Source organism: Neovison vison, chromosome 14 (genome assembly GCF_020171115.1).
Source record: "Neovison vison isolate M4711 chromosome 14, ASM_NN_V1, whole genome shotgun sequence".
Taxonomy (NCBI): domain Eukaryota; kingdom Metazoa; phylum Chordata; class Mammalia; order Carnivora; family Mustelidae; genus Neogale; species Neogale vison.
Genome location: NC_058104.1, coordinates 6,649,318 through 6,926,985, shown reverse-complemented (window position 1 = coordinate 6,926,985; position 277,668 = coordinate 6,649,318). Strand labels below are relative to the sequence as shown.

Genomic DNA, 277,668 nt, shown 5'->3' with positions numbered 1-277,668 from the left:
GAGCCAGCTCCTCCCTCTGCCTGTCCCCCCCGCCCCCCACCACTTGTGTTCTCTCTCTCTCTCTTTCTCTTTCTGACAAATAAATAAAATAAAATCTTTTTTAGAAAAGGAAAAGAAAAAATCAGGGAATGAAGTATCAATGGGGACTTTGAAAAGCAAAACCCAACATATTCTTAGAAATCTAGAAAGCTATGTGCACATGGAAGGCTGTGTATATGCCAAGGAAAGACATGAGAAGCCCTAAATCACCCATCCCTGGCTGATCTTGAGACTCTGGGCAAGCAAGCTGTGAAGGCTGGGGCAAAATGTTAAGCTGCAGAGCACAGAAGGCATGCCTTAACACACACAGAGAGACCCTTAGCAAAACTGAGGAGATATAGTGATCCAAGGCATTTAAGAAAACCTTCATACAATCATCAACTAAGCATTAGCTAGCTGAACAGAGACTTCAGTGGCCACACATAATAAAAAATACAGACTTTACAGAATTAGTCCAGGAGAGTCACTATACAAAGAAATGGTGACAGCTGCAGATGTTGCAACAACTACAAACAGCAACCACAAAACCCAGCTGTGGGGAAGGGAGATACTAGAGAATACTTGTTTCCAGAGTTGCCCTATTATGTGATTTTAAATGCCCAGTTTAAAAAGAATTGCAAGTTGGGGTGCCTAGTGGCTCAGCGGGTTAAAGCATCTGTCTTTGGCTCAGGTCATGATCCCCGGGTTCTGGGATTGAGCCCCACATCGGGCTCTCTGTTCAGCAGGGAGCCTGCCTCCCCCCTCTCTGTGCCTGTCTCTCTGCCTACTTATTATTTCTGTCTGTCAAATAAATAAATAAAATCTTAAAATTGCAAGACACAAAAAGAAACAGGAAACAATGCACCATACACAGGATTTAAAAAGTAAGGAAAAACTTACCGTGAAGAAGCTGAGAAGATGGACTTAAAAAACAAAACTTATAAATAAATAAATAAATTTATAAATAAATAGATAGATTTATAAATAAATAAATAAATAAATAAAGGGAATAGAGGGAAATAGAGGGAACCTAAATAAATTAAAAACCTAGCAAAATCCATTGAAAAATAAATAAACAGCTATTACAAATATATTCAAGGAGCTAAAGGAAACCATGTGTAAATAATTAAAGTTTCATTGAAAGACAATAAAGAAGGCCTGGCTAAATGGAAGATATCCCATGTTCATGGGTCAGAAGATTTAATATTATTAAGAAGGCAATACTCCCCAGTTGTTCTGCAGATTCAATTCAATCCCTATCAAATGCCAGCTGGCTTCTTTGCCAAAACTGAGAAGCTGATCTTAATATTCATATTGAAATTCAAGGGATCCAGAATAGTTACAATCTTGGGGGGAAAAAAAAAGAACAAAATTGGAGGACTCACCCTTCCTGATCACAAATCTAGAGTAATCAAAATAATGTGATATTGGCATAAGAACAGACATACAGAGCAAATAATATAACTGAGAATAAACCTAAATATTTGTTGTCAATTTATATTCAAGAAGGGTGCTAATACAATTCCTTAGTTTCTCAACAAATGGTACTGAAGCAATCCATATGAAAAGCGTGAAAACAAACCCCTTCCTCGTGCCATACACAAAAATTAACTCAAAAAGGATCAAAGACCTACATAGAAGAACTAAAACCATAAAACTCTCAGAAGAAAACATAAATATAAATCTTCATGTTCTTGGCGATGGTTTCATAGCTATGAACTCCACTAGCACAAATAACAACAACAACAAAATGATAAATTGAGCTTCATCAAAATTAAAACTTTTATAAAAAAGATTTTATTTATGTATTTGACAGACAGCTATCACAAGTAGGCAGAGAGGCAGGCAAGGGCAGGTTGGGCGGCGGGGGTGTGGGGGGGACGGCGCGGGGAGAACAGACTTCCCACTGAGCAGAGAGCCAAATGTGGGGCTCGATCCCAGAACTGTGGGATCATGGCCTGAGCCAAAGGCAGAGGCTTTAACCCACTGAGCCAGCCAGGTGCCCCAAAATTAAAAACTTCTGTGAGTCAAAGAACACCATCAAAAAAGTGAAAAGATAATTCTCAGAATAGGAGGAAGTATTTGTGAAGCATGTCGTTGTATTTCAAACATATAAAGAACACTTGAAATTCAATGATAAGAAGAGGGAAAATCCAATTAAAAATGGGCAAAGGATATAAACAGACATTGTTCCCAAGATGTACAATAAAAGAAATGAAGGGGCGCCTAGGTGGCTCAGTGGGTTAAACCTCTGCCTTTGGCTCAGGTCATGATCTCAGGGTCCTGGGATCGAGCCCTGCATCGGGCTCTCTCCTCAGCAGGGAGCCTGCTTCCTCCTCTCTCTCTGCCTGCTTCTCTGCCTACTTGTGATCTCTGTCTGTCAAATAAATAAATAAAATCTTAAAAAAAAAAAATGAAAAGATGCTCAAAATCATTTGACATCAGGGAAATGGAAATGAACACCACTTCACACATTAGATGGCTCCCATCAGAAAGACAGATAATCATAGGTGTTAGGGAGAATGTACAGAAATTGGAACCCCCTACATTGCTGATGGGACTATAAAATGGTACAGCCGCTTTGAAAAATAGTCTGAGAGTTTCTCAAAATGTTAAACATCGAGTTATCATATGATCCAATAGTTATGCTTCTAGATACAGATCTAATATAGTTGAAGACATATGTTCACAAAAAGCTTGTTCATCAATGTTCACAGCAGCACTATTCACAATAGCCAAAAAGTGGAAACGACCCTACTGCCCGTGAACTGATGAATGGACCAACAGAATATGGTATATCTTTATAATGGAATATTATTCAGCAATAAAGGACAGAAGTACTAGGGTACCTGGGTGGCTCAGTCAGTTAAGCGTTCGACTCTTGGTCTCTGCTCAAGTGCTGATCTCAAGATCATGAGTTCAAGCCCCATGTTGGGCTCCATGCTAGGTGGGGAGCCTACTTGAAAAAAATAAATAAATAAAGGAGGGAACTACTGAGACAGCTACTACATGGATGTAATTGAAAATACAATGCTAAGCGAAAGAAGCCAGTCATAAAAGGTCATATACTATACAACTCTATTTTTATGAAATATCCGGAAGAAGAAAATCAGTGGGGATGGAAACTAGGTTAGTGGTTGCCTAGGGCCAAGGGATGGTGGGAAGAAATGGAGAGTGACCGCTATCAGTTCTCATTATTTTACTACATTTTACTGTTATCTATGCTTTGAGCTTATTTACATATAACATAGTTGTATAGTAAAAGTACTATATAGTAATATACTCGTGGACACCTCGTCCCAACTCCAACTTCAGAGATACCATGTTTGTAGCTTGAAATAAGCCATGGGGTAAGTATTTACACCATGGAAACTGGCAAATGATACTGATCAGGGCCGTTTCGCTCCCCGACAGTCGCCTGTTACACACACTAGTGGTCTTGCTGTTGGGGGCCCTCTCTAGGGCCATTGTCCCTCGCTGGCTTGAATCCCCTTTGTGATTACTTTAATCCAGCCTTAGGCAAATGAGGAGACCATGCAGGTTGTAGGTCGGAGTCTTCCTAGTTCTCTGCCAATCAACAAAGGCCACATGCCTCATCTCTGACTATCCTTGTAAATGCCTTTGTGGGAAGTCCTCACCTTTCTTTGCCTTCTAGATCCTGTGCCCAAAGCTGTCTGAGTCAAGGGCAGCTCACCAGCCATAACCGCCTTTCAGAGCTCTGAGCCACCTCCCATTTTAGGCGAGTGCACACTAAAATCAGTCAATCAATCAAAATAAGAAATGCTGAAGGAAAGCTCAAATATATGCTTAAGTTTACATCTAACAAATTAACCTTTCTAATATACATAATGTATAATGTAATATGACCGTGCTATCTGCAAGGTAATTACAGGATTTATAAAAAGTACACAATAGATCATGAAATTCAGGAATGGGATAGCACTTTAAGATCCTATTATAAACATTTTTTCCAAACTCATCAGTGTATACGTTTTTATTTGGAGGTGAGTTTTATTTAACCACAAGTTACAAATCACTTTTTATGTGTCAGGCACTACTCTAAGCACTTTATAAGTAATAAGGCTTTAAACGTTATCAAATTTTAGAATATTTTCACCATTTTGGAACATTTTCAGCATCCGTAAAAGAAAGCAGCACCTATTAGCAGTCACTCCCCATTCTTCCCCTCCTACAGTCCCTGGCAACCACTAAACTCCTTTTTCTCTCTATGGATTTATGTAATGTGGACACTTCCTTAATTTTCCTTTATTTTATTTTTCTTTGTTTTGTTTTATTTTTATCTTATCTTATTTTATTTTACTTTATTTTGGGGGGGGTGCAGAGGGAGAGGGAGAGAATCCCAAGCAGACTCCAAACTAAGTGTGGAGCCTGATGTGGGGCTTAATATCACTACCCTGAAATCACAACTTGGGCCAAAATCAACTTACCAACTGAGCCACTTACCAACTGAGCCACCCAGGCACCCCCGGACATTTCCTTTAAACAGAATCATACAATCTGTGGCTTTCTGTGACTAAAATACACTCTCGTTCCCATTTTACAGATGAGGAACCTGAAAAACAAGAGAAATCAAGTACTTTGACCTAGGTCATGTGGTAGAGGCAGGATCCTAACCCAGGCAGCCTGGCCGCAGAGTCCTTGTTAATCCTCAAAATCAAAACCAAATAATGTCAAGAGCATACCTGGGGGGGCCTTTTCTGAACCAGGTCTGAGCCAAATTATCCAGGTGTGCCTCTCGGGTGAGACCCCCTGGTGGGGAAAGAAATGGGGGTGTGGGGGCGCCTGGGTGGCTCAGTGGATTAAGCCGCTGCCTTCAGCTCAGGTCGTGATCTCAGGGTCCTGGGATGGAGTCCCGCGTCGGGGCTCTCTGCTCAGCAGGGAGCCTGCTTCCTCCTCTGTCTCTCTCTCTCTCTGCCTGCCTCTCTGCCTACTTGTGATCTCTCTCTGTCAAATAAATAAATAAAATCTTAAAAAAAAAAAAGAAATGGGGGTGTGGGAAGAGTTGGAGGTAGGGAACCACATCCTGCCCTAAAAGCAGTAGTTGCTTAAAAAAACAAATCTGTCCAATGAGAAAGACAGTCTCTCCTCCTGGGATGAACATTTGCAATTTTCTCTCTTAGCCTGCCCAGCAGCTGAATCCCTTCCTATATCGAGAAATAAGAAAGGGCCATAATCTGAATCTTGGTAGGAGGAAAGTCACCTTCCATTCTGAAGACCAGGGGGCCAGACATCCTTCTGGGTGCTGGCTGCTTCATTGTCCCAGCACACAGTTCCCAAGGCAGGGCCTGGTGACTTTCCTCTGCACAGCCCCCTTGGTGGCTGCCTATGTCCTGGGTCCAAGTCCGGAGCCCAGACCCAGCATCTCTGTGTCTATTTGTTGCTCTCCTGTCACTTTCTGGTCCCGTACAGGCTCTAGGGGGATCAGAAGAGCCTTACAACCAACTTTCAGCTAGCTACTTCAAGCTTCTGCAAAGACCCTTGACCTTGCCTTAGGGGAGCAGCCAGTGCCTGGGAGCTGCTCCCAAGCCAGGCCCTCACGTACTCATGGTGCATCCCAGGTATGTCAGTCACTGTGTCGGGCACTGGAGATACCATGACAGGCAAGACCAATGCTGTCCTTGCGCCTTGGCACCTCTGCTCTGCTGGGGACAGAAATCGCACAGCTGGTCACACAAGTAATGGTCAGTGCAGTGTGGCAATAGTGAGAGGTGGTGAAGTGTAGGTAGGCAAGGCAGCCTGATTCAGTCCTGGGACTCAAGGAAGGCTTCTCTGAGGAGGTGTTACTTGAGCGGCAATCCCCAGGATGAACAGAAGGTAGTTTATTACGGGAGGAGGGTGATAGGGCTCCAGATGGAGGAAGGAGCGTGGGTTTTAGTGTTTCATCTCTCCTGCGTCAGAGGGGAGACCGTCACTATCTGGTACAAGGGCAGGTGAGTTTTGTCAAGGAAAGGGAAAAGCCCAGTGTAGACCCCGGGGATTGTGGGACTGGCTTAGGAAAAGGGCAGGGTCAGGCTGGAAAGCCCCTTCCCAACATCTCTGCTCGTTGGCTCCCAAAGATCCTCAGAGGGGCCTCCCTGGCCACCCTTCCCTGTCACTGTCTGACCCCTAGCTCAAGGTCATTTCTCCTCACAGCCCTGTTCATCCTCTGACGCTTTCCCATATATATGCTCATGGTGTATCACCTGTCACCCCCCATCAGGATGGGAGTCCCCGGAGGGAAACCCTGGCTGTTGAGTTCCCTGCTGTGTCCCCACTGCTGGAAGACCACTGAGTGGCTGAGGGTCCGGGCGTGGCATGCTGGAACCGAAGCGTGTCCGCGATGCCCTCTCTCAGTCTGTCTGCAGAGCAAGCCAGCCAGAGGCTGGGCCCCAGTGGCCACATCCACTCCTGCTGGCAGTCTTTGCAGGGAAATCTGGCACAGGCTTCTCCTCTTTCTTCCCCTCCCCCAGCTACACACAGAGCTTGTGGTGGACTCCCCTGTGTCCCTCCCATGTTCGCTCTACCCCCATCTGACCACCACCATTGCCAGGCTGGGTCCCCAGGCTGCTCTCCAGAGATGTAACACGTGGCTTCTCCAGTTGCCCTTGGGGCCATTGCCAGTCTCCCTTTCCCGACCCCTCCTCCTACCACGTCCACCTTGCCCAGTGCCATCATCCTAGCAAAGGTCCAAGGATCACTCTTCTCCTTAAAGGTACCAAGCAGGGTCCTTGTCCACCAAGGCCTCTCACTGGCCTGGCCAGGAGCCATCCCACAAAGTCTCTCCTCACACCAGACGTCCCACTTGGGAACTTTTACATCTGTTCCCTTCATCCAGAAGGCCCTTCCTTCTTGCAACCTCCTCTGTCCATTTTCAAGACCCCTCTCCCGATTCCTCCCCAGCTCTCTCCCCTCCCCTCCCATAGCCCCCGGCTCTGGCGCAGCCCTGTGTCCGATGTCATAATGGTTGGCATGTGTCCACCCCGAGCTTCTCTGGGGCAGGCCACATGTTCTAGTCACATCTACTCCTCACTGGTCATTCCTCAGTGATTTTGACAAATATAGGAGGTGACTGTGATGTGTTGGGTCATGTCCCAAGCACAGGAATAAAGAAGAAAATGAGGTCCACATTCTCGGGGAGGTGGTGTTCTAGGACAAGGAGAACCAAGACTGCTTTGGGAAGCCCTGCCTGTCTCAGCTTCGCCATCAGTCTCGGGACCCTTGCCCCAAGCCTATAAAACGGAGGCTGACGTACAAGGGTAGCTTCCTGCATCAGCTCCCGCCAGGCCAGCTGGGACAGGTCAGGAAGCAGGTATCTGGAGGCCAGCCTGGGCTCTGGGGAAGTTTCACCAGGATAGAGCTGGCACGTGGGTCCGGAGTGGCTGGGCAGGCCAGGCCGAGGCCTGTTGGCTTGCCTGGACCGATCAGCCCAGACAACACCATCCTCTGGCCCTTCTTCAGCCCTGAGCCACAAGGAAAGTTCAGGAAGCACGGCCTGGGAACTCTAAGGCAGAGGGAATCCTAGAGGAGGCTCCTCCCGCAATGCCACCCTACCCCACCTGAGGTGCCTGGAGTGTGTCCCAGCAAGGGGTACCAGAAGAAGGAATTTTCCTTTTTTCTCTCTGCCTCCAAATGCCAGGGAAATAAACACTGATTGGGCCCCCAAAGGTAAGGAATTGACTCCTCTGGAACCCTGCTGCCCAAAACCCAGGGTCAAAGCCACCTAGATAATAAAGCATAGACCCCCTGAGTGTGGTTGGTGCCTGATACTTCCCGTGGCTCCTTTTCAGGCTCAGTGCCCAGCAGGAAGCTGGACTCACAACCTCCACCCCAGTTGCTGGGGCCCAAGTCAGGGAGGCCCAGGTGACTTCCTGCCCCTCCCTTGGCCCCACCTGTTTGTGCTTGAAGCTGTTCAGGGTGGTTCTGCCACCTGCCAACAAGCTCGGCCAGAATGTGTGGTTCCTTCTCTAAACCTCAATGGATTTATTATTTAATAGCAGAGGGAGGTGTGGCTATTTCTTTAATTGCAGGGTTGTATTAGAAATAGGTCTTCTTACTGTTCCTTGCGTACCTGGTTGCAGCCATGAACCACAGTCCTTTGAGGATAACACATGTGTGTCCCTCTCTGGGATTTGCAGGGACAAGCCACACACAATTCCAGACTCCGCCCAGGATGCTCAGACATGTGTCGGGTCCCGAGTGACACACAAGGCATTTCCAGTGTGATTTCTCATTATGGCCCAGAGTAACCCTCTGGGGTTGGATCTGTGCCCATTTTCTAGATGTGGGAATTGGGGGCATCTTTGTTGTCCCCGAGGATGGGAAGGTGTGGGATGGTATTTGAGCATCAACGGGATGGAAGGACTCATTGGGAGGCTGGCTTGCCACCATGCATTTCACCTGTGCCCATGGCCACAGTCTCCTTCCTCATGCCTCTTCCCTGTTGGAGAAGACTACTCCTGTCCCACCTGCTCAGGAAAGGCTCAACCCAGCTTGGGGGCGGGGGTGCAGGGGCGGGTAGTGGAGATCCCAAGGAAGGATGGGGCAGAGGGGGCCTAGGTGGCAGGTCTGTCATAGGTCTTGAGCAGACCCAGAGCTAAAAAACTCCCAAAAAAGAGGCCTGAACTGTGAGGGATTATACTGCAGGGAGCCTGGATGATAAAAGGAAGTGCAAGGCAGGAGAGATATTCAGCCTGAAGACAGAGGCCAAAAGGCCTTAAAAGGCAGGAAAGGGGATGATACAAATGTGACCAGACCTGGGAGTGACCATGTTAACAAGGGAAAATGTCATGTTGCCATGTTAAGTAAAAAGAGACATGATCTCATATTCCTCTGCATATTCAAATTGGTAATCATGCATATTCATAAGGACTAGAAGGAAATCACCAAAATATTAGAATACTAACGTGGTTATCTCTGAATGGTAGAACTATGGATGTTTCTTCTCTTCTTCTCTTCTTTCTCTTTCTTCCTTTCTTTTTTTTTTTTTTTTTTTTTTTTGGTATTTTCTCACCTTTCTGTAATGAGCCTGAATTATTTTATAGGGAAAAGGGAGGTTGTTTTCTTTTTTTTCTTTGTATGGTTATTTTTGTTTTTAAGCTGGTGGATTTTGCAGACTCAGTCAGAGCAATATCATGTCAAGGACAGAGACTGTGTCACCGGCCTAGCACCCACACTGTCACCACAATTAGAGCATCATGAAGAATTTTTTTTTTTAATATGCTTTACATCGTGGAAAATATTCCAGATGGCACTAAAATGATAATACCCATTCCTAAACATTTATATTCGCCGGGGCTCTGGCGCCACCGCTCCTGGCCGAGCCAGTCCGTGTTTTATTTTACACCTTGGGCTCTGGTTGCTTCATTATGCGCTGTTATCCCCACCAACTCCGAATCTGCTGCCTGCTGGGAGGTGTTAAAAAAAGCCCTTTTTTAGAGAGATAATTGAATCGGCTGAGGGAAGTGGAGTGTTTTATTTTTGGTGGGGACGGTTGGCGATGTTCCATGTATTTCTTTAAATTTTACTTGAAAGATCGTTGCTGGGTGGGGATGGTGGATAGCTTTTCGATTCGCTCTTCTGCATTGTTTCTGAGCAAGGGATAGATGCACGGAGACGATATGCTATCTGCTGTGTCTTTATTCAAATCTGGCTGTTTTGTGTCTGTGCTCCGAAGGGAGCTGGAGCCTGTAGCTGGCTTCTTAGGGGATGAGACATCCTATGCGATTCTGGAATATATCTAAGTCGAGTCTTCACCTTTCCACAAGTCACTAGGGTCCAGGTCACCATGCCATGGCTTGTGCCCCCTCCTTTGTGTAAGAATGGGGAAGGGTTGAATGGCTGGTTGTTTCTCTCTGTATTGATTACAGTGATCAATGAACCCAGTGAGCTGATGGTCTGTTCGGACCATAGGTAACTTGGCTTTAGTCCTGCTAATAGGATCCAGCCAAGAGAGTCTTTGAAGACACTGAGCTCTGAGCAAGAAAACATTTTCAAACGATTATTATGGTAAAATATGCGTTACATAAAAATGTGCCACTTTAACCATTTTTAAGTGTACAGCTCAGGGTCATTAAATACACCCACACTGCCGTGTAACCATCGCCACCATCCATCTCCAGAAACTTCACCTTCCCAAACTAAAACGCTCTATCCTCATTAAAGAATAACACCTGATCCCCGCCCACCCAGCCCCTGCAACCACCATTTTACTTTCTGTCTGAATTTGACTGCTCCAGGTACCTTACTCAAGTGGAATCATGTAACGGTTGTCCTTTCGTGAATGGTTTCTTTCATCTAGCACAATGTGTCAGAGTTTCCTTCCTTTTTAGGGCTGAGTAATATTCCACGGTATGGATAAACCATATCTTGTTTATCCATTCATTCATTGATGAGCCCTTGGCGGGTCGGTTTCCACCCTTTGGCTATGTGAATAACGCTGCTAGGAACATGGGTGTACAGACACACGCTCGTGTCCCTGCTTGCAAATCTTGTGGGTATAGATCCAGAAGTGGAATTGCTAAGCAAGCACACATTTTAATAGAAACAGAAATGAGGCCAATTGGAAAAGCCCTCTGGCTCCTGATGCTTGGTGTCAGCGGCGCCCACCTCCTAGAGGGACCCTAGGAAGTTTAGAAAAATGCAGCAGCACCAATACGGAGAATACGGGGTTTGAACTGGAAGGGTCTTGAGAAGTCCGAAGCCCAAAGCTCTCTCTCTGTGGGTAAAGAATCTTCCTGGAGTCCAAATCTTGCAGAGACATGTTTCCTCTGTCTGGCTCATAGCGCTTGGACCCTTGTCCTGTTGGGGATAAAGAAGAAGGAAGGCAGAGCTCTGGGGTACGAGTTACAGGGGGAGTTTTCTGCTTGGATCAGGAACCACTTGCTGCCCATGATAAGGTCACTGCATAGGCATAGGCTTCTCCTCAAAACAAGCAGGGGATTTCAAAAGGTGACACCCAGACTCCTATATCCACAGGGACAGGCAATAGAAAGCATGAAAAGGTGCTGTTGATTAAGTCCTGGAGATAAGCCGTTGTCCTTCAGAGATTTCCTTCTCATGGACAGACAGCAGAGGCTCTCTTCGTTAAACAACAGTCTGAGGTTCTGAGAGATGCCGGAGAGGGCTGTAGTGGCCATTTATCATTCTTCCTAGCCACCCAGCATGGCTGTGGGAGGCTGACGATCATTTTCCCAGCCTCCTTTGAGGCTGGGGCCCTGCCACGTGACCATATCCCACCAATCAGGTGCACAGGTGTCTTGCTAGAGGCTAGAAACTGCAGCAAATACCAGGTATATTCACTTTGAAGGAGAGTGGCCAAATGTAATGCCTACGCAGACAGAATCAAAGGGATTGCTCTTTGTTCCTAGCAGTGATGTCTCCATGAAACCTGTCTTGTAGTGTGCTTGGGGCTTGGCCTCTGACGGTGCAGACTCCAGTCCCGGTTCTCCAGCCTCCCTGGAGATTCTGAGTTATCCACTATCCTTTAATACATCCCTTTTGGGCTCAAGCCTATTAAAGTTTGTTTCTGTGGTTACAACTAAGAACCCAGACTGATTCATCAGATTACTGGTTTCCAGTTAGAATTAGGTTCAGCTGTGAATAATGGTGACCGTCTCCTCCCCAAGCCTCCAAGTAAGAGAACATTAAACAAGTCAAAAGTTTATTCCTTTCTCATTTAAAAGTCTGAGTGAGCAGTCCTGACAACACAAAGACCTCGGGGTCCTGGCTCCTAGCTTCCTATACTCTAGGGCGTGGCCCCATCCTCATGCCCCATGAGGGTGGCTGGAATTCCAGCCACCACATTAGTACTCCAGATTGCAAAATAGAAGAAAAGATGAAGAAGAAGCAGCAAAGGGTTTATAACAGCTATCTTTTAAGAAAAGTTCCTGGAATCTTAAAACTCATTCACCCTTATAGAACTCTACATTGATGGTGATTGCACAACTTTGTGAGTTCTATTGAAACTCACCAAAGTTACCTTTAAAAGGGTGAGTTGTTTTATGGTATGTGAATTATATCTCAATTAGAAAAAAAAAAACCTAATTGGACAGAACTTAGACACATTGCCCTACCTAGCTGCAAGGGAGGCTGGGAAATGTAGGCTTCTTTCTAGTTGGCTGTGTGGTCAGCTAAGAATCGGAGCTTTCACTTTCTGAGGAAAACAGTCCCAGCTGTAGTGAGAGAACACAGAGGAGGGTACCTAAACACTTAGTAGGTTTAAATCTTATCCGTCAACACTCCCGTGCGACCCAGAGTCCTGGAACTGGTTTGTGCCTTTGTTTTCATAAAGGGACATCTCCTGGCTTCTTATGACCAAAGTCCAGTTAACTAAGAGTGGGGATTTTTAGCATCCAGAGTCTTGGCTGGAGAACACAGCCCCAGATGGCCTACAAAAGTCAAGGAGAAGATGTATTATGGATAGAGGATTTACAGGATCTGCTCATTTCAAGAGGGTTTCTGTGAGCCACTCTTGGGATTTAGGCATCAGAAGTCAGTGTGATTCCCCAGAGCAGAAGCATCAACATCACCTGGGAATGTGTTAAAAGTGTACATTTTTAGGCCGCAGAGGCCTAAAGCTCCTGAAACAGAAACTGGGGGTGGTGTCAGCTATCTGTGTCTCATGCAGCCTTCCAGGGGCATCGGACGCTAAAGTCTGAGAACCACCACTCAAAAGCGCACCTACTGGGACACAGTAGCCCAGCCTCACACAGAGCTGTCTTCGCTGTGTTGTGTTTTGTCCCAGTAGTGCAGTCCTCAGCACCTAGGACAGTACCAGGCACATAGTAGGAGCTTAATAATTATTTGCTGGATGAATGAATGAGATGTTCTTGGCTCTCATGAAGGAAACAATTCACTGAAACTCATTGTCACATTTGCCTTCGCTATGGGGCCGTGGCTTGTCACTCCCCAATCCCTATCCCCTGGAATGAGCTCCACGCGAGACATTTATTTCCAAACTTAGGGCAAAAAGAGCCTTGCTTCCTGTGAGAAATGGATATTGTTTCAGTTGGGGTCCCATCAGGTTCCAGATGGCAGATTCAAAATAGGATGATCTTAGGAGGGTTTGTTTACAACGGAGCTATTTACAAAGGTCCGGATAACAGCAGCCAAGTTGTTATCAGCTCTGGCTGGAAAGAGTGGGGGGAAGGGAGGGGTTACCAGAACCCAGGAGAGGAGAGAGAGGTACAGAAGGCTGACCGTCCATTGACAGAACAGCTAGCCCAAGGTAACTTGACCTTGAAGGGGTAAGGGCACTTGGCAGGGGAGATAAACACAGTATTTGCCTTTCTTCACCCAGCATGGCATCCTCCAGGTTGATCTGTGTCAGAGCAGATCCCAGAACCTCCTTCCTCTTTAAGCTTGAACAATATCCCATTGTACAGGTAGACCATGTTTTGCTTATCCATTCATCGGTCAGAGGACACCTGGAGAAAAGGGAGACCACGGACACTTTTGCTGGGACATAAATTGGTGTAGCCACTGTGGAAAACAATATGGAGGCCCCCCCCCAAAAAAGAAAAAGGAATGACCAAATGACCCAGAAATCCCACTTCTGGCTATTTTTCCAGAGGAGGTGATTTCACTATCTGGAAAAGATACATGCGCAGAGTAAAGAGCTGTAGTCCCTCAGGCGGGAAGTGATAGACTGAGATGATGAGGGTAGAGATGAGCAGAAATGAGAGACTGGAGAAAAGGCCCTCCCCCACCCCACCCCCCCAGGGACAATTCACAGAACGTGGTTGAACATGGGATGGAGGGTAGCAAAAGGGAGAGACACGGGGTGGCCTCTGAGTTTCTGGCCTATGCAGCTGGATAGACTGAATAGCTGCATAGACGCTTTGCCATGGTGCAACGCCTGGTCTACATGTATCAACTCATTTAAGCCACCGCAACAACCCAGCAAGACAGGTACTGTTCCTATCTTGATTTTTCAGACCAGGAAACAGAGGCACAGAGAACTTCAGTCATTTGCCCTGGGTCACACAGCACACAAGGGGTCGGGATGCACATTCCAGCAGTCTGGTTTCACAGTCATTAAGTTAACCCACTATGCCACACTGACGGCAGTAAAAATCCGGCTAAGAGAAAGAAAAAAATCTGTACCTGTTAATGACAACTCTACACAAACCCAAGGCCCCAAGAGAGATCCAAAGATCATTCGAAGAGATTGTGGGGTTTAATGTTGCATCGGGTTTGTCCCCCTGGAATTCACCTGAGTTCATAGTTTTTTTTTTGAGAAGAATAGGCCTGGAATCGTAAAGCATCTGAGGCCGGCAGTATCCAGAGGTTTTATGTCCCACATGGACAGAGTTTGCTGTGGTGTCTGCAGGATTCTCCTTTATTGCTTCAAGATTGGCTGCCCCCTTGGGGCTTCTGATTCTCCGCCAGAGCTGCTCAGAGGGAGGGAACAGATGACCCTGATCCAGGACAGTTAAAGAGACGACTTTGCCTTGATTCCCAGTGAGGCCCAACATGCCGTCGCTGGTTTGATGGAAGGAAAGTTTTGGACACTTGAAGCATCTTCCTCTGAGCTCATTCCCTCACAGGCAAACAACGCTCGTCACGTGCCTCCTTATTCCTGCCGTTTAGATTTCTGTGAGCCACCGAGGGAGCCCAGGTTACTCTGTCCCTCCGGGCTGTGACAGGGCAGACCCTGGGCTGGGTTCAACGGACACCATCCTCACCGTGCCCCCAGTGGCTGGATTAATGCTCCCGTTAAATGGCTAACAAAAGCTGATTGGCTGATTGAGTGAACAAATGAATTAATGAAGGAGAGAGAGAAGGAAACGTGTATTAGAAATACAGTATGAGGTGCTCCTGGGTGGCTCAGTGTGTTAAGCCTCTGCCTTTGGCTCAGGTCATGATCTCAGAGTCCTGGGATCGAGACCCGCATTGGGCTCTCTGCTGAGCGGGGAGGCTGCTTCCCTCTCCCCCTCTGCCTGCTTTTCTGCCTGCTTGTGATTTCTCTCTCTGTCAAATAAATAAAAATTTAAAAAGAAATACAGTACAATTCAGCTAAAATGGGAGGTACTAAGCCAGCCGGGGGCGGGGGTGGTGCGGGCGGTGAGGCAAAGATTAGTTTGATTCTGGGCTGTGTTCTGAGGACAGAGCCACGTTCTCTTGAAAGGGGTAGCACAAGTGAGGGGTGTTAGAGGCTGATGTGGGGGCTCAAGGGCACGTGTCGGCACCCAGAGAGGGCAGGTGGGGACCGGAGAGGAGAGCAGGGGCCCGGTCATAAGGTTAGGGAAAGCCGGGTCCAGGCTTTGGACTCTGCCCTATTGCTGTCAAGAACCCCTGAAGAGTTTTGGGTTTTTTTTTTTTTTTCCACTGAACTTTTTGCCAGGGATGTTTCAAACACAGAAACACAGCGCAGGATCACGGCAGCCCCCATACCTGTCACCAGCTTTCGCAAGCCTTCATGTCTTACCTCCAACTTGCTCCTTTCCCCTCCTATATTCTTATGAAGCAAATTCCAGACATCCCACCTGTTCATTCACAAATACTTCATTCTGCCTCTCCGGAAGATAAAAGGACATGCTTTATTTATTTATTTATTTTTAAACTCTGTAGGATCACCGTCACTGAAGCAGTCAACAATCCTTTAGCACCTTCAAATATCCACTTCCACCGAAGGTTGTCTTTTTGTCTTTTTGTCTTTTTAAGTAGCATTTTCTTTTCTTTTCTTTCTTTCTTTTCTTTTCTTTTTTTTTTTTAAGTAGGCTCCATGCCCAGCATGACCCCAAGATTGAGAGGTGTGCATTCTACTGACCAAGCCAGCAGGGCGTTCCACCACCAAAGGTTTTGGGCACAGAAATAATGCGGTCAGACGGGATCTTATGAAGATAACGGAGAGGGGATGAACCGAGGAAGGGAAACCAGCTTGGAAGCTGTTGTGGCCATCACAGCGCCCCCCCCAGGGGGCCAGGGGAACTGAAGTGACCTGGACGGGTCTGAGCGGCAATGGGGGAGGGATGAAAATATGCAGATGTGAGAGGCATTGTGGGGTACAGTTCCCCCTCCATGATGGGGAAACTGACAGGAAGCAGAAGGGTTGGCAATGGAAAGAAAGACAAAAGGCCCGGAACCATCGGACTTTCCAGGCCTTTCTAGAGCAGCACGGCACCTGTGCCTGCCCCATCCTGCCTCCTTGCCTCTGGTCACATGCGTTCCTCTGCTTAGAAAGGCCTTCCTGCTCCCCTTCTCAGCCTGATGAAATCCTGCTCATCTCTCATGGTCCAGAGTTTACCTTGTATGGTGCATCAGCCAAGCCTTTTATTTCCTGTGTTCTGACCCTTTCACATCTGGGGACTTGCTGATGCTGGAGGGACCGCCTGTCCTAGGGCTGGCTAATCCCTAGACATAACATACCCCTCACCTCTTAACACACCTTTCAAATGCTAACCAGCCACCCCACAGCCCATACTCCAACCCCCTCCTCTATGGGGCTCTCACACTCTGGGCCACCATCCCTGTGCCCTAATCCCTCAGGGCCAGGGAGCAGGCAGCTAGGAACAGCCTACATGCCCCAGAGCCCACTGGAATTGTGCAAACTAGCTAGTCCTAAACCTGCGGAGCCTGCCTACCCTGCTTTCCCTGCCTTACCCATTCCTTCCCACAAAAACCACGATAAAGGGTGTCTGGGTGGCTCAATTGGTTAAGCGTCTGCCTTTGGCTCAGGGCAGGATCCTGGGGTCCTGGGATCAAGCCCTGTGTTGGGCTCCTTGCCCAGCGAGGAGACTGCTTCTCCCTCTCCCTCTGCCTGCTGCTCCTCCTGCTTGTGCTTTCTCTCTTTTTCTCAAATAAATAAATAAAATCTTAAAAAAAAACACATAATAAAGTCCCCTGCCCACGTCTCCCCTTTGCTCCCTCTGCCTTCTGACCGACCCCAGTGCCTCCTCGGGGGACACTGTGTGGCACGCACGTAGGTAACACACCATTTTTACATGACAATCATCTCTTGATCTGCTGGCCTTAAGATACCTCAGATGTTCTATTCATATATAAAGCGCACGGTTTTGAGCTGGGGTGTGTAGCACGTGGCATGCTCACAGGTTTTAGGAAAATTCCTTGGCCCGCCTGCAGAGCCCTCCCATTGGGTGCACAGTTTTCTACCTTGGCATTACAGTGACGACATCATTATGTATCTATCATGCATGAAACGCGGTAATTAAAACTTGGGTTTGGGGGAATTTCTACTGCCCCAAACTTCATTCGGTGCAGACCAGCTTTGTGAGAATTGGATCTGTCTCTTGACTTCTGAGAACCTCAGCTTCCTCATCTGTGAACAGGGACCTAAAGGTCTTTGGATTATTGTAAGGACTCAGTGCAATGATGTTTGAACTGTGCTCGCATAGCTGGGCGTTCGCGGAATGGTGAGAACCACAATTGCTGGCATTCTGGGTGCCTGTGTTTCAACACTCAGACATCCAGAGCCTCGGATAGGGAGTCCCAGACAGCTCCCTCCAAGGAGGAGCCGGCAGGGCCGTGGGCTTGAGTCCCCCAGGGCTGGCTGCTTAGCCCTGCCTTTTGGTGTGAACACAGCAGTTACTGACATGATTGCCCTAGAATTTTCACCTAATTACAGCAAAAATGAACTTCCACGCCCTGGAGATGAAACCCACAATTAACTGGGAAGGGGTGCGCACAGCCAGTTCAGCACTGGCCATTCTGTAAGAGCAGTTAGACCTGGAGACGAGTTTCCCCCTTACCCCTAAATTTCTTCCTTTGGACAGTCCCCCTAATCAAGAAGCCCAAGAAGTCACCGATGACCTAGCTTCAAGGAAGGATGGTAAGAGGACCGTGAACATGACCCCCACCAGTGCCCCTGATGCTCTGGGGGATTCACTTGGGGTTTTTCAGACATGCTTTCCCTTGCCCCTTCTTGGCTGCCCTGAAAGGCAGTAATGATTTCAGAGCCTCTAACCAGAGCTCTTGGCTAACTAGTCTGTGCTGACATGACCCAAAGAGAGTCTAGCCTTTGCCTTCAGCTTCTGGGAGGTTATCTCTAAGCCTTGGAATGTCCTCCTGTCTGATAAGAGTGTCTGGTTACCTGGGAGCCTTGGGTCCTGCCAGAGAGCTAACAAGGTGAGCCACGCAGCTCTATGGGGAGTCAACCACGTCTTTGTGATGGAGACCCAATTCAAATTCTGAACACCAAGACTTGGGGGCTTCCCTGGTGATCCTCCACTCAGGATGTTATGTGTCCTAGCTGGGACATATTAGCACCTCCTAGACTTCCCCTGGTGGGGGAACAACAGAAAGTTCTGAAGTGGAAACTTCCTGAACTCTACCTTCTGAAGCTCTTCCTTTGCAATCTGTATCCTTTGCTGTCCTGAGATAAAATATAAAATAATAAAATAAAATCAGAATAATTGTGAGTACAATGGCTCCCCATGAGTCTGTGAATCCTGGCAAACTGCCAAACCTGAGGGTGGTCTTGGGAACCGCCTCACCTTGCGGTGAGGTCTCAGGGACTTCAGAGTGTTAGAGTTGATACCAGAAGTGAAAATGGTCTTGGGCACCGCTGGATGTCCCATCCTGCCTTCCCAGGGAGGTCAGGTAGTGAGAAGTTGGGTGAGGTTCTCCCCTGTGATCCGTGACCTGAGGAAAAACCAGGCCCATGGCGGGGGGATCATCCCTGTCCACAGCCAGTGGGGGCCCATCCAAGCACCTTCTTTTACTGAAGGATCTGAGACAAACACTGCCCAGGTGTGACAGGAACTTCTCAACATCCTTCCCCACCCTCTTCCTCCTTCCTGGCAGACCTCACTTTTTATTCAGATGTTGATGTGATTTCCTGAGGACCGAGGGGAAGATGGGAGGGGAGCCCAACCCCAGCCACAACTCCATAACTGGAACTGATTGGTGTCCACCAGTTTTACTAATTCTAGTTCCTCAGCCTTTGTGTGGCTCACGAGTGACTGTGTGTCTCGCTTCGGAGGGACACTCAGAAGAGAAAACAGACTATCCTCAGAAGTTATGTGTCCGGATGTGTATGCCCAAAGAGCGTCAGCCATCTTGAAACCACTCAGCTAGGCTTCCTGAGGGCTCCGGAGGTCTGGCCAACCTACCCATCCCTCCAGATGCCTTTCTACGGGAGAGAACAAATGTCCTTATGGTTTAACCCAATCTGGGTTCAGGTTTTCGTTTCCTTCCAGGGGAAATCATCTGCTATGCCAGGTACCAAGGCCTCTGGGAACCAGTCTGTGAAGTGGGCACCATTATTCCTCCTTTGTTGTGGGAGATGTTGAGGGGAGTTTGGCGGAGTCTGGTTGACTAGAAGCGGGCGTCCTGTTGGATTGGTTAGGGAAGCTCATCTGGCTTCTCTGGTTGGTCCTGAGCCGGAAAGGGGAAGTAGGGAAGTTGGTAGTTATTGATCAAGTCCTAATGCTACAGGCGGGGGAGATGTGGGTCAGAGTTCTGTTTTGCTGCATGATCTGAACATTTTTGGTCCATTGTTATTATATTCAGGGGTGATTCATACCAGCTTTAATATTGGTTTGGTTTGGCGACTTGGCATTTCTTTCTATTTCCTCTCCCTTTGGAGTATAGGGTCCCCTCGATATACATAAAGACAACCCACAAGCACCCAGGCTGTGGGCTTCCTCCCCATGTCCAGGGAGGGGCTGAGGAGGTGTTTCTGGGAGTCTTTCTCCCAGAAGCCCCCACCCAGTGGGCCAGGCAGGGGGAGCAGAGCTCCCCTCGTACAGGTGATAAGGATGTGCCTTTTCAGTCAAGGATTGAAAATTGTAAACTCAGCCCGACACCTGCATGCTTTTTATTACCATTCAGTGTCCATCATTCTAAATACCACTGTTAAAATATTCCTCTGGGGTGGGGGGGAGGTACCGTGCTTTAAGTTTTATACTTGTAGTTGCAGTTAGTGCTGGCTTTTAATCATACACGTACAAGTTCAAATGCACACATTTCTATTTCTCAAGCTTTAACAGGCATTGCATTTAACACGGCAGGTAATTCAGAGAGCTCCCAGTTAAGCACCCAGGCCCCGTCATGCACGGACCTACCTCGTTAATGGCTCCATGTTGCTGGAACTGACTTTGGGCGCAGTTAACAGCACGCTCCTGAGGCAGTGACTCTGAAAATGAGACTCAGAACTTGAGTTTCTTGAGTCCTTTCCTACGACCGCTTGAGCAGGTTTCATCTGCATTTAAGATTTAAAACAGTGGAAGGAGGGGCACCTGTGTGGCTCAGTGGGTTAAAGCCTCTGCCTTCAGCTCAGGTCATAATCCCAAGGTCCTGGGATGAAGACCAGCATCGGGCTCTCTGCTCAGCAGGGAGCCTGCTTCCTCCTCTCTCTCTGCCTGCCTCTCTGCCTACTTGTGTCTGTCAAATAAATAAATAAAATCTTTAAAGGAAAAAAAAAACAGTGTAAGGAAGCACAAGCAGCAAGGGGTGTTGGTTTGATCAAGTATAACTTTTAATTCCCATGGGCATTAGCCTACTGAATTTAAGTAAATACCTTTAAAAACAGATATATCCTTCTTGCCTAAAGTTTCCGTTGTTTTAAAACTGAAGAGGGAATCCAGGCAATCATCATTTTTGTAGGTGTTCCCGAACACAATTGTGTCTGCTAGGCGAGTGTTAAAAAAACGATCTAATCGGGGTCATACGTGCAGGGGACCCACTGCGCCCCGGAAGCAATGACCAGAGGCTGGGTTTACTCTTTCTCAGCTTTTAGTTTTTACCTGAGCCAGCAAGAGGCAGAGGAGGAAGAAACATCTCTCAAAACACGTGGGCCAACTGTTGCAAACCAGGGGCTAGGGGAGAAGGCTTGGGGAGGGTCTGCTTAATGGGTATGGGGTCTCCTTTGGGGTGATGGAAACGTTTTGAAAGTAGACAGAAGTGGTCATAGCATGACACCGTGAATGAACTAAAGGCTACTGAATTATCTGCAGTGACGTGATTGACTTATCACAAACATGGCCATTCCAGGCCATGGGAAACAAGCCGGTCCTCCTGCCCCGGCCCACTCCCTTCTCCAGCCCTGTCCTGACTCCCACATCTTCACCCCCAAGCCTGCCTGCGTGGCCCCCACCCACCGCAAGCCCTAATTACCACCCCGAGAGGGTGGGAGCTGGACTTCCTGCCGGTGGAACCTTCCCGAGGTCCCGCTCCCAGGGTGTGGGGGGAGGGGCGCGCCAAGAACACGTGGGCCTATGGGTCTGCGCAACGCCCCGTACCGTACCCCGCAACACGACAGGGGATCCAAGCGTCTGGTTATGTTTCTGTAGAGAACAAAAGTGCTCCATTGACTGAAACCTGAAAAACAAGCCCAACCCCAGGCCGAGGAGGGTGGCCCCACGGAGGAAAGCCAGGGACATTCTTCTATTTTGCCCTTGGCCAAGAGATAAAGGCTCCTAATCTCCGTTCTTGGAGAAAAATGTTCACGGGAGAGCTTCAGGAGGAAGGCGGGAGCCAGGGACTAAATTGTGCTTTCTCAGAACCTTCTGAACTCAGAGGACCCCAGCAGAATGGAGGAGTCCCCAAGGGCCCCCAAGCCAGCGCCAGATGCCAGAAAGGGGAGACAGGTGGCCACAGCGCTGGGGAAGGCTAGATGCTGGCCCTGTCTGGCCTGACTCCTTCCTGCACTGGGGAGATTCTGGGGGACCAGCCCTGGGACCTACGTGCCAAATATGGGCACAGAGGGTCAGAGTGAGCCACCCAACCTACCCCAGAAGCTCCATGTCCCTGGAGTCCTTGCCTGGTGACGGCCACAGCCCACTCTGCCTCTTTCTTACTTACTGTGGTGGGTTCCGTAGTGTCCCCCCAAATTCACATCCACCTAGGACCTCAGACTTTGCCCTTATTTGGAAATAGGGTCCTTGCAAGTCTCCTTAGTTAAGGATCTTGTGCTGAAATCATCCGGGATTGAGGGCAGGCCCTAAACCCAATGACTGGTAAGAAGAGGAAAAAAAGGGCGCCTGGGTGGCTCAGTAGGTTAAGCGTCTGCCTTCAGCTCAACTCATGATCTCAGGGTCCTGGGATCGAGTCCCATACCGGGGACTCCCTAATCAACAGGGAGTGTGCTTCTCCTTCTCCCTCTCACTCTCTCACATAAACACATGAAAATCTTCAAAATAAAATTTAAAAAGAGGCACAGGGCAGAGGCCACAGGAAGACAGAGGCAGAGAATAGAAAGCCGAGGAAAGCCTCGGTCCTCTAGAAGCTGGAGGGTACAAGGAAGGGTCTCCCCACTAGCGTCCTCACGGGGGACATGGCCCTGCTGATTTTGGACTTCTGGTCCCCAGAATAAGAAAACAGATCTCTGCTGTTTTAAGACACCAAGTTCACAGTTTGTTACAGTAGCCGCAGGAAATAACACATTTGCCATCCTGTCCTGATCTGTGGTCCCCACCCCTATCCCAGCAGCTGGAGGGAAGTTCTAGGTCAGACTGTGTTCCTCCCCACCGGCCCATAGCATCGGGCTCCCCCTGGTCTGGCTCCTACCTACCTCCCCACTCTCCTCTCTCCCTGGATTCCACCCAGGAACCGTCCCATCCTTGAAAACTTTCATTTCTGGAAACTCCTGTGCCCAAGAAACCTGCCTGAGCCTGTTCCCACCTCAGCACCTTTGTGTTTATCATTCCCTCTCCCTTAAACGCCCTTCTTCTGAATCAGCGGATCTCCATGGGGTGACTCTGCCTCCCAGGGGATGGTTGGGGGTGTCTGGAGACGCTTTTGGCTTTCACAGCTTGTGGGGGGGGGTGGTACTCAAGGAGAGGCTTCTGGCATCTCCCCATCCCCAGCCCCCCTGCACAAGGCAGCCCCCTACGGCAAGGAATTATCCCACCCCAAATGCCCACGGTGCCAACATGGAGAAACCCAGCTCTTGATCTTTCCATAGCCCCACCCATCTTGTTTTTCAGGCATCCGCTCAAATGCCACTTCCTCAAAGAGGCCGTCCCCAACCATCCTTTGAAAAGGGGGACCTCCCGTCACCCCCCCCTTATCACTTCACACGGTTTCGCCTTCTTCGTGGCCTCTGTCATCATTTGAAACCATCCCGCTTGTTAATTTGTACGTATTGTCTGTCTCCTCCTGCCAGGACATCCCCAAGGATTTCCACAGCCACCACAGATGGAAATTTTTACTGACTAGCCACCTCCTACCTCTTCTCACACACACACCCCCCCCAGGGAGTTGTTAATAGAAGGTTTGTTCTTTTCCATTTAGCCAACAGATATTTTTTTCCCCCTCTCCTGGGTCTGTGTGTGGAGGTGAGCACTGCCAGCTTGGGCCTGTCCGGACAATCCTCGCTCCACACAGTTTGACTGGCACTTTCTAGTCTTGCCAAGGCTGTGAGGCCTGCTGTGGTGTCTGTCAGCCTCGCCCGCTGTGGGACAGGCTGTTCTCCCTGAACACTGATGGTGTGTCTCCTCTTGGGCCGGACATGTAGCCCTCCACCCAGGAGATGCGGGGGGCCAAGGTCCCAACACAGACCTTCACCTCCGCTTGTTCCAGAATAACAGGAAGGGAGCTGCCGTGGGCTGAACGGTGTCCCCTCCCTGCCCCTAAATCTGTGTAGGGGAGTCCCAAAACCTACTATCTCAGGATGAGGCTGTTTGGAGAGGTAGGGTCTTTACAGTAGTGATTAAGTTAAAGAAGGTCATACACGGGTCCCAATCCATTATGATTCATGTCCTTCTAAGAAGAGGGGATAAGAGGAACCCCTGGGTGGCTGCATTGGTTAAGTGTCTGCCTTCAGCTCAGGGCATGATCCTGGAGTCCTGGGATCAAGTCCCGCATCAGGTCCCCTGCTCAGCGGGTAACCTGTTTCTCCCTCTCTCTCTGCCTGCCCCTCCCCCTGCTTGTGCTCTCTCTCTCTCTCAAATACACACATAAAATCCTTAAAAAAGAAGAAAAGGAGGAGATGAGCCACATCCAGAGGGAGGCCCACATGAGGACACAGGGAGAAGACAGTATCTACAAGCCGAGGACAGAGGCCCAGAAGGACCCACATATGGGGCCACCTTGATCTCTGACCTCTGACTTCTAACTCCCTGAACGATGAGAAAATTCCTCTCTGTGCTGGTTGCCTGAGCAAGCAATGCAAGGGCCAACCCAGGCTCCTGCCTTCCTAGGCGGATGGCCTCGTTTTCCGAAGTTTCTTTCCCCCTCAGTAAAATGCAGGTAAGTCTGTACATGTGTTACCGTGCTGACGTGAGAAGGCAGATGAATCAGAGCCATCATTTCTCAAGCACTAAATGTGTGCCTAATGTTTGCTTGTGATTTATTGCGCCTTCTTCGTGTTCAATCCTCAGGCATTCTCTGAAATCAGTTCCACAGTACCCGCCTTATGGTTCAGGAAACGGAGCCCCAGTGAGATCAGATAACTTGCCCCACACCACACTGCTGGAGAGTATAGAGTACAATTTGAACCCACGTTTTCCCGACTCCAGAACCAAGGGACTTCACCAGAATGGATACGACGTGCCAGGAACAAGGGTCTCCAGTAAGGATGAGTCCAGTCTTTCTTTACAATAGACTGAGTCTTGTCACGTCTCGGATAGTGGTTGTAACTTTAAGCACTGTAGAAGAATCGAAGATCACATTTGTAGCTTAGAGCGTTCAGTGCCAATCTATAAACATTTTCTGAGCATCTACTGTGCCCTGAGCAGAATTTTAGGTACTCTGGGGAGAGACTCTGCCCTGAAAAGTTATCATTTTTTTATAAAAGATTTTATTTATTTATTTAGAGAGGAAGAGAGAGAGAGAGAGAGAGAGAGTGTGTGTGTGTGTATAAGCAGGGGGAGGCATACAGGGAGAGGGAAAGAGAGAATCCCAAGCAGGCTATGCTGAGCTTGGAGCCCGACGTGGGGCTTGATCTCACAACCCTGAGATCATGACCTGAGCCAAAAAGCAAGAGTCACCCAGGAGCCACCCAGGAAACCTTGAAAGCTTATCATTAATTTCTGAAAAGGCACATAGTTTCCCCCCAGGGATTCCTGCAAGGCTGGGGAGCATGTGTGTATTAGTTAGCTATTGCCGCATAACAAATTACCTCAAAACTTACTTTTGGGGTTGATTTCTGTGGCTCAGGAATTGCAAGAGAGAAAAGCAGAGATGGCTTGTCTTTGCCTTCTGGATTTTCTTTTCTTTAGTATTTTTTTATTGTGGTAAAATAAAATAATGTTTATCATTTTAACGATATTAAGTATACTGTTCAGTGGCATCAAAGACCTTCACAGGGTTCTGCGGCCATCCCTGCTCTCCAGTTCCAGAACTTTCTTTTATCATCCCAAAGAGAAACTTTGGACCCATAAACAGTAATTTCCTGTCCTCCTCTTACTCTGCTATCTTATCTTTGCTTCTTTTTTAAAAATTTTTTTAAATTATTTATTTATTTGACAGACAGAGATTGCAAGTAGGCAGAGAGAGGTGGCGGGAGGGGAAGCAGGCTCCCTGCCAAGCAGAGAGCCCAATGTGGGGCTCGATGCCAGGACCCTGAGATCATGACCCGACCCGAAGGCAGAGGGTTTAACCCACTGAGCTACCCAGGTGCCCCTTATCTTTGCTTCTTAATGTCTGAGTCCTTCAGCTAGAATTCTGGAAGGCTGAATGGCTTGAGCCTGGAATTTTATCATCATTCCCATGTCAGGCTGTGGAGAGGGGCTAGAACACCTGAAATCTTAGCTAGAACACCTTCATGTGGCCTGGGATTTCTCAAAGATGGTGGCTGGATTCCAAAGGCAAGGACTGAGAGAGAGAGAGAAAGAGAGAGAGAGAGATTGTGCACAAGCAAGCCAGGAAGAAGCTATATCCTTTCTATGACCTCATTCCAGAGATCACATAGTGAGATCCCATAGCGTCACTCTGGCTGTGCTCCATTGAATAGGGCAGCTAGAAGGTCCATATTCACGGGAGAGCACACAGATTCTGCTTCTCAAGAGGAGGCTAATCAGTCACCCTCTTTAACAAGAGTACGTACGATGGATAACTTTATTGGTGAGGCCATCTTTGGAAAACACAATCTTCCGTGGACAAAGAGACTGAATACAAAAGTGCTGAGAGATATCCAAGTACAAATGTGACTGTGGAGGGAAGTGGCTGAACACAAGGGAAGTAAGCTTGGGGCTTGACAGTCACATAGGATTGATCACAGTGGGGAAGAGATGGCCGAGACAGGACAGGCTGGAGAAGACCAGGAGCCTTGGTGCCTCCTGTTTGAGACTCCTGCACACTTCCTAGCCAGAGCAAGGAAGCCGGTGTGTTATTTCATCCTGGGGGAGGGGAAGGGCTTCCGGAACATAAAAGCAAATGAATCACCCATGGGGGAAACAACTAAGAAGGTATCTTCTGTGTGACATGGTTTATAAAAGGAAAAAATCAGGAACTCCTTGAGTCCAAAGGTGGAGAATTGATTAAATAAGTTATTGGATACGTTTGTCTGTTGAAACATCATGTGATCACTAAGAATCCCATTCTTAGATGATACTTAAGGTTACACACACACATACACACACGTGCACACATATATACTGAGAGAATGGGAAACATATACTGGTCTATACCTCCAGTTCCTGGCACAGAGCTTTTATTTCCTGAGAAAACTGGGAGCATCTCTGGTCTAATATTGGACTTCGACCATGTCCCTGACCGGACTCCTAAAGCTCTTGTAAGTTTCTAAGTGATGAGAGCACTGGAGCATTTTTTGCTCTAATGAGGTGACCCTGGGTGGGGTCCTGGATGGGGGTTGGTCATCAGAAAAAAACCAAGCCATTATTAGAAGCTTGGAATTTTCAGCCCTTCCCCTACACCTCTCCAGAGAGAGGAGAGGGGCTAGAAATGAAGTTAAGAACTGATCATGCCTGGGGCCTCTGGGTGGTGTGGTCATTTGAGCATCCTTGTCTTGATTGCCGATCCTGAGAAGGGTGGGGTGGTCATGATATTGAGCCCGGCATGGGGCTTTGCCTCAGTGCTGAGTCTGCTTGAGATTCTCTCCCTCTCCTTCTGCCCCTCCTCCTGTGCTCCCTCTTGTTCTCCAAAATAAATAAATCCTTTTTTAAAAAAGATTTTATTTATTTGACAGAGAAAGACAGCCAGAGAGGGAACACAAGCAAGGGGAGTGGGAGAGGGAGGAGCAGGCTTCCCGCTGAGCAGGAAGCCTGATGCGGGCCTCGATTCCAGGATCCTGGGATCATGACCCAAGCTGAAGGCAGACGCTTAATGACTGAGCCACCCAGGTGACCCTAAAATAAATAAATCTTTTAAAAAATCAGCTTTGGGACATAAATAAATAAATAAATAAATAAATCTTCAAAATAAATAAATAAATAAAATCTTCAAAAAATTATTTAAAAAAATCAACTTTGCGCAGTGGCAGTATCATAGCCAATGAGGTTTATCTGAGGTGTGATTATTGCTAATTGAAAAAAAAATCATTGATCATGGCTGCATGAAGAAGCCTCCATAAAACCCCAACAGTATGGGCTTTGGGAGCTTCCAGGCCCCTGGGAGGGTGACACACCCCAGCTCCATAAGGATAGACGTTTCCAGCGCTTGTTTTTAATAGCCTTCAAAAATATAATAATATCCATATCCTTTAATAAACCGGCAATCATAATTAAGGCAGCGTTTCCCTATAAACTCTGTGCAAATTAATCAATGGGGACCAGAATCGTCAGCAGCGTGGTGTTTTCTGTGAGTGGTAAATGAGACTCACAGGCAAAGGGCACAGTAGAGAAGACTGGGATTTTCCGCCAACGTAGAAAGGAAAAAACGAAGTTTTTCCTTCGAGTGAGGAAAAGGTGTATGCTGTGTTTCAGTGAGCAAAGTGGGTCACGGATTATTGTAATTACACCACGCTCTGTTGAAAATCTCCCAATGACTCTATGAGGGGCAGTTAAAAATTTTCCATTTTACAGGCCAGAAGACTGAGGCATAGAGAAATCCATGCATTTGCCTGAGGTGACAGGTAAGCCGAGGAGCTGGGCTCGTAACCCGGGTCTACCTGCCCTGGCAGAAAAACCATTCCGAGCCTGGGAATTTCCAAATTTGTAAGAAACCAATCCCTCAAAAATGAATGGAGCAGAGGGATACTAAGAGGATAAAGCCCAAATGTTAGTTCTGGTTCTGTGTGGGTGGTGAGATGATTTTCCAAGCTTTCTACAAATTCATGTTACTTTTAGAGTAAAGCAAATTAAAAAAAAAAAAAAAGTATAGAAAAGAATGGGTTTATGCTATCTAGAAGTCCACAGTGCCATGTTTTAAAGCCATCTCTTCTCTTGGGGTCTCTAAGAAATTTGTAACCGCGATCTCTGGGGGTCCCCATGAAGACACATACCTGTAAATACCCAGAGTTGGGCGGGGCACCGGAAGACACCCCCCAAACCCTTGGTGGTCAATGGCTTCAACCGAACTTTAATGAAAGACGTTTCTGAAATGAATCACCACGGCGCTAAGGGTAGCTACAGGGGACTCAGGGCGACAGGACAAGGCTGGTCTTTATTTTTCAGGAGAGCCCCCCAAGGACGGCCCCTCTTACTCACACCCGGGGACCCCCCGCGGAGCTCGCCATCAGAAGGACCAACAGGTTGGCAACTGGTCCAGCGAGCCTTGACCCCTGGTTGCCATGGCTACACTGTGGGGGCGGGGCCAAACTGGATCCGCGAAGGAAGTGGCCAGTCTCACCTTTGCCACCCTCCAGTTTTTATTCCCCACCCCATCGCCCCCAATCCTGTCACACCTCACCCCAGGCTTCGGCTTAAAAGGTAAGTCTGGGGAGGAGTGAAAAACAAAAAGAGACATTTTTCAACATTGCTTTTTTTTTTTTTATTGATTTACTTTAGAGATAGAGTGGGGGTGGGGAAGGGGCAGAGGGAGAGAGGAAGAGAGAGAATCCCAAGCAGACTCCCCGCTGAGTGGGGAGCCTGTCCAGGGGCTCAGTCCCATGACCTTGAGGTCATGACCTGAGCTGAAGCCAAGGTGGCATGCCTAACTGACTGCACCACTTAGGCGCTCCCTTTTTTTTAATTTTTAAAAATTATGGAATAGCTCAAACTACTACTACAGGGAGTAAAATAAAAACTCGTGCACCCCTCTTCCCAGAATTAATATATGTTAACATTGTTGCTTTACACATTTCCAGTTCTTATTTTAAGAAATCCCCTTTGCATCCCTCCTGGATCTCACTCTCTCGGGATGCAACCCTTACCCTGAAGTTGACCTGTGTCCTCCTTGTCCATGCTTCCATACTTCCACTGCCTTGGTAAGCAGACATGAACAATAGAGTATTGCTTTTTGTGTTTTCAAATGTACATTTTCGCCCTGCAGAGTTTTCAAATTGCTTTTTTAACCCAACATACTGTTGAGATTTGTTCTTGATAGATGTTCATTTTAACTGCCTTAAATAAGTCCTTTATTTTAATATTCCAATTTGGTTTTTAAAAAGTGTGATCACTTATATTGTTTCTAGTTTTTGTTTTGTTTTTTTGGTTGGTTTGTTTGTTTTTTGCTATTATAGACAATATTGCAATGTACATTTCTGAGCCTTGTTCCTGGTCCTCCATGGAAGAAGGTCTCCCTGAAATGTGTCTAGAAACACAAGTTCTGAGGTGTGAAGTATGAGCATCCCTCCACCCCGGGGGATTGCCAATTGCTCTGGGGGTGAATGATGTGATTTCTACTCTACCGCCCCCCAAGCAGGGGGCGAGTCCCTGTTTCCCCACGTCTTTTCAGTACTTAGTAATGTCACCCTCTCAGTTTTTCAGCATGATGTCTTCTTGCCTGCTGCTCCAGGCCGTGAGAAGTGACAGTGGTCATGGTGGCCGATCTTTGAATTGAATCCCCAATGGACATATTTTAATGTTCTGCAGTTTCTTCTTTCACACAAACCAGTGCACATAGGCTCCTGCCGTGGGTACCACTGGTCTTCTGTCAGTGTTCAGAGGGCCATCGGAAGAAATGCCCTTGACCAGTCTCCTTGTCACCTCCCTGCCAACACAGTCTCCTTCCTCCATGCATTCTTAAGATGCCCCGTTCTAAGCAGAATCAACAGAGCAGGGTTGGCTTCATGGGTGAGTGGCTGTTGAAGAATGTCATCCAGAAAACGTGACCGCTGATTGACCCATGCGCTGAATGGACCTTGGTACGCGGAGGAGGCTCCTCACCCCTTCCCCCACCCTTGGAATGTGGGTTCCGCTTGCCTTTCCTGTTCCCAGACGCTGCTCCGAGGTCAAAGTCTTGAGATAATGATGTGCATTGAGAACACCTGCGTGGTATAGATGACTGAACCCAGTTAAGGCCTCTATAGAAACTTCTAAGATTTGGCAGGTCGTGCAAGGGTCCGTTGTGTCTTGCTACTGCCTGAGACAACCTCATATATAAGTTCGTTTGGCTTATTAAACCTGCCACCCACCCAGCTGGAGTAGGCTGCCTCTTTCTTCAAGCTCCACACCCTACCACTGGGGCTGATTTCAGGTTATACACTAGGGAAGCTCCCAGGAGGGTTACAAACCAACCATGACCTGTGCAGTGGTCAGGGCCCCCCACTTAGAGGAGCCCCAAGTTTGGCTGAATCCCCAGGACTCATCATCTCAAAACTCTTAACAGTTTTTTCTTTGAACTCGTGTGTGTTGGTTGAGGTTTCATGGGGCAGTAGAGCACGCACGTGAACAGAAGAGATGCCTGAGATAAATATGTCTGTGGTTGTTTGCCGCCCGTTTGCTGAAGAACATTCTGGATGCTCTGATGGACCCACGGCATGTGGCAGTGGCAGTTCAGTGAGATTCAAAGCTAGGATCAGGGAAGCATGTTACAGCTAATGCTGGATAGGAAGGGAAGCTGACAGCCCGGAGAGGCTACACTTTGCATTCAGACCAGAACTTGCTTCCAGTGCAGAAAGCAGGCAATGGTGGTTTAAGAACCACGGACAACCAAGGATGTCCTGTCACATCTCTCTTACTCTGTGACCTCCCCACGTGAGCCACCCAACGATCTTGAACATGATGGCATGGAAGGAGAGGGAAAGATCAGGCAGCCCATAGTCCTTTTCCTCTCCGTTTTTCCTTACTCATCAGTGAAGTGAAGGTAGATTTTTTAAAAAAAGATTTATTTATTTGAGAGAGAGAGAGAGAGCGCACACACTAGCAGGAGGGGCAGAAAGAGAGGGAGAGAATCCCAAGCAGATTCCCCGCTGAGCCTGGAGCCTGACCCAGGGCTCAATTCCAGAATCCTGAGATCAGGACCTGAGCCGAAACCAAGAATCAGATGCTTACCAGACTAAGCCACCCAGGGGACCCTGAAGGTAGATTTTTGCGTTTTCTTTACTTAGAATGATATTAAGTAGCAAATGAAAAAGCACCATCACAAGCCAAGAGAGAACGAGACCTCAGAAGGAAGGAGAAAGCTTTGTGTTTTAGTGTCTTCTAACGGCACTTCCCAAAGCCCTCCCCTGCTCTGCTGCTTCTTTTCCCTGTAATTCTTACCATCTTTTCACGTCCTAAATGTTTTATTTATGCGCTATTGCCTGTCTCCCTGCTTTAGAACATACATTCTCTGAGGGAAGGTTTTGGGTTTTGTTCACTGGTTGTATATCCGCAGGGCTCAGAAGGACTATCCGGCCTGTAATGGTGGTCACAGATATCTTGTATAACAAAATCAGTGTATTCAGTGAATACGTCACTATGTAAATTAAAACGAAAACAAACCCTACTTGTCTTGGTGATTCTACTTCTGGGTATTTACCCAGAGGAATTGAAAACAGGGACTCCGACAGATACTTGTACACTCATGTTCGTAACAGCCTTTTTTACAACAGCCAAAAGATGGAAACAACCCACATGTCCATCAGAGATGAATGGATAAACAAAATCCACACCATGAAATATTATTCAGCCTTTTAAAAGGAACAAAATTCTGATACGTGCTGCTGCCTGAATGAGCTTTGAGGACGTGTGCCAAGTGAACTAAGCCAGCCACAGAAGGGCCAATATAGCAGATGAGGTTCCTGGAGGAGTCAGATCCATAGAGAGAGAAAGTAGGATGGTGAGTGCGTGCCAGGGGCTGGGGACAGGGGATGGGGAGTTGTCCTTTGATGGGGACAGAGTTTCAGTTTGGGGAGATGGAAAAGTTCTGTTCAGTGGCTGGTGGTAATGGTTGGCCAACAATATGGACGGACTTGATGTCTCTGGCTTGGACTGTTAATAAATGGCTACAGTGGAAAACATCATGTTTGGTATATTTTACCATAATAAAACCCACCACCGTCACACACACACACACACACACACACGCCCACACATGTCACTTGTGTTGAAATTAGGTGGGACGTGTATCACACTGAGGGAAGTGCAGGTCCAGATGTCAGCCATGAGCTTTGGGGGATGCGGGAGCCCTTGAACGTGACCACCTAGCCTGCTCACGTGCAGAGCATTGCAGGAACCACGAGGCCCCCTCCCTGACAGCCCTTCAGTGCAGAGGCATGAGGGGCACCCCTTTTCTCTCCCGGGGAGTCTCTGAACTCATTCCCTCTATTGAATCAATTGCACCACTGCCAACAAAGGACAAAACAAAGAGAAAATCATCCCCACCGTCCTCCACTGTTCTGTGTTCCAACCGGTTCTGTTCACTTGCAGGCGCATTTTTACATAGTTTCAGGCGGCACAGATAAAGCTTTGCATTCTGCTTGTTTGACTTTAAATGTTGTGGGCATTTTTTTATATATTGCTGCAGTCCTCGTGGTGGTTATTTTTAAGAGCTGCGTAACATCCCATCTGGTAGATGTACCATACTTTATTTTGCCATTCTCCTCCTTTTGGACGTGTGGCCTGTTTTCAGTCGTCCACAACTTTAAGGAGTGGCCTGGCCAGCTGAGCACTTTCATGCATCAAGATTTTAAGTCTCAAACCAGCCGAGGAGGGTGCCTCCTAGCCACACCCCAGAGGGTCTCTGGAAGCCCTATGAAACTCAAATTGAGAGAGCAGAAACTCAAATTGCTACATTTGGGAAAGGACTGGCACCAGTAACGGGTCCCCCAAAGACAAGCCCAATGGAGCAGACACAGGTGCCTACATGGGCCACCAAACTTTTACAAGAAGTTCAAGTTCAGCGCCTCTTAGAACTAACTTCAAGCCTGGGTGGCTCAGTGGGTTAAGCCACTGCCTTCGGCTTAGGCCATGATCCCAGGATCCTGGGATCGAGTCCCGCATGGGGGGTGGTTCTGCTCAGTGGGGAGCCTGCTTTCCCCCCCTCGTCACTCTCTGCCTGCCTCTCGGCCTACTTGTGATCTCTGTCAAATAAATAAATAAAATCTTAAAAAAAAAAAAACAACTTCAAGTTCACTGATTTTCCAGAATGACTCAGAGAACTCAGCAAAGCCATGACACTCATGATTATGGTTTATTACAGCAAAAGGATACATATTAAGGTCAGCCAAGGGCAGAGGCTCCTGGGGAAGAGTCCAAGAGAATTCCACAAATGGAGCTTCCAGTTGTCCCCTCCTAGTGAAGTCAGTGCTGACATCTTCCAGCAACAACAGGTGATGACATACAGGGAAGCCCCTCTAAGACCTGGGGTCCAGAGCCCGTACTGGGGCTCTGTCACATCAACATAACGGACTCGCCATGTGGCTGACCTTGAGTCTCCAACGCCTCCAGAGGTTGGGCTGACATCACGTGGTCAAGCCTAAATCACATTGTTATACTTTTTGGCATGGTCTAAGGCCCCCAGGTGAAGGAAAACACTCTTATAAGGCAGAACATTCCAAGGGCTTCGAGGTCACCTCCTGGAAGCAAGAGCAAAGGCGAGGCTTCTGTTTGGGCAGGGTGGGTCCTTCCTTGCACATCAAGTAATGCTTCTGGGAAAACAAAGAAGATGAGGAAAATCCAAAGTAACAAGAGTACATGGACGAGGCCCACTCGCGCTCTGCTGCGGGAGCATAAGCGATTATAACGTAACCTAGGCAGCGAAATACACTCGTGCTTGCTTGGTGGAAATAAACTTCGGGAAACTTCTAATATCCATCCAAAATGTAAATGGGCATGCTCTTTGAACCAGTAATTCCACTCCTAGTTAAAGCGATCACCAGACAAACGTGCCAAGCTCTAGGAGTTGTGTGTTGGAGTTTTATTTTAAATCTTGAGCAATTAGAACAACAGATAGGTTCATTAATAGGGGATTAATTAACATGATTATTTCCTGGGATTGCCCTGAATCCACAGAGTGAGCAAATGGCTTTAAACCACGATCGGCCTCATTCAGAATGAGAAGTACAGGTTCACACTAGAAGGAAATGGTATTTTCTACCTCTCAGATCGGCAAAGATAGAAGGTGGTACGTGATGGCTTAGAGTGCAGGGAAAGTCTACATGGTTGGTGGTGGTGGAGGGTGACCAGGTCTGAGGACCCAGAGGGGCCAAGTGCACAGGAGAGAAATCAAACATGAGCCGAGAGCAGGTGAGAGCAGGGTTTATTGAAGATGTAGAGAGAGCACAGAGAGATCTGGAAAGGAAAGGAGAATGAGTCTCATTTTGCTTGGGTTTGGGGGCCTTTCCCAAGCATCCAGGGACTGGTTAGGTTCCTCTGTAAGTCATTTATGCCCTGGAGCCAGGGGTCTCGGTGAGTCAGTGATCTTGGACATTGTAGAAAGTGACCTTGCCGAGTCACTCCTTAGATGTTCTCCATTGTGCTGGAAGACTCCAAAGAGGTCATTAACTCCTTGACCTTTACGAGGAGGACATACATGACCTGTTCTATAAGGCATGTGTAGGTGCAGGTCCTAGCAAGAATAGATGGGGGAAAAGGAGAAAAATAGGCCGTGATTCATGGGGTCCCTTCAGTTTCTCTATCTCAGTGGGATACTCAACCATGGTGTATGGTTGTTGCCCTCTTTGGAGGGCCATCTTGCAATATCTATCAGGCCCAAACATGCACCTGCCCTGTGAGGCATCCATTCCATTTGCAAGAATTATGTCTTGAGTACATGGTACTCTACCATGTATTCGAGACATAAATACAAGGCTATTCATAGCATCATTGTTAATAGTCGTACAAACTGGTTAAAGACATTAGGTAGCACCGGGAAACCAGAATGGTTGGCAGGTCTTCATTGTCCCAACAAATATTACTTAAGCGCCTACCATGACCAGGCATTATTTTAGGGGCTGGGAACTAAAACAAAGTCCCTCCTTTCTCAGTGTTAAGCTCCCAATTGGACGAGAAGGAGGATTTTAAAACAATTGTAATACTTAGATTATGAAATGTGCTAAGAAGAAAATAAAGCAAGATAAGGAACTGAAAAGGATGGGGCTGTTATTGGTTAAGGAAGATGTCTCAAATGGAATTTGGGGAGAGAGCTGAAGGAAGCAGGAGTGGACAGTGCAGATACTTGAGGGAAGAGCTCTATGTAGGGGTTATAGCATGTGCAAAGGCCCTGAGGTGGAGGTGTCCTTGGTACATTGCAGGAATGGCTAAGTGGCTCAAGTAATTTTTTTAAAAGATTTTATTTATATATTTGTCAGACAGAGATCACAAGTAGGCAGAGAGGCAGGCAGAGAGAGAGAGAGAGAGGGAAGCAGGCTCCCTGCTGAGCAGAGAGCCCGATGCAGGGCTCAATCCCAGGACCCTGGGACCACGACCCAAGCTGAAGGCAGAGGCCCCAACCCACTGAGCCACCCAGGCGCCCCTAAGTGGCCCAAGTAATTTGAGGGGTAAGTGAGATATGAGGAAAAGAAGTCAGAAGTCCATTGGGGCCAGCAGATTGGCAAGGGCCTGGGTCAGGTTAAGATTTCACCCCAAGAAGACATTGATCCCAGGTAAGGTAACCCATTTATTTAAAAAAAAAAACAGCTTTATTGAATAATTCATGTACCATACAATAAACTTATTTAAAGTATGCACTTCAAAGAGTGTTGGTGTGCTATCAGTTTGGTGCATTACTAATTCTTTCTGAAGTGTGATAAAATACATACAACATAAAATTTGTCACTTTAGTCATCTTTACCTGTACAATTCAGTGGCATTCATGATGTTCCCGGTATTACACAACTATCACCACTATTCATTTCCAAAACATTTTCATCACCCTAATCAGAAACTATGTATCCATGAAGCAACAAGTCCCCTATTCCTGTGTCTATCCTAGCCCCTGGAAACCTTTATTCTACTTCTGTCTGCAAATTCATCTGTTCTCGATATTCCACGGAAGTGGAATCATATAGTATTTATCCTTTAGGGTCTGCCTTCTCTCACTCGGCATAATGTTTTTAAGGCTCTCCCACAGTGTAGCATGAATCAGAACTTTATTCCAAGATTTCCATTTTTAAAAGGACATCTGGCTTCCATGTGAGCTGCCGTGTGACAGAGCTTGGGGAGACAGAGGCAGGGAAGGGACGGAGGCACGGGGACCAGTGAGGAAGTGACTGCTGTCATCTAGGAGGGAGGGGACAGAGACTACCACCCACAAGGTGCACAGATGGAGAGGGTGAGAAGTGGCAGGTGCCACTTTAAAATAAAAAAAAAAAAGTTTTATTGAATAATTTTAAATTATTGATTTTAAAATTTTAAATTTTAAATTATTATGAATTTTAAAGACAGCGCCTGTGCCTGGCTGGCTCCATTGGTAGAGCAACAGCTCTTGGTCTCAGGGTGGTGAGTTCAAGCCCCACCTTGGGCATGGAGCCTACTTATTATTATTATTATTATTTTAGAAAGAGAGAAAGGGCAGGGGGAAGAGCAGAGAGAGAAGGAGAGAATCCCAAGCAGGTTCCACACCCAGCATGGAGCCCAATGTAGGGCTTGATCTCACCACCCTGAGTTCAAGACCTGAGCTGAAATTAAGAGTCAGATGCTTAACTGACTGAGCTAACCAGGTACTCCTGTGGAGCCTATTTAAAAAAAAAAAAAAGAAAGAAAGAAAGAAAAAGAATTTTCCTTGATGGTGGAGCCAGCAGGATGAGTGGGTCATCAGATGTGAGCTGAGGGAGAAGGGGCAGAGATGAAGAAACCTCAGTCACCTTGTAAGGTGAGGACTGGGAGTGCCGACTCTGGGGTGAATGGGCTGGGTTCGAATCCAGCTCCTTCGCTCACGAGGTGTGTGTCCGTGGGCCAGTTCCTTGACTTCTCTGTGCTTCATTATCCTCATCTGAGAAAGGTAGATAACAGCAGTTCCTACTTCCTGAGGCTGAAGGATTCCACGAGTTAACATTTTTTTCATTTGAAATTCTACTCATCTTTTATTGAGATATCATTGACATATAATGAGTTCACATTTTAAAAACACTTAGACTAGCATTTGGGTCATACAAAACACTGGGTACGTATTTGTTATGTAAAAATAAATTAGAAAATAAATCATTGTTGAAGGTGGCTTGGCACTCTGATTAGCGAAGTTTAATCGGTCCTCAGAATTGGAGACAGTGTCTTGGGGATGCCTGGAAAAAGTCAGGGGGGCCCTGGGTGGAGTGAAACGGTGGGACCTTCCAGCCAGGTGAGCCAGCTCAGAGTCCATCAGAAAAGGTCAAAAGGATGGAGAAGTGGTAAGCAGGGCCTCGTTAGCCACATATCTATTGAAGCCCTGAATTCTGGCCTAGAACCCCTGCCAAAGCATGAACAAAGCGAGGACAAATATATTACACTGCTTTCTATAGGGCAGGGCATGTGAACAGCACCCCAAACAAGGATTCTCTGACCTGTGAACCTTTTCCAAGTGAGCTCAGGAGAATGTCAAAAAGAAGATGCTCATAGCTGCCTGGCTCTCAACTTGAACCTCCGGGAGAAAGCGGACCATGGGATGGTTCCAGTAGTTGAGCGTGGTGTGGCAGATGGAGATGAGCTAGTAGGACATTTGTTATGGGTGTCCTTGGGGCCATCACATGAGGATGATGGGCTGGGAAGGAGGCAGGGCTGGACCACAGGGGAAGCTGAGCAGCAATGGTGGCTCAGTGAAGGTGTCGGCCAAGCCTGCAGCCCTCTTGGCCATGGGGACAATGAGCCCTTTGTTCTTAGAGGAAGTTTTGTTTGTTCTTTTTTAAGATTTTATTTATTTATTTGACAGAGAGAGAGATCACAAGTAGGCAGAGAGGCAGGCAGAGAGAGAGGGGGAAGCAGGCTCCCTGCTGAGCAGAGAGCCTGATGTGGGGCTTGATCCCAGGACCTTGGGATCATGACCTGAGCAGAAGACGGAGGCTTAACCCACTGAGCCACCCAGGCTCCGTTCTTGGAGGAAGTTTGAAGGGCCCATCCCAGTGAGTCATGATCCTGGGACACCGTCTGATAAGCAGACTCTCTTCCTCCTGCCATCTTCCCTTCCTTGGCAATGCAGTTGGGAGACCTGGGGTCTGGGGCTGAAGATGGACTCAGAGAACTGGGAGTAAAGAGCCGCCTTGCTCTACCTTGGACCTAGACAAGGGATCCTTTCTGCACAGCCCAGACTACTGGAACCATCCCATAGTCTGCTTTCTCCCGGCGGTTCAAGTTGAGAGCCAGGCAGCTATGAGCATCTCCTTTTTGACATTCTCCTGAGCTCACTTGGAAAAGGTTCACAGGTCAGAAAATCCTTGTTTGGGGAAACTCAAATGAAAGAAAACTCACATGCTCACTCTCGCCCTCCCTGTTCCTCCACTGTCCCCAGACCAGACCCGTCCAGAGAGGAGTGAGGCTCTGGAGTCAGCAGCCATGCTCCTCAGTGGCCAGGCAGCCTTGGGCAAAGCAACTGCTTTTGCCTTTGACTTGCTCAGTTTCTGCACATCTGATCCGGATAAAGGTTCTTGTTTCAGCAGATCACACGTAGCCAGGGGCTGGCATGAAGGTGGCCCTCATTATGGCACATCCCTGATCCGTGGGGTTGATGACAATGGTGGGCTCATGGGACAGCTTTGCGTTACTCCGAGAGATGGATGTGAGCCAACGGGAAATTTCTTAAGGGACATGGATGCTCCTTATGGGGTTGTGAGTTGAACTGTATCCCCTGAAAGATATGCTAATGTCCTCATCCCACCCCACCCCACCCTGTATCTGTTCATGGGACCTTGTTTGGAAGTAGGGTCTTTGCATCTGTGATTAAGATGTAAGTTAAGGGGGGGCGCCTGGGTGGCTCAGTGGGTTAAGCCGCTGCCTTTGGCTCAGGTCATGATCTCAGGGTCCTGGGATCGAGTCCCGCATCGGGCTCTCTGCTCAGCAGGGAGCCTGCTTCCCCCTCTCTCTCTCTGCCTGCCTCTCTGCCTACTTGTGATTTCTCTCTGTCAAATAAATAAATAAAATCTTAAAAAAAAAAAAAAAAGATGTAAGTTAAGATAAGGTCATATTGGAGCAGGGAGGGCCCTAACCTGATGCTGGCATCCTTAGAAGGGAAAAGAAAACAGACACACACACACAGGGAAGTTGGTCCTGGTAAGACAGAGGCAAAGTCTGGATCGATGCAGCCACAAGCCAGAGAAGGCCAAGGATTGCCAGCAACCACCAGAAGTTAAGAAGGATTCTTCCCTAGAGACTGTGGAGGGAGCACGGCTCTGCCAGCGCTCTGGCATCAGGCTTCCAGCCTCCAGCATCACGACAGAAACAATGTCTACTGTAAGTCATCCCGTTTGTGGTTATGTGTTATGGCGGCCCAGGAAAGCTCATGGACTGTCCAACCAGTAGCACCCTTGCCAAGAAGGTGGGGCCCAACACATTCGCCAGGCACATTGAGAAGGGAGGTGTCCCCTGGTGGGGACAGTGCTCTTTGGGGGCAGTGTCTGTAGGAGTCTGGATTGCTTCGGTCCAATGTTGTCTCCCCAAAGACTTGAAAGGTTATCCCCAAACACCAGGCTGACCTCACTTCCTCATTGGCAGCTCTTCCTCTTTCTGCCTAAACAAAAAGGCCAAGATCCCCGTCCATCTAACAACAATGGGTGAGAGGCACCTGGAACATTCAGTCGGTTGGGCGTCTGACTCTTGGTTTTGGCTCAGGTCATGATCTCAGGTCATGAGATCGAGCCCCGTGTCGGGCTCCACACTCAGTGCAGAGTCTGCTTGAAATTCTTTCTCTCCCTCTCCCTCCCCACCCCCCACTTACTCATGTACTCTCTTTCTTTCTGAGATAAATAAATGACAATGCCTGAGACTGTTAACACAATCACAGAAACAACCTTCAAGATAGGTTCCAGGGGCACTTGGGTGACTCAGTGGGTTAAGCCTTTGCCTTTGGCTCAGGTCATGATCTCAAGGTCCTGGGATCAAGCCCCGCATTGGGCAATCTGTTCAGCAGGGAGCCTGCTTCCCCCTCTCTCTCTGCCTGCCTCTCTGCCTACTTGGGATCTCTGTCTGTCAAATAAATAAAATAAAAATCTTAAAAAAGCAATTTAGGTTCCAATCTAAGTGACTACATTGCAAAATATAAAATTAATAAGTGCCCTCAAGAAAGAAATGGTTTCAGTATTACTTAAGCTGTTCCAAAGCACCAAGAAGAACTATTTGCCAAATTCTTTTTTACAATGACAGACCAGCCCTGAGACTACAATCTAATAATCTAACTAAAATCTAGCTCCCTAAATAGAAGCCTGCAGAGACATCTCACTTTTGAATATCAAGGCCAACTCTAAAAAGAAATTTTTAAGAACTTAGCACTCCATTCGAGGGCTGCATCCCCACAACTCAAGGCTGATTCAATGTCTGGAAGACCATCAGGATAGTGCACCCTTTTGAAAGGTCAAAATGAGAATCTGTATACTCATCTGAATAAATGTTAAATTGGCTAGGTTTCGGGAAGGAAAACAAAATTAGATTCCTACGTTGCTCCTTACAGTACAAAACTCAAATTAGGGGTGCCTGGGTGGCTCAGTCGGTTAAGCATCTGACTATTGGTTTTGGCTCAGACCATGATCTCAGGATTGTGAGACTGAGCCCCCCTAGGGGGCGCCCCACTTGAGATTCTCTCCCTCTTCCCCTCCTCTGCCCGTCCTCCACGCCCACCCCCACTTGCATGCACTCTCTCTCTCCAAAGGGAAAAAATAATACGTCTTAAAAAATAAAAGAAAAAAAATACAAATTAGGCACCTTTTACCTATGGTGGGGGCACAATTTTTTTGAGGTTAGGAAAAGACTCAAACCTGATAGCTTGGGCAAGTAGCCCAGAGACCTCAGAGTCCAGCCGTCAAACTTTCTGTTCCTCTTCCTGCCTCTCCATCTGCAATGTCAGGATCCCATACAAGGACATAGCTATCTGTCTGTCCATTCATCTGTTCGTCTAGGTGCACACTGGACACTGGGGACACAGCTTCCTGCTCAGGCTCTGGTGCTCTCTCAAACGCTTTGTGCCATGAACTATCTGGCTCGTTGGGATCTTCATGAAGTTTCCGGTCTCGTGGTCGAGACAGATGTTAAACACATAATCCGTAAATGCCTGGAAAACTGTGAGAAAAATGCCATAGAGTAGGGGAAGAGGTGATCTAGTCCTGGCATCAAGGTAGGTTTCCCCGAGAGAGTCAGGATTGTGTTGAGGTCTGTCAAAGGGGAGTTAACTGAGCGTCTGTGCCTATGTGTGTGTATACAATGTGTGTACATGTGTGCACATTTCTCTATGTATTTGTAGATGTACCTCTGTGTGATCATGAGGAGGGTTCCAAGAGAGAGATCAGCCTGTGTCAAGGTCCTGTGGCAGCAAGTTCTCTGACGGAGATGAAAAGTCAAAGGGGGGAAATGAAGAGAGCAAGGAGGGCCTGGTGCATGGTGGGATCCATGCTGAAGGGTTAGACCGGGGGGGATTAGGCAGGGCTGATCACATGTTTGTGATCTTGGTGATGGTGGAGGAGGGGGGTGGTGGACAAGAGGGGGGCATGTCAGGAGCAGGAAAGGCCGCAGGAGAGATGGCGCTGGGCAGTGGTGATGGAGAGAATGGGTAGAAAGTCACCAAGACCTGAGAAGGACCGACTACAAGGTGCCGGGGACATGCAGGAGGGTGTCTCCATTCCCTCAGGAGAGGACATGACTGGAACCAGACCCCATATGGGGGAGGACAAGCTCAAAAGGACAACTTGACAGTTACGTGTGCAATTTCACCAAGAAAGCCAATGTCAGCCAAGCAGAGAACAGCCAGGTCTGAGAAGGAAAACCCTCGGCCCGAGACTCGTGGGCCCCTAGGAGCCCAGTCTATCCTCACTCTCCACCAATCCCCTCCTTGTGAATTTGCATGCTTACTACGTTTGATTTGTCACCCCCAAATCAATACTCTCAGCCTCTTACAGTCATTCGCAGACGTTCCAAGAGGGGCGAAAACTTTAGGCCTCCTGTCGTCCGCCTTCCAGTTGTGGTGGGGACATGGTGGTGTTCTGCCTTTTTGCTTCAGGTGACACTATAAACAAAGTCCCTTTCGAGGTCAGGATGGTGTCAAAGTTTTTGTATTTCTGTGCTTTTTTTTTCTGGTGACCAGGCTGGATAAAATGGCCCCAAGTACAGTGTCAAAGTATTCCTAAGTGCAGGAAGTCTGTGATGTACATTACCGAGAAAACCCATGTGTTAGACAAGCTTCATTCAGGCACGAACCACAGGGCTGTCCATCATGAGTTCACTGTTAATGAACCAACAGCTTATATTAAATATGGCGTCTTTAAACAGAAACACACATAAAATACAGTTACGTATCGATCAGCTGATGAAAATGTGATCGGAGACCAGAGGGAACCTAACCCCGTATTTTCCCTGGGAGCAATGGTTCGGTGTTTTGCGGCCACTTTGTGGAAATAATGGGGGGTGGTTGTAACGGATGTCCTGGGTGGGATTCGAGTATCAAAGCAGACAGCGCCCAGCCTGGTGCAGAAGGACAGATGTGGATGGCAGCTCTAATGAGCCAGGGGGCCACTTCACCGGCTGAGCAAAAAGAGCCTTCCGGCATCTCTCCGGCGAGAAGGACAGCTGAGAAGGGACTGAGATGCCCCTGACTCTACTGATGCAGAGCCGGTCACCTGTGACCTCAGTGGAGTTGGGGACAGAAAGCGGGTCTCCTAAGAGAACGGGAGAAGGGAGGAACTCGGTTTGGATACGTCTTTGGGGGAGTTTGGCTGCAAAAGGAAGAGAGAAAGCTGGCATTAGCTAGAAGGGCTGAGGGGTCCTGGGAGGGCTTTGTGTGTTTTGTTTCACCAGAGAAGATCTCATGGACAGGGAGGGACGGTGGGGTCGGAGGAGGGGGAGGGGGAGGGTCCAAATCTGGGTCGGGGGGTGAAGCAGGTTCACACAGTGGAGCAGATAAAGGGGAGGGTGACACAGGTAGGGGCAGTCTGCGTGTTTGGAAGAAGGGCTTTGGGAGTTTCTGGCTGAACGTTCTAGAACCCTTGTGAAGTGGAAGGTGCAGCCACTGGCTGAGTGGGAGGGGACAGGAATTAGAGGTTGGAGGAGAGAAGGCAGAGTCTAAAATAGTTATTACAGGGTGTGGGGGAGTGATGAGACTTCGAGGTTGCCCCAACGTGCGGAGAGCCCTTCAGGATGGCCCAGCGTGAATTTATAGTCAACCCACCCCCTCCACCCCCGCCACCCCCGATGACTCTCCAGCCTCTCCAGCCCTGCCCTGCTCCCCAGCTGCTCAGGACCTGACCCAGGAGAGAGCACGTTGTCTTTGCTCCTGAAACCCCCACTCCCACCCCCCCACTCCCCCCAAATCAGCTGGCCACTTACCAGCATCACTAAGTGGTACCAATTTAGCCGAAAGGGCACATGTACTGAAATCCTAATTTAAAGACACGCCAGTCTACAAACGACCAAAATCTCCGCCCAGGGAATCAGAAAGCAACTGTGGGATGTGTTTCCAAAGGGCCAGAGCTACTGGCAAGGGGCTTTAAAAGGAACTTTGCGGTCACTCTTGGTCGGCTCTTCCTGGATTGGGAAGGTGGCCGGGAGGTTGGCTTTAGTCCCACGATGCAGGTGGGAGGGAAACAGGGAGCTCTGGTCTCTGCCATGGGCACCATCTGGGCTGGAGAGCAGCTCTCCCCACGTGGCTGGCTTTTCTTCTGAGAATGAGCCAGGGGATGGAGCATCTTTGATGTGGAGCCACAGGAGACCCACATATATGAAGCAAACAGACGAGAAAAGGCAGTTCAAAATAGATTCTGTCTACAGTGGAAAATGATTAAATGCCAGAATGGAAACGATGGGCCAAAATGAGCCATTTTCAAGCCCTCCCCGCACCTTTCCGAGGGCATATGCATGCGGAGAACCATGAGCCCAGCAGCGAGAGCCAGCAGACTCAAGATGTGTTTTCTAGAACGTTCTCTACCTCTGGTTGGGGGGATATTGGGGTTGTCCTGGGTTGGTCTTAGTGAGAAGCCTGTCTCCCAGGCCTTCGTGCCCGAGCGCAGTCTAAGAGCTGGTCCTAGGATCAGGCTGTCTCACTCCAACAGGCCTTATCCCAGGACAGTGATGAGCTGGGAAATTTCAGGTTCCATGTGGGCCACATTGGGGGGCGGGGCTCAGGCGAACTGCCACCCTAGCAGGAAGCTTGTATTCACACCAGCCCCTTCCAGCAGGCCACCGACTTGGTCTCCTACGATGGATAGAAAGCAGTCCTGTGGGAATCACTCAGAAGAAAGGCTTTCCTAGGAGAACACGGTGACATGCGTGTCAGAACGTCCAGAAGCACCCTCGGGGGGAAACCGCAGTGGTTTCCAGTTTTTTAAAAATAAGCAGAACCATAGGCAACAAAAGGAAAAATAGATAAATTGGACCACCTCAAAATTGAAAACTTTTGTGCACCCAAAGGAGTGGAAAAGGAACCCGTGGAACTGAGCGAAATATTTGCAAATCCTATGTCTGATATGAGGCTCATGTCCAGAATATATAAAGAACTCCCACAACTCAGGACCAAACAACCAACAAGGACCAAACCCCAAATGATCTGATTTTAAAAAGGACAAAGGACTTGAACAGAGGCCTCTCCAAAGAAGACATACAGGGACGCCTGGGTGACTCAGTCAGTTAAGCATCTGCCCTCGGCTCCGGCTGTGATTCCAGGGTCCTGGGATCAAGTCCCACCCTGGGCTCCCTGCTCAGTGGGGGGCCTTCTTCTCCCTCACCCTTTCCCCTTCCCCCCTGCTTGTGCTCATGCTCTCTCTCTCTCAAATAAATAAATAAACACACATCTTAAAAACAGAGAAGACATCCAAATGGCCAATAAGACTTGAAAAAAAATGCTCAACATCACTAACCCTAGGAAAATGCAAATCAAAAACACAGTGAGAGGGGCGCCTGGGTGGCTCCGTTGGTTAGGCGACTGCCTTCGGCTCAGGTCATGATCCTGGAGTCCCGGGATCGAGTCCCATTTGGGCTCCCAGCTCTGTAGGGAGTCTGCTTCTCCCTCTGAACTTCTCCCCTCTTCTGCTCTCTCTCACTGTCTTTCTCAAATAAATAAAGAAAATATTTAAACAACAAACAACAATAACAACAACAAAACCACAGTGAGATACCACTTCCTACTCACTGGGATAGACACACACACACACACACACATATATGACCCAAAAAACAACAGGAAATTATAGGTGTTGGCGAGGGTGCGGAGAAATGAGAGCCCTAGCACCGTGTCGATGGGAATGCAAAATGGTGCAGCTGCTGTGGAAAATAGAATGACCACATGACCCAGCAATTCCACTTCTAGGCACATACTCAAAGAAAGCAGGGGCTCAGAGGGGTACTGTACACCCGTGTTCATAGCAGCACTAGTCACAAAAGCCACGCCATGGAAGCAACTCAAGCATCCATCCGTCCACGAATGGGTAAGCAAAGTGTGGTCCACCCAGACAACAGACTCTTTCTCAGCCTGAGAAAGGAAGGACATTCTGACACTTGCTGCGACACAGACGGACGGACCTCAAGGACATTACGCTACGCGAAATAGGCCAATCACCAAAGGACACACATGGTATTACTTCACCTGTACAAGGTACTTAGAGTTGTCAGAACCATAGAGACAGAAAGGAGGCTGGCGGTTGCCATGGGCTGGGGGGGAGGGAAGAATGGGGAGTTATGGTTTAATAGACACAGCTTTGGATTTATTCAGTGTCATGGAGATGGACAGCCGTGGTGGCTATAGGATGGTGTGAATGTAGTTAACACCATCGAACTGTGCTCTTAAAAATGCTCAGGGCCGGGGTGCCTGGGTAGCTCAGAGGGTTAAGCCTCTGCCTTCGGCTCAGGTCATGATCTCAGGTCCTGGGATCAAGCCCCACATCCAGCTCTCTGCTCAGCAGGGAGCCTGCTACCCCACCCCACCGCCCCGCCTAAGGCCTGCCTCTCTGCCTACTTGTGACCTCTCTCTCTGTCAAATAAATAAATAAACTCTTTAAAAAAAATGCTCAGGGGCTCAGTCCACTAAGCATCAGCCTTTGGCTCAGGTCATGGTCCCAGGGTCCTGGGATTGAGCCCTGTATCAGGCTCCCTGCTCAGCGGGGAACCTGCTTCTCCCTCTCCCTCCGCCCCTTCCCCTGCTCGTGCTCTCTCTCCTCTCTCCAATAAATAAAATACTTTTTAAAAATAAAAATGCTCAAGATGGTAAATTGTATGGTTTGTGTATTTTAATGCAATTCAAAAATAAGAAAAGATTTTAAATAAAAAAAGAAGCCAAGAAGCTATCAAACTTAAAAAAAAATTAAGCACAAGAATCCCTTCATTAATTTGGAAGAAATCTGGAAATCTCCCAAGGCCAAGGAGTAGCTTTCGGAGCAGACATGGGGGAGCGGCATCGAGTGATTAGCAGACAGGAGCCCCTCTGCTGATAAGAAGGGGACAAGCCAGGGAAGGCCATCCCCTTTTCCCATGTGAAACATCTGAGTGGACATTGTTCCCTCTCGTTGGCTCTAAAACGGAACACGAGCCACATGGCGTAGGATGAATGTCTTCCCCAGACACCGGCCAGGTGGGCCTTGTCCCTGGCTCTGTCTGCACACAGCAGGAACAGGTTAGCACATTTCACTGACTCCCCCCTCCCTTCTGCTGTCCGCTTGTCAGCTTGCCTCACCCTGCGTCCTAGGGCGCAGCCCTGCGCTTGTCTTTGCCCTTGGCTCTGAGCTGGAGGAGTTTACACTTTCTGCTTAAATCGTAGGAAATTCGATCCGCACACCTTCCCCAGACCAAGCCATTTATCTTGTTTCGTTTGCAAATACCATCTGCATTTTTTTCTCAAGATAAAAATAGGAAGAGGAGCTTATTCGGAGGGTCTGAAGCTGGCCCCATTTGGGCGCCAGGCCTGGGGTCTGTCCTGGAAGGACATGGGGGACACCCCACTGGATGGAGCACCCTGCTTCCTAGATAATCCCAGCCAGGAGGACCCAGGAGCACCTCCGAGGGGCCCTCTCCTGGTGGGCTCTGGAACCTCTTTCAAACCAAACCCTGGGGATGAGCAGATAGGAAGGGGCACTTGTAGTAGACACGGTAAGGTGCTGCAGCTTTTCCCTGCCCCTTAGCACCACGTGCCTGCAGGGGTCCACCTTGAAAGATCACTTACTCTCAGATCTGTCTTTAGGACCCGCAAGCTGGTTCCTGTAACAGCGTGGCTGGTGGCGGAGAGCCAGATTCCGGAGTCTGGAACTGAGTTTAACTACTGGCCCTTTGACCTTGTGTCCTCATTTGTAAAATGGGGATAGAGATGCGTTATTCCTTCCTGGGGTCTGTTGGAATGTTTCCCTGTTTGTTTGTTTGTTTGTTTTTTTAAAGATTTTATTTAGGGGCGCCTGGGTGGCTCAGGGGGTTGGGCCTCTGCCTTCAACTCAGGTCATGATCTCATGATCTCAGGGTCCTGGGATCAAGCCCCGCATCGGGCTTTCTGCTCTGCTGAGAGTCTGCTTTCCCCCGCTCTCTCTGTCTGCCTCTCTGCCTACGTGTGATCTTTCTCTCTCTGTGTCAAATAAATAAAATAAAATCTTTTTTTAAAAGCCAAAAAAAAAGAGCCAAAAAAAAGATTTTATTTATTTATTTGTCAGAGAGAACACAAGCAGTGGGGAGCAGCAGGCAGAGGGAGAGGTAAGTAGAGGCAGAAGCAGGCTCCCTGCTGACCAAGGAGCCCGATGTGGGACTCGATCCCAGGACCCAGAAATCATGACCTGAGCCAAAGGCAGATGCTTAACGGACTGAGCCACCCAGGCGTCCCCCTTTTTTTTTTTTTAAGATTTTATTTTTCTCTGGTTTAATTTACATACCAAGTGCAGGGTCATTTCAATAGGATGTGATTATGGTTACATTCTAATAAATGGAGATGGTCTTCCCCCACAAAGGAAACCAACACGTAAGATAATTTCAAGGACATAATGTCTAGGAAGAAAAGCAAACAGAGAAGGAAGACCTTAATTTGAAAACAAAATAATATGCAGATCAGGACATTTCCAAACACTGCAGGAGAAAAACCATGGTGATTTTCAATTGAGGGGATTTTTAAAAATTAAAATTTAATTACCCAAGTAATACATAGAATACCTTCTCCATATAAAAACTGGAAACATCGCACACTAGGCTTATCTAAAGTAGTTCCAGAGAGGGGGTGGGACACACCCAAGACCCCCCACCTTTCATTCTAGGCACCTATTTTTTTTTAAAGATTTATTTATTTGACACAGAGAGAGAGATCACAAGTAGGAAGAGCAGCAGGCAGAGAGAGAGGGGTAAACAGGTTCCCTGCTGAGCAGAGAGCCTAATGTAGGGCTGGATCCCAGGACCCTGAGATCATGACCTGAACCGAAGGCAGCGGCTTAACCCATTGAACCACCCAGGCGCCCCCCAGGTACCTATTTTTAATCTGTTCCTGCCTACATTATTCTGTCTCCCTGGGAAAGGTGTTAGTTCACTATCGAAGAGAAAGCTTGTCTTGGCCGAGCACAAAGGGATTTGTAAGATCTCTGACCTGTTAATTAGATAGGTTCTTTTGAGTTCCTCCAAAAGATCATACTGAGACCTTCTCCCTGGGGGGACCCCTGCCCCGACAGAACCCCTTCCAGCATGGCTATTTCTGGATTCCTTTGAAAAGAGTCACAATGACAAGGCAAAAAGGCTTTTCCTTACCATCCTCCCTGACTGCAAACCCAACACCTACTTCCAAAGCATTAGCTCAGCATGATGGCAGCAAGGTCCAGGGATTCACTTTCCTTGATTAAACGGACAATGCATTTGCCAACCAGAAGTTCTGGATTCCAGTCTTGGGGTTGGGCTGCATTCAGAGTCTGTGGGGTCCCCCAGGGCAAGACAGCCTCCAGGATGGTGACCAAGGGTGAATTTCCTGTCCCCAGAACATGTGTGTGGATGAGCCAACACAGAGACAAACCCAGAACCAGGGACCTGCTTCCCCTCCCTCCCGTACCCATTTCTGAGGACACCTCCTCCTCACCAGACCCCAAACTCTCAGGCTTGGTTCTGGTTTCAAGTGTTAGCAGAGGGAGAGTGGGCACACCAGGACAGAGACTCACTCTTGCGTGTTACCTCTTAGCCCAGCCATGGTGATGACAGAAACTGTTTCCCCCAAAGGACATCAGTGCTGTTCTGTCCAGCTGCACAGGTGACAGGTTCTGCTCTCTTTCCCAAATGGGAAGAGTCCTGAGGCGTCAGAGCAGAGCACTCAATCCAATCCTGTTTTCACAGGAGGAAATTGAGGCCCAGAGGGGAATGGGTTTATCCAGAGCCATGGTCAGGCTTCCAGAATCCCAGCTCCTGCTCCCAGCATGGATACTACAGCTCTTCCTATAACATCTGGGATGTAAGGGAGCAGAATACGTCAGGAAACCGCATAGGTTCATGGATAAGGAAGGGCACAGGCCCTGGGCTCAGACTGTCCAAGTTCAGTTTCTACTTGGCCACTTGCCAACTTCAGGGCACCAAACTGTCATTTAACTGCCATTTCATAGCCATTTAGCTTTAACGTGTTCATTTATAAAATGAAGATAAAAATAGACGCTGTCTCATACAATGGACGCCCAGTAGCCAACATGTGGTCAAGCACTCAATGAATTCTAGATATTGTTGTTATTAATTTTTTTTAAAGATTTTATTTATTTATTTGAGAGAGAGAGAGACAGTGAGAGAGAGCATGAGCGAGGAGAAGGTCAGAGAGCGAAGCAGACTCCCCATGGAGCTGGGAGCCCGATGTGGGACTCGATCCCGGGACTCCAGGATCACGCCCTGAGCCGAAGGCAGTCGTCCAACCAACTGCGCCACCCAGGCGTCCCTGTTGTTATTAATTTTGACATCTTTCATGGAGGCCTCTAGGTGAATTAGGGAATGTTTATAATCAGGGGAAGGAAATGAGGGCATTCCTTTGCTATCTGTGGCCAGGTCTGTAAATCAGAATTACTGCTTTGGGTTGCCACTAACATCCAATCATGCCTAGAGATCGTATATAAATCGTATATAATTTTTTAAAATTTTTTAAAATTTAAAAGGGCTCTCTGCTCAGCGGGGAGCCTGCTTCCTCCTCTCTCTCTGGCTGCTTCTCTGCCTACTTGTGATCTCTGTCAAGTAAACAAACAAAATCTTTAAAAAATAAAATAAAATAAAGTAAAATAAAACAAGCCAAATACATTCTATAAAAACCCCAAATCCTGGGACGTCTGGCTGGCTCAGTACAGCATGTGTCCCTTGATCCCAGAGTCACAAGTTTGAGCCCCACATGTGGCATACAGTTTACTTAAAATAAAATTAAAAAAATTAAAAACTCCCCAAATCCCTTCACACCCACTAAGATGGCTCTAACTTAAAAAAAAAAAAAAAGGATAACAGGTGTTGGCATGGATGTTGACTAAGACCTCCCCCCACCCCCATGCATTGCTGGTGGGATCAAAAAATAGTGCAACCATTGTGGAAAACAGTATGGCAGCCCCTCAAAAAGTTAAACATAGAATTGCCATATGACCCAGCAACTCCACTTCTAGGTGTATGACCCAAAGAACTGAAAACGGGTCCTTGGACCGTTGTATCCAAATGCTCAAAGCAGCATTATTTACAACAACTTAAAGGTAGAACAACGCAAATGCCAACTATTGGACACATGAATTCATCAAATATGCAATATTATGCAGCCACGGTAAGGAGTGACATATAGACACATGTCACAATGGATGAATCTTGACGATATCATGCTTGGTGAAGTAAACCAGACACAAAAGGACAAATATCCTATAATCCCATTTGCATAAAATACTAAGGGTAGGGAAACCCATAGAGAGAGAAAGTAGGTTGGTGGTTGATGGAAGAGAGAGGAAGGGGGTTACGGGGAGCAATAGCTTACCGGTACAGTGTTGGGGCGGGTAATGAACATGTTTTGGAGCTAGACAGAGGCGGTAGTTGTACAATATTGTGAATGTGTTTGATGCCCCAAAATTGTTTGCTTTAAAATGGTTCATGTGAGGGGTGCCTGGGTGGCTCCGTCACTCGAGTGCCCAACTCTCGGTTTTGGCTCAGGGCATGGTCTCAGGGTCATGAACTCCAGCCCCAAGCTGGGCTCCACGCTCAGCGGGAAGTCTGCTTGAGGTTCTTTCTCTCTCTCTCTCCTTCTCCCTCTACTCCTCCCCCAGCTTCCACTCTCTCTTTAAAATAAATAAACAAGATCTTTTTTTTTTCCCAAGATTTTATTTACTTCTTTGACAGACAGAGATCACAAGTAGGCAGAGAGGCAGGCAGAGAGAGAGAGGAGGGAGCAGGCTCCCTGCTGAGCAGAGAGCCCGATGCGGGACTCGATCCCAGGACCCTGAGATCATGACTTGAGCTGAAGGCAGAGGCTCCAACCCACTGAGCCACCCAGGCGCCCCTAAACAAGATCTTTAAATAAATAAATAAAATGATTCACGTTATGTTATGTAAATTTCACCTCCATGAATGAGCACACACACACACAAGCACGCGTGTGCACACACCCCCATAACCCAGCTGTAAGGAACTTGCATGGGGACGGCAGATCAGGGCCCAAGGCGCTGCTTTCGGCCGGGCCACACTGCAGGTTATAAATGATAGAAAAAAAAAAATGACCTTTAAGGGTCTCTGTGTCCCTCAGAATGTGGCAGCTTCTACCACAAAGACTTCTCCTCCTGGGTGGGCTTCTCTAGAAAGAACCCCGATATTGCCAGGGACATTCAGGAGTGCCTCATCGCATCGAAGAGGAGCTTAGATAAGAATTCTCCGATGTGCTAGTTGGGGGGGTAGTGGGGGTGAAAGGATGAACCCAGAGTCCAGGGTCCCCGGACCCATGGCTGCCGCAGGATTGAGGACAGCTCCCTGGGGCAGGTGACCTGTCTTTCCAAGCCCCCCCGCCCCCAGCATCTCTGGACCTCTCTCCCAGCCCCCAAATGGTGCCCTGTTCCTAAAGGCTGTTCCTGCAGAATTCTTTCCACTCTTCCTGGGGCCTGACCCCCAAGAAGACGAAGAGCTTCCTCGACGGGGTTGACTCAGATGGATACAGCAGGGTGGGAATGGGCATCGAGCCAGCCACGACCCCTGTCTCCCAGAGCCCACGTAATCCCTCCACACCTGCCCTCAGGTGCCTCTCACACTCACCTGCTCTGCCTGCCTGGGCCCTCCTGGTTCCCTACAGTGGCAGGCGGCTTCCAAACCCAGCCCCTCCTTTAGTATTATTATTTATCATCATAGACGCCTTGATCTGGTTTATTTTAAGATCTTTAATTTCTGGGGTGCCTGTGTGGCTCAGTGAATTAAGCGTCTGCCTTCAGCTCAGGTCATGATCCCAGGGTCCTGGGATGAGCCCAGCATCAGGGTCCCGGCTCAGCGGGGAGCCTGCTTCTCCTTCTGCCCCTCCCCCCACCCCCGCTCCTGCTTGTGTTTTCTCTCTCTGTCTCTCCAATAAATAAATAAAATCTTATTTTTAAAAAAGTTTAATCTCCCCCTCCATAATGAAGACTGGTCCTGCCTCAGATGTCAGCAGGGCTGAGGTCACATTGAGGACCCAAGGGCGCTGGGAGAGAAAATCCAGGCCTGGGGTTCTCCACCCCTGATCAACCTTTGAACCATTTCGAAGGCAGGGTCTTGGCTGGGACCCCTGAGAAATACTGACACAGTCTGAAGGCTCCGCAGATCTCTTCTGGAGAAGCAATGACTTGACGACCTAAACTTTTATTCAGTTGAAATCTATCCGTCGCAGAGTATCATTAGAATAAAGGCTGGATGTTGATACTGCTCAAATCTGTTTAAAAGACTGGAAGGGGGGTGTTTGTGTGGTTCAGTGGGTTAAAGCCTCTGCCTTCCGCTCAGGTCATGATCTCGGTCCTGGGATCGAGGCCCACATTGGGGTCTCTGACTGGCAGGGAGCCTGCTTCCCGCCCCCCACCCCCACCTCTCTCTGCCTGCCTCTATGCCTACTTCTGATCTCTGTCTGTCGAATACATTAAAAAAAATAATAATAAATAAATTAAAAGACTGGAAAGGGGCCCCAGAGAAATTTTCTGGGGGAGATGGAAGCATTCTATAGCTCGATCTGGGTAGTATAGGCATGAAAAAAACATTCCTCAAGATTTATGCATCTCAACTAAAAACCAACAGCTGAGGAAATTATAGTAGCAGAATGGAATGTGAGCTGGATAAGTTTCTCAAGTTAAAACCGTGGCGAATTCTTGAGATCGCCAGGACAGTCTGAGATGCCAAGGATTTCTACTGCTTGGAGAAAGCAGCCGTGGGCTCCACGTCCTGCCCCTCCCCCACCCCCAGCCCTCCAGGACTCCACGTGTTCATCTGTAGATGGGGTGAGTGATCCCCACCTTGTTGAATCACTGTGAGAACTGAATTGCGATAGGGATGCGAGAGGTCGTAGACGGCCGTTTAGGGGAGGAACGGGGACCAGGATCTGGCGGCAGGGCTGATCCCAGCTCCGTGACCTGTGTGTCGGACCCTCTGAGCTTTGATTTCCGCCCTGGTGAAACAGAGTCAGCAGTACTCTTTGCCTTGTGGGAATGAATAATTTGACAATTAATCTGATCAATTAACAGTGTTGAGTGCTTTTTGCCGTGCCTCCTCGGAGAATGCTGATGGCTATTATACCATGAGCCACCGACCACAGGCACCCATGTGGTCCTCCTTACCCCGGAGGGACCAGCATCTACTCTTCCTGCCAGCAGCTTCTACCTTCTGAGTGGAGCCCAGGGGCAGAGGCAATGATCTGGACCGACAGGCAGAGGATGGAACGAGAGAAGGTGAACTGGACAAGGGCAGGGAGATGCTAACAGGGTGATTCTCTAGATGCAGAAATGTGGAGATGTAGTGACCTATCACAGAACGTAGGAGCCGTCAAAGAACTGAGGGTGGGACTTGAGGTCTGAAACCCTGGGTTCCCGTCCTCGTTCTGCCTTTTACAGCCACACAAGCCATTCCGTGCATCTGAGCCAGACTCGATGTACCTAATCTGTAAGATGGGCATCACGGTGACACCCTGTCTCGAAGGGTGGTTTTGAGCATTCCACCTTGCAAGCTACATCGCGTTTTGATCGAAAAGATTTTGGGTGCAGCCCAGGACGAGATCCAGAGCTGCGAGCCCAGCACTCTGAAAGAGGAAGTTGGCGAGGCTCTTCTTCCTTGGGCGACCAGAACATCCGTCTCTCACCGCAGACGGGAGCGAGCCATGCATTGGTGCAGAGACATGATTGTATCCTGGCTGGGAGGAAGAGTAACTTTTTTCCTAGTCGGTGGCCCCACAACCTGGAGATGACAGTACTGGTGTTTCTGCGGTACTTTTTTCTCTCTCTCTAATTTAGAGTCCAACATTGTGTCCTCATGCGATAGAATTTGGGGGTTTGGGCACCGAGGGAGAAATGAGACACGGAGAGGGTACACATTGTACACAGACCCCACCGCACCCCCACTCCCTGCCTGTCCTTTGTGCCCTAAGCTTGTCTTTATGGAATTTTCAGGGAGATTTCCCCGGGGAGAACGGGAGAACGGGGAGAATGTTCAGGTGGCTTTGCTGAGCCTATCATCCAGGGACCCAAATAGGATGTCAGATTATGTAAAATAGAGGCCCCCTGCCACCTACTCCCTGCACCCCCCCCCCCCCCCCGAGCTCTGGCTATAGCAGGGGACACAGCACCGCAGTCACTCTGGATGGGACAAATTGGCATTTGCCGCGACACAGCCAGGGGTCCTGATGGGGACTGAGCTAGAGCGAGCGTAGCAAGTCACAAAGTGGCATCTCAGCCAGGAGGTGAACAAATAAAGCAAAAAGCAGCCTACAGATGCATGTCTTCCCCCTCCCGCCCCTGCACTGACGTTCATGGCTGCCCTGCTTCCAGTCACTGGGTGTCTTTGACCGTGGGGTCCAGTGGAGTTTTTAATCTGCCCGGCTTGCAACACTGCAACAAGAAGGCAGCAGGAAGCATCAGGAACTGCCGTTAATGGCAAAAAAACCCAGGAATTTCACAACACAATGAGATAGTTCAAAAGCGACGTTACTCTGAATGAACCTCGAAAACATGATGCTGAGTGAAATAAGCCAGACACAGAGAGTATAAATCCCACGTGATCCTACTTGTATGAGATGCCTGGAGCGGTCCCATCTGTAGAGATAAGTTCCCAGGACCCACGATGAGAAAGTTCTGGAGATGGGTAGTGGGGAGTGTGATGGTCCTTCTGGGAAAGCCACAGAACTGCACACTTAACCCTGCTTAAAATGGGAAACTTTATGTTCATATGTATTTTGCCACAATCAATAACTGATGAGGACAAAAATGAAGTCACACATGAGGGGGTGGTATGCAGGAGAGCCACGCTCCCGACACGACTTAGCAGCAAATCAAGGGGAATTTCACGTCATGAGAAGTGTGGCTGAGTCGGGGAGCTGCTCGGTGCCTCCCCCCACCCCGCCCCCGACCCCGAGCAAGAAGGGTTGTCAGAGGGCATCTGCCGCTCTGTTCCAGCCGACAGAGGAAGGAGGGCAAACGCCGGCTTAGTGTGGTCAGATTGCTTGGCTTTCGAAAGAACTAGAAATCCTGATGTTTTTCAGAAATTTTTTTAAATTTTTAAGATTTGTATTTATTTTTAAAATATTTTAATTAATTAATTAATTAATGAGAGGGCCAGGGAGAAGCAGAAGGAGAGGGTCAGGCTGACTTCAAGCTGAGCATAGAGCCCAACGTGGGGCTCGATCCCAGGACCTCAAGATCACGGCTTGAACTGAAACCAAGCAAGAGTCTGGCGCTTAACTGAGTCACCCAGGCACACCCCAAATCTTGATTTTTAGGTGAAGTCAGGTGGGAGTGATTTCAAAAGGTTTAAAAAATGCTTTGTAATCTAACACCATGCAGGCCATTAAAGGAAACCCATTCATCGGTTAAAAAAAAAAAAAATGTCCATTGAGACTTGACCCATGGATAAGAACTTGAACTAAAGTTAGGAAGTTACCAATTCATGTTCACTTCTGACAGTATTTCGTCGACTCTCTTCGAAAACAGAACTAAGTCGTCCGCTGTCACGGTTGCTCCTGCAGCGGGGATGGGGAGAAACGGTGCTTTCTGCCCCTGTTTTGGGATCTCTCCTGCTGCCGCTCTGTCCCTGTGGGGACTTGTCTGTCCCATACATGCCGATGTGAGGATGATCGGGACCTACCTAGACCTGGCTCAGCCTGAGCTCCGGGACCATCCCCGGCACACTATGCCACGCCCTTTGCCCCACCACTGAAAGCAAGAATGCATTCTGGCGTGCATGCCTTTTCATAAAAGGATTTCCTGCCCACATGGGGGTCAGTCACCTGAGCTCCTAAGCAGCCTCATTCAATTCCTGCTCCTCTTTCCTCCCTCTGTCTATGCCCAAACCAGCTTTTTTCCCTGCAAACCCTTTCCCCCTCTCTTTGCTCCCTTGCCCTGCTCTCCTTTCTCCTCTAGCTCCCCAGCACAGAGCTCCTTCATTCTCCTTGGGCTTTACCCCAAATCATATGGCCTCAGGCACCTCGGGTCTTGCAAACTGAGGCTGGGAAACGGGAGGGTGCCCGGTTTTTCCTGCAGAAGCATCAGACACACAACAGCAAACTCATCCACAGAAGAGGAAAGACTAAGCTTGAAACAAACAGAATCAGCCTAAGGAGAATGACTGACTCAAAATATTACGTATTTGGGATCGTTACCCCCTGTCAGATGTATGACTTGCAAATCTATCCTTCCATTCCATAGGTTGCCTTTTTGAATTGGTGAGGGTTTCCCTTACCATACAGAAACTTTGTAGTCTGATGTGTTCTCGCTTGTTTATTTGTGCTTTTGTTGCCTTTGCTTTTGGTGTCAAATCCAAAAAAATCATTGCCATGACTGATGTCCAAGAGCTCACCACCTATATTTTGTTCTAGGGCTACTATCATTTCAGGCATTTACATTCAAGTCTTTAATCGTTCTGAGCTAATTTTTGTGTGTGGCATAAGACAGCAGTCCAGTTTCATTCTTTTGCATGCGGCCATTCAGTTTTTTCCATAAAATACCATTTATCGAAGAGACTGCCCTTTACCCCACTGTATACTCTTGGGTCCTTTGTCATAAATGAATGGACCATATATGGGTGTGTTTGTTTTGGGGCCCCTCCCTCCTATTCCATTGATCTATGCATCTGGTTTTACACCAATACCATACAGTTTCAATATTCTAGCTTTGCAGTATAGTTGGAAATCAGGGAGCAGGATGTCCCCAGCTTTATTCTTCTTTCTCCCAGATTGCTTTAGCTTTTTGGGGGGAGGGGTCTTCGTGGGTCCCCACAAATTTTAGGATTGTTTGTTCTATTTCTGTAAAAAAAAATGGCATTGGAATTTTGATAAGGATGGCACTGAATCTAGATTTCTTTGGGTAGTGTGGGACATTGTAAAGAGTTTACTTATTTATTTATTTGTTTATTTATTTGAGAAAGGGGGGGGGATCAAGCAGGGGGAGGGGCAGAAGAGAAGGGAGAGGGAGAGGGGAAGAAACCCAAGCAGACTCCGCGCTGAGCACGGAGCCCAGCGCAGGGCTCCATCTCACGACCCTGAGATCATGATCTGAGCCAAAACCAGGAGTCAGAGGCTTCACTGAGTGAGCCATACAGGCACCCTGGGTCGGTTGTGTGGGTGTTTCAACGACATAAATTCTTTCAACCCATGAGCCTCTTTCCATTCATTTGTGTCTTTTAAAATTTCTTCCATCAATGTCTTATGGTTTTCATTGCCCAAGTCTTTCATCTCTTTGGCTGAACTGATTCCGAGGTGCTTCATTCTTTCTGTTGCAATTGACATAGGGTGGTTTTATCTCGTCGGAAGAATTACGATACCTATTTTTCTTTTTGTGTTTTCCTATAATTCCACCCACCGTGCACCTATATTTCCATGGCAGCCAGGAAAAAAAATATTTTTTTTAAGGACACCTTTGTTTACACACCCAAACCAGGGCCATGGTGGGGACGGGAAGAGCTGAGGATGAAGCTTCCCAAGGAATATTCCCCCAAACGCAAAGACTTGCAACCGTGGGAGAGCTAGTTCTGTGACTCTGGGCACGTTATTTAATCCCTCCAAGACTTGGTTTCTTTATCTGTAAAATGGGTGAATAACACCAGTCCTTATAAGCCTGCGGCGAGGACTGAAAGCTGTACCGTCCAATATGACAGTCACTAGCCCCATGTGGCTGTTCAAAGGTAAAGGTATTAAAATGAAACTCAGTCCTTCAGTTGCACTGGGCACATTTCAAGGGCTCAGTAACCCTTGTCTTATAGTGTGGCTAGTGGCTAGCGTGGCTAGTGGCTTATATGTGGCTAGTGGCTATCGTACTGGTCAGTGCAGATATAGGATACATTCATCGTGGCGGAAGTTGTAAGGGACATGCCGGCCCGAGTCACATACAACGCCCAGCCCATGGTCAGGACCCAAGAAGGCGGCTGTGATTGTGACCATGATTCTTTGTGATTTCTCACGGCGAGGCCCACTGCAGCACAGAGGGAAATGAGAAGAGAGCCTCTTGCTGAGAACTGAGGGGGAAAAGAAAAGGAGAAACAAAATTGGAGTTTTTGCTGGTGAGGACAAAGATCACTAGTTCAGCCCCCCCTCCCCTCTTTGCATCAGCAGAAAGGGACCTCCAGGACAAACCCGGTGAGCTTCTCCCTTCCCGGGACACACAGCCATTTGCCAGGAGACGGCTTGGGTGGGAGCTCTGTGGTTAGCTTCACCTATCAAGAGGGACGAGGGGAATAGCTTCCTCCGGATTGGATATCAAATTTCTGAATCATGGAGAAGATTCCTGTGATGAATCTTAGCTGTTTCAAGCAATTGTGTGTGTGTGCGTGCGCGTGCGTGCATGGATGTGTATGTGTGTGTGGTGCGTTCTTGAGGGAGCTACTGAAAGACCGAGAGAGAGAACCAGAATTATTTTGCCCTGGGCTGCATCATCTTTGCTAAAATTTGACTTAGTCACATTCCATGCAAGTTAAGCCTGGGGCAGGGGCTGTGGAAGAGCTGCATTCAGCATCCGGCCCTTGAACATTTCTCAAATTAGGGAAATGGGTCACCTCCTGTGGCATTGGATCTAGCTGCCAGCTTTGGGGGTCAGAAACAGAAACAAAAAGGGACCTCCACAAGAAGTCCTGTCCCCTGGACGCACGTGGCAGGGGGGAGTGGGGGGAGCGAAGTTTCTGGCTTCTCCCTGCATACAGATATCAGCCCTCCATGTGAAATTTCATTTCGGCACCTTAAGAGGCGCTCTGCCAAGCACGTCTATTTCGATCCCGCAGCCGTGATCACACTCACTGAGTGGGTGTGAAGAGCTGAGCACCAGGACTTTCCAGCTGAACCCACAGGGCCCCTCTTCCCTCCCAGTGCTGGCCTCTGGCTCCCGTGGTTGGGGCTGCAAGGAACAAACTTTCCCTCCCTCCATTCAGAAGGACCATTCACGCCATCCATGGGCTTTGGGGGGCTGACCTTGTGCGGGATGGTCGGACCATCCCCGCGTAATTAGCATTTGATGTTTCTTAGGGCGTTTGGGAACGGCTTTCTTATGCACACCCAGAAATGCCATTCTTATGACTGGGAGGGGACTAGGATGCTCTTTGTCAGATGATGGTGCAGATGCTCTGATTGGGTTATTACCAAGTGTCTCTCAGAAGAAGGAAGGGAAGCTGGACAGCTCAGGGAAACGGGCTGAGAATGGGACTTCTCACACCTCTAGGTCACTGGTTTGGCTTGGGTCCTGCAGAGGACAGCCAAAGGGCACCCGCTTCTACCTCCCTGTAGGGGAAGCCGGGGGTCCTGGGTTATCCCCCTGGTCAGTATCACGTGGCATGGACCACCATGGGATTCACTGACCACTGTCTCCAACAGGGCTCCGTCAGAGGCAGCAAAATGGCTCCCACCAAGGCCAAGGCCAGCCTCTAGAGTGCTTTAATGGGCCCATACCGAGTTTGAGAAAAATTACAACTAACTGTCAATATTGAGAATTTGGGAGATTTTATGTAGAAAAAAAATACTGCATTTCCAGGTGCTCTTGAAAAATCCAGCTATCTGGGTGCACTGAGCCCACGTGTTGGGCTGCCAGGAGACCCTGGACTGAACTTCTGGAACCGCTGCCCCTCTCACAGTGAGCCTCGGTGCCCTCACCCTGGCCTCTCACCCAGGCCACCTCTGCTCAGGCCCCATGAACCCTTAAATGCTCCATGCCGGGGCAGAAACAGTAATTATTCCAGAAGGTTGCTCTGATCAGGAAGGACTCCTCAGGGCCGAAACTCATTTCAGCTGTCCCAAATGTTTATGAGGTATTTTCCCCACAATGACCTCACCTGACCCTCCTAAGGCAGGACGGGGTAATTACCTGCAGCAGGAGATCATTGGGGCCTGATAAATGCCCACGTGATGGCCTGAAATGTATGTAGGGGGTGGGGTGGGCACAGGTGATACGGCCTGGATCATTGGGGAACTTTATGTTCCTGTGCTTGGAAGACGCAAGGAACGATCGAATAGAGGGGCCTGGGCGAAGGGAGAGCCGGAGGGTCGCGGGCGGAGGGCAGCGAGACCCAGCCACGGACTCGGCACCGCGGTCAGGGGCGACCCCTGGTGGACGTGCGGAGGCGTGCGCACCCTTTCTTTGAAATTTACCAACAGGATTGACAGCTGGGTAGGCAGCGGGCTCCAGCCAATACACAAAATGTGTGATTTTTACTATTACTACCATTGTTACTCCTTTTCAGAGTTGAGGAAATCCTTGTCCGGAGAAGTAAAGTAGAGTGAGAGTGGAAGGTGGTTGCAGGGCTGGGGGAGGGGGAAGGGGGTGAGTGTTTAACTGGGACACAGTCTCCCTGCCAGAGGAGGAGAATGTTCTGGAGAAGGATGGTGGGAACGGCTGCATGACAGTATGAATGCGTTTAATGTTCCTGAACTGTGTGCTTAAAAATGGTGAAGATGCTTATTTTCCTAGTAAGTATATTTGCTACAATTTCTAAAAAGATTTTAAAAATTACAGGTCACCTTTCTGCCGGACCCCTGTCCCTGCCCTGTCCTGCCCCCCCCCCCCAGGGGAGGAAGGTGGTTCTTCCCAAGGAGAGAACCATCCCAAGCCCGCCCCAGGCTGCTCTCCATGTACCCACTTATCTCTCTGAAACCCCCCCATACTGACCCCCTGTGCCTCAGCCTTACCTCCTCGGTCAATGGGCACAGGCTGACCGGGACTTGGATTGCATCCCCCTCCCTCTCTTGGGCCTCTGGACCTTCCGGGTCACCCCACCTCCCTCTTCTCTGAGTGACTGGCTTTTCAGGCAGTTTTTCTCTCACGTTACTGAGCAGTATCAGATGTCCAGCCTCTCCTTTCTCTCTCCTGTCAACCTTCCTTGCCCCATGACACGCACAAAGGGAAAGACTTCTACTGCTGGGCCTTAGGTTAAAATGCTGGTTTTATCATCACTCAGGTGAGCGGAGGCCAGCAGATGAGGAGATGATTGTCATTGGAAGGAGAGTTTGGGGGCGCCTGGGTGGCTCAGTCGGTTAAACGTCTCCTTGGACTCGGGTCATGATCTCAGGGTTCTGGGATCGAGTCCTGCATCAGGACTCCCCTGAGCGGGGAGCCTGCTTCTCCCTCTGCCCCTCCCCCCTGCTTGCGGTCGCTCTCGCTCTCTCTCAAATAAAATCTTAAAAAAAAAAAAAAGCCTCAGAAAAAAAATAAATAAAACAAAAAACGTAATTAATAGAGGCTCAAGTCAAGCCCGGGTGGTTCTCGGCCTCAGGCTTTCCTTTCTCCAGAGCAGAGACCCTACTGTCCTGTCATTCCAGGATCAGGCACAGGGAACTCAAACTTGGGGACCTCCTCCCTGGTTTGCTGGTGAGCTTGTGACCAGGGTCACAGCAATAAAACAACTTCTCCATATTTACCACCTTCCCTTTATCCCCTTCTCCCAAGAGCGGCGGGGCCCTTCCAGCCATGAGAGGGCTCAGTGTGGACCTGGGGTGTGAGGTCTCCTCTAAGCTTGGATGGAATGACTGAAGGTTTCTCTAGCGGATTGGGGTCCCTGCCAAGAGATGAGACTCTTCGCAGCTTCTCTTAAATCCAGCCACCAACCTGATAGCTTGATCCAAGAATTCCCTGCAAAGTCTATAAAAATACCTCCTCGGTCTTGCCTGCTTCGACGACAGTCTTTCGTATTTTTGCCTTCCCGTGCCTCTTCTCCACCTGATTTGCAAAAATCCTGGCAACATCTGACTCGTCTGACAGCCAAAGCTCCCTTCACCCAGACAAGACTTTTCCCGTGAGAATCGCACACGCCCCCACGCCAGCCGACTGAGAACTGCATGCAAAGGGCAGCTCCACTGACTTAACAAAATAATGACGATTTATTGAAATACCAATTTCTGTCTTGTTCCTGCTGCTGGAGCCAAAAGAGTGAGCCGGGTCCCATTTTTTTTTCCATCCCTCACACCTGCTTGGCGGTAGGCAGCCTGCAGGGATTCTGAGCCCCTTTGGCCCCCAGAGGGTAAAGATAAGTATGCTCTGGTCAGAAGATGAAGCTCTAAGTCTATTATGTAATTTTGAGTCAATCCCTCAAGCCTCAGTTTCCCCATCTGCAAAACAATGATGCAATGTTTTTAATGATCGTGATTCTCTTACTCTCTCCCTTTGCCCTTCCCCCTTGGCTCTTTTTCTCTAAAATAAATAAATGAATCTTAAAAAAAAAAAAAAAAAAAGACGGGGCGCCTGGGTGGCTCAGTGGGTTAAAGCCTCTGCCTTCGGCTCAGGTCATAATCCCAGGGTTCTGGGATCGAGCCCCGCATCAGGCTCTCTGCTCAGCAGGGATCCTGCTTCCCTTCCTCTCTCTCTCTCTGCCTGCTGCTCTGCCTACTTGTGATCTCTGTCAACTAAATAAATTTAAAAAAAAAAAAAAAGACAAAGACAAAGGTAGAAACTATGAAAGGATATTGAGTGAAAAGACCCAGCAGATGGGGGGGGGGCCACGCTATCCTTTCTCTCTGTTCTGCGGACACTCCTTTCTATTCTTGGCTGACTCTTGAAAGCCTGGAGTTTGGGTCACACTGAAACCACACTGTTTTGACCCCAATCCCGGTGCCACGACTTCCTGCTAAGTGACCTGCCTTGGTTTCCTCGTTTGAAAAACAGGGACAATGTGCACACCAGCTTTGATGGAAGGTTCTGGATCTTAATGCAGATGAAGTGTTCAGAACAGTGCTGGTCAGTGTAAGGAACAGCTGATTGAAGTCAGCTGTTGTTACTGTAGTTGGAGATACTGATGGCTCCTCTGGGCCTTAGTGTGCTCCTCTATGAAATGGGAATATTCCGCGGCCTAGCAATGGACAGAGAGTCAGTGTAGGGTCTCAGTGCCAGCTCTGAGTCCCAGCAGCTATTACAGATTTGCTTAACAGCTGACATATTTATGGCTCAGCTGTGTTCAGCAGTGGATTCCCAGTGTTTTGTAGCATACAGCAAGATCACATGAATTAGAAGGGAATGAAAAGGGGCGCCTGGGTGGCTCAGTTGGTTAAGTGTTTTCCTTCCGCTCAGGTCATGATCCCAAGGTTCTGGGATCGAGTTCCCCACCGGGCTCCCTGCTTGGCAGGGAGCCTGCTTCTCCCTCTCCTTCGGCAGCTCCCCCTGCTTGTGCTCTCTCTCTCTGTGTCAAATAAATGCATAAAATCTTAAAAAAAAAAAAAAAGGAAGTGAACAAGGAAAATGGAAAACAGAGGCATAAAATAGACCTGGGAATGAGGATAAAAGAGAACCAGATGCAACATCATCTCTATCCTCCCCTGAGCTCAGGGGGAGCACAGGTAGAACTTACCGCAGATGCACTCAGTCTGGATTCAGAATCCCCGAGCCCCGTGGAGTGCAGCAAACCTCTTGTTTAAATCAGGCATCTGTCTTTTCAAGGGAGTGCTAGAGGGAAGACGTTCTCCTATTCCTGTTTTTCCAGCCCTGTCCTTGTCACCTTTCCTGGCATTCAAGAGTCACCTGTGTTCTAAGAAAATCAGCTCTTTCTTGGAGAACCAGCCAGTCACGGGGGGGCTTTCAACAAGTCGCCCACTGCTCTGGACCTCTGCCGAGAGGACTGACCCACACGCTCTCTCTGGGGGAACTTTCTGGTCCCTACTGGGGTCCCTGCTGTTCCCAGCTCTTCGGCTGCTGTGCTCTTGACAGAGTGGCCCACCAAGGGGCCAAAGGAGAAGGTGGGGAAAAATATTCTCTCGGTTGCAGATACAGGGGTCAGAATAACACTACTTCATCGAAGGGGAATGCAGTGGTCCTTGGAAATAACATCTTATTGTTCTTTCTCTCTCTTAAGAGTATTTGTTTATTTGAGAGAGAGAAAGTGAGCAAGAGAGTTCTGGAAGACAGAAAAGACAGAAACCCTAGATCAAGGTGGGACAGGATTTCTTTGTTTCTTTCTTTTTTTTTTTTTTTTTTAAAGCTTTCCTTTATTTATTCAGCAGACAGAGATCACAAGCAGGCAGAGAGGCTGGCAGAGAGAGAGAGAAAAGGAAGCAGGTTCCTCCCAGAGCAGAAAGCCCAAGGTGGAGCTCGATCCCAGAACCCTGAGGTCATGACCTGAGCCCAAGGCAGAGGACTTAACCCACTGAGCCACCCAGGCGCCCCTGGGTTTCTTCTTTCTGAGGCTGAGGGAGAATCAGCTCCCAGCCTCCCCTGCTACCCCTGGCTTCTAGGGTTTTCCTGCCATCATTGGCTTAGAGATGTATCACCCTGATCTCTGCCTTCCTCTGCACGTGGCCTTCTCCCTGTGGCGTGCCTGTGTCTAAACTTCCCCTTTCTAGAAGGACATCAGTCATATTGAGGTACGGCCCACCCTAACGACCTGATTTTAACTAGATGACCTCTGCTAAGGCCTATTTCCAAATACAGCCATATTCTACAACACCGAGGTTAGGACTTTGATATGCCTTTTTTTTTTTTTTTTTTTTTTTGGAGGGAGAACGTAATTCAGCCCACACCACGTGGCAGGAATGACATGTTCGCTATGATGATGAGGAGGAGGGTAAATATAAATAAGTAATTCAGAGCCTCGACCTCCCTCTACCCTCGCCAATGTCATTTGCACCTGTTCACAAGAGCCAGGAAGTGACGTTTTCTTCATAAATGGTTATTTCTTGGGGCCCCTGGGTGGCTCAGTTAGTTGGGTGTCTGACTCTTGGTTTCAGCTCAGTCCATGATCTCAGGGTCATGAGATCGAGCCCCGCATTGGGCTCTGCACTCAGCACAGAGTCTGCTTCTCCCTCTCCCTCTCCCCCGCGGCCCCCTCTCCCTGCTCCTGAGCTCTGTCTGTCTGTCTGTCTCTCTCTCTGAATAGATAAAAAAAATAAAATCTTTTGGAGAAATGGTTATTTCTTTTTCAGGGAAACCCTTACTGTTGTATTTTAAGCTGCTCGAGGACAGGAACCACATCTTCTAGTTCTTGGGGGCTCCCTCCGTAGAACTCACACTTAGGACAGCCTCGGTGCGAACCAAGTCCTCGAGGAACCCTTCACGGTGCCCTCCTTTTCCAGCCATTTCTGCTCCCAGGCTTCATTGGAAGCTTCTTTGGAGCGGGGAAGGGGGGACTTGTTGAAGCTTCAGTTTCGAGAAACACGTGTTTGTATTACTATCTGCGTGGTCAATTGCCACCACCCACCTCAAGGGATTATTAATATTTAAAACCAGACGTAGCATTTTGTAAATCTTTTACAATTCAGAGATGGAGGATACATCCACGACACAGATCTGAGAATCCTGTGACTTAGGCAGTGTCCTCATCATGCCGCCCCTCCCACCCCCAAGCCAGACACGTGCTTCAGAATGATCCTTCTTTGCACAGACCCGAAGTGACTGGTTTCTGTGTGCACGTGTGCTGAATGTCCCTTGTTCACACTTACGTATTCTTGTCCTTTTCTGAATGATTCTGAGACATTTGAACATTTGTTCGGTGGCGAGGACAATAATAAGGAAAGAAAAATGCTTTGCTCTTCCTGTGGAATTAATTTTTAAGGGAGAGAAAAAAAATAAAGAAAATGCAGAATGTTCCTAAAGTCTGGGAAGACCAATAATATTTTTCGACAGATTGATGTTCTCAATGACATCGTGTAGACTTGCCTATGTTGTCAGATGTCATGGAATAAAAAAGGCACCGCCTGAAGGAAAGCGTATGGGTCTTTTTGGTTTTAAATCATGTGAATTCAGTACTTGGAATCCTGCATCTTCTGCTTTGGAACTTCTTTTTAGTGTGGACTTGGCTCCCAAAACTATGACAGTTAGCCCCAGATTGGGGTTTTAGTCCAGCTCTACCCACCAGAAACTGGACGCAATGGGAGAAGTAAATAAAAAGTAGAGAACTTGGGGTGCCTGGGTGGCTCAGTCAGTTAAGTGTCTGCCTTCGGCTCAGGTCATGATCTCAGGGTCCTGGGATCGAGTCCCGCATCAGGCTTTCTGCTCAGCAGGGAGCCTGCTTCCTCCTCTCTCTCTGCCTGCCTCTCTGCCTACTTGTGTGCTTGCTCTCTCTCTCTCTCTCTGTGTGTGTGTGTGTCAAATTTATAAAATCTTAAAATAAAAAAAAAAAGTAGAGAATGGGGGTGAGGGCCGAGAGGCTGCTGAACCAAAGGAACTTTCTAGAAGCTGAGCAGTCTTGTGTGAAGAGCAATGCTTCTGCCCCCTCAGAGTGGCCTAGGCTTGGAGCATCCAGGGCTTTCTGTATGGGCACCCCCAAATCTGTGTCCCCGGGAGAAGTATGTGGGTGAGATAGAGAGGAGCAGAATGGATGACCCCCAAAAGACTTCTGTAAGATTCACAGACAGCGGCAGCCAGGACCAATCATTGCTTGTGGTCAGCAAATACGCCTCCAATTCTGGGACAGCATGCACTTCCAGAGTGGCCGGGGATCCCCAGGCCCCAGCCTAAGGACCCTGCAGGGGTGATGATCCTCCTAGGCCCACGCCCCACCACGATGTTCTGCCTTCACCCCTGCCATCCGTGCTGCAAGCCCCAGCACCACGAAGATGGGGTGCTGGCCCCCAGGACACCAGGACAGAGTCACAGGGAACAGTCCCCAGGGACCAGCATCACTTCTGACATCAATGGCAAGTTTGAGAGGCTCCCGCAAAATCACCCTCAGGTTTGCTGATTCTCTGGAAGGACTCACAGGACTCACTGAAAGCAAAGGAGGCAGACTAGAATCCCCCAAGGGCGCCTTCCACTGTCCCCCCGGAGGCAGGCTCCTCTGAGCCCCCCTTGCCACCAGGCCTCAGCCTTGGCCTGTGGGAATGGCCAACTTCCCCGAACAATCAACTCTGTCTCCCTCCCGCATGAATTGCCTGGCCCAAACGCCAGTCCGATTTCTAACAGCTCCTGGTCCGTCCCTGGGATGCCAGAGCCCCCTTCCAGATCCTGCCTAGAAAACTCCCTACTGACAAGGGATTTGCTGTTTGGGACTCACCCTGGATCGACCCCCTCTCCCCCCACCCCGGTCTACTGTCATAAAGCACCCCCACCCGCGCTGGTGGTCTTGAGCTCCCCTAACCACCTGAGACCCCATATGCTCACTCCTTCCTCCACCTCTTGTTAAAGGGGCCAGTGGCCTCTGCACAGATCACAGCTGCCCTCACTTTCTATGGAAGCCCCTCCTATAGGAGCCTTACCACCTGTGACAAATGTCCCACTCTGTTTCTCTCTGGCGTGAATAAACATCAGCCACGTGGTGAGACCTGCGGGTGGCCAAAGGCCCAGAACACAGACACTCCCATCAGCCGGTGCGTTCCAGGAACCTAGAGATCATCCCCTTGGAGCCAAGGCCAAAGGCAGGCCTCTCCCAGGTAAGGTTAGCTCTTCACTGTCCCGGAGGGTGGTGCTTGGGTGCTGGGAGGCTGGGGCAAGGGGAGCCTGTAGCTTGGGGTCAGTAGGAGCCACTGAGGCTTCAGGAAGTGACCAAGATGGGGAGTGTGCTCCTGCGTCAGGGAGGTCTCCCACTGGGGACCAGGAGGGTGTGGGAGGCCACGAGTCCAACCAGACTCCACCAGCTGGGTTGATGTCTGGCGCTTCTGGGGTAAAAACTCATTATTCCTTGTGTGTGTGGTAAGAAGAAGAATGCTTAACATGAGATCTATGCAACAGTGTGCAATGCAGTATTGTTAACTGCAGGCCTCCATCTGTACGACAGCCTTCCAGAACTTAGGGAAACACTCCTTCTTTTTTAATTTTTAAAAAAATTTTTTTTTATTTAATTGAGAGAGAGAGAGAGAGAGAAGATAGAGACAGAGAGCTGTGGAGGGGGAGCAGAGGGAGAGGGAGAAGCAGACTCCACCCTGAGGGCAGAACCTGAAGTGGGGCTCGATCTCACGAACCTGAGATCATGACCTGAGCTGAAATCAAGAGTTGCATGCCCAAACTCAACCGACTGAGCCACCCAGGTGTCCCAGGGAAACACTTGTTACAGCTCCCTTCAAAGAGGAGAAAACAGGTTTGGAGAGGGGTACTTTGTTGGCTCAGAAAAGAAAAGAATAAAACTGTCCAACAACCCTACAGTGTAGAGTGAATCCAACCAGATTGGAGCTGTCAGATACCTAACTGGAAAGAGCAAGCACTTTCAGCATCGGGCCAACCTGAGTGGGGTCATTCCAAGCCCTATAAACCCCCATGACCTCACAGCTCTACATCTCCCTGCTCTAATAAAATTTCAACACCCTTAAAAAAGAAAAAAGTAAACCAATGGTTACAGTGATAAACAGGTAGGTGTGGAGATCTTCACGGGGCACGAAGTTGCATCGCGAGCATTACTTTGTGTGCCCCTTGTGAATATCTTGTGCTGCTCTGAGGGCCAAGGTCTTAGCTTGACCCCCAATGTCTGTAGCTGAGGAAACCCAGGCTCAGGGAGGAGGCGGAGCTCATCGGAGTTCACACAGCTTGTCGACACAGCTGAGTGGGATGGGCCCCAGGTCTCCCGGGGGTGGCCAGGTGCTGCTCGTGTGAAGCAACTGTACCCCACTCCAAAGTGTATCCCAGAGGATGAGGATGGTTGGCTTTTAGGTTGGAAAGAAATTCATCCTCTCTCTCTCTTTTTTGTAATTTATTTATTTTAAGTAATTCCTGCCCTCAATGTGGGGCTCGAACTCAGGACCCCAAATTCAAGAGTCATGTGCGATACCTACTGAGCCAACGAATTTTCTTCAATGAGAAACATGTCAAACTGCTTGGTGAAAAGAGATTCAGACACTTACATTATTAAATCTCCAAACTGCTTCCCTAGTGACAAGCATGCAGTGTCGTGAGAAAGTGAGTTTTTAAGTCAGTAACAGTGAGCCCCTCCGTTTGCTGTCTGATTTTCATGTCGGTGTTTACTCTAGCTTATGTGTTTGTTTAGTGTCCCTCTTCGCGGCAGTGGGGATCTTGTGTCTTGATCAACACTGTATCCTCAGCATCTTGAATAATGGAGCTGTGATAAAGTAATGATATACCACTTGCCAGAACAGACACACAAAGGACCCTTTACAAAACACATGTGCTTAAGGTCCAGCTGAATACTGAGCTTTTGAAAAGAATTTGATAAAAAATTTTTAAAAGATTTTTTTAAAAGATTTTATTTCTTTATTTGACAGAGAGAGAGATCACAAGTAGGCAGAGAGGCAGTTAGAGAGAGGGGGAAGTAGGCTCCCCACTGAGCAGAAAGTCCGACGCAGGGCTCAATCCCAGGACCCTGAGATCATGACCTGAGCTGAAGGCAGAGGCTTTAACCCACTGAGCCACCCAGGCGCCTCAAGAATTTGATAAAATTTGACCTTGATTAAACTGATCCAAATCGGTATGCCTAGGTGGCTCTGTTGGTTAAGTGTCTGCCTTCTGCTCAGATCATGATCCCAGGGCCCTGGAATCAAGTCCTGCATAGGGCTCCCTGCTCAGCGGGGAGACTGCTTCTCTCTCTGCCTGCCACTCCCCCTCCTTGTGCGCTCTTTCTCGCTGACAAATAAATAAATAAAACCTTTTAAAAAATAAATAAAATAAACTAGTCCAAATCCCCAAACATAACCAAACCTTCCCTCATTTGCTCTTCGGTTGGAAAATTTTTTATTTGGTTACTGACAATAATATTTGTTTAAATGAGGATTTCATATCCTTGTTAACAAATTTTGGTTTTGTGGACTGAATTTCTGATTTAAAACACAACTCTCCCCTGTTTGACATGGACACTCCCCGTTCATTTTTGCCCTCTGCTGTAGCATATGGTTTTCACTCTGGGACTTTGCCCCTCTGACTTGCCTTCCTCTGGTGACATCTACAGGCAGCTGCAAAATGTATGCCCGTTAACAGAGAAGGGGTCTGGAGAACTCGGAGCTCCTCTGGAAATAAATATTCTGGGGCATGCACGCACACACACACACACACACACACACACACACATTTTTTAAAAGATTTATTTATTCATTAAAGAGAGAAAGAGAGCAGGAGGGAGTGGCAGAGAGGGAGAGAATCCTCAAGCTGACTAACCACTGAGCACAGAGCCCACCTTGGGGCTCAATCCCAGGACCCTGAGATCATGACCTGAGGGGAAATCAAGAGTCAGACACCCAACCAAATGAGCCACCCAGATGCCTTCACACACAAATGTTTTAAATTTCATTTTATTATCAAAAGCCGTAATACTTCATATACTCTAACCAAAAATTCCAATTCTAAGAACTTAGAATTTTTTTAAAAATTGTGAAGCCTTCCTCCATTTCTGACCAAGATAAAAACAGACAGGATTAACCTGACTGCCTTAAGCACCTGCAACACTGTTTCATACCAAATGTATGAAATAGCAGCTTTAAGACGCTCAGGACCCTGAGCGAGGGCACACGAGGGAGGGCACACAAGCGAGGGCACATGAGGGAGGCTGTGGTGCAAGGAGGGGTTCCCAGGCAGAGCCTGGCAGTCTCCGGGGGTTGAGAGTCTAGGGGAGGCAAAAACAGCTAGAGTTTGCAGGGCAGAAGGTACTGAGAAAGGCAGCTCGGGAGATTTGCAGGAACCCCCTGGAGTCTGCAGTACAGGCATAGGAGGACATTACCCAGGGCCAGAGGGACAAAGTATGTGAAATTAGCAGGCAGAAGCCCTTAAGTTGCTGGGAATAGCTTATGTTCCCCCCAGAGTAAAAAAAACCTTCATAACACACAGGCATCCAGTCTAGTGTTCAGCAGGGCATTGCCTCAGTGGTGGCAAAAGCGACCCTAAAGATGGTTCCAGTTCCACCTAACAGATCTTTTTTTTTTTTTTTAAGATTATTTATTTATTCGAGAGAGACAGAGAGAAAGAGAGAAAGCACACCCAAGTGGGGGAGAGGCAAAGGGAGAGGAAGAGAGAGAATCTCAAGCAGAGTCCGCACTGAGCTTGGACCCTGACATGGGGCTCGATCTCATGACTCCAAGATCACATCCTGAGCTGAAACCAGGAGCGGGACATTCAACCAACTGCCACCACACAGGCTCCCCGAACAAATCTTAAAAGCAAGCCTCAAATGGATCAAACTGTTTCCAAGTAACTTAGCTACGTCCCAGAACAAAGCTCACTCCCTCTCTCTCTCTTAAGAGTGAGCTTTGTGGGACGCCTGGGTGGCTCAGTTGGTTGGACGACTGCCTTCGGCTCAGGGCGTGATCCTGGAGTCCCGGGATCGAGTCCCACATCAGGCTCCCAGCTCCATGGGGAGTCTGCTTCGCTCTCTGACCTTCCCTTCGCTCATGCTCTCTCTCACTGTCTCTCTCTCTCAAATAAATAAATAAAATCTTTAAAAAAAAAAAAAAGAGTGAGCTTTGTTCTGGGACGTAGTTAAGTTACTTGGAAATAGTAACTTCCAAGTAGAAAGAGAGAGAGAGAGAGATCTATAGATATAGATATATAGATATGTCTTTTTTGTTTTGTTTTGTTTTGTTTTGTTTTAAAGATTTTATTTATTTATTTATTTGACAGAGAGAGATCACAAGTAGGCAGAGAGGCAGGCAAAGAGAGAGAAGGAACCAGGTTCCCTGCTGAGCAGAGAGCCCGATGCGGGGCTTAATCCCAGGACCTTGAGATCATGACCTGAGCCGAAGGCAGCGGCTTAACCCACTGAGCCACCCAGGCGCCCTATAGATATGTCTTAATAGAAGAATATCTAGCCCCCAACAAGGAAAATTCACAATATCTGGCATCTAATAAAAAATAACTGTACATGCCTAGAGGCAAAGACTACATCCCGTCACGAGGAGACAAATCAATCCAGTGAAATGACACAGACAGAATGAAGAGATGAAGACATTAAAATAGTTACTACAACTATATTTTTTTACAACTATATTTGATATGGTCAAAAGATAGAGAAAAATATAAGCAGGCTTAGAGCAAGCACAAAAGACATACAAAAGACCCAAACAACTTCTAGAGATGAAAAGTACGTTGGACTGGATTTTATGTAAAAATGAAATAGAGAGTACTAGGTGTAAAAATGATGTTAAAGGCATAAAGCATCTTTAAACCCTGCTCATGCAGATTTTATTTTTTAAAAGATTTTATTTATTTATTTGAGAGAGAGAGAGAAAGAGAGACCTGAGGCAAAGGCAGACACTTAACCCACTGAGCCCCCCAGGTGCTGGGGCAGATTTTAAATAACCACCGATTCTTTCTACCTACTGCAGAAACAGTGGCATCTGGGCCAGAACGTGATTTGCCCCGCCATTCTAACCGTCCCAGGAGTCCTGGCTGAAGCCCCAGACAAGAATGTGTTCAGCTGATACCTTGTGTAGCCCCCATGGACCATCCCAGGTGAGCCCACAGAACTGTTAGCAAATAACATGATTGTGCAAAGATACTAAGTTTTGGAGCAACGTTTCAAATAGCCTTAGAAAACTGCTAGAACCTCCCAGCACGCTTAGGAAAAGGGGCACTTCAGGGCCTGCCCACATGTGTTCCTTCTGTGTGGACCACCCATGGCCCCAAAGTCTACCACAGCCCAACACCCTGGCCTGGCTCATCTGCTGCACATTCTTCAGATGTCAGATTCCATGGCACCCCCTGCATGAAGCCATTTCTGAACCCCAGATCTTATGGCCACCTTACCAGCATCTTCTTTACCTTGGGGTCCCTTGTCATATTTATTCCTACGATTCGTGGTTAAACATCTGTCTCCCCAACCAGCCAGTAAGCTCCGGGAAGGCAGGGTCCCACCACATCCCCACATCAACAGATACTTACGAATGAAAGAACACTAAATATCTCAAAGAGGAGTACAAGTCTTAGGTTATTAGAACATTGGCCATTCATTCTGCTAGTCAAGTGGGATATTTTGATTTTGTCTTCATCTTGGCTTCTGCTCCTTTTCTATTGTGTTAAAATACACAGAACATAACATTTACCTCTGTAACTGTTTCTAAGTGTACCTCTTACTGGTAATCAACACCTTCACACTGTCACGCGGCCACCACAACCGTCCATCCCGTAACTCTTTCTGCTTGGAAGTCTGACACTCTGTCCCCATTAAACACTGACTCCCCAGTCTGGCAATCGCCATTCTATTCCACTTTCTATCTCTATGATTTTCACTCTTCCAAGTGCCTCACATAGATGGAATTGCTCAGAAGTTGTCCTTCTGTGACTAGCTTATCTCCTTTAGCATGATGTCCTCAAACTTTGTCAACACGGTATCATATTGCAGGATTTCCTCCCTTTTTAAGGCTGAATAGTATTCCGCTGTATAAATAGACCCCATTTTACTTATTGCTTCATTGGTTGATAGGCACTTGGGTTGCTTCCATGTTTAGCTTTTGTGGATGTGATGTACAAACATCCATGATGAACATAGGTGTATAAACACCTCTTTGAGACCTTGCTTCAATCTTGGCTCTTTGGTCCGTCGGGAACTACTGAAACATGAAGTCCGAGAAACAGGAAATTCATGGAGGTTTAATTTTAGTTCAGAGAGTCTGACCTGCTTATTTCTAAGTTTAGTTGAGAAGAGGGTCTTTTGGTATATTTTTAATCTTTGTTTTGTAAATTTCCAAACATACACAGAACTAGCGAGAATAGGGACGCCTGGGTGGCTTAGTTGGTTAAGTGCCCTTCTTCAACTTAGGTCACGATCCTGGGGTCCAGGGATCAAGCCGCACCCACCCCACCCCCCCCGCCCCGGGCCAGGGTCCCTGCTCAACAGAAAGTCTTGTTTCAGTATGCATACGATATTCTTTTAATAATACCCAATATCCTTAGAAGTTCCTGAGTACAAATCAGGAAAGCCCAGTGTTGTTTACATGGAAAATTTTAGCCCTGGAATTTTGCACAAATACATACAATATTCAGCAATAGCCCTTAAACTGACCTGTAGTTTTGGGAATGCTTTAAAATCTTTACCTACATGGAGAGCAAAAAAATAGACCATCATTAAAATTTGGCACATCTAGACGTGTGTATTGATTTTGTTTTCCAAAGATGAATAGGAGAACCCAAGATTTCAGAATTGTCATCCCCTCTTTATTTACGTTTATAGTTAGACTCACTTTCTCTCAGTGCACAGGGTATGTGCTGTCCAAGTGCCCAATTGTTCTCACGAGCCCCCAGGGCACTGCCGAGTATGCTTTGTTTCCTGAATTTAATTTTCTTCTGTTAGCATCACTATCTTTCATTTGGGCAGCCACTGCGAATCGTTAGTAAAGTTTCAACTCCCTTAAGAAGCAAAACAGGCAAGAAAATTCACCGTGTCCCGGTTTTCTAGACAGCATGCTGCAAGATCACCCCCAGGGTGCTTAATAATTTAGCCTTTTGGGCGAAGTTCTCGTTAGAATAGGTCAAAAACATGAATAATTCAGGCGTTTGCCAATCATACTGCTCAGTTGTGCTGACGCTGGCCAAAATACAGCTGAAGCACTCACAAAGAGGCTCTAGGTGACACGATCAGGTGGCCGGGTCACGATGACACCAAATTTGGTTAATGGGAATCCCAGGTCAGATCCAGTTGGTATCAAACTACAGACAGAGGCTGTCACATTCTGCAGGTCCTCCTAAGTCCACCGTGCATCCTGCAAGGGACGATTCCTGCTAGGAAACCATGCTCTACATCCCTCCTCTCTCTCCAACAACATACCAAGATCACCCCAACATTCCTCAAACCTCACACCTCTTCATTCTCCGCCGTTGGCCTTGCTTCTGCCTTCACTGAGAAAATAGAAACCATCCGAAGAGAGCTTTCTGCCCTCCACCAGACCCCAGCACCTATCATCCACACAAAAGCATCTGTGCCTCACCTGTAAGGACCAGCCCCATCCTCTCTAGGACAGGCGCTCCAAGCACACCCCGTTCCCCATCCCCTCCTGCCCACGCAAGGTCGCCTCTCCACTCCCCACTCCCTCCGTTTCCTCCATCACTGGTTTCTTCACACGAACATGCGGTTCCTGATCCCATCTTTAAAACCAGTTCTCAAGATGGAAAACAGATAAGCTGTCCTATTCAGGTGGCTATGGCAGATTACCACAGACCAGGGGCTTGAACAACAGAAACTGATTTCTCAGAGTTCTGGCATCTAGAAGTCCAAGATCACGGAGCTGGCAGACCTCGTGTCTGGTGAGAGCCCTCTTCCTGGGTCACAGCCCATCCCTTGGCACTGTGTCCCTGCAAGGCAGAAGGGGGCAAGGGAGCTCTCTGGGATCTCTTCTGTAATGGCACTAATCCCATTCCTGGGGTTCGACTCCCATGACCTAAGGAATCACCCCTCAACGGTCCCGCCTCCAAATATCATTGTATTTGGGGATTCAGTTTCAACATTTGAATTCAGGGGGAGATGCAGACATATACAGTCCACAGCATAAACACATGAAAAGATGCTCGTCATCATCAGTTACTAGGGAAATGTGATTAAAACCCCAACAAAGATGTTACCGCATGCCGATGAGAATGGCCCAAATTAAGAAGACCGGCCATGGGGTGCCTGGGTGGCTCAGTGGGTTAAAGCCTCTGCCTTGGGCTCAGGTCATGATCCCAGGGTCGTGGGATCGAGCCCCGCATTGGGCTCTCTGCTCAGCGGGGAACCTGCTTCCCTTCCTCTCTCCCTGCCTGCCTCTCTGCCTACTTGTGATCTCTGTCTGTCAAATAAATAAATAAAATTTAAAAAAAGAAGAAGAAGAAGAAGACCGGCCATGCCAAGAGGTGGTGAGGGCATGGAGGGACTAGAACTCTCGCTGCCTGCTGAACTCTTTCTCTGACTAACCAGGAGTGGGTTGTCCAAGCGATAATGGGTTCTCATAGGCTCTTAGGTTCCTTTTCCGTAAGTTGTCTCTCTGGAATTTAATATTCTTTGAAAAAGAGGCTGGTCACAGCTACCCTATGACTCAGCTATGCCATTCCAGCCTCCTCCACTGAAGAACTGGGCTTCCTGAAGCACAGCCTGCCTCCCATCCTGGTAAAAACCAGTGAAAACTAGGACAAGCTCCTCTACCTTCATAGCACGTTTCCTGACAGCGGTGGGGACCGGCCCCAGGGCTGCCATGTCTGGGCACTTGTCACCAAGAAGTGTCTGAGCGTTTTCCCCTAAAAATCTGTCCTTGAAGTTTTTGCCACCTGACCAACTCTGTGCTGTATTTGATCAGTTTATTGATTTTTGACCAAGGGCAAAACATATACATAAAAAAATATATATGATATATTAGATATATCGTCTATATTAGAAGAGCCCCAAACTGCTCAGGCACGTATGAAATGTCAGAGGAGAAGAGAAACAAAATGCTTTCGAAGGCTGATTTTTTCATGAACAAGAAATGTGAGCATCTCCGTCTCCACTTACCGCTGGGCTGGAGGTAACGTTTAATGAAGACTAAGTGAGTTAATTAAGGAAAAATGGCAACTAAACCCAACATAATAAGAAAGGGGCCATGACTCTTGCTCCAGGGTGCACCTCCTACCTTCTGTGAGGCAGGTCATCTGGGGAGCCTCCTTGAATTGGTCAGACATCCCCTCATGAGACTCAGACCCCCAGGAAAACAGTCCAGTTAGACACCCTGGAAGGAGACAACATTGTTACCCGAAGATGCCGCAGACCTCAGCGGTCAGGACTGGTTCCAATCTGAGAGATTGTTCTAAAGCCTCAAGAGCCTCTTCCTGTCCTTATGGTCAGACATGGTCTTGAATAGAAAGGCGATCAGAAGACGTGGAAACCCATCCTGATTTTTCCAGTTGCCTGAACTTGGGGAGTTCCCCTAAGCTCTTAGAATGTCAGCTTACTTGTTTACTTGATAAATTTTTAGGGAGTGCCTTTTTGGTGCCTGGCACTAGGAATTAAAGTTGTTAGTTAATTGATTGGCTAATTAATTAAATAGCTATTCATGTAGTGTAGAAATAAGAAATGGAAATACAAAATGTGTATAAGCATCACAGAGGCCCTAAGGTCTCACCAGGTCAATCAGAGAAAATACATACTGGTCTCTGTCGCCTGTTCCGGGGACAGACCCAAACCCCTTGTAAATTCCTAAGTGACAAGAGCCCAAGGAGCATGCTCTGTTCTAATATTTATCTTTGACCCTAGTTCCTGACACCGGGCTCCGAAATCCCTTGGAATTTCCTGGGTGTTAAGAATGTCTTTTGTTCTAGCAAGGGAGACTGTGGCTGGGCTTCTGGATGACTCTTGCTCAGCAGAAAGACGCAACCATTTTTAGAAGTTTGACATTTTCAGCGCCCCACCCCTCCACCCCAATTCTCCAGAGAAGGGAGAGGGGCTGAAATGGGTTGATGATTGATTGTGCCTACACGAGGAAGATCCCAATAGTGTGGGATTCAGAGAGCTTCTGGGTCAGTGAGCACACGGAGGTCTGGGGAGAGGGTACACCTGGAGAGGGCACGGAAAAGCATGGTTCCCCTCCCCCAGACCCGGTCCTGTGCATCTCTTCCATCTGGCTGTTCCTGAGCAGTATCCTTTCATTAATCAACTGGTGATCTAGGAAGTAAAGGGTTTCTCTGAGTTCTGTGAGCCGCTCTAGCAAATTATATCTTAATATTTGTGGCAGGCTGATGTTTGCAGAATTCCTTACATACTCTTCTGACAGCCTCTCCGTTGGCAGAGACCAGGAGGGGCTGAGCACATGAGACTTAACAATGGTTTATAAGTATAAACTATTATTGGTTTATATTAATATAATAATAATATTATTATTGTATATAATATATAATTATTACATTATAATAATTAATATATTAAAATATTAATATTTTAATAAATAATAATATTATTGGCTATTAGGTGGCCTATTTTTTCTTTTTAGAGACAGAGAGCAAACATGTGTGCGGGAAAGGTGGGGCAGAGGGGCAGAGGGAGAGAGAAAGAGAGAATCTTTTTTTACAGAGAGCACAAGTAGGCACAGCAGCAGGCAGAGGGAAGAGAAGCAGGCTTACTGACAAGCAGCGAGTCTAACGCAGGACTTGATCCCAGGACCCTGGGATCATGACCTGATCCCAAATCAAAAGCGGGCCAGTTAATGTACTGAGCCATTCAGGTGCCCCTGGATGGCTTTTTTGGCATGAGTGAAATAGAATATCAAAGATAATATTCTTTATTATTTTACATGCTTGATGTCGTATTGCTGGATCAGCATCATTTGAATGAGTAATAAAACAAAGACAGATATAATCCCTACATTGTCACATGTCAAACCCCATATAATTTTTCTCCCTTAATTGTAGCAAAAACAAATTTATGTAATATGATAATAAAATCTTCACATAATGAATCTTCTACTGTCAAGAATGAGCTCAATGGCTAAAAAAAGAGAATACGGTTGTATTCAAAGTATAGGATGCTTGAACATATTTTCATCAAAAATGTGTATGAGATGGGGCGTCTGGGTGGCTCAGTCGTTAAGCATCTGCCTTCTGCTTGGGTCATCATCACAGGGTCATCGGGCTCCCTGTTTAGCGGGAAGCCTGCTTCTCCCTCTCCTACTCCCCCTGCTTGTGTTCCCTCTGTCAAATAAATAAATAAAATCTTTTTGAAAAGTGCATGAGAGGTAAAAAAAAAATTTAAACATCAAAATTATCCTTATGCCTTCATAAGATTGCTTTTCTTCCAAAAATTCCAAATTGGCCACTGAAACGGAAAGGTAAAATATGAATTATACTTATGGAATACCAAACGTCTTGACCAAAATTATTTAAATAAAACTGAAATGTTTAATGTTTTAAAACGCCAGTGGGATTTTGTTAAACTTTATGTTTTTCTGAAAATAAGATGATTCCGTCGTAGTATTAGATGCTCGACTAGCTGCTGATGTAAAAAATCGATACCGTACTTCTCCCACATTATGTATATGTACATGCCTATCTGTAAACAAATTTAGAATAGCATGAGTCACTTGATCTTACAGATTTTCCTAAGCCACACATCTAAATGCTCTAAATAACAAGCTAAGTTGTGAATACCTCTGGAACCGCACATTGAAACACCAAGAGAGGGGAAAAAAAGAGACATTCTGCACAACAGGGTAAACAATACTTTGTTATAAGAGAATCTGTCGTATTCACTGTGCCTGAGAGAAGGGATCTGATGACTTAGGATTTGATGTCTTCCCCTCCCCATACCCCCAGCTCTTACAGTTCCCGTCACTCAAATTTTCTCCTGCTTCCCTATCTCTGAGGTCAGGAGGGCACAGCCTTCCCGTCCTCACACGCTGTCATCTTTCATTCCGAGAACATGGAGCCAGAGATGTTAAGAAGCATTTCCCTGGGGCCTGAGCAGTGTTAGCCATGACCGTGGATGTTTACTCATGGGCTGCACAGGGACTCAAGGGACAGGAGGACCTGTATGTCCTTCAGGACATTTCAGTGTGTGCTTGGAATATGTGGGCACCTGTCGTGCAAAGGGGGCTTCCTCCGCACCTACCTGGAGGGTACACAGCTCCCTGGGTGTGTCAGCCTGCTCTGGGCACCACCGCAAAACACCGCAGGCTGGGCGGCTTGAACAATGGACATTTATTCTCCCACAGTCTGGAGGCTCCAGATCAAGGTCAACCAATGTGTCAGCAGGGGCACTTTCCCCTGAGGCCTCTCTCCTTGGCTTGGGATGGCCAATTTCTCTATGTGTCTTGGCGTGGTCTTCCTTCTGGGCATACCCATTCCTGGTATCCCTTTGTGTGTCCCAATTGCCTCTCTCTCTCTCTCTTTTTTTTTTTTTTTTTTAAGATTTTATTTATTTATGCAACAGAGAGCAAGTAAGCACAAGCAGGCAGAGTGGGCAGATGGAGAAGCAGGCTCCCCACTGGGCAGGAAGCCCGATGTGGGGCTTGATCCCAGGACTCTGGGATCATGACCTGAGCCAAAGGCAGATGCTTAACCAACTGAGTCACTTAGGCACTCCCCCATCTCTTCCTTTTATAAGGACGCTGGTCAGATTGGATTGGGCCCATCCTAATGGCTTCATTTTAACCTAATTACCTTTTTAAAGGTCCCATCTCCAAATACACATTCTGAGATTCTGGGGGTTAGAGTTTCAACATATGAATTGGGGGAGGGGCTTGTTCCTGGGGAACACCTGGTCTACTTAGTACAGCCCTTTGCAGCCTGGGCCATCATCCCTGATTTCTGGACCACTCCCACGCCCTCCTCCGACCCTCCCCCAACCCCGGCAGGGGCAGATAGAGCCACACCCCTGGCTTCTCTTGTCAGCAATTCAAGAATGACTCAAAAATGTGCATGCTGTGCCTATACCTGTCCTCTGAGCTGCAGATGCACACATCCCCGTGGCTGTTTCCCTTCAACCTGGCCAGACCCTGGGCGCCCCGCCTCTGCTGGTCCTCCTGGAGCCATCCTTGACACCCCTCTCCCTCCCTGCCCTGAGCCAGGACCCAACTCAGACCACGTGCCCTCCTAAGTCCTCTCAAACCCACCTCCTGCTCTTCAGCTCGCTCTCTAGAATAAATAAGGAAATAAATCTTAAAAAAAAAAAAAATGTAAATGTAAATCTAATTGGGTTTACTCCCTCCTCGGAAACTTTCATGGATCCCTTTTGCTCTCAGTGCCGAGCCCTTAACGTGGCCTAAAAGGTCTTGCCAATAATTCCTCATTTTTGTACGTATGCATTCATTGGTGATCAGTATGATTGTAGTGTTCCTCTTTTTTTTTTTTTTTTAAGATTTTATTTATTTATTTGACAGGCAGAGATCACAAGTAGGCAGGGGGGGTGGGGAAGCAGGATCCCTGCTGAGCAGAGAGCTCCATGCAGGACTCGGTCCTGGGATCATGACCTGAGCCAAAGGCAGAGTTTAATGCACTGAGCCACCCAGGCGCCCCCTCTTTTTTTTTTTAAACAGTCACATGTCTGGCATTAAGGCATAAGGGCTCGTGAGTGCCATCCCTCGAAATACTGCCAAACACACCAACCCCTGAATGGGATGTTAGATGAAATGATCCAGGCAATCGCTCAATAGCTCATTGTTTAAAACCCACCACCTAGCACAATGCTTGGCCTGTAGAAGGCACTCAGCAAACATTGGCTAAACAAATGAGTATTATAAGACATTTCTGGGAATCTACCCCAAAGAGAAAATAACTAAGGATGGTCTCACAGCTTTTGCTATGGGGGTGTTCATCCCTGCACTTCTTGTAAGATGTGAAAAAACCTAGAGGCCCAGTAATTGGGGGGTGAAGACATTAGAGTCCCCTCTCTCCCCCGCAATTCTCTCTATATAGAATTATATATAGCTCTTAAAAATCATGGTATATAGATTTATACTTATCGAGGGGGAAAATGTTCACAATATATTAAGCAAAAAGGCAGCTTACTGAAGTCATGACTCCATTTCAATGTTTAAAATATTTTTAAAAATCAATATATCTTAAAGGATCTCTGAATTATTAGCATTATTGTCTCCATTGGTGAATTACAATCATCTCTCTTCTCTTTTCTCTTTCCCCTTCTCTTCTTTCTTTTTCTTTTCTTTTCTTTGCTTCTCTGAATTTTCTACAAAAAGCAGATATTATATTTTTAATAATACTTTCAAACATACTTAACCTTCACAAACACACATAAATACACACGGAAAAAGAGAGACAGAGACTGCATATAAAACAGGCTTGTTCACTCATTTGCTGAATGTGTTCCAGCCTTACCACGTACCGTGTTAGTGTTTGCAATCCTAAGTGTACATGGCGGTCGAGATAACATGTTTTGTTTAGGTCAAAGTAACCTATTTAAGTACGGTCCCCTGTCCTGCCCTTAGACACTCCCCCCGCCCACCTCGCCGAGGAAACAGGTTCAGCACATGCATGACCCTGAATCGGAAGGGAATCATCAAGGGGAACAGTGGGTATACGCCCAACTTTCCAACTTCCCAAACAACCACCAGCTCCCTAGCTCAAAGAGATGCTCAGGACCACCTTGCCCCCAGCTTGCCCCAGGCCGGAGTTAAGGGGGTGGATTGGAGTGACAACTTACCTATTTTGGAGAACCCAGTGTGCTTTGTCTGATGGCTTGAAAGCAAACTCTAACCTTTTCCTTTCCAAGGGGAAGAAGGGCTTGTGGAAACCCAGAAGTCTGGCTGGCTGTCTTGGGAATTTTTCAGTTGACACCAAGGAAAATTCTGAGATGAGTTCAGGTCCTGCCACTTAAGCAGCTAACGGACTTGTAGGATCTCTTAACCTCCCTTTTCCTCATAGGAATAAAAATATTTCAGAGAATTGTTGCAATGACTAATGCTATGACATAACATTGGTAAACCAGGCAATGTTGAACAAATGTAAATCATGAGCCAGGCCAGCTTTGTGGGTGCGATCTGTACTTGGAAGGGTCCCATGCTTGATTTCATGCTCTGAAGCTGCTATATTGAAATTCTCAATTTGTGCACTAGGAAGCTTGCATTTGCACTTTCCACTGGGTCCCACAGATAATGTAGCCAGTGTTGGTTCCGAACCTTATTTCATGGCCACACCCATAGGAGGTCACAAGGGATGGATCCTACCCAAGGTTTTGTAAAAACTCTAAATCCAGTGGAGGTCAAATCCTCAGAGACACCGACTGTCCTGCCATGCCTTTGTTACTCATGTTGTTGTGAAACCTGCAAGCTGACCTTTTTGTTCAACCCTAAGACCTTGTATAGTTTTTAGTTAGCAAACAGCAATATCTCCTCACTCACGAATTTGTTCTGAGTTCCCACCGGAAACCTTATTTAACAAATTTTTGCCAAGTCTCTTTGAGTGGGAAAGGAAATCCTTCACTAGAGAAACATCTCATTTATAAATAAACACACCCCAGTAACTCTAGATGTCTCCCCATATCATCGTACAGATGCATCAGCTTGATGTTAAAATTCAGATTTGGGGGGTTTCCTACCTTGTCAGTCAGGAGCTGCTTTCCTTCCTGCTTTTTCATCACTGACGTTTCAGAATCTCCATTCTTAATGTTCTCAAATAATTTGCTATAATCCTGTAAGACATTTCAGAGTCTTTTGCAATTTAAAAACATTTTTTTTAAGGTTTTATTTTTAAAGGGCACCTGGGTGGCTCAGTTGTTAGGCATCTGCCTTCGGCTCAGGTCATGATCCAGGGTCTTGGGATGGAGCTCCGTTTCAGGCTCCCTGCTCAGTGGCGAGCCTGCTTCTCCCTCTCCCACTCCCTGTGCTTGTGTTTCCTCTCTCACTGTGTCTCTCTCTGTTAAATAAATAAATAAAATCTTAAAAAAAAATCTGTGAAACTAAAAATAAAATTTTATCTTTACGCCATCTCTCCACCCAGTGTGGGGCTTGAACTACAACCCTAAGATCAAGAGTCACGTGCTCTTCCAAGAAAGCCAACCAGGTGCCCCTGAGACTCTTCTGGAATAGATGGGGAACAACGAAGCATGGGGAATACTTTTAACCATTCTGGCCATTGTTTCAGAAAGATTTCAGATTCTCACCCAGTCCACCTTATGATTAGTCATTGCCTCTCAGGTGAGGCTAAGCCCTCTTATCTCCACTGCTGGACCCTTTGGTGCTAGTAAATGACAAACCTTGGAGATTGAAGGTGAACATGACACACAAAGTCCCTACTTTCTAGGAGCTTCCATCTGGGGAGAGGAGATAAACAATAAGCAAGCAAACAAAAACAGATCATCTCACATTGTGGTACATGCTCTAGAAGAAAAAAATACAGAGGGATGAGACTAATGGGGCAGACAAGAAGGTTTCTTTGTGATGGGGCCATAGGGGAGGAGGAAATTTTTCTGCAATCTCTTAGGTTCTGTTATTGGGACCTGTTAATTAAACCAATAAAACAGACAGAGTAACGGGGGAAAGGTACATTTTATATTACCTTCATGGAATTCATAGAAAAGAAGCAAAACTCAAAAGAGCAGCTAGACCTAGGGGCTTATATACCATTTAACAAAGAGTAGCAAATTGTGGAGAAGTGGCTAGACCAAGGAAAGGGGATTTGGGCTCCTAGGGGTGATAAACCATGGGGAAGTGACTAGGAAACACATGGGGGAACTAATGGAGGATAAGGGGTATTTAAGAAAGTTCTGCTTACGCAGACTTCTCCCAGCATCAACTCTGTCCACAACAACGGGTTGCTCTCTCTTCCTGGTGCAGAGAAGGCACTTTCCTCTTGGGAAATATATGCTCTACTTTTAGGCAGATAAGCAGAGAGCAGAGATCTCTTCTTGCATTTTTGTTTGTTTGTTTGTTTGTTTCTCGGTTGCCTTTGGCTCAAGATAGTCCAAATGGAAAATTTTGGGGTGGCCGTGTCTGATCCCCTTTGGGGTCAGACTGGCTTCTCTTCCTGAGCTGTGAGGTCATTTTGCTCAGTCACAGGGCACAGCCACCTCTTAGCTCCTGTTAAACATCTTTCTCAGCCCTGCTGTGAACGCAGGAGGCATTCTGGGGCTCACCTGCTGGAAGTCCTGAGAGCCCTGTGATAATTCAGCCCAGAGGACAAAAGAGGCTGAAGCTGGCCAGTGCCTATTATTGTAGTAAAATACACACTACATAAAACTTACAGTTTTAACCATTTTTAAGTGTATGACTCTGTGGCTTTAAATGCATTTGTCCTGTTGTGCAACCAACACCACCATCCACAACACTTTTCACCTTCTCAAACCGAACCTCTGCCCCCGTTGAACAGTAACAGAAAGAAAGGACTCAACAGAGTTTCTATGGCAACTTAATGTCAGCAACCTACATTCTTAGCAACCTACTTTCTTGCGACTGGTTTTCAGAAATGGCTTTTTTTTTTTAATTTGATGGAGAGCGAGAGCCCTGGCTGGGGAAGCAGTAGAGGGGGAGGAAGAAACAGACTCCCCACTGAGCAGGGACCCTCCCCAACACGGGGCTCGATCCCAGGACCCTGGGATCATGACCTGAGCTGAAAGCAGAGGCTTAACCCACTGAGCCACCCAGGCACCCCTGTTTTTCTTTATCCATTCATCAAATAATTACTGAGCACCTAACTAGGTTGGGGACTGTGCCAGGCTTTGAGGCATGTCATGTGGGCAAGACAGGAATGGTGCCAGTCTGACGCTTGGTAACTAAGCAATGCCGTGGGTGTTCGTGAAAGAAACTTCCACTGAGGACGCGAGCGAAAGTACACTGCTGGGTGGGGGGTGGTGGTAGGGGGATATATTTGGGGACAAACTGAAGATGATGATGATCCCGATGATATTACCCAGGGAAGATCTAAAGATTATGGTCTACTTTGAAGCCACCGACGATTTCTGGTTGCAACAGGGGACTGGTTTTTGACTTTTAAAAAACTTGAATGCAGCCTTAAAACAAGGAAATCCTGTCACACACCACCACATGGATGATCCTTGAGGTTCTTATGCTAAGTGAAATAAGCCCATCTCAAAAGACAAATACTGCAAGAGTTTACTTTTAAGAGGTGTCTAAAATTGTCTAACTCCCAGAAATGGAAAGTAGAATGGTGGCTCCCAGGTGATTGGGCGGGAGGGGAGGTGGGGGAAGACGGTTCTTGTTCGATGGGCATAAAGTTCAGTTTTGCAAGACGAGAAAGTTCTGGAGATCTCTTGCACAACCATGTGCATCTAGATAACACTACTATACTGTATGTATATTAAAATGGTTAAAACAGTAAATTTTATGTTGCATGCTTTTTTAACCCCAATTTTTAAAAAAAGTTTAGCACAGTGCTGGCTACACAGGGACTCAACAAATATTTGCTGAAAGTCCAAAACAAACAAAAAGCAGAAAACCTTGAGGTCTTAAATCCTGGCCTCGTGTTTTTCTTACACATTTTAGATAATGGGGTTTGGGAATGGTTGGTTGCTTGCCTCCTTTTTGTCTATTTAGTGTGTGCGATTTAAGACACCGCTGGGAAAATCTGACTCAAGACTTTTTTGGAGAGTCATCCAACCAGTGCCACCCCTTTGATGGACAAGTCTATGGGTCTATTTGACACTGACTTTGAGTCTGTCGACTCTGGACCAAGGTCGGCCTCTCACATCCATGGCTTCAGAGGGTAACAGCAGGCCTGCTTCAAACAGCAGCCACTAACACCCGGGGGTCCTTTTACGGAAGGCCCCCATTTGTGTTCACCTCGTTTTGGCTACTGTCTCCTCTTAATCAGCCTTTTGGTTTCTTCTCCACACTGCCAGCGGGTTCATTTGCAGAACTGAAACTTTAGTTAAGGTTTGTTGAGGTTTGTTTTTAAAAATTGGCTGTTCCCACCCACATTCCCTTGTGATATAAATAGAACAAAAAAGAGGTTTAATTAGCAAGGCAAGACATTCGAGCTACGGTCTACTTGATCCTTGAAAAGGAAATCTAAGAGGTTCTTACTATCACTTTTTCAATCCTATATAAGGTAGGTCACTAAGGTATCAAAAGCGCATCTGTTTTGTGCTCCTTCAGCTCTTTTTCCTGATTCTTCTTGGGGAAAAATCTGAAAAGGTAAGTAGCTGGTGGACCTACAAGACCCCAGACTCTTCTTTCCTACTTTCCTTCTTTCCTATGGATTCATATTAGGTTGGTGCATGCTGTGCTCAGATTTCCCTTTCCTTATGGACTTGACACATGAAAGGAGTCTCTTTGATCTCTGGTAGATGGGCTTTCCATGTCTCTGATTCCCATCCTTCAGAACAGAGAGAGCATCTTTTCCACAGAAGGTATCCAAGTAGTCCAAGCTATATCCTCCCCCACATAGAATTGGAAACATTGCATTTCCAGTGTATGAACATAGTTTTGTAGATGACTCTGTAAGTGATCAATTGTGCAAATATCCTTTTTATTTAAAAAAATGGGATCAATTCATCCTCTAAGTTGTAGTTTTAAAATTTGTCTTTGAAGAACATTCAGGAGAAGGCAGAGACACAAAGGGGGCTGGAATCTTTTCAGTTTATGGCTTGTATGTGGCTCTTCTGGCCCTTCATTTAATACAATATCATGTTTATCGCATTTAAAAATTCCCACAGATACAAAAAAAAAAAATTCCCCACAAACACAGTTTCCGTGGGCCCAGGCGCATATAGCGCCCCTGGGCGTGCATTTTCCTGCTTGTCATTGACCACATCTTGTTTAATCTGTGTGACTAGGTCGAAAATGAGCATCACAGATGTCCTTAGCGCTGATGACATCGCAGCAGCCCTGCAGGAGTGCCAAGGTAAAGGGCAGGGGGCAGGGGTGACTATTTCCCAGCTGTTCACACTTCCAGCAAAGCCTCAAGGATTAAAATATGGACTTTGCTGAAAATCCGTGGGATCAGAGAGTAAAATTGTTGTCAATGAAATACTAGTTACAAAACCTATGATTCCATTGCTGTAAAGTGAAAGAAAAAAAATGTGAAAAAAGAAACATGTGGATACCTTGTAGGCTGTTTGAATGGAATGACCTCACTTCACCCAGCCAATGAGACCAGCCCTGCTGGAGTCTTGGACACACAGGCTGTAAAAAGGGAAGCGGGGGAGGCACAGAGGAGGGAGGGGTAGACAAAAGCAACTGGACAGGGAAGGAGGGAGACAGGAGATGCTATCACAAAACTACCCAGTCTTCGCTGCCTCATAGTCTTGCCCTAGTCACAGCCCTCTTTGTCTGTCTGTCTGTCTGTCTTTATTTATTTACTTTTGAGAGAGAGTGAGAGAGTGGGGTGGGGGGGCAGGTCAGGGGGAGAGGGAGAGGGGGAGAAAGAATACTAAGCAGGTTCCACGCCCAGCAAAGAGCCTGATGGAAGGATCGATCTCATGACCTTGAGATCACAACCTGAGCTGAAATCAAGGGTCAGATGCTTAACCGACTGAGCCACCTAGATGCCCCGTCTTTTTTTAAAAAGTGAGAACTGAGCATTCCTGTAGTATGAGGGCTTTTGATAAACATATTTTTTCAGCAACTTGGCCCAAATACGGAATGTGACCTGATGAGCCTCAGAATAACCCTCTCTCTGTCCTTCAGACCCAGATACTTTCGAACCCCAAAAATTCTTCCAGACATCAGGCCTCTCCAAGATGTCGGCCAGCCAGGTGAAGGATGTTTTTCGGTTCATAGACAATGACCAGAGTGGATATCTGGATGAAGAAGAGCTTAAGTGAGTTTTGCCCTTGACATTGCTAGGTGGGTTGGTAGCCGTGGAGGCCAGTTTGGTCAGTATTTCTTCAATGGCCAGTGTTGATGCTGGTTGTTCCACAGAGCCCCACACAAGGGAAGGCCGTGGGTCAGTGGGCCACGCTTCTATCCTTGCACTAGACATGGGCACTGGAGACAGTAGTTGCAGAAGTTCATTCATTGTAGGTTTTTTTCTTTGACAAATGGACTTATCAACAAAACTCTGAAAAAAAATCTTTAGTTTTTAAAAATTTATCTATTTTATTCATTTGAGAGACAGCACGAGAAGAGGAAGGATCAGAGGGAGAGGGAGAAGCAGACTCCCTACAGAGCCAGGACCCTGACTCGGGACTCGATCCCAGGACCCCGGAATCATGACCTGAGCCAAAAGCAGTCGCTTAACTCACATGTCTCCCTGAAAAAAAAAAAACACTTTTAAAAACAGAATTCCCACCAGTGGTTTCTATAAGGAAGGCAAGTTTGGCTTGTGTAGACCTTTGACGGAATATCACAATGGCCAAGAACAGGTGGTTTGCTTCAAGAGGAAATGGGGAAGCGCAGGGACATGTGGTCTTTCAGAAAATTCCCATCAATCTTGATTTCCTGCAGGTTTTTCCTCCAGAAGTTCGAGAGTGGGGCTAGAGAGCTGACAGAGTCAGAAACCAAGTCCTTGATGGCGGCTGCAGATAATGACGGAGATGGGAAAATTGGGGCCGATGGTATGTTCACACCTGTACCCAGTACAAAAGAATTTAGCTCTAGAAGCAATCTGGGGGACTTGGGTCGTGAGATCAGGCAGACACGGTCAGTGAAAATCCCCCATTCTTAACCTGGCTGAGCTTCAACCTTCTCATCTGTAAAATGGGCCTACTGTGTGATACCAGTGATGTATATAGAGACTAATGTGATGCCTGGGAAGGAACCATTGAACCTGGTCCTGTGAGTTACTGTCTATGACCCGGAAAATACCCTTCACCCGACCGGGGGAACTAGCGATGGCCTGGCTAATGATTTGCAAGACACCCTAATGCATCATGGCAATGACGTAAGGAATTTCTACCCCTGGGATTTGAGCCTTTCCGAATAAGGGAAGGATTGACATTATCAAGTGTGTCTCATATCGAAATGTCTATTGACTTGAGTAGGAAAGCCTCTTCGCTTTCAAGGGTTTAAACAAACACATTTTATTAGACATTAACCCACCAAGTGGACAATATGAGAGAGTAGATCAAACGCGAGGTATGGAGTCTTTTGTGTGCAGAGTCCTATAGTCAAATTTTAGTATAGCTGCATGGCTGCAGAATTATTTTCTTCCTATTCAATTATGTTGCTTACATGCTTTTTAGCTACACTGTGCATGCCAGCTCAGGAGATTTTATTCATGCTCTTTACGGTGATACTAACTTGATATTAAAAATTCCTATTAAATCCTCCCTTTAAAAACCTATCCAAAATTATACCACTATAACTTACTACACAGGCGTTCATGTAGCTATTTATAGCTCAGAAAAATAGCTGAGATAAGATTGATTTATTTAAATCTAGCCACCAGAAAAAAAAAATTTCCAAATTCCAGGTAGGCAAAGTATACCAATAAATATAAAGCAAAACCCCGGTTTTCAATTTCAATCAGTCACAACCGCTCATTTTTATCCTTACCCCTATTACCATCGCCTTTTAGTAACATAAACTCTTGGGCGTAAGGTGAGAGTTCAAGAAGTGAGTTCCGAAGCCCCATGAATTGTTTCCTACATCTGTACAATGTAACTTCTGAAAAGAGGAAGAAACCCCCTTCCTCTGTCTTAAAGTAGCCAGAGGGCTGAGCGATCCCAGATTGCGATAGGGTATTATACCAAGTCTGTGCACTGTCAGAGAGAAATGCCTGGGCTCCCAGGCTCTAATACAAGGGGCTCTATTGCAAAGCGGAAGATGTTAGATTACGCAGGAGGATGGGACGTTATAGACCAGCTCTATCCACAGCCAGTGACACATTTCCCCCCTCCTTTTGTGCCCTTAGAGGGGGCCAAGCCCGTCATCTGACAATCTGCTTCCTTTCCTCTTCAAAACTCCCACCAGCCGCCACGACCTGTCCTGTCGGTAAAAATACCCAGTCATTTCCACTGATGCTTTCTCGCCTCTTCTGTTCTAGAATTCCAGGAAATGGTGCATTCTTAAAAGCTCCAGGCTGTGGAGATAGAGACAATCAGCCGGAAGACCTCCAAAGCCTTAGGAATGGGAAATCCCACTTCCTCCCCCTAGTTTATTTATTCATTACTCCCCCCCATGCCCCCACAGAAGTGCTTCTGCAATTGACTTCCTGTTTTAGCAAGGTAATAAGACAGTCGTTTGTGAATTTTCGGTGGTCCATGGTTGGTATGCCTGATGACTCCTGTAAGGCCCTTGGCAGACAATGCCTTTAAAATTCATCCAATAAAGATGCGTTTCTCGTCATCTACTGATGTGTGGGTGTGTTGTCATCGTGGTGTCTTCATAGCAAGGTGCAGGGATGAAAGCAATTTGGGGGCTGAGGGCTTTGAGAAAGACTCCTGGTCCTCCCGAGCACTAAGCCAGCCATACTGGAGTGTGCCAGCAAACAGAAAAAAACAGGAGGGGGGGAGAAAAAAGTCAAAAGCAAATGGTACCATCAGGCTGGGATTTTCTCAGGCAGTTCTCGGAGTCCGAAAGTAACATGAAGAGATTTGTAAAGAGCATAAAAGCACCTTTGCTTATGCATTAGATGGCCAGAAGAGAGATTTAAAAGTCAACAGTACAGAAAAAAATGGGAGGCAGTAATGGCCCCAAAACTAAGGAGACTCACTCTACCGGATGGGCACAGACCCATTTTCAAGCTTGTTTTGGGGGTTTTTTTGGTTTCTTTCTTTTTTTTTTTTTTTTGGTGCGGGGGGGAGGTTGCCTTTTTTTTTTTTTTTCCTTAAAAAAACAAGCTATCTGAGACTGCCTGCTCTGACCCTACCTCCTGCCACCACCCGCTTCTCTTTCTCGGTCTTCACTTTCCTGGCTCTCCTTGAAATACCACCTGAGCCAATTACACCAGGAATTGCCTTCACTTTGGAGGTGAGCCTCCGGGTCCTGTTACAGAGTATTCGTGAGGATGGGGCCCCGTCAAGCCAGGAAACTCTCACGATGCTGATGTCCAGGAGGCAGGTTCAAGGTGTTATTTCTGGCTGACCCCCAGAGTTGAGGACTCCGGGGAGGAACTGAGGCATTTTCCTGGGACCCCCCCCCCCGAAAGGTGCACACTTTTCACTGCACAAGCAGGTTCCTGAGGCCTGGGGCTCTCCTGGATTGCCTCCTTCACACTTGAAGTAGCTCAGGGATTTTTAAACCCCGGCTATATAGGGGGCCATGTTAAGGCAGCTTCTCGAAATGTGGGGTGTATACAACAAGGGGGCCTCCGGGGTTCAACGTTTTTATTTTAATAACCATGTATTTATATAATATGCATTCAGAAGAAACTCAACTAACACAACCACGGAATTTCGATATCGTCGCGTTAGAATGAGGCTAAGGGGAATATGAGAGATTTCAAACCAGTTATCTCCAGCTGGAAGGATGACGGGACAGTGAGATAAGACTGAGGCCTTTGAAGAAACGCAGCACAGGAACTCGGGACATGAAAAACAGATGTAGAATTTACCCGATTTTTGTCACTAAGCCAAAGTAACCATTTTGATTTAAAAAAACTTTCATGCCAAAGATGTATCCCACACTCAAATGAATGAAAGCCCTGCATACTATTCTGTTCTGGAAATTCTTACTCATTTCTTTGGACTCACTTATATTTTTACATAGTGAGGAAAAATTTTAAATAGAACGTATCCAGAGTCGAATCAAAAGTGGAAAAAAATCCTGAAGTTGTAACAGTCAGGAAAAGGGATTGACAAGCATGTAAACAATTTTACTTTTGTGCTTGAGTTCTCAATTTTTAACTAATTTGCCAAAGACCATCAACCTACCTCAAGAAGGGGATGTTCTCGGCAGTGGAATCTTGTATTTTTGGCTTTGACATGAGGACCTAGAGCGCATGACAAGTTACAGAAGTTTGTTTTTCCTACTTGTTTATAAAATAGGGCTGTGACAGTGGCTTTAATTTGAGCTCTTTTTACTTAATTGTAATTTTGACTTATAGTTCAGTAGTTTATAATTGAATGAAATGTGATCTGAAAGCTGGTTTCTTGAATGTGCTTCATTGTTGAGACTAATACGAAGAATGACTAAAATACTTCCAACATTATTAGGTATTTTGGTTCAGCATCTGTACATTACAAAATATTGAAGTTAGCTTTTTCAATCTATAGATTTCCACCGAAGTTTTTCCCAGCTCAGAAACAAAGCGTAGAAAAACTCTGAAGATACGGAGCTCTGTCCGTTCATTCAGGTTGACAAACAGCATAATTAATTCTGTGGGACAATGCAGTTTAATTTTGTGTAATGAGTACTCAGGAATCCAGTTTCAAGCAAAAACCTATCTTCTATCTCTCCTGCTAATGTGAAGGGATGGTATTACTTTGCAAACACTTAAGACGACAGGTGAAATTGGAATCATGAGGCTCATTTCCACCTGGCCTGTTACCTTATTCACTGGGAAGACTACTCATTTACGTGCGCTTTTAACTGGTTTCAAAAAGTCAACGTTTTCGGGTAAGGAGTAGATTTTGACATTGTTTTCCTAGGAGTTCTACAATGAAGGTAAATGGATTCACATCCTCGAGTTATTTTTGAGTGATAAAATATATTTCAAGAACATAAAACACCTGCATCCCTACCCCCTCACTTTAACACATCTTGACCCTTCTTGTGCGGTGGCTTTGTAATATGTCAACTGGCTTGGGGTTGTGGGTCCCCAGTCTTTTTTTTTTTTTTAAGTTTTTATTTATTTGACAGAGAGAGACACAGCAAGAGAGGAAATACAAGCAGGGGGAATGGGAGAGAGAGAAGCAGGCTTCCCGCTGAGCAGGGAGCCTGACGTGGGGCTCCATCCCAGGACCCTGGGATCATGACCTGAGCTGAAGGCAGATGCTTAATAACTGAGCCACCCAGGTACCCCTAAATGCCCCCAGTCTTAGATGGGTCTGAGATTTGGGGGGTGGGAGTAAGAGTAAATTAATAGCCATTGTATTTATGCTCCGGAACTCAGCACGGGGTGGTCACGTATCTGTTGGATCCCCGCCTTGGTGTGGGGTCCTCCTGCAGCCCCCAGCTCCAGGTGTGTCTTTCCTGCTCTGACAAAGTTCACCAGCTTTTCCTGAAGGAGCCCCCGTCATCACGTTCCAGTACAAGTACAAGTTTTATTTGACAGACAGAGATCACAAGTTGGCAGAGAGGCAAGCAGAGAGAGAGAGAAGGAAATAGGCTCCCCAGCTGAGCAGAGAGCACGACGCAGGGCTCGATCCCAGGACCCTGAGATCATGACCTGAGCCAAATACAGAGGCTTTAACCCACTGAGCCACCCAGGCGCCCCATGCTCTTCTTTTGTTAATTCCTTGAGGTATAAACTTAGGTTGTTTGAGATCTTGATCTTTTAAAAAATTATTTATTTATTTATTTAATTGAGAGCACATGAGTGAGTGCATGAACGGGGAGAGGGATAAGGGGAGAGGGAAAACCAGACTCCTTGCTGGATGCAGGGCTTGATCCCGGGACCCTGAGATCATGATCTGAGCTGAAGGCAGATGCTTAATCAAGTGAGCCAGGCAGGCACCCCCCACTTTTTTTTTTCTTAATATAGGTATTTATCAGGGGCACCTGGGTGGCTCAGTGGGTTAAGCCTCTGCCTTTGGCTCAGGTCATGATCTCAGAGTCCTGGGATCGAGCCCCACATTGGGCTCTCTGCTCAGCAGGAAGCTTGCTTCCTCCCTCCCCCTCTGTCTGCCTCTCTGCCTGCTTGTGATCTCTCTCTCTCTGTCAAATAAATAAATAAGATCATATATATATATATATATATATATATATATATATATATATACTTTTCTCTCTTGGAACTACTTTGGCTGCACCCAGTAGTGTTTGCTATGTTGTTTTCATTTTCATTTGTCTCAAAATATTTTTTTATTTCCTTTTTTTAAAGACTGGTTTATTTTAGACAGAGACACAGAGAGCGCATGTGCATGCACACGTATGAGTGGGAAGTGGGGGAAAGAGGCAGAGGGAGAGGGAGAGAGGATCCTCAAGCAGACTCCCTGCTGAACACAGAGCCCAACACGGGGACTGTTCTCACCTTGAGATCATGACCTGAGCTGAAATCGAGTCATACACTCTACCAACTGAACCACCTAGGTGGCCCTTGTTTCCATTTTTATTTCTCCTTTGACCTATAGATCACTTGGGAGAATTTTGTTTAATCTCCACATATTAATGAATTTTCCAGTTTTCCCCTGGTCACGGATATGTAGTTTCCTATCATTTGTGGTCAGAAAAAATGCTTGATAGGATTTCAATCTTATTAAATTTTGGTTAAGACTTGTTTTGTGTTCTAACGTGATCATGGACAATTTTTTGTGTGTGCTTGAGAAGAATGGGAATTCTGCTGCTATTGGATAGCATGTTCTGTGAATGTTTGTGGGGGCCATTTGGTCTAACTTGGGATTTAAGCCCAATGTTTTCCTTCTTGACATTCCAGTGGGAGGAGGGCTCTCCCTGTGCTGAGCCCAGGTGCATGGCCACTAGAGGGAGCTCCTGCCCTATTTAAAACCCGCTTTTTGCTACTGCGGCGTAGGGCTCCAGAGTGCCTCCTAGCTATCAGAGCCAGGTAATTTGGGGGCCCATATCCTTGGGTGGTGACTGTAAATGTTGGCCCACCTACATGTGTGGACAAGCTTCTTCCAGGGAGATACTGGGGACTTGGTTTATTCTTCAAGTGAACAGAGGGGGAAATTGTGTGTAGTGCCAACCAGCTATTTTGGGCTCCAGGAAGGACAGCAGCCAGCCCCTATATATGTGCTAAATTAGAAGCCAGACCCTCAGGCAGCAGCTTGTAAAGTATACAAATTCCTTCCAGGGAAAGACTGCCCGGCATCTTGCCTGCTCCCTCTGTACTGAGCTTTGAGGGGATCACCATGGTGAGGGTTCACATAGCCATTAAGAACTCCTTCTTTGGGACGCCTGGGTGGCTCAGTTGGTTAAGCAGCTGCCTTCGGCTCCCGTCATGATCCCAGCGTCCTGGGATAGAGTCCCACATCGGGCTCCTTGCTCGGCAGGGAGCCTGCTTCTCCCTCTGCCTCTGCCTGCCTCTCTGTCTGCCTGTGCTCGCTCTCTCTCCCTCTCTCTCTGACAAATAAATAAATAAAATCTAAAAAAAAAAAAAAAAAAAAAGAACTCCTTCTTTGCTATGTGGTCTTGTGGTTCTAGTAAATGCAAGTCCCACTGGCATTCAGAGTTAGGTGTTTTGAAGATAGAGCCGTGGGTTGGAGCCTTAAAAGTTGGGGTAGCTAGATGTACAATCCAAACCCATAGAGAGGCTAGGAGTCCAGGGTTCCCTCCTCATTGTGTGATGCTGTGCTCGGGTGGGGGTTGTGATGAGACCATGTATCAGCCTTTCCTGCCCATTTCGATTGGGGTATTTCCTCATTCAACTGATGTGTAGGAGTCATTGAGCTTGTCTCTGGATTTCTCTCAGAAGGAACTGCGCTATGCGTAGCTGTACGTTGTATTTGCGGGAGGAGGGAAGTTCTGGAGCCTCCTCTATCACCACCCCCAGCCTCACAAGGAAGCAACTACACATCCTCTCTGCTCTGAAGTCTCCAAAAATATCTAAGTGTCTATCATCACCACTCCTCCCACACTGCATCCATGCACACCCTCAGACTGTGAGAGATGGGGGTGCATTAATGTCTGAGCTTTCTTGCCTCCTTGGCTTTTTTTTTTTTTAAAGATTTTATTTATTTATTTGACAGAGAGAGATCACAAGTAGGCAGAGAGGCAGAGAGAGAGGAGGAAGCAGGCTCCCCACTGAGCAGAGAGCCCGATGCGGGACTCGATCCCAGGACCCTGAGATCATGACCTGAGCCGAAGGCAGCGGCTTAACCCACTGAGCCACCCAGGCACCCGTCTCCTCAGCTTTTGAAACTTAAAAAGCACTTTGATTTCTGGGGTTTTGTTTCATTTTAGTTTTGTATCATCTCTTTCCTGTGGCAATTAATTAAATTGATTGAATGCATGCCGAGGAGGCAAAGTATACAAGGAAGTAGAAGTGTGCCGGGGAGAAAGCTTTACTAATGTTGTGAAGGGCTCCTGCCCCACATTTGTGTAGTACTTTGTACTTTACTAAGTGTTTTCATTTGGATCATCTGGTGTAATTCTGTAATAACCCTGCGAGGCAGGTACTAATCTTATTTTGCCAAGGAGGAGATGGGAATTGAAGAAGGTAAGTGATTAGTCAAAGTTCATTCAGCTGGTAAATGGCAAAACCAGAACTAAAAATTCAGGTGTTCCAACCTCAACCCTGGGCTCTTCTACTTTTTGAGAAGTATTTACTCAGAGACAAAGGAGAGACTTCTTTAACCTGGAGTTTTCAAACTATATCCTTGGAGTCGGTAGGTCCCAGGCAGGAGACCAGGGACAAGGGAGATGGGAATGATGGGTAGCCCCTGGAAAAAGCCAAAAGGTACTACTCTTAGACCCCAGTAAATCAAAGACGGTAGCTCTGCAGCTATATTCTGTATTAGAACTTCCCACAGACTTTTCGGGAATAAAAGGAAGAAGAGAGGAGAGGGGATTCTGCCATCTTAAAAAATATTTTTAAATAATTGCGTTAATACCAAAACACTTTATTAGTGGAGAATTTCATGCACCAGAGCAAGTTATTTGGGAAAGTATTTCAAGAGCAAGTAATGATAACCATTTGTTGAATAATGATCAAGTGCTGGGCATTATATGTACAATTCATAACCCCATTTAATTCTTAAAGCCCCATTCCTACTAGGTAAGCATTTACTATTAGACATTTTACAAATCCAAATTAGAGGCGGTTGAAGGTAGGTAATTGGTCCAAGGTTTCACACCTTGCTGAGTGATAGGTCTAGGGTAAGTACCCAGATCCATCTCACGTCCAAATTCCAAAGTATCTCCTCCCTAAACATGAAGGTCTATTCCGCCAGCTTGAATAAGAGGTCCAGTTTCTAAATTTGATCTGTGACACATGAGTTAAACTAAACCAAGGTCGTTTGGAGTTCGGCCAAGCGGTGGGCTGCAAGGGTTTGAACTCCCAATACGAGAAGCCAGAAGTCCCGAGCTGTTCCAGCCATGTTCTAATCCACAGAGCTCAAAAGCAAGTGACTCCTCAAAACTACTAAGAAAGGGCGATGCCCTGCTCGCCAAGGTCCGGGACTGGGCACCCCGCGGGGAATGCCGCACTCCGGTCCCGCTTGGAGCACACACGCCTCCCCGAGCCCAGCGCTTTCACATCTGCGCTCCATCTTCCTCCCCGCCCCACCCCCACCCCCCGGAGCCACTGGAGTTGGGGTAAGGCGCAAACCCCATCGGCTTCGTTTGATCCAGCTGTCAGCTGAGGTCTCTCCAACAGGGATCAAGAAAACCCATACACGCCAAGAGGGACCCTGTACATGATAGAAGGGGGCAAATCGCCCAGCTGACCTTCCTTTGCGTCTCCACTCTCCCTTCCAAAAAAAAAAAAAAGAGAGAGAGAGAGAGACAGAAACCATGCCCGTTCTATTTTTCTTTAAATACGCAGCCCTCGCTGCAGCCAGGATAGAATATCTGGCAGCAAACAAACGAAAAAGTTTCACCTTCACCTTCACTCTCAAATAAGAAACACCTGCCAGAGAAACGAACGAGAAGGAACCCTCCCAGGTCCTCATCAGAAGGGAGACGCCGGGGGGCGGGTTCTTATTCCGGGCCGGCGGCGAGTACTTCCGGGGCGACCGCGAGCAGGGCGGAAGTGCGGTCTCCTCAGGGCGGCTGTCTCTGGGCGGGCAGAGGGAGGCTCCCGAGGCGGGGGCCGGGCCGGGATGGCGGCAGCGGCTGCCGGCGCTGGGGCCGGGACGGCCCAGGAGAAGCAGTTCCCGCCGGCGCTGCTGAGTTTCTTCATCTACAACCCGCGCTTCGGGCCGCGCGAGGGCGAGGTACGCGGAACGGGGCCGCGCGCCGGTGGTAGCCGGCGGTCGGAGGAGGACCCGAGGGTGGGGGCGGCCGGGGCCGACCCGCGGCGAGCCCGGGGAGCCTTGGGGGCGCGGCCCGGGGTGGGGTGGCGGGGACACCGCGCAGCACCTGTCACTCCCTTCCTCGGGCGGCGTGGGCGGAGGTTTTGTGTCAGGTGTGCGCCGGGGCCAGGGAATAAGTGGGGGCCGGACAGCGCCGGCAGGGTCTCTCTCTCGAGTCCTGGATCAAAGCCTGTGTCTTGAACGAGGGCTCAGCAGGCTGATTCTCTCTCCGCACGGGTTGAGTCTTTTTGCGCCGATCCTGGGCGACTGAGATTGAGCTTGTGTTTTTGTTCCTGGAAGTCCCCGACCAGAAACGTGGATCGAGAGTGGGGGGTTGTAACCCTAAAATAACGCAAGCTTGGGGGTCCCTAGGAAAGTTTTTTGTTCCCCCCCCCCCCCCGCGAACTGATAAATTCATTCCAGGGATGGGTTTTTGTTTGTTTCATAGGTGGGGACGGTGACTTCCTCAAAGGATGTCCGGTTCTGTTGGCAGCAAATCACGGTCCTTTTAAAGGCTGTCAGTCCAAATGCGCGTGAACCTGCAGAGTTTTACTCGCCCGGAGGCGTACGTGTACGCACGTGCGCACACGCTTATTTCTTACAAACGCTCGTGTTTTGCAAAATTAGCACGAGGAAAGAAACCGTAAAATCGAGTTTTCAGAGTAATTGTCTTGTGTGCCGCCAGATGACATGTGACTTGTGGAGTATCACAATTGCCTTCCAGGCTGGTGACCCTTGTTTACATACCGAGGGGAAGATAATTCTTGATTTTCTGAGCAGGGTTTTTGTTTTGGTTTGCCGCTAGCATGTGCAACGTGAGAGGTTGACATTAAACAGCATTTTCAACAGCTGAGATGGGAAGGGGGTGAAAAAAAAAAAAGCTTATATTAACATGACTCTTTGTCTTCATATTTCAGGAGGAAAATAAAATTTTGTTCTACCATCCAAATGAAGTAGAAAAGAATGAGAAAATTAGAAATGTTGGATTATGTGAAGCAATTGTACAGTTTACAAGGTAACCGTCTTTAAAGGCGCTTTTGCAGAGTTCAGTGAATTCTTAAAACTCATTCAACTTGGAGAAACATCCCCAACATACTCTTTTTTTAACCTTTTTAGGACATTTAGCCCATCAAAACCTGCGAAGTCTTTACATACACAGAAGAATAGACAGTTCTTCAATGAACCAGAAGAGAATTTCTGGATGGTCATGGTATTTAAATACGCAGTACATCTTTTTGAACTTGTGTAGTGAAGTTATGGGTGATCTCTACTGTTAGGACTTTAGGAAAGTCCTCTAGTTGTTGCAAAGTAGAATTACCATGAAGGTGGTTGCAATTTTAAAATCTAATTCCTATTTACGGTATTCTTGGGCTCTTGGTGTTGTGGTATGTTTAAATTTTTTCATTTAAGGGAAAATTAAAAACTTATATAATTGGGTTATTGTGTAATTTCATTCTATCAAAATTGTGTAGGTTGTTCGGAATCCTATAATTGAAAAGCAAACTAAAGATGGAAAACCAATTGTTGAATACCAAGAGGAGGAGTTGTTGGTAATGTATCATTTTTCATTTCATATTTCTAGAAAAATGTATTACTAAATATGTTGAGTGATTTGGCCAAATTTAAGCTATGTCACTTCGCAGAAGATTCTCAGGATATGCATAGTGAAGTTTCATGTCTATTTACACTATTTACATAATTATATAAAAATGTGTATCTTGTGTCACTAATGCCTTCTAATCATTGTTAAAAGCTCTCCCAAAACTGGCTCATAACTGCATTTAAATACATTTGATCGTCAACACATAATTGTCATAGGTCTAAGCTTACAAGCATTATATTGTGTTGCCAAGAGTTACTATATATTTGCTATGCCATGGACTTTTTTTCCCCTTAAATTGAGATCTTCGTTTTTGTGTTTGCAGGACAAGGTTTATAGTTCAGTGCTACAACAGTGCTACGGCATGTACAAGGTAAGCATGACGCTCTTTCTGAATTGAGTCTAGCCAGTTACCCCCTGTTTAAAATCTCAACTCTTGGGGCGCTTGGGTGTCTCAGTGGGTTAAGGCCTCTGCTTTCGGCTCGGGTCATGGTCCCCGGGGTCCTGGGATCAAGCCCCGCATCGCCTCTCTGCTCAGCAGGGAGCCTGTTTCCTCTTTTCTCTCTGCCTCCCTCTCTGCCTACTTGTGATCTCTGTCTGTCAAATAAATTTCTTAAAAAATCTAAAATCTTAAGTCTTTTAATGACTGTATGGTGACTATGTATCTGTTTTAGGGGAGGAAATAATGGGGACTTTGAAACAGCACTGAGGTTTATGTATATACTTTTTCACTGAGTATTGAGTTTTTCCTCTCTTACTAGCCTTGTACTAGGAATGTATCCCTATGGGTAAACAAGAGAATCCATGTCCTTGAGGAGAAGGCATACTGCAGATTATTGTATGGTTTGAGAAGTCTAGCAATAGTTTTTTATGTAAAGTGAAACTTGGGTGTGAGTTGAGATTTAAAAAAAAAATAATAATGCAGGGCACCTGGGTGGCTCAGTCCCTTAAGTGTCCGACTCTTGATCTCAGGGTCATGAATTCAAGGCCAGTGCTGGTCTCTAGTCTGATCAGGAAGCCTACTTAGAAAAACAATGCCCCAAAGGATTAAGTGATTACACAGAAATATCAATTAACAAAGTATTGATTTTTGCATGATTCATTTTATAATTCAGGCTTTCTCATGTAAATATTTTCTACATTTTAAAGGAATAGAGGGGATTAAATAAACTGAATTAGTTAATCTAAAAGGAAAAGAGGAATTTGTTAATGCCGGCAAATTGAAGGGTGTAAGAAATTGACTTTTAAAAATCTTTTACATCATTAGCTTTTTAATGGTACATTTCTGAGAGCCATGGAAGATGGAGGTGTCAAGCTCCTGAAAGAAAGATTAGAGAAATTCTTCCATCGGGTAAGTGTTTTGAATTTTATTTATAATCTCAGTAGTCTTCAAACAGTTTTTTTAAAATATACACAGAAGTTTGTTTCTTTTCTTTTTTTTTTTTTTTTTAAAGATTTTATTTATTTATTTGACAGAGAGAGATTACAAGTAGGCAGAGAGGCAGGCAGAGAGAGATGAGGAAGCAGGCTCCCCACTGAGCAGAGAGCCCGATGCGGGACTCGATCCCAGGACCTTGAGATCACGACCCGAGCCGAAGGCAGCGGCTTAACCCACTGAGCCACCCAGGCGCCCCCAGAAGTTTGTTTCTTATTTACAAAAAAATTTAGGACTTGAAAGTGACAAAGAAACTGAGATACACTGTGGCGATACCAGAACAGGGAGAAAATTCTTTCCATTCTTTTATCTTTCTGTAACATTTTGTGTTGGATCAAAGCATCCTGCCATTTTTGTGCACCCCTACATCATCTTGGAAACACCTTTCAGCTTCATCCTCGTTCTACCTGTGTCTGTCTGTGTGGGCTTTTTCTCAAAAGCGAACTTAGTGCATGCTGATTGGTTAATTAGCTGAATTTAAACTCTTTACCTAAGCCCTACATTCTTAGGCATTGATGATTATTCATTAAACAGAGTATTGTTTAATCTGTATTGATGCAAGGTAAAAATTTTTTGCCACGATAGATTTTATCATATTAGTGGTTACTAGTGAGATTTTTCCCAAATGATAAAAGAATGTGTTAATATAGTTGTCACTCTGTTATACTATAAGTTAAATTTTATATAGCTTACCTCTGGTAGAATTCAGGCTAGCTTTTAGAGAAATAATTCTATTTTTTCCCCTCAACTAGCTTTGATCTGTTTTTGAATTATTTTATTTTTATGAATTACTTTTGTTTCCTGTTTGTTCCCGCACTTTTATGACCATAATTCTTTACTCTCATGCTGTCTCCTAATATCTGTTCTCTTCTTCATTGCTCTCCTACCTGTCAACAACACCGGTCCTTTCCATTTTATTTTAGTAGAAGATGTCACTTTCTGTCCATGATATCACTGTATAGATCCCTGATGGGATTAATACAATTTGAGGAGCACTCATGTAAGGAATTAAATAACTCCAAGAGATAAAACAATCCTGAATAATTATTAATGACTTGTTTGAACCTCAGATTTTGAAATTGGTACCTTTTTCACATCAAGTTCGCTGTGGCCCACCTGCTTACTGGTCCTATCAGTGCTAGTATGTAATCGTACCATAAATTGACTAATGATTCTCAGCTGTCAGACTGCTATGTTCAGTGTACTTTTAGTAAGATCAATGCCTTATTTTTTCCTACAGTACTTGCAAACGTTGCATTTGCAGTCATGTGATCTCCTTGACATTTTTGGTGGAATCAGCTTCTTCCCATTGGATAAAATGACTTATTTGAAAATCCAGTCCTTTATTAATAGGATGGAGGAAAGCCTGAGTATAGTCAAATACACTGCCTTTCTCTATAACGATCAGCTAATCTGGTAAGTACACCCTAAGGCTTGGCATATTAAAGAAGAAACTCTTTTAGGCTAATAAAAACAGCAATGACCAGGTTGATAGGAGGTTGTCAAACTGGAATAAATAGCAAGGGGGCAGGGTAGGGAGTATCTTTGTAGATAACTGTCAAAATAAAGCAATGATTATTTAAACCAAAAGTAGGGTAATTTGGGTTAAAATAATAAAGCAGGGGAGTTTAAAACTGGTTCCCCGAAAGGTGGAGAAAATGTTCCTGTTAAGTTTAGGAATCCTATTTTTATTTCAGTGTTCTTCCAAAAACCTCTTTAAAGAAACAGTATAGTAAATGTAGAAAGCATACTTTTCATACTTTGTTTTAAAATTGGGTCTTTAAAAATACCCAGAGAAGTTAAATGTGCTATAAAACCAGGAACTTACCCACTGGCTACCAAAGGTACATCCCATAGTAAGAACAAAAACATAATTTCTCTGAAAGTGTTGATACTCAAGAAGAAAAGATAAACTAAAAATCCTCTCAGGTACCTAAGGTAACTCTGTAAAAGCCGTATGAACGTGCAGTTGCTGGTGACCGTATGGAGGCTGTGGCTGTGAAGGAGGCCTGGCGCCGGCTGACAATCTGAGACGGACTGCTGGGGTTCAGGAGCTCTTCCGGGGGCTCACCTGTCTTCGGTTTTCATGCTTATGTGGACTGTATCCCCCTATCTGCCCTTCAGGTTGTGGCCATATTTGAGCCTGAAAACTTGAGTTCAGTTAACACAAAGGGCAGTCATGGTTTCTGGAGACCCATTCTGTCCCTGCTGAGATCTTGGAGCATCATTTTAGGAAGAGAAGGAGGCTAATCAATAGAAATTTGAATCTGTTCATTAAACACACTGATGAGTTTTCATCTAGAACTTGTTTTCTCCTGTGAAAACAACACGAAGTTCAGATAGAAAGGCATCTCCTTTTTTGTTTAACACATTGTTTAGCAGGACACTTAACTACTGTATTAGCTGGCCCTGTTCTGGTTGCTTTTTATGATATTCACACCGTGGTAGTAAAATGAAATTCTTAAGGCTGCCTTGAGAGGTTGAAGGGAAGTTACCGGGGGTTGGAGGGTGTCACATCTGAGGAGGGAGCGGCCCTCTAGAGGCAGAAATTCCAGGGAGGTGCTGAGAAGGCTGCACCCAGCAAGGAGACAGAGGGATGGACTAGAATTCCATAGCAGCCCATGGCCTTGGCACCCCTGTCTGAGGAAAGTAGCTCAGTTTCCAGTTCGCCTGACACAGCATAACCCCTGATGTAGGCGTGAACTCTGGGGGTGAGAAGGGATACAGGCCTAGAGCAAAAGGGTCCCCTTCATAGTCCACAGCTCCTCTGATAGGCCACGAAGCCAGCATGACCAGCGGGGTTGAGGTCTGGAAGTCTCAGCTCACAGTGCTGCCTGTTGCCCAACTCCTGGGGATCCTCTGGGCACCTTTGTCTTTGTGAAGGACATTCCCTGGAGTTACGCAGTGCCCAGCTCTGGTGGCTGCACAGGACTGCTCAGGGGTCTCACCCCAGTATGCCTACGGGCAAGGTTGGCCCCAGGCTAAATCATCCTAAGAAGGAACATCAAGAAAAATAACACATTGTGGGAGGCAACTGTTACAAAGCTGATGTGTTTAAATACCAGTGAAGTATTTTATATCTCATGAACAGAGTATGTATTTGTTCTCATTGCTTACTATTATGTATGTGTTTATGCCCGTGTATTTAGTTTTGAATACTCTGTTTCATCAAGTGGAGCTCAATGTTTTTGTTTTTCCCCACTCATTTTCATTTTTTTCATCATAAGTGCCCTCTTGAGTCCCATCCCTTATTTCCCCCATCTCCCCAACCATCTCCCCTCTAGTAATCATCTGTTCGTTCTCTATAAAGAGTCTGTTTCTTGGTTTGTCTTTTTTTTTTCTTTTGCTCATTTGTTGCTTAAATTCCACATATGAGTGAAGTCATACGGTATTTGTCTTTCTCTGACTGACTGATTTCATCTAGCATTGTAGTCTCTAGCTCCATCCATATTGTTGCAAATGATACGATTTCATTCTTTTTTATGGCTGAGTAATATTCCATTGCATGTATATATCACATCTTCTTTATCCATTTACTGATTTACGGACACTTGGGCTGCTTCCATAATTTGGCTGTTGTAAATATTGCTGCTATAAACATGGGGAGTCCGGGTGCATGTGTCCCTTTGAATTAGCGTTTTTGTCCGTTTTAGGTAAGTACTCAAGAGTGCAGTTGCTGGATCGTAGGGTAGTTCTATATTCAATTTTTTGAGGAAGCGCCATACTGCTTTCCACAGTGGCTGTGTCACCACCAGCTTGCGTCCCCACCAACAGTGAAAGAGGGTTCCTTTTTCTCCACATACTTACCAACACCTGTTGTTTCTTGTGTTGCTGATTTTCGCCATTCTGAGAGGTGTGAGGTGGTACCTCATTGTAATTTCGATTTGTATTTCCGTGATGGTAAGTGATGTTGGGCATCTTTTTGTGTGTGTGTGTTGGCATCTGGATGTCTTCTTGGAGAAATGTCCATGTTTTCTGACCATTTTTTAAATTGGATTATTTGTTTCTTGGGTATCGAGTTGTATCAGTCCTTTATATAGTTCAGATATTAACCCTTCATTGGATTTGTGGGTACCTTCTCCCATTCTGTAGGCTGCCTTTTAGTTTTGTTGATTGTTTCCTTCACTCTGCAGAAACTTCTTATTTTGATGTGGTCCCACTAGTTATTTTTTATTTTATTTTCATTGTCTCGGGAGACATTATCTTGAAAAATGTTGCTACAGCTGGTATCACAGACATTACTGCCTCTGCTCCCTTCAAGGATTTTTATGGTTTCAGGTTTCACATTTAGGTCTTTAATCCATTTGGAGCTTTTTTTTGTGTACGGTATAAGAAAGTGGTGCAGTTGCGTTCTTTTGCATACTGCTACCCCACACCATTTGTTAAAGAGACTCTTTTTTCCCCATTGGATATCCATTTCTCCTTTGTTGATGGTTAATTGACCATATAATTACGGGTTTATTTCTGGATTTTATGTTCTGTTCCACTCTCCTGTTTTTATACCAGTACCATACTGTTTTAATCATTACTACATTATAATATAACTTGAAATCTAGAGTTGTGATGCCTCCAGGTTTGTTTTTTCAAGACTGCTCTGGTTATTTGAGGTCTTCTATGGTTCCATACAGATTCTAGGGCTGTTTGCTCAATTTCTGTGAAAAATGCTGTCAGTGTTTTGATAGGAATCGTGTTAAATGTGTAGATTGCTTTGGATTGTAGAGACATATTAACAATATTTGTTCTTCCAGTCCATGAGTGTGGAATGTCTATTTGTGTTGTCTTGAGTTTCTTTCATCAGTGGTTTATAGTTTTCAGAGTATAGCTCTTTCACCTCCTCGATTAAGTTTATTTCTAGATATTTTATTTTCAGCGCGGTTGTAAATAGGATTCTTTTCTTAATTTCACTTTTTCTTTCTTTCTTTTTTTTTTTTTTTTAAGATTTACTTATTTATTTGACAGAGATCACAAGTAGGCAGAGAGGCAGGCAGGGCGAGGGTGGGGGAAGCAGGCTTCCCTCTGAGCAGAGAGCCCTATGCGGGGCTGGATCCTAGGACCTTGAGATCATGACCTGAGCTGAAAGCAGAAGCTTTAACCCACTGAGCCACCCAGGGGCCCCTTAATTTCACTTTCTGCTGCTTCATTTTTAGTGTATGGGAATGGAGAAGATTTCTGTACATTGAGTTTTGTGAATTTACTGAATTCATTTATCAGTTCTAATAGTTTGGTTTTTTTGTTTTGTTTTGTTTTGTTTTTGGTGGTCTTTAGGGTTTTCCATATATAGTGTCATGTCATCTGCGAATAATGAGAGTTTTACTTCTCCCTTACCAATCTAGATGCCTTTTTATTTCTTTGTTGTCTGTTTACTGTGGCCAGGACTTCCAGTACTATGTTGAATAAAAGTGGTGAGAGTGGACGTGCTTTGTCTTATTCCTGACCTTAGGGGAAAGCTCACAGTTTTTCCTCATTGGATATGATATTGGCTGTGGGTTTTTCATATATGACCTTTATTATGTTGCGACATGTTCCCTCTAGGCCTACTTTGCAGAGGGTTTTTATCATGAATGGATATTGTACTTTGTTGAATGGTTATTCTGCACCTACTAAGATGATCATATGGTTTTTATCCTTTTTCTTATTGATGTGATGTATCACATTGATTGTTTTGCAAATATTGTACCACCCTTGGATTTTGAGAATAAATCCCACTTAATCATGGTGAATGATTTCTTTTAATGTATTGTTGCATTGGTTTGCTACTTATTATATTGTTTTTGAAATTATCTGAGGGTAGAAACATCTGTCTGTCCCAGGACATGGCCAGAACCTGGTACACTGTAGATGCTTGGTAAATGGTTGTGAACTCAAAGTGGATGGTTAGTAGAAAATATCTTCTAGTTCTGTTTGGACTTCATTGCATTTAATGGATGGATTTGGTTTTGCAGTGGCCATGATAGGATTAGACATTACTGCTGTTTGGTAGGAGGATGTCAGTCAACTTTCTTGTCCAGAGCTCTTGGCCTGTTTTTTGGAGAATTTTCTTTTTAGTGAATTGATTTACTTTCCAGGAGTTAATACTTTTATGAATAAATGCTTTAGATATTTCTTAAGTTAATCAAAGTTGACCATATCCTTGGATCTTGACTAGATTATTTTATATTTAATACATGACAGTAACACCTGTGTTGTAAACAAAACCGATCCTGATTTGAAAGATTCTGCATTGCATTCAAATGCATCAGTTGAGATTTAAGCTGAGGAAGAGATTTTGTTTTGTTTTTTTTTTCCCCAAGAAAAAACTGTATAAATAAGAAAAAATATTTTAAAAAATAAGCTTAAATAAGAAAAAATTATTCATATTAAACAACCATATGTGAGAGACTTTGAGAGAACACCTATCCTTCTGAGCACGAGTAGGCTATTGTCTGTCTGATGTGAACCCTTGATGGAGTCCTGTCAGTGCAGGAATTTTCTGCTTGTGTATTTATTTATCTGTTTATTTGCACTAAGGAAGGAAGCTTTTTAATTTTTTTAACATTTTTCATAAGAACTTTCCCCCAATAGTAGCATCTTCCATAATTATAATGCATTATTGGCTCATTTGTTTTTTGTAGGGGAGCTGTAGTAGGGTTGGGCTGGCAGCCGCTGGAGAGAGGGCTGCTGTGGTCCGAGCTCATGGAGATCCTACAACTAGGGCAGGCCTCTCTGGAGGCAAAGTGGGAGTTGCCTACTTGGGGTTTTGTGCTCTGAACACCTGGCTGCAACTTAGTATTTCTCTTTTTACGTTCTCTATCCATATGACCAATACAGAGTATTTAACATCTGGCATTAAATCTGAAGGGAAATCACAAAACAAAGCATCAGTCCCAGTACACGTGGTGAGCCATTCAGCGGTGTGGTTTGCCATCTCCTCCTACAGGGTTTTTTCTACTTCATGTCCTATGGTCTAAAACAGCGGCGTTCAGTAAGAAAATAGTGCAGGGGCTCCTGGGTGACTCAGTCAGTTAAACATGTGGCTCTTGAACTCAGGGTTGTGGGATCAAGCCCCACATTGGGCTCCACGCAGAGGGGCATCTGCTTGGGATTCTCTCTCCCTCTGCCCATCTCTGGCTTGCTCTCTCTCAAATAAAGTATTTTTTTAAAAAAGACTATTTATTTACCTGAGAGACACCGTGCTTGAGAGAAAGAGAGCACAAGCAGAGGGAGGGGCAGAGGGAGAGGGAAAAGCAGAGTCCCTGCTGGGCAGGGAGCACTATGTGGGGGCTCGATCCCGGGAACCTGAGATGCTGACCTGAGCCGAAGGCAGATGCTTAACCAACTGAGCCACCATGTGCCCCTAAATAAATAAGGCTTTAAAAAAAAAAAAAAAAAAGAATACAATACAAGCCACATATATAATTTTAAGTTTCCTAGCAGCTATGTTCAAATGAAAGAAACTAGTGAAATTAACATTTTGGCACCATATATCTAAAATTATTTATTTCAACATGTAAAAGCTTAAATTATTCATGAACTATTATAAATTTATTATTTCAACATGTAAGCAATGTAAATTTTTTTTATTAAAAGATTTTATTTATTTGACAGAGAGATCACAGAAGCAGAGAGGGAGGCAGAGAGAGAGGGGGGAAGCAGGCTCCCTGCTGAGCAGAGAGCTTGATGCTGGGGCTCAATCCCAGGACCCTGAGATCATGACCCGAGCCACCCAGGTGCCCCAACAACATAAATTATTAATGAGTTATTCTTTTCATGCTAAATCTTAACAGTCCAGTGTATGTTTTACATTCATTTCAACAAGCCACATCTCAGGTGTTCAGTACCCACATACGTCCAGTAGCTGCTCTCTCTCTCTTTTTTTTTTTTTTAAGATTTTTTTTATTTGAGAGAGGGAGAGAGCGCGCATCAACGAAGGGAGAGGAAGAAGCAGGCCCTCTGCTGAGCAGGGAATCTGACGCAGGGCTTGATCCCAGGACCCTGGCATCCTGACCCGAGCCAAAGGCAGACACTTAACTGACTGAGCCACCCGGGCACCCCCCAGTAGCTGCTCTTATTGGAACCGCAGCCCTAGAAGACGTTGCCCAGCCCATAGCCATTTATGTACTGCCTTCTACTACCTATCATCGACAGCCCTCTCCACTGGTACTTCTTACTCAGGTCTTAAAAGGAAAATAACATCCAGAACCTGTTTTGTTTTCCTCTTCCTATCTTCTTACCTCAGTTATTTCTCTTTTTTTTTAAAGATTTTATTTATTTATTTGACAGAGAGAGATCACAAGTAGGCAGAGAGGCAGGCAGAGAGAGAGGAGGAAGCAGGCTCCCTGCTGAGCAGAGAGCCCGATGTGGGCCTCGATCCCAGGACCCTGCGATCATGACCTGAGCCAAAGGCAGCGGCTTAACCCACTGAGCCACCCATGTGCCCCAACCTCAGTTATTTCTGTAAAAGAAAACAAAACAGGTGACTTTTCATGCGTTTGATGGGGAGATTTCATCTGCCCAGTTGGCTCGTGGTACTTTGAGAGTTAAGAGTTGCCATAGGACAAGCTGAACCATCCTGCCAGCCCTGGTGGTTTCTGTTGAGGACGAAACCTTATGAAAATTGACCTGGAAGGGGGAGAGGTCTGAGAGGGAGAGGAGGAGGTGAGACAGCACTGGAAGAACCTCAGGAAGGGAGCAGCACATACTTGCCAGGGGAAGCCGAATTTTTCTAACAGATGGTTTCACTGGGAAAAGAAGAGACAGCCTCCGGAATATGGTGTAGAGGCTTGATTTATAATAAAGTTGGATTTCATCATAGGATTTTTTTTTTTTTTTTTTTGGTTGCACTCAGTAGAAAAAGAATCAGACACAGACTCATGGTCTGTTCATATCCCTACCTAGAAAACTAATCTCAAATAGGGTCTGCTGCCTGCTAGTGTCTCAGCCCTGTTTCCACGTGCTACTCACCCTTGCCGCGTTTCAGATTAGACTTGAAAGGTAGACCTGAGAGTGTGTTTCATTCTCTCCCTCCTCTCTCCCTGCACGGAAGTCATAGATTTAAAATCCACGTCCGTTTCTGAGACCGAGCAGGAGCTTAGGCCCCATCGGCAACACGCCAGTGTTCCCCGGGAGGCTGGGTGGAAGTATGTGGCATGTCTATAGAGCCCGAAAAGCGAAGCGGAATCGGCTACTTGGAGTGGAGCGTGGTGGCTGTTAACACTCCCTGAAGAATTCCACTTGAGGTTCGAGCAGGGAATCGAGTCAAATCAAATCAGACCAGTGACTGTTTGTTTACAGTGGCGTATAGAATACAAGATGACACAGACGTAGCCTTTGCTGGCTCCGGATCAAGTGCTAGCGGCAAAGCAGTTTAATTCATTCCCTTCTGGAACTTCCCAGTCCAAGAAAGGGCTTCTGGGTACAGTGTAAACAAGCAAACAAGAGGAGTGTTACTATGACCCGAGCCACAGGAAGACAGAAGACCAGTTCCAGGCTTTTAACACCATGCATTTCTGATGTTTCAGGAGTGGGTTAGAACAAGACGACATGAGAATTTTATACAAATACCTCACCACGTCTCTGTTTCCAAGGCATATCGAGCCTGAGGTACGGGCCGGGCACTGGGCTCCCTCCCTCCCCGCCACCCCCTGCCTCTGTGTGTATGTATGTTGTATGTATTACGTATGGACGCACACCCGCGCTGGAGGGCTGGGGGCTTGGGGGCGGAGGGTGGAGCAACGCGGTGGTCGGTGGGACAGCTCTGATCTAGATGTTACATTGCTAGTGTGACATGTATGTGGTTGTGTGCCCCTTAGCCCAGAAAACCATGTATGTCAGCTCTTCCTCTTTTCGTTACATTCCAATACAATAGCAAGGGTCTGTTTTTAAGAGGAGCAATTCATTGAGTAGTGGAGAAACGGGTTTTAGGCAGGGTTCTGGGAACTTGAAAACACCTGGGATCTTTGTCAGAAGAAAGGTGAATCCTGTGGACTTGTCACCTACAAGCACGAGATGTGATTCCGTGGATGGTCTCTTGCCCGCCTGCCTTCTCCACCGGGCTACTTCCTTTCCCAGTTTTCTGCAGAGACCTGTATGTAATACTGCAGCCTTCTCCCCAGAGTGTCCTGCCACTCTCACTAGGTTGGAGATAAAAAATATCCATCGCCCACAAATCATTTTGGCCTAGATGCATACATGCACTGGCTTGTTCTCTTCCCTCCCTCTGTTGAAGGTTGTGACACGAAACAAGAGAAAAACCTCTTTGATAAGAAATCGAAAGCCAGGTTTTAAGAAGGACCTGCTCCTGCACGTACGTCCTTTGTAGGCAGTTTGAGTACAGTAGCTCATGTTTCTTAAGTACGTACTGTGACCCAGCACTGTCCTGAGTGCCCCGCAAACATGCATTATCTCCTGGCGTCCTGACAACCGTCCCGAGTAGGATAACTTCTCCCCACCTTCCAGACAGGACACTCAGGCTTAAATGGCACACCCGGGGTCACCTAGCCGGGAAGCGGCAGGGCCATGACTTGATCTCGGGATCTGCCTGAGGCTAAAGCACCTCCTTACATCCACGCCCTCAGGAGGCTTTTCCGTGTGTGACAGTGCAGCTACCCCAACAGAAAACTCTGGTCCTTTATTATCTGCCCAAAGAGTCGGGCTTAGAAAGTAGGAAACCACAGGATTCAACATGGCAGTGTTAAGTGTGGACGCATGAGGCCTTTTTCAGTACAGACTGCCTCTGTGAGAGTCAGATATCCATTTTCACTATTGGATTTAGAATGTTTTTCAGTCTTTTTTCTGTGGTTATATGCTAAAATTTTATATAGACTAAAAGAACGTCAGAATTTTTTTTTAGAAGAATGAGAGGTTTCAGCTAACATGACTATTGGATTTGGATTTTTTTTTCCTCCTTTCCTGTGCCTATTGAAATAGTACATCTTCTGCAAGTGTTAGGCACGTGCTACAAATACCAATCCAGGAGGAGGCGTGATGTTCCGGCTGAAAGCTTTGATGCCAGATAGTCACGGGGTTGACGGCTGGCTGTGCTGCTAAGGAGCCGTGTTTGCGGGGCAACTTCTACTAACTTGAGTTTCCACAACGAGAAAATAAGAGTGTGCTATCCGGTGATCTAGGGTCCTATCAGGTGATCATTGCCTAGCATACATTAACACCATGGGAAATTTTGGTTATTGCTGAAAAAGGAACTAAATCATTAGATGGAGTTCAGGGTACAATGAAGTTTTGATCGTTCTGGTTCCTATCAATGCAGTCTTTAGGTAGCTCTTATAATCCCCTTCCTTTTTATTGGTGGGGCGGAATGTGCGTAAATGAGACAGGAAAATGGCAATGGAGCCCACTAGCAGGTATAAATGTGGTTTTCAAAGCTTCAAAAGGAAAAAATCTAATAAGTCATTTCTCAACGTTGACTTTGTTTACAGTTGGCGGGAAGGGATTCTCCAATAAGGGCGGAGATGCCAGGAAATCTTCAACATTACGGAAGGTAGAACTTCTGGTCTTTGATCCACAGTATTAGATTTTATTATCTTTTTTGGTAAAGGTAAAATCACCAACTCTGAAATTACCTTTGTGCTATTTACTGGCAATTGTTTACTGCAGTGGAAATGCTTTTGTTTCCAGTGAATTAAAACTTTATCATACTCTGATTTGGTGTTTTCCAAGTAGCGTCTGGCTTCCCAAAAAGAAAATGAATCTATATTAAGTGGGACTATATCCTGTTTTATGTATTTCTGTTTATCACTTACCTGATTGAGTTGAGTCATTTCTGTGCTTCCTTTTCAGATTTCTTACTGGACCCTTGAATCTTAATGATCCAGAAGCAAAATGCAGATTCCCCAAAATTTTTGTAAACACAGATGACACTTATGAAGCACTCCATTTAATTGTCTATAAGGTAACAACTGTTTTTCCCTCCAGCATTACAGATTAACATGAAAGTAAATCTTCCTTGCGTGTGTACGCGAGTGTGTGCCTACATGCCCCTGAAGTATTTCTCAGAACAAATGCTGAAAGTTCTCATTATTGAAAAACTCGGAATGGGTGGCCCTCTGGAACAGTGGGTTTATTTTCAGCTCCTTTTCAATGCTTTTCTTATTAGTGAAGGAATCGCTTTCTGACACTGAGGCTGTGACTCAGAAGCATTCGGAAGTCCTGTGTGCTCACACACAGAGGCCAGCAAAGGTGGTGTTGCTTCGTCGTTAGATGCCTTCCGGTGTGGGACTGGCCACATTCCAGTAAATTCTGCTTTCGTGGATTAGAAAGCACAGACTTGGGGGTTCTATTACGATAGTCCAGTTATAGCTTGGTTACGTTAGCTTGGTTTTTGTAAAGGTGATTTTGGTTCAAGAAGGAAGGCTAAGCAAGTGTGTTTATCTTCTTCCCCACCTGAGAGTACAATTATGTTTGAGTTTGTAAAGACCTAGAAATGGTGGCGTGTGAGCACCGGGCGGAGGTGAACCTCAGTGTGAGGGATTCGTCTCTCCCTATAAGGCAGGAAGGGGGTGTAAGTGGGGTGCTAATGGATGAAGTCTGGCCAAGGGGGGGGTGCGCTAAGGCAAGAGCCTGCCTGCCCCCACAGAAGCCCAGAGAAGCCCCCAGCTTAGAGATAGCACCTAAGGAGTCCGGAGTGGGAAGCGAGCTTGGAAGGAAAGGGAGTGAGTGTTGCATATAAACCAGCCAGACACCCCTTTTCCATCCTGACATACTCACAGGCAACCGAGCACCTGTTCCTGGGTGAAAGTCAGGCCTCTTTTTTTTTCCCCCGGGATTATGACCTGAGCCAAAGGCAGACCCTTCCAGGCGTCCTTCAAGGGTCATTTTAAAGGAAAACAATCTGGGGAGCCAGAGCGTGGCCGGCGTGGGTGTGCGCAGCTGAGAGTAAGTGCTGATTGCGGGAGCCCGGTGACTGCTGCCCTCGTCCTGCCCCGGAGCAGGGCCTCCCTCCCTGGTCAGCCATGCATTCCCTTGTCCTTTAGTGTGCATGGAAAAACAAAACTAGATCTTGAGAGAAACAAAAATTTCTCTGCCAACAGAGAGAATGTCTAAAAATTAGCATCCACAGAGATTAGAGAAGTGTATCTATAGAACCGGGACTGGACGACCTGAGAGTCAGGGCTAGAATAAACTTAGGGTAATTGAAAACATAATTTTATTTATTGGGGCAAGATATACATAGCATAAAATTTGTCATTTTAACCGTTTTTAAGTATATGGTTCAGTCCATACACAGTGTTGGACAAACTTACCACTGTTTCCAGAATTCGTCTTCACCCAAAATTCTGTACCCATTAAAAATAACGCTTCAGGCCCTGTCCCCTGAAAATACACTTGTTGACACGAGAACTTCATTAGAAGGGTTAAAGATAAGTTGCCCTGCTTTGAATGTAAGGTAACATGACAAGACATAAAAACATGGAGAAAATCACTGAGCACTACATCAAAAACCAGTGATGTACTATATGTGGGCTATTTGAATTTAAATTTTAAAAATAATAATTGCTTTAAAAAGCAAAAATGTTTAAAATAAATAAAAAACAAAAAAAAAAAAGATGAGAGAGAGGGATCTCCACATCTGATTCACAGAAAGTTGAAGGAGAGGAAATTAGTCGAGTGTATTAGGAGGACATATCTAGCTGAAGAGGAACACATCTCCCAGATTGAAAAGGCCCACTGAATGTCTCACACAGTGAATCAAAAAGACCCACTCCAGTCCACTCAGTGGGCAGTTTCAGAAATATATAAAGAGAAGATCCCAGAAGCTTCCAGAAGGAAAATCAGGTCATCTATAAATAAAATCGGCATAAGCAGCCTTTTCTTTACAGGCAGCAGATACTAGGTGGCAAGGGAAGGAAGACTTTCAAAGTTCCAAGAGAGAGGGATTTTCAGTGTAGAATTCTTTGCCGAGCCCAACTGTCCCATCGCAGGTGAGATCGAAGAGAGGTGTGTTAATGGCAGAAAGTCTCAGGAAGGTTACCCCAGGTGTCTGGTCTTCGGGTTTGCGTGGGTTTGTATGTCAGAACCAGTGAGAAAACCAAGAACGAGAACACCTCAGAATCCACACCCGTGGCCCGGACACTTGAGAACAGGAAGAAGGCGGCTTGCGGCGATCGAGCTCTGAGTCTGTGGTGGGGGTTAGCACCTCGGGGACTTCTGCGGTGGAACAGAGAAATGGGGGTTCTCTTCTGGGTGCAGGGACCCCAGAACAAATATATGTTGCATTCATAAAACAGTACGACTGCGAGCTTTGATTAAATGTTGGGTGTTCTAAGGAATGGCCCAGGAGGAGAGAATCCCAGGGAAGATGTAGAGACGTGTCTGAAAATGAACCGTAACTGGGGTAGGGAAAAGCCCACATCTCTAGCGAATGAAAATCATTCTCTGAATGACTCAGGGTAATGATTCCGAACTCTAGTGGAAGAAAAATCCTGGTACTCTCTGTTGTTTATTGGATTTCTGATCTTAAGAGTCAATCAATAGGTAGAATTTTAAATGGGATGATGGCATCACCGTTATTTTAAAAAGTTAGCTTTTTTCCAAAACAGCTTTGTTGAGACAGAGTTCACATACTGTATAATTAGCCCAATCAAAGTATTCAGTTCAGTGGTTTCTCACTGCGAAGTGCAGGACTCAAGACCACTCTTTTTTTTTTTTTTTTTTTTTAAGATTTTATTTATTTATTTGACAGAGAGAGATCACAAGTAGGCAGAGAGGCAGGCAGAGAGAGAGAGAGAGGAGGAAGCAGGCTCCCTGCTGAGCAGAGAGCCCGACGCGGGACTCGATCCCAGGACCCTGAGACCATGACCCGAGCCGAAGGCAGCGGCTTAACCCACTGAGCCACCCAGGCGCCCCCTCAAGACCACTCTTGCTTCTGACACACGCTGCTAGCTCAGGGGCCCCCAAGACCACCCAGGAGTTGACTAGAGGTGCTTGCAGGACTCAGAGAAGCTGGCCTGCTCCCGCTCACAGTTTATTACAGTAGAGGAGTGCAAATGACAGATGGCCCAGGAAGGAGATACTCGGGGCAGGACCCGGCAGTCACCAGGCCTGGGCTTGCCCCCTCCCGGTGGAGCTGTGCAGACAGCACGGGGCCTGTTTCTCCCAGCAGGGACGTGTGACATGTGCAGAGTCTTACCATCCAGGGCAGCTCTCTCGAGCCTTGACATCCGAGTTTTGACTGGGCCTTGGCCGTGCAGACACAGCTGATTGCCGGCGTCCCTGGCCTTAGTCGCCAGCTCTCTGGAACTCTGCTGATGCCACACGGGCTCGGGGCCAGAAGGGATGTTGGCCTGTGGTTTTTCTCTCCTTCTGAAGTCATGGTCTGGTTTTGGCATCAGGCTACTACCGGCCTCAGGCTGGGTTGGGAAGTGTTTCCTCATCTCCTGTGTTTTGGAAGAGTTTGTGAAGGATTGCTGTTAATTCTTTGAATAATTGGTCACTGTGAAGCCACCTACATCTGGGCTTTTCTTTGTTGGAAACCTTCCCATGATGAAAGAGTGTCTGTCCTCGTTCTAGGTCTTACTGTCTGTCTCTTGAGTTGTTTCAGTGGTTTGTGTCTTACTGGGAATTTGTTCTGCTTGTTCTTCGGTGGTTCGTTTATAATTTTTCGTAGTATTACAGCCTTGAAATTCTTTCCCCCTCGTAAAACAGTAATGGTGGCTCCTCTTTCTTTCTTTCTTTCTTTTTTTTTTTTTAAGATTTTATTTATTTATTTGACAGCCAGAAATCACAAGTAGGCAGAGAGGCAGGCAGAGAGAGAGAGGAAGGGAAGCAGACTCTCTGCTGAGCAGAGAGCCGATGCGGGGCTCGATCCCAGGACCCTGAGATCATGACCTGAGCCGAAGGCAGAGGCTTAACCCACTGAGCCACCCAGGCGCCCCGGTAGCTCCTCTATAATCCCTCATTTTACTGATTTGTATCTCCTCTCCTTTTCACTGTATTTTTTGTGTTTCCTCTCCTTTAGTTTTTCTATTTTCAGAGAACCAGCTTCTGATATTGATTTATTTCATATTTTTGCTCTGTTCTCTATTTCATTTACTTCTGCTTTGATCTTTGATATCTTCTTCCTTCTCTTGCTTTAGGTTTAGTTTGCTCTTCTCTTTTCCAAGGCCTGAGGATGGAAGTTTAAATTCTTGATTTTGAGATCTTCCTTATTTTTCATGTATGTGTTGATGGCTCTGAAGTAAAGACTGACGCTGTTGATTCTCAGATTTTGTGGATGTTCGTAAACATTCCTCATCTGCTGTCTGCCCTTCGGACAGTTTCCCTCTGGAAATTTAAAGTATTGTGTTGGGTTTTTTTTTTTTTAAGGTTTTATTTATTTACTTGACACACAGATAGAGATCACACGTAGGCAGAGAGGCAGGCAGAGAGAGGGGGATGCAGGCTCCCCACTGAGCAGAGAGCCTGATGTGGGGCTCGATCCCAGGACCCTGAGATCATGACCCGAGCCGAAGGCAGAGGCTTTAACCCACTGAGCCACCCAAGCGCCCCTAAAGTATTGTTTTTTATAATTTTCTTTAATTAGGGTGTTTGAGGATTCTGTGGAGCTCGTCATGCCACCATTATGGACAGGCTCCCAGGTCCTGGTCCTCCGTAGACACCGGTGATCTGTGTCTGGAGATGTGATGTGGCATCCAAGATGAGCACGTAGCTAGGGGAGCAGGCTAGAGTAGGACTGCGTGTCCGCTGACGGTCACCGGGGAAGTGATGGCCTGCACGGTTCGTTATGCTAGTTTGTGTGCTTTTCTATGTATTGGAAATTCTTCAGGTTTTTAAACAGGGACTCGAAAGACACATTTTAAAAAAACAACCTGTAAGGAGTCACACACGCAGCTGCTGGCAGGAAACCCTGTAGAGGACAGACAGACGGGGATGGGGCTTCCGTGTGGAGTGGCACCGTGAAACACTGTGTCGCTCAAGTCACAAGGAGGCCAGAGGCCACTCACCTCCACAAGGTGGCACCTCGGAAAGCAGAGCTGGTGGTCTCAGATGTCCTGATATCTCAGCAGAGGCTGGAAGTTAGAATCTTCATAGGAAACTAGTGGGCATCTAAGTCAAAGTTAGGATGGAACTCGCCTGTGGTCCACCAATGTTGTCACCTGTTTATAAGCGGGTGAGAGTTATGATTCACTTACAGAAAGGCGCACGTGTGCTTGAGTGTGCCCGTGCAAAACCGTTACGGCTGCCGTGGCTGAGAGGGGGGTGTGGGGACAGGTGCGGGGATGGGGGACAGGGCTAAGTGTGCATGAAAAGCAGCCATCCAGGAGCTTGTCCCTGCTACTGTGGCATGAGAAGTGGGCCATTTGGGGCTTTAGGGTCACCCTTGGGGAACCTGGAGTGGCTCTAAGCAGCGGGGAGGAAAAGGCAGGCCGATGAGGAACTTCATCACTGTCGGGATTCAGCGTGCCACCTGAAGGCCACAGTGGTAGAGCCAAGGTCTCTAAAACCGTTCCGGTGGCTGCCCACAGGGACGGGCCTCAGGAGGAGTTCTGTGGCTTTTTCTCCAAAGGCCGTATGTTCTGTGTGACTTTTTGCCACTGTGCAGTGTATGCAGTAATACATTTAACCATGTCTGGTTATTTGATTTATGGTTGCTGTAGCCAGTGTCACCGGTGCAGCATTCACTATCATGAAAGGGGAGACAAGGAGGGGACATTCATCTGCTGGGGCATTTTAACTGTATTCATGGAAACTTTCAAAGATACACAAAAATAGACTAGAAGAATGAATCCCCAGGCGCCCATCACACAGCTTAATTTAACGAACAGCATGCTTATCTTTCATCTGTTTTCCCTGTGTGGTTTTTATCTTATTTTATTTTGTTTTTTTGCTTGCACATGTTAGATCATGTCATTTCACTTGCAGAGGCTTCAATTTGCATCTCTAATGAGGGCATCTGTTTTCACCTAACCACCGTGTTATTACACACCTGGCAGGATAAACACTTTCCTTAATGTTCTTTGCTCTCTAGTCCATACCCAGATCTCTCCAGTTGACTAAAAAATATCTTGATCAAGTGATTCAAGTCAAAATTCAAGGAGAGCCTCTGCACTGGATCATCGAATTTCTTTTTTATGCCGTTTTGTAATCCTTGGTTTGTTTTCTCTTCCCAGGCCATGAGTGCAGCTGTGTGCTTTATGATTGATGGTAGGTACACACCTGTATCCGACTTCAGCCCGCGTAGATAAGCCTTCTCTCTTTACGCTTTGCTGTGCTCTGTCCTTAAACAGTAAACATGTTGTCATAGAGGTTCTATTAAGCATGGCTCCCCTCTGTGAGCTCTGCTAGAAAACTAGCTCTGTCTCATATTTTTAAAATCCTGGCCTACCTGCTTCCTAGCAGCTGGCCCTGGGCACCTTTCTAAGCCTCCCTCCCTGTGAAGTGATAACAGGAGTACCTTTTTCAAAGGGGGCTTCGGGGGTTAAATCGGGTCATGTTTGTAAAGCACCAAAGGGCTGCTGGCCCCTGAGTACTGTGTGGTGTGTGTTAGATACTTGACCTTCTTCGGCCAACTTACCACCCCCAGGGTGTGCTTAAATTCATATTCACAGCGAGATAGGTCTCGACTCTTGTACACCTTAACTAGAACTAACTTCGACTCTCCTGTTTCTCTTCTCTTTGGGAGGGCAGGGAGAGCCTGTCATTTAATTGTTTTATTTTCCTGATCAGTAAAGTTTTCATTGGAATACTGTAATTAAGACCGTTAGATGAATACTGACCTTTTCAACACAAAGAATTCTAAAACTTACTGGTATTTTTTAAATTACTCGTTAGCCTCTGTACAGCCCACGTTGGATTTTTGCCGAAGACTGGACAGCATTGTTGGGCCGCAGCTCACAGTGCTAGCATCTGACATTTGTGAGCAGTTTAACATCAACAAAAGAATGTCTGGGTTTGTACTTTGCTTTGTGTTTACTTTCTAGAATTTAACTGGTTTGGGAAGAAGAAGGGTCGTTTTTACTTAAGCAAATGGATGGTCATATCATTTGTGTTTTCTCTGACTCCGGAGAACAAACGTGCAGCTCAGTCCTGTCTGAAAAGCTCCCTGGGGAACTGGGGAACCGTTCTTGAGCTTTTCTGCTCCAAGATGATGGTGGGGGCCAGGTCTTCTGTGAATATATTCCCTCAGCCCACCCCTGACTGTGGCGTCAGGAATGGGGTGGGGTGTACTAGCCGTGCCTGCAGGCTGCACCCCGTGAGGGCCACCTCACATCCCACTGGACCAGCCCAGACTGTAAATTCACATTGGCCGTGGCGATCGGCAGGGCTTTGCCTCGTGTAGACAGAAAGCACCTCGCCTGTTGTACATACGTGTGTGGTGGAGAGTTGGCCGTGCTGTAGGCTATTAGGGCGTTGGGCCAGAATCTGGTGCCTTGAAAGACGCTAGCTCCAGGTGTGTATTGGGAGACTCCAGTTAAACTCATTTTGGTTCTAAGAACACTGGGAAGTCATTGAACCTCTTTTATTCTCTTCCCAACGTAAAGTCATACACCGCAAAGATTAAGCAAGCACATGGGAATTCGAGAAACAAAAGCCTCTTTATATGGGCTTCCTGTATGTTTGAGAAGTTACTAACGTGTATGAATTTATGTATAACCAGTGTTCATGGTGGCCCCGTGCTGTGTGTATACGGTCTTCCAGAAGCCCCAGCCTGTAGAGAGGACACACACAGGGTCCGGGTGATAGTCCGTATAGGTTTTGTATCTGCATGTGGATTGCTACTGTCAACAGCTTACTTCCCATCAGAAAAGATTAAGCCAAGAACTGAATGTGCCTGACCACTTTGCATCTTGAGGTTTAATTTTTTTAATTCAATTTAATTAACATACAGTGTATTATTAGTTTCAGGGTAGAATTTAGTGACTCACCGGTTGCACATAACACCCAGTGCTCCTTCAAGTGCCCTCCTTTTAATACCCATCCCCCAGGTAACCCTCCCCCGACCCCCCTTCCCTGCAGCAACCCTCAGTTTGTTTTCTAGATTTCAGCATCTCTGTGGTTTGTCTCTCGAGGTTTCACTTTTTCACTGTGAAACTGTCAGATTTTCATTTCTGAAGGAAGCATGAGTGAGTCAGATCTGTTTGGTATGATGCAAGTTATAAACTGCTGAGTGGAGAGAGAGAAAGTCTAGTAAGTTCCCTGCTTTCCCAACCTGCCCCCCGCCCCGGGAGATTGCTGGACGCGTTAACCATTCTGCCGGTGCTTTCCGGGGACGTGACAGATTTTCATGAGCTCACCAGCGAATATCTGAGGAAGTCTTGCTTGTCAGAGACCTCCTATTCTGCAAAGGTCAACTCTCCTCAGGATTGTACAGAAGTCATGTCATGTATTTCTCATTTTTTTAAACTTTGGTTTTATTGTTTTTTATAATATACAAGTTTGGGATTTATGTAGTTCACTTAGTTGTCACTTCTTCTAGATTTCTACCTTTGGAGTCATACTCATGGCTTTCTACCCTGATATCATAAAACTATGCCATTTTTATCTCTGGTACTTTTAGGGTTTTGTCTTCCGTGTTTCAATCTTTAATTCACCTGGGATTTTCAAGGGCTAGAGGAAGGGCTCTGAGATTTTTTTTTTCCCCCCAAACAATAGTTTGAAGAAAGGAGAGGGCCATGGACATTAACAATCTAATTTCACTAGGAAGAACTTTTCTCTCTGATATTTTATTATGGAAATTTGCAAACAGGAAGGTGGAAAAAATGACACCATGAACACACACACAACGCCCCCCCTTAGATTCTGTACTTAACTCTTGGCTCTGTATGGTCTAGCACAGCTCCATCGCGGGGGACAGTTACTGGTAACCAAACCGCTGTATAGTATCCGTGGCCCCTGAAAGATGGACACCTGGAAAACTCGATGGTAGAACACACAACTTAGGGCAGTGCCAAGAACAGAGGCTCTAGAGGCATAGTTGGTTTTGTCTTTGAAAGTTGACCTTAGGTGCTCTCACCGCATCTGAGATTTTATATGTAACAGCGGCCTCGCTTGCCAAGCTGTTAAGTATCAGCTGACCAGAGGAAAAATGCTCTTCAGTACAAAAAATAATGTGCTTTTCTTCTGGAAATCCTGACTCAGGTCAAACCATTTTATACTCCAGTCCTAGGACCTCCAAGACTCACATCCCAGCTCCTGCCCGCATTGCTGAGGGGTGAGGGGTACTGTATGTGGCAGCCATCCCTGTCCTGACCCCAGAGGTCAGCGCCAGGATCCTGGTGCCCAGCTGTTCTGTTAGCTTCAGCCCTCAGTGGACACCAGCTGTAGGGCTGACTTGGGGCATAAAGTTGAGTGTTGAATCCATATGCTTAAGCTGCAGTTCTTTTAATTGTTCCATAGAAATTTGAGGTCACCCCTTTAAAGAATGGCATGAAGTAGATTCATTGGTCTTTCGTTTCTATTACGTGTGTAACACCTTGATTTTTTTCTATTCAAGGACTTTGCAGTTCAATTATTTAAAATCTTTTTTCTTTTTTTGAGTGTAATTTATAATTTTTATAATTATTTATATTTTTAATTTACTTATATTTTTATTTTTCTATTTATATTTTATTTATAATTAATTATAATTAATTTTTTAACATTTTATTTATTTGAGAGAGAGAGAGCAGGAACAGGGGGAGAGGGAGAAGCAGACTCCCCTCTGAGCAGGGAGCCTAATGCGGGACTTGATCCCAGGACCCTGAGATCATGACCTGAGCCAGAGGCAGATGCTTAACTGAGCCACCCAGGCACTCCTGTGTCCTTAGTTTTTGAATTCAGAAATATAAATATTGGAACTCTTCTCTCATTTAGCTTGTATCTTTTTAGACTTGTACACATAGGAAAACAGTGACATATACACAGTGTTCTTTATGGATGGGTTTCTTAAACTATTGTGCTGTAAATCTGTACCTTTTAAAAAAGGTACATGGCAGGGGGGCTCCTGGTGGCTCAGTTGTTAAAGTGTCTGCCTTCGGCTCAGGTCATGATCCCAGGGTCCTTGGCTCAAGCCTCAAACTGGGGTCCCTGCTCAGCGGAAAGCCTGGCTTCTCCCTTTCCCACTCCCCCTGCTTGTGTTCCTTCTCTTGCTGTCTCTGTCAAATAAGTAAAATCTATAGGAAAAAAAAAATATATGGCATGAACATCATTTTAAACCAATAAATTTGGATCTGCCTCTCCTCTTTCAGGGCTTCACGTACTTAATTGGATAGATGTGCTCTGTTTGTTGAATCATTGTGGCATTTGCTGGGAAGTCTGGTTCTACCCATTAGCATTAAAATAGCTCTGTATTAAGCAATCTGGTGCGTATGTGCACTCACCCTCTTAGGAGATGTCCCTAGCATAGAGTTCTGGGGCAAAGGGAATGTGCAGTGACAATGTGGTCACCTCCCACAGGAGCCACTCAGTTCTTTGTGGTGTGTCTTGACATCTGCTAGGTGACATCGAGGTCGGCATTTCTGTCTCTTTCACGAACTGCCTGTCCGTGTCCATTGGCTCTTCCCACTCAAGTGCTTTGTATCTTTGCTTTTACGTCCACGTTCTTCAGTCATGCCACGTATTTTTTTGAGTTTGGTTTTACTATTTTTGGTAACATGTCTGGGATTTATATGTAATCCATTTTATTAGGCATCTCCTTTAGATTTCTCTTTTCACTGGCCTACGTACAGTTTTCTATCCCAACATCATTTTTTAAAATGCCTTTTTCATCTGTGGTACTTTTATGGTTTTATCTTCCGTGTCTCAGTCTAATTCACCTGGAATTTTTAAGGGCTAGAGGACAGGCTCTAATTTAAGACTTTTCCCCCTCATATCGGTAATTTTCTGAATCTGAGACATTTGTTTCTGTTTCTTTCACATATTCCCACTCACTAGCCTCTTTGAATGCTGAATTTTGGAAAGGTGTGAGGAGGAAGTATGAAGTTACTGAAAAGGAGACTCTTTCCTGTGAGCAATCTGTGTAATTCTTTTTTTTTTTTTTTTTTTAATTTATTTGACATACAGAGATCACAAGTAGGCAGAGAGTCAGACAGAGAGAGAGGGGGGAAAGCAGCCTCCCCGCTGAGCAGAGAGCCCAATGTGGGGCTTGATCCCAGGACCCTGAGCCGAAGACAGAGGCTTAACCCACTGAGCCACCCAGGTGCTCCTGTGTAATCCTTTTTTATCAGTCACTTTGAATACATTCATAAACCAGCCCAGTTGCTTGGGAGGTTGACGGTGCTAGGATTTCTAGCGAGGAGCACACCCACTGACGGAAGGTTGGTAACAACGAGGCTCAGGACGGGATGCCAGGCAGAAGGGAAGCGAGAAGGGATGGGTTTGCCCGGCTGGCATGCAGAGGGAGAGCAAGGGCGGGGGAGCCTTCCTTCCAGGGTAGAGTTCACATGCATAGTCCAAGGGCTCAGCTGTGCCCCACTTCCTGCTTACCCTAGACATGCGAAGGAGCAAGAGCTGTACTGTGTACAGTCTATACGCCGGTCAATTCAGAATCTTATTTTTCAGTTCAGTTTGGTAAGTGAGGAATAGCCATCCTCACCTAGAAGCCATGTGTGTGGCAACCTAAGTTGTCTGGAGCGAGGCCCAGAACAAGTAAAGCCACCAGATGGTCTCGGTGCTCCCAGCCAGCCATTGACGTCCGCAGGGAGCCTCCACAGGCAGTCAAGCATCTGCTGAACCGCGGATTTCCTCCATCGGTCCAAGCCTTTCCTGGCACGCTCTTGGAGTTTGCGTGGGTTTTCACATACCTGGTCCTTAAACACTGACGTCTCCGGCAGCTCAGTTAAACCGAAGCTGTTTCCTCATGGGGCCCCTCCCTGTGACTCTGCCAATCACAGATACTTGGGTTTTCAGCCAATTGTAGAAGGAAGAGGCAAAGGGATGTGAAGCTGACAGAAAACAGAAAGTCCTCTCCAAAAACAACCACTTAAGACAGGCCCCACCTTTCCGTGTTCTTTGAGGATATCGTTACTGTGCTAGGATATTTTAAGCCATACTTCGTAACAGATTGTCAAGAAGGATTCTGTATTTCCCTGCGTTCAGTGTATTTTCTGTTGACGTAGTTAACTGTATTTAGCATGTTCTTTTTTAAGGAGGCAGGAAATTTGCATTTCTGTGTTTAGAGAAAAAAAATGCTTTGGTGTTTAAGAGGAATCCGTTTCCAGTCTTTGGAAAAGAGACCAGGTGAATGGGGCTGCTACTCCTTCAAAACTTGCACACTGTTTGTTAGATGTTACTTTTGATAGAATCAGTAAGCCTGTAGGATGAACATTATCCTTGCTGTTTTTACTGTGATCTGGTCTCTCCTTTTTCTTTCATTAAGAGGACAATAGTGGAAAAGCAAGTAGCAGTTTTTCTATTCCTGTTTTTACGTCCTCCTCGTGGAAGGCAGAGTGGAAAAAGGCCACAGTGGTCCCTGTCTTAACTACTGGATAGCATTTGCCAAATGTAAATTTCCATCGGGGTACAAAAGAAATAATTTAAATCTTCTTAGAAGAGTATCTTACATACTCTAAATGAGGGAAAGAGGGAGGCCACAGCAAGTGTTTTGAGGTGACACAGGACAGCCAGGACTGTAAGCCTGATTGCAGCCGGGTAGAAGTTTGCCGGGACAGCAACATTCCCAATATTCTTTTAAATATTCCATCTTTCCAAACAGTGTTTCTTGTAGTTACACTTGCTTTTCTTAGTTTTAGGGGCTTACTGAAAACATATTCTGGTTTTGTTAAGAATTCTCTTTTCATGCTTCTGGACACTAAGCCTTCCACATTCTTTCTTTGCCTAGATGTAAAGTATTACAGTAGTAACCCACTTTTCCGGAGGTTGGATTTCCGGTACCCTCAGCCCACCAGAACATGGCTGCTAACCCTGAAGTAAGCAGAGAAGCTTCGAGCCCCCCAGTGGCAGGGCTGCTCAGGCTGGCACCACACCCCAGAGTATAACACGCGAGGGTGCAGGGAGGGCGGGAGGCCCCGGGAGCTGTGGCCTCACTGTTGGAGCGGCTTCCTCTGGAGTCCAGACTCGGACCTGGGAGGTGGTGTGGTAGCCTTGACCAATCTTTTCAAATAATAGAAGACCTATTCCAATTAAAATACTCGTTATGCTTCAGCAGAAAAGCCTGATAAGCCTTAGAATAGTCTCTCCCTCGTGGGTGGTGAAAGCTTTGTTACAGGAGTAAGCTTCCATTCTGTGGCATTTACATCCAGGGAGCGCGTTCATTCCGCAGCCCCGCGGGATCAAGGAGCCGTGACTCTCCTGAAATGGGTCAGCAAACAGCTTCTGCAAAGGGCCACATAATACGCGTTTCAGATTTTGTGGGCGCACGTGTTGCAAGTGCTCCACTGTCCTTGAAGCGTGGAAGTGGCCACAGGCCGTATATGAATGCACGGGTGTGGCCATGGGCCGCTGAAGCTTTATTTAGAAGAATGGCCACTTTTGCGCCCCAGGGCCACTAGTCGTTTGCTGACCCGTCTGCTGGAAGACAGGTGGCCTGTGTGTAGTTTGCATCTGTTTTTAAAAATTCAAAACACAGAGCATAATCAAGTGATTGCCATTTCTAAAGCATTATTATAGAGAAAACCATCACAAAATGGTTATAATACTGGTTTTTTAAAAAGATAAACTTGAGCTTTCTGGAAAATTCCATCATATTGAATACTTCACGGTTATCAAATAAGTTACTAGTGAACAAGGAGCCTATTACATCTTAACTGAGATTCTTGATTTGAAGGCCCAGCCATCGAAAATACAAGGCCTTAGCCACATGGATTTAAGGTTTTAACAGTGTAGTGCTATTGTTTGGATAATTATTCTCTGAGAAATGTTACCATTTTAATGACATGTTTTCACAGGTCTGAAAAAGAACCCCAGTTTAAGTTTATCTACTTCAACCATATGAATTTAGCCGAGAAGAGCACAATTCACATGAGGAAAACACCTAGTGTATCGCTTACTTCCGTGCATCCGGATTTAATGAAGATTCTGGGCGACATCAACAGTGATTTTACTAGGTAATTCTGACAACTTCTCAACTTGGGTGTTCCCTTTCTAAGGAGAGAAGCAGCCCTGAAGGAATCCTCTTCAAAGTGGAGTGGCCCAGAGCCACCTCAGAGGGTCCCCCTTCCAAAGAGATCAGGAGGCCCAAGAGTCACTGGTCACTTGCACGTGACTCCCCACAGTTTCCAAGTGACTGGTTTCCAGTCTCTGGTCTTAAGAGTAGAGGTGGTTTTTTGCTCCAGCTAACTCTGTAACAAACTTGCCTTTTGGAACTCGTGTCTTGCAGAGTGGATGAGGACGAAGAGGTCATTGTGAAGGCGATGAGCGATTACTGGGTTGTCGGGAAGAAGTCTGACCAGCGGGAGCTGTATGTTATTCTGAATCAAAAAAATGCAAACCTGATTGAAGTCAACGGTAAGTAGGCTTTGGTACTTGGCGTGCTCTCCATGTGGGGTGCCTGGAAGCCTGCTAGGGAGCGAGTCACGACGGTGCGGATGTTGAGCAGATGCCTGTCGCTTAAAGGAAACCGTGATTTGATCCATTTTGTGTTATTCTGTTGCAAAGTTCCTTGAAAAAGTGTGTGAAAGACTTCCCTGTGTTACAGGAGATTTGGCAGTGGCCAAAGGAAAATTTTCTATAACACTAAAAATAAGAATCCCATGGCTTTATTCATTGTATATAAAAATGTCCACTTTTTGGGGCGCCTGGGTGGCTCAGTGGGTTTAGGCCTCTGCCTTCGGCTCGGGTCATGATCTCAGGGTCCTGGAATCAAGCCCCACGTTGGGCTCTCTGCTCTGCGGGGAGCCTGCTTCCTCCTCTCTCTCTGCCTTCCTCTCTGCCTACTTGTGATCTCTGTCAAATAAATAAATAAAATCTTTTAAAAAAATAAAAATAAAAAAAATTAAAATGTCCACTTTTATTCCTGGTGATCAAGAGACAGCCCGAGGCAGAGCCATCAGGTTCACTGGGCAGGTCAAGCCCCCACCCCCCCACTTCCCACCCACCCCCACCTTCCAGCCCTTGCGGTCTGGTCCCAGGCCAGCGCATTGTGTCTGATCCTGACAGCTGGTTGAGCTGGCTGAGAGGGCGGTGTCCCCTTCACTGCCTGGGGCTCCCTGGCTGCTCTGCTCGCGAGGGCGGGCTGGGGCAATGGTAGATAGGAGAAGAGTTGGTGTGTGGTTTCGTATTCTGCACAAATCTGCTAGGACACAGGACATTTTTCTCTTCCTAGTACTTGTAGCAAGAGTCATGTGCATTAGCATCAGGCACCTGGCGCAGGGGGAGTGGGAGTCATGGTGACGCCCCCTCTGGGGAGCACCGGAGCCCCGGCCCAGTGGCGGCTCGGGTCCCTGGAGGGTTGCATCAGAGTGCTCAGCGGTCCCCCAGCCCGTGGGTGTGTCAGGGGCCTGCACCTCCCCAGGCCCGGAGGAGGAACGCTGTGTGCCATAGCACTGAGGTCTTGGGGCACATGGGGCTTTGTTGTCCTTTCTCTTGATTGATGAACGCTTCTGACCTAGGCCTTGGAGGGGAAAGGTCAGTAAATGGGGACATTTCTTCCCAACTGTGTTCCAGAAGAGTTGAAAGTACTAACGTATAGCCTGTAACCTTTTAAGTGAAAACCTCTGTTTCTCACCTCCCTGTTTTCTGTTTTGTTTTCTGTTTTTTGTTTTTGCAGAAGAGGTAAAGAAACTCTGTGCAACGCAGTTCAATAACATATTCTTCTTGGATTGACCCATAATGGCTCGCCGGAACATCTTTTCAAAAAAACAACTCAGCAGGCGTTCTGTTTACCACTGCAGGTTCTCGGTCATATTACTGACTGAATTAATGACCATAGTAAAGCAATACTTGCTTTGAAGCATCAGATTTCTACTCAGTCTGATGATCCGCTGGGGTTTTTAGATTTTAAATATTTATGTGGAAATAATTAAAGGTAGTCAGCTACATCTCTTTCATTCCATTCTTTTGACATTATGTGAATATTTTACTGGAAAATAAGACGAATAAATTGTTAAGGTTTTTAAAATTCTGCTCTGGCTGTGAGTGTCTCAGCTGTTGCTAGCTTGGGGGCCACTCCGTCCCACGGGCCCCGGGCTTGCCCTTGGGGATACTCTAGCGGCTAGAGTATTCCCAGAGTTCGGGTCCCTTCCCAGAGTTCGGGTCCCTTCCCAGTCAGTAGAGCTGCAGTGGCGAACCTGGAGCATTTGGCCAAAATAATGGCTAGACTTGGTTTTTCTCTTGAGTACTAATATGATTTTTCTAGACCACGTACACTATAGAGGACCGAACGGAAGTGCTCCAGTGTGGTCTAAATGTCAAGCATTCTTGATTTGTCGTGTAGAAGCCCGGAGTGGCCACAACTGCTTGCGTCCTCACAGCGGAGATGTCGCCTGGCTGGAATTTTTGTTGCCACTCTCGTGTCTTCTGTAATTTTCTCTTTCCGTTATGAAATCCTGAATCACTCCTAACCCACAAGTTACCAGAGACTGTTTCCGGCAATAACAAGGTGTTCTGTGTCGTGTCTTCGTTGCTGACTTTCCAGTTGCAGCACAGTTAGATCGTGGTCTCAGGTGTATCCTTTGAATGTGTACTTTTAAACTGAAAATGCAGGCCGCATTTATTCGGTACTGCAGTCTTGTTTCTGTGTATTCAGACTTCTCAGTTTCCTTGCTTAAATTATCCTTACCACGTGTTTGTCTTTTTGACTGGTTTCCTCCTTGTAATTCTGCTGGCTTTTGCGAGGCCATCCTGTAAGGTCTTTATGAATAATGCATCTTTCGGGGGGTTGGTCCTTTTATCATTATTTCTGGTTTTATCCCTAATCATTTGTTTGCTTTTAATCTTGTTCTTTTAAAATTTTTTTTTATTTTTATTTTTTTAAGATTTTATTTATTTGACAGAGATCACAGGCAAAGAGAAGAGGAAGGGAAGCAGGCTCCCCACTGAGCAGAGAGCCTGACGTGGGGCTCGATCCGAGGACCCTGAGATCATGACCTGAGCCGAAGGCAGAGGCTTTAACCCACTGAGCCACCCAGGTGCCCCTATTTTTTAAAGATTTTATTGATTTATTTGACAGAGGGAGACCACAAGTAGGCAGAGAGGCAGGCAGAGAGAGAGCGCGGGAAGCAGGCTCCCTGCTGAGCAGAGAGCCTGATGCGGGGCTCGATGCCAGGACCCTGAGATCATGACCTGAGCCAAATGCAGAGCCTTTAACCCACTGAGCCACCCAGGCACCCCTAAATTTTTTATTTTTTTAGAGAGAGCGAGAGAGAGAGAGAGGAGGCAGGGGGTGGAGGGGCAGAGGGAAAGAGTAAGAATCTTAAGCAGGCTCCACACTCAGCAGTGGAGCTTGAGGCCAGGCTCAATCTCTCGACCCTTGAGATCACGACCTGAGCCAAAACCAAGAGTCCAGTGCTTCACTGACTGAGCCACCCTGGTGCCTCTAAACTCTGTTTTTCTAATATCGCTTACTATTCCAGTCCTCTCGATTAGATTTTCCTGGTACATCTTTTTTCAGATCTTTATTTTTATCCTTTTTGTCTGGTTTTAAGAAGTTTCCCTTGTAAAGAAAGTGAAGTGAGTTTCGATTTTGAACCCTAATTATCTGGGGGCGTGGGCAGAGGAAGAGGGGGGTTGAACCTGCTCACAATAGTGGGGTATACTGGCGCCCTACCCACCAGCTTTGGTGATTTCGGTTTCCAGCCTTTTTCTTTGTGTTTTCCCTTTCCCCAGCTTCATGTTAGATGATCATTTCCTTCCTTCCCCTAGTTTGGAAGCCACAGATTGTATTTTCATGCTTTTGGTGGTTATCCTTAAATTTAACACAGATTAACATAACATTTTCTAACCCAGACATCACCCTTCCCTTACTGCACACCTATCCCTCAGCCTTTCCGCCTTGGCCCTGCAGTGTTTGCTGTACTGGGGAACTCCTGGGAGCTGGGGAGGAGAGGCTACGAGACAGCACGGGAGGACAGGTACGATTTGGACGCGGGGTGGTGACAGCCTGGTGATCCAGGCTCTGGCAGGGGGCCCTGAAGAAATGTTTAAATAAATCTGTCTTCTGGTGAGTTTTATCAGATTCTAAACTTTATCACCTGTACTATACTTTGATGTATATACTTTATATATAAACAATACTTTATATAGTATATACTATAGCACACATGGGTATTAAATGCATGTGCCATATATACACACACACACACATATATAAATATATAAATATATATATATATATGTATTTTTTTTTTTTTTTTAAATCATTCAGCTCCGTTTTCAAAATGCGGGCATTTCTGTGATTCCAGCACATAAGAAACATGAAATGCAGTGGCCCGGGCAGTGGTATTTCAAAGACACTATGACAAGAAGGAAGACACAATTTTATTGGTCAGGACATGTGTTACTGTGCTCCCATTGTAAGTGCCTTTTACATCTGCATGTCCTTGGGGCTCGTAACCTCTACTTTTTCTTTTTCTTGCTTGCGGCAGGCTTGCTGGATTGGGATACTGCCGTGTCCTCTTTGGGGGTGCTTGGTGTGAAACTCGAGGACGGGGCATCCACCGGTTCCTTGAGCACAGTGATGTCCACATCACATTCTGGTCTTTTGGCCTCTTCCTCTCTCAAGATGTTCAGCCTAACACAAGAAGCAAACACAGGAAGGTACCTTTGATTTTCCTTTGCAATTTCAAAACCAGTTTTATGCTCTATTTCGTTTATGCCAAGTAGGCCATCCCTAGATTTCAACAGTTTCTGTAAGCAGAACTGTAAATTGTCCTCACTTTGCCTCATATACAAAGTGATGCCATGTCTGGACAGTCCAGAATAAAATGTTCATGTATCTAAAGTGATTTTTGAACCATTTTCCTCTGTAGCAACTTAGCAGCTAATAAGTAGCCTTTTAAAATACTCATGGTCTTTGCCCCTACGTATAGTTTAATGCTTTCTTCAACAGACCATTGTGTTGTTCAGTGTGTGTCTGCAAAGAGCAGGCTTTAGCACTCTGGCCAGATGTGACTGCACAGATCTCGACCACAGTTCTAGAAAGGTAGGCGAGCGGCAGACAGTGGGCGCTCAGCACGGGCAAGGCACTGTTGCACTGTTTTAGACACATCACAACATCCACTCACTGAATCCTTGCAACAGCCTGATGCGGGGGATTATCTGCACGTACAGATGGGGAAACCAAGGCACTGAGTGGACCTTGCCCAGGGTCACCTACGTGCCAAGGGGCAGGGCTGGGATCCAAACCCAGTAGCCTAGCTCTGTGGCCTCTCGGTGCTTCTCTGTGTGCGCCGTGGGGCCCAGGTGTTCCCACCACCCGGGAGAACCAGTGGTCCCAGGCAGGATTCTTCTGGCAGTTCCAGGTTCTCGGTGCCACCAAAGGAGCCACCTCCCTGAGGAAGTTGTACGCTTTTCATGAAAGCCTTTGGTCCCCAGCCACAGAGATGGGAAGGAAAGCTGGAGGAGAGGAGCCGGAAGGGTCTGTAAGTTACCTGGCTTCCAGCTCGTCGTTTTCCAGTTTCCTCTGGTGGGCCATGGCCGCCTGGTGCCGCCTGTTCTCCCTTATTTTCTGCTTGAGGATTTCTTCGTGTTTATGTGCAGGGAACAAGATATTCACAAAAAAGATGTACAAACTTGTGATCCACACAGCAAGTTTTTCCTTTTGTTCGTCCTTAGAGTTTTCTTTTCTCTCTGGAAAAAAGTTTAAAAAGGAGCCTGAAGACAATCCCGGTTCGGCCCCTTCCTGCCTTGTCTGAGCATTTTCAGCCCCTGGAAGATGAGGGGAGGCTGAAGGTCACCACGAAGGGCTTCCCTGACCACCTGAAACAAGGCAAGCATCAGCGGACCAGACCCATGATTGCCAGCACTTTGAGTCTCCTGATGTGTTCTAAATGGTGTAGGTATTTTGGTTTTCTAAAATTAAAACTAGAGAAAATTTGCATCTTGCATGTTTCACTGGGAGAAAAAAAAAAGAAAGCCTCTTGGTTTTTGCATGCATTGTCTTTAAAGACCATTTTCATTAAGAAAATAATGAAAGAGCATTTTTTTTAAAGATTTTATTATTTAGAGAGTGCAGGCGAGGGGAGGAGGAGAGAGTCGCAAGCCAAATCCGCACTGAACGAGCGTAGAGCCAAGCGCAGAGCTCGGTGTGGGACTCCATCTACCTCTCTGAGGTCGTGACCTGAGCTGAGAGCAGGAGTCAGACGTTCAGCAGACTGAGCCACCCCGGCGCCCCGTGAAAGAGGATTTTTTAAGTCTTAATTGCAGAAGGCGGCACGTAAAACTACTGCTTTGGTGAGTTGCTTCCCATCTACACGAGGGCCAACAGATGTCCACATGGGAATGTGTTTAAGTAGCTGATTCTGGGCAGATAATGCTTTGAATAGTTCTGTAAGGTCAGTAAGCTCAGGGATCTCTCAAGACAGCGAGTGTTTATAGTGTGGGCCACTGTGCTGCGTGCGGGTGGGAAGGGGTGAGGAGACTGGGGACGGGGATGATGGGAAGGTTTGGTGCCACGAACAGTCCACCTTCCCATCTCAGGAGCCACTGGGCCGAGCACGGAGTGGAACGCTAATACGAAGAAACTTGAGGCCAATGCCAGACTTCACAAAGACTGAGCGAGACCTTCATCGGCACTTCCCACGTGAATTCGTAGGTTCTAGAATATCCACGTCAACCACGGCAGGCTAGGCTTGGGAGAATGTTGTGCATGGAGGTAAGTGATGAATAACGACTCAGGGGGATGACTGACCCTCTAACTGGCTCTGGGCACCATGTCACAGGCAGGCCTAGCCTCTGCTTCAGAAGTAGCAGAGTGTGGTAGCTAACAGCAGATAGGAGCCAAACAAGGTCCAGTCCAGGCTCAGCTCTGCCACTGACTAGCTGTGTAACCTGCGACTGAATATCTGTGCCTTGGTTTCCCCATCTAAAAGGGAACCATGGAGGGTCCCCCTCACAGAGGTGGTATGAAGGCTAGATGATTTAACAGTAAACAGTGATACACTAGCGGTTTTCCCACAAGCCATGCTTGCCGAAGCAAATAATTATAAAACAAAAGGTCATGCACCAAACGTATCAGATGAAGAATGACTTGTATCCAGGTTACATGAATAATTCAATGAGACAATCCATTAAAAAATTTTTTTAGGGGCGCCTGGGTGGCTCAGTGGGTTAAAGCCTCTGCCTTCGGCTCAGGTCATGATCTCAGGGTCCTGGGATGGAGCCCTGCATCGGGCTCTCTACTCATCAGGGAGCCTGCTTTCTCCTCTCTCTCTGCCTGCCTCTCTGCCTACTTGTGATCTCTCTGTTATATAAATAAAATCTTTAAAAAAAATTTTTTTTTTTTAAAAAAACACACAATTAAGTGTTGGAGAGGACATGGAAAGACCAGATCTTCTCATATATTACTGTTGGCAGATAGAATGGTCTGGCCAATTAGGAAAACAGCCTGGCTATTTATATCACACCACAATTCCACAGCTAGATATCTATCCAAGAAAAGTGAAACTATGTCCACCATGCTTTGCACACCACTTTTCTCTATTCGTGATAGTCCAAAGTGGGAAGAGCCAGCTGTGCATCCCAACTGATTAAGAGATAAAATGTGGTTTATTCATACAATGGAACACGACTCAGCTATGCAAAGGAACAAAACACTAAGAGGTGTTATAGCATGAATGAATCCCAAAGTAATTACAAGTGAAAGAAGACAGATAAAATAAACAGGATTCCATTTATATGGAATGTCCAAGAAGAGGAAATGCAGGAAGAGAGGTCATTGGTGCCAGCTGGCCCATGGCCCGATGCACCCCACCCACACAACAGTGGTGAAGTGAGCGCTCACAGCCTGGGGGCCAGGGAGAGACCACAAACTCGAGTTTTAGCACCCACTCTGGGAAAGCAAAACGGAGGCTGCCAGCACGCAGCCTGGTATATCACAGGATCAAGAGAGTAGAGACTATAGGTGGAAAGACAGCAAAATAAGACTTCAAGGAACACAAACCATCTAAGAAACAGGACACATCCGTGAGAGCACAATAAGCCCCCAGTAACCAGCCCAAAGGTATCATTGAAGTCTGTGACTGACCTGAGCATTCATAATAGCCATTTAAAGGGCACCCAGAGGGGCACCTGGGTGGCTCGGTGGGTTAAAGCCTCTGCCTTTGGCTCAGGTCATGGTCCTGGGATCGAGCCCCACATCAGGCTCTCTGCTCCGCAGGGAGCCTGCTTCCTCCTCTCTCTCTGCCTGCTTCTCTTCCTACTTGTGATCTCACTCTCTGTCAAATAAATAAATAAATAAATAATCTAAAAAAAATAAATATATAAAAATAAAGGGCACCCGGAGCTACAAGCACACACAGAAGACAATTTTGTGAAATCAGGAAAACAAGTTACAAACAAAAGGAGTTTATAACAAGGAGATGGAAATCACATAAAAACAAATTGTGGAGCCGAGAAATATAGTGCATGAGATGAAAATGCCAGAGAGCATCAACCACAGAATAGATCAAGCAGAAGAAAGTTTGTGGATTAAAAGACAGGAAGTTTGAATTAGTACTGTTTAAGTTTCATTAACTTAGCATGGTTTAGGCTCTGGGAATTCTGCAGTGATCTTCCTGCTCAGGTGGTTTTGAGGCCAGCCCCGGCCCACCCCCACCCCTGCCACCATGTGGACAGGGCTGAGTAATGACCTGGGGCTTGGGGAAATGGAGGCAGCAGACAGAATGTTAAAGGGATTTTACCAGGAAAGGGGATAATATTAGAAGAAATATGAGGCACTCAAAAAGGGTTCTGTTGTTTTTAACTTAGCACCTTTAAAAACCATCTTACCCCCAATGCAAAAGTAAAATGGATTAAAGACCTAACCGGAAAATTCTTAGAAGAAAACACAGGTAGTAATTTCTCTGACATCAGCCCTAACAGTATTTTTCTAGATGTGTGTCTCAAGGTGAACAAAAGCAAAAATTAACTATTGGGACTACATTAGAATAAAAAGCCTTAACACAGTGAAGGAAACCATCACAACAAAAAGGCAATGTACAGAATGGGAAAAGATGTTTGGGAATGATATGTCTGATAAGGGATTAATATCCAAAATATATAAAGAACTTAACACCAAAAACAATCCTATTAATAAATGGACAAGAGGACCTGAACACACATTTTCCCAAAGACATACAGATGGCCAACAGACACGTGAAAAGATGCTCACTTATCATCAGAAATGCAAATCAAAACCACAGTGAGATACCACCTACACCTTCAGAATGGCTCAAATCAAAAACACAAGAAATAACAAGGGATGGGGACGACGTGGAGGAAAAGGAACTATTGCGCACTGTTGTGGGAATGCAAACTGGTGCGGCCACTGTAGGAAATGATAGGGAGGTTCCTCCAAAAGTTAAAATTACCATATGATTCAGTAGTTCCACTACTGGGTTATTTATCCAAAGAAAATGAAAACACTAATTTGAAAAGATAAATGCACCATTGCAGCATTATTTACAAGAGCCAGATCTGGAAGCAACCCAAGTATCTCCCCATAGATGAACGGAGGAAGGTCTGTCACACACGTATGTATATACACCTACGTGTAGACAAAGGAACGGTACTCGGCCACAGTAAATAATGAGATCTTGCCATTCGCAGCAACATGGATGGACCTCAAGTGTGTAATGTTACGTGAAGTCAGAGAGACAAATACCATATGATTTCACGCATATGTGGAATTTAAGAAAACATGAATAAACCAAGAAAAAGAGAGACAAATTCTTAAATACAGAGGACTGGTGGTTGCCAGAGATTTGAATGGGGGGATGGGTGAAATTTTAAAAGGGGTTCAACACACTTAGCACACTTATCTTGATGAGCATAGACTAATGTATAAAATTGTTGAATCCTGTTATACACCTAAAAATATGACACTATGTTAATTGTACTTTGATTTTTTTTTTAAAAGTGAATCAAACTCCTGAGCAATACAAGTCTGTTGTGTAAAGATATAGTCAACAATATCAGGCTCGAGAGAAGGACATGCAGGGCCCACGCTGGAGGAACAGCTGTCCAAACAGACCGATTCAGCTTGGTAAGATCCTGCTTTTGAAAGTCGACTCCGGGACAAGTGACATCACCAAGATGGTGACACAGGTTATTGCCTGATTTCACTCCCCCTTCAAAAGAAGAACCAACAACTCTTCATGGACAGGACACCACTGAGAAAATCCTAGAATACAGGGGTGAGGCTGAAGCACCCCCTTCAGCACAGAGAGCGAAACCGTACTGGAAGGGTAAGAGGAACAGCTCCATGCTGCCAAGTTCTCCCTCCTCCCCTAGTGGGCACAGCTCCCAACTGAGGCCTGCCCTGAGCCAGTGGTCCCGCCAGTGGAAAAAGAGTCCAAAAGACACATCCAGCTTCCCCAATATTGTGGGTCTCTTCTTGGGGGGTCCCCACTCCAGTCTTTCCCCAGGGGAGTTGCTAGGGAATCTGGGGGCTCTAGCACTGGAATTTGATAGCGGCAGAAGGGGGACTCGCAACAATCCACACCGTGATCATGGCAGATTGAGTTCCTACCTGCGGCACCCAAGGGGCAGCCCCCAAACAGTGTCTTTGCTCACCTACGGAACCAATTTGTGGTGAAATCTGACCAGGGAACTCCACAGGGTACAGGTGAGCCTGACTAATGTCCTCGGATGAAGAGCTGTGCCATTGCAGGAGCCTGGTTAGCTCCCCTGCCCGAGTCATAGCCTGGCTTACAGCATCCTAGCAGAAAGGCAAGAACGCCCGCAAGCTGCTTAATCCATCAACACTCAAGCAGAAAGTTTGGCAGCCGGTTCTGTGTAGGGGGGTTTCCACTGCTTTGCCCAAGCAGAGGAGCTGACTCATCACCCCACCCAGCGCTAAGTAAATCTCCCAACCCTGCTCAGGCAGGAAGCCTGCCCAGAACATTTGCAAAGCTGCACAGCCCTGCGGCATTTCAGCAGTCTGGTAGGCAGAGCTGACAGCCTGCAGAGCAAAGCCAGTGGCCCTGTTCAACCAGGGAATGTGGGAGCAAGGGTTGTTGGAGTCAAGACCACAAACAAAGAGCATCAGCACCCTTGGATCAGTTTTCCCTCTCCACTCAGCCAAGGAAACGGATTCATAACGCTACTTCCTCCCCACCATCCCACCTCATTGCTGGATATGGCCTTTAGCCCACCCAACAGCCCTGCACTTGAGCAGAGAGCACAGCCTAGGACTTTCCCTGTCTGCAGAGCAAAACCAGCAACCTGTCGGGCCAGGGATTTCATTTCACACACTTGCCTGATTCAGGTACCCAAACAACAAGCCATGGAAGCCATGGACCCTGTCTTGCTGCCCCGCCAGAGTAGGAAGCTAATTCATAGCCTCATCTACAGCTGAGTGTACTACCCAACCTGACCAGAACACCTAGGCAACCATGAAGCCTATCCTGTAGCCTAGTAGCTCTACGAAACAATTAGAAAACAACTAACAAAACATCAGTAGTAAGTCCTTAGCTATCATTAATTCCTTTAAGTGTAAATGAAGATTGAATTCTCCAGTCAAAGGAATAGAATAGTTGAATGGATAAAAAGGCAAGATCCAACAATAAGCTGCCTACAAGGACTCACTTAACCTTAAAGACACACGTAGACTGAGCGTGAAAGGGTGGAAAAGATATTTCAAGCAAATGGTAATAAGACAACACAGACTATTTTTCTTAAAGATTTTATTTGAGAGAACAAGCAGGGGAAGGGCAGAGTAAGAGGGAGAAGCAAGCAGACTTTCCACTAAGCAAGGAGCCTGATGCGGCGGGACCCAGTCCCAGGACCCTGAGATCATGACCTGAGCCGACACTTTACTGACTGACACAACTCACTGAACCACCCAGGCATCCCCAGATAACACAGACTTTAAAAATAGAAAGAAGAGACAAGGTCATTATATAATGATAAAGCAATCCACCCATTAAGAAGATACATTTATATTTACACTGCTAACTTAAGGGTGCCTAAATAAAGCAAAAACTAACAGCAAAAAAGAGAAATAAACAATATAATAATCGTTGGAAACTTTAATATCCCACTTCCAACGGATAGATCATCCAGCAGATAATAAGGAAACAGATTTGATCAATGCTATATACCAAATGGACCTAACAGACATACACAGAACATTCTGACAGCAGAATATACATTCTTCTCAAGCACAAGTGGAACACTTTCTAGCATAGACCATACGTTAGACCACAAAGCAAGTCTAGAAATCAATAAAACTAGAAATCAATAACCAGAGGAAAACTGAAAAATTCACAAACATGGGGAAATTAACACTTTCCTGAACAACGAATGGATCGAAGAAGAAATTAAAGGGTAAGTTTAAAAGTAACAGGAAATAAACCGAGGGTTACAGAAGGGAGAGGGAATGAGGGGACGTGGTAACTGGGTGATGGGTATTAAAGAGGACATGTATTGTGATAAGCACTGGGTGTTATATGCAACTAATGAATCACTGAAATACATCAAAAAGTATTATATGTTGGGGAATTGAACATTATAAAAAAATCTTGAGACAAATGAAAATAGAACATAATATACCAGAATTTACAGGATGCAGCTAACATGGTTCTAAGAAAGAAGTTCATAGCAATAAACACCTACATTAAGAAACAAGAAAGAGGGGCACCTGGGTGGCTCAGTGGGTTAAAGCCTCTGCTATTGGCTCCTGTCATGATCCCAGGGTCCTGGGATCGAGCCCCACATCAGGCTCTCTGCTCAGCAGGGAACCTGCTTCCTCCTCCTCTCTCTGTCTCTGCCTACTTGTGATCTCTATCTGTCGAATAAATAAAATCTTAAAAAAAAAGAAAGAAACAAAGAATTCAAATAAACTAACCTGACTCTGCCGTGGGGAACTAGAAAAAGAAACTAGATCCAAAAGTTGCAGAAGGATGGAAATAATAAAGATGAGAACAGAAATTCTCAAAATAGAGAACAGGAAAATAGAAAATATTAACAAAACTCAGAACCGATTCTCTGAAAAAAAAAAAAAAATCGACATCTTTAGCTAGACTAACCAAGGAAAAAACAGAGAGGACCCAAATCAACAACACTATAAATCAAAACAAACATGAGTAATACCACAGAAATATAAAGATTATAAGAGGCTACTAGGAAAAATTATACACCAACAAACTGAATAAACTAGAAGAAATGGAGAAATTCTTAGGAATATACAATGTAACAAGACTGAATCAAGAAGAAATAGAAAATCTGAACAGACCAATTATTAGTAAGGTTGAATTAGTAGCCAAAAATCTCCCAGCAAAGAAAAGCCCAAGACCAGAGTTTCACTGTTGAACTTTAGCAAACATTTGGAAACAAATTAATGCAAATCCTTCTCTCTTCCCAAAAACTGAAGAGGAGGTAACACTCCCAAACTCATTTTATGAGGTCAGAATTACACTTCTCCCAAAGTCAGAAAAGGACACTACCAGAAAAGAAAACTACAGGCCAGTATCCCTTTTGAATATAGGAGCAACAATATTTGATAAAGTACTAGCACACTAAATTCAGCATATTAAAGGGATCATTCACCATGGTCAACTGGGATTTATTTATCCCTGGGAGGCAAAGATGGTTCAACATATGCAAATCAATCAATGTGATAAATCACATAAATAGAATCAAAGAAAAAATTATATGATCATCTCTGTAAACTCAGAAAAGACATTTGACAAAATTCAATATTCATTCATGATTAAAAAAAATCTTAATAAATTAGGGATAGAAGGAACATACCTCAATATGGTGAAGGCTATATATAGGGTACCTGGGTGGCCGGGTTGGCTGGTGGCTGACTTAAGCTCAGGTCAGGATCTCAGGGTCCTGGGATCAAGCCTCGCACCCCAAGTGGGCTCCCCACTTGGCAGGGAGTCTGCTTATCACTCTTCCTCTCCCTCTGCCCCTACCCCTGCTTGTGCTCTCTCAAATAAATAAATAAAATATTTTCTATTTTAAAGCTATATAATTTAAGTCCTCAGCTAACATCACACTCGATAGTTAAAGACTGAAATATGTTGCTCTAAGATCAGGAACAAGAGAAGGATCCACTCTCACTTTTATTCAGCATAGTACTGGAAGATCCTAGCCAGAGCAATTAGGCAAGAAAAAGAAATTAAAAATATCATAACTGGAAAGGAAGAGGTAGAATGGTCTCTATTTGCAGATGACATGGTTTTATATGTAGGAAATCCTGAATACTACACCAAAAAACTCATTGGTCTAATCAATGAATCCAGGAAAGTTGCAGGATATAAAATTAGCATACAAAAATCAGTATGGTCTCTATACACTAATAATGAATTATCAGGAAAAGAAAGAAAAGGATCCCATTTACAATACCATCAAAACAATAAAATACTTAGGAATAAATTTAGCCAAGAGGTAAAAGATCTCTACTCCAAGACACAATGGAAGGAAATTGAAGACGACAAAAATAAATGGAAAGGTAACCCACATTCACGGATTGGAAAGTTTAATATTGTTAAGATATCAATACTACCAAGAACCATTTATGGATTTGATGCAATCCCTATAAGATTCCAATGGCATTTTTAACAGGTAGAAAAAACAGCTCTAAATTTTATATGGAACCAGAGAAGACCACAAATAGCCAAAGCAATCCTGAGAAAGAACTGAGCAGGAGGCATCTTACTTCCTGACTTGAAGCTATGCTACACAGTATAAAAAGTGTAACAGTATGGTACTGGCATAAAAACAGACACTGAAACAATGGAACAGAATCAAGAGCCCAGAAATAAACCCATGTGTATAGTAAGTACTTGACAAGGAAGTCAGTAGCAGTGTTGGGAAAAGTGCACATTCACTTATAAAAAAAAATGAAACTGGGGCGCCTGGGTGGCTCAGTGGGTTAAGCCGCTGCCTTTGGCTCAGGTCATGATCTCAGGGTCCTGGGATCAAGCCCCGCATCGGGCTCTCTGCTCAGCAGGGAGCCTGCTTCTCCCTCTCTCTCTCTGCCTGCCTCTCTGCCTACTTGTGATCCCTGTCTGTCAAATAAATAAATAAAATCTTTAAAAAATAAAATAAAATAATTTTTTAAAAATTTAAAAAAAAAGAAACTAAAGCCCTGCCTTATACCATTCATTAATTATCTAAAAATTGTTTAAATTTTAAAAGTAAGATTAGAAACCATTAAACTGCTAGAAGAGAACAGGGAAAGAAAAAGCTCCTTGACATGGGTCTTGGCATGGATTTTTTGGATATGATGCCTAAAGCACAAGCAACATGATCAGATATAGGTAAACAGGATGACACTAGACTAAGCAAAAGAAATGAAAAAAATGAAAAGACAACCTGTCGAACAGGAAGAAGTATTTTGCAAATCATATATCCGACAAGGGCTTCAAATCCAAAATATAAAGAACTCCTACAACTCAACAGAAAAAAAATAAAAGTAGGCAAACCATCTGAATAGACATTTTTTTCCCAAAGAAGATAAACAAGTGGCCAATGGGTACATGAAAAAGAAGTCCTCAGCATCACTCATCATCAGGGAAATGCAAATGAAACCACAATGAGAGATGATCTCACACCTGTCAGAATGGTGAGCACTGAAGACGAGAGGTAGCAAATGCTGGCGAGGATGTGGAGAAAGGGGAGCCCTTGTGCCCTCGTGGAGGGAATGTAAATTGGTGCATTCCCTCTGGAAAACAGTATGGAGGTTCCTCAGAAAATTCAAATAGAAGAATCCTATAACCCAGCAGTTCTACTCCTGGGAACATACCGGAAGGAAAGAAAAACACTGTGGAAGAGATGTGTCGTCACCCCCGCCCCAGCCCACATTTCATTGCAATATCATCCACAGCCAAGACATGGAAACAACTAGGTGTCCAACGGATAGATGCATAAAGAAGGTATGGGATATATATACTATGGAACTTTACTCATCTATTAAAAAGGAGGAAACCCTGACATTTGTGACAACATGGATGGGTCTTGGGGCATTTCGCCAAGTGAAATAAGCTAGCCAGAGAAAGACAAACGCTGTATGATCTTACTTATATGTAGAATTTAAAAAACCAAAATGCTCATAGAAAAGGAGGCCACCCTGGGGCAAATAATACATATGTTAATTTAAAAAAGAAAGAAAGAAAGAAAGAGACCAGATTGCGGTTACCCAAGGCTGGGGTAGGGGGGATTGGATAAAGGTAGTCAAAAGGTACAAATTTCCAGTAAGTAAGTACAGGGATGTAATCGTCCATGTGACAACTACAGTTGACGCTGTCGTATGATATAGACGAAAATTTTTAAGAGTAGATCTTAAGAGTTCTCATCACAAGGAAAAAAATTTTTTTGTTTATCTATATGAGATGATGGATGTTAGCAAGGCATATACTGTGGTAATCATTTCACCATATATGTATATAAGATCATTATGCTATACACCTGAGACTTGGGCTTTAAGTCACTCACATCTCAATAAAACTGGAAAAATCCAAAAACAAAGACAAAAACAACCTCAGCAAGATCATGTCTTGAAAGTGTACTCCATCAAGCAGGTCCCAGAATTGGAAGTGGCACTGCCAGCCTAATTATATTTGAATATAGTTGTACAATTTTATAAACCTCTGTCATGTATAAGCAACGATATGCAAACATTAGAGTTCAATCATTAAAATACTCACCATTTTGAGACAAAAAATAGATTAGCCCTTTTTCTGGAGATTTAAAGTTCATTTTGGAAATTCTTTCATCACTTAGAGACTTCTTGATCTTGGGCTTTTACAGAAAAAGAAATCATAAAACAAAGTGTGACTTCTGCATCATTGTGGACTAAAACAAATTTGCTACCTTATAAATATAATTTATTACCTTATAAATATAATTATTTAAATATAATTCATAATTACTACCTTATAAATAATTAGAAATTATTCATGAGACCATTCTCTTTAAGAAACTATCTTTTTTTTTTTTTAAAGATTTTATTTATTTATTTGACAGAGAGAAATCACAAGTAGACGGAGAGGCAGGCAGAGAGAGAGAGAGGGAAGCAGGCTCCTTGCCGAGCAGAGAGCCCGATGCGGGACTCGATCCCAGGACCCTGAGATCATGACCTGAGCCAAAGGCAGCGGCTTAACCCACTGAGCCACCCAGGCGCCCCAAGAAACTATCTTTGAGGGGTGCCTGGGTGGCTCAGTGGGTTAAAGCCTCTACTCGGGTCATGATCTCAGAGTCCTGGGATCGAGCCCCGCATCGGGCTCTCTGCTCAGCGGGGAGCCTGTTTTCCCCTTTCTTTCTACCTGCCTCTCTGCCTACTTGTGATCTCTGTCTGTCAAATAAATAAAATTTAAAAAAAAAGAAACTATCTTTGACTATTTTGCTATTTGTACAGTTTTGCTATTTGTACAATTTGTTTTGCTATTTGTACAATTTTGCTATTTGTCCAATTAAGGAAATGAATAATAGTTATTGTACCCACTAAAATGCTCCTCCCGAGAAACCAAAGATTTGAAAGTCTTCCCGGGGTCGGTTGGGAAAAAGTCTGCATACAGTTAACTGTGCATACATTCCGATATTAATGGCATTTTCAACCAGATATATGCTGTTCACACCCACATTTTTTGCCTCCAACTAGATCTCGCCCTTGAACCCCAGGCATGTGTCTCCATCTATACCACACCTGGATGTCTGATCAGGCACTCTAAGCCTAATGTGTCCACAAGGAGCTTCCTAATTTTGCCCCCAAACTCCCATCCCCCACCTCAGGCTTCCCTTCACAGTAAGTGACAACTGTATCTCCCAATCATTCAAGCCAAAAGACCTAGAATCATCTTGGCCGTGTGTTTCCCTCTCAAGCTCCACAACCTTCAACAAACCCGCACATCATTCCAGGAGCTCCCATTCTGATTTTTTTTTTTTTAAGATTTTGTGTATTTATTTGAGAGAAAAAGAGAGGGAAGGGAGGGTCAGAGAGAGAAGCAGACTCCCCACTAAGCAGGGAGCCCGATACAAACCTCGGATCTCATTTTGCTGAGATCAAGCATGAGTCCTAGCCTGCTTGAAGAGGACTTGGTGCTCCCGTCCTGCAGGTCCGATTCCTGGCTTGTTCCTACACTTGAACTCCTGTTCTGGATGTTCTGAGCAACGACAAACACAGAAGAGGATTTGGGTTACTGTGGAAACACACGATTTCTGTTTTATTAAGAATTTATTTACTGGGGCACCTGGGTGGCTCAGTGGGTTAAGTGTCCAACTCAGTTGTTTAAGTGTCCTACACTGTCTCTCTCTCTCTCTCTCAAATAGATAAACCTTTAAAAATAAATAAAATTTTAGGGTGCTTGGTGGCTCAGTGGGTTAAAGCCTCTGCCTTCGGCTCAGGTCATGATCCCAGGGGCCTGGGATCGAGCCCCACATCGGGCTCTCTGCTCTGCAAGGAGCCTGCTTCTTCCTCTCTCTCTGTCTTTCTCTCTGCCTACTTGTGATCTCTGTCTGTCAGATAAATAAATAAAATTTTAAAGATATTTATTTGAAAGTGCAAGAGCACAGGCAGGAAAGGGGCAGAGAGAGAGGGAGAGAGGAAGAGAAGCAGACCGCCTGCTGAGCAGGGAGCCCGACATGGGGGCTTGATCCCGGAACCCTGAGATCATGTCCCAAGCCCAAGTCAGACACTTAACCAACTGAGCCACTCAGGCTCCCACACACACAATTTTAATGAAATAAAATTTATAATTAAGCTACACATAAATCATACTGTGTGATGACTTTCGACATGTCTATACCTGCGAAACAATCACCTGAATCAAGACAGCAAACATGTCCGTCGCCCCCAAGCTTCCTGTGCCCTTTGGGAACCCTCCCTCATCCTTAGGCAACCACTGGTCTGCTTTCTGTCACTACCAATTATTTTGTGCTTTCTAGAATTTCCTATAATTATACCTATTTCTTGTCGGACTTCGTCACCAGTAGAATTCTTTTGATTCATCCCTGTTGTACCCTTGTGAAATAACCCTTGTGGAGTATTTCCCTGCCGAGTCATCCTCCGTTGTATGGATAGGATGATTTACCTTGTTGGACATTTGGAAGGACATATGAAAAGCCAGAAATGAACATGACCGGTTGGTTTCTGGGGATGACCCCTAGGCCGGGGCTCACACTCGGTTATGAAGGTCCATGTACTGCCATCCACGAAGTCGTGGATGGATTCCGGGGAGGGGGGGACACGGATTCCCCTCAGAGCAAAGCCCCGGACCGTGACCCATGATAAGGCTCCCAGACAACCCGGAGAGGCCATCAGTCATACCCTCCACCCGGACAAGGCAGATCTGGTTGGTGGGGCAGACTGTGAGGCCAACTGGAAGACGAAGCTCTGAGCCTGAGACACATCACGGGGTTTGTGGGAAGAGTCGCTCTGTACACAGCAGTGACCTTGTATGGGCAGGTCCCAGCTGCGAGGTTCCATCGGCCCCCAAGACTTTCCCTGTGGTTGCAAATGCGATGTGGCTCCAAAATAACTCCAAGCCGACTGAACCTGAAGCCCCCACCCAAAACTAGCTTGTATCAATTTGCTCCAGCAGCCGATCCTTCAGTAGGGTGGCCGGCACTGCCCCCGCTGCACCGCGGTCCTGTGGCGGAGCCTCGTGTCCAGTAGGCCTGTCCTCTGAGCCGGCCCCATCCTAAGAGAACCAGCAGAGCGTCTCATGTACAATCAGGAGCTGTTTCTTAGCATCTCCATTCTGGAACGGGCTCTCCGGTCTTGTAAACACTAGATCGGGTAATGAAACATTTCCATAACAAATTATCTCATGTTCTAAGCCTCCTGGTCCACCCAACACGTTGGCGGGACTCTGACCGTCATTAGGATACCTCTGCTACTGTGGCTCGGAGTCGACGCCCTTGGTCATGACCAAGGACCTAACTTAAAGGAAAAGACAATACACCTTTTCACATTGTGAAAAGAAGTCTGAAATTATTTCCCGGAGGGTTCATAAAAGCCCAAGATAATTTTGATCTGGTTGAACCATTCCAGAATGAAACTGTTTCTTGCTCTGTAAATTCTAAGCTAACTTTACCTGATTTGTCGTGTGAGGACTTCCATGTTTGTTTCCAGACAGGTCATCATTTGGCAAATTTAAATAGGTTTTAGTCATCTGTTCAGTGACAGAGATGAGAGCGAAGCTTAAAAGAGCTTCAAAGAATTCCAGAAAAACCAGCTGAAACATAAGAAAACATAAAGGGTCTTATTTATTCTGACACACCATTAGGTGGACCAGCACTTTGACTGGCTCTTGGTTTCTGTCTCCAGAGAATACCCCCACCTCATTCAGGGCTCAAGCGTCCTGAGCACACACCAATTTGAAACAAAAACTACAACATTTAAGAGATTATGGGTGTTCTGTTATTAGGTTTATAAGTCATTTTGCTAGTTTGATGGAAACACTGTATATTAGTTAATTGAGGACATTTTTCAAAAGGGTTTTTTTCCCTTTAAGATTTTTAAAATTTTATTATTTGACAGAGGTCACAAGTAGGCAGAGAGGCAGGCAGAGAGAGAGGAGGAAGCAGGCTCACCACTGAGCCCCGATCGAGCCCTGATGTGGGGCTCGATCCAGGACCCTGAGATCATGACCTGAGCTGAAGGCAGAGGCCCAACCCACTGAGCCACCCAGGCGCTGGGATTTTTAGCTGTTATCTTAAGTAAAATTCAGCATAGGTCAGTGGATCCCTGCCCCTAACCAGGTACCCACAGTCACCTGAGGGGACCCCAAACATCCACTTTGAAAGCATGACTGACAGCAAGAAGAGTTTATTTTCTTATTAGCTGTTCTGCTCACGCCCTTCCCATTCTTCCCCTCCCTGCAGAGAGCAAACTTTGAAGACACACCACCCCACCCGCCACCGTGATGGTTCTGTCCGCGTCAGGCAGATAAAAACTGTGCCTTATGTTTGCAACACTAGCCTCCTGTGTGTGCCCTGCCTTGTGATTTTGCCTGTCGACTTGAGAATATTAGCCTAAAATTTCTGTTCAAGATGAAGTTATTCTTACAGCTGGAATAAGAGCAGAGGGGATCTCACAAGCGTCATGAGGCAGGAGCAGCACAGAGGCAGGCGAGAAGCTCCCCAAGTGCAAACGCTGGAATGACGAAGCCCTTGGGAGATGCTGGGAAGGGCTAATGTATTTTACACATACAAAGGCCATGAATTTGAGGGGGGACCAAAGGGAAGACTGTTATGGGCTGAATTGTGTCTCCCAAAAAAGAGTTGGGGTCCTAACCCCCAGTACCTCAGCATGTGACCTTATTGGATGATCACGTCCTTACGGATCAGTTAAAATGAGATCCTTGGGGGGGCCCTAATCCAACATGGCTGCTGTCCCTAGAGGAGGGAAATTGGGACACAGAGACAGACCCACAGAGGAAGACAATGTGAAGAGACACGGGGAGAAGATGGCCGCCTACAAGCCAGAGGGAGAGGCCTGGAGCACAGCCTTTCCCACCGCCCCGGGAGAAGCCAGCTCTACCCTATTTCTGACCCACTGGCTTTCAGAACAGCAGGCACCACAGTTTGATTATTTAAGCTCCCCCTGTGCTCCCAGTGAGATGGGAAGCCTGGGGGGTGTGGGCAGGGGAGTGACGTCCCCCTGGGAGGTAGGAGGATAAGGGGTGCGTTAGGAACGTGAGTGGGCAGCTTTCCAAGTGACAGTCGGCCTGGGCAGAGGCAGTGCAAGTGGTGGAAGGAACCACCTTCTAGAAATGCCCTGGAGGGGGAGCCAACAGGATCTCCTGAAGATCTGAATGTGGGGTATGACAGAGAGGAGTCGCTCAGACAGGGACAGGGCCTGGCAACCAAAGGCTGGGGTGTTGTCCCCACTCCACACACGGGGGGGCTGAGGTGCGCAGGCAGGGGACGGAAGTCCCAAAGGTGGGACATTCTGGGCTGCTAGAAGCCCTAGGGGCTGGAGAGCGTGATTCAGGATGGAGACACAAACGTTGGCCTCGTCCTCAGAACGGTGGCAGTTAAGATTATGAGATGGGGGTGAGCACAGCTAGAGAAGGGGGCCCCGGTGTGAGTCTAGGGCACTTGGACAGGACGGGTGTGGCAAGAAGTCGGAAAGGCACCGGCAGTGAGGGAAATGGAAGACCAGGGACACAGAGAGAAGAACGTGTCTGAGGTGGCAGGGACAGCATTTCAGGCACCAAGGCAGGGCCCCCTGGGTGGGTGTCACCACAGGGTCACTGGGGACCTGAACGCAAACAGCATTAGCTGTTTAGCTGTGTTTAGGACCTGTCCGGAAGAAGCAAGGGCACGGGCACAAAGAGTAGACTCCTGACAGCAGGGCCCGGGGAAGGGGACATCGGGAGGGAGAGCGCATCCTGAAAACAGGGATCGACTAGTCACCCCACTTCCACGTACAAAAGAAAAGACCGAGCCTGGGGTGGCCGACTTGCCCAGAGCCCCTCGGCAAAGAGTGCGGAAAAGCAAAGACCCTTAGACTCATTCACTGGAGGAGATCCGTGAGTGTCTCTGACAGGTGCAGGATGGGTCAGCCCGGGAAACATACGCATGTATTAACTTGCTCCATGATCCAAGAACTAGCATCGTACACTTGACCCTTGAACGAGGCGGGTGTGAACTGCGGGGGGCCCCTGATGTACAGGTTTTAATCCACATGTACAGGACAGTGATATAAGCCTGTCTTCCTTATGATGTTCTTAATGTTTTTTTTAGGTCACTTGACTGTAGGAAAACAGCATGAAATACAAAATGTGTTAATCGCCTGTTCGTGTTATTGGCAGGGCTTCGGTCCACACCAGGATATGAGTAGTGAAGTACTGGGGGGTCAAAGTTACACCTGAACTTCTGACTGTGGGGGGGGTCGGCATCCCTAACCCTTGCGTCGTTCAAGGGTCAACTGTCGTTTTACATTCTTTTGACTTCACTCATTATTTCCTGACGCCTGAAATATTCTTTTTTATATTAACTCTAGTTTTCTAAAGCGATCAAGGAGATAGCGCCGTATAGACACACACGGGTACACGCACGTGTGTATACACACACACGCACACAGGCGTACACATAGTTACGTACTCGGGTTAGAAGGCTTTTCGGTCACATCTTGGTTCTCAGTATCCAAAGCAAAACAGCCTAAATTGCATCTGCATTATTTGTGACGTCGCTTTACAAACCTCGGGTTCGAAGTTGCTGTCAACGCCGTCATGTATGAAAGGATTATCCTCTGCGATGACCTCCACAAACTTGGTTGCTGTTAATTCTTTATTTATCATTTTAAAATCCTGCAAAGAAATAACCAATTAAACCAAAATGGCTTATAATTACAAATCTTTATATTTTTAAAAAGGTTATTTTAATTTATTTGAGAGAGAGAGAGAGCACAAGCGGGGGGAGCAGGAGAGGGAGAAGCAGGCTCCCCACTGAGCAGGGAGCCCAACTCGGGACTCAATCCCAGGACCCTGAGATCATGACCTGAGCCGAAGGCAGACGCTTAACTGACTGAGTCACCCAGGTACTGCTAAACAGCTACATAGTTTTAATGTTTAATTTATACCCATGTAACACTTTACGTAGATATTCTAGAAATGGGTGTCTTTGAAACTGATCCTTTTGAAAAACATTCTAGATTAACAATGCTATTTACCTCTCTAGACCTTCCCCAGTCCCTCTAAAAAGAAAAGTGCCTTTAGAGGCATAAACAAACACAGGACAGAGGGGTTGGGAGAGTGGGTGATCCAGATGTGAGATATCTCCCAGCTGCACAGGTGGGGAAACACTGGACTGGGGGACTCAGGAAATCAGGATGCTGTCGACACTCAAGAAGGAGGCCCCCAAAAGTAAGACTCCAGGGAGGGCTGACCACAGGAACACTCGCTGAGAAGACCCTGTCCGCATCAGAGCTGCAAACAGAAGCTTTGCGCTCAGAGATAATGAACCAGAGAGCATCTGGCCCAGGACACGCAGTCTCCCCTACTTTAGTGCTGCTGAAAACAAGGGATGGCCAGGGGCTGGCTCCAAGCTGACCCACCCTCTGTTCTCTCTCCTAAGCACCATGCAAACCAGGCTTATGTGTTCTAACGTAAGGATCGTGCCGACTCCACGTGAACCCGCTGGCCCATCTCAACATCCCTAATCGGGAACATTCCTGAGGTGACACAATGGAATTATACAGAACCACCTGTGTCTTTATCAGGGGAAGAAACCCAGAATCCCAACAAGCCTCTAACTGTACCACGTTAGTGGAGACACGGGGGAGAGAAGAACATGGTAATGAACTCTGGGAAGATGCCGCCAGCTCGGACCAGAAGTCTGACCCATCTAGGGGGAGGGATGACCTCATTTTTTCAATAAGAGGCCATGAAGAAAAGGGGGAAGTGAGCAAATAAACAGCTGTACAAAACTCACACACTGCTAACAAGCTCTTTTCCTGTAGTAGACACTAGGGGACGGTCTGTTTTCTGTACACATACGACACTGTTAAGGCTTTTTAAAAGCACTCTATTCTCTATTAGTATTCCAACTCTTCTCATTTTCTTATTTATATACCCACAGGTGTAAATCAAAACAAAAACCACCAGTAGTTAGTATAAGAATATTGTGTGAAGGGGCACTTGGGTGGCTCAGTTGTTAAGCCTCTGCCTTCGGCTCAGGTCATGATCCCAGGGTCCTGGGATCGAGCCCCGCATCAGGCTCCCTGCTCAGCGGGGAGCCTGCTTCTCCCTCTCCCACTCCTGCTGCTTGTGTTCCCTCTCTTGTGCTCTCTGTCAAATAAAATCTTTTTTAAAAAAGAATATTGTATGAACTAGATGTCCTGTTTTATAAACAAATAACTTCTTTAAATTACTTTTTTTTAATTACTTTTTGATCAACGATCATTTTTTTAGATGACATTCCCTTCCCTCCCCACCCCGTCTTCTCTTCCATGGCAAGGTCTGCATCCGCAAAGGCACTGGGGCTGCCCATGCCCCTCCCTCACTGGGCAGCACACGGAGCCAGTGCTCCCTCTGCCTCAGGTCTGTCGAAGATCCTGGAATGACTCGCTTCTGCCCAAAGAGGCTCAACAAACATTCAGTGGCTATGAAAATCCATCAAGGATAGTCACTTCATCATTTGTGTACCAGAGCCAGAATATCTCTTTAATGAAAACCAAAATGCCAGGGCGTCTCTGGGTGGCTCAGTCAGTGAAGCGTCTGACTCTTGATTTCAGCTCAGATCATGATCTCAGGGTCACGAGATCGAGCCTTGAGTCAGGCTCCATCCTGGGCAAGGAAATCAGCTGAGATTCGTTCTCTCCCTCTCCCTCTGCTTCTCCCCTCCCAACGCATGAGCACGTGCTCTCTTTCAAAAAGGAAAAAAAAAGCCAAAATTCTTATTACTATAAAACCAGTCTCGGTCATAAGTGGTTACTTTCAACATCCAGAGGAAGTGTCGCATCTTCATGGAGGGCTCGTGGGGAGGATCTGCGTGTGGTCTGCAGTGAACTGTGTAGATTTCCCAGCACTTGTCCATGTAGGTCATGGAATAGAGCGTCCGCTGCTGCCCGCTGAACAAGCTGCCTAAAGACACGAGGGAAGGATAAACAACCAAAAACTGATCACACAGCTACATGTTGGAGGGTAAAAAATTGAAAATAAATATAACGCTGCTGGTTTAGTATTTACCTTTTACATGGCAGGCGTTCGGGTGAATGTTCTCAGTCATCAGTTTGGTAAAACACAGGAAGAGCGATGGGCTTCTGTTTCTGTGGGGACAGAGCTAGTCACCCCTCTGTCCGGGAGGTAGAACCTAACTGTCCTCTCCCTGAGTGTGGAGTGGACTTAGCAGTTTGCTTCGAACGATGAGAGCACAGAAAGGGAGAAACAGTATGTTTACGGTCGAGAATTCTGGCTGCCACCACTTTAACTGAGCGATCAGGGTTGGGATCACCGGCAATAAGACAGTCCAACGTCACGTACCCCTGATTGGATATGATGCCAAGGGCAGTTTGCCTCCATGGTATTCTTCCCCCAAACCCAAGCCGCAGCGCAATGATGAAAACACATCAGCAAATGAAAGTCAAGGGACATTTCACAAAATAAGTGACCGACGGTCTTCTAAAGTGTCAAGGTCATAAAAGACAAAATCCAAGAAACTATCACAGGTTGTAGGGACTTAGGAGATGGGACAACAAAATGCAAAGAACATGGGACACGGAAGGGACGTCAGTGGGAAAATTTGGGAAACCCTAATGAAGTCTTGATTTCGCTAACAGTATCACACCAACGTTCATTTCGTCGCTTTGGTAAGTGCACCACGGTTGTGGGAGATTGCTGAGGAAGCTGAGTGACAGGTGTCTCGGGATCACCATACTAACATGGCAACACTTCCATAAAACTAAATTTATTTCAAAATTTAAAAGTTTTTTTTTTTCAAGATGTAGTATCCATTTTTCTGAGAAAGACAGGAAATTCTGCCCTAAGGAAGGGTTGGTATTGGGGCGCCTGGGTGGCTCAGTCGTTAAGCATCTGCCTTCCGCTCAGGTCATGATGCCGGGGTCCTAGGATGCAGCAGCAGGGTTCGGCAGGAAGCCCTTCCTGCTCAGCAGGAAGCCTGCTTCTCCCTCTCTCACTCCCCTTGCTTGTGTTCCCTCTCTCCGTGTCTCTCTCTGTGAGATAAATAAATAAAATCTTCAAAAAAAAAAAAAAAAAAGGAAGAGTTGGTGTTGACCATTTCTGATTGAAACTCTAAGAACAGTATTCAGGATGGAAACATGACTCCTCTCTGAGGGGTCTTCCAAATTCTGATCTGGTATCTCATGGTTTTGTGGTTAATATTTGTGAAACCCTTTTGTTTCTGGCCCTTCATTTCAGATGTCAAGTGATACCGCACATCAAAGAAAAGCAGAAAAGTTACTGCTGTGGCTACAGCACGGATGAACTCTGCTCCATCCTCTCAGCGCTCCGGAAGTAGTACTTACTGGAATTCTTTGTGGTGGATGTGGTAAGCCAACTGTAGGAGATAATTCAGAAATGTTCTCAAAAGTATTGTTGTAAATGGAGAATGGATTTCTTCCACTGGAATGTCATTGTTGGCTGAAATAAAGAAAATTGGAAAGGATGCTTAGTATTTTTGAATTGAGGTATCATTGGTATGATATCAGTGGTATGATTCACTCTACGTTACAAAATAACCACCACAATAAGTCTTGTTGACATCATTCACCTACATAGTTATAAAAATTCCTCGTTCATTCTTGAGGACTTTTAAGATTTACCCTCTTAGAAACATTCATATATAATACCATGTTTTGAACATACCATGATTTTATTCTTCTTAAAAAAAAATTTTTTTTAGGGGCACCTGGGTGGCTCAGTGGGTTAATCCTCTGCCTTCGGCTCAAGTCATGATCTCAGGGTCCTGGGATCAGCCCCACATCGGGCTTTCTGCTCTGCGGGGAGCCTCATTTCTCCTCTCTCTCTCTGTCTGCCTCTCTGCCTACCTGTGATCTCTGGCAAATAAATACATAAAATCTAAAAAAATTTTTTAAATTTAATTAATTAACATAGAATGTATTTCTAGTTTCAGATCAAGATTTTATTCTTGATGCCTGGTGTTTTTTAAAACCTATTTTATTTGCTCCTGGTATACAATTCAAAGAACTGAGTATGAGTATCTTTTTTTCCTAGCGAGTACTGTGAACAGCATATACACATCCACCTAAAATGTAGGTACTGCTCGAAAAATCGAGATCTGGTCAATTTTCAAGAAACTTATAACTTGTGCCAGTGTTTTTCAAGGTGGTCTAAGCCTTGTCTGACTAATGATTCTAATTCTAAATGGATTCTAGGTCTTCGTCAAACACTTAAAATTTCAGGGAAATAGGTATTAGTTCTAATATTCTGTGGTTCAAATAGATAATTTGAAGTTTTCAAGGCCTGCTTCCCAGAATTTAGCTGAAAGAAGTAAAACTTTCAATACTATGAAGTTTATTGCATGAACTTTCGCTTTTGAAATCAAGCCCAAGACAACCTCAAGTGTTTTTCCGGCTGCGCCAAGCCCTCCCCAATCCTCTCTGCTTCTGATCTCACAGTGTTGGCAGGTTTGATAGATCGGGGCAGGAAACTTCTCCACAGAGAGCCAGCAGCACATATTTTAGGCTTTGTAGGCCACACAGTCTCTGTCACAACCCCTCTGGTTGTTCTGGTATCATAGGGCAAAAACAGCCACAGACCATGCATGAGAAAATGGGCATGGCTGTTTTCCAATAAAACTTTATTTATAAGAACAGACAGGGGACTGGATTTGGCCCACAAGCCCTGCTGCAGTTGGTCTTTTACTGCTGCCGTTAATTCACAAGATTGTCTCAAATAAATTTTAAGTAACTTGAGAAAACCACCGTGTGTTGATTTCTGGAATGCCTCTCGCAGCATCTGCCTCTCCCCCCCATTTCTTGACTGGTTTTGCAATGACATATTATGCTATTCTTTGAACCAAAAGATGTTGGGGCACCTGGGTGGCTCAGTTGGTTAAGTATCTGCCCTTGGCTCAGGTCATGATCTCAGGGTCTGCTTCTCCCACTCCTTCTGCCCCTCTCCCCTGCTCACGCACGCTCTCTTGCTCTCTCTCTCAAATAAATAAATCTTAAAAAAATAATAACCAAAAAGACACAAAGGACCTAGAATACTCACTACTTAATACCCTGTCCATATCAGCAAGAGTTATCTTATGGTGATGAAATTTGCAGTCTTTTAGAAACCTCCAGAAGTGAAGCTTTGTCATCAGAAAAGTGTTATCCAAAGAGCGATCACACCCTAGGCTGCTATAAAAGCTATAAATTCTTCTCAGTTCTGTAATATTTCTTAAGACAGCATATTCTACCTACAAAGAGAAAACCACGCATGTCTTAATTTTGCCTAATAAGAACAAAAGTAAAAGAAACAACACCTGTTTTGTAAATTTAATGAGATAACACGTGTGACATAGTAACATTTACCTCTTATCGCTGTATGAGCTCAACAAATGTCATATTCCCCCCCACTTAACCCCAGGCCAATAAAATGCATTTCTCATTAACATGAACACTGAAAAATTTGCTGTTACCAAAAAAAAAAAAAAAAAAAAAAATGCTGTTATCAGTACAATGAAATTGCTTTCATACTGCTGTGTGATAGCATCCTATTTGAATGGGCAGCAATAAAACCCTCTTGTCTACAGATCAGTATCTTTCATGAAGATAGGCATAAAAATCCTCAACAAAATAGGAGTATATGAAATCTAGCAATAGCTAAAATTCTTTTTTTTTTTAAAAGATTTTATTTATTTATTTGACAGAGAGAGATCACAAGTAGGCAGAGAGGCAGGCAGAGATAGAGGAGGAAGCAGGCTCCCCGCTGAGCAGAGAGCCCGATGCGGGGCTCGATCCCAGGACTCTAGGATCGTGACCTGAGCCGAAGGCAGAGGCTTTAACACACTGAGCCACCCAGGCGCCTCAATACCTACAATTCTATGCCCACACCGAGCGGGACTTATCCTGGGACTGCAAGGCTGGTTGTTTGTTTGTTTAATAGACTCTATGCCCAGTGTGGAGCCCAAAGTGGGGCTCCAACTCGCAACCGTGAGATCAAGACCAGAGCTGAGATCAAGAGTCAGACACTTTTAACTGACTGACACGCCCCGGGCTTGGTTGATTTTAAAAACATACAACTAACCTCAGACTTCCTGCTGTCTGAAATAGATGATACTCACACTCATAATTAACCTCCCTCTCTGTCCCCAGTCACCTTCTATAATTCTCCCCAACCTCAATACCCTGATGCCACCTTGACCTTCCCATACATGCAACCCTGCAGCCTATGCAGTGTCCTGTTCCAAGACCACTTACCCTGTGTCTCGCCCTCCCAAATGAATTATTCAGGAAATGTGACCTTCGCTGTCTGGGGTCCCCAAGGAGATGGAGAAGTACCCCCTTGGGCAGTTGCGTCAGGCATCTGTCCCTCCCAGCAGTAACTCCTACTTTCTAAAATTCAATTCGGTTGGATAAACATGTCAAAGCTGCCTTATCTAAAGCCTTGTTCTAGAGTAGAATGCAGGATTTTCTTCATGAAGCTTTAAACCGGTAAAGATACCATAAGGAAATAACCACTGGTGGAACAGAGCCGCCGAGGAAGGACAGGTGGGTTCCAAGGAGGAAGTTCTCTGGAGGACACTGTACTTGAACTCCACCTCGGAGCACAGAACAAATCACTTCACAGTCAGCAGACCCCCCAGTGGAGGCTGGGATGGGGTGGGGGGAGGGCAGAGAGGTTGAGGGGTCCAGGAATGCCAGGAGGGCAGCCTGCCCTGGAGAAAGGCTGTCCCTGTGCTCCGCCCCATCTCCCTCCTGGGCAAAGTGGGACAACAATCACAGTTCTACCCATAGGCTGTTAGGAGGATTTAGCAAAATAAAGGCGTTTGGAAACATGCCCAGAGCAAAGGGCTTTCTGCTCAGGCCATTATCCTAGGAGAGGAGGAGGGGACTCTAGGGGCAGGTTGGCAAGGCAGGTTGCTGTGCCTCCTCGGAGGTCCTGAATACACACAGCTACCAGCAGCATGGAACAGGATGGAGCTAGACAGCCAATAGAGCTTTCCAGAACCTTCCAAAGTCTGGAGATCATGAAGGACCATGGAAGGTGGAAGCTCCATCGCAGACAGAGGAAGTTAGAGAGATGTGACCGCCACAGGCAGCGTGGGGTCCTGGGTAGGACCTTGGGACACAAAAAGGGACATTGTGAGGAAAAGTGAAATTCAAGTGAAGGCCACGACTTCGTTTCAGTGTGGCAGCGAGGCCCGGGGCTTGGCTTTGGGCCCTGTTCAGTGGCCATGGGAGATGCTCACGTGTGGACAAGCCTGTGACAGGGACAAACCCAGGCTCCAGCAGCTCTTCTGAGAGTCTGAAGTCCTCACGAAAGGTTAGAAAAAAAATGGAAGTTTCTCTACCTAGATTGTAATATTGTCCATATTATGAAATACCAGGTAGTCGTGGAACACGTTTAGAGGTGTTTCCAAAGTGTCAAGTTACAGGACTTTTTTTTGACTTTCGAGATCCTAGTTCTACAATGTTTGAATTTTCTTTAAAGAGCATGTGCTGGGCGCCTGGGTGGCTCAGCAGGTTAGGCGACCTCCTTTGGCTCAGGTCATGATCCTGGAGTTTCAGGATCGAGTCCCGCATCAGGCTCCCCAGCTCCACGGGGAGTCTGCTTCTCCCTCTGACCTTCTCCCCTCTCGTGCTCTCTCTCTCTCTCTCTCTCTCAAGTAAATAAATAAATAAAATCTTTAAAAATAAATAAATAAAGAGCATGTGCTACGTTTGTAATTATAAAACAGTCAAGATATATTTTTAGGGGCGCCTGGGTGGCTCAGTGGGTTAAGCCGCTGCCTTCGGCTCAGGTCATGATCTCAGGGTCCTGGGATCGAGTCCCACATCGGGCTCTCTGCTCAGCGGGGAGCCTGCTTCCTCCTCTCTCTCTCTCTCTCTGTCTGCCTCTCTGCCTGCTTGTGATCTCTGTCTGTCAAATAAATAAAATCTTTAAAAAAAAAAAAAGATATATTTTTAAATTCACAGGGTTTTTTTTTGAAGACCTACCTGTTTTGACATGGAAAGAACTGCAAAGTGGAAAGTGAATGATACATAAGTAAACAGGGAAGGAGGGAAGGAGGAAGATAACTTTAAGAATATCCCTCCTTTTTGAGTGAATCCACGCATGCTTATTTATTCACCTAAAAATTATATTATAGGAAAGTACCTAATGGCACTGAAGAGCTATGATTCAATACACAAAAACAGAGTTTATATGAGCAGACTACTCCAATTCTAATTACGTTTGCCCAAAACAAAACCGGAAAGATGGTCACCAGATTTTGTCTGGGTGGAGATTCCCTTCTACTTTTTCTTATGTGCATTTTTTAAATTTCCTACAAGTATTGTGTATTATTCTCCTAACTAGAGAAAGTCATAATAGGTTTGTTTTGTTTTGTTTTTTAACAAGAATCTGGCAGCAGATCAAGTGAGCCACCCCAGGAGCCCAAATTACATCGTTGGCCAGAAGAAGAGAGAATGGGGGGGGGTGAAGAGTCATGCCTTTTGAGACCCACAGGAACTGGGGCCAGAGGAGATGGGATAGAGGAAGAGCAAATGGGCGCCTGCCTTGCAATTCTGAGGTACCAATGGTTCTCCTGTTGCAAGCCACGCCATCAACAATGCTTTCACGGAAAAATCCTACCAAGCCCCAGTCAAAGCAGGGATCACGATACTAACGTGTAATTTCGTGGATGTGATTTTCCACTTGTTAATCAGATGAAGTCAGGTACACATAATTTTCTCCGTCTCTAAGCTTTTCTAGACTTGTACTGATTTCTAGGAGCTTGAAGGTCTTTGGAATCCCAGCAGCCCATAATAATGCACACCAGAATTAAGATCCTATGGCTGGGGTGGCCACAGCCTTGGCCTTGAGACCAAGCTGGGGGTGAGGGTAACTTGCATGTAATTAGTTCACCAAGTCTCTCTATCTGGGCTTCTGTTTTCTCACAAAGCATGTTCCCTACGGTTTCCTTTGCAAATTAAATGAAATGGCACACAAAGCATCTATGGGGCTCATAGAAGACATTCAACACAGGACAGCCCCCCTCGGCTGTATTTTCCCAAGCCTGGGGAGACTCTGTTAATATTCAAGCCTAAAATACAAACATATAACAATATGAAAGGTTTTTACCTGCTTCTTTTCCTCTGCTTGATCTTTCTCAGGATACATACTCAGCAGCAAACTGAGATTTAGCTCAATGCTTGACCCTAAAACAGAATTGCTTTCACTGCCGTCAAGTTTCCTGATAATCTCTAGCAAATAAAGGCAAATAGAAGGGATGGTGGTGAAAAGCAATGTTAAAAGTCATCAATGTGACCATTTCAACTAGTAAATTAAACTGCTTTGGAGAAAAGAAAAGAAAATGCTTTTGGAAGATAAAAAAAAAAAAAATTTTTTTTTTTCAGTGTTATGTGGAAATGATTTTCCACCCAAGTGGGAAATAAGAGTATTCAAAAAACCTCCTAAGAAAGGAGTCCTCCCCACCGCCCCCCCCAGGAAAATTCTGTTTCCTGAAGTAGTCTTTGTATTTTGATGAGTAGATTCCACTGATAACAGAAGTTAATTTGCATACACCTGCCAGGAGCCCACCCCCTTACCAGCACTGAGGGAGGATGCAGGGTGCCAGTTCTTGAAGGACAGGTCTGAAGACAGGTCCAGGTGACTTAAGAACTCAACTTCGAGATTTGGAAACTCCACTATGTGGTCATTGGAAAACAAGCCATTATACACACGCCCATTCTTGAAAGTTAATTGGCCCTGCAGACAGAAAGATGCACAGTTCAGGAAATCCACTGATAATCTACCTCTGTACCATTTTCGAGGGTTTGGAGGTTTTTGTTTGTTTTTAAGACATGTACTTGGGGCGCCTGGGTGGCTCAGTGGGTGAAGCCTCTGCTTTCGGCTCAGGTCGTGATCTCGGGGTCCTGGGATCGAGCCCCGCATCGGGCTCTCTGCTCGGTGGGGAGCCTGCTTCCCCCTCTCTCTGCCTACCTGTGATCTTTTTCTCTGTCAAATAAATAAATAAAATCTTTAAAAAAAAAAAAAAGACATGCACTTAGCACTTAGGCTCCTAGAGTCCCCAGCCACTGTGTTAAATCCTCTCTCTCCTTCCTCCTCCTCTATCTGCTCCACAGCCTCTCCCCAGCTACCCCCAGATAACAGAAGGTGCCTTGTTAAACTATACCAGCGACCGGCAGCGTGCCCATCCCCAAATAGGGGCTCTCTTGGAATTTGTCCAACACAAGCCAAGAGTCAGTCTGATGGAGAGGTAAGGAGATGATCCAAGTCAGCTCGACCAAATTAAAGGTATTTATTTGAAAGCTTCTCAAAAAAGAGTTTCTTCTCTCCTCCTACTTAGTGTGGTATGTGGATGTGAAGCCTGGAACCACAGCATCCATTTTGTGGTCATGAGGGAGGAGCAGCAGAGGGGTGAAGCTGACATCATGGTAAGAGACATCATGGGTAGATGGAAGAAAACTCCTGACATCACGGAGTTGCTGAATCAAACCCACTTATTCTTTAACAGTTTTGTCTGATTAAGCTAGATTTTTCCATTCCTTGTGACCAAAACCACCTAACACAGACATGTATGTACATAACATAAACTAAGTAAATAACTTCTAAATATACAGGACACGGATGATATGTTGGAAATTATTTTATTTTTTTTAAGACTTTATTTATTTGACAGATAGAGATCACAAGTAGGCAGAGAGGCAGGCAGAGGGAGGAGGAAGCAGGCTCCCTGCTGAGCAAAAAACCCAACTTGGGGCTTGATCATAGGACCCTGGGATCAGGACCTGAGCCGAAGGCAGAGGCTTTTACCCACTGAGCCACCCAGGCACCCTGGAAATTATTTTAAAATTCACGTAATCATCTTAACAAAACAATAAGTTATTCATGCAAAAATGGATTATGCATTTTACTAGACAGAGAATGACATGCCTTTTAATGGCATTTCAGTTGCTTTATAAAATCTATAAAATGTGTTCTTCACACGTCTGCACTCACCATGCCATGTTTTTTGTTGGAGACCCATTCTCCCTCATAAACAGCTCCACTGGCATAGTAAAACTTTCCACGCCCATGACGATATCCATCTACAAACTCTCCTACGTATTCATTTCTCAAAGGGTATTGGGAGTTGGGGATTCTCTTCAGAAACCAGGAGTATGTTCCAAAGCCATTCTGAAAAGAAAGGAAATTGCCATGAGAAATGCTCAAAATATTTCCTCTTTTTACCTGAATCCATTTAAAATTTGGTCAGTACGGGCACCTGGGTGGCTCAGTATGTCAAACCTCTGACTCTTGATTTTGGCTCAGGTCGTGATCGCGGGGTCCTGAGACAGAGCCCTGTGTCAGCCTCTGCGTTCCACGTGGAGTCTGCTTGTCCCTCTCCCTCCTCCCACTTGTGTTTTCTCCCTCCCTCTCTCGGTCTCAAAAATAAATAAATTAATAAATAAAATCTTCTAAAATTAGAATAAAACTCAGTCAATAGATCAAATACAATGACACATTGGAAAGGACAAAGAACACAGATTTTAGAGTCGTACAGACTTAGGTTCAGCCTCTATGCCATCTACTTACAACCTTTTGATCCAAGGTAAATTATTTAAAGCCCTCTGGGTTTCATCTACAAAATGAAAATAACATCTATCCTGCAGGTTGGATGTAAAGATTGAAGATCTTTACAATACAAGCTAGTGCCTAGCTTCATATTGATAAACTATTACCTTAAATTTAATTTATTTTTAACGTACAAATTGATATTTTTTCAAATGCCCTCTTCAATCCCACTTTGTAGAGGTAACCAGAATTTAAGAGTCTGAAAATTCATCCATATTTTCCCCAGGCATGTTCAATTATACATACCAAATCAACATATTATATGGACATATAACACATATAAATACACAATTTTTTCCACAATGGGATGATTTTGTATAGATTTTCCTAGAACTTCTGGGTATATGCTAAAAAGAATTGAAAACAGGGACTCAAACAAATATTTGGGCACTCACGTTCATAGCAGCATTATTTGCAATAACCAGAAGGTGGAAGCAACCCAGGTGTCCATTGATGGATGAATGAATAAACAAATGGATGATATAAACATACAACGGAATATTATTCAGCCTTAAGAAGGAAGGAAATTACATACTATAAGATGGATGAACCTTGAAGACATTATGCTAAGTGAAATAAACCAGTTGCAAAAGGACAGATACTATATAATTCCACTTATACGAGATACCAAGATGAGTCAGATTCATAGGGACAGTCAGATTCATAGGAAAGTAGATGGTGGGTGCTAGGGGTGGGGGAAGGGGGAAGAGAGATGGGGAGTGAGTGTCGAATGGGGACAGAGTCTCCATTTGGAAAGAAGAAAGAGTTTTGGAGACAGATGGTGGAGACAGCCGCACAACAGTATGAATGTACTCAGTGCCCCTGAATTGGACACTTAACGTGATTAAGATGGTAAATTTTTTTGTTATCTGTATTTTATCACAATTAAAAATTTTTTTAAAAAAAGATGGAATGGTGGGGTGCCTGGGTGGCTCAGTGGGTTAAAGCCTCTGCCTTCGGCTCAGGTCATGATCCCAGGGTCCTGGGATCGAGCCCCGCATTGGGCTCTCTGCTCAGCAGGGAGCCTGCTTCCTCTTCCCTCTCTCTGCCTGCCTCTCTGCCTACTTGTGATCTCTGTCTGTCAAATAAAAATAAATTAAAAAAAAAAAAAGATGGAATGGTTATGGGGCACCTGGTTGGTTCAGTGGGCTGAGCCTCTGCCCTCAGCTCAGGTCATGATCTCGGTGTCCTGGGATCAAGCCCCACATCGGGCTCTCTGCTCAGCAGGGAGCTGCTTCCCCCTCTCTCTCTGCCTGCCTCTCTGCCTACTTCTGATCTCTCTCGCTCTGTCAAATAAATAAATAAAATCTTTAAAAAATAAAAATATGGAATAGTTATATTGATGTCAGAAAATGACTTAAGAGGAACAGAAGCTATCAGAGCTCAAGAGGGACAAGACAAGATGATAAATTATATAAATTATATATGTGGCTTATACTGTATTCCTTTTTAAAAATATATTTATTTATTTAGGGGCACATGGGTAGCTCAGTTGGTTAAGCATTTGCCATCAGCTCAGGTCATGATCCCAGGGTCCTGGGATCGAGCCCCACATCAGGCTCCCTGCTTGGAGGGAAGCCTGATTCTTTTTCTCCCACTCCCCCTGCTTGTGTTCCTTCTCTTGCTGTTTCCCTCTGTCAAATATATAAATTAAATTTTTTTAAAAAATAAAAATAAAAAAGGGTCAATCCACCAAGAAGATGTAACAATTACATCCCCGTGCCCCACTCACACACCATGCCCTCTCTCCTGAAACAGCAACACAAAAACAAACTAAAATGAAAAACTTCATTCACCACAATCAAGTGGGCTTTATTTCTGAGTTGTAAGGGTGGATGGATATTTGCAAGTCAATCAGTGTGATCCAGCACATCAATAGGAGAAAGGATGAGAACCACATGATCATTTCAATAGATGTAGGAAAAGCATTTGACAAAGTACAACATCCATTCATGATAAGCACTTTGACCAAGTAGCTTTGAAGGGAACATAACTTAACAGGGAAGGAACATAACATAACATAACATAACTCAACATAATAAAGGCCACATATGAAAAACCTACAGCTAAAATCATCCTTAATGGGGAAAAAGAGAGTTTTTCCTCTACGGTCAGGATGTCCACTCTCAACGCTGTCATTCAACGCGGTACTAGAAGTGCGCGACCAGACAACACAAAGAATTTATAAAAGGCATCCAAATCAGTAAGGAAAAAGTAAAACATTCACTATTTGCAGATGACATGATACTATATATATAGAAAACCCAAAAGACTCCACCAAAAAACTGCTAGGACTGATACATGAATTTAATAAAGCTGCAGGACACAAAATCAATCTACAGGAACATGCTGCATTTCTACGCACCGATAATGAAGCAGCAGAAATTCAGAAAACCCATTTACAACTGGAACAAAAATAATAAGATCCCTGGGAATCAACCCAACCAAAGAGGTGAAAGACCTGTACTCTGAAAACTGTAGAATTTGGTGAAAGAAACTGAAGATGACACAAATGGAAAGACATTCCATGCTCCTGGATTGGAAGAACATTGTTAAAATGTCTATACTGTCCAAAGCAGTCTACACGTTTGATGTAATCCCTATCAAAATACCAACCGCATTTTTCACACAGCTAGAACAAACAAGCCTAAAACTTGTATGGAACCACAAAGGACCCCAAAGAGCAATCTTGAAAAGGCAAAGCAAAGCTGGAGGCATCACAATTCTGGACTTGAAGTTACAATACAAAGCTGCAGTGATCAACACAGTATGGTACCAACACAAAAAGAAACACAATGAATGGAACAGAATAGAAAATCCAGATACAAACCCACAACTATACAGTCAACTAATCTTCAGCAAAGCAGGAAAGAACATCCAACGGGGAAAGCCTCTTCAACAAATGGTGTTGGCAAAATGGGACAGCAACAGGCAAAAGAATGAAATTGGATCACTTTCTTATAGCAACTCAAAAATAAATTCAAAATGGATTTAAGACCTAAGTATGAGATCTGAAACCATAAAAATCCTGTTAGAGAGCACAGGCAATAACCTCTCTGACATCAGCCATAATAACTTCTTAGAGGACGGGTCTCCTGAAGCGAAGGAAACAAAAGCAAAAACAAAGTATTGGACTTCATCAAAATAAAAAGCTTCTAGGGGCACGTTGGCGGCTCAATGGGTTAAGCTTCTGCCTTCAGCTCAGGTCATGATCTCAGGGTCCTGGGATCGAGCCCCGCATCAGGCTCTCTGCTCAGCAGCGAGCCTGCTTCCCCCTCTCTCTCTCTGCCTGCCTCTCTGCCTGCTTGTGATCTCTGTCTGTCAAATAAATAAATAAAATCTTAAAAAAGAATGAAATCTTGCCATTTGCAAGGACACGGACAGAGCTAGAGAGCAAAATGCTCAGTGAAATAAGTCGACTTAACTACGGAGAACAAACTGTGGGTCACCAGACAGAAGATGGTTGGAGGGAGGGGGGAAATAGGTAACAGGGGTTAAGGAGATATTATTAGATTACGCAGATATTATGAGAAAATCCTAGTTATGTGAACCACATACACTTAACCATATAAAGCCTTTTTTTTTCTGTTCAGGAAATACACAGCTTCGAAGGTGTAGAGAACAATCTTGGTCCGCACAGCAGCAGTGGGAATTACAGACTTGTCCGCGCCGGGACCTCGACTGCGTGTAAGACCTTTAGAGAAACCTACATGATGACACGGTACACTTAAAGGATGGTTTGGACCCATAAATCATACTTTGGGGTTCTAGAGTTAGCAGAGCTTAGGTTTAGGTTATCGGAGGATATACGGAGAGACCCATGTGCTAAGGAGCACATGGGTGTGTTGGGGTCCCCTCCTGGGTGTGTTGGGCTCACACGAGCAGGTGCCCTACCTGGATGCCCTTCTCCCACTGACCCGTGTACTCCTCGTTCGCCGTCAGCCACCTCATCCTGCCTTCCCCGTGGCGCATGTTGTTTTCCCACTGACCTTCATATATGTTTCCGGATTTGTAACTGGGACAAAAAAAAAAATTGAAAATAATCAGTTATTTTTTAATATCATACTTCTCTTTAAGAAGACTTTCTTTTGGGGCACCAGGTGGCTCAGTGGGTTAAAGCCTCTGCTTTCAGCTCAGGTCATGATCTCAGGGTCCTGGGACCGAGGCCCGCATTGGGCTCTCTGCTCAGTGGAGAGCCTGCTTCCTCCCTCTCTCTCTGCCTGCCTCTCTGCCTACTTGTGATCTCTGTCAAATAAATGAATGAAAATCTTAAAAAAAAAAAAAAGACTTCCTTTTAAGCTTCTTCTCTCAACACCTTTGAAGAAATCCAACCCTTGTGCCTGTAAGATCTTCTTAAGTTCAAGGGATAGGCATGTGGTCAGTAGAATTCATTGTCTTCAGGGTAGGATAAACCACTTTATTAAATCCTCGGTCATTTAATAACTCTCTGTGGTACTATGATTAGTTAACATTTCTCCCCCAAAATAGGCCAACTCTTAAAATATTTGACTCTATCAGTTCAATTTAAAATCAAGAAAATGGGGCCACTGGGGTGGCTCAGTCAGTTAAGCATCTGCCTCTGGCTCAGGTCATGATCTCAGGGTCCTGGGATCGAGTCCCATTACAGGCTCCTTGCTTAGCAGGGAGCCTGCTTCTCCCTCTCCCTCTCCCTTTGCCCCTCCCTCTGCTTGTGCTCTCTCACTCTATCAAATAAATAAATAAAATCTTTATTTAAAAAAATAAAAATAGGGGCGCCTGGGTGGCTCAGTGGGTTAAGCCGCTGCCTTCGGCTCAGGTCATGATCTCAGGGTCCTGGGATCGAGTCCCGCATCGGGCGCTCTGCTCAGCAGGGAGCCTGCTTCCCCTCTCTCTCTCTGCCTGCCTCTCCATCTATTTGTGATTTCTCTCTGTCAAATAAATAAATAAAATCTTTAAAAAAATAAAATAAAATAAAAGCATACAGTAATAGATATCCATGATTAGTAGAGAACAAAGACAGTTTCTACCTGTGAAAAAGTAAAACTGTTATTAAACCTCACTTAATATAATGTTTCTCTAAATTTTCCATAGAATATTTTCATCACTATGGACATTACATCAGGGTGAGTTTAAATATCCCACCCTACTTGTATAGAAAATATGTTCCCTGGAAGTTCTACACCTTATCTTTTTTTTTTTTTTTAAGATTTTATTTATTTATTTGGGAGACAGAGAGAGCATGCGTGAGTGGCAGGGGAGAAGAAGCAGAGGGAGAGAGAGACTCTTAAGCAGGCCCCACGCCCAGTGTGGAGTCTGACATGAGACCTGATCCCACTACCCTAAGACCATGACCCAGGCCGAAATCAAGAGCGGGACACTCAACCGACTGTGCCACCCAGGCACCCCTCTGCACCTGATCTTTAAGTTGCCGAAGTGAAAATTATTTGAGGGACATCTGGGTGGCTCAGTGGGTTAAGCCTCTACCTTCAGCTCAGGTCATGATCTCAGGGTCCTGGGATCGAGCCCCGCATCGGGCTCTCTGCTCAGCAGAGAGCCTGCTTCCCCTTCTCTGCCTGCCTCCCTGCCTACTTGTGATCTGTCAAATAAATAAATAAAATCTAAAAGAAAGAAAATTATTTGGGCCCACATATGCACTTTTCACCCACACCCTGCATGTGGCAGAGGCGATACCTACCATCTGATGCCCCAGCCGTTTCTGATGTTGTATACCCAGTCCCCCTCGTACCAGGAGGTACCCTCTTGATTGTAATAAATAGAGCCCTAAAATAGATAATATCATTAAAAAAAATCAAGCCTCATAAAACAAATGTTTATTAAAGATTTAAAGATAAATGAATTCCGGGAATCTTAACCACACAGAAGTCAATGTCATCCTTGGGGCAAGACACCTAATCTGTCGTATGTTTCTGTCTTGGAATCAAGAAGATGGGCAGGCAGCCCTCACATGAGAATGAGACATCACAGATCAATTCCTCCCTAATAACGAAGTGTCGCATTAAGGCACGGAATGACAACGTCTTATCATGTTGAGTCTGTCCTATTCGGTAACACTGAGTCAAGTAAGTCCCTGAACAATCCTGTTCTGTTGTTACCTAAAGTGAGTAGTACCACCTTCCGTACAAGTGAAGGTCTGTCCTCGCCCCCCTCTTTTTTTTTCTGAGAGAGAGAAAGAGCACTTGCTCGGGTTGGGGAGGGGGGTGAAGGGGGATAGAGGGAGAGAAGCCCAAGCAGATTCCACACCCAGCGGGAGCCCAATGCTGGGCTCAATCCCACAACCTGGAAGGGAGGAGAAGAAGAGAGAACATGAAAAGAAAAAAAAAAGAGAAGAGACAGGAAAATAAGGGAAAGGAAAGGAAGGGAAGGGAAGGGAAAATGAGAACACAATGGACAGAACAGTCTAGAACAGAGCAGACTGATGATTGTAAGGGTAGACTGTTCCTTCTCTTACATTTTCCAAAAATAGGGCTATAGTACTTTCTCATCCCACACAGAAGCAAGACAGCAACACCAGGAACAGCAGCCTCGCTCACAAGTGAATGTAACGTGCGTTGCTGGCAACAGGATTGCTTGGAACGGCTGCTCTGGGGAACAGTCTGGAGGTTCCTCAGAATGTTCAACATCCGGTTGCCATGGTCCACTCCCAAGGTCATTTGCCAGAGAACGGAGAGCAAGTACTCATAGAGACCCTTCCACGCACATTCCTAGCAGCGCTATTCACAGAAGCCCAAAGATGGAGAGAGCCCAAGTGACCATCAGTGGATGAGCGGATCCGCAAAATGTGGTCCATCCATTCACTGGGCTACCATTCAGCCACGGAAAGGAATTAAGTACCTGCACCATGGATGAATCTCAGAAATATGGGGTGAGTGAAAGAAGCCAGACACTGAAGGTCCCATACTGTAGGGCTCCATTCCTAGGAACCATCCAGAAGAAACATCCAGAATAAGTAAAGCCGTAGAGACAGAACACAGATAGGGGGCCACTGGGGCGTCCGGGTGGGAAGTATCTGCTGAGTGGGCACAGGGTTTTATTCTGAAGTGCCGAGGACAGAGGTGGAAGTCGCCCAACACTGGGAGTACCCGAAATGCCACCAAACTGCTGAGGCTAAAACGGTCCGTTTCATGTGGTGTGAATTTCTTGTCAATCAACAGAAAGTGAATCTGCTTTCACGACGGCCCCCCACCTTCCACCCTCCGTGTTTGTTCATCCTATCAGTGGACGGGAGTCACGGGGCCGCCTCACCCACCTTCCCGTGTCTCTTGCCGTGACACCAGTGGCCGATGTAGGACACGGGGTACGTGCCGCATTTGAACATACCAAATCCTTGCCTCACGCCGTGTGTCACTTCTCCTTCGTAGGTGCTGCCATCCGGCCACGTGTACACGCCGTGGTTCATGGGGATGTTCTTCACAAACTCCCCCTAGGGCAAACCAGCCCAGAGAGTGAGAGGGACAGAACGCAGGGAGAGACCCCTACTCCTGCGGGCGGCTTGAGATGCCTCCTTGATGACTGGGAACTCTTCCCGTCTCTCTTCCATGGAAACGGTGGTGTAGCTGCTCCCACCCCAGTTTCCACCCACCTCCTTCCTTCTCTACACACGCCCTCCTCTCTCCCCTCCCCTCCCCTGGGCGGAAGCCCCAGCAGATTAAAACAGCCAGAAGCTGTGTGTAGACAAAGCTCCAAGAGGCAAACAGGGGACACGGAAAGGTGCTGGTTTCTGATCCTGGCCTCGGGCACATGTGCATCATAGCACCCAGCTCGAAGGAGGCTTACTGCCCTGGCTTCCAGGGTCCTCTCCAGGGGACTCCAGGGGACTCAGGTGACAAGCCCAGCTTGGGGATCAACTGATGGAAACCCTTCTTCCCACTTATGGTTCATCAAAATATTTTGCAGACCCATCAGCCAACCCCCTGCCCCGTGGGTGCTTTCTGGGGAATCTGTGCTGCTCGGGGCCAGGACGTCAGCCCTGAGCCACCGGGTTCTCTCACTGGAACAAGAACTTGCTGGAGGAGGCAGGCAGCCTGCGGGGAGAAGGGGACAAGGCAGCCTGGTCTGAACACGGGCCGGGTCCCACGAGGCCAGCTGACCACCCTAAAGGTACTTCTGTGACAGCTCAAATCCTTCCCATAAACCCTCCAATCTAGGCTGGCGTGGAAGGGTCCGTGCTACAGGAGGGATTTCCGTCTGCAAGCTGCCAGAAGTAAACCAAGGTGCACAGACCGGAAGTCAGAGTGTTGAAGGGGGGAGAGCTTCCCTGGGAAGGTAGCCCCAAACTGCCATATCCTCGGGCTCCCCTGTGTCTCTGTGACACACCTCCCACTGTGCAGCCCCGGTGAGCTGCCCAGCTGGCCCAAACCTGCCTCAGTTTCCCTCACTTGGCTGCTACTTGACTATGTGCATCATGGGCACGTGCTTTAAATATTTTCATTTTACCCCTTACAAACGCCATCACGAGCAGCCCTGCAGTTGCAACATCTAGAAGAGCCTTCTAGCCGTCCATTGAAAAACGCACATTCCTTTAAACCAGCAAGACGGCTTGAGGGAGACCCACAACAGAGGAATGAAAGCAGCCAGTAAAAACAGCTTGAGCTGGCTGCATGGATAAGGTTTGACCTCCACCAAAATAAAGGTACAGAAGAGAATGTGTAATGGACTACTTGTGTTTGTAAAGAGTGGGAGAGAGGCCGAAAACAAGTACACACAGAGAATACACAGAGACTTCTAGAACGTACAGATGAAATGGGTAATGATCACCAGGAGCCCATGTGGGAACGAGTCACTTTTCACCTATAGTCTCTGGGTCTGCGGACTTTTTTTTAACCCACATGCTGAGTTACTTTTATAAAATTAGCATGTTTTATTGTGGGAAGGTGACCATTACGTTTCGTCAATTACAGTTTAACACCATAACGTATTACGTGCTTTACCTCATATTTTAGTCCATCGGCCCAAACGTAAGTCCCTTGTCCGTGCATGAGCCCTTCTGAAAACATACCCTTCAAAAGAGAACGACAAAGCCTTAGGACCAGGACTTCGAGTCTACATAACGCCTGCCACTGTGGCTTCAGTTCTTAGGATGGAGGCTTATCCCCCCTTTCATCTGCATGAAATGCTGGTCCAAATGCCCCCAAACGTACACACATCAGACCTATGCAATGGTTAAATGCGAGCTGTAAATTCAGACTGTACCTTCCTCTCCTAACTAAGCAGTGAAAAATGCTGGCGTTCCAAAGAATTCATACACTTTGGGTTGTGCACATCACAGTGTAAGGATTTTTTTTTTTTTAATTATGGAAACTAGATAGACCTAGTAAAAACCATTATCCGGATATTAGCAACTACTCCATTTGTAAATTTCATGCCTGTCCATTTCCCCGAACTGGGATTTATCCGTGTGGGTGTGTCTGTGTATATCCATGAATATGGACTACTCATGTATGTGTGTGATCTACAGCTGTCAATATCGTCCGTTCACATTTAGTGTCTGCTGCTAACATACAGGAACTAGTCACTAACAACTCAGCACACCTGGATGTCTATATGCTATCAGAGGAAAGAAGGAGAAGAACACGTCCGGTTCTCCCCTGGGATCACCTGGTTAGAGGCGGGGTGCGTGGAGGGGAGGACACACCCTATGTAAACAGCACCCAGCACCCTGATTCCGTGGTTCTCAGACTCTACCATGCTTCCGAGTCACCTGGGGATTGTGAACACACAAAGGCTGGGCCCACCCCCGAAATTCTGATTCATCAGCAGGTCTGGGATGGGGTCCGAGAATCTGCGTTTTGAAAAAAAATCTCCAGGTAATGCTGTTGGTCCCCCAGACCACACTTCTCCAGAGAACTGTGGCCCCAACTCACTAGCAAGAAGACGCGTTGTATCATCAGCCCTGGGTTCACATGGGCTCATGACAGGCAGGCGGGGACTGAGGAAAATGTGGGGCCGCCAGTAGTTTCCCAACTCTCAGCTGGCTTGTTTGTGATTATGGAATTGATTAGAGTCACAACCACCAGCGTTTTCACAAACTCAACTAGAAAGGATCACGCTGCCTCTATGTGGTAAGGGCAAAGGTCTCAACGAAATGTTTGGTTTCATTGTCTGTCTTTAGGGGGTTACGATCTACATCCGTGGCAAACCCGTGGTCTCATGACAGGAGGCCTGAGGCTACGGAGTCATTCGGCCGGGTTGGGCTCTCTCACAGTTTAAAGGAGATGCTCCAGAAATGGAGGGTATCTGTCCCCGCATGTACAGGGAGGGCGAGGCCAGCAGGCCAGGCTTGAGCTATGGGTGACTAAACCAAGCACCTCTGGGGGAAGTGGGAGCTGATGCTGCGTCCTCAGCGGCCTGGGGTGGGCTGGTGCCACGTGATCCAGACCTGGGGGTTCTGTTGAAAGGCGGCAAGGCTGCCTTTGGCACCACGGCGCTCAAAGAGGATTCTGATCAGAACGAACGCAGCCGCTTATTCCCAAACTGGTGAAGAAGGCCAGACGGGACAGTCGTCTTAGGGAATATCATTCAGCCATAATAATGGCCTTTTTTAGGAGCTTTTATGACCCAGGAATAAGGATATATGTTTAGTGCGGGGAAAAGAAAAAATCAGGGCACAGAAACCCACGCTCTAGGACCCCAACCGCAACAATCTGTTCTTATTATAAGCACGTGTTTCTTTGATAATTCGAAAGATTACTATTATTAATTGTTATCATTAATATAATCACTATGAGTGATGGCAAAAAAACGAAAACACCTCAAAAGTATCTAATAATTATGGTATAGTATTGAACAGTAAATCAGAACACCATGCAATATATATATATTTCTATACTATATAATTAAATATATATTTATATACTCTATAATTAGATAATATATAATATAAACTATGGTATAAATAAAATACAGACTAAAATACAGTATAAATAAAATATATTTTGTATTTATAGAGGAGGAAATGGAAGTTAGTGGGAGTTAGTTTACATGGGGAAGAGTTTCAGTTTGGGAACATGAAAAGTTCTAGAGCTGGATGGTGGGGGAATGCCATTAATGTTACTGAACTGTACACTTAAAAATGGTTACAATGGTAAATTTTAGGTACGTTTTACCACGAAATATTTAAGTTATGAAAAGCATGCAGCAATACGGCAAAGTATTCATAAGTGAAAAAAGATCCAAGATCTCACCTGCAAACTCTACAGGCCCACGTGAATGCGGATACTTCCATTCAAGGAATAAAAGGGATACACGGCATACTCAAAATACTTACTGGGAAAGGAGGACAGTCCTGGGATTTTCCTCTTGCGTATTTACTTTAGTCACCTTAATGTTGTTTGTACAATAAATAAATATCAGGAATAGAAAACAACCTAAAATGACAACTTCAGGGGCGTCCGGGTGGCTCAGTCATTACGCATCTGCCTTCGGCTCAGGTCATGATCCCGGGGTCCTGGGATCCAGTCCTACGTCGGGCTCTCTGCTCAGCGGGAAGCCTACTTCTCCCTCTCCCTTTGCCTGCCACCCCCCCTGCTTTGTACTTTCTCCCTTTCAAATAAATAAAATCTTGGGATGGCTGGGTGGCTCAGTTGTTTAAGTGTCTGCCTTTAGCTCAGGTCATGATCCTGGGATCCTGGGTCTCTCTCTCTCCCTCTTTCTGACAAATAAATAAAATCTTTAAAAATAAATAAATACAATCTTTTTTTTTTTAAGATTTTATTTATTTATTTGACAGAGAAAGAAATCACAAGGAAGCAGAGAAGCAGGCAGAGAGAAGCAGGCTCCCTGCTGAGCAGAGAGCCTGAAGTGGGGCTCGATCCCAGGACCCGGAGACCATGACCCGAGCTGAAGGCAGAGGCTTAACCCACTGAGACACTCAGGCGCCCCAATAAATATAATCTTTTAAAAAATGATGACTTCAGTTGTATGGAGCCATGTTTCTACCTTAGACTAGGTAATCGAAGTAAAATCAGCATTAAATACTTCCAGCTTCTTCTGAAGAATCAGTGGACTTTCCTGAAGATACAAATCTAAACCTCTCACCGAACATTCTAACCTTCCTCCCTGCCCACTCCCGAAATGTGTCACTCACGTGGTAGGTGCAACCTCCTTGAAAGACCGCAAAGCCTTCTCCCTCATAGAGTCCACGGACTTTTTCCCCTTCATACCTACAAAGAAATACAGCAATGAGTGGTGTGAGCAAACCTACGTGACAGTGGATTAAAGTCATAATTGACATCGGTGAAGAAGTACAAGTGATCTCTCACGTTCATTCACTTAACACATGTTCCCTGGGGTGCCACTGTACCCCGTTGCAAGCACTGAGCTGGTGCCATGAACAAGCGGTCAGGGCAGAGGCCTCTCAGAGGACTTGGGAGCTGTACTGAGACCCACAGGTCATGAAACAAACAGCCCCATGAAGAATCCTGGGAAAAGGGAGCAGCAAGTACAAAGGCCCTGGGGCAGGTAAAAGCCTGACAGCTCAAGTTCAGCCCACAGAGGGGAAGGAGGGGCACAGGACAGAGGGAGGAGAGAAGAGGAGACAGAGGCTCAGGGGCTGCAGGAAAATCCAGAGCTCGAGGAAGAACCTGGAGAAGGCTGTAAGAGGGGAGTTGGCCAAGGTCAGAGTTAGGTCGTAAAAAGAGCACTCTGGCTGGCTCCTGTGTGAAGAGATTGTGCAGAGAGCTAACAACGAGGAAGAAAGAGTGAAGAGGGTAGAGATGGAAGTTGATGGTTTATTCTGGACCGTGTCTGTCTGGGGTGATGAAGAAGTTCTGGAAATTGATAGTGGTGATGGTTGCACAACAGGGTGAGTGTACTTAATGCCACTGAATTGTACACTTAAAATGGTTGAAAAAGGGGCACCTGGGTGGCTCGTTGGTTGAGCAACTGCCTTCAGCTCAGGTCATGATCCCGGACTTCCAGGATCGAGTCCCGCATCGGGCTCCCAGCTCCTTGGAGAGTCTGCTTCTCCCTCTGACCTTCTCCTCTCTCATGCTCTCTCTCACTCATTTTTTTAAAAAAATGGATAAAAAAGGAAATTTTATGTGTATTTTTTAAAGCAGTTTCCACCCCCAGGACGGAGCCCAGTGTGGGGCTTGAACTCGTGACCCTGAGATCAAGATATGAGCAGAGATCACGGAGTTGGACACTTCACCATTGAGCCACCCAGGCGCTCCCTAGTTTATGTGTATTTTACTATGACAAGTTTACAGTTTTTCTTTTAAAGGTCTATTCTAGACATGGGACCCAAAAGCCTTGCTGATGTGCTGGCTTTGGGGAAGTGGGGGTCGAGGACAGCATGCAGATTTTGAGTTCAGAACCAGGTGGATAATGTGTGATTTGGGACCTCACTCAGCTCTACACTCTGGGGTAAGTGAGGTGAAAACCAAAAGGACAGGGGACAGCCGTGACCAAACTGGGCTTCATCCAAGAAGCCAAGGAAGATTCGACGGTAGAAAGTCTACAAACACAACTCATGACATCAACAAATCAAAGGAGAAAGACCATACATTTATATCAAGATGCCAGGAAGGCGTCTGATAGAATTCAGCAATCATTTCTATAATGATGCAAGGAAATTACCTAAACATAAGAGACGGTTTATGCAAAAGGGCCAGCATCTATGATTTTCGCGAGTGAAATACCAAAATCGACGCTCTTAAAATCAGGAACATGAACAGGATGCCTGAAATTCCCACCAATTACTCATCACTTTGTTTGTCCTGAGTATATAGCCCTTCAGTGATGAAAACGAATAAAGAAAATGTCAAAGAGTTTTTAAAAAGTCCCAGTAGCTCCATTCAGTGGTATTGACACCTCCCACTGCTCCCAAGACACATACGTGTTTCACGGTGCTCTTGGCCTGGATCTGGACCCTCTCTGTGTCAGGATATTCAACTCCTCCCATTCCCACATTAGGGCAACCCCAGGCTCAGCTTCCCTGAACTAAGTCAGTGGCCACAGCTGAGAAACTCTGCTGAGTTGCTCTAGGAAGAGCCCAATGTAGAACACAGAAGCACTGACTACACAGACCGCATTTCCTGCTTCTTAATATCCTTCTGCAGTGCTCACCCAGAGCTGGCACGGGTAATTCATTAATAAATGGCTGCTGACAGAAATCAGTGGCACTTCCATACACCAGTAATAGCAGAAAGAACAATTAAGAAAATAATTTCATTTATGGGGCACCTGGGTGGCTCAGTGGGTTAAAGCCTCTGCTGTTAGCTCAGGTCATGATCTCAGGGTCCTGGGGTCAAGCCCTGCAAGGGGCTCTTTGCTCAGCGGGCAGCCTCCTCCCCCCCACCCTGCCCTGCCCCACTGCCTGCTTATGATCTCTCTCTGTCAAATAAATTTTTAAAAAAAAAAAAAAAAAAAAGGGCGCCTGAGTGGCTCAGTGGGTTAAAGCCTCTGCCTTCGGCTCAGGTCATGATCCCAGGGTCCTGGAATCGAGCCCCACATCAGGCTCTCTGCTCAGCAGGGAACCTGCTTCCTCCTCTCTCTCTGCCTGCCTCTCTGCCTACGTGTGATCTTTGTCTGTCAGGTAAATAAATAAAATCTTATAAAAAATTAAAAGAAAAACACGTGGCTTCTGCCCTTGCTCTCTCTTGGATTACTCTCTGGGGAAGCCAGCTGCCCAGGGAGCCACTCTGAAAGCAGACCGAGCAGCCAGCCAAGCCTTCGGATGATGGAGTCTAGAGTCCCATCTCGGCTGGACCTCCAGACATCCTAACCCAATACCATCCAGCTAAGCTGCTCCCCGATTCTTGATCCCCATAAACTGTGTACAGTCACATTTGTCTTAACGATCACATTCTGGGGTGACCTGTTACAAGGACAGATTACCAATCCAGGGAGTGATGGGAACAATTAGGAAGGCAGATCTCAAATCTTTTTTAGGAAATGAGGCCAACAGTTCAGTGAAGAGATAACGAAGAGGCAAAGCAAGCATTAGAGAAAAGGACTAACGAGAGAAGCATAGAGAAGTAAAGAAATACAACATCACAGGGGAGGGGGAGAACAGCCTGGAGAGGTAGGGAAATGGTAGCACCCATCCAGAAATCAGAGATCAACAGAGAAGCCAATGGCTTGACAAGTAGCGACATGGAAGCTTCTACAAGGTGTGATTTCTCCAGTTAAGAACCAGAGGCTCAGGGCACCTGGGTGGCTCAGTCAGTTAAGCGTCTGCCTTCAGGTCAGGATCTCAGGGTCCTGGGATTGAGCCCTGCATTGGGTTCCCCACTCAGTGGGGGTCGGGGGGAGTCTGCTTCTCCCTCTCTTTTTGCCCCTCTCCCTGCTTGTGCTCTCTTGCAGTCTCTCCCTCTCAAAAATAAATAATCTTTAAAAAAAAAAAAAAAAGCAGCAGCAGCTGAGGCTCAGAAAAGTTCAATGATGGAGCTGCTGTCACAGAGCTAAGATTCCGATCCCGATCTCATTTCAAGACCTGCAGTCTTTGGTTTGGGACACCAGGGGTGGGGCTTGAAGTCCAGTGGATGATGTCCAGTAGGGAGTTAAAAATTTGAACATCAAACTCAGGAGAGGGACCTAGATTTTTATAGTCATGGCAGGGGTGCAGGGGGGCGGGGGGGGAAACATGGAAAGCTACAATAAGAAACCGCGGAGAGAGAGAACAGAGAGCAGAGAAAGGGAAGAAGAAAGTGGAAGACGTAGCCCATTAAAATCACCTTTCAACTATGATTTTGGTGAGAATGGGTTCTTCGTAGTGAGTGGCGTCTTCATTCTGCTGGTTCTGTTTGGACTCTCTTCGGGGTCCCAATTCGATGGACTGCTTTTCCATTGCTGGGACAGCACCATGGGACATCTCTTGCCTTGCCGCACTGCCATCTTGTTTGGCTAATTCTGGATAATCAGAGAGAGAGGAGGGGGAGCGGGCAGACTTATCCCCCTTTTTGTCTGCTTTCTTCTTTTCCTTCACCATAGTCTTTAGAAGTCCTCACGTGCACTTTACTGTTTGTTTCAAAGTGCTGATCAGTTTCACCTGAAAAATAAAAATTCTCTCTCTAAACACTTGCAGGTTTCCCTTGTAGTTAAAATTTTAGCTTTGCAACCTGATGTCATGGTTGTTTTCCTCCTAAAGCTTGAAAAATTACAACTGTCAAGTATCACCCATTTCTAGAAAGATCTCCTCCGTTGTCCCTAAAATTTATTTAAAGCTGGAACCACCGGGAAGCATTTCTCTTCAAATACTGTCCCAGCAAGAAGGTAATCTAATACATGAGAAATGGCTGCTTAGTTCCTAAGGTTCTCCATGCTGTCAATCAATATTTTTTTTAAATCATTAAACCTTTTATTTTTAAGACAGGCAGAGAGGGAGGGGGAAGCAGGCCTCCCACTGAGCAGAGGACCTCAATCCCAGGACCCTTAGATCATGACCTGAGCCAAAGGCAGAGGCTTAACCCACTGAGCCACCCAGGTGCCCCAATCAATACTTTAAAAGCCCATCTCTCAGGGCACCTGGTAGCTCAGGTCTGCCTTCAGCTCAGATCATGATCCCAGAGTCCTGGGATTGAGCCCGGTGTCAGGCTTCCTGTTCAGCCAGGAGCCTGCTTCTTCCTCTCCTTCTACTGCTCCCCCCTGCTTATGCACTCCTACTCTGTCCAGTAAATAAATAAAATCTTAAAATAAATAAAACAAAATCCCATCTCTCAGTACATTGGCAGGGCAAAGTTCTCAGGAGCTGGATTCGGGCTCCTGAGGACACCTTACAGCTGCGTGTTCTTGAGCACTCGAATCTCCTTCTGCTTCAGATATCAAACAGAAATAACAGTGCCTCGGGCACCTGGGTGGCTCAGTGGGTTGGGCCGCTGCCTTGGGCTCGGGTCATGATCTCGGGGTCCTGGGATCGAGTCCCGCATCAGGCTCTCTGCTCGGCAGGGAGCCTGCTTCCTCCTCTCTCTCTCGCTCTCTGCCTGCCTCTCTGCCTACTTGTAATCTCTCTCTGTCAAATAAATAAATAATAAAAAAAAATCTTAAAAAAAAAAAAAACAGTGCTTCATCTCACTTTAAGAATTACACGAAACAATGCACAGAACCCCCTACATATGGGGGTTCAGTACAGTACAGTACACAACCCAGGATGGGGTGATTATCATGTCACTTTCCTGTTTTTGAACTTGAAATCATTGGCTGACTATACCCTATGCCAGACGGAGTGTCTCCCATGCCAGAAAAGGAATGGGGTGGTGTGTGCCCAAGGTCACAGAGCTGGGGGGGGTGTCCCCAAAGCCATAGTTTTCATGGCCTCCCAAACTGGCCCCACTGAAAGCATCTCAGTCCAACAAGCAGGACACAGAGATGAGTCCTGGGGTGCAGAACAAAGTCTAGTCTCTCCTCACACCCCACAGCTTGGATGGCATCCTTTGGACACCCCACCTGCCAGCTCAACCCACCTCTAAGCTTTGCTCTCACCAACAGGACCCTGCTTTTCTCTACCTTCAAAGCCCCACGACTCTTTCCAGCCCCCACCCGTGGGCAGACCCGATCACTGTCTCTCCCGTGAACCCCAGCTGAGTCTTTGCTACATAGATAGGCGTCTTCTGGTCCCGTCAGTAAAATCTGACCTACAAACAAGACAAATCTCGTTTCTCAGGGTGTTTCCCCCACTAACTTTGACGTTGCGTTCTCCCAGGGCGTGAGGTCTTAGGACCGTGATTTACTCATTAGGCAACACAAAAGGAGCACGCCCTGAGCCTGGGGTTTCCCCCCACCCCCACACCTCCTGCCCACCGCACCTGCTCAGGTCCTGGGGATCGCGACCGCCTGGCCGAGGAAGAGCCGGACCTGGCCGTCACGTCTGCGGTGGCGCACGCAGGACTGCCGGCGGGGCGCTCACCTGGCTCGGGACCACCGGGGGCTCAGCCAGGCCTCGGCGGAGGGCGGCGCGGGTAGTGGAGCGTCCCGACACGGGCGGTTCTCCCGGCAACCGCGGGCCTCGCCCCGCCCGCCCCGCCCTTAAAGGGACCGCCGGCTACTCAGCCGCCGAGCATCAGGGCTCAGCGCTTCTGGTCCGGGAGGCCAGGTGGCAATCTGGAGCTGGACGCACCTGGACCCGGGTTCTCCCGGCTCTGCTAATTGCCGCGTGGCCTCGCAGCCCTTACCTTCACCATATCACGAGGATCCAGGCGGCTTTCTAGTGACCTGAACAAATTACCTCAATTGCTTAAAGCAACGCAAATTTATCATTTTAGGATTCTAAGTTAGGAGTCCAACAGGGCTGGTTCCTTCTGGCAGCTCCAGAGAAGAATCCCATTTCCTTGCCTTTTCCGGCTCCTACAGGCGGCTTTCCTTCAACCTGGGTATCAGCTGAGAGAGGTTCCCCCACTTTTAAGTCCAGGGGCTAGATGGGGCGGGATAACTGACCCAGCCAATCCAGGATACTTGCCTCATTTCACGACCCCTCCCCTCAACCGCCTCTTGAGAGCCCCGTCTGGCCATTTAGGTCCCATATTTTAGAGTTCTCGGATCAGGACACAGCAGTCCTGGCAGGGGGGATGGGGGTAGCGCCTACCAGACCCCAATTCACAGAGTTCCTGCCATTATAAAACAAGAGCCTGCTGGAGGGCACACAGCTGCATCGAGTTCAACAAAGATTACTCGATTGTCTCATGACATCTGAATTTTAAGTTTGCAAATGGAAGCTGGGAGGGGCGGCGCGGCCAGTCCACACTGGTCACCATACACAGACCGCCCTCCGGGTCCACAGAGAGCACTGTGACCCCATCTCTGGCTGGGTTCAGACAGGACGAGATTCCACAAAAAACCATTTGACAACAGAGCTTCTGCTCTCTCTAGTACCACGCAGGACCAGTAACGAGAACATCCCGCAATTCACACCACAAGGAAAGGAAAGCGTGGCAGCAAGGTTACAGAAAAATCAATCTTTTATTTCCCCTTGCCTAAGACACTGCTTTGTCAACGGGGCTGCACTGGGGAACATTTAAAAAATAGTGACCCCAGGCCCCACCTGGGCCGTCTTCTTTCAGCTGGGCAGGGACTCCCCCTTGTGTTTTGTTTTGATTCCTTTTTTTCTAATTTAAATTTAATGTGCGTTAGGTTTGAGAATGACTAACGCAAAAAGACCATAATTTTATGAAATTAAACCATTATGAAGTTAATCAGATTACAGGCTGAACACCGCAGACAACAGCTCAGGCCACAGCAGCAGAAGCCAGAGTGACTTGCGAGGCATTCTTCCTATTTCTGATATGTCCTTGCTTGTACACGCACACACATTCAAGCGCAGAACAAAAAAATGTGTCAAACAAAAAACGTCGCAAGCAATGCTCCATGTAGTTTTAAGAGTCTTGAGATGGATTCTAAGGATCTGGTCTTTTTTTTTTTTAAAGAGTAGGTTCGTTTGCAAGCAAAAAATGGCTAGTTAAAACTCTGCATTTGGAAACATAAAAATCTGCAATAAAATGTATAGTTCCATAAAATGGGAAGCGTTGTCAGCTTTGAGAAAGGACGTCCAGGTTGGCAATGTGTCTCATGGTTGGCCTTCCGTGGGGACAGTTCCAGGGGTGGTCCATCTCGCCCATGTGGGTAATGAGTTTTTTCATCTCGCTTGTGCTAAGGGCAGTTCCAATCATCACCTGAAGAGGAGACACAGCGATTTAAAGTTGTACTGGTTTTGGTTAGAATAGTGACTCTTCAGTAGCATTTTCCTCTGAAACAAAGACCGACAAGATTACAACTCAACAACAGTGTTCCCGGAGAAATCTTTCTCCAAGGAACCCTACCGACCCTCCACCATCTCAGGCCCCCCACCATTTTGGGAAATCCAGCCCCTCCCACACAGCTGCACCCCTCGGCCAAAGACGCTGACCACACCACTGCCCTGACCGGTACCTCCCTGCGGCCCCCTGCCGGCCAGTCTCCACTCAGCAGCCAGCAATTTATTTTATGTTTTTTAAAAATGTTTTTTAAAGATTTTACTTATTTGAGAGAAAGACAGAGAGAGAGTGCGAGACTAGATTACAAACACGGGGAGCAGCAGAGGAGAAGCAAACTCCCCGCTGAGCAGGGAGCCCGATGTGGGGCTCCATTCCAGGACCCTGGGAGCATGACCGGAGCTGAAGGCGGATGCTTAACGGACTGAGCCACCCAGGCGCCCCTATCTTAAGGGAAAAAAGGCAGGTCAGATCACATACACGGCTCACCTTCTCAGCGCTTGCCTCTCACCTGGGTAAGAGCCAACAGGCATCACCTGATTTGGCCCTCACTGGCCTTAGTGCCTGCACCTGCAAGCACGCATTCCTCCCTGTCCCCACTCCAGAAGGCCATCTCCTATGGACAGACCACGCAACCACCTGCCCCAGGACCCTGACACAGGCTATGCCCTCTGCCCAGGAGACTCCATCCCCAGATACTTAACATGCCTCACTGATCCCTCCACTTCGGGCTTCTGTCCCTGACTCCTCTCAGGGGCACTCCCTGTCTGTCCCTCTGTGGCCCTCACCCTGTTTTTCTCCATAGCACATATCCCTACGGGACATACACAGGGCAATGAGCAGGGTCCACAGCAAACACGGAGAAACTGACCCCTGAGAAACACGCCTGAGCCTACGCGTCCCCTTCCTTCTTCCACATGCCACGCGCCGCCCCAAAGTCACGACAGACACAGGGCTCTGCCACGCTGGAGAGAAACAAGGCAAGTATCACCTGGGGGGCCGGGCTTGAGTGCCTGGAAGAGGCTGCTTCAGAGCTCAGGAGGAGCCCAAGGACAGGAGGTCAGCCAGGTAGATGAAGGAGAGCTTGAGGCGGGAGCAGGCTAGAGCAGCCGTGGACCTGGAAGGTGGCCCGTGTGGCTGCAGCTGAGCGAGCAGACAGGGCGAAGGGCCGGCAGGGCAGAGCTCGGGCCCCTGGGGTGCCGCAGAGCAGAGCCACGAGGCTCCTGGGCCTGCTGGGGGGCAGCGGGCCAGAGGGCAGCCTGTGGCCGCAGGGAGCTCGGAGTCACGCGGAGACCGGCTTCTGAGAGGCCTGGCTGTTAGCACAGGCGCATCTTGCTGCCCCCCCCGCCCCCCGTCACCCCAGGATCAGGACACCAGCTCCAGGTCTTCATCAGTCAAAGCTCCGTGGCTGGAAGTCGGACCCAGACCCCCACTCTCTGCTCTAAGTATCCCCCTCCCTGGAGTAACATCCAATCCCAAGGCTGTAAGGTGCCCCGAGTTTCCTCTCAGGCACTGACACCTCCTCTGAGCTCGGATTCATCAATCTGACCGTTTTCAGACACGTCCACTTACAGCCTGACGGGGCCTCGGACACAACTTTTAGGCTGGAACAGCTTTTAGGCCACCCGCCTCCGCCCCAACCAAACATGAACAAGCCGCTGCCTTCCGCGCCTGCCTTCCCTCCGCTCTGGCACCCCCACCTCAGCCTGTCCTCCGCCACCACAGCCTCGGGGCAGCATGGGCTCCTGGGGGCCCCCGGGATCGTCAGGCCCTGCGTGGGGCCCCGGATGTCATGCTGGCTCCGCTCCTGTCACTCGGGCAGCCTTGGGCTTGGGTCAACCCCCCACCCCCACCCCCGGTCTTCGCACTTCACACCCCATTCAGAGGGCTTGTCCTTGAGGGGCTCCATGTCCCCTTCCGGGCGTCAGCTCAGATGCCCCCTCCTCAGACAGCCCTTCCCTGGTCACCAGGTCGACAGCTCACCTGGGTTTCCGAGGCCACTCCCCAGCCCCCCACTGCTCTAACTTCTTTCCTGAACCTATGAGTGTTGGAAGTTGCCATGATTTTTGCTTATATCTTTTCCTCCCCACTAAGCTATAAGCTCCACAAGGGCAAGGACCTCGTCCTTCTTGTCATCTCTGTGTCCCCGGCACGGGGACGGGACAGGTCACACGGCCCAGGCTCAGGGAGTATCTGATGAAGGGAGGGCGTCCCGGCCACTCGCAGGAGCCAATCCAGTGGTGATCCAGATGTACCTCATTTACTTTGACATCAGGCCGATCACCCCCCACCGCCACCACCTCTGGGACAGCCCAAGCGGCAGCGGGTGAACAGGGTACCCCATGAGGTGCCCACCAACGGAAGGACTTACAAAGTCCCTTGCAGTGGCCTTTAGGGCCGGCAGCAGCAAAGCTCCTCTGCCCACAGAGGACAGACAAACCACGGGCCTAGACAGCTCACCGCTCCAGGATGGGTGACAGCTCTAACAGGGCATGCTGCTCGTAATTACAGCTCAGAGGTCAGAGACCACACAGGTGCGTGCGGCTTTTGGGGCACGCACGCTCACAACAGCACGTGGCTGTTCCAGACGATGACCCAGGGCAGTCCCGGCCACTGTGCTGGCAGACGAGCGCCCTTTACTTACAGACTTCCGACAGGCTCTGGAGGCAAACATCTGCCTGACTCGGGAAGGCCGGCACATCACCCCGGGGCTGTCGCTCAGCATAAAGATCAGTTCGTCGATGTCCTGGGGTCCGAAGGTCCAGTTTTTACTCGTTGGCAAGGAAATCAATTTAGCCCTTTCGGTGACTGGAGCTAAAAGAAGAAAATTTGGAGAGGACTCCGTTTTTTTTTGTTTGTTTGTTTGTTTTTTAAGGTTTTTATTTATTTATTTGACAGACAGATCACAAGTAGGGAGAGAGGCAGGCAGAGAGAGAGAGGAGGAAGCAGGCTCCCCGCTGAGCAGAGAGCCCAATGCGGGGCTCGATCCCAGGACATTGAGATCATGACCTGAGCCGAAAGCAGAGGCTTTAACCCACTGAGCCACCCAGGTTCCCGAGAGGACTCCGTTACTTGAAGAGCACATTCCCCTCCGATGCTACCTGTGAAATGGGAAGGCAAGAAAGCAGCAATATGCATTCTGGCGGAACCATGTCCATCTCTGATGAAATGCACGGATCTACAGAACCCCAAAGACTGTCCCCGGCGCTGACAGGACGCACGTCGTAGTCTTGACAACTCACCCTCTTCGTCAATGGCAAAATCAAAGCCGTTCTTTCGGAATATTTCCAGGTTTTCTATGAGAACAGCTTCATTGACAGCCGTTAAGTTGAGAGTCTGCGGTCTGAAAGAACAGAGAAAAGAGAGAGATTCAAACCCAATCTCGAAGTCAGACCTTTAGCTACAAAGCAGAAGGGAAACTAAACCAGTAGATGTGTCTCCGAATTCCTTTCAAAAAGCAGTGTTTTTAAGTAGCAACATTTTCTTGAGCTACATGCCTTTCCTGTCATACGAATGCTTGAGAATTCCTGTTTAATCTTTTATTTAAAGTTAAAATGACCACAAAAGCAGCTGGCTTTCCTCAGTCGCCCACCCCATCCCCACAGCCTGGGCTTCTCCAAATCCGCTCCTTAAAGATAAAGGGAGAACACGAAGATGCCATCTTTCCCCCCCGTGCTACGTTACAGCATCTGAAGCAGAATAAAGAGCATTTGTTTGCCATCCTGCCCCTTCTGTCCGAGGGGCAATCCATCCACCAGCGCTCCTGGATTCACCGAGCGCTTAGTGAGACAGATAATGGCTCGGTCTCTGCCCTCATGGAATAAAAGACCAGTGGGGAAGAACACCATTGATCAAGTAGTCAAACAAACTATTATTACAAAGCAAGCTGCCGATCAGGAGAAAGAGACACTCAGGCCATAAGAGCACAGAGCAAGGGAGACCAACCGGGAGGCAGGGGGCAGGGAAGGTGTCTCTGAGGAAGGCGCCTCTGAGCTGAGATGAGGGAAGGGGCGGCGGCAGTTATCAGGTAATGGATGGAGGGGCGAGTGCAGGGACAAGCATTCTAGGCAGGGACAAGTCTATGCAAAGGCCCGAGGACGGACCACTGACGTTCCCAGAGCCACACGCAAAGACACTTTGTTCTTCTTGATGGCCATGTGAAGATTTATCAGGCCTGTCCAGGTTTTGGAAACAAAAGATGGCCACTGTGCCTTGAGTATGGAGAATGAGGAGGTGAGGGCGTAGGGAGGGCCAGACCACACAGGGCCTGGTACAAAAGGATGGACCTATGATCTTTAGCCTTGAAATATGGCCCACCTAGGAACCCGAGTGGCCTGTGATTACCTGAGCCAACCTGAAATGCCATAAACAAGGGGTTATTTATCTAAGATGGCTGAAAACTAAAAGATCTCTGTAGAAAACGTAGGAATAATCCAGTGTGATAAAGTAGCTTGTTGGTTTTTTTTTTTTTTAGGACTTTATTTATTTAGAGAGCATGGTGGGGAGGGGCAGAGGGAGAGAATCTTCAAGCAGACTCCCTGGTGAGCCCCCAGTCCAACGCTGAGCTCGATCTTATGCCCCTGAGACCACAACCCAAGCCAAAACCAACAGGCAGACGCTCAACCGACTACGCCACCCGGAATTCACCCATTCCATAGGAAATAGAGTACTCTGTAAACTCAGCGTATTTTTCCTGCTGAGCGACTGTTGTAGCTGAAGTTTTCTTCACACCAGCATCTCCTCCTGTTAGGATCTGAGTGTGTTTCTCTAGGTTGTTGAATTCCCCAAATACAAATCTAGGACCTCAGGGCGCCTGGGTGGCTCGGTGGGTTAAGCCGCTGCCTTTAGCTCAGGTCATGATCTCAGGGTCCTGGGATCCAGCCCCGCATCGGGTTCTCTGCTCAGCAGGGAACCTCCTTCCTGCTCTCTCTCTGCCTACTTGTGATCTCTCTGTCAAATAAATAAAATCTTAAAAAAAAAAAAAAAAAAAAATCCAGGACCTCTTCTTCTAACTTGGCTTAAGGCAGGTCTTCTGGCTTAGCTGATACACCTTCCCACCACCCTGTAAAGTGGTCAGTGTAAAACAGGCATTTTGGCAAAGGAGAGAGAAATACCAAATTCTGCAGTGACTTATCACTGGACCTGACCACGTCTAGCTGAGGACTGACACACAGGCAATGCCATCTTACTGAACACACAACATACCATAAATTGCCCTTCATCAAGATGATTTTCTGGTAAAAGGTTTGATACTTAACACGTAACAGGGCACCTGGGTGGCTCAGTCGGTTAAGCCTCTGTCTTTGGCTCAGGTCATGATCCCAGGGATCAAGCCCCGAGTCAGGCTTCCTACTCAGCTGGAGTCTGCTTCTCCTTCAGCCTCTGCCCTCCCCCTCCCCCCACCCCACCCCCACTACATGCTCTCATTCTCTCTCAAATAAATTAATAAAATCTTAAAAAAAAAAAAAAGAACATAATATATTAGCTATATGAACTTGGGCAAATCACCTAACTACTGTGTTTGTGCCATAGGGATGCTTGTGGCCAAAGGACAGAGACACATGGGGAAGCCCTGAGGTCTTAAACTTTAGGGCTGAAGAAGACACTGAGAATTCTGAACAGGAAAACGAACTCACGCTATGAGCCTCTGACCCTGGAGGGCAGTGTGTTGCTGCAGCATCTCAAAGTTGTACTTCTCATCTGTGGCGTGCTGGTCCACTATGAAGATATCGGCGTTCAGTTTGGTGATTATAAATCCCAGGTTAAACTGACCAATGATCTCCATCTCGGCGAACATTGTTTTACTGCGTGTAGACAAAGTTCATTATGAGACATTACCATTTTAAAAGATTACTTTTCATAGACGGTAATACAAAACCAACAGTACAAAAACATCAAACAGAGAAAGGCCCTAATAATTTCACTTTCTTGGGGGTGCCTGGGTGGCTCAGTTGCTTAAACAGCTGCCTTTGGCTCAGGTCATGATCCCAGGGTCCTGGGATCAAGCCCCGCATCAGGCTCTCTGCTCATTGGAGAGCCTGCTTTTCCCCCTCCCTCTGCCTGCCTCTCTGCCTACTTGTGTACTCTCTCTCTGTCAAATAAATAAATAAAATCTTAAAAAATAAAAAAAAAATTTTAAAGTTCATTTTCTTTTTTAAGATTTTATTTCTTTGAGAGAGAGAGAGATGGAGAGAGCAAGCACACAAGCAGGGCGAGGGGCAGGAGGAGAGAAAAAGCAGACTCCCCGCTGAGCAGAGAGCCCGATGCGGGGCTCGATCCCAGGACCCTGAGATCATGACCTGAGCTGAAGGCAGAGGCTTAACCCATTGAGCCCCCCAGGCGCCCCTAGTAACTCCACTTTCTAAAGAAAACGTCAGCTGTTGGTTCATTCCTCCAGCTCCCCAGAGACGCATTATTATGACTGTTCCTTTGGCGTACCTCCTCGCAGACCTTTGTCTCCATGTTGTTTTAAACAAACAAAAATGGGATCCTAATTCTTCCTGCTGTTCACTGCCATCACTTCACAATGTGTCTCAGGTACGTCCTCGGACCCTCCCGTATCAAGCTCCTTCATTCTCTTCGGGGTGCACAGGAGCTCACTGCGTGGGTGTGTCTGGCAAAGTCTCCACCAAAGGGCACTTCAGCTGCTTCCATTTCAAGTAATAGGAAACATGCTAGAACAAACGTTCATGGATGTAAATCCGCACTATCCTGGGGGTATCTCGGTGCGATGAATTCCTAGGTGCGGACATACATTTTTCTGTATTTTGACAGACCTACAGAAGCGTGCACGCCCACCAGCGGTGTGCAAGATACCTTTTCCCACCCCCGGGGGTCAGTCCTTCTGACACCTCCCAAGCCCACCAGCGGGTTGTTGGGTGGGTGGCTTCAACGTCTGACTCCGTGAGTGACCACGGGCGTCAGGGCAGATGGGAAACACACAGCACCGCTGATCTTCACAGGGGACGCGCGGACATGGCCATTCTCCAGCCCACACGACTCATGAGCACCAGCCCCATGGCCGCAGGACACGAGACTGTCAGAGCTGCCGCGGAAGCACGCGGGTTCGCAGATGGTGCCTGGAGCAGAGACCGGAACCAGCCCCTTCTTTCTGTAAGTGCTCCTGTGCCCCGAGAAAGTCCTCCCACAGCACAGCGGCCGCCTGGGCGCCTGTGGGACCTGCTCGGGTGGGTGCGTCCCCAGTCAACCAGGGGCGAGAGTCTAGCAGCGACGCCTCCGTGCGCCATGGGTTACCGACCTCCCATTTCCTGTGGACAGGGAGAGCCGCGCACGGAGCTCAAGTCCAAGGTCAGGACCGAACCAATCCCCAAGCCCTGTCTTTGAGGGTGTGTCTCCTGGGACCATTCCTGGTAATGATTCCATGTCAGAGTCCAATCAAGATACAAAAACCACACCCGTGATTTGAACAGGGAAAATTCATAAGAAGGTACTGGAAACTAGTGTGAGGTTAACTACTTAGCTGAGTAACACAGGAGTAACACAGGAGTAGCAAACGCAGGAAGCAGCTCCCACCTCCAGGAAGAAGGAACTGCAAGAACACCCCTACCCCGCCCCCCACCAGGGGGCTGAGTTTCGGACCTGCCCCTGACTGGATAAAAGTACGTCTACTAAGTCTCCTGCAGCAACCCAGTGAGCAACCTTGGGTCTGCTGCTGGCGGCTGCCTTGTAGGAGGAAAAGACAAAGGCAGCCAAGAAGCAAGGAGAGAAGCCAGGCTCAGGCAGTGTCTTGCAGTGTCCCTCCAGCGCCCCCTACTGACAAAACCAGACAATGCCCCCAGGAGAAAGGCTTCACGCGGTCCAGCTGCCAGGGTTGCAAACTAGGCAAAGTACAGTGGATTTGAGCTGAGAGGCAACACCCGAAGGCCAACTCCCTGGCTCCCCAGGTAAATTCCCCACGGGAAGAACCTGAACCAGCCTGAAAACTCCGGCAATTTGTCTTTTCCGGTGTATTTCCCACCATGAACTAAAACACTGTAAAATTTTACAACTTGATATATTTAGTTATAACTCAAAATATAAACACAAAAGCTGGTAAACAGGACCACAGTACCTTCAGTGACTGCCTAATCTTTCACTCGGAATGTGTCTCAGGAAAAAGCCATCAGCATAAGCATAGCTCAGAACCAAGAGCCGATCCAGCAGCCGTGCACTGAAGGCTGGAAGCCAATGCTGGGCCCACCACAGATCTAGGTTCTCCAAGCAACCAACTGCACTATGTGTCAAAAATGCAGATTCCTGGGCTCCATGAGATCTACTAAGCAGAACCTCCCTCCCAAGGCTGGCCACAGGTTCTATTTTTCATGTAAGCTTCCTCGGTGATTGTTATATGTACCCAAATTCCAGAACCATGACCACAGGTGATCAGTGAGTATTTGCTGATTTAAAATCACTATTTTTAGGGGCACTTGGGTGGCTCAGTTGGTTAAGCATCTGCCTTTGGCTCAGGTCATGATCTCAGGTCCTGGGATCCAGCCTGGCATTGGGCTCTCTGCATAGCGGGGAGCCTGCTTCCTCCACTCTCTCTGCCTGCCTCTCTGCCTACTTGTGATATCTCTCTGTGTCAAATAAATAAATAAAATCTTAGAAAAAAAAAAAAAAAAGAAATGACTGTCAAAATTAGGCAAGCCTAGTTGTCTGGACAAAAAGTGCCACAAAATTTCAATGCGCTGTGTACAAGACACAGCACGTTTCAGTACCCGCTCAGACAAAACATATACAACATTCAAAAAGATAAAAGTTACATATTTCAAGAAAATTCATTTTTAGAAGTCACAACACTGTATGTGATTATTCTCAACAAAGTGGTAGTGACCAGCATTTTCTATTAACAGCATTAACAGTTTTCTTTAAATTGAATCCCTTATTACTTAGCCTTACCCAAGGCAATCTTCTGGAAATCACAAGTTTGATAATGCATTGTAATTTCTGGTAATAAATCAATAATAGGGGACATCTGGGTGGCTCAGTCAGTTAAGCGTCCGCCTTCCGCTCAGGTCATGATCCCAGGATCCTGGGATCAAGTCCCGCATTGGGCTCCCTGCTCAGCAGAGAGCCTGCTTCTCCCTCTGTCTGCCTCTCTCCGTTCGTGTGCACGCATGTGCGTGCCTGCTCTTTCTGACAAATAAAGAAAATCTTCTCTAAAAATAATAATAAATAAATAAGATAAAAATTTTTAAAAAATAAATCAGTAACAAGAAATAGCAATGTCTCCGAAAAGCACCAGGAATTCGGTTGCTATGAGCTGGAAATCTTCAACAAGAGGAAGGAGGTCGGGGTCAAGGAGGCACTGATTAATATGGGCTGATGGAAAGGATGTGCTAAGAGATTCTAAGGAAATAATTCTTGAAAGGTTTCATGGAGAAAGAGCTCATCAAAGAAAATTAATTTGCTGCACATGAGAGGCAATGAAAAGAAGGTGGTGAATGGAAAAAACATCACCAAGGACCCATCTGTGAGGCTAATTAATGACGAATCTGTGCAGTGGAGATGGACTCTGAAATCAGAATCTTCGAGAAGGAGCACTGAGAAGACAAAGAGAAAGGGGGCCGGGACAGGAAGAGGGAGGAGCTTGGGCAGGTGTGATATGGGGAGGCCCCCAGGTACGTCTGTCTGTCCAGCAGCCAGAGGACCAGACCCCCTGCGCCGAGGCGGGGCCACACCTGCGCCCTAAGCCAGGAGAGGAGAGGCGGGCAGAGCAGAAGACAGCCAGGGGAGCAAGAGCAGAGCCTGGAACGATCAGCCTTGTCCCCTCACTGCAGCTCACAGACACGCGCACAAATGCTCCCAAGGAAGAACATTACCTTATCTCCTTTCTCAGCTCATCCTCTGCGGCCTGGTTTTCTCCGGGGCAAATCTTGGCCCTGAACTTTCTACACTTCTGTGCTGCTTCTCTCTGCTGTTCTTGCTGTTGTAACTGCTTTATCCGATGGGCTAAAGAGCGCATAGAAAAGGCCAGGGGCACGATTTTCTTGTGGATTTTAACTGCCACATCAACCTGAGACGCTGATGAGGTCTGAGTCTTCACTGGCCCTTGGTGGGCGTCAGAACCAGAAGGGATTCTGTCTTTCTTAAAACGCTTTGTGTGTGAGGAGGACAGGTCGGCAGGCCCGGGCAAGACTCTATGTGTCCGACCGCCATCCTCTTGGTCGAAATGGCCTTCGGGGTCTGCAGAGTGATGGTCAGTCTCAGGGGACTCCTCCAGAGATGCCACGCTTCCTTGGGAAAACTTCCTGCTGGTGTGATGGCCCGTTTCTGGGGCGCCAAGCCCTTCTTCCTGGTCGGCTGGCAGGCAGCTGTGCCCAGGGTCCTGCTCCATGTCCCCTCTGTCCCTGAGGTCACAGAGGCCCTTATCTGAACACATCAGCTCCTCCTGGGGTTCGCATGAGTCTGTGCCAGGGATGGGCCTCTGGGTGCAGGGGGGGTCCGAAGCTCCAGAAAGCCGTTCTTGTCTCTTCTGTCTTGGGGACACCCGCCGCAGTTCAGGGCTCTTCGGACCCTGAGGCCTGCTCTCTGTTGTGTGCCGAAGAGAAAAGGTCTCTCTCAGTCTGGAAATGGTCACTGCCCTTTTCTCTTCTCTTCCGGTCCTTAACGAAGTGGCACCATCCTGCTTTTCTGGCTGACGCTTACCCGTTTCTGCCGAGTGCGTTTTTATTAAGTGACCTGAGTAGATACGAACAGAGAAGAGTATCAGGGGCAGCGAGGAAATGGGATCAGACAGGGTTTCCGCATGAATAAGCCCTTCACAAAAGAAGGAATCCAAATGGCCGATCAAACACACTCCCAAATTGGGCACCTGGGTGGCTCAGTGGGTTAAGGCCTCTGCCTTCAGTTCAGGTCATGATCCCGGGGTCCTGGGATCGAGCCCCACATCGGGCTCTCTGCTTTGGTGGGGAGCCTGCTTCCTCCTCTCTCTCTGCCTGCCTCTCTGCCTACTTGTGATCTCTGTCTGTCAAATAAATAAATAAAATCTTTTAAAAAGAACAAACAAAACAAACACACTCCTGAACCTAAGGGAGCCAGCCCTGCTGTCCCCGTCAGAAACGGCGCCCACGCCGGCCAAAGCCAAAGACAGGGATGTTCTTGGCCCTTCGAGTCATGACAGCCCAATCCTGGAAATGACCCCGCTAGCCACAAGTGAACTGTGGTGTGTAAATACAAGGGAATGCTGCACAGCAAGGAGAGGGAACGCATTGGGTGCCCCACGCGACATGGGTGAGTCTCATGAGATATCGAGAGAAGGCAACAAATCCCAAGAAAGTCAAGTAGTAGGTGGCTTCAAATTAAAAGCAGGTAAAACGAATCTGTGGTGTCTGAAGTCAGGAAAACGTCACCACTGGGCAGGGAAGCAAAAAAAGGGGTCCCAGGGTGGTTGAGGGGTGCCATTTCTTGACCTCAGGGCTCACACACTTGTGTCTATTTCTGTATCCAGTCAAATGGCTGAAAAAGGACACTGGTCAATCGTGCCTCAGGATGTTCTGATATTCTAGCAGATTCTTTTTACAGGGGAGCCTCTGCCAAAGTGCCTGTGAGCGGGCTCGGAGATGCCACCCTGGCCCGTTCCACAAAGATGCGTATGCAACTGACCATCGTCCGCCCCCACTCCACGCACACCCGGATCTGCAGCACCCCACACCGAGAGCAAGCAGGGCGGATGGGGGTTCCCCGCATCCAAATCAAAGCTCCGCCACTCGACTGTCCAAGTTTCTGTGCTCCTGCCCCACCCCAGCCGTCGGGAGCTTTACCTCCACGAGATTCCAGGTTATCAAAATGAGAGCCCGCCCGGTGTCTTCAAAATCGCCCTCTCCCACGCCTGGGGTGCTGGGAATGGAGGACAGAGCTGCTCTGTATCCCTGTCCCTCCCCTAAGCCCCAGACTTATAGCAACTCTTTTACCTTCCCTGTTCAAAGCCTCATCCCCAAACCATTTCCTCTCACTGGGAGCCACACTCATCTTGTCACCTTAGCTTTCCACCAAACCCTAGTTTCAGCACCCTCCGCGGCTCTGGTCTTCCCCCAGTTTGGAGGATACAACGAGAGACCCCCGTGACCTCCAGCTCTGCGCACGCGGACACGGAGACTGGGGCAGGCTGGTCTGCAGAAGACAGGATGCCCCCCACGGAGCAGATGTGGCCCTCAGGGGAGGTCATGGCCCACTCTTCCCTCCGCCAAGGAGGGCAGCTGGGGCTCAACTCTGGTCCCCCTCCCAGATGTCCTGGCTGCATGTGGTTTGGATAAAAAAGAATCAAACTTTAAACAGAAGGCTGATCGCGTATGACCAAGCAGTAAGCTAACAGACATGCCTGTTACTATTACAGACGTTGGGTGAGCTTTGTGGCAACACTCATTCCAACGTGGCACTCAGCGAAGAAGTCACGGGGTGACATGAGGGAAAATGGCAGAGTGAGGGCCCCAGACACTCCCCGCTCCAACAAAGAAATGAGAAAATGGGCAAAAGTGGTCAGTATCGGCTTTTTCGGAACTCTAGAAATGAACAAAAGGCTTGCCCTGCACACGAGTGTTTATTAAAGAGAAACGGTCTAGTCCTGGCGAACCCGCATCTTCCCTGGGTCGGCCTCACGTGCCATCATTTCTCCTATCCATCAGACTTCCTCACGTCTGCGGCTCACACTGTCGAGCGTGACGCCTCCTCTAAAAGAGGAGATTGTTGGGGCGCCTGGGTGGCTCAGTGGGTTGGGCTTCTGCTTCGGCCCCGGCCATGATCTCAGGGTCCTGGGATCGAGCCCCGCATCGGGCTCTCTGCTCCGCGGGGAGCCTGCTTCCTCCTCTCTCTCTGCCTGCCTCTCTGCCTACTTGTCATCTCTGTCAAATAAATAAATAAAATCTTGAAAAAATAATAAATTAAAAAAAAATAAAAGAGACTGTGTTCCGTGTCAAAAAAACCTATCCCTCCGGAAACAAATAACACGAAGTACCTCAACAGCTATGAGTTCTAGAACCTGTCTGTACACCCGCATTTCTCTCACCTTCCACATCCAACAACGGCTGCTGAGAGACACTGAGTTTGTTGACGTCACTGTCAAACATTCCTACCAAAGACGTCTTTAAAACTGCCAGCAGAAGCTTCTCTTCTTGCAGTAAAATTTGCCTTTTATCTGGAGTGACGTTGATATCAACACATTCTAAGGCAAAAAAAAAGAAAAAAGATATTTCTTTTGTTTAAAATCACCTTTAGCAACAGAAATTTTCCCATCTACAGTTTTTTTCATTTGCACTTAACAAAATTACTTTTTTTTTTAAAGATTTTATTTATTTGACAGAGAGAGAGAGAGAGAGAATGAGTGGAGGAAGGGGCAGAAGGAGAGGGAGAAGCAGACGCCCCGCTGAGCAGGGAGCGTGACACAAGACTCGATTCCAGGACCCCAGGATCATGACCTGAGCTGAAGGCAGACGCTTACCCAACTAAGGCACCCAGGCGTCTCATTAAAATCATTGCAATGTCCAGATTAATATTCATAAACTATAAAATTAATTCTTTCAAATAAACAAGAAAAGGATGAACCATTTATTAAATGGATGGAATATGCAAGTATTCAATTGGGTAATTTGAAAAAAAAAAAAGGCAAATAAACACATGAAAACATACTACAGAAACTACAAGCTAAATGAGGTCCTTCCATCTCCCACTGAGATTGGTTTAAAAATGATACTACCCAGTACACCTCTGGTAGATGTGTGCATTAATACAGCACAGTCATGGACACAGTAATTCTAGCTCTAGAAATGTATCTTTTTTTTTTTTTTTAAAGATTGTATTTATTTATTTGACAGAGAAAGAGATCACAAGTAGGCAGAGAGGCAGGCAGCGGGTGGGCAGGGGACAGACTCCCTGCTGAGCAGAGAGCCCAATGCAGGGCTCCATCCCAGGGCCCTGAGCCGAAGGCAGAGGTTTAACCAACTGAGCCACCCAGGAGCCCCTCTAGAAATGTATCTTAAGGAAATTACCTAAATCACAGATAACAATTACAAGGATAGTATTTAAAGTTCTAAAAACTGAAGACAACTTAAATAAGGCTAAAAATTTTAAAGTTTAAGATACTAGGCACTTTGGTGGCTCAGTCAGTTAAGAGTCCTGACTCCTGGATTCTGCCTAGGTCACAGTCTCAGGGTCATGGGATCGAGCCCCATGTCAGGCTCTGCGCTCAGCAGGGAGTCTGCTTAGAATTCTCTCCTTCTGCCCCATCCCCTGCCTGTGCACACACATGTGCGCTCTCCCTCTTTCAAATAAATGTATCTTTAACAAAAAGTTTAAGATACAATGGAATAGAATGAACGCAGCTACTAATATCATGTTTCTGAATAATTTTTAATGACATGGAAAAAGGAAAACATTCATATCTAAAAATAAAGAGCTTGATACAAACTTACTCAAAATTATTTTCTCCCTGCAAAGGATAGGAGCAGGTATATACGTCATTACCTATTTTTTTTGGTTGTGCACCATATCTCTAAGTGCTTAGAAAATAATACTAAAAAAAAAAAATTAGTTAACAATAAACCAGAATTTTCCCAATCGGAAGAAAAATATGCATCATTTTTAAAATCAGAGAGAACACGTAGCTTGCCTTCTCCCTTGGGTGCCAGGAAAAAGTCACATTTGTCTGATAATACAAGTAACCCTGTCTCAAGCAGAATCAGGAAAATCTATAAAAAAAATAAGTCTATAACATTAAAGGTCTGTACGTAAGAAAAGAAAAGAAAGAAAGAAAAATACATTGCCAGTAACTATTGCTACAAAAGTCTCTTTCCGGTCGTTATCAGGGCTTTATGATTTCATTTCATTCCTTTCCGGGTAAGTCACCAATGTGACAGAGAGCTCAGTGGAACTTACCTGAATCAACAGAAATGTTAAGAACGACAAATGGATACTGATGTCGATTATACATGTGATAGACCTCATTCACGAGCCTGGAGACCTACACACAAAACAAAGATTAAAAAAGAACATCTGTTCCCCCAACATGCTGTCCTAACTAGAGGGATGTATTTTAACAGCTTTATTGAAGCACAGGAGGCCTCCAATAAACTACACGTATTCAAAGTACACAGTTTGATAAGTTTACAGTCAAGGTCAGTAAGATTATCATCAAGACCATCAGTATAGCCATTGCCCAGAAAAGTCTCCTTGTGTCCCTCACAGGGATATTTTTAATTATCAACCCCTAAACCTGAATCTTTTTTCCAATCCAAAGATGCTTTTGAAGAAATATCAAAAGATAGAGATGCAGCCTATTTATTTATCTATTTTAACTCTGGTGTCGTTAACATGATGCAGGTGCAATTTAAATGCTCATAGGGGTACCTGGGTGGCTCAGTCATTAAGCGTCTGCCTTCGGCTCAGTTCATGATCCCAGGGTCCTGGGATTGAGCCCTGCATCGGGATCCCTACTTACTGAGGAGCCTGCTTCTCCCCTCCCACTCTCCCGGTTTGTGTTTCCTTTCTCATTGTGTCTCTCTCTTTCAAATAAATAAAATCTTAAAAAAATAAATAAATGCTCATTAGACACAGGTTAATGTACACCAAAATGCATTTATATGACCTTATAATGTGATTATTAAATAGGGTCAAACTATAAAATCGCACCATCTACAATCCAGTGGAAAATGCACAGGTTGAACCACTAAAGATGCAAAATAAAAACTGAACCACTAAAACCCATGTAACCCTATCAGAATGACCAGCTTCAGTGTGAGGCAGAAGGTATCAGGGCCCTTATTTTCCTGGAAAAGGGACAGAAGAGGAGAAAACATGAAGCATATGCTCATGTGTCAGTCTTGACTAAAAAGTCCACACTGGCATGCCTGGGTGGCTCAGTGGGTTAAGCCACTGCCTTTGGCTCAGGTCATAATCCCAAGGTCCTGGGATCGAGTCCCACATTGGGCTCTCTGCTCAGCAAGGAGCCTGCTTCCTCCTCTCTCTGCCTGCCTCTCTGCCTACTTGTGATCTCTGTCTGTCAAATAAATAAATAAAAATCTTTTAAAAAAAAAAAGTCCACATGACGGTCAATGTTCTTAAATGTTTACTTTCTACAAATATGGTAACTTCTATAGTAATAAATATGTGGGTTATCAATTGTTAAGTGTACACACATATAAAAAATGCATAAATGAAACAGCCATATAGTACATTTCTTTAAATGGCTGAATAAGATAATTTAAAGCCATGTTTCTGAGTCAAAGTCCTAAGTTTCACGTAAATTTCCTGTGTCAGGAGACCTTTCTTAGATGATAAATAAAACTGAAAGTTAAAGACGAAAGAAAGAGCAAACACAAAAAAAATCTTTAAATACCTTTGCTGGGTCACAAGGCCGCCCATTGATGAAGAAAAACTGTCTGTCTGTTGAACTTCTTCCAACACCATGAGCACAATAAGAGATGAAGCCTGAGATGCTGTTCAATGTTCATACGGTAAGGGCAGGATTCCAGAAAGAAAGGGTTAGTAACACATCAGAGGGCACATTCTTACAGTAAGAACAAAATAAAAACAGAATACCTGGTGATGTTCTAAGTATTAACATTTCAGTTAATGTGTATCTGTGTTCCATTCTGATAAATCATTAAAAGAACACAAACCTTCTGGAATGTTCTATACCTCCTGTAGTCAACAAATTCACCACAGGCAATGCAGTGGGTTCAAAATGTAATTGCTTCAGCTCTCCTCTCATACTTGACCTATTAAATTCTTGGCCTCATGCAAGGAGTGAGTTTCACCTCAGACTCTCATTCTGGAACCTTCCAGATGACCCCAGGGGCTATCCAGGGAGTCCAACTCCTTGTATTCATTATTTCTGCCCATATTCCCTGCCCTTTAAAACTATGCTCTCCATCAGCAAACTCCTGTCTACTATTGTGTTGTGAAAGTGCTTACTCTCCTTGTGAACTACCTCAAGGATATGCGCACTTCCATAAGAACAATATGTCTGCAAAAAGAAATGAGTCCTGGGAAGCCTGGGTGGCTCAGTAGGTTAAAGCCTCTGCCTTCTGCTTGGGTCATTATCTCAGGGTCCTGGGATCGAGCCCCACATTGGACTCTCTGCTCAGTGGGAAGCCTGCTTCCCCCTCTCTCTCTGCCTGCCTCTCTGCCTACTTGTGATGTCTGTCCATCAAATAAATAAATAATCTTTTTTAAAAAGTAAGTAAAATAAATTTGAACATTAAAAAAAAAAAAGAGGGGCGCCTGGGTGGCTCAGTGGGTTAAGCCGCTGCCTTTGGCTCAGGTCATGATCTCAGGGTCCTGGGATCAAGTCCCGCATCGGGCTCTCTGCTCAGCAGGGAGCCTGCTTCCCTCTCTCTCTGCCTGCCTCTCCATCTACTTGTGATTTCTCTCTGTCAAATAAATAAATAAAATCTTTAAAAAAAAATAAAATAAAATAAAAAAATAAAAATAAAAATAAAAAAACAATTAAAAAAAAAAGAAACAGGGGTGCCTAGAAGGCTCAGTGGGTTAAAGCCTCTGCCTTCGGTTCAGGTCATGATCCCAGGGTCCTGGGATCGAGTCCTGCATCGGGCTCTCTGCTCAGTGGGGAGCCTGCTTCCCTCTCTCTCTCTCTCTGCCTGCCTCTCTGCCTGCTTGTGACCTCTGTCAAATTAATAAATAAGTAATCTTAAAACCAAATAAATAAATTATAAAAATTTTTAAAAAGCAACAGTGATTTTAAGATTAAAATCACCATCTTTAAAAACGAAAAGCTCCAGAGAAAACATTTGATCGCACTTTTTCCCCCTGCAGCCATCTACTCACTGAAAGAGGGTGCGGAGGGCGTCAGCGTGGCTCAGCCCAAACTCTTCACAAACGGAGTCACTAGGGGGCAGCTGAACAAAGGGAATGAGGCTTTGCAGCTAAAAGAAAGCAAGTCACAGTTAATTCCTAACAAAAATAGGAGGAACCCAACTTCAGAAAGGAAGATACAGAATGAGGGCTTTGGGTGTTTTCTTTCCCTGGACAGGCCATTCACATTAAGAGCACAAAGAGTTTTGACTGCTGCTTCTGGCAGTAAGAATAAATGTGATTTTTTTTAATTAGAAAGATGAACTGCTTGGGCTCATCCTTGTCCGTAATGAATACATTGCCCACAACATATTTTTTTCAGATGGAGAGTAATAGGAGGGCTTTCTTCTCTGGAAGAATAAAGTAAAACAATCTATCAGGCCTCAACATTCATTTCTGTGATAAGTATCTAATACAAAAATCAATCATTGGGGGCGCCTGGCGGGGTCCGTCCATGGAGCGTGCGCGACTTTTGATCTCGGGGTTGTTAATTTCGAGCCCCACGCTGGGCGTAGAGCTTACTTAGAAATAAAAATCTTTAAAAAAGGAAAAGTGATTACTGGATTTTGTTTTTTATTCTTTGGAAAGGACAATGGAAAGCTGCCCTAACTACGGGAGCAACAGAACGTTTCTTAAATAACCGGTCACCACTACCTGTTTCTGCCCAAACACCGAGGCAATATTTTCCTTTATGCTGCAGCTCCCACTGGTGCAGACCACCGGCTGCCGTCTCCCTTGTCCCACCTGATTGCTGCAACTGACACGGATGCCCGCCGAAATGATACAGTACGCGTGCAAGACCTGGACCATTTTGGCGTACTCCTGGGTGAAAAAACGCAAATGCCAGACTCCGCGTTACTTTAATCCTGCAAGAATTATATGATTCAAGTTAAAACACGCATCTACCTCTGTACGTGGTGTAAAAGAGAATTCACCGGCTTCGGTTCGTAGCCACACTTCTCTCGTGCCCACAGTGTCCATGCCCACTGCTGTAACTTTATTTTTATTTTTATTTATTTTGTTTTTATTCTGAGAGAGAAAGAACGCGTGAGTGGGGAGGGATGAGGGGGAGGAGCACAGGGGGAGAGGGAGACTCTCAGGCAGACTCCCTGCTGAGCACAGAGCCTGACTCCCAGCTCCATCCCACAACCCTTAGGTCATGACCTAAGCCAAAATCAAGAGTCAGATGCTCAACTGACAAGCCACCCAAGGAACCCCATGCCTGCTGCTATAAAAATCCAAACGTACATTCCCTTAGACCCTGTAATCCTTTCTCTAGCAATTTATTCTTATAGAAAGACTGGCACAATCAATCAAAGATATACGACAAAAATGTTCACTGGAACAATCCTAACTGTGAAAAATTAACCTAAACAACCATCAACAAGGAGCTAATTATGGGACATTCATATCATGGCAGAATAATAAAGAATAAACTAATGAGTCAGCCAAAAAGGTACCTACAATATATAATATGATCCTAATTTTTAAGAAAAAAAATCAAAACATATTCATAAAGGTTCTATACATCTGTATACATGTTTGGACATACACCAAACTCCAGGAAGTCAGCTGAGACAACATCAATTTTCTACTACCTACAACTCTGTATTACTTACATGTTTCATATTCTGTATTGCTTGATTTCCTTACACTAATTAATTATCTCAAATTTTTTTCCAAGATTTATAAAGACACGAAACTAAAAGGAGTCTGGAGAGACATACAACAATCTGTCAACGGGGTCATGTCTGGCAAGGATGAGTTCTTTATTCCTATAATTTCTGAAGCACGAATTTTCTTATGATGAGATACAAAAAAAGTTTTTTGCTATATAAAAAAAATTTTTAATAAAGATTTTATTTACTTATTTGACAGAGATCACAAGTAGGCAGAGAGGCAGGCAGAGAGAGGAGGAAGCAGGCTCCCCGCTGAGCAGAGAGCCCGATGCGGGGCTCGATCCCAGGACTCTGGGATCATGACCTGAGCTGAAGGCAGCGGCTTAAACCCACTGAGCCACCCAGGCGCCCTTTAGCTGCTTTTTAAAAAAATACTTTATTTTATTTTATTTGTCAGAGAGAGAGAAAAAGAACACAAGCAGGGGGAGCAGCAGGCAGGGGAGAAGCAGACTCCGCACTGAGCAGGGAACTTGATGTGGGACAGCTGGAGGCAGACGCTTCACCGAATGAGCCACCCAGGCGCCCCTATAACTGCTTTCTTAAACACGATTATATAACATTCGGTTACTTCATTTTCATTCAAATACATAAAAGTTGTAATAATTCATTTCTTAGGAAACCAAGAAAAATAATCTTACTAAGACCACAGATGGGGGCACCTGGGTGGCTCAGTGAGTTGGGCATCCAACTCTTGATTTCGGCTCACACTGTGATCTCAGGGTTGAGAGATCGAGCCCCGCAACGGGCTCCGCACTCAGCATCGAGTCTGCTTGAGATTCTCTCTCTCCCTCTCCTTCTGCCCCGTTCCCCCTGCTCCTGTGCAATGCTCTTTCTCTCTAAATACAATCTTTAATAAAAACAAACAAAACTATAGTTAAAATTTAAAAATTTTACTTCTTAAGGAACTCACTCCCATGTTAGAACACTTAATAAATATGCCATGGTGATTTTTTTTTTTTTAAAGAAAAAAAAAAGTGGGGTGGGGGTAAATCAACCTAAAGTACAGGCTTTGGTGGGAAAAGACAAACCAAGCACTTTACAGAAAAATTCAGGGAAGAGAATTCACCAAAGGGTTAACTTTAGTTTCGTGCATGTTATGCCACCAAGGCTCTGGGAAGCTAGGGTTCTGGACTGATTGTACCTTTTTAATATTCCTTTGAAACTCCTTATGACGTACAGGAAGCGTGTGAAACAGCTGCTGCACACTGACGGTCGTCCCTCTGGGGCGTGGGTGGCGGGTTTTCTGCACGATCTTCCCATTGTGATCAAACACCAGTCGAGTCCCAACCTTCGCGGATGTGTGGCAGGTAGAAATAGTGACATCGCTGTGAGAGAGAGCAGGCGCCACAGGGTCAGAAACTCACAGGGCTGCGAATCACATGCTCATTTTTCTGACTTTCGTCCTCTAAAAAACCCCTCCTGAAAAAATGCTGATCTCTCTGAGTCCATCCAAGAAGTTTCCATGAGTGAGGAGTCACCGTAGCATCTAAGGCTTTGCACCTAGCGAACATTGAGACACAGAGTTCTGTAAATGCTCTGTTTTGATCAAAGCTTTGATATTTGATTTTTTTTAAAGATTTTATTTATTTATTTGACAGAGAGAGATCACAAGTAGGCAGAGAGGCAGGCAGAGAGAGAGGAGGAAGCAGGCTCCCTGCTGAGCAGAGAGCCCGATGCGGGACTCGATCCCAGGACCCTGAGATCATGACCTGAGCCGAAGGCAGCGGCTTAACCCACTGAGCCACCCAGGCGCCCGATATTTGATTTTTGATTAAGCTGCAAAATAAAAGATCTCAGAGCTTACATATTAATGAATAAAGATTTCTCAGTTTTAGTCCTACTGTTCTAAGAATTTTTAACAAGGATCGAAAAAATATTATAGTTCCAATGTATAAATAACAATTCATATAAATTTAGAATCTGTTATACCTAATTAAGAACTTTGGTTAAATTTTTTTCCTAGGGGCGCTTAGGTGGCTTAGTGGTGAAGGGTCTGCCTTCCCTGCTCAGCAGGAAGCCTGCTTCTCCCTCTCCCATTCCCCCTGCTTGTGTTCCCTCTCTCCCTCTCTCTAGCAAATAAATAAAATCTTTAAAAAATTTTTTTTCCCTGAACGTTTAAATAAATCAAAACCAACACGTCTATAACTTACAGTCTCTGTGCTATTCTGACACTGAGAAGGGCAACAATTTTCTTTACAAGAGTATTTATCCGTTTCATTGCTTACATTTCGGAAGTATTACCACTTAGATTGGTAGTAAGATAAAACAGAATGTGGACGTTAGAAGTTGAGGCATTCAGGATAGAAAAGAATAAGCAATGATTCTAATCCATACATTTTCATTTTCAGAGAGATCTTTTATAAGGGGTCAAGTTAGTAGACAAAAATATTCCATCACCTCAGTGCACAAAGTGAGCTCAGGGCTTCTCCCCGAAAGCCAAAAGTTTCAACCTGAGTTAGGTCAGCAAAGTCTTGAATCTTAGAAGTGTGATGTTTCAGAGCTGAAAGAGAGGTACACAGTAAGACCCAAGACGTCTCAAGTGATATACCACTGACTATTCACAATACCTGCTAAAGTAACTGGTTTCTAAAAAGTCATTTTTGTGTTTCTGAAGACAGTGTGACTCAAAGTTGTTGAACCATTTTGCCCAAATATTTTAAAACAGGATGAGAAAAATTCCACTTACTTAAGCCTTCAAAGTTGTCTTCTTCTACCCCACATCCATTGTCTGAAACTTCAATGAGCGCCACCCCATAGTCTTTAAGCCTAAGATCTGAAAAGTTTAACATACTCATTTCTCAAAGAACTCATCCATCAAAAGTCTTTATAGTGACGTGATTTATAACTTACCTAATGCAAAGGTGAGTCATAACTATACTCATTTAAATGTACTACTGTCATTTGGTGTATTTCATTTTTTTTTAAAGGCCCTCTTGGCAAATTATCAACCCAGATAAAAGAGTTTCATTTTCTTCCTTTCCTTCCTACCTTTCTTTCAAAAGGATAATTTTAACATAGTCATTAAAAAGAAGAGGCACTGGAATCTGACTTCCCAGAATCATATGATCCCAGCTGTGGAACCTCAAAAGCAGTAAATTTCTGTGCCTTCATTTTCTTATTTGTAAAACAGGTAAAATTACAACAATAGTAACTCTTATCTCATAAGGTTGTTCTGCATCTTAAAAAAAGCCGTGTGGCACATTAGTAAGAAGACAATAAAAGATAACTGCTTTTATGATTACTACTATCTACCTAAGTATGAGGCACCTAAGAGATGCTCAATTAAAGTTTAAGAAATAAAATTTCTGGGGCACCTGAGTGGCTCAGTGGGTTAAAGCCTCTGCCGTCAGCTCAGGTCATGATCCCAGGCTCCTGGGATTGAGTCCCACATGGGGCTCTCTGCTCCTCGGGGAGCCTGCTTCCTCCTCTCTCTCTGCCTGCCTCTCTACCTACTTGTGATCTCTGTCTGTCAAATACATAAATAAAATCTTTTAAAAAATAAAATAAAATAAAATTTCTCAGTCTACCAACATTTGATGGTCTCATTACAATCACAAGTGTTTCTTGAATAAAAGAGTAAAAACTGATGGTTCCCTGTGGCTTAAGACTCTCCCGAACTTACCAATAGTAGTGGCTCCAGCATCCACGCTATTTTCAACCAACTCCTTCACAGCAGTACTTAAACTGAGTACTACTTGTCCAGAACAAATCTGATGGACTGACTTCCGATCGATAGGTTTGATGGCCTTAGCAAGTTCTGTGCTAAAAACATGCATTATGAAAACCAAAGTGAGGAAGCATTTATGTATTTTCATCTTGGTTTTAAATCCAGGAAATGATTCACCTCTACTAATAGCCAATGCATCTAACACATGCATTTATTATATTAACATATCCATTGATTACATTCACAAATATACATGTTATCCTATAATTCTTACACTTTCATCAAAAAAACCTTCTGAATAGATACTTCCAATGCAATAGATATTTAGAAATTTAGTTATGCTGGGATCTACATGGAGGAAACACATGTATCCCTCCACCAATGGGTCAATAATCTTCGGCGACAATGGGCTCTTCTTCTGAAAAGTGAAAGCAACACTTCTCCCACCAGTGGAAAACCCAACAGCATATTGGGAAATACACAGTGTTTATGTGAAAACCAAAACCATCTTAGAAACTGGGTACCTGTTGTATATCTATTTTCATAGGAGCCTTTGACTCTCCCCTCCAAGTCTAGCCTGACAGCTGCTGCTTTAGCAAAAACCCCCAAAGTTCTTGGCCTACCTACCTTAAGAGTTTCACAACCAATCTGTTTCTACTCTCTCCCTATTCCTACCCACCCTCCATGCTACCAGTTACTTAAGAAATCACAGATCTGGACAAGTAACTTCTCTGCCTAAAAAATCTACAAGTATAGGGGTGCCCGGCTGGATTATTTGGAGGAACATGTGACTCTTGATCTCGGGGTCCTGGGTTTGAGCCCCATACTGGGTGCAGAGATTACTTGAAAAATAAATTAGTTAATTAAGTAAACTTTGGGCGGGGGAATCTACTAGCATCCCATTATCTGTTATATGAAAATCCAGTCCTATGCAAAACTGGACCCAAATCTACTTTTCTCTCGTTCCCTCCAATCCTCCGTTCACCAACTCCCCTATATTCTAGTTATAACAAACTGTTAATATCACAAGCTCTTTTAGACACTGCACCTTGTCCATACAGGTCTGTCTAGACCGTTCCCCTCTTCCTCCTCTGCCTTGCAAACTCCTGCTCATCCCAAGAACATATTCCTTATGTTCATTAGTTTAGCAATTTTTTTGTAAGAGGCTTAATTGATAATGTGGCTTTAAGAGAACCCAGGAGCCTCCCTGCGAGAGAAATCTTTGGGTAGTCGCCCACAACTGCTAACACACAGCAGACCCTCAATAAACCTTGTAAAACAAGCAACAAATATCTTTACTCCTCGTTCTACCTTGCAAAAAACTTCTCTCAGGTTTCTCTTAAATGTGGAAACTGCAGATGGCAACACAAAATGGAAAGAAGTGTCTCTGACACTTACTTAGTCGGCAACACACCATAGGTCACAAGTCCACTTCCGATATTTATTTGGAGGACGGGGGATGAAATATTTAAACACGGACAGCGAATTTGCAAGACTAGCCGGGACACTCGCCCCTCCGAACGGGGTTAGTAAACAGCAATGATATGCTCAAGGAGATGCCAAACTTCTGCATTTTTGAAACCTGTGCGGCTATGCAAATTAGCAGGCTTTGAAGCCTCCCCAAATAATCTCAATTTAAAACAAAAAAAGAGAAAGAGAGAGAGAAACCAGGTAGAAAAGAAGTGAGTTCAGTTTCCTGGGATGTCGTGCTCCCGCTGCCAGTCGCCGGGCACGTCCAGGAGTCTAGGCAGAGCCTGCCGGATCCCCCCGCCGACCCCGACCGCAAAGCGCCCTCCAAAGGGCAGCGGGTCCGGGGAGCGCCGAGGAGCCCGCTCCGGGGCCTCCGCGGGCTCCCCAGCGCCGCGGTCTCCTTCCCTCCCTTCCAGGGCTCTGGAAAGACGTGGGCATCGGGGATGGCGACCGCGAGGGGACACCGCACGCATCGCTCACCTCGGCCCTTCCGCTAGCTCCATGGATCCAGAACCCGACCCGCCTACCCGACTCGAGACAGTTCCCGCTGCAGCTCCCACGGAGGCTCCGCCTCCCTGCCGCCCATTGGCTGCTTCGGACACCGTGCCCCGCCCCTTCCGGATGGGACCTCCGTCGCTTCCCACACCCCCTTCTTGCCGATTGGTTGTGTAAAAAGTCGAGGCTGTGACGTCCAGAGGGCGCGGGCCAATTAGACCGCACGGACTGCGCTTTCCCGAAAGGCCGCAGCGGGATCGGAAAGGCGGTGGCTGCGGACTCTCGTGGTGTCCGACGGTTTCTGAGCGTTCGTGTCCCTCACCCGCGCCCTTCCGTTCTTCGGCTCCCAGGATGCCGATGTACCAGGTAAAGCCTTATCACGGTGGCAGCGCGTCCCTCCGTGTAGAGCTTCCCACCTGCATGTACCGGCTCCCCAACGTGCACGGCAGGACAGGCAGCCCGGCGCCGGACGCAGGCCACGTGCAGGTAGGACAGCGCGGCCCAGCCCCGCCCTCCACCCGGTCTGAACGTACTTCCCCCCCCACCAGCTGGTCCAGTGCGCAGGCGCCTGGTCTCATCCGCCCATCTCCCACCCAGTGCGCAGGCGTCATGGCCGGGCAAGTGGGGTTGAGGACGTGGGGGACCTGGGATCCGACCTGGCGGCAATACCCCGACCCGACGCTTGCGTCAGCTCCGTGTGCGCGTTCTGTTTATTAAAGAGTTAGTTCTCTTGTATCTGTTTCTGTTTCCGCTTATGGCTACTAAAGCTTTTCTGTTGCCAAATTGTAACCACAGAAGAGTGAGGATCACGTTATTTTGAGGAATTCTAAAGCGAACCCCATAGTCACCCAAGTTAACAGGACGTTGTCAGCGCCCCGAGTGCCCGGCCTCGGTGGTCCGTGTGTCCTGAGTCTGCGCCCCGCCCTTTTGGGCTGCATTCCGCCGAGCTGGCTCCCGGGGCCGCTGGGGGCGGGTCAGCCTCCGTGAGCGGCGAGCTGTGCTGTAGACCGGGGGCGTGCACGGGAGCGGGGACTAGGGGTAGGATTGCCGGCTGCCGGGGTAGGGGGGTGCGGGGCTGTGTTCACCTGGACCGGGTAAAACGCCTCCCCGAGCGGCGGGTGTGCAGGTCTGTGTGCTCCTCGGCCGTGGGCGCGGAATTCCTGGTGCTTGCACCCTCCCTAACGCTGGTAGGTGCACCGTGGGAGCCCCATGTAGTTTTTAGTTCAGGTTTTCCAGACTTCTCAATCACTGGAGAGCGCTTTGTCGCATTGGCTGGTCATTTTGGTGGTCTCTTTTGTAAAGTGTCTGCCCAAGCCTTTCTGGTTTTCATTGGCTGCAAATTGCACGTCTTGGGTTTACAAGCTTAGGTCCGTTCCGGCTGAAGAGGCGGGAACAGGTGATTTTTGTAGTCCATTTTCTCTTGGGGTGTTATCCTTCGATTAAGTTGGCTGCAGACCCAGGGCTACAACTCACAACTCTAGATCACCACCTGAGCTGAGGTACTAACTGAACCACCCAGGGGCCCCCTCCTTCACTTTGTCTTGCATCTTCTGCGTAGATTGGAAGGCTGGTGGTTGGGTTACTTGGCAAACAGTGACACAGTTGTTGTCTCATGAGGGAGCTAAGACAGAAATAGCACCACCATCCACAGCCATTCAAGTGCACCGCCTCAGGGAACTGAAAACAAAACCCAGACCCAGAGTGTTTTGATACCGAGTCCATTGGGTTTTGTTTTTTTGGTTTTTTTTTTTTTTTTTTTGAATGTGCTGCTTAATTTCCTTAGCCTTTTTTTTTTTTTAAAGAACTGTTTTCTTTTTTTTTAAGATTTTTATTTATTTATTTGACAGAGGTCACAAGTAGGCAGAGAGGCAGGCAGAGAGAGAGGGGGAAGCAGGCTCCCTGCTGAGCAGAGAGCCTGATGCGGGGCTCGATTCCAGGACCCTGGGATCATGACCCGAGCCGAAGGCAGAGGCTTAACCCACTGAGCCACCCAGGTGCCCCTCCTTGGCCTTTCAACTGTGAGCTTCTAACTTAGACACCCAGGCCCACTTGTTTAGCAGATAACAATATAGACAAATAATTAGAAATCAAGCATATCACAGGCAGATAGGAGCAACACGAAGGATAAACTGTTTCTGAAATGCATATAAAAGAAATGGATAAACACAGTATGCCCAGTCATGATCTAATCTGAGCAGGGAAACAAGGGAAGGGGTACAGGTAAAGCAGATGTCGAGCATTTCCTCATTCTTTACATCAGGACGGGTAAAACCAAGCTGTCCGGGGCTCCCAGTCCCAGGCCACGTTACAAACGCAGGATTTGTTTCACGCATCATTTACTGTGCTGACTGGGGTGGGGAATCCAGTAGGTACTTCCTTGCCCGGGTTCATCAGGGATCCTACTCCCGTTTGTAGAATTGAGCAAGCTTGTGCACATAGTGCACAAATCAGACCAGCTAAAAGGGACTGGAATGCTCCTCGAGGACTGTCACCGAGGAACAGACAGATACTACACATGAGCAGCCCTGCCTGTCACACCCTGCACCCAGACTTATTTCCAGTCAGCACCTAATTAATTCCTTGGCACGCTGAAGTAACTCTTGATGCTTCTTTGCTTTCCCTACAGGTCAGCATCTTACATTTCTTTGCTGTTGGTCTTAAACAAGAGCGGCAGGCTAGGGGAGGTGAGAAAGTGCAGATTAGGAGAAGAGGGAGGAGTGTCCCAGGTAAAGAAAACAGAATAAAAGCCCTGTGGCAGATGGGGACATGGTGCGTTTTAGGGACCCAAAGGACAGCACAGCGAGTGGAGAGCACAGGGGGAGCGTTTTGGAGAGCAGATGGCCAGAGGACAGGTCACACAGGTATTTCTCAACCCTAGTTAAGGGCTTTGCTTTTCAGGCAAGGAGCCTATGAGGTTAACGAGGAAGAGCAGTTATGTGATCCACATTTGTTTTCATCTCTCTGGCTGCCATCTTAGGAGTGGATTGGAGAGGTGACCAGTGGAAGCAGGCCAAGTGAAAGTGGTGTCTTGAACTTGGGCAGTGGCAGCTGAGGCAAGCTTAGAAGCCATTGGATTCCAGGGGCTCCTGGATTAAGCCTCTGCCTTCAGCTCAGGTCATGATCTCAGGGTCCTGAGATTGAGCCCCGCATTGGGCTCCCTGCTCAGCAGGGAGCCTGCTTCCCCCTCTCTCTGCCTGCCTCTCTACCTGTGATCTCTCTCTCTGTCAAATAAATAAAATCTTTAAGAAATAATAAAAAATAATAATAATGTAAGTCTGTAGAGATCTGAGATTTTTTTTCCTCAGCAAATGTTATTGGTTACTTTGTAGCAGTCACTATACCAGGCAAGAAAGATGCAAAGATTGACTGAACAAAGGACGTAAGCATTCCATACTTCAGAAGTTCTACATTTCAGCAGTGAAAAAGTTCTGGATGATTCTAAGGTAGAAGAGTGCCAGTACTGTGTGGAAAATGATGTGGAGAAATTGATCATCTGACCCCATGGACTTACATTCCCAAGTCAAATGACACATTTTGTTCAGTCTCCTCATGGTCCCTTTTCCCTTCAATTGGTATAAATTGCTAAGTTACATTCTCATTGTCCCCTCAGTGCTTTTCTATTTGTTAAATAAGCAAAGTATTTTGAACTGATTTGACATTAAGAATAAAGAACAATGATTTGGGTTCATTTTCCATGCTCTGTTCTTAAATTACCTGAAGTACGAGTCCTACAACTTCAAAATGGCTTTGAGTCACGTGTTTTAATGTTTTAAAGCATTTGGGATCCCTTTGGGATCCCTTGGCAGGACCTCTTGGACTACGGGAAAAACGAGATGATTCTGCTGCCTCGTTTTACTCTCTTTTCAGAGATGGGGGGGTTGATGAATTCATAGAATTCAGTAGAAGACAACTGATCAAATTTGAACACTGGCCTGATATTAGAGGAAATGAACGTTTTGATGTTGGTTTGTTTAGGAAGGATCTGACCCTTCTCTTCAAGCTCTTGAATCCCGCCAAGATGACATTTTAAAACGACTCTACGAACTGAAAGCTGCCGTTGATGGCCTCTCCAAGATGATTCAGACACCAGATGCAGATGTGGATGTAACCAACATAATCCAAGCTGATGAGCCCACTGCTTTCTCAACCAGCGCATTGGACTTAAATTCAGTGCTCGGAAAGGTGAGTCTGTCTGGAGATCTGTAGAGAACGCCAGCAGCTAGGTTGTTGTTAGTGCTGGAAAACTGTGCTCATGTGATTCAAGCTTTGGTTTTCTAGTTCTCAAAGGTGGTACAGAGAGCATGTTCTTTCTTCCTCCCCTAAATGATCGTGCCTTTGCACAGAAGAGATTTGTGAGCTATGAGCGAAGCCAAAGCAAGTTCTAAAGCTGCTTGACTTCTCAGACCCACTGGAGAAGAACTGGGAAGATCCCTAGGCAGGGAGAGGAGTTGAGTTTCAGCTCCCCACCATTCCAGGCAGTGTGTGACGCAGGCCAGAGATGGGCGTCACTCCAGTAGCCTCCAAGCCTGGACAAACAGACTTGTGTCTTCTCTGTGCTCCTCAGGTTCAGTGAATCCATCATGACTCAGAGCAGCCTGAATCCGAGGGCTGACCGCCCAGGCCGTCTCATGGGTCAGGTGTCTTTTGCTACATTCAGTTTGCAGTCTTAGAATTAAGTTGCATCCACCACCTCTAAAGGTCAGTCTGCGGGCTTTGGCTAATTTAGGTGACAGTCTGATAGGCAGGAAAGAGTATCTTATTTCCAAGTGGTATTACTGAGCGTACGGAAGAATCCCAAGAGTCCTCTGGAGTTGATGGCAGAAGTGCTACTGCGTGAAGACCCAACAGGTGGAGGCAGGGTTGCAGGGGCTCCCGGGTGACCTTGACCCTCTGCACTCAGGTTCTGTGATCACCTGGTAGGTTTGCCTCCACCGAGGACCCAGAGACCTGGCCAGGCCCCCAGGGAGCCAGTCTAGTTGACAAATCCGTGATCACGCAGCGCTGTGCCAGTGTCTCAGGTGCTGGGAAGGCTTCCCCGGGCACATGGTGCTTAAGGTGAATTTTGATACCTCCAAAGGCATAGCATCGAGTTCAGAGAACTACAGAGCATTCATGAATAGGTTGACATGATGGGCTTAGGTCGGTAGTGATAAGACTTAGATCATGGCAGGCTGTGTACAGAAAGCCAAGGAATTTGAATTTGGCCTCCATGGTATTAAGGAGCTTATTATAGAGTAAATGCATAAAATAAAGTCTGCATCTAAAAAGGCAGTATGTTTTAGTCCTTTAGTTAATGCCACGTTTTTCAGACTTTGCCTGCTTGCTGTCACCAGTGACATTTGGAACCAGGTCCTTATTCAGGGAACTCTTCATTGACTCACAGGCAAACCCATGTAGAAACCATGCTGTCGTGTGGCCAGGTGTCGGAAAGATTTGGTAAATGGGGTGGCTGTATGTATGTTGTTGTGTTTTTTTTTTTTTAATAACTTAGGAACAGTGTCATTCTTCCTGTGTTCTTTTACTAACTTCACAGCAAAGTCAGCCTTTTGTCGGGGGCCCCCAGCGCCGGGGTTCAGGGCTGGAGTCGGCTCACTTCCCTGCTCCACTTCGTACTGAGCCCCGTGAGCTGGCAGATTGCCTCCCCGGGACGGGCCTCCCAGCTGGGGGTGGGGGTGATAGTGGGCGCTGAGGACTCCGTTCAGTGACCCCGGGGAGGCCCCGAGAACGGCGCCGGGGACAACTCCAGGCACTCAGGTGGCTGCTAACGGACTGCGCTGTGTTTGGGCTTCCCCTGCAGGATTACGGGGCACTGAAAGACATCGTGATCAACGCGAACCCGGCCTCCCCTCCCCTGTCCCTGCTGGTGCTGCACAGGCTGCTGTGCGACCACTACAGGGTCCTGTCCACCGTGCACACGCACTCCGCAGTCCAGAGCGTGCCAGAAAACCTCCTCAGGTGCTTTGGCGAGCAGGCCAAAAACCAGCCCCGGCACGAGTATCAGCTGGGTTTTACTCTGATCTGGAAGAATGGTAAGCAGAGGGGGCGGGGCAGGGCTCGTAGGCTCTGAAATGAGAGGGGCTCCCTGACTTCAGTCAGGGGCAGCAAGGGGCCAGGACCAGGACGTTCTTCAGCTACTTGCTGTCGGGTCACAGTCCTTGCAAGTCTAGGAAGTGTGTGGGCTGGTTCTGGAAAAGGAGCCTTATGAGGGCAGACAGGGTTTCCAGTCCTCATCCTGCAACTAAATTCTGAGGCACAGAGGTTGGAAAATAGATAGGTCTGCAGTCCCTTCTTGCTTGAAAATGGTCATAATCAAATACCAGAAATGTGACTTTTTTTTAACATAGAGCTTGTGTTCCATAAATACCCAGTTCAAACTCTCTTGATCAAACACGTTTTGTCTTTTGTCCAAAACGTGATCTCCAAACACGTTTTGGAGACCAGACAAAACGTGATCTTCATGAAAATTCGTTCCTTTGCCACCAGTTCCCAATCATCAGCACCTGCCCTCTCCCCATTTGTCACTGAAGCCATCACCAGACACCGTGTGCTTCTTGCCTTTCAGTGCCGAAGACTCAGATGAAGTTCAGCGTCCAAACGATGTGTCCCATCGAAGGAGAAGGGAACATTGCGCGGTTCCTGTTCTCTCTGTTTGGCCGGAAGCAGGACGCCGTCAGTTTAACCCTCATAGACAGCTGGGTGGATATCGCGATCTTGCAGCTGAAAGAGGGCAGCAGTAAAGAGAAAGCCGCCGTGTTCCGCTCCATGAACTCCGCTCTCGGGAAGAGCCCCTGGCTGGTGGGGAATGAACTCACCGCGGCCGACGTGGTGCTGTGGTCGGTGCTGCAGCAGACGGGCGGCTGCGGGGGGACGGTGCCGGCCAACGTGCAGAAGTGGATGAGGGCGTGCGAAAACCTGGCGCCCTTCAACACCGCCCTCAAGCTGCTCCAGTGAGTTTCCGTAACGTAACAGGTTGACTGCGGGAACGGTGCTGCTGCCTCGGGCCTGTCGTGGGTGAAGGAACCTGTACTAAAATCAGTGTGTTTCAGCCAGTTGCCTAGAATCAATAAAGGCATATCCTACGATTTGGGGGTTTCGCTTTATTTAAAATTCAGCCATGTCGTGGGCACGTGCCAGCGTGCAGACATTTTTTTGAGATGCAAAAGTGAACGAATCCCAGAAGTGCCCCGTGGGTCGGTGGGGAGTGCTGAGTGAAGGGGACGCCGTGGGAGCGGTGCAGGGGCGAAAACAGGAACACTCCTGCCAGAGCTACCTGGGGATGATTTAGAGATTCGGGGGCAAGGGACACAAAGTTCAGAGTGATGCCAGGCGGAAGAGAGCAGGAAGGTTGGAGGAGGTATGCTGCGCTGCTGAGAGCCGGGCAGTGAGCTCCTCGGACCTGGAAACTGACAGGCGGCAGTCACAGCCGGTGCGGGCCGGGGCGTGCGCGGTGACGGGGTAGAGACGCATACCCAGATCTGCGCGGAAGGACGTTTCTAGAGGACGACCTGGTGGTGAGCAGCGTTCAAAGGGGAAAGAGTTGAGGACGGTGCCTAAATCTCGGAGACCGGACGGTGATACTAAAAACCAGGAGTTTGTGGGATACGAGCAGGGAAAGAGCAAAACAGGTTTAGTTTCGAGCAGGTTTCTGTTCAAAGTGCTGGATCATAAAAGAATTCCTTAAGGACACAGTTTGGGAGAACTTCTACAACTTTAATAAGTCTTATCCAGGCTCACTAAACAGAATTATACCACCTATCCTCTAACAGTGACGAAGTTTACATTCCAGTTCACCAGAGAACGAGAAGTCCACATTCTCATTTACGGAGCCTAATTAAGGCAGGTCAGGCACACCCCCGTCTTTCATGCCGTCCTTGGCCCCTCTCTCCTGGGAAAGGAGACTCAGCTGCTTCCTTAGTTCTTCGATTTCTTTTTCTTGCTCCAGTATTTTCATCTGTAGAGTGAGATTAACCTGTCAAGAGAAAATTTTAAGTTCCATTAAAATGGCCTCTTCCATTTAAAATACACAGGCCTACCTCCCTTTGCCCGGTACGCATGAATTCCAGGCCCCGCAGGTCACGAAGCCGCACCAGCGCTGGGTCCCCAAGGCTCTGTTACTAACTCGGCGCCTCAGCCCATGACGCATGTCGCCACCAGGGGCCAGCCATCACTTTCTCACGGCACACACCCAGGCCATGTGTGTAGCTGTGTTGCCTCCGTGTATCCTGAAAACGTGGGACTGGCCAACAAAGATGGGAGACAGCAAGCTACGGGAAAGCAAGGAGGCTACTGGCGGCATCACATTGCTCTGTGTGGTGTTAGAGAAGGAACGGCCGGCCGAGGGGGTGCTGCTCCTGCTGCTGGACACACGGGGTGTGCAGCCCCAGGACTGGGCGAAGAAGACTTAGCAGAAATGAGGAAAAGGATGACAATGTCCCAGAGAAACTGACACTAGCAAAATTCACACTGAAAGAACTCGCAGAGGCCTCTCACAACTTTGAAAGTGCAAAGGATAAAACCTGGGCCGCTGTCTAAGCTTAGAAAGGAGTGGACAGTTCACCAAGGCCTAGAAAAGACCCTCGCTCTGTATCCTAGGTTCTACGGCGAGCTACGGACAGGCGGTGTTCAAACCACTCTTGAGCATGTCAATTCTTAATTGCAGGGCCCTAAATAAATAGTAGTTTTACCACTTGCTTCACTTCCACATACCTCTGCAACTGACAGTTTTTAATATTCTGAGAAACACTTTTGAAGGTCACAGGGCAGCCGTAACTTCCCGTGGATTACTAAGATCCCCTTGCGTGGTCTGAGCTCAGCGTGGTCATTTTCACAGTCCTGTAATCAACGATCACGCAAACCAAAGACCGCCTGTCCATACAGCTTTTCTCTCTACGGGCATGTGGAGGCTGTTTGATAAAAAATTCTACGAGACAAATACCATAAATGCCAAATAACTATGGTCTCTAATAACTAACTTAACTGGGAGTTAGAAAATCCCTCCCATAGCAGGAGATAAATTTAATCACTACATTTGCTGTTTCCAAAGACACTACACCTTCCTGTTTACCACTGAAGCTAGTAAAATTCACGATTTTACCCGAAACTTAGCCTTAAACAGAAAATAAATCAGCGGGACAGTTACTACAAACAGCACCCAAACCAAGTGTGCGTCAGAATGACTTCAGGTGTGTTACACAAGGGCCGTGGCCCCTTCTGCCCCCAGACTTCTCCCTTAATAGGCCAGGGCAGCTGAGAGGGCCTGAGAAGTCCCATCAGGTCCCAAGAATTTTATGCTGGTGGCCTGGAGACTACACTCGGAGGACCAGTGCATGTAACGCACTGTGGCTCACACACTGTGGGGGCACATCACTTGGGGATCTCATGAAACGCAGATTCTGATGTGGTACGTTGGCGTGCTCACCCGCTTACTTGGACTATGAAGACTGTGCTTCTGGGAACTATGAGAATGAATTTAATTCCATAAACCTTACTCTAAGCTCAACTGTTCTTCATGAAACTGGATTCACAATTTAAATTCTAATTCAAGCTTCACGTTTTCCTCAGTATTTTCCTCAGGGCTCCTGGCTGGCTCAGTCGGCGGAGCATGTGACTCCTGATCTCAGGATTGTGGGTTTGGGTATAAAAATCACTTAAAAAAAAAAAGAGGGGCACCTGGGTGGCTCAGTGTTGGTAAAAGCCCCTCCTTTCGGTTCAGGTCATGATCTCAGGGTCCTGGGATCGAGCCCCACATTGGGCTCTCTGCTCGGCAGGGAGCCTGTTTCCCCCTCTATCTCTGCCTGCTTGTGATCTCTCTATCAAATAAATAAAATCTTTAAAAAAAAATAAAAAGAAAAGAAAGAAAAAACGTATGTACGTACATTTCCAGAATTTTGGAAAAGATCGCTCTGCAGCAGCTGAACGGCAGACGGTCTCTGAGATGCGTTCCTTCTCGTTAAGTGCTGGATATACTTGGCTTGCATGGGACACCTCTTACCGAGGGATTCGGGTATCTGACCACTTCTTAAACCTGTTAGAACGTGTACTCGCTCCATTTCTGTTCCAAACGGCTGAAAGAGCTCTAGCAGGATCACACCCAAGCTATACATATCTGACTGGAAAAAGCAGGGGAGAGAGAATTTAGTGGTGAAACACAAAGAGAGACTAACATCTCCATTTCAGTGTACCATCCTCTCAAACACAAAAGGATTTTACAGACCCTTCAGTGCAGGGAACACAGTGGGTGAGCTTAACCCTCGCAGAACCAAGGGTCTGCTGCCTAGAATCATGGCCCTGAGGGACAGCTGACTGGTACCGTCACAATCCCCATCTCTTCAATATCAAGAAGGGGCATCCACAGGCACAAAGGCCAGCGGGGTTAGGGGCAGGGAGAACCCCAGCACCCAGTCACTACCATACCAGTGACCCCCCAACACTCCCTGACCATCCTGCTGTGGAGCGGCCTGCCCGAGATGGGAGCTTACACATGCTGGGCCGAGCTGCAGGGGTTGGTGTCCCCTCTGCCTCCACACACAGCAAATCATTCTGGTAAAGTTGAAGACACTGCATCAAATCTGTGCTACTTTTCCTGAAACTGTTTTTCGAGGAAGGTCTTTACCAGGTAGGATTTGAGGAAGAAGCATGGTCTTTTTCTGGCAGTTCACGCCCTGCCACTAAGAAAACTAAATGATTCATCAAAAGGAAGAAAACTTATTAGGCTGTTCTTTTGAGAAAAGGATTTCCTTTACCATTCCCGCAAGGAACAAAATGGATTAAAACTCTTCGGTATCTTCATTCTGCTTCAAAGGGAGGCAAGCGCCACACTTCCTGTTACATCAGTGAGCGTGTGTTTGTGGGAACAGAAGAAAGACAGGCAGAACCAGGCTTCTGGGAATTCTGGCTTCCTGACGTGAACTGTGACAAATACTTTAGGACACCCACAGATTTGGAAGTGCAGTCAGATTCAGGTAAAAAGTGAGGATTCCTGTTAGCGGCAGTTTGATACAATAGACAACCTACCCTACTCTGTTTCCTCCAAACACACCTCAACACGAGACCTTCCACTGCACTTAAAGTGCTTTTGTCACTAGGCCAGCAGAGCAAGGCCAGCCATGGGGGAAAGCAGCACATACTACCTTGGCATCATACTCGGATCCTTCCAGCTGCTCAGGCGAAGCATACAGGCAAGTACCCACTCTGGACGTGTGCGTGGGTGTCCCTGTAATTTGAAAAGCCAAATATTAAACACTGCAGAGTTCCCACTGTCAATACTAAGGAACACAGACTCGAGCAGAGCACTGTAGGGAACGATGGCTGCTTTTTGTCTTCACCTTACTTTTGAGATTACATTAAGTCTAAGAGTCTCTTTAAATACTGACGAGTTCAGTCGTGTTTCTTTTTTTCTCAAAGCAATCAAGAAAGAAACGAGCAGAGAAGAAAAAAGCAAAGAAAAGAAAGCAACCCGAATAAACTTACTGTTCCCATCCCTAGCGATCCAGTCTGCGTTCTTCTGTATGATGTCTGCGCAGGCCAGACCGAAGTCTCCTATTTTTACTTGCTGATCAGAGCCATGAAGGAAAATATTTCGGGGCTGTAAACAAACAGAACAACTCCTTGGTATTCTTAAAACAGTAAAAATGTGTAGATGTTAAAAGTTTTCAACTCAGGAGCAAGGAGCCCCTCACAAATTAAAAATCAGAGCAGTGGTTCTAAAACTCGGCTGCACATTAGAATCACCAGGAGAGCTTTAAAAAAGTCCCAACGTCCAAGCAATTCTGTAGACCAATATAATCAGAATCTTGTGGGTGGACACAGGCAGCAATATTATGTAAAAGTCCCCATGGTACTCCGAGTTTGAGAACCACTAATGCAGAGCACACCTTGTACACAAGTGCCCCTAGAGAAGCTTCTAGAAACTACTGTCTAACAAGTCAAAGGCTGATTTTCTTCAAATTTTTAATGAGAAAACTTTCGTATATTTTAAAAGCTCCTCGATGGTTCTTTTATGTTTGCCAGGGTTGGGGGCAACTAGGTCACACTAGGAAAGGTAGGTGTTTAGCACCATTTAAGCAAGTGGGACAGACCCCAAACTTCTCCCGATGGAACTAATCCTGTACCCATACTGGGGGAGGGGGAGTCTACACTCAAAACGAAAATATATTTACGTTAAAAGTTAGGTTTTCTTACTTTAAATGTAGTTCATTTTAATTTTTTATTTTCATGTAAATTCCTCTTTTAGCTTTTTTTTTAGAACAGCTAAATGGAAGAGAACACAGACATAACCCTATGTCTAAGATAATAATTTGGACACGCTTTTGTGATTGAGTCAAGTCCCAAAGACTGCTTCAGGGAGTGCCTGGGTGGCTCCTTCTTTGAAGCGTCTGCCTTCAACTCAGGTCATGATCCCAGGGTGCCGGCATCAAGCACCACACAAGCTCCCCGCTCAGCTGAGACCCTACTTCTCCCTCTGCCTGCCCCTCAGTGCTCTCGCTGTCTCTCTCAAAAATAAATAAAATCTTAAACAAACAAACAAAAAAACCCTCCTTCTGTTTGGCACTGTATGACCTGGGAACAAAGTCTGAAGAAGTTCGGTCTGAGATAAAAATGAATCGTGTTCACAGATCTGACTTTGGACAGTTCTAGAACAGTTCTAGAATGGAACTGAAGGGATCACAATGAGACTGAAATGGAACGATTCTGTCCTGTGTGTCCCCTGAACTTCCAGGTCCCCACTCTTAAGTTCTGCTCATGGGCAACATAACCAAGAGAGGCAGCAGGGAGCTGGTCGCCGGCGGTGCAGAGGCCCTGGAAGAAGGGCCGGCTGCCGCCCTCCACACCAGACTCCGTGAGGCCATCCTGAGGGAGGACTGCCCGACAATCCACGTGCTTCTGAGAAGCCACCCCGTCAACCAGCCCATGACCATTCTGGCCAACCCCACCAGCCCCCGACTGCTTCTGAACCAGGTACCCGCCGCTCTGCTCTGTCACTTGCAGGGGAAAGACACCACACTTCGGAAGGCCCACAACCTAGCTGCCGTGAGCTCATTAAACCTCCCAGGCACCCCCACGTGCAGGTCGGTGGTGGGACAGTTCGCCTCCAGGAACCTCCACGCCCAGGGAGGACTCTTCCAAGTCTGCGCACCCCTCTGCCAATTGCCACACATACGCTGATGTGAGAAAAGATGAGAATCCTTTTGGCTGGTGGACCATTAATGTCGTTCTCTCAAATATACCAGTGATGATTACATCTGTATGAAGGAATGATTTTTCTTCTTTTTTTCATACGCTTTTTCATTTTTCTAAGTTTTTATAATGATTATTACCTTTAGATTTAAATTTTTTTTCCCCCAAAAGTCCCTGTCTCCTTTACCCTGCCTTCCCGTATCTTGCAGTCATGCCATAAAAGTCACTGCTTATTATAGATGCATTTTAAAAACCGGAATAAATAACCCCGCTAGTCACAGAAGACACGCTGTGCTATCTTTGAAACCCTGGAAATGCAGGTTTTACTGCTGATACTATCACTCCGGCAAAGTCTTTTTTTTTTTTAAAAGATTTTATTTATTTGACAGACAGATATCACAAGTAGGCAGAGAGGCAGGCAGAGAAAGACAGGGAAGCAGGCTCCCCGCTGAGCAGAGAGCCCAACGAGGGATTTGATCCCAGGACCCTGAGATCATGACCTGAGCCGAAGGCAGAGGCTTAACCCACTGAGCCACCCAGGCGCCCCAACTTTGACAAAGTGTTAAAAAACACAAAACCTGGGCACCTGGGTGGCTCAGTGGGTTAAGCCGCTGCCTTCGGCTCAGGTCATGATCTCAGGGTCCTGGGATCGAGTCCCGCATCGGGCTCTCTGCTCTGCAGGGAGCCTGCTTCCTCCTCTCTCTCTCTGCCTGCCTCTCTGCCCACTTGTAATCTCTCTCTGTCAAATAAATAAATAAAATCTTAAAAAAAAAAAAAAACACAAAACCTACTTTTGTCAATCACCCTGTGGGTTAATTTAAGGACTAAGTGACTCAGTAGCAATCACCATTAATTTTACACTATGAGCTCTCCATGAGAATCAACTTCCAAAGCTTTACGTGATTTAGTTCTGTTGCATGGGTAAACATGCATTTCTGTAAAACACGGATTTTATATCAATCTTACTGGTTTGGGCTCTTTTCAAACACTCAAAAAGAAAATTTCAATGCACACACCAGAAAAATATTGACCTGAGATGCTAAATACACTTACTTCCTCTGACAAAGCAGGCGTACACAACGACTGCTTCTCCCTGCACAGGCCTACATGTAAAGTGGTCTGCTTTCTCCCCCAAAGCAGACGCAGTCCGCCCTCCCCATCCACCTGGCCGCTGAACACCACAAGGCACAAAGTTTGCTCTGTTTGTTGGAACACGGCGCTGACCCCGAAGTCAGGTAAGTGAACTCAGCAGCGTTCAGTTCTAAATGAGGATACGCATGATTTACATGTTCCTCTCCCCGGTCATGTCTGGACACACCCATTCTTCGGGGTTATGGACTCCAAAATACCATGACCATGTCCTGAATGAACCAATCTCCTTACTGACTAGACGAGGTACTGGGAAAAACCGGCAGTGATGCAGGAACACAAGCCAGTCAGTGCACTTCAAGCGTTTAGCAGGGATGCTGCGGAAAATGCATGCAGTGATGGCCACAGCCCTCAGGGAGCTAAAACCCTCAGTTAGGTATGGAAAATAAATTTAACAGAAACAGACAATGTATTTTCTTATTATCCCCACCACCAGAAAGAACACTTCATCAAAGACGAGTGTATCTCGTGCACCGATAGTCTTCACCACCTAAACCGATGCCTGACACCAAGTACCAACAAAGAATCACATGGTGTGAAAACTATACGACTTCTTGCCCCCAGAACATTAACAGAAAGGAAAGCCCCAAATCCTCAGCATGCTCCAGAAGAGCCCGCCGGCCTGGTTGGCTGGAACCCTCACCCCGGCATGGCCCTGCCCAGCTCTGCAGACCCCCTCCCAGTCCGCCGCGGCTGGACGTCACCAACACACCCCCTCCCCTACAGGGGCTCCTCTAGGCACCCTCTAGGGTGTTCCTACCTCTTAGAACTCGGCCCATTTGCAATACTGACCTAATTACTTCAATAACAGACGTTTCATGTCTGTCATGCTGGGCGGTCGAGCCCTACAAAAGCAGGGACTCGGTGATGGTTACCATTTCCCTAGCATGGGGACTTCTGTTAAATAAATATACATAAACTAAAAATCAGTTTCAAACTTCAGCGAAGCAATCAGGTGTTTGTAACAAACTTTGCCTTTTCTCTGCCAAAATAAAGGAATTCTGGAGGCAACCCTGAGATTTTAGAGCACATGATGGCCATTATAAAACCCTCATGGCGGGGCGCCTGGGTGGCTCAGTGGGTTAAGCCACTGCCTTCGGCTCCGGTCATGATCCCAGGGTGCTGGGATCGAGCCCCATGTCGGGCTCTCTGCTCAGCAGGGAGCCTGCTTCCTCCTCTCTCTCTGCCTCTCTCTCTGCCTGTCTCTCTGCCTCCTTGTGATCTCTGTCTGTCAAATAAATAAATAAAATCTTTAAAAAAATAAAAAATAAAACCCTCATGGCACCTGAGCTCCCCTGAAATGCTGTTAGATCCCAAGAAACGAAGGCAGACTTCCAAACACTTCTTTGAAGCAGGTAAGGGGCATCACTTTAAACAAACATTGCCTTAGGTACTCATTCTTTGTGTAGCACCGTTTCCATATGAATACAGTGTAATCTGCCGTCAATCACTATTCTAGGGACACAAGAGGCCTCACCGCACTTCACCTGATGCTACTGCACTGGCCAATCACTTCTACCACGTGGACAAAACCAGGGAACAGAATCCAAAGGATCCTGCCAGACATTCAGAGCAATTCTGTGCTGTGTCTCCGCACTCTGTGCGAACACGGAGCTCAGGTGAACGCTCGAGTGGACAATAGCAACAAACCTTCCCCCCTGCACCTGGCCATAACCTACGGGACCTACCCAGTCCTCTCCATCTTGGCCCAAAACGGCGCCCACGTCAACGCTGCTAACGAATCCAGCCTGACACCCCTGCACATGGCTGCCGACATACTGAATAAGGAGATGATGGAGACGCTGATCGCCTGTGGCGCCCACGTGAACTGCGCCGTGTCCTCCACGGGGAGCACGGCCCTCAAGCTGGCGGTGTGCACCGCATCGAGCAAAGCAGGCAGGCTGCTGGCCGCGGGGGTGGGCTGCATCCGTCTGCTGCTAATTCACGGAGCCAAAGTAAATGCCCAGGACCACGAAGGTCAAACAGCTATCCATGAGGCATGCTTTGGAGGCAGAGAGGCCATCATCAACCTCCTGCTCGAATTTGAAGCAAACGTTAACATATTAACGAGAAACGGGGAGTCTCCAATATACATGTACCTCCAGCGCAGCTCCAACATAAGGGACACGGGGCTCCTCGCCAGGCTTCTCTATCGCTCCTACCCTCTGAGACTGACCAATAACCAAGGAATTCTACCTGCAGGAATCATGCTACCAGAATTCCGCCTCTTAAGGGAAACCCTAATCAAGTTAGCTCAAAAACCCTTAACCCTAGAGGACATCTGTAAAAGACACATCAGAAACATTTACGGTGACAAATACAAACAACACTTAAAGCAACTTCTCCCAGTGAAGATCTGGAACTCTCTATATGGTTATTATGACTTAGCTTACCTCTTGAAATAGGACCTCAAAGTTTCACCAGCCACAGAATTTCAGGAACTCACACCCCATTCTCTGGCTAGACTCATACCCAGAAAACACTCGACTCATCACCGTTACCTCCCAGATGTACAAACTGGTTCTTAAACTTTTTTTCAAAAAATAAAATGATTTGCACATTAACTTTTTGTTCCCAAATATTCCTTTAAAGGCATTTTCCACAATCTACTTTCTTTGTTCAAAAAGTAAGCAAATTAAAACTCTTCTGCCAAAGAAGTAAATATATTTTCTGTCCCTTGACAGTCTTTGGTGGATAAAAACTGGAATAATCATAGATTATTTTAAAACAGCAGAAAAAAATTGCCCAGGTCAAATTTCCTTTATGTTACATAACTGTAGAAGCACATTTTACCTCTGAGGCTACAATAACATGAGGATTTTCATCAGCATTAAATACATTTAATATCATCTATTACACGAGCACCCAAAACACACTCACTACCCGAAAAACACTACTATTCTCCACAGAGAACTTCTGACTGCCCAAAGATCACTGCCTTTAAATTAAATCTAGGGATGCCTGAGTGGCTCAGTTGGTTAAGCATCTGCCTTCAGCTGAAGTCATGATCCCAGGGTCCCAGGATCGAGCCCCGCACAGGGCTCCCTGCTCAGCAGGGAGTCTGCTGCTCCTCCCGCCTGCAGCTCACTCGCTGCTCTCTCTCTGACAAATAAATAAAATCTTAAAAAAATAAAATAAATTGAACCTAGAGTTCTGGACTCACAGGATGAGGATTTATAAAAAAACAATGAAACCCCCTAAGTAAATGAAAAGAGGGTAATTTCATTTAATTCATGAACCAACACCACATCCTCCCTGATACGAGGCACTTACCTTCAGATCCCTGTGTACAATTCCCATGTTATGTATGTAACATACACCTTCCACCAATTCTTGAAAAATTTTTGTTGCAACACTGGCCATGACGTAAGGACCTTGAAGGAAAAAAGGAACTTTTATTTCTCTTTTTACCCATTGCATTAACATCTAAATGTCGGATGGTTCTAAATCCATTACCATAATTCAGATTTTCAACAAGGTCAACACTCCAAAATGGTTAAAAATCAGCAGGAAGGGCCCCTCAGCTTGCAAAGAAACCATCACAAACTAGTGCCCTCGTGAAAAGACTTGATGTCACTAATGTCACCCGGAGCCCCTGTATTAATTACCTTGTAAACAACTCTCAGGCATAAGATGGCTGGATAAAACTAGGGTCTAAATCTCCTTCAACCCCTGACACTCTGGGGTTGAGCACTAATAAATCTGGTGTCCTAAGCCTACTGCGGATTCAAGACGTCATCACAAACTATGGAATCAGAAAAAAGATAAATCATTTTAACTCAAGGAGTGAGCTCCCATTATGCGGAAGATCTGAAATGTTCCATTTTCCAACTGAAAACCAAAGTATGGGGAGGGGAGGAAGTAAATGGTTTAATTCATTTTTTTTTTTAAAGATTTTATTTATTTGACAGAGAGAGATCACAACTAGGCAGAGAGGTAGGCAGAGAGAGAGGGGGACACAGGCCCACTTACCAGCACGGCCACCATCACGCCCCTCACGCTGGAGTGGCAGCCTCCTGTCTACAGATGAAGAAGGGCTTTGGGACTCACAGCCATTCAGAACAACTACCTTCCTTTGGTCTGTAGCAGGTTTTCATGTTAGCCCACCTAGCACAGCCAAAGAGCGGGCCCTTGTACACGGGCCTGAACAGGTAAGAGCTTCCATTCCCTCAGCAACGCATCCTCTGCCTTGAGCCCATCAATCCCCACACCCCACCAAGTGCGAGGCTGAGCGCAGTTACCCGACCTGCCCCAAACCTCACTGCCAGCGAGTAAGAGAGCCAGGATTCAAGCCTGGTTCTATCACGTATGGGTTGTTGGCGATGACGGACGTAAAACTCTAGTCGAAGGAAGGTATGCACCCGTGGGGAACATGACCAAGTTAAACCTTTTAAAAATACTTCTCGAAGAAAAACATGCATCATGTGAGCAAGTAACCTATGTATCTTGCCCTGTTTTCAAAGGCTCATTGTCCTGGATGGTGCAAATTAGTTACTCTAATACATCATGAGGACTCATGAGGACTCATTACTTCCTTCCCAAATGGAAGGTTAAAGATGAACTGATACAGGACTTTAATAAACCATTCTTCTTTTTATAGAGACATCTGCACCTACCGCTACAATGCTCACACAGCAGAGACTATAACTTTACAGGGAACTGCAACTACCCCGCTTATTACTTGCTATGACTGAACTGAGTCAAGGCCGGCATGTCCTGTCCAGGGAAGAGATGGGGAGCATCGAGGAGAGGCCTGAGTCTTGAGGGACTCAAGTCTTGAGGGAGGCATTCTGCTTCCGCCTCCCCTGGAAGCGAATCTAAGATTCTGGGTGTATTAAGTGACCTATATTTTAGACCAGATAAAATGTCAGAGTGTATAGGAGTGAACAGCAAGTGATTAATAATTAATATTAATTAATAATTAATTAATTAATATTTCGCTGGGTTTTGACTTAAAATCAGGTCACCTGCATCCCCAGTTTTGATCACTGAATATAGTGATTTTCAACTCTGGCTACACATTAGTACTGACAAGGGAATTTTTAAAAATATATATATATATCAAAGGCCAAGCCCTATCTCATAATTATATAAAAAATTGCTGGTACGGTCCCTGAAAAAACCCTTTTTTAAAAAAATAGACTTTACTTGTTGGAACCATCTTAGCTCTGCAGAGACGCTGAGACTATAATACAGTTCCCATTTACCCCCCAACTCGGTTTCCCATTATTAAGACCTACACTGGTACAGTACACTGATCTGGCAGAGTAGATGCCCCAAGATTAATGCAAGCCCACACTTCATTCAGACTTCCCCAGTTTCTATCTAACGTCCTTCCTCTGCTCTAGGGCTCCATCCAGGATACCGCATTACAGTTAGTGGTCAGGTCTCGTGAGGCTCCTCGGTGACAGCTTCTCACTTTTCCTGTTTATGAGGGCCTTGGACAGTTCTGAGAAGTTCCGGTCAGATATTTCCTAGAATGTACCTAGGCTTGGATTTGTCTGTTTTCTTACAATGAGGCTGACATTACCGGTTTTGGGGAGAGAGACCCCCGAGATAAAATGCCCTTCTCATCACACCTTCTCAAGGTCACACACTGAATGGTCTTCACTGCTGATGCTGACCTTGAATACCAGCCACAGTCACCTCAGCCAAAGTCGTGGCGGCCGTCTTTCTCCGCCTGCTTTCTCTTACTCTGTCTTATCGACATCTTTTTTAAAGCTCCTCAGGGGATTCTATTGTGTGGCACAAGTTGAGAGCCAATAATTTTTTAAAAATTATCAGCCTAAAGTATTTCTAAGGGATTGACGGCAAGGGAAGGAAGGAGATCTGAATCTTAAGAGACAAACTTTTCACCAACTACCCTTAAGAGTTTCTTCAAAGGTGATTCTTTGCAAGAGTATCACATTGTCAACTTTAAAAATATATATATTTAAATTTCCTCCTTAAAAAAGTGCTAGGGGCGCCTGGGTGGCTCAGTGGGTTAAGCCTCTGCCTTCAGCTCAGGTCATGATCTCAGGGTCCTGGCATCGAGCCCCACATCAGGCTCTCTGCTCGGTAGGCAGCCTGCTTCCCCCTCTCTCTCTGCCTGCCTCTCTGCCTACTTGTGATCTCTCGCGAATAAATAAATCAATAAATAAATTCTAAAAGACCTTTTCTACCCAAATCATTAACCTAAATTCTAGCACATAACTCCTTGGATATCCACAAACTATGTCTTCATCTCAGAGACAATTAACTTCCAAATACCTGGATGTTCTTGAAAATGGTGAAATAAGCACAATGGTTTGTTTCAAAAAGGTGATTCTGCCCCCTCTGCCCCCCAGTGTTAAGCCCCTGCAGGTAGCTCCTACATCGGAAGGCCTGCCCGGGGCCCCATCCCCCAGCCCACCGTCGCAGGCCCACCGGTACTCACACGCAGACTCGTCCACACACTCCCGGCTCCTCTGGTTTCTCTCGACTATCCAGTCCCACAGCGAGAGCTCGCACAGCTGCATCTGGATGTGCAGCATCAGGTGGTACTGCACCTGGGGGACGACACGGCCGGCTCCCACCTGGGTACGACTTGCCCGCATTACGCATGCAGTCAACAGGTACTTGCCTCTGCCAGACCAAGCAGGGGGCCGCGTGGCTCAGGAAAGAGACGACAGACACACGTCTGCCCAAGAAGCCCAAAGTCAAGTGAAGGAGAGAGAGGACGAAAGGAATACCTCAAACAGTGCGTTAGGACGCGGGCGGGCAGGAGACTCGGCTGCGGAGCGGGATGAGCTCCCAGCGAGGACACTGAGGCCCTAGTGCGGAAAGCATCGGGCCTGCTCACCATACACACGGTTTCTAAAGCTCAGACACAGCACCAGAGAATAGCTGGGTGCCACCTGACTGCTCTCTGGGCACCTCAGAGTAGACGTGCGTTCTGGAGGCTTGCTATGTCCTTAAATAACTTGTCCAAAGAAAAGGCAAGCACCAACTTAAGCTCATGATAGATAGCGCATGCGTTTAGGAACCAAGGAAAGTTTCCCACAGGTACTGCGGAGAAATGGAACGGTTCTGATGAAAGGTCCCTCAAACTCAAGTCCTGTGTATTCAGGTGACTCTGTTCCAAGTTCTGTGTCTCATAAAAAGCACATGCAGAGAGCCACATAACCCTGGGCAACAAGAATTAATTCTGCACGTGCGTACACAGACGGCATACACAGTCCTGTGATCCCAGCATGCCAGAGTATAGAGAGGCTTGTTAGTGTTCAAGGTCCTTTTTAACACGAAGACTCCACACCGGTGAGAGTATGTGGCAGTCTCACCAGCATACAGGAGTGACCCTCAATGAGAGTGGTCTGAAAAACAGACCTGATCTCTCCTCTCCTCTCTCTTAAAGTCACATTCCGACTTTTAGAGAAGGCCTTTGTGCATAAATATATCTGCATAGCATGATATGAACACACGATAGAAACAATGTGAACACAATGCTTCCAACTCCAGGGGGCAAAAATTGGGAGGAATAGAAGTGCCCAGGAAAGGATCAGCAGGCATTAACTAAACAAAGGAGCAAAGACCCAACCCAAGGGCCACAGGCTAGGGGAACTTGGGGAGGTGAAAGGGTGACAAAGACAGATGAAAAGTAAGAAAGGGAAGCTGGTGGGGGCAGGGGGGAGGCACGCAGTCAGCTGGGGTGAAAGGGAGGCCTCATCTAGTCACGGGTCCTCCACACTACGACCATGGGTGAGTATCAAATCATCAGAAGATTCTGGGAAAGTGATCTACCTCTGTCTGCCCCAACAAACTTAAGTTTTCAGAAGATTCCCCAGTGGATGTGAAATTCTCTTCCAAGTCGGAATGATGCCTAAGTGGCAGCGGGTGTTCAACAATCGATCTGGAAGGCAAGTCCACCAAACCATTTCCTGGGAGCAAACTGGATGGCTCGAGTTCACTGGCGTCCCTTGTGATTAAGTTGGTGCTGTAGTTCACCAATCTGTTATTCTGATTGTCAAGGCCAGATTCTCCTAAGGACTTTTCTTTTTCTGAGGTGAACTCGGCGAAGATAATGGATGAGCTGTTACTTTCATCATTTTGAACATACTGACTTCTGGAGGGGGAAAAAAAAATGGCAAGGATAAAAATCAATGTAAAAAAAGATGAAGAGTAACTCAGCTGTCCCTTCATGCCTACATAAATCTCACTGGTAAACTGTGGAAGCCCCTGGCATCAGATCTCTCTAGCAACAATATTTATAGCTGAGAAGCAGCAGCCATTTAACACTTTATAATGAAAACAAGCAAAAAGACGAAGAAAACCCAGGGCAGGTGAGCAGTCACATCTAACGTGTCAAACTACACCGGTGCACATACCTGTCGTCCTCTTCGTTGGAGATCACCTCCAGAGAAGGCAACGGAACAGAAACTCTATCTGCTAAAAAAAACAAATAAAAACCCTCCTTCAAGCATCCTAGCTTGCTTATTCAAAGGCCTGGCACATTTTAGGAATGATAAAAACAGCCATTCCACAACTACTACGACAACTACGCTGGGCCCTGAGCCGGTTGGGGTGGGGGTGGAAACTTTCTGTAGAGGGCCGAGAGTAAGTGTTGGAGGATTTACAGGCCTTCCAGGACTGTGCAACTACTCGGTTCAGCTATGGCGGTACAACATCAGCCACAGACAACACATGAATGAATGAGCCTGGGGTCCTAACACACTTTATTCATTGACATGAAATGTGAATTTCATGTAACTTTCACACAAAGTATTCTTCCGATTCCTTTTAAACGATTTAAACATGGAAGAAAACACTCTCAGCTCGAAGGAGGCCCCGAACAGGAGAAGGCCGGGTTCGGCCCAGGGACCACAGCCTGCCATCCCCGCAGCTACACTATCTGCAATGGCTTACCTCGTGTTTGGGCCACATGAACATGCTCTATCCAAGCGGTATGATAGCCTACGATATTGGGATGCTGAAGGCCTGCCAGCACCTTTACCTCCCGAAGTACCTGAAGAGGAAACGCACTTAGATCGGGCCTTTACTGACAACTTGTTCAATGTGCACGGCATCAAATACTACTTGTTCCAGAGCGAAACAATAAAAACATATCCGAACAAGGAATCTAAACTATGGTAAAATAATCGGAATATTTCTGAGAGAAAAAGGGAATTGTTACAGCAGCAGGTTAACGGACACATATCTAGTGCTTTCTACTTTTCATAGCCCATTTATGCTCATTCTCTCATTTCATTCCTCCTAATGAGTCCAGTCCTGCTGTCACCACTGTGTCCAGGATAGGAGACCCAGGTGGCTTAGAGAGGGGCACCTGGGTGGCTCAGTCAGTTAAGCGTCCAATTCTTAGTATCAGCTCAAGTCATGATCTCAGGGTTGTGAGCTTGAGCCCCGCGCTGGGCTCCCTGCTCAGCACGGAGCCTGCTTGGGATTCTCTCTCTCTCCCTATTCGCCTCCCCACCATGTACACACTTGCTCTCTCAAAAAAATTTTTTTAAAAATTAAAAATTAAGTCAAATAAAAATTTGGTTTTCATGTTAATTTTACTGTGACCCACTTTTAGTGAACTTAGCAATCCACAACACCTAGTATTTGCTAAATGCACACACACACATAACTCTTTCAAAAGGATCTAAATACCCAATTATTCAAAATAAATACACTTAAAAAGAGCATACCTTCATACAATCTGTTTTAGTTGCACCATTAATCAGGATTTTTTTAATTGCATAATACTGACCATCTAATTTATTCCTGACCTAAAAAGTAGAGGAAAAGAGAAAATATATTTGTGCCATTAAATTCAATTGAATAAAGCCAGTTATTCTAACCTGAGCTTAGGATCCAAACTAGCTCAAGAGATAAATTTAAGCAAAAGACAAGTGTCTTTACTATGTTTAGGAAAGTCGGCCACAGTCAGCTAGACTAGAAGCTTCCAAACTGCACTGAGACTTTGACTCCTAGAGACTTGAGGTCTGAAAAATGGAAATGCTAGCAAAAGAACCATATGAGGCCCAAAATACAAAAGCACAGCTTTCTTCCGTGATACCTTTTTAAGTAAATTAATGTGGTTTCCAGAATCTGCCTAAACCACCAATGTGGTTAGAAAAAGTTAAAGCCTGCCCACTTCCCTAGAGATGACAAATCTTAGTGAAAAGCACACACACATGATTTCTAGGAACTTCCCTTAGAGCACTTTAAATAATAATCATGAGAACAACTCAAAATACATTTGCTCAGAGTAGGAGGTCAAATCGGATTTGTGGAAAACAACCTTGTACACTCTTCCGTATCCGCCTTTTCCTAAGACGGCAAGCTCTTCAAATTCATTTAGGTAACGTGAAGTCTGGGCTTCAAAGGCTATTTCCCTGGACCTAGAAGTGAAATACAAACAACCAATCAATATTAAAACATGAAAGAACGAGGTGCCCAGGATAGTTCACACTCGCTGTATCACTAACCTGCCCAACCTTACTGATCACTGAATTACGATGATTTGAAAAAATGAGCCAAAACAAAATTTCTCATGCTCTAGAAAGAAAATTATTTGCTAAGCAAATCAACATGTAATAAAGATAGCAAGGGGAAGAATCAGAGATGGCAAAGGGCTCGCTAATCAAGTATGTTACCAGTAATTAGTATTCCAATTAGAAACTATCAGTGTTTTAAAGCAGGAATACTAAGGACGACTAATGGGCAACAGTTGATTAGCTAAGCTCAACAATAAATTTACTTAATTTTCTTAATGAAAAATGTCTTATTGAGTTATAGATTTTAAACTAGCATTTCCTACACAGAGCCAAAACTCAATGTTGTTCCCCCGACAAAGACTATGTATCAGAGCTCTGAATTAATGATGGGGCTTACTTTGGAAAATAGTGTGGCGATTCCTTAAGAAATTAAAAATAGAGCTTCCCTAGGACCCTGCAATTGCACTACTGGGTATCTACCCCAAAGATACAGAAGTAGTGAAAAGAAGGGCCCTCTGTACCCCAATGTTCATAGCAGCAATGACCACAGTCACCAAACTATGGGAAGAGCCAAGACGCCCTTCAACAGACAAATGGATAAAGAAGATATGGTCCATACATACAATGGAATATTATGCCTCCACCAGAAATAATGAATACCCAACTTTTTTTTTTTTTTAATTTTTTTTTTTTTTTAGATTTTTTTATTTATTTGACAGAGAGAGATCACAAGCAGGCAGAGAGAGAGAGAGAAGGAAGCAGGCTCCCGGGTGAGCAGAGAGCCCAATGCAGGGCTCGATCCCAGGACCCTGGGATCATGACCTGAGACGAAGGCAGCGGCTTAACCCACTGAGCCACCCAGGCGCCCCGAATACCCAACTTTTTTAACATGGATGGGACTGGGGATTATGCTGAGTGAAATAAGTCAAGCAGAGAGAGTCAATTATCTTATGGTTTTACTTACTTGTGGAGCATAAGGAATAACACGGAGGACATTGGGTCAAGGAGAGGAGAAGGGAATTGGAGGAAATTGGAGTTGGAGACAAACCATGAAAGACTGTGGATTCCAGAAACAAACTGAGGGTTTTGTAGGGGAGGGGGGTGAGCGGTTAGGTGAGCGTGGTGGTGGGTATTAAGGAGGGCACGTATTGCATGGAGCACTGGGTATGGTGCATAATGAATGAATACTGGAACATTGAAAAAATTAAATTAAAAAACAAAAAACAAAAAACGATGGGGCTTATGGAATCCACACAGAATGGGGGAGGGAGGGCATAAGGGGAAAGAGAAGTAAAGCAAATCTTGGAGCAGTCATTAATTTCTGAAAATAAAGCTTTTAATTTTGATAAACTACCCTCACTACATTATTTTTAACTTCAAAATTCGTTTCTAATGAATTCAGGATCAGTTCCTAATCTTAATTTCTTTCAGACATTTTACTCTTCGCACAATCACAGAAGTATTTGACACATACCTGATCTTCGGGATATAAGAATTATCCTCACAAGGATCCTAAAATCAGAAAATTACTTTAAAAAGCATTTTAGGCAAATTTCATGGAATGAGGAGTCTAACAAAATTCAAGGTCACATTAATAGTCCCAAATGTTCACACAATATTTAAAAAAAAGAAAAACACTCTGGCTTTTTCAATATCACCTAGGCGTTTACAATTGAAAACATTTCTGTCTTAACCAAAGATCACTACTAAGAAAAGCTATAGTCTTGCCATTTACTGATAAGGCTGAGAACTCACCAAGGAGCTCTTATCAGCAAATAATTCTGACTTCACCTTCAAAACAGAAGCAGAAATGGCCCACTTCTCACATCTCCACTGCTACTACCCCTCCAAGCTACTACTACCTCCTGGCTGTTTGACCACCTGTCCCCCCTGCTTCTGCCTCTGCCTCCCTCCATCCATTCCTAACATTGAAACTGCAGTGGCCCATTAAAATGTAAGTCAGATCACGTCACTCCTCAGCTCAGAATCCTATAAACCTTCCTACTTTTCTCTGAGTAAAAAAAACCAAAGAGGTTAAAATGCTTTCAGACCCCGTCTGACTCTCCTCCCCGACCCTCCTTGCCCTACCTCTCCCATACTCTCCCCTTGCTTATGCTACTCCGGCCATATGGCTGCCACTCAGCTTCCCAAAAACACCGAGCACAAGGCCATCTTGGGGATGGCTGATCCTCTGCCCAGAACATTCTTCCTCCAGGCAGGGGCACGGCTCATGCTCTTACCTGCAGCTAGCTCCCGACCTCAGTCACTGGCCACCCAGTATACAACCCATACATTTTCTAAGCCCTTTCACTGCTTTCGATTTCCCCATTAATGCTTACCACCATGTAACAACCCCTTTCTTTTTATGTATTTTTATTATGTTTCTATTGCTGACTGCCCCCTCAGCAGAACATAAGCTTAGACAAAAAAAAAAAAAAGAAAGACAAGAACATAAGGCCCCATGAGGGCAGGTGTTTTGTCTTTTGTCTGTTTTGCTCGCTGCTGGAATCCCAACACCTATAAGCCTAACACATGGGTAGTCATTTGTACATATTTACTGAATAAACAAATTAATATTTTTATAAACCTGGATTGTAACTAGGATTCCACAGTGCTTTAAAATACAGTTCTCCTGAAATTAAAATGTTTCTGTCATACACAAAGTTTGTGTCTTAATGCTTACCTGACGAACTCTCTCTTTGGCAGACCTCATTAAATGGGTAATAGCTCTGTTGTGGTGTAGTCTCAGTGAGCTAAACTCCTCGCTACAGGTGAAAGAAGACAGCAGCCCCATTTTGATAAAGGTCTGGCAAAGCACTAGAAGAAGAATATGGAAAACGAATATCGGAAAGGCCATCAATAAAATGGCAATTTTAAAGAGACTACAGAGTAATAATAGCCTCTATTTTAAAAAAAAGACAAACGCTGGGGCACGTGGGGGGCTCAGTCTGTTAAGCGTCTGCCTTCTGCTCAAATCATGATCCCAGGGTCCTGGGATCGAGTCCCACATAGGGCTCCTTGCTCAGCAGGGAGCCTGCTTCTCCCTCTCCCTCTGGCCCCCACCATGCTCTCTCTCTCAAATAAATAAAATCTTAAAAAAAGAAACCTCTGTAAGAAAAAAGTTACGTTTATACACATTATAATTTGGAGATGAACCCTCTAATAGAGAAGGAACAACTGGTACTGTCCCTGATAGGAGCATATCTAGAATTAGCTACTGGATACTGAGCAGTCATCTGTTCACCATGCCTGGTCAGCTGGTAAAGCATGGAGCTCTGTTTTTAAAAAAGCAAGAAAAAATGTAAACTTACTAGTCTCCTGACATTCAAATACATCACCTTCTGCTGACAGGCAACAAAGAACAAAAGCAACAGGCAAAACGTGATTAGAACTGACAACAACAGTGAGTTATTGTTTTCGATGATGGACTGATTATCTCTAACCAACTAACAGCACATACAAGATGTGCACAAACAAAACACTAGGGCAAAGTTAAGTCTGAAGTCACAACACCAGGCTCCTTGGAAAAAGAAGTTTCTCTTCTTCTGCAGAAGTTTCTGCAGAAGTGCTTGGCTTTTACTTATTCAAGGAATACAGTAAATATAAAAATGCGTTCAAGAAATTCAAATATTAATACCTATTTCAAATGCTTATATACCAGCTGCTTTCTCAGACCCACAATGTAGCATTTTTACAAGGTATACTCAGATTTTTTCTTTTTTTTTTTAAGTTTTTTTTTTTTGATTTGACAGAGAGAGAGAGAGAGCATAAGTAGGCAGAGAGGCAGGCAGAGAGAAAGGGGGAAGCAGGCTCCCTTCCAAGCAGAGAGCCTGATGCGGGACTCGATCCCAGGACCCCAAGATCACGACCTGAGCCGAAGGCAGAGGCCCAACCCACTAAGCCACCCAGGCACCCCACAGAAGATTTTTTTCTTACTAACATTTAAACACCTGTCTTGAGCGGAGCGGGTCTGGCTCGTGCACATGGCTCAAGTGGTCCAGCAAAGAGACAAGCAAGAGTTGGTTTGCAACTGCAAAAGGGAAAGTCGGCTGCTGCAGGGGTCCTTTTAATACCTGGAGTTCTGCAGGGACGTCGGATTCTAAAAGTTAAAAGAGGGAAAAAATGTTAATAAACGGGAAACATATCTCATAATGACAAAACAGTATCTTCTAATTAACGAAACACAAACTGTTTCCATTTAAGGAAATAAAACACAGAACAGGAGTTAACCCAAGTGGGGCTAATCGGGACAGACTTTAAGCTGAGGGTCGAGTTGGGACTCTGAAAGTTGGAAGATTAGCAAAGGGATGCCGTCGTGGGGTGGCTGAGAGCTGAGGGAGGAATGGTGTGGGCCAAGGTGGAAATAAATAAGTGAGTAAGTAAACATCCAAGTGAACAAGAGGGAACAGAATGGCTTCCTTTCTTCGAGAGGACAGCCCAGGTGCCGGCATAGCGAAGGAAGTATGGCAGCAGGAAGGGGGCGAGGAAGGCAGCATGGGAACCATCTAGGGCCCCGTGTGCTGCCAACTGGTCCACATGCACAGCCTCAAATCCTCACAGACCAGTGGGAGGAAGTGTCACCGCTCTCGCTTTACAGATGAGGACCCTGACCTCACACAGCGGTTAAGGGACCTGCAAGCAGACAGATCGGCAGGACATCCAAGCCCATCTTCCTTCCACCAGACAAGACCAGGCAGATGGACAAGCCGGCGCTTCCGGCTGAAGGTTAGAAGCTCTAGTTTACTGTTTATTTCACGTGTTACTAAATCAACCACAAACAGCACGAAGGAACGATGTTTGAGAAAACGGTGCTGGAAACATGGAACGGGTAGACAGGAAGAGGCAGGGGACAGGCAACAAGAGCCTTGTAAAGCTCGTGAGTCATAAATTCAGATCCAGTACACAGATCTGCACTACACATGACAAGAGAAAGAAACGGCCGTAAAATTTATATAGAGCTCTGACAATAAAATGAAGCATAATTAAAACTCAACTAGGTTTAACGTAACTTGTAACTAATGACATACATACTAAAATAACTGTGGTTCCAGAACTTGCCATCAGGTTGGTAACCACTCCAAGCCTGGAATTATTATGGTATTATTATGGGCACAGAAAAGGAGACATTTTTAATCACAGGGTGTTAAAAGTGTTTGTAACCTTCAGCAATACATGTATCATAGAATTCAAAATGGGCAAAGCCTTGACTGAGCACTTCCAAGCACTTCCAATACTTTTATGAAAGTACTTACAGAGCACAACAAGTATGTTTTATAAGATGTTCGGTGTAACACTGTTTTTGGAATACTGGAAGGCTGCTAAGCTATATACATGTAGGAGATTAGGCAGCTATTGGAAATGATGGTGTATGAAAAGATAATCGTGGGGACGCTTGGGTGGCGCAGCGGGTTAAGTGTCTGTCTTCAGCCCAGGTCATGATCAGGGGTTTTGGGATCGAGCCCCACATCATCGGGCTCCCTGCTCAGCGGGAAGCCTGCTTCTCCCTCTCCCACTCACTCCCCCTGCTTGTGTTTCCTCTCTTGTTGTCTCACCCCCTGTCAAATAAATGAATAAAAAAATAAAAAATAAATTTTAAAAATTAAAAAATGATAGTAATAATGAAGGTGAGGCTAGATAGTTTCATACAAACCAACACCACCTCTCCAGTCATCATTTTACCAAAATGTATCAAAACTTCTGAGGCAGGGGGAACAAGCCCAGGTGACTCCTTTGGCTAAGTATCTGCTTTCAGCTCGGGTCTCGATCCCAGGGTCCTGAGATGGAGGCACTGCATGGGGCTCCTTGCTCAGCAGGGAAGCAGGCTCCTGCTTCTCTCTCAGCCTGCCACTCCCCGCTGGCTCGCTCTCTCTCTCTTTCTCTAAGTAAATAAATAAAATCTTAAAAAAAAAAAAAAAAAAAAACTTTTTTTTAAATGTATTTCTTTAAGCCAACAAATCCTACTTCTGTAGATGTAGTCTGAGGAAATAATCAGATATCAACAAAGACTTGTGTACAGGTGTCAAACCCACTATTAATTCTAATGATAAAAGAGAAACACTTTCCAACAGGGCAAAGACTGAAATGATAACACAAAATGTGTGGTCTTCATGTTTTTGAAGGCTAATTTCTCACAAGAAAATGCTAATATAACATCATATTTAAGAAGCAGAACATAAAAGATTTATCATACTCCTATCCTCACAATTTAAAAGTATATTTCAGGGGCGCCTGGGTGGCTCAGTGGGTTGGGCCGCTGCCTTCAGCTTGGGTCATGATCTCGGGGTCCTGGGATCAAGTCCCGCATTGGGCTCTCTGCTCAGCGGGGAGCCTGCTTCCCTCTCTCTCTCTCTCTGCCTGCCTCTCCATCTACTTGTGATCTCTCTTTGTCAAGTAAATAAACAAAATCTAAAAAAAAAAAAAAAGTATATTTCATAACTGTATAAACGTATAGAAAAAAACAAAACAGAAAATCTCTGCCCCCTCGGTTTCCAATTATAGATCCACAGAATTTGTAAAAGAAATGACACTAGTGAACATGCTGTTTTTCAATCTGCCTGTTTGATCCTTGGTATCTAGGAATCTACCTGGCTTACAGCAATTCATATTAATATTTGCAAATGAACACACCAAATTCTTAACAGCCAGTTCTCTGGAATGTGAGCACAGGTGACTTTTCCCTTTTTTATTTCCTTAAATTTTTCCAAATGATTCCTCTAAATTTTTATCTTATTTGGACAAACTCAGAAATCTTTAATCCAGGGGCACTTGGGGGCTCAGTCATTAAGCATCTGCCTTCGGCCCAGGTCATGATCTTAAGGTAGTGGGATTGAGCCCCACACGGGGCTTCCTGCTCAGCGGAGAGCCTGCTTCTCCCTCTCCCGCTTCCCCTACTTGTATTCCCTCTCTCAGTGTCTCTGTCAAATAAAAAAAATCTTAAAAAAAAAAAAAAGAAAGAAAGAAATCTTTAATCCATTTGTGGTATCTTTGACAAAGACTATTAAATGCAAAACTCAGTGAATAAATTTTCACTGGCTATGCTAAAACATCAACAGTAATCTCTGGGTGATGAGATTATGGGCTTTAAACTTCCTTCTTTGGGCTCTTCTATAATTTCAACATACTTGGTAATGTGAAAAAAATTTTTAATACACTGAATTGTCAACAGTGATGAGATTAGGGATTGGAGGGTTTTCTGCTTCTATGCTCTCACTTTCCTGTGTTCTACAATGAGGAAACCCTTTTGTTTTTTTTAAGATTTTATTTGTCAGAGAGAGAGCAAGAGAGCGAGCCCAGCAGGGAAAACAGCAGGCAGAGGCAGAAGCAGGCTCCCTGCAGAGCAAGGAACCTGATGAGGGACTCGATCCCAGGACGCTGAGATCATGACCTGAGCCGAAGGCAAACACTTAACCGACTGAGCCACCCAGGCGCCCCTGAAAATCCTACTTTTCAATAAGGAAAAAAAAAAATGATCAGAGTCAAATGAACCAAGTACACCAAGAAAATGGCAACTTTAAAAAAGAGCAGCACACAAATACTCAAACACAGGAAGGAGTAAAACCGTAAGGAAATGAAGGCGAAAGCTGAGCGCTTCCCGTTTCGCTCCTGATCAAGTAGGAGAGGAAGAGTAAAGAGGCTAATAGGAAAGACGAGGTCAAGCCCTGTTACAAAAGAAATAGAAATGAGATGAGATCCTAGGTGAAGAGTTCTAGACTTCTGCCAGCTACGAGGGGAGTAGACAAAACAGGAAAGGGATCACCTACTTCAGGATCCTCAGGAAAATAATGATCTGAAATAAATGGTCCATTATTAAGTAAGAGAGGAACGTGGAGGGTTAATCCGAGTAAAAATCTGAAACACTTCTGTCAGATGAAAGAAATAAAACCCAGGGAGTCCAGCAATGGGTTTACTGTTGCTTTCCTGCTGCATGCTATTCCGGGGGGGGGGGGGGCAGGGGGGGTACATAGTAACTGATCAAAGTTGCTCCCTACATAATAGACTAAAGAACACAGGTTTTAGAGTGACATCTAAGTTTTGAATTTTCTGACTCTACCCTAACCTGGCAGTGACCTTCTCACATCATACCGGCGACTTCGAGAAATCACGTAACTGCTCTGATTCTATGTCTTCTAAAAACGAAACTGTTTTTTTCATAGACCTTACTTCTCACATAAAAAGATAAATTACATTGGATATTCTGGGCCTCTCTGGAAGAAAAGCCAATATGTAAACACAAGAGTATTATTAATAACCTAGTAGAAGGAAATTTTTCAAAGCTTATCTATGATCACTCCCTTCCAGAATAATCTTTCCTTTGCAGACAACCTTATCACAATGTGACAGCAAAGACAGACTTTTGCATGTTTACAGCTGAGGCTTTTCCTTTGACATAACACTTCCTATATTGCTGAGCTGCCATAGTACATTGGGTTACGTGTGAAAAAAATCAGTTCATTAAAAAACAGTTCTCTTAGGGGCGCCTGGGTGGCTCAGTGGGTTAAAGCCTCTGCCTTCGGCTCAGATCATGATCTCAGGGTCCTGGGATCAAGACCCGCATCGGGCTCTCTGTTCAGCAGGGAGCCTGCTTCCTCCTCTCTCTCTGCCTGACTCTCTGCCTACTTGTGATCTCTCTCTGTCAAATAAATAAATAAAATCTTTAAAAAAACAAAAACAAAAATAAAAACAGTTCTCTTAGGGGTGCCTGGGTGGCTCAGTGGGCTATGCCTCTGCCTTCCACTCATGTCATGATGTCGGGGTCCTGGGATGGAGCCCCACATCAGGCTCTGTTCAGCATGGAGCCTGCTTCCCCCTCTCTCTCTCTGCCTGCCTCTCTGCCTACTTGTGATCTCTTGTCTGTCGAATAAATAAATAAAATCTTGAAAAAAAATTTTAAAAAACAGTTCTCTTAAAACCGTCCTGTCAATGTACTTAAATTACCACCACAGTCTGTTTTTGACCCCCTTTAGAGTCAAAAATTATAGACAGTATTATGGGTGAAGATCGGAGGACTTAAGGAATAAATTAACATTTTCAACTCCGCTTCCAACTGCAAATCCACTGTGTGAATACTTGTTTCAATACTCAGTTTCAACTGAGCATGTATTCCTTGTAATCATCCTATTCAAAGCACCATAAAGTAAAAACCTCCCTGAATCAGTATTATTCAATCTTGAGAGCACCATTTAGCTTTAAAAACTGCCAAAACAACCGGTAGTAATGCAAGACCCTATAAAATCTAAATAAAATACTGGATACTTTAAACTGGCTGGAGTTCATGTTCTAAGTACCCTTCACTTTATGCAGAATAACTTGCCTGACTTAACGTCGTCATCTCCTAGTAACCAAAAGCCTCAAAAAAAAAAAAAAAAGGATTAAAAAACTTGGGCATTTCTTTTCTTTAAACCGACCCACCATGAGAAGTCTTTAGCTCCCCCGCATCAGTGAAGCAAAAAGCAAGAAAAGCTACAAATTTTAAAACACGGAACCCGAATGGTTAGGCGTATAAGGTCTGCAAAGCCCCCTTCTAGAAGTTTACAAACCGCAGGGCTCGGAGCTGGAAAGCGGCCTGAGGGAAATCTTAGCACGTCCGGAGCCGAATCCGCCAAGAGGAAACCGCGGAACAGAAACGTCAACAAACTAGCAGGTCGCCGACACTCCTTGCAATAAAGGTTTACCTTACGCAGACCGCCCTCCCGCCGCCCCCCCCCCTTACTGCACCGCTGGGCCGCCGGTTCGAGCCCGGATCCAGTCGAATTCGCCCCGGAGCCGGGCCGATGCTCGTTGCGCCCTGCCCCCCCGGGAATTAAGGTGGACGGGTGCAAGGGGACGGCCGCCGCGGCATTTCAGGTCCCTCACCATCATACTTGGGGTCCGTGCCGTCGGCCGGGAACTCGATGGCAGGCGGCGCAGGCACAGCCCCTGCCCCGTCGCTCTCCGCCTCGCGCTCCCGGGTCCCGGAGCTGCCTCCCAGCATCGCCCGCCGCGCGCGGGCCGCAGCCCAGCCCGCCCGTCCGCCGGCCAACTAGCTCAGCACCACCTCACTCCCAGCCAGTGGAACCTGCCACCGGATCCGGAAGTAGCTCCTCACGAGGCAAAAGACCCGCGCCACTGGCGGGGGCGGGTCCTGCAGCAAGCTCCGCCCCTCTCCTGCTCTGCAGGGGAGTAGATGGGCGGTTCCGGCGCAGGCGCCTTAGTGGGCTGGTCTTCTGGCTGTAGCCCGTAGCCGGTAGCGGGTGTGTGCTCCCGGTTCCTGCCACGCCTGTAGGGACCCCAGCCTGCGCTCCGGGCCACCCCTGAGACCTTAGTACCCGCACACGAGTCACAGCGCTCGCATCTCACGCCAAGACTCGGATGCTAATATAAGAATCCTGTGTCTGCAGAGCTTCTAATCCGAATACATACTTTTTACAGATACAACAGTGACTATTCGTCATTTGTTTTACTTTTTGTTTTTTTAATTTTTTTTCTTTTATTTTTCAGAGAGAGAGATCACAAGTAGGCAGAGAGGCTGGCGGGGGCGGGGGGGGCGGTAAGCAGGCTCCCCGCTGAGCAGCGAGCCCCATGATCCCAGGACCCTAAGATCATGACCTGGGCAGAAGGCAGAGGCTTAACCCAGTGAGCCACCCAGGCGCCACTCCTCATTTGTTTTTCAAAGAAAAAAAAAGAAAGACAAGACTTACCTCAACAACAACTGAACTTATTTTGGTCAACCGTTAAACACAACAAAATGTGAAATACAACCTGGATTCCAAAGTGAATCCAACCTAACAAAAATTCGCCGCTTTTATTTATTTTTTTTTTAAGATTTTATTTGTTTATTTGACAGAGAGAGCACAAGTAAGCAGAGCAACAGGCAGAGGGAGAGAGAGAGAAGCAGGCTCTCTGCTGAGTGGGGAGCCTGATGCGGGGCTCAATGCCAGGACCCTGGAATCATGACCTGAGCCGAAGGCAGCCACTTAACCAACTAAGACACCCAGGCTTTTAAGACTGAACTTCCCAGGGAAGTGATTTCAAACCTGAGACCACCTTTTCCAAGTGACCCCATGGCCGTGTACACCACATTGTCTGTGATTTGAAGCCCTTAGCTTCAGAAATCCTCTGCCCTCTGGGAATGTCTCTGAGGACTTGGTGACCGACACAATGCTGATGGAGATAATTCTTAGATTACACATCAGATAATGCAGCTGGAATAAAAAGCTGTTCAGGTTTTGAGGCTCATCCCCAGCGCGATGTCCAGAAGCGGTATTGCTTAAGAATTTTATTTGAGGGGCGCCTGAGTGGCTCAGCTGGTTAAGCCTCTGCCTTTGGCACAAGTAGGTAGTGATCTCCTGGTCCTGGTATCGAGCCCCACATTGGGGGGGGGGGGTCTCTGCTCAGAAGGGAGCCTGCTTCCTCTCTCTCTGCCTGCCTCTCTGCCTACGTGTGATCTCTGTCTGTCATATAAATAAATAAAGTCTTTTTAAAAAAGAATTCTATTTGAGCACAGTCTCCTTATAAAACCATAGGGAATGCATTCAGCCTGATGGGAAGCAATTTGGACGTGGTCATCCAATGGTTAGGGATGCCTTTTTCTCTACTCAGCTGATGGGAAGAACACAGCCTTTATGGAGGGTGATTTATCTATATGCATTCACAACTTTAAAAATGCAAATACTTTCGATTCATCAATTCCACTTTCAGCAATTTATTCTAAGGAGCGGGTTAAGAATGAGCAGAAAGATTCAGCTAAAACTATTAATTGCAACACTAGTAATAATTCCAAAAACAAAAAGACAATATGATTGAGTAAATTATAAGCATCCATACAATGGCACACTTTGCAACCAATAAAAATGTTGGTATGCAATACCAGTTCTTGCCCCTTTCCATCACTACCAGAATGGAGAAAACAGCAAACCCATTCAGGTGGAAATATAAATGAAGGCAACATTTCTAGAAAACAATATTCAACTTATAGTGGAAAAATATTTAGGGGTGCCTGGGTGTCTCAGTGGGTTAAGCCTCGGCCTTTGGCTCAGGTCATGATCTCAGGGTCCTTGGATTGAGCCCCACATCGGGCTTGCTGCTCAGCGGGGAGCCTGCTTCCCACCCCCTCCTCTGCCTGCTTCTCTGCCTACTTGTGATATCTCTCTCTCTGTCAAATAAATAAATAAAATCTTTTTTTTTAAGTATTTAAATAGGTTTACTCTTTAATCTACATACAGGAAGATATACAAAGGAAATAATCAGGGCGGTGAAAAAAGATAAATCTATATGAGTGTTCATCAAAGTGTAGTTTATAATAGAAAAGCCCTAGGATATATCCAAATTTCCAAATAGAAGAGCAGTTGGGGATACACCATGGAGTGAAACCTTATGCAGCCATTACAGAAAATGGTGGTGGGGGTTGGGGCTGGGAAAGTGCACATTCTTCTCTTGGCTTCCATGATTATCACACAATTCTAGTGTTTCTCTATCTTACTGACCCTTCATCTCAGGATCCCTTTCTGGATTCTCCTTCTCCGCATACATCATTCTGTAGGCCACTCCAAATTCTCTCAGGAGATAACCACATGTATTGCTATCACTTCGCATAACCTATATACACTGACAACTCCCAAATGTATCTCTGCAGCACAGACTTACTCTCTTGGATGACTCGAAAGCACTTCCAATTTCTGAAAGCAAACTCGGGATATTCCTTCTAAAATTAGTTTTCCGCTGCTTCTCTTCATTCGAGTACAACTCAATCCAACCACCGGCCCATGCCTAAAACATGAGTCAACCTTTATTCCGTACCCAGACTTTATCCAGGTTGCCCACAAATTAATTAGAAAATAGAATGACATAGCATATAAGCATGTAATTAACTGGAAAGGAACCCAAATGGCCAATAAACGTAGGAGAAGATACACAAATTTCACTAGGTACAGGTAAGTGCAAATTAAACAGTGAACTCTCATCTCAAACTATTATATTTGCGAAGTTAGTCTTTCATACCAAGCATAGGTGAGGATGTGGCGGAAAAGAAGCTATCGTATGTTACTAAAGAACGACTTAGTGATATTGAGTAAAATTAAACGGTGCATACCCAAGATCCACTAACTTAATTCCCATTGAGGTTCTCTTTGGACACCTTCTAAAAAATTTTTTTGTGTTTTTTGTTTGTTTGTTTTAAAATTTTTATTTATTCATTTAAGAGAGACAGAGAGACAGCATGAGCAGGGGAGCAAGAGGCAGAGGGAAAAGCAAACTCCCTGCTCAGCTGGGATCCCAATCCTGGGGCTCAATCCCAGGACCCTGGGATCACAATCTGAGCTGAAGTCAGACACTTAACCATCTGAGCCACCCAGGTGTCCCCCGTTTTTTTAAAAAAAGATTTTATTTATTTATTTATTTATTTGAGAGAGAAAGCTTAGGGAGAGGGGCAGAAGTAGAGGGAGAAGCAGGCTCCCTGCTGAACAGGGAGCCCAACACAGGGCTTGATCTCAGGACCCTGGAGGCAGACGCCCAACCAACTGAGCCACCCAGGCACCCCAATCCTGCGGATGTTCGATTCGCTTGCCCCCATAACTGTGTGAGCCAATTCCTTAAAACAAATCTATCTCTGTATACTGGTTCTATTTCTCTGGAGAACCCTAAAACACTTGCTTTCTTGAAAAAGAATAAAAAATGTCAAAATCTTCAAACATATAAAAAGGTACAAAGAATAATGGAAACACTGATGTTTCCACACCCAAATTTAACAACTGTTGACATTAAGCTGTATTTGCTTTAAAATTGCTTCTCTTAAGAGAACTGCTTCTGGGGCTCAGCTGGTTAAGCAACTGACTTCAGCTCAGATCATGATCCTGGAGTCCTGGGATGGAGTCCCACATCCGGCTCCCTGCTCAGCAGGGAGTCTGCTTCCCCCTCTGACCCCTCCCTTCTCATGCTCTCTCTCTCAAATAAATAAGTAAAAAAAAAAAAATCTAAAAAAAAGAAAAAAAGAACTATTTCTCTCAGGCACTTGGGTGGCTCACTTGGTTAAGCAACTGCCTTTGGCTGGGGTCTTGATCCTGGGGTCCTGGGATTGAGTCCTACATGCTTCTTCCTCTCTCTCTGCCCCTCCCCCTGCTTGTACTCTCCCTCTCTCGCATTCTCTGTGTGTCAAATAAATAAAATCTAAACAAAAGTAAAGGATTGCTGCTCCTAAAAAAAATTTTACAGATGTACTTAAATTCCTGTTTTGAACCCTTTCTGGACCCACTCTCCTCTCTTTGTCTTAAGAGATAATCTCCTTTTAAAAGTCAAATATCACTGGGCGCCTGGGTGGCTCAGCAGTTAAGTGTCTGCCTTGGGCTCAGGTGGTGATCCCAGGGTCCTGGGTCCAGGGTCCTGAGCCCCAAAGCATCGCATCGGGCTTCCCACTCAGCGGGAAGCCTGCTTCTCCCTTTTCCACTCCCCCTGCTTGTGTTCGCTCTTCCGCTGTCTCTCTGTCAGTCAAATAAATAAATAAATAAATAAAATCTTTAAAAAAGAAATTAAGTCAGATATCATTCCCATCCATACTTTTTTTTTTTAAGATTTTATTTATTTATTTATTTGAGAGAAAGAGAGCACAAGCTCAGGGCAGAGAGACAAGCAGAGTCCCTGCTGAGCAGGGAGCCTGACATGGGGCTCAATTGCAGGACCCTGAGGTCATGATCTGAGTTGAAGGCAGACGCTTAACGGACTGAGCCACCCAGGCATCCCCCCCCCAATCCATATTTTAATATTTTGACAATAAATATATGTCCTAGAATAATATTTTTGGGGTGTATTTTAAAAATTTTACATGCAAGGCATCATACTATATAGGACCAAATTGCCTGCGTATGTGTTTGCATGTGTATCTTTTTTTTCTCCACCTACTGCATGAAGTACACTAACTTAACACCTTGAATCTAGCTGAATCATTGTAACAGTTCTATAGTATTCATTTGCATATATAATATGTTCGCTTATTTCCCTATTGATGGAACATATAAGGGAGTCCAATAGGAATCCAGCCCCAAAGGAATCTCTTTTTGGGGTGGCGAAAAGTGTTTAAAATTAGTTAGTGGTGGGGCGCCTGGGTGGCTCAGTGGGTTAAGCTGTTGCCTTTGGCTCCGGTCATGATCTCAGTGTCCTGGGATTGAGCCCTGCATCCCTCTCTGCTCAGCGGGGAGCGTGCTTCCACCACCCCCCATCCCCTGCCCTCTCTGCCTGCCTCTCTGTCTACTTGTGATCTCTCTCTGTCAAATAAATAAATAAAATATTTTAAAAAATCAGTTAGTTGTGATGGTGGCCCAACTCTGAGTATTGTAAAAACCAGTCATTTATACTTTCAAACGGAGTTTTATTTATTTTTTTTAAAGATTTTATTTATTTATTTGACAGACAGAGATCAGAAGTAGACAGAGAGGCAGGCAGAGGGAGAGGGGGAAACAGGCTCCCCGCTGAGCAGAGAGCCCGATGTGGGGCTCGATCCCAGGCATCCCTGGGATCATGACCCAAGCTGAAAGCAGAGGCCTCAACCCACTGAGCCACCCAGGCGCCCCTCAAACGGAATTTTAGAATGAGTTTTGTAGTATAGAAATTATCTCAATAAAGCTGTTATTTAAAAAAAAGTAGAGAGCAATGAAAGATGACATGTGAAAAAAAAAATTTTGGTTGCACCCAAATACAGCAGGTTGTGTGACCTGAGGCAGGCAAGCTGTTTATTTGGAAATCTCGCTTTGCTTCTATGTTCTTAACTATAAAATGGGATAATTACTATACCTTGCCTGTAAATTTGTAACGAGGATTGAATGAGTTGGTATTTGCGAAAGCACTTAGAACAGGGTGAGTGAGTAGAGCTCACACGGTGCTCAGTGAATATTAGCAATTACTATTTTATTATTATTACTATCATAAAACCTTCAACGTAAGCTGTGTTGTGTTCAATGTTCGTGATAAGACATGTGGACATATACATGTATATGCATTCTTGGGCGCATATAAAAGTGTCCAAAGGGAGGGTGCTTGGGTGGCTCAGTCAGTTAAGCCCCTGCCTTTGGCTCAGGTCAAGATCCTGGTCCTGGGATCAAGTCTGGCATTGGGCTCCCAGATTAAATAAAATCTTAAAAAAAAGGGGGGGGAGTTATAAAAATAAATAAGTTTTAAAAATCTGCAGGATGGGCTAGGGAATGGCTGATGTTGCCGGTCAAGTCCAAAGACTATCTACTGGCAGAATTCCTTCTTGCTCGGAGGAAGTCAGACTTTTGCTTCTAGGAAAGCCTTTGACTGATTGGATGAGGTGTACTCAGGTTAGGAAGGGCCATTCACTTTAACACAAAATCCACTGATTTAAATGTCAATCTCACCAAAAATCCCCTCACAGGGGCACCTGGGTGGCTCAGTGGGTTGAGCTTCTGTCTTCGGCTCAGGTCATGATCTCAGGGTCCTGGGAGTGAGCCCCACGTTGGGCTCTCTGCTCAGTGGATAGCCTGCTTCCTCCTCTCCCTCTCCCTCTGCCTACTGCTCTGCCTCCTTGTGTTTTTTCTCTCTCTCTCTGTCAAATAAATAAATAAAATCATTTTTTAAAAAATCCCCTCACTGAGACATCTGGAATAATGTTTAATCAAAAACCTGGTCATGGCCCAACCAAGTTGACACATGAAATTAAACATCACAAGTCCATCCCTTGTCAACCTGGCACCCATATGCATCCTGTTATCCCATATTTAGTCTCCAAACAAAGATAGTGAGAAGATCATACTTCTGCCTGACATGATACAACTATCTGGACTAAAACCAAAAGTGCACTACGCCTTTCCACAGAAGAGGACGAAACGTCCTTGGGTGGTGTTCACTCTTCTCAGATACCTTATAACTTAAAAACTATGACGTAAACTTAACAGTACTTAAATATTGTGATATAAAGCCAATGCATCTTACATCACATGATAAGGGGATAAGAGAATGAGAAAAATAAAGATATTCGGTAGATGGATAATATGTATGCACACGCTTACACAAACACAATCATCACAAAATAAGGAACAACTACTCAACAGTTACAGTTCTTGTTACTGTAATTGGTCATAAGGCTGTAGCTGGTATTTGTAACGAATTATCTTCTTCCACTACCCATTCCATATCCCCTTGTCCTCAGCAAGCACCTCAGCTGACCATAGTTCTTTACTATGATGGGGTAATCCGAACCTCCTTTCTTGAAGAGTCTGGGCCATTAGTAGTTCTGTAGTTGTTGTAGTTTCCTATTAACTTCTATTGACCTTATTGACTTCTATTAACTTCTATTGACTTTACTCATAAGGCATGATAATACTAAGAGTCACCGTGAGCAACCTCCTGTATTCCAGATTCTTTCTTACTTCCATTGTGGAAGTAAGTCCAATTTTACCTTAGTAGATAGGATCAATCACCCTAGCCAGAAGAGTTAACTCCTTTGTTTGCCTGTTGGTTTAGCATCATGAGGAGCCTGAGGTCCTGAGGTAACTAGGTGACAGTCTTAACTTGCAGGTTAGTTGAATCATTGCTGTGTCTGCTGGTAGAAGAAATAGGACCTTTTGGAACTCCTTTTGGAATGAAGACCTCTAAGCCAGTAGAGCATAGGGTCACAGAGGCAGGAACAAAACTGCTAGAGACTCACTTGAGGGTAATACCCAGTAGTGCCGCTCCCATTTCAAGTCCTTCATTCACAGACCTGTAGTTCCTGGATGAGGGAGAAGCAGCACCATATATTTATCAGACATCGACTCAGAACATAAACAGCTCTCTGGAGAACCTTACCCCCATCCTGCAAGGAGTGGTCACCTAACTGGCACTGTAACTGAGTCTTCAAACAGCCATTCCATCAAGTCAGTAGCTTCAGGAAGTGGGAAACAAATCAAAGAGATTTCCATCAGCACGAATCAATGGCCATACTTCATTAACTGGACAATGGGTTCCTTTATCAGAAGCAATGCTGTGTGGAATACCATGACAGTGGATAAGATATTCCATAAGCCGGGCGCCTGGGTGGCTCAGTGGGTTAAGCCGCTGCCTTCGGCTCAGGTCATGATCTCAGGGTCCTGGGATCGAGTCCCGCATCGGGCTCCCTGCTCAGCGGGGAGCCTGCTTCCTCCTCTCTCTCTCTGCCTGCCTCTCTGCCTATTTGTGATCTCTCTCTGTCAAATAAATAAATAAAAAATATTAAATAAAAAAGATATTCCATAAGCCCACAAAGGTAGTTTTGGCAGAATAATTACACACAGAGAAAGCAAATCTATACCCACAGTATCTATTTTAGTAAAAACAAAACACGGCCCCTTCCATGAGAGAAGTGGTCTAATGCAATTGACCTGCTTCCAGGGAATGATAACATATTGGGGATTCAGCGTGGGTCTCTGGAGCAGGCAGACTGGGCACTCAGCAGTGGCGCTAGCCAGGATTGTCTTGGTGAGTGGAAGTCCATGTTGGTGAGCTCATTTATGATCTCCATCCCAGGCACCATGGCCGCTTTGTTCATGAGCCCATTGGGTGATTATAGGAGTGGCTGAGGAAAGAGGCTGCCTAGTTAGTATCCATAGATGGGTGATCTTATTACTTGATTAGGAAAATCCTCTGCTGAGGTCACTCTTTGGGGAGCATTCACAATGAGCTACAAATACCTTCACATTTTTCACCCTTCTAAGACATATCTATCCATATCCCTTCCTGAAACTTCCTTGTCACCAATTTTCCAATCATATCCCTTCCAAGTTCTTGATAATCCAGCCAAATCATTGGCCACATCCCATGAATCAGTATATAATCACGTATCTGGCCACTTCTCCTTCAAAGCAAAATGAACAATCAGATCCATTGCCTGGAAGTTCTGTTCTCTGGGAGGATTTCACTTCACCATTGTCCTTCAGGGATGTCCCAGAAAAGAGCTATCATGCTGCAGGTGTCCACTTTCTAGTGGTGCCCATCTTTGGTGCGGAACCATCTGAACGAAAGACCTGAGTCTTCCCTGCCTCTGTACAAGCTCTGATCATAGAGAACTCCCCACGAAACCATAGAGGCAGGCTTGCAGAGAGAAGGTATTGTAGCAGGAGTGGGAGCCACAGACACGTGAGCCATTTCTCTATGGAATCTGTGCATCAGGGCCTGCCTGGGCATGATCTCACATATACCATGTCCATGATGTATGTGCTTCTGCACACACCCAACTTTATGGCTTGGTGGAGCAGATAATGCCCAGTTCATGATAAGCAGCTCAAGTTGTATAGTAAATTGGTGACCCATAGTTAAGCACTCGGTATCTACTAAGGCCCAGTACCCAGCCAAAAACTATTTCTCAAAAAGGAAAGTAGTTATCTGAAGATGAAATTGGGGGGGAGCAGTTGGGTCTTGGGATGGGTCAACCCTTCTACTGCATTTAGAACAAATTTGAGACTCCCTGCATGGTCTACATGGCTTTTCAAGACCTACTCCAGCCTTCCTTGCCAGTCTCTGCTCAGGCCACTCTCATGGTAGTCTGAGATCACACTAATGAATGAACAGAAAAGTAAGACCCATGAATTATAAGCATTCATGAGAGAGGGTCAGAGCACAGGCAGAAATTGTTCTTGAGGTTTTAGCCTCTAGAGCAGGGACAGAGTCACACAAGAAGTAGGACAGAAATCTCAATGATTTAACAATTGTTGACATTTGGCTGCACAGATGGCACCCTTCCCCTGCATGTACATGACTGCATGTACAGTATCGCTTTTCCCTCACAGTAAAGCAAAGTCAAACTCTCTAAAGAGATGGAAACTTCTTCATGGCAAGGATAGGTGTTCTCAAAGTTGATTAGAAGAATGTAATGGTCATATTTTGTAGGTCTTTATTGTTACATCATGCCACAGACTCAGTGTTTTCTTTGCTACTAGAGTTACAAACATCTTTCAGTCTAGCCCAAATTAGAGGGCCAACTCCAGAAACTCTGGAACAAAGCATTGGCATTCCAGAGAAGGACTTCCTTGTTTGGGCAGTGTGTGTGTGTGTGTGTGTGTCTGCATTTGTATACCTGTGTATGTGTGAGCACGAATTGCCAATCCGGTCTCTCCTCTACCAAGCCCAGTACCAAACCCGCTAAAGTGAAGACTTCCCATCAATATCCACATGGACTTCAAAGTTAATTCTCTCAACTGGGGGGATATCAGTCAGAGGAAAGCCACCACTAGCTACCCTTATTAATCATGATGTCACATACTATGGTTACCCAACAGAAGGTAAATTCTATAAACCTTAACAGTATAATGTTATAATGTATATAACGTATATACATTATAATGTATCTAATGTATAATGTTATTTTCATACATGTTTGGAAGTAATAAGATGGTAAGAGGTAGGGGTGCCTGGGTGGCTCAGTGTTGGACCTCTGCCTTCGGCTCGGGTCATGAGCCCGGGGTCCTGGGATCGAGCCCCATGTCGGGCTCTCTGCTCAACAGAGAGCCTGCTTCCCCCTCTCTCTGCCTGCCTCTCTGCTTACTTGTGATCTCTCTCTGTCAAATAGATCAATAAAATCTTTTTTAAAAAGATGGTAAGAGGTAAAAATTTGATTTTTTAAAAGATTTTATTTACTTGTCAGAGAGGGAGAGTGGAGAGAACACAACCAGAGGGAGCAGTAGGCAGAATGAAAAGCAGACTCCCAGTTGAGCGGGGAGCCTGATGTAGGGCTCAATCCCAGGATCCTGGGATCATGACCTGAGTTGAGGTCAGATACTTAACCAACTGAGCCACCCAGGTGCCCCCAAGATATTTGATTTTTTATCTAGTGGATAATTAAGAGATACTGTCTCAGTTGGATGGATAAACAAATGGTTATTTAAGAATATTACACAAGGTAACTAATAATGAGAGTTTAGTATGGGGTGTAAAACTGTGGTGGTATATATTTTATCCTCTTCCTGTCATCCATCTGATGTTAAGGAAATTGTATCAGTGCTGACCGTCTCCAGTTTGTACAGTGTTCCTAATTCCTCTATTTCTACTTCGGCTTTAGGCATCCTGTAGGTACCTGGTAATTATCAATGAGAGTGAGAGTTTGAGGAAATGGTCTCACACTGTGGAAGCTGGCTTTCAATATTGCCCCCAATGATCTCTGCTTTCTCATCTTCACATGCTTTTTATGTTCCCTCTCACATCGTACTAAGGTTGGTCTGTATGATCACTAGCATACAGAGAATAGACGGTATGAACCTGCTAAGATTAGTTTAAAAGGCACTGTGGCTTCCATCTTGCTCCTTCTCCCTCAACTCTGGCTCTGGGGAGAAACAAGATGCCATGTTTGTGAACAGCCCTAATAGTGAGGCCCATATGATGAGGACCCCAATAGATGGGAAGCTGCCATCTTGAGAGGTCAGATGACTGCAACCCAACAGACTGAGTCAGAACCACCAAGCTACGCTGCTGATTTCTGACCCTCAGAAACTATGAGGAAAAACATATGCTTTTGTATGTGTATGGGGGTGGTAATTTGTTATACAGCGATCATTAACACATATCCTAAATTAGACTTCCAGCATCTTACCAGGGTAAGGAATGCCCTAAACCAACCCCTCATAAAAATTCTCTTGACCTGGCTGGCTACCAAGTGACAGTTGTGATGTCATCAGGATTAGAACCCTACCTTATGGGGATCTTGCCAACCATTTGCCAGGAAGTCCCAGAGCAAAAGGGTGAGAACATCTATGTCTGCTTTCCTTTCTCAAACAAAATGAGTAACCCAGGGATCTTAAAGCCAAAATTGGTTCTTACATACCCTACATCCACTGATATATTGTAAACGGCAACTTCAAGTGGTTACTGCCGATTTGGGTGGGTTACTTCCTTGTCAATCCTGGGACTGACTGCTTTCGGTTTGGGGGCCTCAACCGCAGAGCAATGGGCAAGAGATGCTTTTCGTTTTTAACAGTTTTTAATATAGGGTTACAAAATTAACAGGTATAAGATATTAGTGAATCATGAATAGTATCATTGAAATGAATAGCTTGATAAGTAAAAATCCCTATTTTATAAAGTTAGGCTATAAAATATTTCAACTGAAACTATCAGGATGCAAATTTGAAAAAATGGATTATGACTTAATGCCTTTCAGTTTCCATCCAATGAGCCATCTAATGTAGGCCTAGAACAGGTTTAGGAAAGCAGTTTTTTAAGCTCTTTGAGACTAAACAAATAGAGCTCGTTCAAAATCTCTTTTAATATTCTTTTGGGAATTCCTCAAGAATACCTTTATGCTCATATTCTCATAACCCCCAATTCTTCATCCCTTAATGGCGAATTGTATCTCCCCAACTATTCAAATGCCGTTTATAACAGAGTGGACGCTCAAAGGGATAAAAATGTAATTTTTTCAAGTTTTTTTTTTAAAGATTTTATTTATTCGAGAGCGAGAGAGAGAGAAAGAGATCACAAGTAGGCGGAGAGGCAGGTAGAGATGGGGGGGGGGAAGCAGGCTCCCCGCTGAGCAGAGAGCCTGTTGCGGGGATCGATTCCAGGACCCGGAGACCACGACCTGAGCCCAAGGCAGAAGCTTTACCCACTGAGCCACCCAGGCGTCCCCAAAAATGTAATCTCTAGTCATTCTGAAGTTATTATATAGGGAACATAACTCCCATAAATCCCTGTCCCTCTTCCCTCCCTAGTCACTCTAGGGAGTTTTTCTTCTATTCATTTACAGAGATAAATATGTACCACAACAAAACAGCATTGTTCTGAGGGGCTGTATTTTTGCCTGAAAGAATGACTATGTATTGTTCCGCGATCTGCATTTTATTCTCCACTCCAAAATACGTCCCGGGGAGCTTCCCATGTTAGTACAAGAGTATTCCGTACTTAACTCAGCCATTCCCCAAACGGAAGGGGAACTGAGCGTCTTCAACGGGTCGTTATCACAGACAACTTGAAAAAAAACCACCTCTGGATCCAGTTTAACGTGCACAGGGACTTCTGCCACCACTAGCTGTGATTTTCAACAGTCCTTAACCTATGGCGCAGCTCCCTTAAGATTCTACTACCACCGAACCTTACGGGATCGCGCGGGGGGCGGGGGATTAAACCCGCTATTTATGGCCAGTGTTATCGTCTTTGGTTAGGTCCGATCCTTTGGTTTTGGTTTCTGGGAGACTGGATTCCAGCTGCCGCGCGCTGAGCGTGATCTTCCGAATCAGAGCAACTCCGAGCCCGGTGGGAGCATCTGCCTCTGACTTCCGTTATACTCTCCGGCGGTGAGTGAGCTTTTCCGACGGTTGTGGCTTGTCTTGACGACGGTTAACCGAGGTGACCCCCGTACACATCCCCCGAACCCCTACTCTTGGTCCACAAGCCTCTCCCTTTACTGAGCTATCCAACCTGGCCCCTCGCATTAAAGCTGGGGTCCGAGTTCCCCGCCCCGTCGGCCCCTGCCCGGTGCTCCCGGGCCACTCAACCGTCTCCCAGCAACTCCGACCGCGCGCTTGGCCACACCCCACACAGCCTACTAACCCAGCTCTGTGTAACTCCGAACGCGCGCCTTTCGCCACCGGATCCGGAAGTAACGCCCCGCGAGGCGGAACACCCGCCCCGTCCTCCTGCGCGCCGCTGGAGGGGGCGGGTCCTACCGCAGGCTCCGCCCTCTCCCTCTCCCAGGAGGAGAGGATGAGCCCGTCCGGCGCGAACGCACCCCCCCCGGCGCAGGCGCCCTGGTGGGCTGGTCCTCGGGCGGTGGCCCGCGGGGCGTGGGCCCTGGTTCTCGCCACGCCCCAGGGGACCCCAACCTGCGCCCCGGGCCTACCTCTCGGCGGTCTTCGAGAAGGGGTAAAACTCCGACTGACCGTTCCACCCAATCTTGGTCTTTCTCCCCTCCCCAGAAGTAAGCACTTTATCTGTGGAGCGTCCTGATTTTGATTTTTATATTTTGTATTGATTAGCACATACACACACATGCACGCGCACATATGTTACGGATCAATACACAAAATACCATATCCTAAGACGATAAAACACAGGAAGTAATATCGTGAGGAGATATGTGTGGGTACATGTAACTATATATATGTACACATATGTATAAATACATAAAATATAGTTTTATTATACATATAAATACATATGCTTATATGTGAATATTTGCATATGACTGTATTTATATACACACAAACCCCCAATAAATAGATTTATGTATATACTGTATATGCAACTCCTGTCTATATACATACATAAAATTATTTATTTAAATATTTTTTTAAAGATTTTTAAAAAATTTTTTTTTGATTTTTTTTTTTTAAATTTTTAAGTAATCTCTACACCCACCGTGGGGCTCCAACTCAGGATCCCATTATCCAGAGTCACATGCTTCACCGACTGAGCCAGCCAGTTGCCTCCTATATATATAGAAATATACTTATATGTATATATACATATATATGTTTTATGTTTATATATACATACACATATCCCCACAGGAAACACACATTATTTAGGATTTGCGTTTTTATTGCCTTACAGGATGCAGCTTTATATATTGTTCTGCAACTTGCTTTTTTCTCTAGCTCTTTAAGAACCCTCCTCCTTAAAGTAGGTCTGTTCTTCATTTTTTTTTCCATTTTGTTTCATGGTGTGTCTCAATCTGCTTATTCAGAGTTGCTGGGGGAGTGGCTAGAAAATATTTGGGATCTCTGGCAAAGGTGGATTTGTACTGATGGGTTAACATGGTTTCTTTTAACCTCCTGCCTCAGTTTTCCAACTGAGGAAATGGAAATTATTAATGAGTAAAATGGAATTTTACTGAGTAAAATGGAATTATTAATGGTACCAAACTCCCAAGCTGGTTGTAGGTCCTCATGAGTTAAGGGATATAAATCACATGGAAGAGGTACTTGGTCCTTTGTATTTTTCAGTAACTTTTTGTCCTTGTTAGCATGTTGCCTTGTTAGAGCTGATGTTTTCAACTTTGTCCATAGGAGGTTTGATTCTATGTGCCAGACATTAAAGGACATCATTGAGACCAGGGAAACTCTGAGCCCAAGGAACGTTCTCTCCCTTGGTCTTCCTTTTTTATCCAGCCTTACTCTGGGCTATTTTTTGAGCTGAGGTAGCCGCGACGCTCTCCAAAGCCTGGCTCCCACATCTGTTTTTCCCCTGTGCTCCGTACTGCCTGATTTAGAGCCTGTTTCACCTGATTCTTTGCTACTCGCCTTTCTCAGTTCTCTGTAATACCCCTCTCCCCTTCATGCAAGAAATCTTGATGTCTAATTGACTCATCTCTTTTTTCTCTCACTTGTGTGCAAACTCATAAAGAAGACCCTACAGTTAAATGTGTAAATGAATGCGTTTATTGCTCAGGTGAACACTTAAAACATTTTTAATGTTTGGAATGACTCCTCTTAAGTTCTTCAAATGAAAGTATAAGGACACATTTTGAAAAGGGACTTCATATTATTTAGTACCTACCTATTCCCGGTAGCTGTAGCTCCTCCTGGAGCAAACACATCAGATTTGCTGGCCGGGAATCCTAGAACGAACCTCTAAAATTTTACACGGCTGAAATATTTTTTAAATATTATTTTTATAATCATCTCAAAACATTTTCTTTGTTATGTTCACCAGTGCCTTAAGGGTGCATTTCTGGAATCAAGACATTTGCCTTCTCAAGGTTAGTTTGGATGAATAGGGTAAAAGCCAAAACCAAATCAGATCTTTGGCACAAAATTTTTATTAACAGCATTAAACAAGGAATAGGTAAACTCTTCTGGCAAACTTAAAACATTTCATTTGCGTCAAGGTCCATTTGACCATACTCTCTCCCATCTTCTTTTCCCTTTTGAGAATTAAGTGCTTTTAATTTTCTATTTGCCCAAATCTTGTTCTGTTCATTTACGTGCATAGAAATGTTCCCATAGAAAGCATGTTATATTTTGGATTTTAGGTTTTGGGATTCTTACTACAAACTGTATGGATTGTTCTAAAACTTGCTTTTTCAGTCAATGTTTGATCTCAACTTTTTTTATTCCTGCATTTTAAATACTAACATACAGAGCTTCCATAACAGAGTTGGACACAGCTGAAGAATGTTTTCAGATCTCCCAGTAAGGATGAATTTGTATCACCTACCATGTCCCCTTTCTGACTATCATTGCCAAAGTCTCCACCCATTAGCTCCATTTGCTTGGTGGAGCTTTTGTGGTTTTGTTTTTAAGCCATTGCCTTTTCGTTTTGGGGTACCTATAAAATGGACATCTAGTTCTCCCTTCCTCATAGTGTTTTTGAGGATAATGAGTTAGCATGTGTGGTTCGCATAGATTATATAGAAGACATAGCTGGTATACAATAGTATCACACCAGCAGATAACTATTAATATATTGTTTTGTGAGTGCTAATGTATTTAATACCTTATTACCCTGTAAGCAACTCTCTCTAGGAGACTTCATCCCACCACAGATGCTGACTGACAACACTGAGACCAGAAAAACCACTCCGGTAAAACTTCTTTAATCCTCCTTTATGGTACTAAGCTGAGATATTTTTCAGAGAGAACTGTGGATTTTCTCCAACAGCTCCTTAAGATAATCTACACACTGAGCTCTCTTCCCTCGTTGTCTTTTTTTTTTTCAAGATTCTATTTATTTATTTGACAGAGAATACATGTAGGCAGAGAGGCAGACCAGAGAGAGAAGGGAAGCAGGATCCCTGCTGAGCAGAGAACCCGATGTGAAGCTTGATCCCAGGACCCTGAGATCATGACCTGAGCTGAAGGCAGAGGCTTCACCCACTGAGCCACCCAGGCACCCCTTCCCTTGTTGTCATTTATTTCAGCCTTTGCTTATGCTGTTCTGTCTACCTAGAAAATCCCCCTGTCACAAGCCCCCCATTTCCAGTCTTACAGTAAATCTGTGCACATACAGTTTGATGCTAAGGAATATATGTTCTGACACTAATTGTGAGATTATGAGCCAAGTAATTAACCTCTAATCTGTAAAATGGAAATACTAATTATACCTACTTCATAGTCTTGTTGTACAAAGTAAATGAGCTAACATATTTAAATCATATAGAAGAGGTGCCCGGGGCAGAGGAACTTCTTCACGGTTCATGAGTATTAATAACTGTTCCTAATGATGATTCTTCATCTTTGCTCCTAGGAGGCCGATCTTTCCTGCCACCACTGGCTGACGTCAGCCAGGTCAGATCTCTGACCCTGGTGGTCTCCTCTCCTCGTTGGTCTTTTGCCATTAGAATCTAGGCAGACAGAGTTCTTCTGTAAGTGTATAAGTTTGTATCTTCAATACTCATCAAGGTGAGTTAGACATTATGCATCCCTTCTCTCCTGTTTTTCCACCACCCCTGCACCTCTCCTAGAAACCCAAGTACATAAATTTTTGAGATGGTATGCTAACGTTAGTGCAGCCACAGGAGGAAATGAAAATGAGGCTTGGAAGGAAGAAATGTATTGTACTCACAGGTCCTGGAGCAGGAGGAAGAGGGGGTGGAGTCCACCACATGCCATGCAGGGCCACAGAGGAAGCATCAGAGCTTGATCAGGTGGGAGAAACAGGAGTGATGGGGAAAGCATAAACCTGAGTCTGTCCTGGGGTTTCCTCTCTGCTGAGAGTAAGCGGTTTAGGACTGGCTCATTGGAATAATTCCAGCAGGCTTTGGGCTATAGGGGTGGTCTCTAGTTGCCTGGTACCTGGTCTTGGGATGATTTAGGGCAGAGGAAATATTGGCTTGTGTGTGATCATTAGATCAGGAGGTGGCTGGGTCTCTATACTTGGGATTGGTTGGTTTGTATGGGTTGGCCAAGCCCTTTGCTAGCTCTTAAGAATTGGCTAGCCCAGCCCTGAGAGACACAGTCTCAGTGGGCCAGCAAGCTTTTTAAGATGTCAAAACATCACAAGATATAGACCATTTAAAAAAAAAACATGATTAATAAATGCAAAATCTGGTTCCTTCTGCCCAGAACATTCCCCTGCCCTAGCCCTACTTGACTTGACTTTCTATTACTTATCTCTCAGATCTGTAATGGAATGTGACGTATCGCATTTATACATAACATATTACCTCCCTCCCTTTGTTAGTCTGCTGGGGCCTGCTGTAACAAATTACCGCAGACTAGAAGCCTTAAGCAGGAGAAATGAAACTTCTTACAGTTCTGGATGCTGAAAGTCCAAGATTAGAGCGTGAATAGGGTTGGTCCCTCTGAGGCTATGAGGGAAGGTCTGCTCCATGCCTCTCTCCTAGTTTCTAGTGATTTGCTGGCCATCACTGGTGTGTCCATGGCCTACAGAAGCATCACCCCGATCTCTACCTTCATTTTCACATGATGTTCTCCCTGTGTCCAAATCCCTTCTCATAAGGACACAGTCGTTTGATTAAGGCCCTCCTCAATTACCTCATTTTTTTAAAAAAACTTGATTACTTCTATAAAGACCTTGTCTCCAAATAAGACCCCATTCTCAGGTAGTGGGAGTTAAGACACCAACGTATTTTGAGAGGATACAATTCAACCCAGAATGCTCCCCTCAGAGCTCTCCCTTTGTCCCCCTATGTCAGTGCCCCACACTCTACACTTCCAGAGTGTTTATATCCACCCGCCCAGAGCCCTAAGTGCATTTTATTGTAGATATTACTTTCTTTTAAGATTTTTTAAATTTATTTGACAGAGAGAGAGAGAGATCACAAGTAGGCAGAGAGTCAGGTGGAGAGAGGGGGAAGCAGGCTCCCTGCTGAGCAGAGAGCCCGATGCGGGACTCGATCCCAGGACCCTGAGATCATGACCTGAGCCAAAGGCAACGGCTTAATCCACTGAGCCACCCAGACACCCCTAGATGTTACTTTCTGAAGCCAGTTTCACTTCTTTCCTCCCAAAATATGTCTCTGACACCTCATTTTTTTCTGGATCATGCACACACTTGTATGTTCAAGGGACACGCTCGATGGAAAATTGATGAGTGCATGGAAGTTTGAACTGTTGGGGGGTTGGGAAGAGAGGATGGCCGGTATCTATAACTGTACTCATAACTTAATGTTTATTGCCCAGAGAGCATTTACAGCATTTCCACTAACTTCCAGGAGGAGTCCTCTGGGGATTCATTACATTATACTCTTAACTTCATTAAAAGGTATTATGTATTTAGTTTATAAGCAATTTATTATGTTCCAGGAAGAATCCCTTTGCAATCAGTTTTATCACAGTCACAATGTAATTTGGGGACACATGATAACAGTTCAGTACAGAGTTCTAGCCCTAGCATTTGGCATGTCTCCCTTGGTTATGTTTGACCACATTCTTCATTTAAGTACTGTTAAGTTATTTCAGTTTGTTATTTAGTACTTGCTATTTTGTTCTTGCTACTGCCATGAAAGTCCCTGCTCATAACATGTTCTAAGTTGTTCTTGTTAATTCATGGAGATCATTTGACTTATATATGTGTCCTTTTTTTAAAAAAAATATTATTTATTTATTTATTTATTTATTTGTCGGGGGGGGGGGGACAGAGAACGCACACAAGCAGAGGGAGAAGCAGGCAGGGGGAAAAGCAGGCTCCCCACCAAGCAGGGCGCTCCATGTGGAATTCGATCCCAGAAACCTGGGATCATGACCTGAGCCAAAGGCAGAAGCTTAATAGGCTGAACCACCCAGGTGTCCCTATATGTGTCTTTTTTTTTTTTTAAGATTTTATTTATTTATTTGACAGAGATCACAAGTAAGCAAAGAGGCAGGCAGAGAGAGAGGAAGGGAAGAAGGTTCCCTGCTGAGCAGAGAGCCCGATGCAGGGCTTGATCCCAGGACCCTGAGATCATGACCTGAGCCGAAAGTAGAGGCTTTAACCCACTGAGCCATGCAGGTGCCCCTATATGTGTCTTTTTTAATCAGCCAACCTTTTATACTCTCGTTGGGTTCCTAGTGATTATATTAATTCTCTCTCTCATCTTATTTTTATTCCTGTGTCTCTACATTGGTGCAAAAAAACAAGAACCATATGTAATCATTATGGCAATAACATACATTATGGCTTTGTTCCTGAATACATAGAAATTATTTATTACTTCGCAAGGTTTGAGTTGTTTGACAGCAGGCATGGGTAGAGAGGCTTCCTAGGCAGGGCTGATGCCCCGTATTCCAGTCCTCCATGTGAAGAGACCCACGCTGGTGCTGGCGGTCCAGGGGAACCAGCCAGCTGAGACCAGTCGGGTCACACTGGTTCCCAGGTTCTGCATTCATATCACCCTTCGCCCCTTCTCAGTCAGCTTCCTGATGTCCTTCCCCCAGAAGCTGAGGCCAGTGTCTCTCTTGATTCTGCCCAGAACCTGTTTTTTAGGAGTGGCCTGTCCACTCTCGTTGTCTGCTGTGACCTGTGGCTTTTTGTTGATTTCCGTCGCCAAGTCCTTCTAAGTCAGCCCCTTGCTCTGGATCACCTTGCCCACCTCTGGGGTTCCCCAGTGGTGGTGCAGCTCCTCAGTCTCCCGCTCCAGCCTGGCTGTGGTCTTGCTGATCAAATGCTGTTTGTTCTACTCAGCGGCCTGTTTCCTGGAAGTCTCCTCGTCATCTCCTCATCCCCAAGCTGCTAAGCTCGGGTTGGCGCTTTTCTTGCATAGCATTGTCCCCATGTCCCGGTTGCTCTTGGCCCTGGTGGTTAGGCAGGTCCAGCTCTCCATCCAGCAGCTCTGGGGCAGCTCCTGGAGACCAGGCCTCGTGACTTCCCTTCATCACTGGGCTGCTTCCTGATAGAAGTTATTTTACATCTAAGATGTTCTATGGTCTTTTGTATGTTTCCTCTCCTTCATTTGAAAGCTCATACCACTTATACATCATTGTTCTTTTCTCTGCCTTTGCCTTCTTTTTTTTTTTTCTAAGATTTTATTTATTTGACAGATAGAGATCACAAGTAGGCAGATAGTCTGGCAGGGGTGGGGTAGCGGGGAGAAGCAGGCTCCCCGCTGAGCAGAGAGCCTGATGCAGGGCTTGATCCCAGAACCCTGGGATCAAGACCTGAGCCGAAGGCAGAGGCTTTAACCCACTGAGCCACCCAGGCACCCGCTTTGTTTTCTGACTTCCTGTCATCTCCTTATGTCCCCAGGAAAGCTACAGTCCTCAACTCTGTTTTATCCATCCTCCTCTTCAACTGGCACGATCACTCTCAATTTCAACATACAATACAATCCAAAGTCAGCTCGGTATATAGTTTTCACCATTTTCCCAATAAAATGGGGGGAATGGAGTATCAGAATAACCAAGAGACTGGTGATTAGTGCTTCTCAAGCTCTGTGAAGATCCCCAGAGACTAGATTTCTCATATTTTTCATGTGTAACACTTACATATTATGCCCAAACAAACAAAAAATGGCGTTAAAAATACTTAAGAGTGATGTCAGCAAAAATGGTAGAGTAGGGGTCTCCAGAGGCTGTCTCTCCCCATAACACTGAAAACCCTGGCAAAACTGTCAGAATCAACTTTATCAAAACTCTGGAAGATAGTCAAAGGTTTGCAGCCGCTAAGCAAAGTCTTTTTTTTTTTTTTTTTTTTAAGATTTTATTTATTTATTTGACAGAGAGATCACAAGTAGGCAGAGAGGCAGGCAGAGAGAGAGAGAGGAGGAAGCAGGCTTCCTGCCAAGCAGAGAGCCCGATGCGGCACTCAATCCCAGGACCCTGAGATCATGACCTGAGCCGAAGGCAGCGGCTTAACCCACTGAGCCACCCAGGCGCCCGCCGCTAAGCAAAGTCTTTTTTTTTTTTTTTTTAAGATTTTATTTATTTATTTGACAGAGAGAGATCACAAGTAGGCAGAGAGGCAGGCAGAGAGAGAGAGGAGGAAGGAGGCTCCCCGCTGAGCAGAGAGCCTGATGTGGGACTCGATCCCAGGACCCTGAGATCATGACCTGAACCAAAGGCAGCGGCTTAACCCACTGAGCCACCCAGGCACCCAGCTAAGCAAAGTCTTAACCATGAGAAAGCTCACCAAAACAGGCTGGGATGAGGTTCTGGCCCTTTAACTTAGACTTACCCCATCCTTTCCCAGTGCAGGAGCAGTCTTGAAGGCAGCCACCATTCCCAGGGTGCACAGCTAGTCCAGAACTTCAGGAGACCTTGATCTGAAGGAATTCTGTCAGTATGTTTTAACTTGCCTTTGGGTTCCTCGAAGAACTGACACACTTTTTTCTTCCTAATTCAGAACTCTCTCAGGGTGGAAAAATGGCCATGGTTACAGGGAGGATGTTCCTGGCAAAGAATGAAAGACAAATGGACGGGGCACCTGGGTGGCTCAGGGGGTTAAGCCTCTGCCTTCGGTTCGGATCATGATCTCAGGGTCCGGGGATGGAGCCCCGCATTGGGCTCCCTGCTCAGCAGGGAGCCTGCTTCTTCTCTCTCTCTCTTGCCTGCCTCTCTACCTTCTTGTGATCTCTTTCTGTCAAATAAATAAATAAAATATTAAAAAAAAAAAGAAAAGAAAGACAAATGGACAAGCCACTGCTGTCTGGGGCAAGAAATAACAGTTGAGATAAATAATACACATACTGAAAGGTAGGGAGGAAAAGCTAGAGAGAGAGAAATTTGGGGGGAAAGGGCTTTTCCTAGAAGTCCTAAAAATCCATATGCATGACCAGGGCAGGATGCAAGTTCAGGAAAGACTTGGGAAAGATTATAGGTTTTCAGTGCTGTCTGGTCTTAAGACGCCGCATAAACAGGAAGCGAAGGCTAAGGCAAAGATGCAAATAGCCTGACTAATTGTTGAAGGAATGCACCAACACAGAGCCCATCTACAAACAACTAGGGAGGCGTTCTCTTTCTTTCTCTCTCTCTTTCTTTCTCTCTCTCTCTTTCTTTTTTCTTTCTTAACAATACTCAAAATATCCATCTAGTTATTAGTGAAAAAGTATGAAGTGTGCAGAGACAAGAAAGTATGGACCAAAAAATGAACAGTGAATAGGGCAAAATCTACACTACTACTATACTATGTTTCTCCTTTATTCTCACACAATGACCACACTCACAACACTTCTGACCCTAGATGTGTGGAATTTATTCCCACGCCTAGCAATTCTGCAACACTACCTCAGTGTCCTGCAGTTTAACTCAATTCTGACACTATCAGTAGTGTTAGATCTCACAAATAAGGGCTCACTCTCATGAGACTGCCCCTCCCCACTTCATCTTTTTTTTTTTTTTTTTAAGATTTCATTCATCCATTTGAGATAAGAGAGCACACAAGCCAGGGGTGGGGACAAAGGGAGAGGGAGAAAAAGGCTCCCCACTGAGCAGGGAGCCTGACATGGGGTCAGATCCCAGGACCCTAGGTTCATGACCCAAGCAAAGGTGGTGAGATGCTTAACTGACTGAGCCACCAAGGTGCTACCCCCCACTTGAGATACCAATGGCAATTAGTAGGTCTCCAGGTTACCCAAGACTTCTGCCCACCTTGACTATGAATCAGAGGTTTTAGTGACCTCGCCCCACCTTGGATTCACTTATTTGTTAGAACAGCTCACAGAACTCAGGGAAACACTCACTTACACTTATCAGTTTATTAAAGGATATGATAAGGGATACAGATGAGCATCCAGATGAAGAAATGCATATAGAAAAGTCTGAGAAGGTGCAGAGCACAAGAACATCTGTACCCATGGTGTTGGGGTGCATCACTCTCCTGGTACTTAAATGTACTTAAATGTGTTCACCAACCTGGAAGCTCTCTGAACCCCACACTGCTGGGATTTTATGGAAGGTTCCTCATATAAGCCTTCCTCATATAGGCATGATCAATTATTTTTTTTAAGGTTTTATTTATTTATTTGACAGAGAAAGATCACAAGTAGACAGGGAGGCAGGCAGAGAGAGAGAGAGAGAGAGAGAGGGAAGCAGGCTCCCTGCTGAGCAAAGAGCCCCATGCGGGACTCGATCCCAGGACCCTGAGATCATCACCTGAGGAAGGCAGCGGCTTAACCCACTGAGCCACCCAGGTGCCTGGCATGATCAATTATTAACTCCACTTCCAGCCTCTTCCCAAGGTTACTTTTTCAGATGGTCAGCTCCCATCCAGGAGCTCTCCAGAACTCCACCCTGAGTCAACTCCTCCTACTTCCCCCCTCTCTCTGCCTGCCTCTCTGCCTACTTGTGATCTCTGTCAAATAAATAAGTAAAATCTTAAAAAAAAAAAGATGCTCCTACTGCTCTTATCACTTAGGAATTTACAAGGATTTTAGGAGCCCTCTGCCAGGAATGGGGATGGAAACTAAATATTTTTTAAATAATAAATCAAAACATCACAAACAGAAACTGTCCCTGAGAAAATGCAGACATTAAAGCAACTGTCTTAACTACACTCCAAGAACTAAAGGAAACCATCAAAAGAAGCTGGGGGCCTGGGTGACTCAGTCAGCTAAGCATCTGCCTTTGGCTCAGGTCATGACCCCAGATTCCTGGGACTGAGTCCCACACCAGGCTCCCAGCTAAGCTGGGAGTCATCTTCTCTGCCCCTCCCTTGGCTGCTGCTTTCCCTCCCTCCCTCTCTCTCTTGCTCACCCTCTCTCAAATAAATAAATAAAATCTTTTTTTAAAAAAAAAGGCTGAATAAAACCAGAAGGATGATGTCTTAACAAATAGGAAATATCAATAAGGAGACAGACATTAAAAAAAAAGGAAGCAAATGAAAATTTTAGAGCTTAAATGTACAACAGCTGAAATGAAAACATTTGCAGAGGTGTTCAACAGCAGATTTGAACAGACAAAAGAATCAGCAAATGATGAAAACTGATCTGATAAAATATTCCAATCTGAGAAGCAGAAAGAGAAAACAATGAAGAAAAATGAACAGAGACAAAGTAACCTGTGGAACACCATCAAGTGGACGACATATACATAACAAGAGTCCCAGTAGGAGAAAGGAGAGTGGAAAGGGGCAGAAAGAATACTTAAAAAAAAAAAAATTATTGAAAAATGCCCAAATCTGATAAAAGACATGAATATACATATTCAAGAAACTCTGTGAACTCAAGTAGAACGACTTTGTATTGATACACAGCAAGACACAGGACAACAAGGACAAAAAGAATCTTAAGAACAAGGAGAGAAGCAACTTGTAACATACAAAGGATCTTCAGTAAGAGTAATGAAAGATTTCTCATCAGAAGCCAGGAAGGCAGCAGACAGTAGGGTGACATCTTTAAAGTGCTGAAAAATGACACTTGTCAATCAAAAATTCTATACCTGGCAAAACTATCCTTCAAGAATGAAGGAGAAATTGGGGTGTCTGGGTGGCTTGGTCAGTTAAGCATCTGCCTTTGGCTCAGGTCATGATCCTGGGATCCTGGGATCCTGGGATCCTGGGATGCAGCCCCACATCAGGTTCTCTGCTCAAGGTGGAATCTATTTCTCCCTTTCACTGCCCTTCCCCTCACTTGTGCTCTCTCACATGCTCTCTCTCTCTCTCTCTCAAATGAAAAAAAAGCATGCTCTCTTTCTCAAATGAATAAAATCTTTTTTAAAAAATGAAGGAGAAATTAAGACATTCCCAAAGAAACAAAAGCTGACAGAGTTTGTTACTAGTAGGCCTTCTCTACAAGAAAGGCTAAAGGGATTGCTACAGACTGAAATGAAAGGATATTAGATAGTAACTTGAATGTATACAAGGAAATAGAGAACACTGATAAATAAAGAACAGTGGTAACTATATATGTAGGCAAATATATAAAAGCCATGATTATTGTTATTATATGTAACTCTTCCATTTTCCTGTGTGATTTAAGAGATAAATGCATAGAACAAGATAAATCTATGTTAATGTGAAAAGTATGTACACAGATATAATCTGTGACAGTAGCTCTGTAAAGGGTAAGGAATGGCAATATATAGGAACCTATTTGTTGTATACTATTAAAACTAAGCTAGGGGCACCTGGGTGGCTCAGTGGGTTAAGCCGCTGCCTTGGGCTCAGGTCATGATCTCAGGGTCCTGGGATCGAGCCCCGCATCGGGCTCTCTGCTCAGTGGGGAGCCTGCTTCCTCTCTCTCTGCCTGCTGCTCTACCTGCCTCTCTGCCTTCTGTGATCTCTGTCTGTCAAATAGATAAATAAAATCTTAAAAAAAAAAAAAAAACCAAGGAGGAAATCCGTTGGTGCAATACACCACATTAATAGAAGTAAGGGGAAAACCCCCAACCTCCTGGTCATCTTAATTCATATAGAAAAAACATCTGACAAAACTAACACTCTGTCATGATAAAAACATGCAACAGATTGGTGATAGAATGGAACTTCCCTAATATTATAAGGAGAATTTATTAAAAACCCACACCAGAAACACAACAAAAGAAAAAGTAAATTGGGCCTCATTAAAATTAAAAACTTTGGGGCACCTGGGTGGCTCAGTGGATTAAGCCACTGCCTTCGGCTCAGGTCATGATCTCAGGGTCCTGGGATCGAGTCCCGCATCGGGCTCTCTGCTCAGCAGGGAGCCTGCTTCCTCCTCTCTCTCTCTCTGCCTGCCTCTCTGCCTACTTGTGATCTCTCGCTGTCAAATAAATAAATAAAATCTTTAAAAAAAAATAAAAAAATTAAATTAAATTAAATTAAAAACTTTGGTGCATTAAAGGACACTAACAAGAAAGTAAAACAACAACCCCCATGAGAGAGAATATTTCTCCATCAAATACCTAGTAAGAGTCTAGTAACCAGTATAAAGAACTCTTACAGGGCACCTGGGTGGCTCAGTGGTTTAAGCCTCTGCCTTCAGCTCAGGTCATGGTCTCAGGGTCCTGGGATCAAGCCCCAAATTGGGCTCTCTGCTCAGTGGGGAACCTGCTTCCCCCTCTCTCTCTGCCTGCCTCTCTGTCTACTTGTGATCGCTCTCTCTCTAACAAATGAATAAATAAAATCATTTAAAAAATAAAGAACTCTTACAACTCAACAATAAAAAGGCAAAAAACCCAATTTAAAAACTGGCAAACTAGTTGAATAGACATTTCTCCAAAGATGAATGGCTAGTGAGTGTGTGAAAAGATGCTCGAAACCATTAGTCATCAGGGAAACGTAAAACCACAATGAGGTATCACTTCACACTCACCAGGAAAAGGAAAAAGGAAATAATAGATGTTGGCAAGGATGTGAAGAAATTGGGATCCTCAACATTGCAGGTGGGAAGGCAAAATGGTGCAGTCACTGTGGAAAATAGTTTCTCAATTAAGTTAAACATACATATGACCATATGACCTAGCGATTCCACTCCTATGTACCTACCTCCAAGAACTGAAAACAGGTATTCAAACTAAAACTTGTACATAAATGTTCATAGCTTCTCTGTTCTGCTATGTTCAGCAAATGAATGGATAAATAATACCATAATATTACCCATAAAAGGGAACAAAATACCGATCTAGCCTATAATGTCGATAGATCTTGAAAGCATGCTATGTGAAAAGCCAAAGATAAGACCATAAGACACCTCATGGCATGCGATTCTTTTATTTATTTATTTATTTATTACTTGATAGAGATCACAAGTAGGCAGAGAGGCAGTTACAGAGAGAGGAGGAAGCAGGCTCCCTGCTGAGCAGAGAGCCTGATGCGGGGCTTGATCTCAGGATCCTGAGATCATGACCTGAGCCGAAGGCAGAGGCTTTAACCCACTGAGCCGTCCAGGCTCCCCTAAATTATATTTTTATTAGATGATATTACTAGAGACTGCTTATTCAGGACCTACAAGAGTTGGGTGAAGACCAGAAAAAATATCAGGGATCCCAGACATTGTGGGTCTGTATCATATGAAAAACATATTGTCCCAACACTCATCCCTGAAGTTCAGATTTTGTAATTCTTACCGGATTTCTCCACATCCCTCATTCGAGTTGTGTATATTTCATAGTTTGTCTTAGGCTTTCTTCCATTTGTTTCTTTCAATATTATAAACAATCCTACAGTGAACATTCTCTAATCAGGATAACTTAGAGCTTTGTGTCCAGTACATGGAGCATGTGGACGTTTGAATGCAAATTAGTTAAATTAGATTTGAAACCTAGTTCTTCAGGCATACCATGCCACATTTCAAGGCTGAGACAGCTGCGTGTGACTTGTGCCTACTGTGTTAGCACAGTAGGACTTTATCATCATTGCAGAAAGTTCTCCAGGACAGTGTTGACTTAGAGCTTTAAGAATATGGGTTCTGGGGACGCCTGGGTGGCTCAGTTGGTTGGACGACTGCCTTTGGCTCGGGTCATGATCCCGGAGTCCCGGGATCGAGTCCCACATAGGGCTCCCAGCTCCATGGGGAGTCTGCTTCGCTCTCTGACCTTCTCCTCGCTCATGCTCTCTCTCACTGTTTCTCTCTCAAATAAATAAATAAAATCTTAAAAAAAAAAAAAAAGAATATGGGTTCTGGTATGACCTTGCCCAGGTTAGTTAACGTCTCCTTGCCTCCATTAACTCATCTATAAAATGGAAGTGCCCCATAGTGCCTACCTCCTGAGACTGTTGCAAGAACGTGTATAAATCTTTACAAGTAATGTCTGGCCCATAATAACCTCTAACTGTTAACAATCACTAATATAGGGACGCCTGGGTGGCTCAGTTGGTTAAGCAGCTGCCTTTGGCTCAGGTCATGATCCCAGCGTCCCGGGATCGAGTCCCACATCGGGCTCCTTGCTCGGCGGGGAGCCTGCTTCTCCCTCTGCCTCTGCCTACCAGTTGCCTGCCTGTGCTCGTGTTCTCTCTCTCTCCCTCTCTCTAACAAATAAATAAAATCTTAAAAAAAAAAAGTCACTAATACATTCTTAAAAACTGTTGAGACTTGAGTCTAATATCAGACATCAATTGTTGCTCTTCAGAACAGAGAAACTCTGAGCACTGAGGTACCCTCTTCCTTGGGCATCCTTTGGTGTGTTCTGCCCTGTGCTGAGAAATTTTTCTGATATAGTTCTGATCAAGTTTCCTTCAGATACTCACCAAGGTGAATTACACAAAGAGTTCTCCTTTCCTCTCTTGACTTGCTCTCCCCATCTCTGTTTCTGTGGGTCTCCAGCTCCGAGGGGACCCTCCTAATTTTACTTTGCGCTTCACTTCCCTACTCAGTCTGCAGGGTTCAGTTTCAGTGAGCCCACCGTGAACTTCCCCTCCCTTGGATCTGCCCCCTCCCGTTATATTGAATTCTCCCACACTTCCTTCCTGCAAAATTGGCTCTCTGGGCTCAACCGCTTCATGTAAACATCCTAAAAGCTCACTGAAGGCAGGCATTAACATATCACTTCTCTCCCTGACTTTCAGAGTAGACGCTAGGTGGGTATTTGCTCGATGAAAGTTTGAACTGTTTCAAGAGAAAGGAGCTATGTGTGGTTAAGCCTGGAGAGTATTAACGATGGCTTTACTGACCCAGGAATATTCAAACATCTTAAGTGCCACAGGAGTCCATTCAGGACTAACTGCATTGCATTTGTAAACTTATTTTAATCTCCATACTATAGGCATTTTATTGAGTTCTGGAAAGAATTTCTTTGGGATCAGTTATAGTGTACTTAAAATCTTTACAAAGCAAAGTATAGGGGCGCCTGGGTGGCCCAGTGGGTTAAGCCTCTGGCTTCAGCCCAGCTCATGATCTCAGGGTCCTGGGAGAGCCGACTCCCCCCGCCTCCTACATGTGATCTATCTCTCTGTCAAACAAACAAACAAAAAATCTTAAAAAAAAAAAAAAAGGGAAAGTATTATCCTTCATTCAGAAAAATCTTTAAAAAAAAAAAAAAGAAAGTCCTTTTTAGGCCCTTAGTTATGAGTTTTGGGCCCTGCACATTTTTCAAATTTGTTATTTATTCCTTAGTGTTTTGTTTTAATTCTTGTTATTGTTATTTTCCTAGTTAGATATTGCTAGCATATAGATCTCAATTGGCTTTATTGGTGTGTGATAAAATGTATATAAGACGAATTATTTTAACCATTTTCCAGTGTATAGTTCTATGGCATTAAATAAATTCACATTCAGTTGACTTTTTTATATTCATGTTTTAATCAGCCACTCTTAATGGGTCTCACATATTTTCGCTTTTTTTCAAATTGAGGTATACAGACGAAGATAAATTTTCTCCATTTTGGTAGAAATATCTTGTGTGGTTTTTGCGGGGGGTGGGGAGGGCAGAGAGAGAAACTTCCAGAGCCATGTTTAATCATTGTGTGGGTAGCATACATTCCTGTTCATGAATTGGACAGGTATTGATTTCCATATTAAATCTAGGAAGTGATATTTTTCCTTATAGTCTCAACCAGCCAGTTAGATCTCTCAGAGTTTCTCCTTTGAAACCCCAAGCCTGCTGAATCATGTTACATGCTGAACTTTTTCCTTGTTATCAACAGTATCATCAGTGTTCATTTTCGCATATTTCCAAGGACAATAGAGTTCTAAGGGTGACAAGTTTACTTGCTTCCAAATAGCGTTTGCTCCTGAAATCCTGGCTTCCTTTTCTTATCTTTTATTTGCCCAGAAAAAAAAATTCTACTTCCTCCTCAAAGACCCATTTCAAGTGTCACCACCTTCATGAAACTTTTCCTTAATAGCATCCACTGGAAGGGTTATTCCCAGTGCCTCCCAAGCTTTACCTTCTTTTTTTTTTTTTTTTAAAGATTTTATTTATTTATTTGACAGAGAGAGATCACAAGTACGCAGAGAGGCAGGCAGAGAGAGAGAGGAGGAAGCAGGCTCCCTGCCGAGCAGAGAGCCCGATGCGGGAGCAGAGAGCCCGATGCGGGAGCAGAGAGCCCGATGCGGGAGCAGAGAGCCCGATGCGGGAGCAGAGAGCCCGATGCGGGACTCGATCCCAGGACCCTGAGATCATGACCTGAGCCGAAGGCAGCGGCTTAACCCACTGAGCCACCCAGGCGCCCCAAGCTTTACCTTCTTGATTTGGAGCATTGTCACGATGTAACTAATTGTGTATAACTCTTTATTCTAAACCAAATGGTCTCTGGAAAATAGATACAGTATCTCCAGTGCATGGTTTATTCTGGGTTTTATTTTTATTTTATTTTATTTAAAGATTTTATTTATTTATTTGACAGAGACAGCGAGAGAGGGAACACAAGCAGGGGGAGTGGGAGAGGGAGAAGCAGGGAGCCTGATTCGAGGCTCAATCCCAAGACCCTGGGATCAGGACCTGAGCCGAAGGCAGAACCTAACGACTAAGGCACCCCTATTCTAGGTTTTAAATTAATATTTTGGCAATACATAAAGGAGTGACTTGGGAGCTGTCACCTAAAAATAAACCAGGTCTTAAGACTTGGTAAGCCATAGTCTCGGATTTCCTTCATTGGAGACAGTGATCCTCAGAAAAATCAAAATGTATCTTTCCTTGAAAACATTGGGGCTTTAATGTCTTATGCTGGATTGGGAAGAAGGGGGGGTGTTAATTATACATTAGGATAAAGTTGGCTTTGATAAATTAAACTTTTCATTTCACGAGAGTCCAAAACAAGACCAAAGAACGCAATTAATAAATAAAAGCCAGATTTATATCTAGTGTGTCTGTCCCCCAAACAGCATTCTGTGACGACTGTGTCTCAGCCCAAGCTGCCAGGACAAGTCTAGTGACGGTGTCATCTGAGCACTCTTAATAGTGAAAGATAGGTACTCTTTTCCTTTCCCCTTTTTTTCCCCCTTTGGTACTCTTTCTTCTTGTTTTGTGGCAAAATATGGTAGGCATTTCTTTCCAATATACCTTATGACTAATCCACTTTTGGGTGTTTCTGTGATTTCTTCTTTGTTCACAGTGATTCTGAGTAAAAGCTGTAAGTGGTAAAGGGTCTGGTTTTGTTTGTTCTGAGGGGCTTACTTAGAGCAAGGATTGACTGAGGGATTCTAAGTACTACTCTGTTGTGGCTGTGGAACTCTCAGGGACAGGGCAGACAGTGGTGGAATTAAGGTGGTGATAGAGAAGTCCTTGATGGTTGTGTCCTTGATCGTCACCCTCCCTGACCCACCCAGTGTTTTCAGGGGCCAGAACTGGCGAATTAAATCGGCATGTGATGGAGACCAATAGCCTTGCACCTTTTATAAGCGTAAGGTACAATACTAATATTCTCAGCCATTCTAAGAGGGACTCTTTTGGCTCTTTTCCCCAACGTTCACAAACACCAGAGAGGTTGAATAAGCCAATGGATGCCCTTCTACTCACTTCCCATCCCACTTTCCCCTGGGTGGGAGTCTTTAAAAATGGCATGGAGACCAGTGCCTCCTACATCACCTGGGGTCTTAGCGTTAGAGACTGCTTCCTACGACCTTTTCTGATACCCATTGTCTTAAGCCAGGCTACCTAGAAGCAGGGCTTGAAAACAGAATTCAGAGGCCTGTGCTGTATATGCACTGTGCTCTGGGGAGAAAGGGCAGGGAGGAAGAGGGCAGGGAAAGGCATCAAGCCAGGATATCATGGAAGACGAACTTGTCTCTGATCCCACTGGGACTTTGGAGCCCTCGCTGCAGCACAAGTCTGGTCACAAGTTGAGGCAAAGGCCCCCTTTGTCAGTGGGTCACTGGTGTAGGTTGTAAGGAAGTGGTAGGCATGGTTAACCTCCCTGTGAAGCAGATCGAGCCTTCCTTCAGCCAAGAACAGCTGTCAGAAGGGGCAGCTGTGAGTTATTAGCAGCTAACACTCATAGCAGCTGGGAAGGGAATGGGGGCACAAGCCAGTAAAGGGGATCTGGTAGGGCATTTACAGCATCCATCAGGGGCTCCATAAGTGTCTGGAGGTTCTCAGAAAATCTAACATCACTGTTAACACTTTTTGTGCTTTATCTGTATTGGGAGGTAGGGCCCCTGGGGTGAGTTTGCCTTCTGCATAAAGGCAATGGGCTAAGTAATCCGTGGAGGTCACAAAGTGTGTAAGAACAGAGGCAAACTAAAATCTCCAAACAGCATTGCCTTTGGATTAAGTGCTGGTCTGGAAGAAAAGAAGTTTCTGGGGCAAGTTGGCTTACCCCTTCAGCTAAAGCACCAGCTGTTTGAAGTCGGGGACTTCCTAACATCCTTTGTAATTTCTCCACGTATGTTGTCAGTTTGTTATTATAAGCAACACTGAGATTCTTTAGAGGAAAAGCCCCTCTCTTTGCTTTCAAGGCACAGTGTGAGGTGGAGGGGGTGAGTAATCCTGCCCCCAAGAGCCTGTTCTAGTGGAGAACGCTAAGGGATGGTTAAAAAAACAAAACAAAGCAGAACAACTCTCAAACCCTCTTCCTACGTAAGTTGCTCAGGTGCTGTATTAAGAGGCGGACTGTGGGGGTACTTTGTTAATAGAATACTGAATGGAAAATGAAATTAGAAGGCAAACATCTAGTGTGACTTCCAAGGGAAGCATTTTGAAAAACCACAAGACTCGGGTGAATATTAAGAATCTGGCTCTTCAGTTCCTTCTCATTTTCTAATCATCTCAAAGTCATTTGGGGGAAAGGCTAGTAAATTACTGAGTCCATCCCTCTGGCCCTTTTGATCTTGCAGATCTCTTACTAGTGTTCTAAGGACCACAAAGGTGAAATTCCATAACCATTCTTCATCTGGAAGTGAGTTGTGTTAATCCCCAAAGTAAGCACTGAGTTTTGGAGGTTTGGAATTCACCTTTTCCCTCTGTTTTCTCAGAATGCTTCAACGTTGTGCTCCAAACCCACAACTGATAATTGTAATCACACAGGTGATTTTTTTCCCCCCATAATAGTGAAATGAGTGACACCAAAAAGATATGCGGTCTTGTAGGGGGAGCAGTTAAGATTCTGATGGGGGATTCAAGAAGGGATCCATGAAGAAGGGGCACGGGCAGGGCTTCTATAAGCAGATGTTTTGGGGTGTTTGTACGAAAAAAAGCCCGTTGTGGCTGGGGTTACAAAGAAGAAAGGGAACTGAGGCTTCAATGTCAGGTGAAGGAGTTTAGACTATTCTGTGGACCACTAAGAGGCTGAAGGCTCTGAGGGGAGCAACGCTTGACCTGTGTTACTGAAAGATCAAGAAAACCAGGGAGATCCCAGAAAAGTAAGGGTGGAACGGAAGTGGAGATTAGCAGAGCCTCAGAAAGGAGACGGAGGGAATGGATGTGGCGAGGATATTGCCTCTGGGGAGGGTCGGGTGTGATTTGGTGTTAGGGATTAGACGGGCGGGAAGGGCTCAGGTTAGTGCAGCACTAGAGCCTTGTCCTTATTTTTTTTTTTTTAAAGATTTTATTTATTTATTTGAGAGAGAGAGACAGTGAGAGAGAGCATGAGCGAGGAGAAGGTCAGAGAGCAAAGCAGACTCCCCATGGAGCTGGGAGCCCGATGTGGGACTCGATCCCGGGACTCCAGGATCACGCCCTGAGCCGAAGGCAGTCGTCCAACCAACTGCGCCACCCAGGCGTCCCCGAGCCTTGTCCTTAAAGCAGAGAACCCAGCAGAGAGGAGCAGGGTCGCGGAGGAGGGGAAATGCAGCGATGAATTAATTAGCTTTCTGCTCAGTCTCGCTGCGGAGACGTCCAGTAAGTGGCTGGGCGTGTGCATCTGGCACTGGGGAGCCAGAGCTGGTCTAGTTGCCCCCAAAGACCGTGGAAGGCTTGGATCTCAGGTGCAATCGTGACGAGCTGGGCAGGGCCCTGCCCTCCTCGGGAGTCAGGTTTCAAATTCAACCCTTCCCGTCGCTCAGTCTGTTAAGTCTGAGCGCGAGTTGGCGCCCCATGGCTCCGGCGTCCTTAAAGGCTGGGTCGCTAGGCCAAGACACGAACGCCGCAGTCACAGCACCGCAGCGCGCGAGGGAGGCTCTCCCCGGAGTCCCGTCCGTTTGGGGGACCCCGTTCCGCCGCGTCCCGGTGCACGCCGGTCGGGCGCGGCAAGGGCGGCGAGGGCTTGGTTCC

General features: G+C 46.0%; 7 protein-coding genes, 1 long non-coding RNA gene and 1 pseudogene across 15 annotated transcripts; 6 read left to right on the top strand and 3 right to left on the bottom strand.

The window, feature by feature from the left end:
* The first annotated feature begins 27,343 nt into the window (after window positions 1–27,343).
* Window positions 27,344–27,427, top strand: LOC122896209 (annotated as a pseudogene).
* A 60,443-nt stretch (window positions 27,428–87,870) lies between these two features.
* On the top strand, window positions 87,871–91,041 carry OCM2 (oncomodulin 2). The gene is made up of 4 exons (XM_044233272.1): window positions 87,871–87,931; window positions 88,717–88,849; window positions 89,476–89,585; window positions 91,016–91,041. Exons 1-4 carry the CDS (start codon window positions 87,871–87,873, stop codon window positions 91,039–91,041), a joined length of 330 nt encoding a protein of 109 aa, XP_044089207.1.
* Window positions 91,042–98,783: 7,742 nt separating this feature from the next.
* Window positions 98,784–130,064, top strand: CCZ1 (CCZ1 homolog, vacuolar protein trafficking and biogenesis associated). The gene is made up of 15 exons (XM_044234219.1): window positions 98,784–98,966; window positions 99,962–100,059; window positions 100,161–100,254; window positions 100,517–100,594; window positions 100,970–101,017; window positions 101,912–101,995; window positions 103,320–103,495; window positions 111,577–111,658; window positions 113,491–113,552; window positions 113,852–113,963; window positions 120,181–120,214; window positions 120,842–120,959; window positions 127,894–128,052; window positions 128,325–128,452; window positions 129,714–130,064. Exons 1-15 carry the CDS (start codon window positions 98,853–98,855, stop codon window positions 129,767–129,769), a joined length of 1,443 nt encoding a protein of 480 aa, XP_044090154.1. The 5' UTR covers window positions 98,784–98,852; the 3' UTR covers window positions 129,770–130,064.
* Window positions 130,065–132,406: 2,342 nt separating this feature from the next.
* On the bottom strand, window positions 132,407–179,268 carry RSPH10B (radial spoke head 10 homolog B). The gene is made up of 19 exons (XM_044234218.1): window positions 178,965–179,268; window positions 175,373–175,448; window positions 172,218–172,286; window positions 170,537–170,710; window positions 168,965–169,050; window positions 167,185–167,305; window positions 162,676–162,852; window positions 161,262–161,421; window positions 160,795–160,916; window positions 156,736–156,925; window positions 155,025–155,139; window positions 153,730–153,809; window positions 153,476–153,624; window positions 151,243–151,350; window positions 148,129–148,269; window positions 146,074–146,196; window positions 144,742–144,835; window positions 133,534–133,732; window positions 132,407–132,674 (listed from the first exon to the last, which is right to left on the bottom strand). The coding sequence occupies exons 1-19, from the start codon at window positions 179,216–179,218 to the stop codon at window positions 132,500–132,502; spliced, it is 2,613 nt and encodes an 870-aa protein (XP_044090153.1). The 5' UTR covers window positions 179,219–179,268; the 3' UTR covers window positions 132,407–132,499.
* On the top strand, window positions 132,623–139,823 carry LOC122896170. 4 transcript variants are annotated; one of them, XR_006382368.1, is made up of 6 exons: window positions 132,623–133,085; window positions 133,399–133,524; window positions 133,718–133,937; window positions 134,095–134,335; window positions 134,582–134,756; window positions 138,000–139,823. It is a non-coding gene; the product is annotated as an uncharacterized LOC122896170 (long non-coding RNA). The 4 variants fall into 4 exon arrangements; XR_006382367.1 differs by lacking the exon at window positions 132,623–133,085 and having other exon boundaries at window positions 133,259–133,524; XR_006382366.1 differs by lacking the exons at window positions 132,623–133,085; window positions 133,399–133,524 and having other exon boundaries at window positions 133,672–133,937.
* A 2,894-nt stretch (window positions 179,269–182,162) lies between the features above and the next one.
* PMS2 (PMS1 homolog 2, mismatch repair system component) lies at window positions 182,163–208,173 on the bottom strand. The gene is given in 15 exon segments (XM_044233844.1): window positions 182,163–182,891; window positions 185,614–185,783; window positions 186,212–186,312; window positions 188,606–188,773; window positions 192,791–193,649; window positions 195,973–196,128; window positions 197,838–197,922; window positions 199,297–199,396; window positions 200,748–200,845; window positions 201,429–201,596; window positions 203,595–203,660; window positions 203,663–203,778; window positions 205,140–205,226; window positions 206,076–206,215; window positions 208,071–208,173. Coding segments are annotated over 15 exon segments (2,481 nt in total). The 5' UTR covers window positions 208,094–208,173; the 3' UTR covers window positions 182,163–182,747.
* A 174-nt stretch (window positions 208,174–208,347) lies between these two features.
* On the top strand, window positions 208,348–215,167 carry AIMP2 (aminoacyl tRNA synthetase complex interacting multifunctional protein 2). 2 transcript variants are annotated; one of them, XM_044233834.1, is made up of 4 exons: window positions 208,348–208,451; window positions 212,061–212,267; window positions 213,883–214,114; window positions 214,648–215,167. In XM_044233834.1, exons 1-4 carry the CDS (start codon window positions 208,437–208,439, stop codon window positions 215,034–215,036), a joined length of 843 nt encoding a protein of 280 aa, XP_044089769.1. In that variant the 5' UTR covers window positions 208,348–208,436; the 3' UTR covers window positions 215,037–215,167. The 2 variants fall into 2 exon arrangements, with proteins under 2 accessions (XP_044089769.1, XP_044089768.1); XM_044233833.1 differs by having other exon boundaries at window positions 208,348–208,571.
* A 607-nt stretch (window positions 215,168–215,774) lies between these two features.
* EIF2AK1 (eukaryotic translation initiation factor 2 alpha kinase 1) lies at window positions 215,775–242,895 on the bottom strand. 4 transcript variants are annotated; one of them, XM_044233813.1, is made up of 15 exons: window positions 242,717–242,895; window positions 236,805–236,963; window positions 235,548–235,681; window positions 234,339–234,376; window positions 232,669–232,768; window positions 232,073–232,153; window positions 231,291–231,390; window positions 230,753–230,813; window positions 230,169–230,490; window positions 228,826–228,937; window positions 225,684–225,784; window positions 219,555–219,669; window positions 219,215–219,297; window positions 217,961–218,194; window positions 215,775–216,054 (listed from the first exon to the last, which is right to left on the bottom strand). In XM_044233813.1, the coding sequence occupies exons 1-15, from the start codon at window positions 242,832–242,834 to the stop codon at window positions 215,917–215,919; spliced, it is 1,896 nt and encodes a 631-aa protein (XP_044089748.1). In that variant the 5' UTR covers window positions 242,835–242,895; the 3' UTR covers window positions 215,775–215,916. The 4 variants fall into 4 exon arrangements, with proteins under 4 accessions (XP_044089748.1, XP_044089749.1, XP_044089751.1 ...); XM_044233814.1 differs by lacking the exon at window positions 242,717–242,895 and adding an exon at window positions 242,401–242,533 and having other exon boundaries at window positions 236,938–236,963; XM_044233816.1 differs by lacking the exon at window positions 242,717–242,895 and adding an exon at window positions 242,401–242,496.
* Window positions 220,827–224,815, top strand: ANKRD61 (ankyrin repeat domain 61). The gene is made up of 3 exons (XM_044233827.1): window positions 220,827–221,042; window positions 222,399–222,496; window positions 223,870–224,815. The coding sequence occupies exons 1-3, from the start codon at window positions 220,827–220,829 to the stop codon at window positions 224,813–224,815; spliced, it is 1,260 nt and encodes a 419-aa protein (XP_044089762.1).
* Window positions 242,896–277,668: the final 34,773 nt, after the last annotated feature.

Bases quoted from the DNA above. Each gene is read 5' to 3' on its own strand.
- OCM2 (XM_044233272.1), top strand. From the start codon at position 87,871: ATGAGCATCACAGATGTCCTTAGCGCTGATGACATCGCAGCAGCCCTG. The intron at 87,932-88,716 runs GTAAAGGGCAGG...TCTGTCCTTCAG, and splicing joins AGCCCTGCAGGAGTGCCAAG to ACCCAGATACTTTCGAACCC. The intron at 89,586-91,015 runs GTATGTTCACAC...CTTCTGTTCTAG, and splicing joins TGGGAAAATTGGGGCCGATG to AATTCCAGGAAATGGTGCAT.
- CCZ1 (XM_044234219.1), top strand. From the start codon at position 98,853: ATGGCGGCAGCGGCTGCCGGCGCTGGGGCCGGGACGGCCCAGGAGAAG. The intron at 100,255-100,516 runs GTATTTAAATAC...AAAATTGTGTAG, and splicing joins AGAATTTCTGGATGGTCATG to GTTGTTCGGAATCCTATAAT. The intron at 120,215-120,841 runs GTAGGTACACAC...ATTACTCGTTAG, and splicing joins TGTGTGCTTTATGATTGATG to CCTCTGTACAGCCCACGTTG.
- RSPH10B (XM_044234218.1), bottom strand. From the start codon at position 179,218: ATGGTGAAGGAAAAGAAGAAAGCAGACAAAAAGGGGGATAAGTCTGCC. The intron at 175,449-178,964 runs GTGATTTTAATG...ATTTCTTTGTAG, and splicing joins ACCAAAATCATAGTTGAAAG to GTATGAAGGGGAAAAAGTCC. The intron at 153,810-155,024 runs GTAAGTACTACT...CTGTCCCCACAG, and splicing joins ATCCACCACAAAGAATTCCA to AAACAGAAGCCCATCGCTCT.
- AIMP2 (XM_044233833.1), top strand. From the start codon at position 208,437: ATGCCGATGTACCAGGTAAAGCCTTATCACGGTGGCAGCGCGTCCCTC. The intron at 212,268-213,882 runs GTGAGTCTGTCT...CTTCCCCTGCAG, and splicing joins TAAATTCAGTGCTCGGAAAG to GATTACGGGGCACTGAAAGA. The intron at 214,115-214,647 runs GTAAGCAGAGGG...CTTGCCTTTCAG, and splicing joins TACTCTGATCTGGAAGAATG to TGCCGAAGACTCAGATGAAG.
- EIF2AK1 (XM_044233813.1), bottom strand. From the start codon at position 242,834: ATGCTGGGAGGCAGCTCCGGGACCCGGGAGCGCGAGGCGGAGAGCGAC. The intron at 232,154-232,668 runs GTTGTTTTCCAC...TCTACTTTTTAG, and splicing joins GATACGGAAGAGTGTACAAG to GTCAGGAATAAATTAGATGG. The intron at 225,785-228,825 runs GTGAGTACCGGT...TTTTCCTTCAAG, and splicing joins GTGTGTGGACGAGTCTGCGT to GTCCTTACGTCATGGCCAGT.
- ANKRD61 (XM_044233827.1), top strand. From the start codon at position 220,827: ATGGGCAACATAACCAAGAGAGGCAGCAGGGAGCTGGTCGCCGGCGGT. The intron at 221,043-222,398 runs GTACCCGCCGCT...TCTCCCCCAAAG, and splicing joins CCCGACTGCTTCTGAACCAG to CAGACGCAGTCCGCCCTCCC. The intron at 222,497-223,869 runs GTAAGTGAACTC...TCACTATTCTAG, and splicing joins GGCGCTGACCCCGAAGTCAG to GGACACAAGAGGCCTCACCG.